At 46.2% G+C, this 233,193-nt stretch overlaps 1 protein-coding gene and 2 long non-coding RNA genes across 7 annotated transcripts; 2 read left to right on the forward strand and 1 right to left on the reverse strand.

The window, feature by feature from the left end:
• Window positions 1-27,596: 27,596 nt before the first annotated feature.
• LOC137444843 (uncharacterized) lies at window positions 27,597-126,224 on the reverse strand. The gene is made up of 3 exons (XR_010988285.1): window positions 126,044-126,224; window positions 29,190-29,264; window positions 27,597-28,080 (listed from the first exon to the last, which is right to left on the reverse strand). It is a non-coding gene; the product is annotated as an uncharacterized lncRNA (long non-coding RNA).
• Window positions 126,225-129,595: 3,371 nt separating this feature from the next.
• On the forward strand, window positions 129,596-220,883 carry CTDSPL (CTD small phosphatase like). 4 transcript variants are annotated; one of them, XM_068145912.1, is made up of 9 exons: window positions 129,596-130,132; window positions 182,306-182,460; window positions 189,631-189,663; window positions 193,592-193,645; window positions 196,755-196,856; window positions 202,060-202,116; window positions 209,912-210,004; window positions 211,587-211,772; window positions 213,897-220,883. In XM_068145912.1, exons 1-9 carry the CDS (start codon window positions 130,057-130,059, stop codon window positions 214,020-214,022), a joined length of 882 nt encoding a protein of 293 aa, XP_068002013.1. In that variant the 5' UTR covers window positions 129,596-130,056; the 3' UTR covers window positions 214,023-220,883. The 4 variants fall into 4 exon arrangements, with proteins under 4 accessions (XP_068002013.1, XP_068002014.1, XP_068002015.1 ...); XM_068145913.1 differs by lacking the exon at window positions 189,631-189,663 and having other exon boundaries at window positions 129,597-130,132; XM_068145914.1 differs by lacking the exon at window positions 193,592-193,645 and having other exon boundaries at window positions 129,599-130,132.
• LOC137444842 (uncharacterized) lies at window positions 130,141-152,037 on the forward strand. 2 transcript variants are annotated; one of them, XR_010988284.1, is made up of 4 exons: window positions 130,141-135,284; window positions 147,725-147,951; window positions 148,113-148,210; window positions 150,149-152,037. It is a non-coding gene; the product is annotated as an uncharacterized lncRNA (long non-coding RNA). The 2 variants fall into 2 exon arrangements; XR_010988283.1 differs by lacking the exon at window positions 150,149-152,037 and having other exon boundaries at window positions 148,113-150,125.
• Window positions 220,884-233,193: the final 12,310 nt, after the last annotated feature.

Consider the following 233,193-nt stretch of genomic DNA (forward strand, 5'->3'; position numbering starts at 1 on the left):
AAAAGAAAAAGAAAAAGAAGAAAAAGAGAAAGAAAAAGAAAAAGAAAGAAAAAGAAAAAAAGAAGAAAAAGAAGAAAAAGAGAAAAAGAAATAAAAAGAAAAAAAAAGAAAAAGAAAAAGAAGAAAAAGAGAAAAAGAAAAAGAGAAAAAAGAAAAGAAAAAGAAAAAGAAGAAAGAAGAAAAAGAAAAAAGAAAAAGAAAAAGAAAAAATAAGAAAAAGAGAAAAAGAAAAAAAAAAGAAGAAAAAGAAAAAGAAACAAAAAGAAAAAAAAAGAAGAAAAAGAAGAAAAAGAGAAAAAGAAAAAGAAAAAGAAAAAAGAAAAAAGAAAAAAAAAGAAAAAGAGAAAAAGAAGAAAAAGAGAAAGAAAAAAAAGAAGAAAAAGAAAAAGAAAAAAGAAAGAAAAAGAAAAAACAAAAACAAAAAGAAAAAGAATCTTCAGGAAACAGCAGAGATTTGGAGAAATCCTGCCAGAGTGGGTTTAGGTGTTGAAAGCCTGGTTTTGAGTGAAAAAACCCAAACCATATCCAAGCAAAAAGGAAGAAGTGATTTAACTCCAGGTTACCAAAATCTGCGAAGTTATAAACGCTGGAAATGCTATCGAGAAAAGTTGTAATGAGAGGGAGTCTGAGAAATTGAGACTAAATTCAGGTGAGAGATCTGAACCAGTTGTGCAGAAGACAAATTTCCCCCTACCAAGTCCAGAGGACCACCCATTATTCAATGTAGCTAAAAGTTGGCAGATTTTTGGTGCCAACTCCTCATTAGGGCCCCTCAGTTTAGGAAAGATGTTGAGTTGCTGGAAGGTGTCAAGAGAAGGGCAGCAAAGTTGGGGAGGGGTCTGGAGCACAGCCCTGTGAGGAGAGGCTGAGGGAGCTGGGGTTGCTTAGCCTGGAGAAGAGAAGGCTCAGGGGAGACATTATTACTGTGTACAGCTACCTGAAGGGAGGTTGCAGTGAGATGGGGATTGGTCTCTTCTCTCAGGCAACCAGCACCAGAACAAGAGGATACAGTCTCAAGCTGTGCCAGGGGAGGTTTAGGCTGGATGCTAGGAAGAAGTTCTTCATAGAGTGATTTGCCATTGGAATGTGCTGCTCCTGGAGGTGGTGGAGTCACCATCACTGGAGGTGTTTAGGAAGGGACTGGATGGGGTGCTTGGTGCCATGGTTTAGTTGATTAGATGGTGTTGGGTGATAGGTTGGACTTGATGATCTCAAAGGTCTCTTCCCACCTGGGTAATTCCTATTCTATTCTATTCTATTCTATTCTATTCTATTCTATTCTATTCTATTCTATTCTATTCTATTCTATTCTATTCTATTCTATTCTATTCTATTCTACTCTACTCTACTCTACTCTACTCTACTCTACTCTACTCCACTCTACTCTACTCCATTCCATTCCACTCTATTCTATTCTGATTGCCTCTGACTCAGTATTTGGTGGCCCCCATGTTTAGAGGAGTAAATTGGACCAGGATTTGGTATGAAAGCTTGAGGTTGCACGTACTGATTCTATTTGATCCTGTATGGATGGACCTACTGGTCATGCTGTAGATCATCAATTTGGAGAGTTGTGCTGGGACTGGGTGAATCACAGCCCACAAAGTCATGTTGTGTGTTGAACAGAAGGCTGACTGAAGGAGCCTTTTCTTAGATTGCTCAGCCAAAGAGGTAGCAACCAAGGTAGCTGGGTACAAAAGCCCTTTCTTTATTCCTTTTTCTTTTTTGGCTAACTGTTAAAAACATGGAGTAAAACAGATGGATCAAAAGCTTGTTGACATTGATGGGGAGCTTTCCAAGTGACTTCAGTGGGGTTTTGGCTTAGGTACATATGCTCTTGGATATCAGTAGGCAGATCTCCACAGCAAGTGAAATGGCCCCTGGATGTCACTGCTGTGCTACAGTAGAGCAGCAGAAGAGTCTGATTCGATGGGATGTAAAGAAGATGGAGTTAAGACCCAGAGAAAAGGCCTGGATAAGTCGAAGCATTGGCTCAGGCCTTTGGACTGCCTCCAGCACAGATTGCAAATGACTGCAAGTTATCATCTGACAGATGCTCTGTCATGGCTCCAGTCCATATCCTACTGCACAAGTCTATACATCACAACCTGCACTGTCGTCAAGCCTGCATGGTCAAACCAGCCTTGGCTGCTGATTTTTTTGCAGTCTTTCCTTTTTCAAACCTCTCCCTTCTCCAGAAAAGGAAACAGAATAAAAAATAAAACCCCAAACCAACAAACAATCCACTAACCACCAGAAATGGAACTGATTTCATAGAGTCATAGAATCAATAAGGTTGGAAGAGACCTCAAAGATCATCAAGTCCTACCTGTCACCCAACACCTCATGACTGCTAAACCATGGCACCAAGTGCCACGTCCAATCCCCTCTTGAACATCTCCAGGGGTGCTGACTCCACCACCTCCCTGGGCAGCCCATTCCAGCAGCTAACAACTCTCTCTGGGAAGAACTTTCTCCTCACCTCCAGCCTAAACTTCCCCTGATGCAACTTGAGACTGTGTCCTCTTGTTCTGGTGCTAATTGCCTGGGAGAAGAGACCAACCCCCTCCTGGCTACAACCTCCCCTCAGGTAGTTGTAAACAGCAAGAAGGTCTCCCCTGAGCCTCCTCTTCTCTAGGCTGAACAATCCCAGCTCCCTCAGCCTCTCCTCACAGGGCTGTGCTCGAGGCCTCTCCCCAGCCTCGTTGCCCTTCTCTGGACATGTTCAAGTATCTCAATGTCCTTCTTAAACTGAGGGGCCCAGAACTGGACACAGGATTCAAGGTGTAGCCTAACCAGTGCTGAGTACAGGTCACAATGACTTCCATGCTCCTGCTGGCCACACTCTTCCTGATGCATGCCAGGATGCCATTTGCCTTCTTGGCCACCTGGGCACACTACTGGCTCGTGTTCATCCAGCTGTCAATCAGTACCCCCAGGTCCCTTTCTGTTTGGCAGCTCTCCAGCCACTCCGACCCCAGCCTGTAGCACTGCCTGGGGTTATTGCGGCCAAAGTGCAGCACCCAGCACTTGGATGTAAACTGTAAACTCTGAGCCTTCTGGTCACGTAGAAGACGTGGGAACCCCATTCATTGGTATCTCTCCCAGTTTGCAAATTTTCCTGAGAGTGATGCTGCTGTTCTGAGCAGATTGATAACAATGAAGCCTAATGATGACATTTAGACATATTTATTCTATCGACAGTTTGCCTGGGGCTCAATTTGATGATACTTAAACATATCATCATTTTATCAACACTTTGCCTGGGGTTCATGCTGATGGAGGACCTTCAGATGAGTTGCTTGCTCCTGGAAAGGCACAGAACTTGATTGTTTGAGGTGGAGGAGAGATAAGAACCCTAATTCCTCCCATTACCCCCACAATAATTCTCATCAGGGAAATCTGTGTAGTCAGCACAAGAACTTGTGGGTAGTGCAGACTGTCAGGCTGGAATACAACAGTTTGAGTTTCATCTCAGAATAAGCAAGATGAGGAAGAGTGGGCTGATTGTATCACTCAGTTTCCTGTTGGCTGCACTAAAACCCTTTAATTCAGCTCCAGAATTTCTGCTGAATTCTTGTCCACTGCACTGAGGTAGAACAGCCTTGCTCCAAAATTGGCTTTGACTTTGCAAACAAGTCTGCAGGAATTTCTACCCATCTGACCACTGTCATTTATTTAAGCAGCTCAGTAGAGGATTAAGTAGCCCTGGAGCCTGGGACAGCCTTTTAACTGGAGAAGTGACTGTTTCAGGTAAGAAACAGAGATGGAGCAGTGGGAGCTGTGGGATTTCTCTCACCTGACTTCATCTATCCACAGTGCAGACATTTTCAGAGCCAGTCACCCCAGGCTCCCTTTGTAGTCAGCAGAAACAGGCACTTTTAAGGCATGATTCATCTGCCCTATTTTCAACATGTGTGCTGGGTTGTGGTAAATTGCAACCAGGACTCCAGAGCCTGCACAACGAAAGGCCTCATCCAACTGTCCCCACATATACTACACTTGGAGATGTCTTGCACCACGCCCCCACCCTCCAGCTTCTGCTCCATCATCCCCACTGTGGACATATCTCTTGTTCCTCACGTGGTCCAAGGGGATGTTGTTCCTCAAGGGGTCCAGCATCCTGTTGCACTAGTGCAGGCTCCTTGTACAGACACTTCTGAAAATCCCATCATGTATCCTACACCCTGAAGTGGGTTTTTCCACCTGCCTGCTGCTGCCACGTTTCACCTTTTCCTACTGCAGCCTCTGGAGATGAGGCATCCAGTCGAGAGAAGGCACAGAGGTAGGACAGGTGCTCTCTAAATGGCCAGCTTTGGCTGCCACAGAACTGTAATTAGAATGCACTTCTACTGCAGTTGCTATGCAAACAGCCCTGTGCTTTGCCTTTTAATCTGTAATTATCACTAAATCACCCAGGGGCAGGTTTAACTCCCCAATCCCTTTGCATTCTTTTCCCCTTAGAGCTCTCACTACATTAGCTGTTGGGGACCTGGCCTTCCAGAGGAGGCTGTACACAGGGTGCAACCAGGTCTGGGAATAACCAGGTGCTGAAGGAGATAACTGCAGCCCAAATGCCATTACTTGTGATAACACTGCTGTGGCTCCAGATTTAAAATGCTCTTGCTCAAAAACCCATCCTATTTTTGTTTCTTTCAAAAGCAATTGGTAACAGAGCTGGTGCACACCCCAGCCCTCAGTCCTTCTGCTACCAAAGCACAAGGCAGCATTTCATCTGAAGAAGAGGCTAAGCAGCGGTCAATGATCCACAGCAGCCCTTGGATGGACAATGGAAGGTCAGACTCCCCCAGGGCTGCATTAGCTGTAAGAAAATGCTTCTCCAGAGGAGACAGGGTTATCCATCACCTGCATGTAGCTGTGCTCATCTGGGCTCTCCTTGTGGTTTGAACCTGCAACCCACACTCACCTCTGCTGTGCACATTAATAGCAATGTCCTCTCCCCTGGGGGCAAGGCAGATTTGCTAAAGAATTAAATTCTGCAGTGAGCTGGACAGTGGACAATGACAAAGATCCCTTTAGCCAAGGCCTTTTTAGGCTGCATCTTCTTGCTCTGGGAAAGTTTCAGGTTTATCTGCATATAAGCCATTAACAAGGATGCCCAAGCTTCCGCAGGAGTGTTCCTGAGCTGCACAGGATAGAGAAACCATCACCTCGTGCCCTGATCGTGTCCTCCAGCAGCTCTTCAGCGTGGCATCTACCACAGCAATTATTTTTGTGACACAGACACATGTTGAGCTGGCACCAAACCACCAACCTGGAGCTGAACGAGCTCCAGAGCCATTAACAACCTCTGGAGCCATGCAGCCTCCCTGCTGGCTGCTTTTTTATGATCCCTTAAATCCTCAGCTAACAAGATGGCGGGGACAACGCCGGTTTAATGATGCTCTCATCATTAGCAAGACCCAATTAGCAAGGAAGCCTAATGAGTCCTCAAATGCAAGCTTGCTAATTTAAATACAGATAATTTATGGTACCAGTTGAGTGCTTAAACAGAGATTTCAAAGGCCTTTCTCCCTGTCAATAAGATGGACAGAAGCCCGATCGATCTTTGGGAGCGACAAGGGATTGGCCTCTCTGGCATGTTTGTGAGCACTTTAACACCAGTTTGTCTGCAGCAGCAAATCCTTCAGGAAAGGTCCAGTTAAGGAACACTTAAACTTTCACAACCATAAAGATGTCAATAAAGATATTGAACAGGATGGGGCCCAGAACTGATCCCTGGGGGACACCACTAGTGACTGGCCTCAGTTCTGGGCCCCATCCGGTTCAATATCTTCATTGATGATCTGGATGAGGGGATTGAGTCAGTCATCAGTAAATTTGCAGATGACACCAAGTTGGGAGCAGATGTTGATCTGTTAGAGGGTAGAAGGGCTCTCCAGAGGGACCTTGACCGGCAGAACAGATGGGCAGAGTCCAACATGATGACATTCAACAAGTCCAAGTGCTGGGTGCTGCACTTTGGTCTCAACAACCCCATGCAGTGCCACAGGCTGGGGTCAGAGTGGCTGGAGAGCAGCCAGGCAGAAAGGGACCTGGAGGTACTGATTGACAGCTGGCTGAACATGAGCCAGCAGTGTGCCCAGGTGGCCAAGAAGGCCAATGGCATCCTGGCCTGCATCAGGAATAGTGTGGCCAGCAGGAGCAGGGAAGTCATTGTGCCCTGTGCTCAGCACTGGTTAGGCCACACCTTGAGTCCTGTGTCCAGTTCTGGGTCCCTCAGTTTAAGAAGGACATTGAGACACTTGAATGTGTCCAGAGAAGGGCAATGAGGCTGGGGAGGGGCTTGGAGCACAGCCCTATGAGGAGAGGCTGAGGGAGCTGGGGTTGCTTAGCCTGGAGAAGAGGAGGCTCAGGGGTGACCTTATTGCTGTCTACAGCTATCTGAAGTGACGTTGTAGCCAGGAGAGGGTTGGACAAGGTGAGGAGAAAGTTCTTCCCAGAGAGAGTTGTTAGCTGTTGCAGTGTGCTGCCCAGGGAGGTGGTGGAGTCACCATCCCTGGAGGTGTTCAAGAGGGGATTGGATGTGGCACTTGGTGCCATGGTTTAGTCATGAGGTCTGTGGTGACAGGTTGGACTTGATGATCTTTGAGGTCTCTTCCAAGCTTATTGATTCTCTGATTGTATGATTTGTCAGACTATCAAGCAGGAGGAAGGCAAAAATAAATAAAAAGGAGAGAGAGAGAGGCACCTAAGCACAACTGTAAAATTTATTAGGTTTTGGGTTTTTTTACCCTGAAACAGTATTTCTTCTTCCTATTACACATGTGACTAGGTTATTTCACCAACCAATTCCTCCATCTCAGTATCACAAGGCAGTGGGACTTGGACTCCAGGCTGTCAGCTGAACTGGAGAAGTTAATGGGCCAGGCAGCTTGCGTTGGAGGGAAACATTCCCGGAGAAAACATCTTGATAAAAGGAAAAAACATCCAAAGAGAGACAAATGAGGCCAGAGAGGGAGCAAAAACAAGGCAGGGGAAAGAAAATGGCACTGGGAGGAAAAGAAAGGCACGTTAAAAAATAACATATACATTTATATATACATCTCTATCTATGTCTAATAGAAAGCACTCAATAAAAACAGGCACCTGGGCATGAGGGGTGCAGAAGCAGCTCTGGGTTTAGACAGATCTGTTGCAGAGTGGGGTTGGGCACTTTGAAACTTGCAGGAGCCAAAAGAGAAGAGAAGAAGTTGATTTGATGAAATAATTATGAGCGGGAAAATGTGAGGGAGAAGGGAAGAGAAGGCTTCACAGCTGGCAGGGAAATGAAAAGGCTAAGCAGATGCTCTTGAAAAGGATGGAGATTTTTAGCTCCCTTTCCCAGCTCTTCCCATCTCTCACAGTCTGAGTGCTGCAGGAGGCTTTGCCCTGTGTTCCTTTTGCTCAGGTTGGCATAGATGACCTGTCAAAGTTCTCCAGCCCTCAGGAGGACAGAAGCTGTGTCAGACAGGCATGTTTCAGGTCCACTGGCTGCTTTGGAGAGGTAGAGCATTTTTGTCTCCATGTTTTACCCCATCTGCTTTCCGCCACTGCCCTGGATGCTGTGCACTCCCTCCCCTTCAAGCTACCTTGCTGCCCCCCAGCTGAGGTTGCACACCTTCTGAGAACCCCCTCAACCCACCCTGCTGCCACTCAGCTGAAGTTGCATGTGCACCAAGGATATCCCCCTCCTCAAAGAGGCAAGATCCAGAGTATCCTTGGTTGCTCTTACTCAGCCTTGAGAAGAGCATGATTCAGTACCTAAACATAAGCAGCCAATCTTTTGGAGAAGCTCCAGAGCATTCAAGACAGGGGACTGACAAGTTTAGCATGAACCTGTAGAAGATGGGACCTTCTGACCCAGTGGAGGCCAGATGGGCCACCCTGGACCCCCTCAAATGGCATCAGACATGAAGGGGTGGGTTGTGAGCCTATCTGACACACAGCATTTGTATCATAGACAGCTAGATGACAAGGGAACCAGCTGAATCCCACCTCACATCTCCTGACTACTACAGCACTCCTCAGGGAGATTAAAAATTAACTTCCCTCAGCAGCTTTGCTGACCTTGAACAGACAAAACTCAAGCACCAGTCCTCTGTCCCATTCCACCTCCTTCAGTAAAAAGGCTGAGATATTGAATTAGTAATTGTGACTTTTCACTAGCCTGTGTATCTGAAAGTCACATTTAGAGCCTTCTAGCTGAAAATGGAAACCTGTGATTCTCACATCCTCACAGGAGTCTTGTGACTGGAGGTTTGTAAAATCATGTAAGAAAAAAAATGTGACCTTTATGAAAGTCAAAGTTAAAATGCACATTGCCTTTCCAGGGGACTGCTGTTGACTTCACCATCACAGTATGCTGAGACCAGGCAAAATCATGAGGCATGGAAAAGCCAAGCTGCAGAATCTTACCTAGCCTTGCCCCAGAGCTGAGTCAGAAAAGTTCTTCCTTTTGGAGCCCTGGAGATCAAGAAAATGCCTTATTCTGTCCTTCTAGGGAAAGTCAACCTTGCAGAGTTTTCTCTGACTTTCTTGGTCTTGTTGACAGAGCAAGCTCAGGAGTCTCTCTGTTGGATTTATTTTGTGCAGTAGCACAGGTCTGCAAAGAAGTGTTAGGAGGCTTTTGGGGGATCAGCTAAACTGTTCCCAGAAGTGAAAGCCTCTTGTTTTCTGTAGAGACATGTGTATTCTTGCCCATTTGGAAAGCTTTTAGTTGGTCAGAGGAGCAGTAAATAAGGCTTTACTGACAACCCCAGTGTATTATCACTACAAGACCATAACTTCTCAGTGAAATAAGCTGCTGGTTAGTAGAGAAATGCTTCTAAGAGTGACCATCCACAACTGATTCCAAGCCATGGGCAGTCTCTTTGAACAGGTTGGTTAAATGACAGAGCTGAACAGCATATTAATTGCCAACATCTTTCTATGCACCTAGTTTTGAAAACACCAAGAAGGCCAATGGCATCCTGGCCTGGATCAGGAATAGTGTGGTCAACAGGAGCAGGGAGGTCATTCTGCCCTGTGCTCAGCACTGGTTAGGCCACACCTTGAGTCCTGTGTCCAGTTCTGGGCCCCTCAGTTTAGGAAAGATGTTGAGTTGCTGGAAGGTGTTCAGAGAAGGGCAACAAAGCAACAAAGCTGGGGAGGGGTCTGGAGCACAGCCCTGTGAGGAGAGGCTGAGGGAGCTGGGGTTGCTTAGCCTGGAGAAGAGGAGGCTCAGGGGAGACCTCATTGCTCTCTACAGCTACCTGAAGGGAAGTTGTAGCCAGGTGGGGGTTGGTCTCTTCTCCCAGGTAACCAGCACCAGAGCAAGAGGACACAGTCTCAAGCTGTGCCAGGGGAGGTTTAGGCTGGATGTGAGGAAGAAGTTCTTCCCAGAAAGAGAGATTGGCCATTGGAATGGGCTGCCCAGGGAGGTGGTGGGGTCACCATTACTGGAAGTGTTTGAAAAAAGACTGAATGAGGCACTTGGAGCCATGGTTTAGTTGATTAGGTGGTGTTGGGTGATAGGTTGAACTCGATGATTTCAAAGGTCTTTTCCAACCTGGTCTATTCTATTCTGTATTCTGAGTATCTGTACAGCCTTGTTGGTCTGGAGGCAGAAAGCTGATGCTGAAATTCAGTATCCTGGCATGTGATTTATGGGTAGAGGTGCTCAAAAATGGAAACTGAGGTTTTGATCTGTTCATGAGAAATAGTTTTCCCATCCGTAATCCAGGACCGTTTCTGTCAGCTACTTTCTAGCTATGTAATAGCTGTAAAATATTAAATGAGTCTGAATAACTCTTGAGGAGGTGGGATTTTCCTCTGATCAATTAATTTCTGAGAGCCCCCATCCTCCAGCAGCTCTTTTTGTGCCTGTCCATAAGCACGGGATTGCTCATGGAAAAAGAGAACACACAGGGTTGTTTTTTTCCACAAGCTTTGATATCATGATGGATCTTCCTTTTCAATTAGTTTGAAAAAAAAACCCCATATATTTATGTGTATGTGTTTGGCATCACCAGGACTAAGGACATTCCATTATTTTTCTTTTCCTCTCATGAGCTGTGTTAATATCATCAAGAGAAATCTGCTCTTAGGGAAAATCGCTTGACGCGAGTGAAAGCAAAGCCTTTGAGCCATGAACCTTCTGCCCCACAAGAACAGCTCCCCAAAGCTTGCTTAGTCTACTGAAATGGGAGCCAAGATGGGATGCAGCTGCTGTCTGCACATTCATCTCAGGGGCAAACATGAAAGAGCAAGCAGAGCAAAATTAAGGGCAAATGGACTGAAAGTGAGTCAATGAAACCTGGTAGTTACATACAGAAAGGTTTGTGGCTACCAGAGCAGTGTAGTGGGGCAGCTTCTTGGGAAAGGAGCAAGGGTCAGAAAATGTTTTGCTCATTTTGTATGGAGGGTGTCCCAGCCTGTGGTTGAAGATGTCCCTGCTAACTGCAGGGGGGTTGGAACTAGATGACCTTCAAAGTCCCTTCCAAGCCAAACCATTCTATGAATCTATGAACATGAAGCCAGGATGTCTCTGCGAGCCCTTTCCAACTCCCCAGCCCTTTGTTTGTCCCTCATTGGCTCACCTAGAGGTTAATGCATGAAGCCCAGCACATCACTGTCCCTCTGCATCACCTTGGGCCTTCCCATCACCTTGAAGAGGGAACCATCTCCCTGGGCTAGCACATGGGAGAGGATTCATTTCTGTGGGTGTCTGAACACCGAGCAGCATGGAGAGCAGAAGCAAGGAGGATTTCTTGCCCACAGTTTATCTTGCCAGTGAGCCCTGTCTTCTCACCACTTCCTTCACCGAGCAGCAGCCTCGACCACTGAATAATGGAAGAGGGAGGAAACCTCAGAGGAACTGACAAGAGCAGACTGAATAAATTAAAAAGGACAGCACCAGTCATTGAGAGCCTCAGCATGCCCTGGGGAGCGAGTTTCTGAATGGTGCTGAGCATTGCAGGGCTGGGTGGATGGGACAGGGGTGGATGGGACAGGGGTGGTTGTCACAGTGCAGCTGGATGGGGAAGAACCTACTCAGGTGCAACCCCCCCAAAATGCCATGTCAATGCCTTCAGCAGCAACACTATACTTTCCCATTGGAACCCCATGGGTGGAGGTTTCTCCCCTCTCAGCAGCCTCAAGGCTTCTCCTCAGTCCAGCGTTGCCCTCCGTTCAGAGGGTGGTCCTGCAGCTCTCAGAGCCAGAGCCCATTATGTCAGCAGCACTGCCCTGGGAGCTGAACGTGCCTGTGAAAGCAATCAGAGATGCTCTTTGAAGAGCCGTCAGAATTCTTCCTTGCAGATTCCCAGCTGCATTTTCCTGCTAACCTTGCATTCCTGGGGATGCAAAGTGAGACGGGAACGTATGTACGGGGAACACGTTACCCAGCGCACCAGCTGCTCCCACAGCCAGGAAAAATATTTCCTGCCAGTTTCCTCCCTTAAGAAGGCCAAAAATCAAATCACTTTTTCCCCCCCTGGTTTTTCCAAACACTCTCTGGGCTGTTCCTGACTGTGTGGAAAGCTCACATTTCATCCCACAGCTCACGAAAGGTCCGGCATGGTTATATATCACGGTAACCTTGTTATCATCATCTCTGCTGCAGTTACCATTATCTGATCTTATTTATGGGGCTCAACTCAGGCAGGAGCAGCTGGCATTAGCAACTCACACAGAGAGCAGCCATAAATGACTGGGGAGAACCAGCAAAAGTCCCCAGCAAGACTCACCTGTATATGGGGGGGAAAATCCAGCATATTTTGCTATACTCTTGCAGTGCCTGACACAAGGTGAACAGCAACAGAGAAAAGTGGTTTTCCACTTTCTGTTGCCAGGTTTCTCTAAACTCTTCTAAGGAGAGCACAGAAGATGGGTATTTGGGCATGATGAGGGATATTCAAGCAAAGAGAGCCAGCCACCACTACTGCAACAGGAGAAAGTGCAGGAGCCCAGGAAGATACCGTTCCTTGTTACTCTGTGATGCCATCTCCTGCTCCAGACACAAGCTCTGCCCAGACCAGAAGTCCACACAGGTCTGTGTCTTTGAAGGTGATGCCAAGGTGAGGAAGGCAAAGAAAGGCTGGACTCTGGGACAGTGCTCCATCCTTCCTCAGGGACAGTCAGGACAGATGGGGATGTTTCTCCTATACCAACTGCCAAGACAGCCAAAACGATGGGGACAATCTTCTCAGCAGGGCCTGTTGCAACAGGGCAAGGGGGGATGGTTTTAAACAAGAAAGAATTTTTGTACACTGAAGATGGTGAAACACTGGTATAGGTTGCCCAGGGAGGTGTTAGATGCCCCATCCCTGGAAATATTCAAAGGCAGACTGGATGAGGCTCTGAGCGACCTGATCTAGTGGAAGATGTCCCTGCTCACTGCATGAGAGTTGGACTAGATGACCTTTAAAGGTGCCCTCCAAACCAAACCATTCTATGATTCTGTGACTGATCAGCTGCCACAGCTCTCCCCAGAGCACATTCCTAATGGCAGTGGTGGCAGCACCATTGCTGCCTCTCACAATACCATCCATTGTTGCATAGTGTTCATTAGCAATACTATTATCATGACTATTATTGTATGAACATATATAATTAATTATTCCCTTTCTTAATTAAATACTTAATTATATTAATGGTTTAAATCAGGCCATTGACTCACAAGCACTTACAGCTAGTGTAAAACCCTGCCAGCACTGAAAGTAGTCCTCATGTACATTTCTTCCTGGCCTGAACCTGCCTCTTGACTTGTGCCAGCCCAGGCATTTTTGTAGCCACCTCAGGAAGAGAATCAGAATCATGGCAGGGGGGTTGGAACTAGATGATCCTTGTGGTCCCTTCCAACCCTGAATGATACTATGATAGAATCATGGTCAAACATAGGATCAGGCTGTACAAGGCAGTGGTGGAGTCACTATCCCTGTAGGGATTTAAAAGCCATGTAGAGGTGCTGAGGGACTTGGTCTAGTGGTGACTTGGCAGTTCTGGGCTACTGGCTGGACTTGATGAACTGAAAGGTCTCTTGCAAGCAAAACAATTCTATGATCCTACAAGTCTATGAATGCAAAAAGTTTACATGGGATGAGAGCAACATTTAGCTGATTCATGGGAGAGAAGTTCCTGAAGGGCTCTTGAATGTGGGAACAGCACTTCTGGAAGTCTATGAGATTCAAAATGAGTCTGGGGACCAATGTTCAAGGCAATATCACTGTATGTTTGCCCTGCTCTTATACTTTTCTCCAAGCTCTTGATCCTTTGATTGTGATCCCTTGACTCTTGATCCCTTGGTTGAGGTAGGACCTGAGCCAGGTGGGCCATGAGCCCAGAGTGTGTACAAGTTCTTCATTCTCCATTGACTTCAGCAGGTGTCCTTTTGGGAAGTATTTCATCTTGCAGCAAACCATGATGTCTTTGAAGTCAGTGTGACTTCAGGGTGCAAGAAGCAGCCTGAAGGCATGACTTTCATGTGTCCATGCTATCTGAACTGCACAAAGCACGGTGTGGTGGAGATTGGGAAATAACAGCAAGACAGAAAGTGCCATTGTACATGGGGTTGGTGTCAATTAACTCTAGGAACGTTCTGAATAAATTAAATTATGCTTCAGTCTGAAGCTAAACTAATTCTTAATTAAGAGATAAGGTGGTTTTTTTTAATCCTGAGATGATTTAAAGAGAAGTATAATAAAGTATGGAACTCACAGTCACCATCCTCAGCAGCTGGACTGTTTCACAGTGAAGGTCCTGAGCAATGTAGTGGAGTCAGAGCTGTCCATGGCTACAGCCCTGGTTTGACCAAGGGCTTGGACAAGGTGACCTCCACAAAGCTCCTCCAACAACCCAAAACATTCATGAGCTTATGATTTCTCAGGATCTCAGGTAGTGATAGGACTAGGGGGAATGGAATGAAGCTGGAGGTGGGGAGATTCAGGCTGGATGTGAGGAGGAGGTTCTTCACCATGAGAGTGGTGAAGCACTGGAATGGGTTGTCCAGGGAGGTGGTTGAGGCCCCGTCCCTGGAGGTGTTTAAGCCCAGGCTGGATGAGGCTGTGGCCAGCCTGATCTAGTGTGGGGTGTCCCTGCCCATGGCAGGGGGGTTGGAACTAGATGATCCTTGTGGTCCCTTCCAACCCTGACTGATACTAGGATACTATGATACAGCCATGTTACTCCTTGTATTGAGAGCCCAGCTGTTGGATGGTCAGGTTTGGAGACCTTGTTGATGAAAAATTGCAGCAATCAAGTGTGAAGAAGCTGGGTGCAATGTGTCAGTGAAAAAAAGCCTTGAATATGTCTTCTTATATTATTCAGGTTCATTCTGGAGGACACAAAGTAACATACTTCAGTATCTGGAGAGTGACCTCTATGTACAGAGGAGTCCCTGGTTCTGCTCCTTCCCAGCTGAGCACGAAAGCTTGGAAACCTTTGCCTCACAGGTAATTAGTGGTAGAACAAGACAGAACGGCCTCAGACTGCACCAGAGGAGGTTTAGGCTGGACATTAGGAACTTTCTTTTTTCCACTGAGAAGTGTTGCCAGGCATTGGAACAAGCTGCCCAGGGAGGTGCTTGAGTCACCATCCATGGATGTGTTTAAAAGCTGTGTAGATGAGGTGCTTGGGGATATGGCTTAGCAGTGGACTTGGCAGAGTGGAGTTAATGGTTGGATTTGATGATCTTGAAGGTCTTTTCCAACCTAAATGATTCTATGATTCTACAGTCTTACCAGCACCCCCCTTATTCCAGTCACTGCAGATAAATAGGGTTTCTACATCTCTTGAGCTCTTGATTTGTCTGGGGAATGTGCCATGCCTGGGGATCATGTAGCACCAAGGTATAACTTATGGCTAAATAGCACACTGCAGGTAAACACAAATCACTACAAAAAGCCAAGAAGGAAAGTCTTATCCAGGCACAATCTAGCCCTTGGGAAGGAGTGAATTTGGAGGCTGGGAGGAATGAAATCTCAGACTTGGTACTTTTTTACAATGATTTAGTCCCACTGTCACCTCATTCACTTCACCTGAGCAACTCCTCCTTTATGACAGTTATGTGAGCAAAGAACAAGGCTGAATAGAATCATTTTCCCTTGACAGTCCCCATCCAGCCTGTCTCTTTGTTGACTCAAACTCAGATCTTTTTCCCCCATTATTAAAATGATTCTTTTCAGTCAAGGCCTTTTATAGGATGTGCTGCTGCAGTACAAGGAAGCACATATTTTAAAACATTCCCACAAAGAATAGAATAGAATAGAATAGAATAGAATAGAATAGAATAGAATAGAATAGAATAGAATAGAATAGAATAGACCAGACCAGACCAGGTTGGAAGAGACTTTTGAGATCATCGTGTCCAACCCATCATCCAACACTACCTAATCAACTAAACCATGGCACCAAGCACCCCATCCAGTCTCTTCCTAAACACCTCCAGGGTTGGTGACTCCACCACCTCCCTGGGCAGCACATTCCAATGGCCAATCTCTCTTTCTGGGAAGAATTTATTCCTAACCTCCAGCCTAAACCTCCCCTGGCACAGCTTGAGACTGTGTCCTCATGTTCTAGTGCTGGTTGCCTGGGAGAAGAGACCAACATCTGCCTGTCTACAGCCTCCCTTCAGGTAGTTGTAGAGAGCAATAAGGTCTCCCCTGAGCCTCCTCTTCTCCAGGCTAAGCAACCCCAGCTCCCTCAGCCTCTCTTCTCATAGGGCTTGTGCTCCAGACCCCTCCCCAGCTTTGTTGCCCTTCTCTGGACACATTCCAGCAAGTCAACATCTTTCCTAAATTGAGGAGCCCAGAACTGGACACAGGGCTCAAGGTGCAGCCCAACCAGTGCAGTGTACAGGGGCAGAATGACCTCCCTGCTCCTGCTGGCCACACTGTTCCTGATCCAGGCCAGGATGCTATTGGCCTTCTTGGCTGCCTGGGCACACTGCTGGCTTATGTTCAGCTGGCTGTCAATCAGTACCCCCAGGTCCCTTTCTGCCGGGCTGGCAAAGCCTTTGTGGTCTGGGGCTGGGCTGATCCTTTGCTTCTATGCAGTGTGGTGGAGGAAGCCCTAACATCCTGGATGTCAGCAGAGGTGCTCCTGATTTATGCTGCTGCAAACAAGTGCAGCCTGCCTTCCTGCTTTATGGCTCATCATCTTGAGTGCCTGCAGGTTTTGTTGCTTCACCATGAGAATTAGGGCTTCTGTGGGATGCTGACTTGGACTCTTGCCTCAGCTAAAGTCCTGGAAATGGCTGTCCCCATAAATATGCTATATAACAAAGTGCCCCATCGTGTCTCACATATTCCCCTTTGCTGGAAGTGGCTGCCTCTTCTCCTCCAGTGAGCTAGGTTGTATTTCACAGGGCTCAGCTACCCATCCCTGATAACCTGGGGATAATAATTTTAAGGCAACTCCCCTCATAAACAGTAAACTTTTATGTATTTCATAATGGCTGTCCTGTTATATTCTGAAACCATCACTTTCCCTCCCCCTTTTTTTTTACCTTTTTTCCCTCTCAAGTCCATAATCTGTTGCAATAAACAAAATGCAGTGATTAAAGAGGCTCTGTTCTTTCCTTCACTAAGATTTTTGGTTTAAAACATTTTTTATTTAAAGCCCTATTTCCCCCCCCCCCCCCCCCCAATCTGTAAGGATTTTATGGGTGTACTCAGCTAGAGAACCAGGATAGGGATTCAGAGTCAAAGCTTTATCAGCTCCTGTGGAAGTTTTTTTACTTTCAACCTTCTCCTCTGGAAATTGAAAGTCATAATGGCCTTCTCACAAAGGGAGTGAAAAATTGCCTTTTCCTTTCTGTGTGTCCCCCACAGCAAACTCCTGGCCAAGCTGTCAGCCCATGGCTTGGATGGGAGCACACTGCGCTGGGTTAGGAACTGGCTGGAGGGCCGAGCCCAGAGAGTGGTGGTGAATGGTGCCACAGCCAGCTGGCAGCCAGGCAGTAGTGGTGTGCCCCAGGGATCAGTGCTGGGCCCTGTGCTCTTTAACATCTTTATTGATGATCTGGATGAGGGCATTGAGTCCATCATCAGTAAATTTGATGATGACACCAAGCTGAGGGCAGGAGTTGATCTGCTGGAGGGTAGAGAGGCTCTGCAGAGGGACCTCGACAGGCTGAACAGATGGGCAGAGTCCAAGGGCCTGAGATTGAACACATCCAAGTGCCGGGTTCTGCAACCCCATGCAGTGCTACAGGCTGGAGTCAGAGTGGCTGGAGAGTGGCCAGGCAGAAAGGGACCTGGGGGTGCTGGTTGATGGTAGGCTGAACATGAGCCTGCAGTGTGCCCAGGCAGCCCAGGTGGCCAATGGCATCCTGGCCTGCATCAAGAACAGTGTGGCCAGCAGGAGCAGGGAGGTCATTCTGCCCCTGTACACTGCACTGGTTGGGCTGCATCTTGAGTCCTGTGTCCAGTTCTGGGCCCCTCAGTTTAGGAAGGAGGTTGACTTGATGGAATACGTCCATGGGAGGGCAACAAAGCTGGGGAGGGGTTTGGAAGATAAGCCTTATGAGGAGAGGCTGAGGGAGCTGGGGTTGTTTAGCCTGGAGAAGAGGAGGCTCAGAGGAGAGACGTTATTGCTGTCTACAACTACCTGAAGGGAGGCTGTAGACAGGCAGAGGTTGGTCTCTTCTCCCAGGCAAGCAGCGCCAGAACAAGAGGACACAGTCTCAGGCTGTGCCAGGGGAGGTTTAGGCTGGAGGTTAGGAAGAAATTCTACACAGAGAGAGTGGTGAGCTCAGAGGAATGTGCTGCCCAGGGAGGTGGTGGAGTCACCATCACTGGAGGTGTTTAGGAGGAGACTTGATAGGGTGCTTGGTGCCATGGGTTAGTTGCTTAGGTGGTGTTGGATGATGGGTTGGACGTGATGATCTTGAAGGTTTCTTCCAACCTGGTCTGGTCTGGTCTGGTCTGGTCTGGTCTATTCTATTCTATTCTATTCTATTCTATTCTGTTCTGTTCTGTTCTGTTCTGTTCTGTTCTTTTCTGTTCTGTTCTATTCTAATTCTAAAAGGAAAATTATAAAGATGGCCCCAAAAATGTCATAAGGAATCTCTTTCCTAGCCAGCTCTCTTCCTGAGCATGCAGTGGATTTAGGAGAGTTGCTTGTTCTTGCAGTTTTGTGGGCTAAGAGAAACAAAAAAAGGATCACAGAAGTTTGTTTGCTTTGTGGCCCAATGTTACGGTCTTTGCATATTTGATTTTAACTGGAGTTTGGCCTGAGAAAAGGCTGAAGGATTAAGAGTTTAACATGGTTTAATCTCTTCTTCAAATTATTTAACAGGAGACTGTGTGTCTCGCAGATGGGTTGCTTTATTTTGTGCTTTTGTGGTTTAAGCCTGGGGCTGGAAGCTGGAGCTAGGAGCCCAAATCCTGATCTTATATTGCCACTTATTTCCTGGGTGGTCTTGGAGAAAACCATCTTGAATTTCTTGCCTTGCCAAATGGGTAGTGATACTCCCCTGCCCTCCCCTGACAAACCTTCCCACCCCACAGGGCACTAAACAGAGCAGCTAGCATTGGTATGGGTAGGAGCAGCCAGGGGGGCTCAGGCTCTTCTAGCTTGCTCGGGGCTAGAGTCACAGAATCATTCACAGGATCACAGAATGGTGTGGGTTGGAAGAGACCTCTGAAGATCATCTAGTCCAAGCCCCCTGCTAAAGCAGGGTCACCTACAGTAACTCAGTTTCATAGAGTCACTGTGGTGGGTTGAAAATTCCCCCCAACATAAAATTGCCAGACCTTCTCCTGTTGACTCAGAGGTTCAGTGTTTGTTAATAGGGAGGGTAAAGCTGGCATCTCCAGCCCCAGAGCTTCTTACCAACTGAAAGGGGGTTGGAAGATGGAGACAAAGACACTGAAGAAATGGCACTGTGCCTTATTTATCTCACTTGTCTTGGGTGAACCAGGACACTATGTAAAGGGCTGGAGGTATGGTAGGTAGGAGCCTTGCAATGCAGCTTAGCTAGCAAAGACATCAAGGATGGTCACCAACTGGTGCTAACAGCAGGATTCATTTCACCTAATACAAGGGAATACTTGTAAGGGCACAGGTTGATGCTATTAAACTCAACTTTAAACTGAGAAATGGAGGTAGAGTCCTTATCCTGGATATCAGAGCAGTCTTATGAGAGGGCCAACAGGCCACTAGCACAACCACCATGTGCATGAGCTGGCTGACTCAGAAGGAAAACAGCTGTAAATCCTGTCCTCCCCATCACAGAGTCACATAATCATAGAATGGCTTGGATTGGAAGGGCTCTCCAAAGGTCATCTAGTCCAACCCCCCTGAAGTGAGCAGGGACATCCTTTATTACATCAGGTTGCCCAGAGCCCCATCGAGCCTGATCCTGAATATCTCCAATCATGGTGCTTATTAATGCACCCTCAGAGTGAGCAATTTACAAGCAGAAGTGGATGTGCACAGCCCACCAAGCTATAAAAGTCACAACTTATTCAGTCAGACACTGGGCAGTGTCTGCCCTTTCCATCACTGACCAGCTCCCTTTGCTTTTGAGGTGCAAAACTCCCCTCCAAGCACAGTGCCTCCCACTTGGGTGCACCTCAAAGGTGGTTTGTAGCTGTCTTCCTAGGGAGCATGGTGGCCCAGCAATGTTGACACCATGCCTGGGGAGTGCCAGGGTTGTGAGAGCCCCAGGGGACTGGGACAGCGACAGCCTGAGAGAGCCTTGCAAGCTGATCATGATGCCTTCCCTTCCCCCTCATCTTCCCAAGCATTTTACATCTCTCCTCTAAGGTAATTAAGAGCACAGGAGAAATTAAGCTAATTCTGTTGGGGCTGTTGCATCTCTCTTATCATCAGCTCTTCCTCTCCAGCTTGCTACACATGTGTAATTAAAGCAGGTTTGTCTGCTATAAGCCCAAGTTCCTTGTTCCTCAGGACCAGTTTTGGTTGCTGTGGTGCTTGGCCTGAGCTTTCAGTGCCTCCCACTTGCAGGCAACTCCTCCGAAGCTCAGCCAAAACATTCAGCTCCCTGCAGATTCAGGCAGACATGAACCCCCTCCCCGGTCACCCCCTAGGATGTTCCTGCTGTAGAGGGCTGCCAACCCACAACGGGTCATCCTGGGTCACCAGCTGACCTCCCCCCAGTCCCTACCCAGCTGGCATTAAATATCAGCCTGGGCCATTTTTAAATGCTGCCCCCACGTCACCGCAGCAACCTTCAAACAGGCCTGAGTGCCAAGCTGTAGAGCTGCCCCGGCCACGCTCAGCCCCGGGGACAGATTCAGAGAAGGCAGAAAGCAAAACAGAACCAAAGGGCACGAGGACGGCACAAGGACGGCACAAGGCCCTTCTTCCCTCTGCAGCAGAGAGATGAGGCTTGTGAGATCCCCAGAGCCTCCCTGCAAGAGCCTGATAGTATCAGAAGAGGGAAAGGAGGGGGAGGGAGAGCTCTCTGCCTGCTCTGCCCGCAGATAGCCTGAAAACAAGAGGCAGGTCTGGCAGGGAGCAGGGAAATGTGCTGGCCACCACACAACAGCTGATAGCGCAAGTGCTCTGGGGAGCCAGAGCAGGAGGGACCTTGTCTGGGTGAAGGCTTGCTACAGGTCTTTGAACTGCACTTGCAAACTCCTCCACCAGACCCTGCCATTTGGAAGGGCATCAAGTACTAGTGTACACCCTGCAAGTGACAGTAATCCATCCAAGGGCTGTGATTACCTCCTCCACACCTTCATAATTCCTTTCTGGATTTAAAAGACTCCAAAGAGGCAGAGCTCTGTCAAGCTTGGGCTCGGATCGGTGCTGCTCTCCCTTCCAATTTACCCTGCTGTCTCACGGTCAGGGAAACAACTCTCATGGTGTAAAGAGTGCTAGCTGTGGCATGGCTACTCTCTGTTTAGCGCTGGATGTTCCTCAGAAAAGCAAAGTAACATGTTCACTTGATTTATTTTTCATTACAATTACAGTCTCCCATGCTTTTTTTGTCCTTAAGTCCCATATGAGGATGAGGATCAAGGTTAAGGGTTATGTGAAAGGGGATCTCTCAGCATAAGCCACCAGAGTCTGTAGAAATAAAAGATGCAGTGATGACACTGATAGTCAATCCCAAAGCTGTGCTAGACCAGGATGCACATAAGTCAGAAGTCTGGAAAACTTAAGGGCGCCTACAAGAAAGGTGGGAAGGGACTTCTTAGGGTGTCAGGTAGTGATAGGACTAGGGGGAATGGAGCAAAAGTGGAAATTAGTAGCTTCAGATTGGATGTTAGGAAGAAACTCTTCCCCATGAGGGTGGTGAGACACTGGCACAGGCTGCTCAGGGGGGTAGTGGAAGCCTCATCCCTGGAGGTTTTTAAGGCCAGGCTGGATGTGGCTGTAAGCAACCTGATGTAGTGTGAGGTGTCCCTGCCCATGGCAGGGGGGTTGGAACTGACTGATCCTTGAGGTCCCTCCCAACCCCAACAATTCTATGATTCTATGTCAACTGCTTCTTTGCTTCCCACTGTCCCTTGAGGGAAAGGGTCTGACTGTTCCAGTCCCAGGATGGGCTCATGATGTCAGCCTGAGCATCCTGGCCACCTCTGCTCATTCCTCAATGGGCAGTTCAAATCACATAGCTGTCTCCACATGAGCAAAGCCTGGGAGGTCTCCACACAACCTAGGCCAGAAGGGGAGATGTTCAGGAGTCAATGGGCAACTCAGCAGCCCCAGGTGGGCTGTGCTAGAGACTGCAGAAGAAAACTTGCTTACAGTCTTGCCTACTTTTCCTTCGCTCCTTATCCCTGGCACTCCGACAATCACTACCACTAGTGAAGTCCCACCACTCCCTTGCCAACGTACCACCACACTGCACAGCTGGCCAGGCTGGATATGGCTCTGAGCAACCTGCTCTTGGTGTGAGGTGTCCCTGCCCAAGGCAGGGGTTGCAACTGGCTGATCCTTGTGGTCCTTTCCAACCCTAACAATTCTATGATTCTAAAAACAGAGGAGTGTTCTCCTGAGTGGGGTTTTAGTAGTCGAGAGGTCAGGTTTAACCAGAGTGTGAGCATCACCCAAAGACACTGCGTCAGGTTAGGCCAGGTGTGAATTCGTTCCTGCAGCTGGCTTTTGTGACCATGCTCCCATAAATATGAGATGAGCAGCAATTGCAGGGAATATTGTGGTTGCCTCTGCCAGTGCCTTGGGGCAGTACTACAAGGTGGTTATTGATCCCAGTAGATAACAGCCTTATGAACATGCTTTACAAACCAATAGTATCTGCCACAGCTGAGTAGGCTGTAAATTAACAGTGATTATTTTCATAACTTTAGAGCTGGCTCTAGTTTATTGTCTTTCTTTTTTTTTTTTCCCTGGTTAAAGGAGAAAAATAATCACAGCTTATTTTCATAAGAATGTTCTTAAGGCTTGCAGATTGGAGTGGATTCCCAGGCTCATTTAAATGAAACACGTCCTCAAAGCGGTTGCTGAATCAAAGCTTAGAGCTCTCCCAGCCCATCATGCACGCAGTTTTTCTCCATTCACCCTTTAGTTACAAGCTCCTCAGGGCAGAGATTGCTTGATAGAGAGTTGGGCTGCGAGGCTGGGGGGTGTTGTGGTGCCAACAGGATACAGCCCTGCGATAAGGCACAGCTCGGTGTCACGTGATACGTGCTGCTGGTGTTAGATGCACTTGATCCTGAACCAGGCACAAGAACACCACCACGCTCCTTTACCTTCTATTCATGTATTTCACCACCAGGGCTGTTATGTGGCTGTTCAGCAGTGGGTGTGAAAGATTAACATCTAGGAGAGCAGAGCCAAACCCTGACTGGAGATAATTATGGAGAAGGTATCTCATCCTCCCTGGGGTCACTTTTCTACCAAGTGCTTTTACTCAGCCTGCCAGTGTTGAGGCAGGGGGAGATAAACTCGCTTGAACATGCCTCCTGAGCTGCAGAGCTGTTAATATTGAATAGAGCTGGCTGCTCATTTCCTCTTCTACCTGCTATCTTTTGTGCTTTTGACCACAAGCAGAATGCTTCTAAAACTGGAGGGAGGATGCTGCCATTGACTCGTAACCTGAAAGCACCAGGATAAAGAGAAGCTCAGCCATTAAAGCATGGTGTGGAATGTGAAGAGATGCCAAATCCAGTCTCTGCAGTCTCCAGTGTTTGTTGGTTGGTTAATGAGATTGAGGGAGTGATGATGGAGCCTGAGGGCCTCTTCTTCAGACTTGCCCCCTTTACAGGGTCCGTAGAGAAAACTAAAGTACATGTTCAGATCCCTCCAATAAAGGGGTGAAACTAATCTCACCTACTATGTTCACAATAATTATCTACAGCTATAGCCCTTCAGAGCCAATGGTGAAAAAATGGCAGTCCCTGAGGGGGATTTGTCTGACCTATTTTAAACATGGATGAAATTAGTCATGTTCCAGCAGTTCCCATTGCTCTCCACTGTTACAAGCAGTCTTGAACATCTCAGAGGCAGAAAGGAACCCCCAGTGCCTGCTTTGGGTGTTATAATCCTCTCTCTCAGTGAGATGTAGACTGTTCATGTGGAGGCTTCCTGCATGCTTATGAGGTGCAACAGGTGATGGGCTCAGGATGGGTAAAAATAAGGATATCTTCCTTTTCCCTCAGTGTTACTGAAGAGCAAGGAAGGCAGCTCAGATCATCCGATCCTCTGAGAATGTTTTGCTTTATCTTTTAACTGCCTCGTTTATTGATTGATCAGAGTGGCAGCAGAAGTCTTGGGCTGGTTAGCTGTACTATTTCAACTGAGGAGATAGAATAGAATAGAATAGAATAGAATAGAATAGAATAGAATAGAATAGAATAGAATAGAATAGAATAGAATAGAATAGAATAGAATAGACCAGACCAGACCAGGTTGGAAGAGACCTTCAAGATCATCACATCTAACCTATTATCCAACTCACCTAATCAACTAAACCAGGCAACCAAGCACCCTATCAAGTCTCCTCATAAACACCTCCAGTGATACTGACTCTACCACCTCCTCAGGCAGCCCATTCCAATGGCCAATCACTCTCTCTGTGTAGAATTTCTTCCTAACCTCCAGCCTAAACCTGCCCTGGTGCAGCCTGAGACTGTGTCCTCTTGTTCTGGTGCTGGCTGCCTGGAAGAAGAGACCAACATCCGCCTGCCTACAACCTCCCTTCAGGTAGTTGTAGACAGCAATAAGGTCACCCCTGAGTCTCCTCTTCTCCAGGCTAAGCAACCCCAGCTCCCTCAGTCTCTCCTCACAGGGCTTGTGTTCCAAACCCCTCACCAAGGTGTAAACATGTCAATGCAGAAGCTGTGGTGTGAAATTGCAGGACCCTGTTTGCTCGGCAGCCCACGCCTGAGCAGTGCCTTGGAGTGCATCTGAAGTGCCAATTTGACAGAGCATCCTACGAGCGCGCATTTCAGCTCCTGCAGCTCATTCATTTTGATGCCTTTCTAATGCAGATGCAGCTGAGCTATACCATTGATTCATGTACACACCTCTTTTCCATATAGATGATGACTGCATCAAAGGAGCCAGCGCTCTGAAATAGCACACAGTGAAACACCACAGCAGTTCTCATTTTGAAGTCTATAGTGGGAGAGCCATTTCCAAACAGGAAGGGCAAAGTTCCTAATCCGTAGCAGCTTAGGGTTTTTTTGCCTTTTCTTTTTACTTCTTTGGCTTTTTTTTTTTGCCAGAGAGATGTGGGAGAGAAGAAACAGGATGCATCCTGCATGAATCATCGCTGTAACCACCCTGGATTTATTAAATGAAATTATGAGGAACACCAGAAATAATTAAAACCTCCAAATGTCTGGTGGAAGGCGTCGCCTCGGGGGCTGGCTGTTGTGAGATACTGCCAGAGCCTTCCTGTTGATGTGAAAGAAATGAAGGCTCAAAGGGTCAAGCTTTTGAGACCAAATCATTAACTTTTATTATTATTATTATTATTATTATTATTATTATTATTATTTGTCTTTTTTTCAATTATGGGACAGCCATCATCACCACCCATCACAGAGAGGTGTTCTGCCCCTGTACACTGCACTGGTTAGGCTGCACCTGGAGTACTGTGTCCAGTTCTGGGCCCCTCAGTTTAGGAAGGATGTTAACTTGCTGGAGCGAGTCCAGAGAAGGGCAATGAAGTTGGTGAGAGGTTTGGAACGCAAGCCCTATGAGGAAAGACTGAGGGAGCTGGGATTGCTTAGCCTGGAGAAGAGGAGACTCAGGAGACCTTATTGCTCTCTACAACTACCTGAAGGGAGGTTGTAGACAGGCAGATGTTGGTCTCTTCTCCCAGGCAGCCAGCACCAGAACGAGAGGACACAGTCTCAGGCTGTGCCAGGGGAGTTTTAGGTTGGATGTTAGGAAGAAGTTCTATACAGAGAGAGTGATTGCCCATTGGAATGGGCTGCCTGGGGAGGTGGTGGAGTCACCATCACTGGAGGTGTTCAGGAGGAGACTTGATGGGGTGCTTGGTGCCATGGGTTAGTTGTTTAGGTGGGTTGGATTAGTTGATGGGTTGGACATGATGATTTTGAAGGTCTCTTCCAACCTGGTCTGGTCTATTCTAATTCTATTCTATCCTATCCTATCCTATCCTATCCTATCCTATCCTATCCTATCCTATCCTATCCTATCCTATCCTATCCTATCCTATCCTATCCTATTCGCATCTCTGGGGCCTGGGAACCTTGTCCCTCCTCAAAACGGGGTGGCCACAACAATCCCTCATCCTTTAAACTCACTCAGCTCACTGGTATTTGTGTGACTGCTGCCTCTTTGTCCTATGTTAAAGACCCCAAATCCACCCCTCATTACTGTTCCCACCAACCTCTGTAGGTTTGCCCTCCCCAAGGTGTTGATCTATGTCATTCGCATGACACGGAGAACGTCCAGGTTTGGGACCAAGGTTTTGGCAATACCAGTGATAATATCTCTTTGGGGTTCTTCCTCCACATTTTGTTTTATGACCCCAGCCCAGTCTGCCTGGCTCAAAGAAGGGTACAAGCCACCCCCACTCTGGCAGTGGCTCTGCTGTGCCCCATAGCAAGTCCAGTCCTGCAGGTAACAATCTGCCTACCTGGTGCCTTTAATCTTCTCCCAAAGCAATCCCTGAAATCCCAGTAGCTGGGAACTCTGCAGGGTGGGAGGGTGTGAAGGGCTCATGTTTTTATGAGGTGATTCAGCAGGAAGGAGTGAGACTATTCTTACCCTTCAAGGCATATCCAGTGTCCTCACTCTGTATTTTACAAGCTCATTCTTCTGTCCAAATTCAGCTCAGGTATGTTTTGACCCCAAATCAAAATCCCTGCTCTACCCAAAGGTCAGTCCTGGTTCTGTGGGACTGTCCTTGACAGCTAGCTCTTACAGGCTGCTGCAGAGAAATGATCTCCCAGGCTGCTTCTTTCCTTTGCTCATTATCTGTGAAAATCTGCTGCATCCTGTCTGCTCCTCCAGCTCTTTGCTCAGGCTCCCCCTTTCCCTCTTCTTGAACATCTTCACTATCCACAGACCTGAGCCCTTCAGTGGTTCGGCCACATGAGCTCCCTTTGAGGTGATGATGTTGTGCAATCATCGTCTTGCTCTCCACTTGCTGTATCCTGGCATGGGTTTCTGGTCTCTCTCATGCTTGTCTAAGTCTTCTAGCAGGGAGAGATTTGAGCTTTACAGTCCTCAATGGCAAAAGCATCACCATGGTGCTCCTTGGTAAGAAATCCTGGGGAATAAAGGCCCAGAGGATCTCTTCAGTGCAGGAAACTGCCCTGTAACAAGCTGGAAGAAAAGCTTCACTAGGTGACATATCAAGGATTCACTGTGAAGCTGAGGTGTAAGTATGGTTATACAGCCTCTCTGTGCTCACTTTACAGCTGAGTCTTTTCCCACACCATTTTTTTGCCAGCTGTCCTTGCTGATGGAGAAGTGAGGAGAGAAGCAGAGATGAAAATGTGCCTCGCAGCGCGGTCTGTTTCTCCTTGGGTAGCCATCAGTATCTGGAGAAAACAATCCATTTCCTCCACATGTTAGAGAGCCTCAGGTAGGGAAGCTCCAAACTGAATTACCAGCCAGGTCATTTTCACTTCCCGCTGTCAGAGCTCAAGCAGAGAGAGGAGAAGAAATGTTTGTTGGTTTTTCCTTCCCAGCTCAACAGGCACACCAACTCTGCAGCAGCCTGGGAAACAAGTCAGATACAGGTCACTTTACCCACGAGTGAAACAGCCTCATCTGTAGCACTTGGTTGAAGATAAAAGACCTCCTCTTGTCATGGTGGCTTCTGGGTGTCCCAGCCAGGGGCTGCAAAGTCTGGAAGTGACGGGCACGAATTTACCAGTGAGAAGAGAAGAGAGTGAAGAGGTCCTAGAAGCAAAGACTGGAAGGGATGGTGAGAGACCAGGTAGTCTCTCCATCATCTGCATGGCTTGGTTCTGAGCTCTGCTCTGTTGCAGAGTCTCCCCACAGTCAGGGGTGTTCAGCTGGGGAGGCTGGATACCCACCCCTCGCTGTTTTTGAAGACGAATGTTAATATGTTTAATTGCCAGCACTCCAGGAAGAGAGCCAGGGCTAAAAAGTATCTCCTAAGAAACTGCCAAGAAACACTGTTAAACAGGATCTAGGAAAAAAGCCAGACACAAAAATTTATGATCTTTATCTCTGCAATAATAACTTCACAGTGGTCAACCGAGGAGCAGAACAAAGGTCATCAGTTTCGTATCAGCTGGACTTCGTGAAATCCTTTGTTTCTTTTAGTGTGAGCTTGCTCTGCAAGCCTCATGCAGAAGACCCTACAAAAGAATGCAAAACCCTTGCAGTGCAAACTGACCCACTTGCCTCTGTTTATTCACTCAAGATCAAAGAACTGTGCAACTACAAATCAGAAGCCTCCCTAGCGCTGGTCGAAGCCCAACCCAAATCCTCATCCAGAGAAGCAGCCCATTCCACTTTGGTTATGGAAAGAGCATATCCATAGGAATGGTCCAGGGAACTTCTGTGGTATTAAGCCCATTTTGATTAACATCAACAGTCATGAGAGGCTGGCTAAGAGCTTTGTGTTTGCACAAATGCAAGACTCGACCTCATCTTAGGTTTCCTTCCTTTCAGCAGGACAAGGAACAAGCAAGGGACCCTTGGAGACCTCTGGGAACAAAAAGAGAAGAGGCTCTTTTAAAATTGTTATTTCTTGGCTGTGTAGTAGAACAATTCTAGCAAAACATACACAGTTTGCTTCTTGACACTGCTGCCAAGATTCCCAACTTTATAGAGAGGATCAGATTGCTGAGTATTTCCAAACCAGCCCCCACAAAATTAATTGACTATCCAAGAATCTTGGCTAGGGAAGTTATTTATTTTTAAGGTAAAGTTCTGGTCCTGGTAGCTGCAGAGAAAAACCTTGAAAACATGATCTCTGTGAGTCTTAATGACTCAGAGGGTGGGATTTAGTTGCCTACACACAGAAGCCTGGTGCCATCTGAGATGCCCTTGTATATCTGAGACATCCCACAGTGCTGGCAAGGAGTCGTGGAGCCGAGGGAAGAGGAGCACTCCTCAGAAGCAAGAGCTGGAGTCTGGGGCTGGATACCCTATAGCATGAGTTGGCTCTAGGAAACTCTGTTTAGACAGCTGAATCAAGCCCTAACACACACATCTCCAATACATATAATCAAATCCATCGCTCACTCAATCAATCACAGGAGATATTTCCAAATCTGCAGATTTCATGGCAGTTCTGGAGGCAATTGAAGCAGTACTTCAGCGCTCAGACTGTGTTAGGAACACACTATTTGCTTCACCAACACTTCCAAGCATACTGAAGCATTCATCTGGCCCAGGCTTTCTGCTCCTCACCCTTTCTGCTAACACCCTCTTCTCCATCCTCTGCCCCTTCTGTAGCTCTAGCACAGCCATGGGAGATGCAGTTCCCTCCCTGATCTCCAGACTGCAAGAGATGCAGCAAAGGGTTGGGTTTTTTTTTGCTTGTTTAGTGTTTGTTTGTTTGTTTTTCACAAAGGAGAAGCCTGCCAAATGAAGGAGGCAAAGACTTTCCCCTGGGAGAAGAGGAAAGAGCTGTGATGTGGCTTGTGGAGCCCTGAAGGGTGGCAGAAGGGGATGGCACAGGAGCCATCAGCACCTCTGGGGCAGCATTACCTCAGAAAGTCAGCACCCTCACGGAAAAACAGGGTATTTTTAGTTTACCCAGTGTATTTAAATCATCCTGGAGTACATTAAAATTATAGTAATTATCCCACCTGCTCACGTGGCATTCTGGGAGGGGATGGATTGGTGGATTGTGTGCTGGTGGAGTCATCTTCAGCGAGGTCCTTCTGCAAAACACAATTATTTTGTTGCCACGTTTTACAGCTGCAGCATTCCTGGCCCATTAATACCTGACAACTGAGCACGAGGATCTGCTCACATCACAGCCTCCCTCTCACCAGCAGCACCCCAGAGCTGAGACAACCACTGCCACACAAATTCCTTCAGAGCAAAAACGCATTTACAGGATCCTGGAGCTGGGAGCTCACAGATGCAGATGAGGCTGATGTTTTCTTCAAGGCAAAATACAACCTCTGAATCCTCCCTGCTTTCCCCTGCATGCCTGCGCTGTGGAGCGATGCAGGGAAGCCTAACATCCCCCAGCCCTTCTGCTCATCTCCCTGCCCCACCGGTGCAGGCGTGAGAAGGAGATTCACTCCACTGCAGCAGCACCATTCAAAAAGAGCTGCCAAAGCAGACAATATTTTACACAGGAAAAACAGGGCACATTCTTTTTCAGATCAGAATCTTCAGATTTCTAATTGGAACCCCCCCCAAACACACACACACACACAAAATCCCCACCCAAACCAAACAAAACCCCCAACAACAGCAGTGTGTAGGACTAAGAGGAGTGATCTATTTTTTTCTTTCATGATGAAGAAACCATTTCCCTTATCAATTAAGTCATCATCCAGTTCTGGGTTATCTGGTTTTGACCTCCCTTTTGACAGATGGTGGCAAGAGAAAGTCTCTTCCCCTATCTGTGTTTCTTTTCATCAAAATAAAAATGTTATCAACATCTGAAAAAAAAAATGGTTCCTGGTTCTTGTTGATGCATCAAAGGCAGGGAGAAATCCCCAGAATCCCTCCTGGTGTTGTGACACATGTTTCTGCTGAGCCTTGAACTGTCCCCCAGCCCAGACTGACCTCTCGGTTTCCCCCAACCCAGCATGACCTTGGAGGATCCCCCAGCACAGTGTCACCTTGAAGGTCCCAAACAGCTCTGGCAATAGGCTCTGTGAAGCCCTGTGGAGTGTGATTTCTCCAGAGGAAGCCCAGGCAAGCTGGGTGTTTGCAAGGAGAAATTGACAGGAGTCCTTTCAGGGAGACACACTTGGAGCATCCATAGCAGGCCACTGAGAAGGGATCTGGGCTATCACTTTGTCCCAAGAAGGGATCCATTTGCAGACAGGCTGTAAATTATCATAGTATAGTGTCATAGTATGGCTCAGGGTTGGAAGGGACCACAAGGATCATCTAATTCCAACCCCCCTGCCATGGGCAGGGACACCCCACACTAGATCAGGCTGGACAGAGCCTCATCCAGCCTGGGCTTAAACACCTCCAGGGATGGGGTGTCAATCACCTCCCTGGACAACCCATTCCAGGGTTTCACCACTCTCATGGGGAAGAACTTCCTCCTCACCTCCAGCCTGAATCTCCCCACCTCCAGCTTCATTCCATTCCCCCTAGTCCTATCACTACCTGAGATCCTGAAAAGTCCCTCCCCAGCCTTCCTGTAGGCTCCCTTCAGATACTGGAAGGCCACAATAAGGTCACCTCAGAGCCTTCTCTTCTCCAGACTGAGCAGCCCCAACTCCTTCAGTCTGTCCTCATAGGAGAGGTGCTCCAGCCCTCTGCTCATCCTCATGGCTCTTCTCTTGACACGCTCCAGCACATCCATATCCCTCTTGTAATAGGGGCTCCAGAACTGGAGGCAGTACTCCAGGTGGGGTCTCACCAGGGCTTAGTAGAGGGGGAGAATCACCTCCCTTGACCTGCTGGCCACACTTCTCTTGATGCAGCCCAGGATCTGATTGGCTTTCTGGGCTGCAAGTACACACTGAGAGCTCCTGTTGAGCTTCTCCTCCACCAGCACCATTCTGCTCCCTTCTCTCCTCATGCTTAGCTGGAGAAGTTCCCATCACCCTCTGCATGTGGAACACCTTGCCAGCATCTAGCCATTCTCCTGCCTCACACCCATGTTCTCTGGCCCCTTCTCAGCTTTTCCAGCAGCATGTTCCTAATTATTTACTCTCTTCAAATGCAGCAGAAAAAAAAACAACCACTGCTTCTCCTGAATACTAAATAAGAAAAGGGGAAAAAAAAACAAAACACAGGAACAACAAAAAAAGTTCAATCCCTTCCTGGACTGTGTTTGTTCTCTGGTTTGAAGTTCACTGTTACTGCTGAAAGCTTTTTCGACCCTTGGAGATATTTGATCCAGGTGAACTCTGATGCTTGGGACACTGATACTGTCCCACACCGAGTGTGTTCTTGCATTGATCTTGTACATCTATCCATTCACCTCTCCATCCATATAGCTATTTTCCTCTTTCTCTCTCTCATTCTAGTGCTATCTGAGCAGTTCTTGGCTTTCCTTACACCCCTTTCATCGAATTAGTATCTTTCCCTTGAGGATGTCTTCTCCTTCTCCTAGATTTTCTCTTTCTCCACCCTGTCACTTCCCTCTCCATTTTGCCTCCTCCAGACCCGCTCTCCTTCCCTGTGTGCTGCCAGCTTACAGCGGTGTTATGCATTCAGCATAACACACATATATATAGATAGATATGTATTTAAATGGGATGATTTCCACTAACATAAACAATCTGGCCCATTAATTTCAATAGTGGAGCTGACAGCTCGGGCCTGGAGCCTCATTGCCTGGTGACACATGAGTACAGCTGCTTGAACTTGACGGGTAACTGTTTCCAGCGCCTAGCTGCACATCTGCAGGAGGAAGGAAATACTTTCTGTAACGCTGGAAAAAATAAAGCTGCTTAGATTTCCCTCCCCCCCACCCCACCCCCAGATGATGATATTCATCATTCAAACCTTTCAGCTGAGTGGGTGTTTAATTCAGAGTTTGGAAGGGGACATTTATGGTGTGTTAGTAGCTTTGCTGTCGATCCTTTGTTCCAACCGCAGCGGCGTTGCCTTTACCAAAGGCTTCTCCTAAACCACTCAGAGAGCTGTCACTGGGTCCAGCAACAGTGGGCACCCTGATACCATAGAATCACTGAATGGTTTGGGTTGGAAAGGGCCTTAAAGATCATCTGGTTTCAATCCCCCCTGCCATGGGTAGGGATACCTTCCACTGGACCAAGCTGCTCAAAGCCCTGTCCAACCTGGTCTTGGACACTTCCAGGGATGGAACATAGAATCATAGAATCAACAAGGTTGGAAAAGACCTCAAAGATCATCAAGTCCAACCTGTCACCCAACACCTCATGGCACCAAGTGCCATGTCCAAGTCCAAGTCCCCTCTTGAACACCTCCAGGGACAGCGACTCCACCACCTCCCTGGGCAGCCCATTCCAATGGCTAATAACTCTCTCTGTGAAGACCTTTCTCTGGGCAACCCATTCCAGTGTCTCACCACTCTCACAATAAAGAATCTCTTCCTAATATCTACTTTAAGTCTACCCTCTGCCAGTTTAATGCCATTACCTGTTGTCCTGCACTCCCTGATAAAGAGTCCTTCGACATCTTTCATGTAAGCCCCTTTTAGGTCCTGGAAGGCCACTGTAAGGTCTCCCTGGAGGTTTCTCTTCTCCAGGCATTTTTGTATAGTAAGTCCCAGCAACTTCAGGCTTTGGGCTAGTTTTGGAGGGTAAACAGCTTCTTTAACATGGAGTCCCACTGAAACCTAAGTCAGACTTTAGAGGATGCCTAGAGCACTAGTAAGGAAATCTGCAGGGAAAGTCACCCAGTCTGCTGTACTGCCAACATCTCCCTAGGAAAGGCCTTGGAAAGCACAATTTTTACACAGTTCCTGCTAAAGGAGAACAGACTCACTCACAGACCTTATTTCTGAACACAGGCTGAAGAAGTGTAAAGATATGAGCAACTGTTGAAGTTGGCCCTGCTTTGAGCAGGGGGGTGGATTGAATTCTCTCCAGAGGTCTCTTCCAACCAATTTTTTTTCTGTGGTTCTGTGATATCATTTGCTGTATCTAGGTGGAAACTGAATTCTGGAGCTGCTAAAATGCAGCAGGCTGCAGAATTTTGACCTTTAGGTCAGAGATTGTTTTCTCTTTTGAGATACCTCATCAATCCACTATCCTGCCAGGCTCTGGTCCCCTGTCCTTGAAGAGCCTGATGAAGGTGGGTTTGGCAATACCAAAATAGGCTTGGCAGTGCCATGCACTATAGACACTATGGTCTTTCTTTTTCCTAGAAAGAGACAAATCTGTTTTGAATTAAATAAAACCCCAAACCTTCTTTCTGAAGAGTGTTGAAAAGGCAACAGCAAGCAACATCATTCTGTAACTGATTAACCAAAGTCAAAGAGCCGTTCAGCTGATCCAGAGTACATATTTGCATTCAATAATATGGTCATTTATTGCACCTTGTGACTGACTGAAACATGAGCAAGGCTTTCCCCTTCCCTCTATTTCACTGAATTTCCTTTCAGCACAATAGCTGTCTCCAGGCCCAGAAGTTTGTCCTGATGAGCCTGGACTTTCCAGAAGAAACTCCTGCATTTTTTTTTGAGGCTTTCATTTTGTACCTTTTCTAGAGCAGCAGAGTTCCATGTGGTAAGCAAGAGGTGGGAGGGAAGGGGCTTTATTTTCCTCACAGTTAAGAAAAGCTTAGGTTTTGTGAACACTGATGTTGAGACAGCCTGAGGAGGTGATGGGCAACTTCATAGGAATGCCAAGGCTGAGTCAAACTCTGCATTAGCAGCTTTAAGGGTGTAGGTCACACAGAATCACTGAATCTCAGAATTAACCAGGTTGGAGAAGACCTTTGAGATCATCAAGTCCAACCTATCCCCCAACAACATCTAATCAACTAAACCATGGCACTAAATACCTCATCCAGGCTTATTTTAAACACTTCCAGGGATGGTGACTCCATCACCTCCCTGGGCAGCACACTCCAATGGCCAATCACTCTGTGAAGAATTTCTTCCTCACATCCAGCCTAAACCTCCCCTGGTGCAGCTTGAGACTGTGTCTCAAGACTCGTTCTGTCCAAGCATCCCTTCCATCTTCATTTGATTCAGAGTAGGAAATGACATGTTTCTTGTGATCATCTCTCTTGTTTGGCTCAGGGCTGAAATAGTGCAACATCATAGTATCATAGTATCAGTCAGGGTTGGAAGGGACCACAAGGATCATCTAGTTCCAACCCCCCTGCCATGGGCAGGGACACCCCACACTAGATCAGGCTGGCCAGAGCCTCGTCCAGCCTGGGCTTAAACACCTCCAGGGACAGGGCCTCAACCACTTCCCTGGACAACCCATTCCAGTGCTTCAGCTCGTAGTGGTGAGGAACTGAACCCACATTAGGAACCCTGTGGACTAATCTAGATGGAGCATGCAGCTGACTGAACCCCAGGTCTAGTCCCAGGAAGAGGAGACCAAGTGATCTCACAGAAGTCTGCACAGTCATGTTTTCATGTTTTCAGGTTACATATTATCCATCTCCACAACTTCTAAAAGCATCTTTGAAGGCCTTTGGTTGGTTTCTTGCACAAATGTATCACCACTTGGGTGTGCTGAACACAAATTTGCAGTCCCCAGAGGCCCACTTCTGTGATTTTTGAGGCCCAACCTCTACTCTGAGCTTCTTGGTCTCAACCCACACGTGCTGCCAGTCCATCTCCCTGCCACAGTGCTTCTCACAGAAGACAGAGGATGATGCTTATTTGACTGGCTAAAATAGTTCAGGCAAGGTCAGATGACTCATGTTCTAGAGCTGACCTATCCTCTCCATAAAGGGAGCCTTCCATGATCATTCCTTTAGGAGACATCTGTGATGTGGACATCTAAAGCCTGGTCAGATGAGCCCTAGTGCAAGAAATAGAGACACTACTCCTAGAACCTGGGAGATGAGCATGGGCACATTCTTTCCCCTCCTTGCTTTCAACTAATCTGAGCTTGTTTGCTTTTTGCAGAGCTATAAAATAAATGTTTAGCTGCTCCCTTGCCTGCCTCTGACTTTGAATAGGGCTCTGAAAGGCACAGCAGGAAAGGATTTGGGCTGCCTTAAAGCGTGGACCACATGGCAGATTATTTATTTGCCTGTTTATATCCTGTAATAAAAAAAAAAATACACAAACAAAGCCTTCCTCCTTCCCCTCTTAAAACTCCCTGTTGATGTACACAGATAGTTTATGCAGTCCCCAGGTCAGCTTGTTTACCTCACACACAGTGTCTGAACAATTTGCACAAGCACTTGGAGAGCTTCAGTGGCACAGACAAGACACTCACAGCCCTGCCGCTGCAGGGAGGGAACTGAGGCACATTTGGACACAACCACTTGTCACAACCCACAGCCAGAGCAGGTTTTCAGGTTCAGAGGAGCAAACTTGGGAAGATCTGCAGAGGATCTGAACTTTGGAGAACCAAAGTCCAGAGACCACGTCCTGCCTTGCGTGTTGCTTGTTCCTCCATCTCATACACTCTTCTTTTGCCCAGGTATTTCCTTGCGCCAGGGCAAGTTTCCCCTTGAAAATTTGCACCCAGCACAAAATAATGAGTTCTTTCTCTTGGGCCTTGAGTAATAGACATCCTCTCCATGCCCTTCCTAACCTAAGTGCTGTATCTGAGGGGAAGAAACTGTAGCCACAGGTTTCCTGCACTTTGGCACCGATTCTGGACTAGAATGCCTCAGGATTCGATCTGTGTTGATAAACTGTGATAAACTTTACCGTAACATGTAGGCTGAGCTAAGCTCCACCAAGCCAGAGAGCACACTGAAAAGGGGAATTTCCCATGAGTCTCCCAGGGTATAATTTATCCCAGAATTAATATATCTTGGAGACTCCACCTCGTTCTAGAAAAGCAGGCTGAAGGTTTTACTGGCCATTCTTGTCCTGCTGGCCAGCTGGCAGCAATCAGGATGTCCAGCTGAGACTGAGAGCTGAGCTCCACGGGAGGAAAGACTGGAAGCAGTTTCCCAAGCTGCAGGGAGGATGAAACAGTGTTTTGGAGAGAGACCATACTAAAAAGCAAGTCAAAGAGGACAGTCAGTATATTGAAAACAAACCCTTCTCATCTTGCTCCGAGTGCTTTCCAGAGCACCTGTCAGTACGTGTGATATGTTTGCCCTCACAACTCACCACAAGGGTGTCACAAGAAAGGAGCCAGAGCACAGTGACTGTCTTCCTCAGGTCTGCCCTCATCCATATTTCCCTAGCTCAGACCTGACCTTTTCTTCTCCTTAAGTCAGCTCTCTCTATAAACCTAGCACACAATTCATCCCGGTGTTGGCATCTAAAACAGAGCAGATGAATCATGTCTCGAAAGTGCCTGATTCAGTCCACTGACTGAAGGAGGAACCTGTGACATTTGTGCTGGAGCCACCTAAAATGAGGTGAGTTGTAGGTCATCTCTGATTTCTGAACCACCTTCAGCTTTACATGTGTGGATAGGGCAGGCCTGCAAGCACAGCTTAGGAGGAATCCTCTCCATGTTCCTACTGATGGGCACTGGAGTCCAGAAAGCTGTTGTGGGTGAGAGTGAGCCTGTCTGAACAGCTTGTTGCCACCTGGAAGCCAGGCTGAGAATGAGAAGCAGATGGTAAGATGTGAGACCTTGATTAGTAATAACATGAATGCCTACTCTGTACAGCAGGCTTCTCACCAGCAGATCTCAGAGTGCCTCATGGTCACTGGTGTCTGAGAAGTTGCCTCTGATCACTTGCAACTGAACAAGTCTCAGGAGTCCCAAGCCCAAATTGGCACCACATGTGTCTCCTGAGTATCCCAGATTCCAACCAGCCTTCACATGTGGAATTTTGGAGTCAGATCTGGAGGTTGTCTGGATGTAAATTCCACGTTAGGTCTGGAATCCGACTGGGCCATGGCTGTTTGCATAGGGATAGCCTGAAGCAGAAGAGACACACCAGAGACAGCCTCATGTAGGGTTTCTCTCCCGTGCCAACCTCCTGGCCTTTGCCCTGCCTGCAGTGGCAGGACCTGTCTTGCTGTTTCTCTGCCTGTTCTCTACCCTCCTTTCACTGCAGCCCTGCCTGCAACGCTCACAGCATGAGACTGGGGATTCATGTTGGAGAGGTGACATTTCTTCTTGGAGAACAGGCCCTCCTTGGGTAGGTCTGCTGGTGCTGAATTTCTTCTCATTCCCACAGTCAGAGACCTAAACTTTTAGCACATCAGATGAAAAGGCTCATTTTGAAACATCACGACGTGGGGGCCTCCCCATATTGCACTGCAGCTCCAGCCCAGCCTGCCTTGCCACAGGTGCAGTTGCCCTGTAGCCCAGCACTTCAGACCCATCCTTCCCTCTCACTCCATTGGTTTTTTTCCATTTTTCTTTCTGATGGCCCCAGAAAGCAGAGGCTGACCCTGGCCACACACTTGTTTGCCCTAACCTCCCCTTGACTTCACCAGAGCTGGAATTAAATCTTTTGTGGAGCAAAGCATCAGTCCGGGGTGAGGTCTCTTGTGTGCCAATGAACAATTTGCCTTTCTTCTCCCTCCCAGCATTCAGGGGAGGAGAGCACAAGTTGAGACAAAAGGTAGCAGTTTAAAACTGAAAGAAGGTAGATTAAATACTAGGAATAAATTCTTTGCCATGGGGAAGAACTGGAACAGGCTGAGCAGAGAAGTTGTGGATATGCCATCCCTGCAAGTGTTTAAAGCCAGGTTGGATGGGGCTGTGAGCAAGCTGGTTTAGTGGAAGGTGTCCCTGCCTATGGCAGGGGGGTTGGAATCACAGCATCATAGAATCAGTAAGGTTAGAAAAGACCTCAAAGATCAGCAAGTCCAACCTGTCACCCAGGATCTCATGGCTACTAAACCATGGTACCAAATGCCATGTCCAATCCCTTCTTGAACGCCTCCAGTAATGGTGACTCCACCACCTCCCTGGGCAGCACATTCCCATGGCCAACAACTCTCTCTGTGAGAACTTTCTCCTCACTTCCAGCCTAAACCTGCCCTGGAGCAGTTTGAGACTGTGTCCTCTTGTTCCGCTGCTGGTTGCCTGGGAGAAGAGACCAACCCCCACCTGGCTACAACCTCCCTTCAGGTAGTTGTAGACAGCAATAAGGTCTCCTGAGTCTCCTCTTCTCCAGGCTAAGCAACCCCAGCTCCCTCAGCCTCTCCTCATAGGGCTTGTGGTCAAGACCTCTCCCCATCCTCATTGCCCTTCTCTGGACACATTCAAGAGTCTCAATGTCCTTCTTAAATTGAGGAGCCCAGAACTGGACACCGGACTCAAGGTGTGGCCTGTCCAGTGCTGAGTCCAGAGGCAGAATGACTTCCCTGCTTCTGCTGGCCACACTATTTCTAGGAGCTAGGTGATCTTTAAGGTCCAAGCCATTCCATGATTCCATCCCAAACCCAAACCATTACATGATTCCAGGAGCAAGCAGCCATGACTGCAACAGCAGACCTACAGCGTGTTGCACAATTGCTGCAGCTGCACAGGCTGCCACAGCCAGGCACACGTGTGAATGTCCTGCTGCACACCAGCATGCAGCCATGGCAGGCACCCAGCAGCTCAGCCAGGCAGCCAGGCAAGCTGTCCAAGCCTGCTGAAAGCCTGGCACGGTGGATGCAACACAGGAAAAGGCTTTTCTTCATCTGCTGCCTTGTGCTTATCGATTGGAATATTAATAAAAACTTGTTCAAAGCTCCCTCAGCCTCTGAGATAACTTGGGAACAGGCCAACACTCCAGCCCCAGCCATGCTTGTAATGAGGGGACTCAGGGATCAAAAGCATTTTCGAATGGCCTTGCTAATCAATCATCAACAATTGGGTAAATTAAGCCCTGCAGTCTTTCCTTTTGCGAGCAAGGGATCTGCCGGACGTGTCTTTAATGAGCAGATTCCTATCCCTTTAATATTCCTTAATACCTTTCTAGAGGAAATGAACCACGGGGAGACTTTGTTGGTGGAATGAGAGGAATGCAGATAACTGCTGGCCTCTGCTTTCTCACACGTAGGGTTGAGAAAGCCTGGCTGGACAGGGGATGTTGGGTTTCACAGCAGGGCCATTTCCTTCCAAAGTTCTGATAACACTGCTGATAACTCCTTTGGCCAGGGCCATTGCCAAAAGCAGGCAGTTGTTTTCCTCCTCGTTGCCAAGCTAAGCCCTGTCCTTACTCATCTCCTCTGAGGATCATGCCCATCTGTGCCTCTATGGATCGTGTACATCTGTGGTAAAGGCTTGTTTCCTAAGGCCCATCAGGAAGATGGACATGCTGCTCCCAAGGTAATGGCCCCAGAAGCAGATTCCTGTTAATTATTAACAAGCAAGAGGCAATGCAAATATCACAGGAAGGCAAAGAAGCTTGGATCATCCTGGCACTTTGCTGGAACTGTTGGTGTTTGTTACCTTTTCCCACTATATGAGGCATGGCTCATTTTCTGAGTCCATCTGGGAAGCCTTTAATGGATCTCCTTGGGACTTGGGAGATGGGAAATGCTCTCTGTGTGTCTTCCTCCCTTCCTATGGCCCATTGTAATTGTGGTCTTTTATTATAGGAGTTGTTAGAAGGTCTAAAGCAGAGTTTTGTGACTCATAGTGGGTCCTGGAAAATGGATTCTGCAGACCTCTTGTGCCCAGAGACATCTGTCACACCATTATCTCCCAATCAAGACACCAGCAGCACTTCTTGGTACATTGCAGAGTACAAGGGACTTCTAAGCATGGGAGTTGTACCAGTCTACAAGTGGTACCTGACTACAGAGGGCCAGGACTTACAAGGGGATTAACAAAGCAGCTCTGCTAAATTCAGGTGGCTGCAGAAGTGAATCATTTGGATGCTTTGGGCACTCACTGGCAGATCTGCAAATTATGTGACAGCAAACTGACCCCTACGTGCTAGCATTGCACTGGTCTGAACGAGGTGAGAAGAGAACTACATCCAGTGAGACATTACAGAGATGCTGTCCAGCATCCTCCATCCATCCTCCAGGCAGAGGATTTTAGGGAGATTTAATTTCTCCAGAGGGAGCCCAGCTTGGCAGTGTTTTACCTCTTAAGTGTGATGGCAGAGCAATTAGCACATCCAGCATTTAGAACTCCGCTTTCCCCCTGGGAGCAGGGGCGGGGAGGAGGAGCAAACCCGGGTTGAAAGGAGGAGTGTGGGCACTGCCAGGCTCGCACATGGGCACCTGCTCCACTCGCCTTTCCTGAAGCCTCCAATGCACACACTCCTCCTGCACAGACACCTGAAATAAAAGGGATTTGATGGGATTTTGTCCACAGGCAGCAGAAGCTGCTATCGATTACTGCAAGGCTCTTAACTGAAAAGTAATTCACAACCCTCTTCAGGTTGAAGGCAAGCTCTAATTTAATATCATTATGTCTTCATGCCCCCACACATTCCCCTGTCTCGTTCACTGAGCTTTTATTGGGCTCTGGATAATTTATGGCTAGATATGCTGCCTTTTATCTGACCTATTTTTAGCTATTCTTGCTTCTTACATACATATATATATATATATATATTTCTTTCTGCCATCACAACTGGCAATTAAAGCAAAAAGGGTGGGGTTTTTTTTCTTTTAAAAAAAATATTAATTATTCTAATGTTCCACCCAGCTTTAACCTTTATTTCTTCTCTTTTATGGGCTGGGGGATTTGCCACAAAATTTGGAGGAGTTTGTGGTAAAAATACCTGCCCCTCCTGTTTTATCTTCCCTCCTCCAAAGCCCAAAGCGAATGACTTCCCCCCAAAATCGCCACCAATGACCCTGGCTGGGTCAGAGTGGCTGAGAGCAGCCAGGCAGAGAGGGACCTGGGGGTACTGGTTGATAGTAGGCTGAACATGAGCCTGCAGTGTGCCCAGGTGGCCAAGAAGGCCAATGGCATCCTGGCCTGGATCAGGAACAGTGTGGCCAGCAGGAGCAGGGAGGTCATTCTGCCCCTGAGCACTGGTTAGGCCACACCTTGAGTCCTGTGTCCAGTTCTGGGCCCCTCAGTTTAGGAATAGAATAGAAATAGGAATAGAATAGAATAGAAGAATAGAATAGGTTGGAAGAGACCTTCAAGATCATCATGTCCAACCCATCATCCAACACCACCCAACCAACTAAACCGTGCAACCAAGCACCCTGTCAAGTCTCCTCCTGAACACCTCCAGGGATGGTGACTCCACCACCTCCCCGGACAGCACATTCCAATGGCCAATCACTCTCTCTATGTAGAATTTCTTCCTAACCTCCAGCCTAAACCTCCCCTGGTGCAGCCTGAGACTGTGTCCTCTTGTTCTTGTACTGGTTGCCTGGGAGAAGAGACCAACCTCTGCCTGTCTACAACCTCTCTTCAGGTAGTTGTAGAGAGCAATAAGGTCACCCCTGAGCCTCCTCTTCTCCAGGCTAAGCAACCCCAGCTCCCTCAGTCTCTCCTCATAGGGCTTGTGTTCCAAGCCCCTCACCAAAAAGATGTTGAGCTTCTGGAAGGCATCCAGAGAAGGGCAACAAAGCTGGGGAGGGGTCTGGAGCACAGCCCTGTGAGGAGGGGTTTGCACACCTGCTGAGTGCTCCCAGCCCACTCCAGGTTCTCTCTGTAACTCAGATCTAGACAATTTTGGGGCTTTTTCCTACAGGATTCAGGTGTCCTCAGTCTTCAGTAGCTCCAAAGGATGCTGTTGATTGGCAGGTTTAGACCCTAAAGTTTTCAAAGCCTTTTCATGCAGCCTTTATGAAGCAGGGACAGATTTTACCTGGGAGCTGGGGGAAGTAGGTTGTTGGGGTTTTTTTTTTTAAGGTATTTTTGTAATAAAGAATGTTTGTTTATTAATAGTATAAATATGATTTGTGGGGGTTCATTTGATTCTCCAGTAATTAATTTAATTCTGGAAGTAACAGAATCCATGCTGCACACAACTTTATTTATAACTGAAGTGTTCCCATTTCAGTTTTGGATAGTTTAAATGTTTCAAATACTTGAATTATTTATCTGAAACAACTGCAGAAGTTAAAGAAAGGTTGCAGGCTGAGAAGGTTGGAAATGTCCTCGTGCCCCTGAAACTTTGTTCACTTTCCCCAGTAATAACAGCTGGCCTGCCTGCAAAACAACAGATAAATCAATCCACTCCAGGTAGCTGTTTTCATGCTGTTTGGGCTAGAAGTAAGGCCATAAAAAGCTGTAGAATCATAGAATTGTTAGGGTTGGAAGGGACCTCAAGGATCAGCTAGTTCCAACCCCCCTGCCATGGCCAGGGATACCTCACACTAAGAGCAGGTTGCTCACAGCCACATCCAGCCTGGCTGCAAAAACCTCCAGGCATGAGGCTTCTACCACCTCCCTGGGCAACCTGTGCCAGTCTCTCACCACCTTCATGGGGAAGAACTTTTTCCTAACATCCAGCCTGAATCCATCCATTTCTAGTTTTGTTCCATTCCCCCTAGTCCTGACACCCTAAAAAGTCCCTCCCCATCCTTCTTTTAGAATAGAATAGAATAGAATAAACCAGGTTGGAAGAGACCTTCAAGATCATCGTGTCCAACCCTTCAACCAATCCAACCCACCTAAACAACTAACCCATGGCACCAAGCACCCCATCAAGTCTCCTCCTGAACACCTCCAATGACAGCCCCCTTCAGATACTGGAAGGCTACAATAAGATCTCCTTGGACCCTTCTCTTGTTGAGACTGAATAGCCCCAACTCCCTCAGTCTGTCCTCATAGGAGAGGTGCTCCAGCCCTCTGATCACCCTTCTGGCCCTAGACAAATAGAAATCGTACATGAATAGAAGAGTGTTAACTGCACCGAACATCCACAACCTCCAAAGCATCACAAACCCATTGTCTGATTATCTCTTGAGGATCTTAAAGGACTTTTCTGACTGACACAACTCCATGGTTCCATAATTCTAAAGTCTGGATGATCCATGGCTTGAGTCTGCCAGAGGTGCCTTCCCTGTGCCATGGCTCAATCCCCCTGGATGCGCCAAGCAGATTCCTCCTTCACCCCAGCCCTGCGGAGGAGGGTGCCGCATTGGTGCTTCACATTGCAGCTGCAGAGATTCACCAGCCACATTCCCCCCACATAACGACCATGACAGAGCTACTAACGAGAACCAACGATCACGAGGCAGATTTCCCTGCTCCTCAGCCAACACCAAGGATCACAAGACTGGGTTTGGAAAAAGCCACAGGGTTTTAAGAGCCCTGCGTGTTAGTTGTTTGCACAGATGAGTTTCATTCCAGCAGCTTTATCCAGGCACAAGGGAGAGAAACTTTTTTCTTGGGGGGGTTTGTGTTTGGTTGTTGGTGTTTGGGGATTTTTACACTTCAGAAGGGGGGGGTGGGGCGAATCTTAAACTGCTGGATGATCACCAGGCTCCAGGAGCTGGAGCTTTTGAATGGAACACTACAGGAGGGCATGGATAGAAGGCAAATTATGGCGTGATCAAGCAACCCTGCAGGTCTCTTAACCACTCTACCCATAAATGATACTAACAGAACAACAACCAAAATCTTTCTAACACTAAAATATGAAGAGGAAAATACATGGCAACAGAATGCTCTCATGTCTGCCTGCTGACTGTGTTTGCCTGGGTGCAGGCACACAGCACAGGCTGCTGTTATCAGGCTTGTGCGCTTGACCCTCGGGCAAAATCTCACCCGGCTGGGAAATGCAGCAAACCCACCATAAATAAATGATGTGCTTTAAAACAACAACAAAATGTTAAAATTATAGCCTTAAACCATCTCATGCTATCTGATTAGAGCAGTCAAATGCTGTAGTTAAAGGGAAAAAAAAAAAGAAGAAGGGGGAAAAAAAAAGACATTTTGTTATTGGAGGTAAGGGAGATTTGTTGTGGAGATCTCATTAGGGGAGGGAAAGTCCCCAGCAGTGGTAGCCATTGCTGCAGTCATAGGATCACAGGATGTTAGGGGTTGGAAGGGACCTCCAGAGATCATCAAGTTCAACCCCCCTGCCAGAGCAGGGCCATAGAATCTAGCACAGGTCGCACAGGAACACATCCAGCTGGGTCTCGAAAGTCTGCAGAGAAGGAGACTCCACAACCTCTCTGGGCAGCCTGTGCTTTGTGACCCTCACAATGAAGAAGTTCCTCCTCACATTGAGGTGGAAACCTCCTGAGCTGTAGTTTATATCCATTACCCCTTGTCCTATCACAGTCTGCTCTCTGCAGAAAACTCCCTGATAGAGAGAAGGCAGTGACAGAGTGGTGTCCACCTCAGGTCACCAGGAGGACTCTCTCATGTTATGTGGTGCTTTCCTGCGAGGTTTTACAGGCTTTTTTGCTTGCTCACTAAGGTGTACAGACACTTCTGGCCTATATGATGCTTGCCCACTAGGTTATACAGGCTTCTTTAGGAGAAATGGTGCTGGTTATTCAGACTCTTTTAGGATGCATGGTGCTTATTCACTCGGTTACACAGAAGTGCCCAGAGAAGGACCACAAGGATGAGCAGAGGCTTGAAGCACCTCTACTATGAAGACAAAGAGAGTTGGGGCAATTCAGTCTGGAGAAGAGAAAGCTCTGAGGAGACCTTATTGTGGCCTTCCAGTATCTGAAGGGAGCTACAAGAAAGCTGAGGAGGGACACTTTAGGGTGTAAGGGAGTGCTAGGACTAGGGGGAATGGAACAAAACTAGAAATGCGTAGATTCAGCTTGGATGTTAGGAAGAAGTTCTTCCCCATGAGGGTGGTGAGACCCTGGCACAGGTTGCCCAGGGAGGTGGTGGAAGCCTCATCCCTGAAGGTATTTAAGGCCAGGCTGAGTGTGGCTGTGAGTAACCTGCTGTAGTGTGAGGTGTCTCTGGCCATGGCAGGGGGGTTGCAACTGGCTGATCCTTGAGGTCCCTTCCAACCCTAACAATTCTGTGATTCTAAGTGCAGGGGTGAGTGGAGCTGTTGCACTCCAGCAGCACCCAGAGATGGTGGTAGACAGAACAATAAAATTACAGTCATGGGTGGTGCACCAGATCCTTGTCTACCACCTGCCCTGAGATCACATCTTCTGGTGCTCCAGTGGCAGGCTGGTGGCAGGTGCTGGGACAGGGAAAACAGAGTGGTTTGGCTTCATGCCACGAGAGGCAGGTTTAGCCCCAGCATGCAGCCAGGCTGAGAGACTTGTGAGCAGCATGTTCCTAGCAACAAGACCAGGTCAGACGACAGCAGAGGCAGGAGGAGGGTTAGACTGTGCTCACCACTGTGACAACCGCACACATGCTCTGCAGGGATTGCAGGTCTCCCTCCTTGTACCCTGTGGCAGCCTCTCTCCGTGGGGTTCAATGCAGCCCATAAATTAGCTGGCTGTTTTATCCCTTTTTAATTAACAATGTACTTGTATATACATGGAGCTTGGATACCTACAGAATGGTATCAATAATAAATGCAAACAGCAGCAGAGTTTAGCTGGATCGGTATTGATCCTTTTATATAACTACCTATTCTTACAGGCAAAAGAGAATGTATTTCTTACTCACAGAGTGGTTAATTACTTCCTAAAATAAATCAATATTGACTGGCCAAGAAGTATAAACCATTAGTTGTGTTTAAAATACATCAGTCAATGTGATTTTTCCAAGGACTGCTTTTGGGGGGATAGTTACAGAATCACAGAATCAGCCAGGTTGGGAAAGACCTCAGAGATCATCAAGTCCAACCTATTACCGAATACCTAACACCTCATAACAACTAAACCATGGCACCAAGTGCCACATCCAATCCCTTCTTGAACACCTCCAGGGATGGTGACTCCACCACCTCCCTGGGCAGCACATTCCAATGGCCAATTACTCTTTCTGGGAAGAACTTTCTCCTCACCTCCAGCCTAAACTTCCCCTGGCACAGCTTGAGACTGTCTGGGAGAAGAGACCAGTGCCTACCTGGCTGCAACCTCCCTTCAGGTAGCAATAAGGTCTCCCCTGAGCCTTCTCTTCTCCAAGCTAAACAACCCCAGCTCCCTCAGCCTCTCCTCACAGGGCTGTGCTCAAGACCTCTCCCCAGCCTCATTGCCCTTCTCTGGACATGTTCAAGAGTCTCAATGTTCTTCTTAAATTGAGGGGCCCAGAACTAGACACAGGACTCAAGGTGTGGCCTAACCAGTGCTGAGTACAGGGGCACAATGACCTCCCTGCTCCTGCTGGCCACACTATTCCTAATGCAGGCCAGGATGCCATTGGCCTTCTTGGCCACCTGGGCACACTGCTGGCTCATGTTATGTTTCTAGGTGTTAGGAATTTGCATCAAAGACATGTTTGGCACTGATAACAAGCAACTAATTAACTAATTAAGCTTATAAAGCAGCTCAGTGACTGGTGTAGTTCATTCGAAGTTCAGATTTAAGCTGACCAGAAGTGCAATTTAAAACAAAAATGAATCAATTGAAGTGAATCAATCAATTAATAAGGAAAACCCAAAAGCAAACAAAACAGAAACCAACTTGCTGGAGACACCTTTTGTCTCAGCTGGGAATTAAGGGGTTGATTGTTGTTTTGTTTTTTCTTTTTCCATCTTGAGGGACCTGGGGCTCTTTAGTCTGGAAAAGAGAAGACTTAGAGGGGACTTTACAAATGTTGATAAATATCTGAGGGCTGGGGGTCAGGAGGGAGGGGGCAGGCTCTGCTCACTTGCTCCCTGGGAGAGGACAGGGAGCAATGGATGTAAGCTGCAGCACAGGAGGTTCCAGCTCAACACAGGGGGCAACATGGAACGGAATGGAATGGAATGGAATGGAATGGAATGGAATGGAATGGAATGGAATGGAATGGAATGGAATGGAATGGAATGGAATGGAATGGAATGGAATGGAATGGAATAAACCAGGTTGGAAGAGACTTTCAAGATCATCATGTCCAACCCATCATCCAATCCAACCCACCTAAACAACTAACCCTTGGCACCAAGCACCCCATCAAGTCTCCTCCTGAACACCTCCAGTGATGGTGACTCCACCACCTCCCCGGGCAGCCCATTCCAATGGGCAATCACTCTCTCTCTTTATAGAACTTCCTCCTAACATCCAGCCTAAACCTCCCCTGGCACAGCCTGAGACTGTGTCCTCTTGTTCTGGTGCTGGTTGCCTGGGAGAAGAGCCCAACATCTGCCTGTCTACAACCTCCCTTCAGGTAGTTGTAGAGAGCAAACTTCTTTACTGTAAGGGTCACAGAGCACTGGCACAGGCTGCCCAGAGAGGTTGTGGAGTCTCCTTCTCTGGAGACTTTCAAGGCCTGTCTGGATGTGTTCCTCTGTGACCTGAGCTAGATTATATGGTCCTGCTCTGGCAGGGGGGTTGATGATCTCCTTGGGTCCCTTCCAACCCCTGGCATCCTGTGATCCTGTGATCTTTGTGAGACTTTAGAGAGCTGTAAACGATAACGTTGAGGGCAATGTTAAAAGCAAGAAGCTACATGCAAGTAAATTATTTGCTCTTGATTTTATAATCCTGAAGTGAAAACCTCAGCCTTTATGAAGGCAGTCCCCACAGGCTCTTTTTTATTGGTGTTTTTGGGCAAATCAACAAAAGCTGACGCAAATCTGCACAGCATTTCTGGGTAGCTGAATTCCTCTTTTCTTTTTGGGTTGGGTTTTTTTTTCTTCTTCCCTAAAAGCTTTGGCTAAAAAACCCTAGCACTGCAATTTAGATCTGTTTGAATAAAAGAGAGGAGAACCTTGTGTTCCTTCCTCTTAAAGTCTCCCTGTGCTTTGTGCTTGAGGATATTATTAGGACGTTGCTATCCTAAAAGGAAAAATCCCAAACCAAGCTCAGGGCTTTACTGAGCCCTTCTGCAAAGGAAGAGTTTCTTCACAGCACCTGTAAAGCTCAGGAAAAGGACTCAATTTAGGTGAAGGAGAGGGCAAGAACCATCTCACTGCAAAGCAGCAGCAAAGCCACATACTCCTGACATATATGGGTGCCCCTCACCTGACACCAGATGCCCACAAGCTATCTTTCTACCACCCTGCTCACCTCACCCTTTAGGATCAGCAAAGAAAAAGGGACACTTGGAGGATGAGTCTTTTTCTGCCCTAAATTGGGTGATAGATTTAGGAGGAGAAGAAACTTACCCTGGGCTCATGGGCTGTGGAGGCAGCTCAGGGTGCTGGTGGAGACAGCAGCACTTGTCTGGGCAACGCTTGTTTGTGACAACATCATCTTTGGTCCTGACCAATTTCACCCTTGAACAGAAACGCCTGTGCTCAGCTCCACCAGCTGAGTGGCTGCTCACCCTGGGCATTGCATCTGGAAATAACTCATCCAACTTCAGCCCTCCGTGGGAGTGAGACCTGGAGCTCACCACCTTCAGCGCCACTGCTTCTGCAGGTCAGGCAGTGCTCCGCTCAGTCTTGTCGAGTTTCCTGGAACTGATGCAAATGCAGCATCAGAACTCATTTCTGCTGCCCTTTGAGGCATGAGCAATGACCCCATCTAGAAACCACAAAGTGGGCCCTGCTCTTCCAGGAGTATTTGGTTATTGCACCCCAGGTAATGCATAGTAGTGCCCTGAGTAGGAGAAAAGGGATGGTTGTTCAGCATCTTATGTCAACACCAGAGAAGAGTTTGGGGATGCCAGACTGCAGGTGAGGTTATGGTGTCTGGCCTGCTCTTCTCCATGTTTAGGACCAGCAAATGGAGAGCAGCAGATGGAACTGCTGTTTGCAGCCTACATCTTCCATCAGGAGCAGCAGATGGAACTGCTGTTCACAGCCTACATCTTCTGCCCACTCAGGTCCTTCATTTGGGAATGCCTTCAGCAAGCCTATAACCTCTGGATGAGTTACAGTCAATCAGATAGGAAAACATCCAGACATGATTTGAAAGCTTCACTCCCAGGTCATAAGGAAGCACTTTTCCCTGGGTAATCACTGGTGCTGTTAAAAATTGTGTCTTATTTCTGCTTCCAATTTTTCTGGCACTAACTCTCACCCCCTGGTCACTGCCCCAGAAAGGTCACAGGGCTACCTGATCTCAAAAATCTCTTCCTCACACAGATATTAGAAGACATTACATATTAAGATATTAAATGTCTTCCAATTTTCTCTTGGATAAGCTAAGTGGACCAAGCAACTTCAATTCTTCACTCCAATTATGGAGTGAATGGCTGCTCACAAACAGCCTCAGAGGCCTGGGTTTGGTCCTCTCCCATGGGCTAGAAGCATATCTAGGACTCTTATGGGCTGCCAGATGGCTGGAGTCCTTGGATCTTCTATGTCAATGAAATCTGGAACCTCAAGCAGGATGAAGGACACATGCCTTTGTGTTCAAAGCCAGCCAGAAACTTGCAGTTTTTCATTTATTAGCTTAGCAAAAGAAGCAGACAGTTCCAGGTTAAGAGCCATTTTCCAGCTTGTCCATCAAGATCTCAAGTAGAGCAACCTCTGAGACTCACTCATTTACACTCTTCTTCAGGTTTCACCATGCAACCTCAGGCCTAGACCACGTTCTGTGGCTCCAGGGTAACTTCTTGACCTAGCACTGCCTCGGTGATGTGTCCTAGGAACCCACAAAATGTGAGACAGTCCTTTCCATGGGGGTATGAAAGGGAAATGCAAGATGGATGGTTTGCAACCACAAAACCCACTCATGATGTGATGCAAAAGCAAGAACGGACTTGTGAAAGCAGGCATGGAGTGAAACAGGTTATCCTGGCTTGTCTGAACTCTATGCTGCACCACACCAGGCTCTGTAGCAGATGGTCAAGGCGGTCCTGTCTGGCTGCCCTCGGTTTGAGCAACCTCCCAAAGTGCTTTCCTCTGTAATTCCCTGAATGGCTGCACAATCGGCACTGCCCTAGCAGGTGGTGGGTTGGTAAACAGAGCACTTAGGTATTGCCTAGCGATGCCTGCTCCAGGCTCCTGCCTTTTGTACAAACACCTTGTTTGGCTCAAGTTTCTAAAAGGGAAAGAGATATTTCAACTTCTGTTTTGCAACAGTGGCCAAAGAGACACTCAGGCCCTTCAGCCTGTGATTGCTTTGCTGGGTTTTGTGCCCTTGCACACTCCCTGGTAGTATCTAGATAAGAAATTGCAGTGCTCTTGGAAGTTAACTCTTTAAGTGCCTAACAAGTGCCTCTGTGAACATGAATCCCAGGCACTGCTCATACATTTGTTCCAGGACACAAAGGTTAGAATAGAATAGAATAGAATAGAATAGAATAGAATAGAATAGAATAGAATAGAATAGAATAGACCAGACCAGACCAGACCAGACCAGACCAGACCAGACCAGGTTGGAAGAGACCTTCAAGATCATCGCGTCCAACCTATCATCCAACACCACCTAATCAACTAAACCATGGCACCAAGCACCCTATCAGGTCTCCTCAACACCTCCAGTGATGGTGACTCCACCACCTCCCTGGGCAGCACATTCCAATGGGCAATCACTCTCTCTGTGTAAAATTTCCTCCTAACCTCCAACTTAAACCTCCCCTGGCACAGCCTGAGACTGTGTCCTCTTGTTCTGGTGCTGGCTGCCTGGGAGAAGAGACCAACCTCTGCCTGTCTACAACCCCCCTTCAGGTAGTTGTAGAGAGCAATAAGGTCACCCCTGAGTCTCCTCCAGGCTAAGCAACCCCAGCTTCCTCAGTCTCTCCCCATAGCACTTGTGTTCCAAGCAGTTGTGCTGCTTGGGCGAGGTTGAACCACCAGAGGAAATGCAAGTGACCGTGTGTCTGTGTGCACTGCACTAGCTGGAAACTACACCATGTTGTCCTTCAACAGCACTTGAGATCAATGTGGGAGTCTCAGGAGCGAGGGACTGAGCTGAAGGACGGAAACAAAAGGCCAAGGAACATGATAACATCAAAGCAGTGGTGAGTGTCCACCTCAGCTTCCTCTGCTGCAGAGATGGTCCCAAAGGGCTGACCCCACATGCTGGAGCACAACAGCCTGGCTGCCCTTGAGAAGCAGCAGCTCTGACCTGGCCAAAAAAGGAGCAATTGAATGAATAAGAGACTAGCCCAGCCTGCATAGGCCTGGGCCAGGCTCCCATCCAAAGTTCATGTCTTCCCAGACTGGGGTGCGGACGGAGATAGCGGGTTCTGGTTTGAGCTGCTCTCGAGCGGTGTCATCAGGCTGCTGGCTAAAGGCTTCCATTCCTTACTGCAACACTGCCGCCTGCCAAATCAGCTGAGCTGGGAAAACAATCTATAATTGACTACAGAAGCATGAGGTTATAATGATTTACCCTTTTTCTGAGGCATGCACATAACCTCTGCCAATTAGCCAAAAGTTAGAAAGATTTTTAATGACAGTACTTCCAGAGGGAGGAGGCACTTGGGTGAAGGGGCAGTTGTGACTGCAAATTACCACAGCCCAAGCTGCAAGTTGTTGGAGCTTGAGGTCTAATGATGCAAAAAGGAGAAGGTACAGTGAATAGATTTACTGACAGATGAGCATGAAGCAGATGGCTTCCCAGTTGGAAATGGGAGGAAGCACAGACTGGAGCTGGTGAGTGGGGATTTGCTGCTTAGTTGTAGGTATGGTGCTGCACCCCCCTTCCCTGACCATCACACAGCACCTACCTACGCAAGAAACAGAAGCAGAGGTGGTGATGGGCATCTGTCCCCTCCCACAGCAAAGCAAGGGGCTGATGGCCAAGACCTGGGCCAGTGTCATGGCAAGCTCTGCACTGGGACCAGAGCAGCTGGCCCCAGGGAGCAGCTCCATCATGGCAGTAGCCAAATGGAACTGCTGCAAGTTTCAAGTGAATAGCTCTTCTCCACACAACCTGAAGAAGTGAAACAGCCTGGGGTGAGTGCTCCTAGGCTGAATTACAGATACAGGCCCAAGTAACTAACTGGCAAGCACTAACCCACATGCAGTTTCCTGAGACCCCAGAAGGAGGCAAAGGTCATGCTCCTACTCCCATCCCTCCTGCTTCCTCCTCCCTCACTCCCATCTCTGCTGTCCTACCTCTTCCCTCATGGCTGCTGAGCCCCACTGTGAGCAATTGCAGAGATAAAACTAACTCTGCCAGAAAAATCCCAGGAACAGTTTTCTTGCAGTATCACTGGCTGAACTGGCTCAGCCAAACCTCAAAGAGTGGCTGTGCCACAAAAGGAGGCTCTGGGCTGCCTGGTGTGAACAGTGGCAGATGATCAGATACCCACTGCACCTCATGGAGATTGACTGCTGGCAAAATTTTGGGGCAGGAAGGGAAGGAGCCAGGTACACCAGAGAGAACACATGGGGTCAGTTTGTTGGAGTCTGGGTTATACTTCCTCCTCAGAGGCTGTTCCTAAAGAAGGCTGCAAAAAAGCTGCTGGGAACCTTTGTTATAAAGATCTGAACAGATTCCTGAGTCACTTTTGTATAGTAAGTGTGAGAGAGAATCTGTCTACTGCAATGTCTCTCAGATCCCACCACACTGAACTGCCATTTAAATCAATGGTCTCAGCCGGGTATTGATTTGGCCCAGTGGGTGTAGATTTGACCTTGACCCTCTTTGAACCTAATGCATTAGCCACAAATTCATCAGCACAGAGCACAAGTTCAGAGGGCAGGCTTTGGGAGCCTGGGTTTGACAGCGTGTGCCACGCTCTCCGCTTTGTGAATCCAGAGGGGCTGAAAACATCAGTCTCAGGCTGGCTGTCTAGATGTTGCACAACCATAGAATCACAGAATGATGGGGATTGGGAGGGGCCTCTGGAGATCATCTAGTCTAATGCCCCTGCTAGAGAGAGTTCACAGAGATCAGGTTCCAGAGGAATGTGTCCAGGTAGATTGTGAAAGTCACCAGAGGAGGAGACTCCACAGCCTCTCCGGGCAGCTACAGCACCTGCAAGCTAAAGAAGTTCTTCCTTAAGGTCAAGTGAAACCTTCTGTGTTCTGGTTTGTGCCTGTTGCCCCTTGTCCTATCACTGGGCACCCCTGAGAAGAGCTCAGCCTCATCCTCACCATCTCCACCCTTTACATATACTCCAGTCCAGATGTTCACAGTCTGCATCTGCATGTATGCAATACATAGCACAATGCAGTGTATTCCAACTAGGGTGGACAAAAAGGGATTCCAGCTTCTAGCCCTTCCTTGTGACCACACTAAAAAGAAATAAAACAGAGCAGAAGGATAGGTGAGATACAAGAGCAGGATCCTGACAGCATGCAAAGTTCTGAGAGCTGTTCTGTGTGTTGGTGCATGCAGCTCGCTCCCTACCTGCCCGTGGCAGAGCCAGCACAGTGCTACAGAGCAGATGACACAGCGTGTGGACAGGGAAGGGGAAGCCAGCTGATGCCCTCCTCTGCTCATGAAGTCAGGCCAAGCTTAAAAAAAGAAACCAAGTCAGCTCCTCAGCTCGAGATAAGGAGCCCCCTCTTTTAGCTCCCTTGGCTCTGCATGGTTTTCACTCCACCTCCCATGTTTACTATCATGTTGGGCAGAAACATATTTGTTGCTAGGAGGAGTCCCAGGCAAGATTAGCTATCTAGAGAGCCAGAGCAGAGCAGGCTCCATGCAGGGTTTGTTTTGACTGGGAATTTAGTGAGGACTCAGCACCAGATCCATGTGGAGGAGTCAGGCTTTGAGCAGCAACACCAAAACTGCAGTGTCAATGAAGTCTGCAGCCCCTATTCCTGCTCTTCACGTGCAACCCATAGCAAGTCTTGGACCCCTGGTGCTAAGCCTTGCAGAAGTCAGACAGGCAGCAAGGAGCCATAGCCATGAGGGAAGAGCAGCCTTGAGGAACCTTCCAAAGGCCAGATCTAGAGAGCACAGCACAAAAATGTCTAGTCTGTGTTGAACAACCTTCCTCTGTGGATGGCATCAGCAGCAGAGAGCCTTGCCACAGCTGGTCTCCCTTGGGTCTCCACACATCAGGCTAATTTCTTTCTGTTGGTACTGCCCTCAGGGCTTGCTCAGGGATCTTTGCCTGGTGTGATGCCATCAGTCCTGCCATGTGTCAGGCACATCTGGCTGCTCAGGCAGCCTGCCAGGGACTTAGGACTGCACAGCACTAGCTTTCAGATGAGCACACGAGGTTTTGAATGCCCTGTTTCATGCAAGCCTCAGATGTGGCCTCTCTGACCACTGAGCAAATACTCTAGGGGTGATGCTGTGTGTGATAATGGCCAGATCCTACCCGTGCTGATGTGGGAAGGATTTAGGACTCAGCTGAACAGAAAGAACTCCCTTGGCAGTAAGTTCAGGGAGAAAGCACACTGAAGGAAAAGCAGGTAGGATGCTGCCTCTTCATTATCTCATGAAAGGAGATTTATATGACACCCCAGGGAGAGGGCTAAAGCCTTTCTGGAGCACATTTGCACAAGCCTGCATGAGCTCCTGGCCATATATAGAGCAGTCTGTGATCACGGGGAGTGCGCCTCTGCTCTGCCATGGCAGCCTGGTCTTGGCTTGTACAAGCACCCAGCCAAATGGTGTAAGGTGGTCCTTGCCTGCCCTCCTGCTCCTGGGCTGCCAAACCCTCTGGATTTCAGAGGCTACAGAGACTCCAGTCTCTGTTCCAAGAGTGTTTGTTTTCTTTGGGTGCCTTCCCCCTAACTAATTAGCTGTTGTGTTTATTGGAAATGGGAGACGCATTCCTGACAAAGTAGAAGCGCTGTGTTTAATGGAGCCCTTCGAGGAGGTTGGAGTGGGAGCATTTCTTGAGCAAACAAGCCTCACGCTGCACCATAATCTCCCCACTGAAAGGAAGCGCTGGCTCCCGATGGCGGTGGGGGTTGCGACAGGCGCAATTTGCATAAGACCTTCGCTAAATAGTTGTTAGGAGGCCAATGAATATAAAAAGAGGCTTGGCTCCTATCAAGTTTGAGCTCAGAAGTGCTCACGGGGAGGGGGGGGTGGTAAGAAATTGTTAAGCATCTACACGAGCAAAACTCTTTGTCTTCTTCAGTTGAAGCGCTACTTCCATTTGTCTCCAGTGATGCGGTGTTTGCTCACTCCTTAGGCAGCCGCTTGCGAGGCTGGTCAGATCCAAGGCTAATTTGCTCAGACACTTGGCTCTCTCAGAGCGATCGCTGAGACTCCTGGTACACAGAGTACTCTTCTTGAATGTTAAAGCACTCGGAGCTTTAGTTTTGTTTGCTTGGTTTTGTTTGTTCGGTTTCGTTGGGTTTTTTTTTCCCCCCTCCTTCTCCCTGCCTTGAGTAAGTATTTACACCTAGTCAGAGGCAGCGTGAAAACAAGCTCGTGTTTCAGCTGGGGAATGTTTTACACCTCGTTACGCAGGTGGGAATGGCACATGGGTAGAGCAGGGTCAGGCTATTTCCAGTAGGTCATCTTCTTGTTCCGGTCAAGCCCTTTATTTAGGCCAGCCCTGCCCCACGGAAGTATGTGTGACCACGCCACCAGTTCTTGCCTATTTCTGGGGGCTGCATCATGTAATGCCCAGAGTTCATTTCGATCCCATTTTGGCCACAGAGCAAAGGCAAGGACTCTTCATGCACAGAATCTTAGAGAGCTACCAGCTTGGGAGTCCCACCAGAGGGAGATCTCCCAGATGGGTCGAGGGCCTGTCTGTCCTGAGGTCACCCATGCTTTGATCAAGGCTCAGCAGAAAAAAGGGCAAACCAGACAATGTCACATCCCACCAAACTTGACTCCCTGGGCACAGGGGGATGGTCTGAAGATGAAGATTAGTCTTTTGGGGGTTTTTCACCGGAGGACATGAGGCTGCTTCTGAGTGGTAAATCTGTGCTTTGGATTGTGGCTGCCTAACAGCAGGTCTCTTTCCTCCTGCCCTGCTGTCAATGATGAGAAAGCCTCAAGCCAGAAGAGATCATCGCAATTTCTCCTTCAGGCTCCAGGACATGGCAGATCAGATCTCTCTTTGAGGGCCAGCACCTGGAAACTGATGGCATCATTAGAATGGATCTGAGGAGCAGTTTATTACCTTTAGAGTTAGGGAGAAAACACAAATCCTTTTTCCTGGCTGGCTTTGCCTGACTTTGCCCTCCAGCACCAGTTCTTGTTATGCCATGCTCTGATAGATTAAAGACCTCTTCAGTACCTGGTTTGTTGTGTGGGGTTTTTCTTCCTCAAGAGACAGTACTTACATGCAATAATGTCCTATCAATCTTCATTGCAGTAAGCTAAACAGCACAAACTCTGTGAGTCTCTTGTAAGCCATTTCTTCCAGCCCTTGTATCATTTTTGTGGCTGTTTTTGGCACCTTCCTCAATTTTTCAACTTCCTCCTGAAAACGTGGGCACTGGAACAGCACTCTGTGTTCCAGCATCAGGCTCCTCAGCTCAGACACTCTCTAATCAGCAGGACCATTTCCAGTGTTAGTGTTTCAGAGGAGGGAGAAGAGATCCCTGGCGGCAGGCTGCGCTTCATCGAGGACCCCCGGCTTTGGGATTCACACTCTTCTCCCAGCTACAGAGACCAGCCTCTGTCAGAGCACATCTGTTTTCACAGGCTGTCTCCCAGAAGTGCAAGAAGACCTTGCCTTGTACACTCCAGGACTCCTGCTTGGGCTGCCCTGGGCTTTAGCCGGTTTTCTGTTTGCGTCTGCATCATGCCAATATGGACAGGGAAGGCTTGGCAGGCACACTTCACAAGCCTTGAAAATCAACAATCTGGCCTAATCCAGCTCTCCTCTCCCTCCTGGCTCTGCAGTAGGTAAGCCTGAACAAATGCAGGTTTCAGGACGATTACCCAAGGCAAATTTCTGCCCATCTTCATGGCAGCTGCAGGGCTCACAGCCCAACAAGGAGTTATTTACAGCAATTCCTATATCCTCAGCAGTTCCTTCTTCTGAGAATGGTGTCACTGCTGCCTTCCTGCCCCTGCAACCACACCAGGGCTCAGCTTTTACACCAATCTGCAAGCCACCCAGGTGCCCTCCAGGCAGTACAGGACTGGCACCTCTGCATGCAGCAGAGGGGAAAGGGGTGCAAAGGTGCTGTGGCAAACCACCTGTAGTGACAGCCTCTCCAGTTCTGACTGTTCAGACAGAGATTCTCCTTGCAGATGGGTAAAATCACAGGGTTCTTTGCTTTGCTTTTGGCCCCACAACACTTCTCCAGCTTCTCTCAAACCTGAATTTGCACCCAGGTGCAAATTCCTTCACCACAATCCTGTAAAAGAGATATCATTGTGGCCTGACTTTGCTGGGACAGAATCAGAGGCCAGCCATGGTCTGCAGGCTGTCAGGGGTTTGGAGACAGTGACCTGAATTTGCTACAGGTGTATTCCTGACCCTGAATGTCATGCTCATGATAAAGGGGGAGGTTTGCTGAGGAGAGGGGATTCTCCTGCTTAAGGGTTCTGATCCTGCTCCCCTTTTCCTTCTCCTGCTGCAACTCTCCATCCCCAGAAGAGCTTGCTTACCATTCTGCTCCCATGGACCCCACCCTGGGGTTGGACTAGATGATCTCAGGAGGTCACTTCCAAACCCTCTTATTCTGTGATTCTGTAACTGCCTTCCCATTTCTTGTGACCACCATATATTTGCTGGGCTGAGTATAACTTTGTCTACTTTACACTGGCACTGGTATTAGTTTGGCTATTTCATTAAATCCATTTATCATTTCAAACCATGGGCCTCCTCACCTTTTCTCAGCCTCTTTTCTCTGCTGGAGAAGGGTCATTGGGTGATGGAGCAACTGCAGTAGTTTAGTCCTGGATACAGGCTAAATGTGGACACACTGGTAAAGGCTCTTCCTCTCATTCCCTGGACTGAAGACCTCCAGGTTATGATGCAGAAAATCAGACTCTCCACAGACCTACATGTTTAATCAGTGCAAGAAAAAGACAACCCACCCAGAAAGACAACCAGAGAAGTCCTCCCAACACCATGCTAGTGGTTGCAGGCACAGGCAAGGCTGTATGGCTTTGCAAAGCAACAGATTACACCAGCAAAGCCAGTGAAGTCATCTATTATAACAAGAGCCAGGGTTTTTCCAGTGCTTTCCTGGAATGGAAAACACCTTTCACATTTAGTTTCATGAACACCACCTTACTCATTAATAAAGTCATGGATCACCTTCTACTGCCCACCATTAGGCAGCCACTTTTCCATGAAAGCTATTTTCTCACAGTGGTTTTATTCTTTCAAGGTAGGAATAAGGCCTAAAAATAGCATGCTGGAGAAGAAATTCTCCTCCTGGTTACGTGAGTGTAAGCTTTGGGTTTCTTCCTCTTGATGCCTTTGCCATTCCATCTGTGTTTCCAACGGAGCAACCAAACCAAGTGGGGACTCTCTGCATGAAATGAGAGCTGCTGCTGAGCCCTGCCAAGGGAGCCACACACGGCAGTGATTGCTAACCAGGGGACGTATGAGTGACTGCTTCAGAGCCAGCCAGCTACTAGCATGGTCACCAAAGGAAACATTGAAGAAATAGACTAAAAATGGAAAAATCTTTAGGAATGAATCCAGATTTCAGTGCAGGGTTGATATACATAGTTCTGAGTGAAGGCTCTACCCATTAGAGCAATGTGAAGGTTTGGGGGGTGCTGTCCTGCTTCTCCGTCTTTATGGAACTGAGGAACTTTTCCCTGAGGCTCAGTACCCACAGGGGCTGTGGGAACAATAGCAGCCTGGGCTGAATCAAAGATATGGCCAGGAAAGACATTACTCAGAGCTGCTGGACGTTTTTGTGGACCTCCTCAAGGTATCCCTTGAGTGTCTTACAAATATTAGCACACGAATCCTCAAGCTTCCTTCCTCTAAGAGGCTGTTATTGCCCAGACTTTAAAAGTAAGGAAGCTAAGGCTCAGAGGTGAATAGACTGGCCAAGATCACATAGGAAATGTGTGATCCTTGTGGTCTCAACACTCCTGACCAACAAAACCTTCACCTGGCTTCTTGCCCACAGTGGATAAGAAAGCAGAAAGGTTTGAGTCTTGTGTTAAGGGAGTTTCCACCATGCCATGGAGAAGCAGCCTTACTGGCCCATGCATGGTGCAGCACAGAGCTGGTGTGTCACCATCCCTGCAGAGGATGGTGGGGCAGGGACCCTATGGGTGCATGGCAGGATGAAAGCTCCCTTTGTGCAGGCATCCCAAAGTGATTCTCTCAGGAGTCTGGTGGAGACTTCTGCACTTTGATTTTCTTTTTATCAGGGCTGTTATAAAGGCAGGTGCTTTTGTCTCTTCCTATTCAGCTGCATAAAATTCAAGGGCAACTTATTAAAGCCCTCTGCATCCTCTGTGATGCCTTTGCTTTGTTTACAACTGGCACTTGGTTTAGAGTTCAGCACCTCCAACTCTGCTCCAGCTCCTTCCCAGAGATGACAGTGAAAATGGCAGTGCTGGGATGGATTGCTGGCTGGAGCACCAAGGCAGGCTGTATGATTTTCACTAGCACTAACAAACCTCAAGCAGCTGAGGTCCTGCTTAGGAAGATGGCTGCGTCCCTGAGCATTCATCCCAAGACAACACATTAGTGGTACAACAGGCTCTGCAGCCCTGGCTCTCTGAGCTCTGCGAGGGGACTTGACTCTCCCCTCTTTTGGTCTGTTTTGGTGATGATGACATTTGATAGCTAGCCTGTGTACAATCTGGAGTCTGCTTTCCCAGCTCCCCCAGTCACGTCAGAAGTCTATTTGTTTTGTTAGCTGAACCAGCCCACGGCTCCTGCAGCTGTAAACTGTATGCAAAATCTCTCTTTGGTTTCTGAGATGATTTTATGAGACTCTCATCACTGCAAGGAGCACTGAAAAAGTAAAAAGCACTACACAGTCTAACCCTCCATAGTGCAACCAGCCAGGAAAACCTTGAGGGAGATGGGCTTTTTCCCCCAGTTAATCTCAAGATGTTGGGGGGGGGGGGTCACTTACAGTTTTGGGGTGGTTCACAGCTTCTGGGAGATGGAAGCCAGAAAGAAGCCTGAGAATTGGCTTCTAGTGAAGCTGGGGAGATGACAGAAGGATGCTGAAATTAACCACCCAGCAGTGCAGGCAGGTCTCCAGAGCAGAGCAGGAGCCGTTGCTCTGCCCTCAGGCCATGCCCATGTCTGCCCTTTCTGCCTGCAGAGGGGTGCCTGCCCTCATCCCACAGCTGAGACAAGGATGATGTTGACCCCGCTGCTCTCAGACATCCACCACCCTCCTCACACACCTAGAAGCTTGTCCCTTCCCCACTGGGGTGCTCTGTGGAACAAGGTCCTTAGGGTAGTCAATGCTTGCAGCTGGACTGATACTTCTCCTGTTGTAGGTGGAGGTACTGAGGAGATAACAAGTGGGAGAAAAAAGGAAGAAGGTCTCTCTTCCCCTGTGGCCCTGCTCAGACCGCCACACTCGGTCCATCAAGCTTGCACTCTCTGCTGCACACATTTAGGGGTGCCAGAAATAGGTTAACTGAGTTGAATTGAGTGAATTTATTATGGTACACTAGTGAAGATCAAGGAACTGCCTACTCATAACTGTGTGAGCTTAGCAGTCAGCAGCCATGGCAGAAGTTCCCTCTGGTGCTGGTTGCTGCCCATTCCATCATCATCATCAGCCCTTGCTTCACCCTGAGTGTGGGAGTGATTCATGGTCTCCAACATGCTCAATCAACACTGGATCTCCAGAGAAAACCTGCTGAGCTCTGGAGGTCTGGTGCTGTTCATGCCCACAGCTCCTCTCCACCGGCAGCTGCTGATGTTGGTTTTCACTGGCAGGCACAGCTCACGCTGGAGTCTGGAGAAATGAGGCCATTGCACCTTTCAAAGCAGCACAGGGATGGTTTTATTCTCTCTGCAGCCAAGTGAGCAAGAAGCAATAAACAACATCTCCATCCAGGGAAAAGGCAGATGTTGTATGTAACAGGGGAATCCAGCCACGGTGGTGAAGGACTGGCTTCTGAGGAGAGACTGGAGAGATGAACAGCAACATACATATAGATCTTTGTTAAATGGCAGCCACAAGAGGCAGAACTTGAATCTGGATGTTTTTCAAGAGCATACCCTAAGATGAAGAAAATTTAGTGGCAGGCCAAGGGGAGAGCAGTGAAGAAACTGATGGTTTTTCAGTCTGTCTTAGCAAGGAAAATAAAGCTCCTGTAGATAGACTGGGAATGATAAATGCCAAGTAAGGAAATGCCTGAAGAGTCTGAACACAGGCAAAGCAGCCAGGATGGAAACAGTAAGTTTGCCATCGTGGTGAGTGGCAGGGGTTGGCTTATCACAGGGCTTTCATCATTCACATTAAAGTAGTACCAAAGAAAGAACCAAAGACCAGAGCACCGGGCTCCATACATTCTGCAAGGTCTTCTCTGTGGCACAGAGCTTCAGATCCATCTGCCCATGATCCCCAGGCACTGGGAAGGAGCTTAGCACAGAGATGCCTCTTCTCTGGAAGTGCTCAAGGCCAGGTTGGATGGGGTTTCAGGCAACCTGATCTCATGGAAAGTGTCCCTGCCCATGGCAGGAGGATTGGAGCTAGATGATCTTTAAGGTCCCTTCCAGCCCTAACCATTCTGTGATTCTAGATGCTCTCTCCCTGTCTGCTAGCAGGTCACACAGTGCTGAATGACACAACCAGTACATCTTGGTGCCCCTAAGTTTCCTCAGGGAGCTCCTCTTGAGCTGCTGTCCCATGAGATGTCTGTGAGCTGCCTTAGCACCAGTAAACCAACCCTGTGTGGATCTGCAGGTGGCACAGACCAGGCAAACTATCCTTGGGGGGTTAAATCTCTGGGCTGTGGATGCTGACCTGCCTCAGGACTAGATTGTGTCACCCCTGTTGTGTTACCCACCCTGTCTGGGAGAAGGGGAGGACATGGTACTGCAGGGTTGTTTCCAAGATCATCCTCTGACTCTGCCACCAGCTGTTTTCCATGTCCCACAGGCTCCCCCAGACTCCTGTGTTTGTGAACTTCAGGCTGGATGTGAGGAGGAGGTTCTTCACCATGAGAGTGGTGAAACCCTGGAATGGGTTGTCCAGGGAGGTGGTCGAGGCCCCGTCCCTGGGGGTGTTTAAGAGCAGGCTGGATGAGGCTCTGTCCAGCCTGATCTAGTGTGGGGTGTCCCTGCCCATGGCAGGGGGGTTGGAACTAGATGATCCTTGTGGTCCCTTCCAACCCTGAATGAAACTATGAAACTATGAAACTATGAACTTCTGGACCACACACCCACAGGACAAAACTCAAGTTGGAGCTGCCACTGCTGTTGATTTGCTGAGACTGGCTTCACCCTTAGAGATAAATACCTGCAGCCCAAGTTCAGTTCACATTTGAGGGCACAGTCTAAGGAGTCAGAGTAAAAGCATCCTGATTTCCAGCTGTGCTGCCAACTTGTTACATGCTTTTGGTCTATTTACTCCAATTCTTCACCTCATTTTCTCCATGTCTAATGAGGATTAAGGATGCTGCCTCCCCTGAAGCCCTGCAGCAACAGGGTCTACACTGTGTAAAACACAGTGTGGGGTAGTGCAAGCAGAAAAGCTTCTCTGTCCTCCATGCATACCAAGGGCTCACTTGGAAGAGGCAAAATCAGGAAGGAGCAAGTATGAAAGAGCGAGAACTCTCATACAACACAGTTGTATTTGACTGCTAGAGGCTGTCAGAGGATGTTTAATGACAGACTGAACATGTCCTCTGTCCCATGCTGATCAAATAAACCCCCCAAAAAAACCCTGGAAAAGCTCAAATCAAATGATTGTGAGCACTTTTTTCCCTTCTGTAAAAATGGAATGTAATGAAAAGTGGAGGAACAGAGAGTCAGCTGCCTCGGTGGGGCTTGGGCCCCTGCCTCGCAGAGCACTTGAGGACATGTTTTAGGTCGCAGCTGATGGCTCTGGAGTATCAGCTACCGGCTGGCTCCAGGGTGCCTTCCCCAGCACGCTTAAGGGCTGCACTGTTGGGAGATGGATTTAAGTACATGCTTAGTATTAAGCATGTGCCAAGCATCTTGCTAATTCATGGTTTTGCTGAGATGGTGCTGGTGTCATTGTTTCTCCTTGGAGCCTGTCCCTGGGCACATGTGAACAGACACAGCACAACAGTCTGGAAGAGGAGAGCGTTTTGCAAGGCTTTTTCAGACAGGAAAATTCAGGGCAAATTGATCTGGTTTGAGTATTTTGGCACTTGTGAATGTAAAATTCTCCCCTTTCCATTTTCATTTGCTTCCCACTTAGAGCAGTAGCACTATCAAACTGCTGGTGGATTGAGCTCTCCAGGCTTTGGGTGAAGTCTGTCTAGAAGTGGGCAAAGGTATTTGCAATAGTCCAGGGCAGAGCTGGGCCCACAACAGCTTAACACATCTGTTGCTGCACTTCTTCTAGAGAAGAATGGGCCCAAACTGTTGCCAAATACCCTAATGCACCAGCCCTGGGACAGCAAAAGCTGATGGTAGAAGGTCCTGTGTTCATTCTGCTGCTGGAATACCAACAGACCTTTCATTTCCCAGACCTTTAATGGCTCATGCCTGTCAGAGAGGACCTTCAGCAGACACAGAGTGGAAAGTGGAGTTAATAACTTGGACTCAACCTCCTGACAAAAGCACAAGCTGCATGGCTGTGCCAGAGAAGACCTCTGGGGACCTGCATCAGGACAGACAATCCATGGGACAGATGCCTGAAGCCTCAAACAGCCTGCAGAGATCGCTGCCCAGGGTGATGTCACTGGTGCCTGGAAGGACGCTTTAGTCCCCTCTCTTGGTCTGGGGTGCCTTCAAGCCAGCCCTCATCTGTGTGCAGAAGAGATGTTTAAATCCCAGTCAAAGGTGCTGAAACAGCAGGTAGGGGGTGGCTCTGGAAGCAAGGGTGGTGTGTCAGCCTGCTTTTAAGGGTTCTAACTACCAACTCCAACTGCTTCTCCCATGCTTTCTGCCTGCCCAGCCTGATACAGCTCCCTTCATGTGATACTGCTGAGCCCACCACTCAGACCCAAAGCAGATCACCCATGCCTGTTCCTTGAGGGACCCTGGAATGACCTGCCTGATGGGGAGTGTCACAATTAACACTGCCTGTACACTGCTGAAATGTTAAGGCTTCTATTAACACACTTTATTGACTTGCTTTTAACACCACAGGTGGCTTTTGGAGAGCTCAGGCTTGATTTAAATCACATCCACTGCTTCTTGCTTTAATTATGGAAATGGCCAGAGCAAGGGAGCGTACTTCTGGAGCCAAACTCTCATGAAAAGCAGGAGGGAGGCAAAGCTGTATGGTTTTATTTTCTGAGCAAGCATTCAGAGATCAGAGATAGGCTCCACGACCTGGCTCAGACCTTCCCCCCAAAGACTTACCATGGCAGAAAGGGAATCCACAAGGCAGGGTTTTCTAGAGGTGTTAAACTGTGTCTGTGGTGGAGTTGGGGAGAGAAATACTGGAACTCTAACCTCATCCTTTAGCTTGGAGTTGAGGACTGTGACTGACCTCTGGCTGACAAAACCTGGATCCCATCAGCTTGGAAAGCCACTGAGGTACAGGACCACAGCTCCAGCCTCTGAACATGGGCAGGAGCCTCCTGCCTGCAGGGAGATAACCAGTCCCAAGGCTTCAGGGTTCTGTTCCCAACTGGAAACTCTGGTCAGGAGGAAACAAGTCCTCTGCCATGTCAACTCTTCCTTGTGTTACCTCTCATCTATATATAGCACAGGATCCTGAAGGAAAAGCAGTTCAGTGCAGAGGAGAAGAGCACACAAGAGTTCCTCCTCCCTGCTCCACCAAAGGGCAAGGGAATGAGGCAGTTCTGCACTCTACACCTCAAAACCTGCCTCAGTGAAGGAAGCTGTAGTGGTGCCTCCCTACTCTATCCTGTGCAGAATTCAGCATTCCTACAGGGTGTCTTCACTTCCCAGGGTCAGAAGCTGGACCATGCATGGCCAGGGTAAGGCCAGAGCAAAACCCTCGTGGCACAGAAAGGGGAGCAGGACCCATGAGCATACCCAACAGACGTGCTTGGCTTTTCAGTCTCAGCAGCCAGGGTCTGCACAGAGAGGGCAGAAGATGGAATACCCCTGCAAGACCAACACTGCCTCTGACTCACCATCCTAGTGCAGGAGAAGGGGATTTTCCCTGCACTGAGTGTCTGGGGGGTTGTATCCAGCCCTTGGTTTTCATCACACAGCCTCTGATGTTGCTCTTTCTGTTCATCTCCCACAGCTTGCTCTGGAGGCATTTCACAGCTTCTCCTGAGCCTCCCCCAAGCACACTCCTCTTCATTCCCCCCCCTCTCTTTTGCTCCTCCACCAGCACTTGGCCTTTGAGGAGGAGCCTTTCTCCCCTAGTTTTATCTGCATACCATTCATCGTGCTCAGCCTCTGTGCTGTCATGCAAAACTGTGAGGAATGAGCCGAGTGATAAAGCAGCAGAGCCAAAGCGTGGAGGCTGCAACCCTCTGCTTGTATTTCAGAGCCATAAATTACACCCTTCAGCCACGGGTTAAGTAGGTCATTAAAGAGCAAGAAACACTGCAAAAGTGTTCCAAAAGGAGCACCCCATCCTCTCCTTCCTTCCTTGCTGCCATGGACCCCAATCACAACCACATCACCTGTGTGCTGGGAAGTGGTCACTCCTGCCAGGTATTTTTGGCATCAGCTCAGCTGTGCAAGTAGATTTGTATTACTCTGCCTGAGCTGATACCCTGCCAGGAAAGTCTGACCTGGGCAAACTTGAGAAGTGGGCCCCCTGTGAACCTCCTGAGGTTCAACAAGGCTAACTGCAAGGTCCTGCACTTGGGCTGGGTTGGTATCAACACAGGATGAGGTTGAGAGCAGACCTGCTGAGAAGGATGAGAAGTGGGTTCTGGTGAATGAAAAGACATGGACCTGTTGGAGAGGGGCCAGAGGAGGCCACACAAATGAGGGGGGTTGGAACTAGGTGATCCTTGAGGTCCCTTCCAGCCCTAACTATTCTGTGATTCTATGATCTGAAGGCTGGAACACTTCTCCTATGAAGAAAGGCTGAGAGAGTTGGAGTTGTTCAGCCTGGAATAGAGAAGACTCTGGGGAGAACTTCTTGTGGCCTTTCAGTATTTAAGAAGTCCTACAGGAAAGATGGGGACAGACTTTATAGCAGGGCCTGTTGAGGCAGGATAAGAGGTGGTGATTTGAAACCCTCCAATGAGGATGGTGAAACACAGGCTGCCCAGAGAGGGTTGCCCAGGGAGGTGGTGGATGATGCCTCATCCCTGGCAACATTCAAAGTCAGGCTGGCTAGGGCTGTGACCAACCTGATCTAGCTGAAGATGTCCCTGCTGACTGCAGGGCTGTTGGACTAGATGACCTTTAAGTGCCTCTTCCAACCCCAAACATTCTGTGATTCAGTGAAAGATTTCTTATGGGATAAGCTGACTTCCCCCCATGTGGAGATGTGAGGTGAGTGGCTGCTGTAGGACCTGGGGGCTGGCAGGGAATGCATGTGTCATACTGGCTCAAGCTGGAAAACATCTGTGCAGTCTAAGGTTCATTTCCATAGTCACTGTCAAGCTGCCAGACTCAGGAAAGTACCATCCCCGGGGTACAAATGTGGGAGGAAGAGGTGGTGAGCACTTCCCCAGGGTTGACGCAGGTAAGGACCAGCAAAGATTGCTCCATGGGTACAGCCTGGTACTTTCCAGGAAGTCAGAGCCTATAAATCATTCTGACAAAATAATTAAAAGCATGTATGTGGTACAATTTATAACACTGCCTCTTGCCTGCAGTACCCTAGGCCACGGTGCCTCTGGGTACAGTGATGTGTAACACCGAGGGCAAAGCAGCTCGAGAGACAGCTGCAGAGGCTGTTCTTGCTCTTGCAACGTGAAGCCCCAAACCCAGAAGGACTCCAGATCAAAGGTACTGCTGTGAATCAGCACTTTTGTAGGTTGGGTGACTGGGTTGCAGCTGAGGTCTGCAGTGAGCAGAGCCTCTACCATCAGTCAAAAAGTGGGGCTGGGTTGTCTGACTGCTTTGTCTGCACTCCATGAGAGGGAAGTGCCAGGAAGAGGGGATAAAAACTCAAGACACAAATAGCCATCTTCTAAAACCATACAGGATTAAACCAAGAGTGGGCAAGGTGCTGTTGGGCTTAGGCTGGACTTGATCTTAGAGGTCTTTTCCAACCTTAATGATTGTGAAATCCCGTTGCAGAGGCAATTACACAAAGGCACACACGGACTCAGAGCTCAGCCTGACCTACAGCTTTCAGTGATGGGCAGACATTGTTATTAAAGGTCATCAGACTTGACCCCCTCCTGTGGAGGCCAGCTGAAAACATCAGCCAGACAGAGCCATGAAAGTGATGAAAGGAGTGGAACATCTTCCTCATGAGGACAGACTGAGGGAGCTGGGGCTCTTCAGCTGACCCCATTCATGTTTATAAAGATGTGCAGGGTGAGTGCCAAGAGGATGGAGCCAAGCTCTGTTCAGTGATGCCCAGTGACAGGACAAGGGGCAATGGGTGGAAGCTGAGGCACAGGAAGTTCCATGGAAAGAAGAGGAAGAATTACTTCACTGTGAAGGTGACAGAACACTGGAGCAGGCTGCCCAGGGGGGCTGTGGAGTCTCCATCTCTGGAGATATTCAGGACCTGCCTGAATGTGTTCCTGTGTGATCTGTTCTAGGTGATCCTGCTCTGGCAGGGGGCTTTGGACTGGATGATCTCTTGAGGTCCCTTCCAGCCCCTAACATTCTGTGATTTGGTGATTCTGTGATTTTGGGTTCAGCTTTGCTCAATACAGTCACAAAGGGAGAAGGGCAGTAACTCAGCATCAGCCTGGCCCTCTGGGTGGAAGAAGAGCTTGGTCACTGGGGGTTTAACTAGGAGGTGACCCACAGAGTTTGGACAGAAGGGAATGCCCCTTTGTTAATGTGCAGAGATGAATCACATGAGTCTTCAGGAGGCTTTATTTCTATTGTGGCCCCTTTGAAGGCTAATTAATAGATAATCAAGAATTGCTGTAGGAGAATACTTTACTGTGGAAGATGGAGGTATATGGGATTCAGACACACTGTCAGATCTCTAAGAGTGAAGTTTTTCAACTGGACTATCTTCATCTAGGCCACCCTTTGAAGGCACAACATGTACTTGAGATCCCAGGCTTCTGAACAGCCAAGGCAAGCATGCTCTCATCCTTAGGATGCATCAGTGGTTCCACCTGGGCTGTGTCCCCTGCTTTCCTTTCCAAGGAAGGTAGAAGGGGAGCAGGAGCTGATGGACATTGCACTTGGAGCCATGGTTTAGTCATGAGGTCTGTGGTGGCAGGTTGGACTGGATGATCTTTGAAGTCTCTTCCAACCTTGGTGATTCTGTGACAGGGGGACTCAGCCTGCTGTAAACTCAGGACATGGCCAGGAGGAAACCACCACATGCCAAATCAGCAATGCAGGCAGAACAGCTCAGTAAATGGGGAACTGTTTAAGGAGGAGAATGAGACAGTTTGGTTCTAAATTATTGGACTGGCCCAATTAACAGCAGAAAGACTAGACTGGGAGCTTGCTTCTGAAAGTTCCCCCCTTCTGATTTGTCTAGACTTGAACAGCTCTGTAACATCCACTTTCATTTCCCCTCTTCCAAATCCTCTGCCAGTGAGTGACATTTCAGTGGAGGGGGATCACAAGAGTTAAGATCTTTTCCTCAGTGGCCATCATGCAAAGGGGACTCTATCCATTCTTCTGTCTGTGATCCAAGTTTGTGCATTTCTGAATCCAGTTCTAGAATCCAGCTCTGATCCAGAGCCCATCTGTCACTGAGTCTTGTCCTGAACTTCCTCAGTGCATGGTGACTGTGACTAGTTGTCATTAGCAAGCTGGGTTCTACACTGGTTTTAAATGTATTTGTAGATGGGATGGGATGGGATGGAATGGGATGGGATGGGATGGGATGGGATGGAATAGAATAGAATAGAATAGAATAGAATAGAATAGAATAGAATAGAATAGAATAGACCAGACCAGACCAGACCAGACCAGGTTGGAAGAGACCTTCAAGATCATTGTGTCCAACCTATCATCCAACACCACCTAATCAACTAACCCATGGCACCAAGCATCCTGTCAGGTCTCCTCCTAAACACCTCCAATGATGGTGACCCCATCACCTCCCCAGGCAGCCCATTCCAATGGGCAATCACTCTCTCTGTGTAGAATTTCTTCCTAACATCCAGTCTGAACCTCCCCTGGCACAGCTTGAGACTGTGTCCTCTTGTTCTGGTGCTGGTTGCCTGGGAGAAGAGATTTGTCAAGACTTGAACAGCTCTGTAGCATCCACTTTTCTTTCCCTCTCCTCTTCCAAATCCTCTGCCAGTGAGTGACATTTCAGGGGAGTGGTGTCCTACTGGTATATAAATGAAGCTTTCATGCATTCCTGGAAGAGGTGGTTGTCTTCTGAGGTTCTTGGAATTCCAGTCAAAGATGGGAAAAAAGGCATTTATTTTAAACCTGCAAAACTTTTCTTTCCCCCCCTCCCCCCCCCCCCCCCCAGCAGATGCTCTATGCAAATTTTGCAATAAGTGTATTAATATCAAGCTCAGCCATCTGTTAAAATTATTTCCAAGGGGAAACTGCAGCAAGAGTAACAGGCAAAAATAAAGCTGGGAAGCAGGTTGCAACTGGGTAAGTCCCCTAAGATCACATGAACTAAGGAGTGAGGCAGGTACTGCGTGGAGCAGCCCCACACCCAGGACCGCTGGGAGTCCAGTGGCAGTTCCAAGCACTGCACCTTGCATCATGTTAGGTTTACTCTCTGCAGCATCACCTTCCACCAGGTTAGTTTTCATTCCTGCAAGGCCAGGATGCTGCTCTGTTTTCCAGCGTATGAAGATCCAGCATCCAAAGACAGCTCAGCTCTCCCATCTCAGGCTCCTGAAGCTCAAGTCTTGTGAGAAGTGGCTGAGGGAACTGGGTTTGTTCAGTCTGAAGAAAAGGAGGCTCAGAGGGGACCTTCTCACTCTCTACAACTCCCTGAAAGGAAGTTGTAGTGAGGTGGGTGTTAGTCTCTTCTCCCAAGTAACAAGCAATAGGGCAAGAGGAAATAGCCTCAAGTTGCACCAGAGGAGGATTAGGTCGGACATTAGGAAAACTTTCCTCACTGTAAGGGTTGTCAAGCCCTGGAACAGGCTGCCCAGGGAAGTGGTGGAGTCACCATCCCTGGAGGGATTTAAATGCTGTGTAGGTGTGGTGCTGAGGGACATGGTTTAGTGGTGACCTGGCAGTGCTGGGTTTTGCCTTATGATCTTAAAGGTCTTTTCCCACCAAAAGGATTTGTGATTCCTGTTGTAGCTGATGGATGAAGAGATACAGGTAAATACAGGATGTGAATCATCTTCTCTGCTTTGGGATGAGCTGAACCATGCCCTGAGCCCTTGGGGCAGGTGTTTGGGAAAGCTACAGGGAAAGAAGGAGCCTCCCAAATATCCTACTCATTCTGCTAGGTGGGAGGGAGGAGGCCAGGACCAGATGAGCATCATACAGTGCCCTGGAGGCTGGGCAAACGTTGTGGAGGTCAAACCTTCTCTGAGAGCAAGGCTGGAGGATAAGCTGCCTTCCTTCATTTCTGGGATCTACAAGCCCTTAGGAGCTCTCCATCCTCAAGTGGAGCACGGCAGTGATGGATTCATAGCCTGCACATTTGCAGGCTGAGCCCAAACCTGCCGAGTCCCTCCCCATAAGTGCTGAGCAATGCTGGGGAGCACAGTGCGATGGAACCTGCCTGATGGGAGGGTGCTACAGCTCTGCCCACTCAATCCATGCCCAACAAGGCTCCAGCACGGGGAAGCCTCATTAGAAACAATCAGCAGCCCTTTCAAGCTGCAGGAAGTGGCTGCTGAATGGAGCTGCTCTGAATGCACACAGATGAGGGGAGCAGCTGTGCGGGGTTCAGCAAGCATGCCAGCGTGCTGGGGCTGTGCATCGCAGTGCCTGCTCCCCTCACAGGACATGCTTCCCACCTCTGCATCTCCCACCAGCTCTGTCTGGACCTTCACCTCCCTTTCTGTAAGGTGGAGGTGGACTAAGCATGCTGGTGTCCCCCAAGTGGAAGAGCTGCAGGAGGTGAGACCTTCATGTGTCACTGCATGATCTGAGCACCACTTGCTTGTTCCCAGTGTGCCTCTCTCCATGTCCCAGGGTTAGTATCAGTACCAAGCACTTGTCTGAACTCCTTCCCAGTCAACATTCAGGAGAGCAAATTTGCTGTGGGAGAACTTGTCCAAAGCTTGAGAGCCCAAAGGAGCCATTTATCTGCCCCATACACCATGTCTTCTGCTCTCTCTCAGGAATGAGTTGTCAGTGACCAAAATATCAAGGCACAATCCCACTCCCATCTGAGTGACAGTCACCTCAGGGAGCCCAGGTAAGATCTCATCCATCAGAGGGAGGTACAGAGGTCCAGCCCCTGCACCTGGACTGTCTCCTTGCATTACATCTGCCCTGCAGAAAGCCCTGTCCCAGCTTCCCTGCTTCCAGCTGCAGAACAAAGCTTAAACCTCTAGTGTGAGACCAGGGCTGAGAAACATCAGAGATCAGAGAGGCAAGAGAAGCAGCAGGGAGCAGCTTTTATTTGCTGCCAGCACACAGGAGGGGAAAGATGAAGCTTTCCTGGCCAAGGCATTTATTAATTACTATTTTTTGAGATGTAAGATGGACAATTAAAGAATCTTCCACTCTGCTTGCAAAGGAGATGAGCATTTGCATCCCCCCTCTGGCCAAAGCTTAGTGCAGGATAGTTGCTGCTCCAAACCATCCCTGAGGTTTCCCTTGCAGCCAGAGCTCCTTCCCTCATCCCAGGCTTTTTCTCACCTACCCCAGAACAGAAAAAGTCATTGCTCATGGGACAACAGCACAACCCAAGAGGCTCAGCCTCTGTCTGAAAATGCATGGAAGAAATTTCTCCTTCTCACTGCAGCTGAACTGAACCACTCTGGGCTGAACCAGCACTGCCTTTCATCCACTACTGAGTAAAGAGTTTTATGAGGTTTGGGTTTGTTTTTCATATTTCAAGCTTTCTCTATCTCTGAATTTGTCAATCTGATCCTCTTCCATCAAGGTGGAGAAGAAGAGGCCTAAAACCATCACAAAAGGAAGGCTCCTTCCAGGTGAGGAGTCCTGGCAAAGAGGATCTCTTTCAGTGGCAAGGCTGCCACACAGGTTGGCAGTGGCACGCTCATCCCTGGTCTTCTCTGAGCTTCAGGCTGCTGATCACAGCCCCAGATCCTGATGGTGAAGCCACTGGTGTTGCTTGCTGGGTCACCAGAGCCTTTACCTCATTACTTGTGTGACTCATCTCAGCTCTCTGACAGAGCACAGGCAAGGCTGCCAGGCTGGAAGCAGGAGAGCACACACAGCAGGAACGGGGCCAAACATCTCCTCTAACATTTACAGCAGGTTTTCAGCTGCTGCCTTGTCTCCCCCCTTCCCCATCACCCCTTTGAGCCTGGTGCCCTTTACTTGGTGTTTCACTGTGTGGGAGATATTTTTTTTTAGGCATAAAACATGAAAGCACAACTCTTTTTTTTTGCCAGCCACATGTGCAAAGTAGCAAAGGGAGCCTTGAGCAGAAGCTGCATTATGTTTGGAGCAGGTTCCTCCTGCCAGGCATGAAGTGATGCTCCAGTCCAAGTCTTGATATGTTTCAGAAAGGGTCCATCCTTCCTGCAGGCACTCAGGATGGCCAGGGCCAGAAGCCTACAGCTACACATGGTCCTGTGCAAACCTTGTGGGCAGCCATCCATGGCATCAATCACAAGCCTTATTTCCTTTTGCAGGCTCAGGCTCCTGGTGGGATTAAGGTTATTTTTGTCCCTTCTTGGCTTATCCAAGAGAGGTGGGGTGTCCTGCAGCCTCTGGCTTAGCCTCTTGAGGATCAATGCCTTTGTCTCTGCTTTCCAAAGCCCTTAGAGACAAAAATGGATGGTTTTGCTATCCCAGCAAAGGACACATCAAGCCAGACACGTTTCATTTCAGCCCCTCACAAGGAGGTGCACATGGAGACATTGACTGCATTGAGCTCACAGTCTCTAAAGCCCCTGGGTCCTGTGGGGTAGCCTGGAACTGTGCCAGGGGAAGTTTAGATTGGATATTAGGAAGAAATTCTTTCCTGAACAAGTGGTCAAGCACTGAAGCAGGCTGCCCAGGGAGGTGGAGGAGCCACTGTGCCTGGAGGTGTACATGAAACATCTGGCCATGGCACTTGGGAAGATGGCTTAATGGCCACGGTGGTGTTAGGCTGACAGTTGATTTTAGAGGTCTTGTCCAACAGAAACAATTATATGATTCTGTGATTCTGTGAATATGGAGACCCTGGGTGTTCAGTGGACAAATCCAGGCACTTCTAGAGGTGTTATGTCAGAGACCTACCTCCCTTTTGGCGCTCACTAGGTCTCTGTGGACCACAAAGGCAGAAGACATAATGAAATCTTGTGGCAATGCCCACCCAGGACATCCCACCCTCTGTGCCTGGGACAAGCAAATGGAGGTGACACCCAAACAGCTGGGGAGCTTGTTCCTATCTCCATGCAGGAGATCAGAGAGACCCAGTGACAGCACCTAAACAGAGCCCAGTGCAAGGGAATCATAGAATCATAGAATCACCAAGGTTGGAAAAGACCTCAAGGATCATCAAGTCCAATCTGTCACCCAACACCTCATGACTACTAAACCATGGCACCAAGTGCCACATCCAAACCCTTCTTGAACACCTCCAGGGATGGTGACTCCACCACCTCCCTGGGTAGCACATTCCAATGGCTAACAACTCTCTCTGGGAAGAACTTTCTCCTCACCTCCAGCCTAAACTTCCCCTGCGGCTTGAAACTGTGTCCTCTTGTGGAGCTGATTGCCTGGGAAAAGGAGACCCAGGCAGCAAAATAACTTGGCAGAGCTCTGGACCTTTGAGCACATGAAGTATTGGGATAGCCACTAGAACTTGGGTACATAAATACTAAATAAGCTGCATCGAGGAGCAGAGAGATGTCTGCACTGCTAGTACCCCGGGGCAGGGAGCAGGAGCCAGGCTAAGTTCATCCCAGCACAGCCTTGTGCCTGGCACAGAACAGCCTGCAGGCTTGGGCAGCAGCAGCAGCAGCGAGCACCCCTCACGGGGGGGCTTCTGCTTTCATAGGACAGCTCTTCCACAGAGGCTGGCCCTGAGCTCTCCTGCTTGTTGCCCAGATCGAGACACTTAGCAAATCCCATGTAGCTAATTATGCTCCAGTTCAATGCCTAGCAGCCTCTGGTTCTGTTTCTTATGTTAATTAGCAGTGCCCAGCAGGGGAGCATCTCCACCGCCTCTTGCTTTCCTCTTGCCACAATTGAGAGATGAAGACCACTGATGAGAGCTCTCTTGTATGCCCCATGGAGATGGGAGAGAAGAACATGCTCCATCACCAGGGTTGGATTTGCTGCAGTCATATTTTGTGTACCAGAAAGAACTGGGTTGGTGGGGTAGAAAATGTCCCTTGTCAGGCCCTTGCACACAGAAGGGAAACTCACAAGATGAGTTGTAGGGCAGGTGGCCAATTGCAGAAAGAACAGATATCCTTCCTCCCTGAGCCAAGCCTTCTGGCTGTGTTCCCTGTGGCATTACCATGCTGCAGTGTTTCCCATGGGTTGAGCAGCTCATAGCACCTTTGGGGATCTGTCTGTGCATTCATTTAGTCTAGATCAATCTTCTCTTGGTCCTGTGAGGGCCAGCTCAGCTGGCAGCGTCTGAAACCCCTCGACAGCAAGTGAGATCTAAGCAGCAGTGATGTGGGAACAGGTGAGGGACAAACAGCCACTGAGATTGCTGCAAAATCTTTGCCTCTTGGCCTGGGAGGAGAAGACTGGAGGCAGATGATCTCTAGCTGGCACAATCCCAGCAGTTCCTTGGCACTAAGCTGGTTGAGTGGGGCATGGAGAGGGTCTGCATACAGCTGCAGCCATGAAACTCAGGTGCCTGAAGATCTGATGGGCTGAAGAGCCAGCAGAGTGGCTGTGGGTCTCAGCCACTGCAAGCCCACCTCAGAGATGTCTCCAGGATGGTCAAAAGGAGCACCTGCAGCCAACACACCTATTCTTTCAGCCAGGAAATGCTCAGACACTAGGATCAGACCCAGAGCACTTGGTTGGTGGTTGCTCATGATGAGTCTTCAGTTCCAGGAGAGATGACAGTGCAGGAAGTGTGTAGCAGTGGTACCTAACCCCATAAAGACACCTGAGTCCTGAGGGGGAGCAGAGGGGACCTGCAGAGGGGCAGTATTGCAGTGTTGTGATGAAAGCTGGAGAGCAGCAGAGTGGGGAGCATCGGTCTGGACCCATTCTCTCCTCAGCAGCAGGAGGAGAGCATCCCTAACTACTGCATCTCCAGAAATAAGTCCCCTGGGCGAGCACCTGCAGCAGAGGGGAGGCAGGGCTTTTTCCCTCCATGGGGGTCTGCAGGGACCTGACCATTTATACCAGCCAAACCCCAGCCAAACAGCTGGTGAAACCCCCCCAAACTCCAGCCCTCAGCTAGTCAACACCCAGTGATGCCCACAGGCACCCAGGGCATGGGGACGTCCCAGGACACCCACTCACCAGCAAAGGTGCCGGCTTCCTGCCTCAGCTCCCTCATCCTCTGGCTCAGGAAGCTGCAGTTTGTTGGCTCTCTCCACCCCTGCCCAGCAATCCTTTTCCCTTCTCCTCGGATTAAACAAGCCCTGCGGTGTTTCCCGTGTGACTAATTCCGTAATGACAGCAACATCCCTGCCTCCCGTGCAGCCCGGGAAGGTGCCAGGCACCATTAACGTGCTGGTACACATTGTTGCTGCGTAATCAGCTGCATCTTCCCGGGGGAAAATGAGCTGAATTAGACGATCTCCTTTGCTGGGATAGCAGGGACCAAGGGGGATTTCCACCAGAGAGGTTGTTAGAAAAGGAAAATCCACAGGATGCTGTCAGAAACAGCCTTGGGAAGCTGCTGTTGGCTGACAAACGGCGAAAAGGAGCCTGTGTCTCTATCTAGCACACCTTCCTGTGGCTGTGAAAGTGAAGGGGCTCGCTTCTTCAGTTCTCTTCTGCTTCATATGCTGCTAGTTCTCACCACATTGCATGGATCTGTTCACTTCTTCGCTCCAAGACTGAAACTACAGCAAAGAGTGCAGTAGGGCAGAGTCATAGAATTGTTTTGGTTGGAAAAGACCTTTAAGATCAAGTCCAAACATTATCAAGCTCTATCAAATCTAGTGGTAAATGTCCCTCAGCATCACATCTCCACTGCTTTTAAACATCTCCAGGTATGGTGATACAACCACCTCTCTGGGGAGCCTGATCCAGTGCTGGAGAACCTTTCCAGTGAAGGAGTTTCCTCTAATATCCAATCTAAACCTCCCCTGGTGCTACTTGAGGCTATTTCCTTCATCCATTCACTTGCTTCCAGGGAGAAGAGACTGTCCCCCACCTCACTCCAACCTCCTTTCCAGGTGTTGAAGAGAGCAGTGAGTCTTGCCCTTAGCTCCTTTTCTCCAGACTAAACAACCCCAGTTCCCTCAGCCACTGCTCTCTTGGCCTTTCTAGAGACCCTTCACCAGCTTCATCACCCCTCTCTGGACCTGCTCCAGCACCTCAATGACTTTCTTGTAGTGAAGGCCCCAAACCTGTGCATAGTACTCATGGTGTGGCCTCATCAGTGCTGAGTACAAGGGGACAACTACTTTCCTGCTGCTGCTGTTCACATTATTCCTGATTCAGGCCAGGATGCTGTTGGCTTTCTTGCTCACCTGAGCATGCTGCTAGCTCATAGTCAGCCAGCTGCGCATCAACACTGAGTTGAAACTTGCTCTGTGTACCTGTTCCTCACCCCAGGCTGCTAAAGAAATGCCTGGACAGCCTTGGGACCACACTTGGAGAGGCTGAGCACAACCCCCAGACTCCTGGTAAGATTTTAGACAGTGCTTTGCCCCCTGGATACCCCATCTCTGCAAGGAGGGATGGTGCAAGGGAGGGATGCAAGGAGGATTGGACTTGATGATCCTCGAGGTCTCTTCCAACCTTAGTTATACTGTGATACTGTGATGTGATGTGTGGCATGTTGCTGTCACAGACTAAGAAAAGGACAGGTTTAGTCTCTGTCTCACTATCCCAGAGCATTCCTGGACAAGTGACCAGGTAAAGAACTGCATTAATTATTTTGTTTGGGGAAGGAAGATGCTACACACAACTGACCAATGCATTGCTGTGGATGTGTGTAGCAGGAGAGGGGGAAAATCTCACCTGCAACACCTCTACTGTAATTCCTTTCCTTGTGCCTGAAACTGAAAGAAAATGACTGGAAAGGCTGGTGAGAAAGGCTCTGGCTTCCAGCCTTTAAGTGTTGAAGTGTGACACACCTGATGATGGATAGTGAAGCATCTCTTTTCTTTCATTCTGGTTGCCAGCGATAACAGCCCTCGCTGGCTCTGATCTCTGGGCTGGCTCTCCTGACTCAGGGGCAGGCAATTCCCCATCCCCTCCTCCTGGGATTCCCAGCTCAGGGTACAGCCCTACACCAACATTCCTGCATACCCCTGCCCTCCTTCTTTGCTCATTTGCTAAACTTCCCTGGCTTGGAAGCCCCAGCTCCTACGTGGGACGCATGAATGTTCCAGACTGTTTGTTATTACTCCCTTTCTATACGTGTGTGAAAGTCCCTGCAGCTCCCTGCAGAACGAGGCTCCAGATGCAGAGTTTGTGTGGCTGCCCTTGGCCAGCTTTCCCTTCTCTGCAGAGCAAGACACAAACGGCTTTCCTGCTGCACGTAGAGGCAGGCTAATGAGCAGAGAGGGACCAGATCAGCCTTTGGAATCCTGCTTTGCTTGTTTTCTAAGTGAGGGCTGAGCAGCTAATTGGGAAGTGTTAAATGGATTATTTCCTGCCCCACCACTGCTGTCTTTTTATAGCCTGAAGAGCGGTTTGCTCACATCAGGTTGGTTTGGGAGATGGATGTTGGCTAGGACATCGTCTAAGTAAATCCAACACTCAGGTTTAATAAGAGCATTCAGTGGCTGTCAAAAGCTTGGTGAAGAACTTTGCAATGTTTTGCAACTGTGATTAATCCCACTCTATGGAGAGGAGACAGTGAGAGGCAGGCCACGAGTGGAGCAAGCACGAAGGTGAAATTAGCGCTGGAATCTTGACTCCTAGCACAGTGCCTTTCCCTGTGACTCATGTAGGAAATAAGAGGACAAGAAGGTTTTTAGTGATTGCCCATTGGAATGGGCTGCCTGGGGAGGTGGTGGAGTCACCATCACTGGAGGTGTTCAGGAGGAGACTTGATGGGGTGCTTGGTGCCATGGGTTAGTTGTTTAGGTGGGTTGGATTGGTTGATGGGTTGGACGCGATGATCTTGAAGGTCTCTTCCAACCTGGTCTGGTCTATTCTGTTCTGTTCTGTTCTGTTCTGTTCTGTTCTATTCTATTCTATTCTATTCTTCTGACAAAACTACAGCCTTCCCAGCTTACCACCACAACTCCAAAACTTTAGCTTCCATTATGTTTCAGCTCAGCCAGGCTGGATGAATTGTCCTCCAGTCTAAGTACCAGAGCTGCCCCTGGTGCTGTGCTTTCAGATAGCTTTCATCTGCAGCACAGTAGTTGCCCAGGGCTTTCTCTTGGAGCATAGAGCTCTTAGTTTCCTCTCCCCTACGGAATATTTCCTCAGGCTTTGGTGTACACATGTCCAGAGAGTCATCACCATGCAGGACACACACATATACATAAGCTCTACCCTGTCCTCCTGACATCTGCTCCTGTGCTTTACCTGGCTTGCATTGGGGATGTAAAAATCTCTTGTGGGTGTGGAAGCACCCTGGGCATGTTGTCCACTTTCACCTGTTGAAAGAGGAGTGGATGGTTAGTCTGATGGTTGCCTGGACAATATCAGGGGGTTCACACACACATGCATCCCCCTCCTTCTCACAAATGGCCCATTAAGGGAAATCAGGTCGACCTCCAGTTTATTTATTGTCACCATCAGTTGCTTTGCCTTGTCAGAGACTGATGACTGTTCCCAGTATTTGGCCCCTCCAGACTTCAGTCAGGAAATACTGTAAGGCCCTTCTGTCTTCTTGGAGAGACACAATCACTGAGCTACAGGCAATCTGCCAGATTCATTCCTGGTTACAGCACAGAATATATGGCCAGTGATTTCTCAAACCCCACAATCAGCTGGTTTAGGCAGCCATAAAATATAATGCTGCTCATTTAATGGCTGAAATCCATCTAAAGCACCAGGAGGATTTAGTCCTTTCTTGTATGGATGACTCTCCATTCCTCTGACCTTCCTCACACATCTCTTCTGCACACTCTTTCGGGTTGAAATCCTGCTCCTTTTACCCAGGGGACCAGCCTGCAGCATTCAGGATGAAATCCTCCAAGCTCTCCATAAGTGTGATAGAAACACTCCCCTGATTTTGAAACCCAGTGTAATTCTGGGGTTTGCTGGCACATTTTCCCACTGCCTCTTCCTGACCTCGCCACATTTCATGGGAAGCTTAGATAAGGAATTAATTGGTTGATACAGGATTGCCTGGGAAAAGTCTTTCACAGAAGATTGAGCTGGTTTCAGTGTTCAAAATCACAGGAGAAGTGATGTCACAGAACAGCACTTGGTAAGCCAAAGGGAAATACAGAGATGAAGGTAAAGGCTTCAGTGGGCTGATTTATACTGGCCAGTTCTGGTGGTGGGCGATCCCCACCGAAGCCTGAAATGTCAGTGCTGAGGCTACCTCTACACTGGCAGCCCCATCAACCTGCTCTCCACTGCTGGACACCTCCTTTTCCTGAAGGAATTAAATGAAGCCCTAAAATGTCTGCCTTGGTTGCATGGTTTAGTGGATTAGGTGGGTTGGATGATAGGTTGGATACGATGATCTTGAAGGTCTCTTCCAACCTGGTCTAGTCTAGTCTAGTCTAGTCTAGTCTAGTCTAGTCTATTCTCTCAGTGCCTTCTTCTAGGGGCTGCCTCTGGCAGGTAGATCTGCTCCAAAAGGGTTATCTTCCACATCTTCCATCCCTGCCCCAAACATTGCTCCTAACCCAGCAGCTCCATGGTGTGGGAGCTGTTATCACTGAGCCAAGCCATGGTCCTCTCACATGGTCTTCCTTAAACCATGGCCACTTGAAGCCCCTCTCTGCATGCTGGCACTCTGCCTGCTGCACATCCACACCACAGCCACCTGGCAGGGTGGGATGCTGCCCAGTCAAGCATCCTGCCAGTGTCCCAGCCCCACTGCCAGCCTGCTCGCTGGGTCCTTACAGCGGGGGTCCCTTTGCCCAGTCACCAGCACCTCCAGGGGGTCTGCTTTCCCATGTGAGACCCACGCAGGTGGCCAGGAGAGGCTTTCTAAGGTCTCTCCCTCTCAAGCCCTCTCTCAGCATGACTGATGCTCACAGGGAGGAGGAAGCATATGTGTGGTGTTACTAGAGAAGCAGTGCACCGCACGGTTCCTCTTCGGGATATCTCCCTCGCTGGAGATCTTTCCCATCGCTTGATTCCTGTGCGTGGTGGAGAGCTAAACTGCTTTGCAAGCAGGGGTTATTTTTAGAAGGCTTCACAGCCAGAGACACTCTTTCACTAGCCAAAGTAAGAGGACACCAAATGGTCCTGACCTTTCTCTCCAAGGCCCCATGTGGGGCCTGTGCATTGAGCAGAGCAGAGGGTGGAAGAAGGGAAGGAAGGAATTTGTGTGCATTTGCTTGGCTGACTGCCCTTGCCTGGGGCTTGAGTTTATATAAAGAAGGTGAGGACACCACATGGGGACGAAGGTTTGTTGGCCATCACAGGGTTTGGAAGCTCAGCTGACAAGGTCACAGGCTTGAAAACACTTTCAGAAGCCTCCCCAACAGCTCTCTTGGAAATGCTTCTCCTCATTTCACCCAGGTGCCACTCTGAGCATGCACAGTGACTTAGAGACTGGGCTCTTTTTCCTTTGTTCTTATGACGTTCAAGTGCTGTGGCAGGAGCACTGATGCAGTAGTTCTCCATGCACCCAAGCCATCAGTTGAAACACAGTAACACAAAATGGCAAGGGGACTCCCTGCCTGCAGATAAAAGGAGTCCCACATTTGCTGTGCCTTGTGCAGAGCCCCAGCTGCCTTTTTCTGTATTTAAATCAAACCCCATCACAGTGAGTTGTGGTGTTTATTTCCTCAGTATTTGATGTCATCAGTCCTGCTGCTGTGACCAGCTCTGGCTGGAGAACATCTTGGCTGCTGTTACAGAATCACACAGTCACAGAATGGGAGGAGTTGGAAGGGACCTCCAGAAATCATCTAATCCAACCCTCCTGCTAACCCTGTTTGCAGGGTAGTGTTCAGCAGGCAGCCCAGCTCTGCCACGCCAGCCTATCTCCCATCCCTTCCCACCCCTTGACAGGTGATTGCACAAGGTTGGATGCTGCAGACAGGGTGGCAGATCCAGACTCCAGCTCCCTGCTTTTCAATGGATTTTGGAAACAAATCACCATTGGCCTCTGTTGGTCAGATTCACAGCTGTAAAACATCACTCTTGCTGTTAAAACGATGCTCCCTGGGCATGGAGCAAGGTCCTGCGGTGCTCACTGCCACACAAACATAAGAAAGAGAACCTCTGGCTCCAGCAAACTTGCAAGGTAATTTTGAGAGAGGATCAAGCACACCAATGCAAGAGAGTTGCTGTGCCTTTACTCCTGGTTTTAAAACCTCCTCACCCAACAGCACACAGCAGCAAACCCCACAGACCACGTGCACAGCAAAGGCCTCAAGCGTGGACCACAGTTTGCTTAATTAATACCAGCAGCCTCTCCATCAGCCCCAGCTCTTGCTTGGATGTGAAAGCCATGCCAAGGAAGCCTTTAGCATGCCTGGAGCTGCTACAGACAATGGGAAGGCTGGATTCCCGGGAGGGCAGTGGGAGGAGAGGAGGAGTCGCTGCTCCACGACCAGTCAGCTCCCCCGAGCATAAGGATGCCTTTGTTTGCTTCTCCTTCAGCCTCCCCTTACCCAGAGGGGGAGAGGCAGGAGACAGCAGAAACCTGGGATTTTCAAGCATTTTCTGAGTCAGATGCAGTGGGAGAGGAGGAGGAAAGATTTCCTGCACCCAGCTAGGCTGAAATAAACAGCCTGGAAAACCTGCAGTCACCTGCCAAAGACAAGTGCTCCAGCAAACCCTTAGGGGCTTGTGGGTGTGCTTGGCTATCTCCCTCCAAATCACAGAGTCATAGAATGGTTTGGGTTGGAGTGGACCTTTAATGATCATCTAGTTCCAAGTCTCCTGCCACAGGAAGGGACACCTTGCACTCAATCAGGTTGCTCAGAGCTCCATCCAGCCTGGCCTTGAACACTTCCAGGGATGGGGCATCCACAGCTTCTCTGGGCAACCTGTTCCACTGTGTCACCATCTTCACACTGAAGAATTTCTTCCTAATATCTAATCTAATCTAGGACACCACAGGCAGCACCTTGCCTAGAGGCAGCATCACTGATGGCCTAGCTTTAGTAGGGGTGTCACTATGGGAGCTAGAAGTTCTTCTCCTTGCAGTTAGGGGTGTGCAAACTGGTTGGCTTCCTGCTGGCCTGGGCACAACCTGCCCCCAAACTGCCCCGAGCTGGGGGTTCCCCCTCATCACGTCATCTCTTCCCCAGCTCCTGCCTGTGTTAGGAAAAGTTTTCTAACCCCAGTGGCTGCTCTGAAAAGGAGCCTCCCCAGTAAGTTTATTCAGAGGTTTGTCCAGCTTGGGGTTATTTTTTCTCCCCAGTTATCTTGGACAGAAGTTTTAAATGACACTGGGTATCTTGTCTCCACACATGCCCCCCCAGTTTTCCTCCTGTGAAATTGTCGTATGGGACTGGAATTACTTGAGTGTTGAAATTTCCTGCCAACATCAAGAGGAAGAAGGCCAAAATGTCATGAATTATCTCCAGTTGCTTTCTTTATCAGATATAAAAGAGTAACTGGAAGCTAAAGAGGCATGTGGGCAGCTATGATCAAAGGGGCTGCTATCATTTATTGGATGAAATGATAAGTAGTCCTAGCATGAGGCTGACTTTAGAGTGATGCTGGCAAAGAGCTCTGAAGCTCTTTTTCCAGGTCAAAAGAACAAGATCCTGGGGTGTATTAAGAAGAGTGTGTCCAGCAGATCAAGGGAGGCTCTCCTCCCCCTCTATTCTGCCCTGGTGAGATCTCACCTGGAATATTGCATCCAGTTCTGGGCTCCCCAGTTCGAAAGGGACAGAGAACTGCTGGAGAGGGTCCAGCAGAGGGCAACAAGGATGATTAGGGGACTGGAGCACTACCTGGTGAGGAGAGGCTGAGGGACCTGGGGCTTTTGAGTCGGGAAAAGAGAAGATTTAGAAGGGAATTAATAAATGTTTATATCTGAGGGCTGGGGGTCAGGAGGGAGGGGACAGGCTCTGCTCACTTGCCCCCTGCGATAGGGCAAGGAGCAATGGATGTAAGCTGCAGCACAGGAGGTTCCAGCTCAACACAAGGAGGAACTTCTTTACTGTAAGGGTCACAGAGCACTGGAACAGTCTGCCCAGAGGAGCTGTGGAGTCTCATTCTCTGGTGACTTTCAAGGCCTATCTGGATGTGTTTCTCTGTGAGCTAAGCTAGATTGTATGGTCCTGCTCTGGCAGGGGGGTTGGACTTGATGATCTCTTTGGGTCCCTTCCAACCCCTGACACCCTGTGATCCTGTGAACTGCACTGACTTTGACTAAACTCAGTCAGAGACTGCAGAGGCTGTGCTTAACTTCCAGTCAGCTCTAAGGCAGCAAAAGCAGCTCTGAACCTGAAGAGAAGGATCTCCTGCCTGAAATCTTCCTTGATTTTTTTTTCCCCAACTGTATCATCCAGCCCAATAAAAGACAAGAACTCCTCCTCCCAGCCCTGCCTTGCTCACTGCCTGAAAACACCAGAGCTTCAACAATGCTCCTGTAACAAAGGGAGTGAGTCACTCATCAAAGCCAGTGTTTGTGCTTGAGACCTTCAGGAAAGAAAGAAAGAAAGAAAGAGAGAAAGAAAAAGAAATCTGCATATTCATTTATTCTTGTATTTAGCTCAGAAATATCTGTTTTACCTGTACCAATCAAAAACTTAAAGGGGAAAACAACAACAACAACAACCACCACCACACACACAATATCACAAACTAACAGAACCAACCAATTAACCCAACAAAAAAAACCACCAAAACCCAGACCCCAGAACTGTGGCTTCTTGAAAGTCAAAATCTGGCTGCAAACTGGCTGCAAGCTAGACCTGGGGATGGATAACAACGTTATTGCAAGCAGAACAGTGGGAACAAAGACCTTGCCAGAGGATTGCAGCTGAAGCAAGCTCTGGGGAAATGATTCCGACCAACAAAAGGATGGGAGGACACCCAAAGGCCAGGAAATGGCACCTGAGAACTGGCAGCATCCAGATTTCCTGAGCAGGCTGGGCAATGGGGAAGCTGCTGCGCTCTCATACCGCGCTCGCTGATCATCTGCCTAAAGAACAAGGCAGCCATGTGGCTTCAGACAGTTTCCTGAGGGACAGAGATGCGGTGACCCCAAGGTGGGCACAATGCCAGCTGCAGGAGCGTCACAACACTCCAAAGCTCCTTGTAAAAATGGGTTAATACATGTGGGTTTTAGTCTAGAAGGCATGCCCTGGCTTCAAAGGCTCTTCCCTGGATCTTCTTGAAGCCTTTTTAAAAGTGGGATCCATGGTAGATTGCATCTCTAAACACTGGAAATGGCTCCCAGGATGAGCATAGCTTGGAACTGCGGCAGTGCAGCAAGTCACTCCTCTCTGAATAAGGTGTCTTTGCCCCAGCACCTGCAGAAGCAGTGGGTTTTGGTAGCTTCAGTGAATCTTAATTGCACCTGTCCAAGAGTAGTGACCTCAGCCCTGCTAACCATAAAGCATTGCTCACTTCTTGGGCTTAATGGTGTGTGGCCGGCCACGGAATCTTTTCCCCCCCCTCCCTTTCAGAGACAATCTGTGGGAATTTATTGGCTTTTTAGAGCTGCCTGATCTTTCAGCGAAGGAAACTAACGGCGTACCGCTGACACCAGGCATTTGTCACACGTATCATTTATGCAGGCAGCCCAGGTCTGGCTCAGGGGGGCTCTGCCGCACACACACGGCTAACCCAGCCCGCGCGCGGGCCCGGGCGGCAGCCTGAATCGAGCCCACGCTTCCCTGCCGCCGCAGCCTTATCAGTCACCACCAAACACAGGAGAGCAAAAAGCATTCCTAATTCAGTTAACTAATTCAATTTAAAAACCCAATGAGGACGAGGCAGCTTGGATTTTCATGGGAGGTTGAATTTATGATGGCACCTTCACAGCTGGCAAGGAGAATCTCTGGTTGATTTCAAGTGCCGTTGCAAAAGGCAAGGCAAAAAAATAAATGTATTAATAGATGAAAACATTCATTTTTCTGGGTTTGTTTTATTGGCATCTCATTTCCCCCTCCCCCCACTGAATTACAGCCTATTGGGTGGAATGTCTGCTCTTTCTTCATCTCTTTCTTTGACAAGTTAAGAGTTATCTCCCAGAAAATGCTGTCTAAGAAGTGCCATGATAGATGTGAGTCTCCAGGTTTTGATAGAATAAAGGTGGGCAGGGACTGGCTGGAAAGCAGACCTGAGGAGAGGGACTTGGGGGTGCTGGTGGAGGAGAAGCTCAACATGAGCTCTCAGTGTGCAGATGCAGCCTGGAAAGCCAATCAGATCCTGGGCTGCAGCAGGAGAAGTGTGGCCAGCAGGGCAAGGGAGGTGATCCTTCCCCTCTAGTCAGCTCTGGTGAGACCCCACCTGCAGTACTGCCTCCAGTTCTGGAGCCCCTATTACAAGAGGGATATGAAGGTGCTGGAGAAGGGCCACAAGAATGATCAGAGGGCTGGAGCACCTCTCCTGTGAGGACAGACTGAAGGAGTTGGGGCTGTTCAGTCTGGAGAAGAGAAGGCTCCAATTGTGGCCTTCCAGTATCTGAAGGAGACCTACAAGAAGGCTGGGGAGGGACTGATCAGGATTTCAGGTAGTGATAGGACTAGGGGGAATGGAATGAAGCTGGAGGTGAGGAGATTCAGGCTGGAGGTGAGGAGGAGGTTCTTCACCATGAGAGTGGTGAAGCCCTGGAATGTGTTGTCCAGGGAGGTGGTTGGGGCGCTGTCCCTGGAGGTGTTTAAGACCAGGCTGGATGAGGCTCTGGCCAGCCTGATGTAGTGTGGGGTGTCCCTGCCCATGGCAGGGGGGCTGGAACTAGATGATCCTTGTGGTCCCTTCCAACCCTGACTGATACTATACTATGATACTCTTTATACACACACTGCATGCTGTGGGACCATCTACCTTGTGTAGAGGACTGAAGCCTGCTTTGCCAGGGTCTGACTCCACAGGGCATCAGAGCAGTGAGCAGGTCCCTGATGCTGAGGTGTGCAAACATCCAACATTCAAATGTTAGCCTTTGGCACACAGATCTGCTTTCAGGTTTCCTCAACAGCATTAAATCCAGATTGGGTTTTCAAGAGCCTGCTGAGGACCATGCCCAGCAGTGAGCCCTTCTGCAACATGGTGGAAAATACTGCTCTGAAAAACATGAAATGTGCCAGAAAGAAATAAGCAGCGTGGCTCATTCCTCACATTTTTTTTGGAACAGTGTTTGAATAACAGAGGGGATGGAAGCAGAGGAGAAAAAGGCTACCTTTGTGCTCAAGGGCTGCAGAAATGTTTAAGTACCTGAAGCTTCCAGTTAAATCAGTGCAAAACACGATGATGCCCTGCAGGGTTTGGATTTCAGCTACTGCAGACCTCAGGGGAGAGGTGAAAGGGAAAGTACAGGTCCTTGCTTGGACCTGAGTCTGAAAACAGTGAATAAATTAAGCACGGGATCCTCTAACCCCGGGAGTGTGTCAGCAGAAGCCTCCATGTGAAGGCAGCAGGAATTTCCTGCAGAGCTTTGACAGCACAATTAGCAGCGGGGCTTGATTGAGGAGGGAATGAGAGCAGGAGCCAAAGTAGCCAGGGGGGATTATTTGTTGGCTCATGTGCAGCTGAGCTGTAAAAAAACCTTGCTTAGACCTCACTTAAACCTCTTATATTTGCTTGTATCTCACTTAAACCACGGCATCCTCCCCCCCTAATTCAAACCCACATTGGAGCATCCATCCACTAGCCCACGGGGGAACTGCTCCTGCCTCCTACCACTTCCTTGCTTTCACAGGGAAACAGGGGCTGTGGTGGGAGCAGGGAAGGTTCAGCATCACCAATCCCTTTAATTCCTCCCTTTTTCTTCAGAGGTACACAGAAAGGAGCTGGAGACCCAAATTATGGTGGAAAGAGGGTTCCACATGTCACTATGTGTTGGGATCAAATGGTGTGGCTCTGCATTTGGTGGGTTTTATGGACACTGATCCTTAAATCAGAGCACAGCAGTGCTGCAGGTTGACATCTGAGCTGTCTATAGGTGCATCTATTTCAGATGCTGGCAGTTCCTCAGACAGAGAAGGAGGAGGAGTTCCTCAAACAAAGGGAGGAAGAGAGCAAGCGTGAGGGAGAAGTGCTACAGACACTTGCACACTGGAACATCACATGAACATGTTTAGTATTTTTCCAGTATTATAAGGGGAAAATCTAATCCAAGAGGCATAATTATATCTTCAGTTCCTTTTTTCTTTCTTTGTATTTTTTTTTCCTTGGTGGGGCTTTCTAAGCAGTTGGGGGTTTTGCAACCTTCTCCTTTTTCTATTTTGGAATTACAGCGTTTGCAGAAACAGGAGGAGGATGACAGCAAACACAAGAGAAAAGCCATGGCCGCCCGAAAGGGAGAGAGGGGCAGGGAGATGCTGCTGTTCTTTGCCTTTTTCATACAACCATAGAAAGTTTGGGGCTGGAAGGGACCTTTAAAGGTCATCTGGTCCAACACCCCCCCCTGCCCTCTGCAGTGGGCAGGGACATCTTCAACTAGACCAGGTTGCTCAGAGCCCCATCCAACCTGACCTGAAATGTTAGCAGGGATGGAGCATCTACCACCTCTCTGAACAGTCTGTGTCAGTGTTTCACCACACTCACTGTAACATTTCTTCCTTCTCTAGAGTCTTAATCTCCCCTCTTTTTAGTTTAAAACCACCACCACTTGCCCTGTCACAACAGGCCATGCTAAAAGGTCTCCCCCTATCTTTCTTATAGGTCCCTTTAAGTACTGAAAGGCAGCAATGAAGTGTCTCTGGAGCTTTCTCTTCTCAAGGCTGAACAACCCCAACTCTCTCAGCCTGTCCTCACAGCAGAAGGGTTCCAGCCCTTCCATCATTTTTGTGACCTCCTCTGGCTCCACTTCAGCAAGTCCGTGTCTCTCCTGTGCTGGGGACTCCAGAACTGGACACACCGCTCCAGTTGAGGTCTCACCGGAGCAGAGAATGAGATGCAGCTATAGGCACCATGTTCAGCTAAGCTCCTCCTGTAGATGCTGGCTCACATGAACACACCTATACAAAAGCAGCTAAAATTAGGTCCTGCTCTGAAGGCTGACTCCCACCATGGTAACTTGCAAAAGAATTCTCGCCTGATGATCCAGCAAAGCACAAGACCTTGGGAAGGGAGAACCTCTCTGTGTTCCCACCATCCCAGCACGTCTGGAGCTTCAATTCCATAGAACCATAGACACACAGAATGCATTGGGTTGGAGGGACCCTTTGACAAGTCTAACCACACTGCAGTAAGGCAAGACTCCCAAGAAGTTGATGATAGCAACTCAGACAAGTCAGGTATTTAGCAAATCTCCATCCTGACAGGTGAGACACTCGCCCACCATCACCACTGCTCCCCCAGGCCCAGGGGACTGCTCTTCCTTTTCCCTATCATGGCTCATCCTCATTTCGTGCTGCTCCACTGGCTCGGTGAGGCAGCTGGAAGGCAGCAGCCCTTCAGCTGATGCCAGCAGAGCTGGGAACACAGCACGTTTCCAGAAATGCAAGTGCCCAAAGGCAGGCACCTCGCACTGCACACTCTCTCCTTCTGGGCTGTCAGCACAGGCACTGGGGGCTTCCCAAAAATAACCAACAGCAGGGCTGTGTGCTGCTGCCTTCTCCTCTTGCAATTAGCAGCTACACAACGTTTTGGCTGAAGAAAAGGGAACCAGCAGGCACTGACAGAGGGGAGCTTGACACAATGCACCTTGTCATTGATCACCTGTGGGCATCCGTGGTGTGTGGAGGACAGATTCCTTCCCGATGCCAGAATGCTTTCTGTCCTGAGGCATGAGGTCTGATTAGAGCAGAGAACCATGAAAGCTACTATGGGTCATAAAGTCACTGAGGTATAAAAACCTCTATTTACTGTTTGAGATCCCAGCTCTAGTCCTTGCCTCCCGTGGCACAGACAGACACCTCCCAAGGAGGAATTGCTCACTGTTTGTTCTGGAGGCACGGAGGGCTGATGTGTACAACAAGGTTTTTATTCCTCGTTCCGCTGACAGGCTCTGTCAGGCATTAACCTCTTCAGTGAGGATGTGCACTTACCTACCAATCTCAGAGGCATGCCACTGCCTGAAATTAGCTCTTCACTTTAGGATTTGTCAGATTGCAGTTTAACTAAATGCTTCCCTGGCTGCAAAGTGACAGTCCCAACAAAGCTGATGCCATGACCCATTGGCTTCAAAGCAGAGTGAGCAGACCCATTGGTCCCTTCATCTCCTCAGGATTTGCATCTATTGAGATAGATGTCACAATGGTTTGGTTTTGGTTTATTTTATTTCTTTTATTTTGTATTGTATTTACACAGGAGACTTCTTTTTTAATGCTCTCTGAGAACTTCAGAGCTGTGCCTGGTCAGAGTGGCTGGAGAGCGGCCAGGCAGAGAGGGACCTGGGGGTGCTGGTTGATGGTAGACTGAACATGAGCCTGCAGTGTGCCCAGGCAGCCAAGAGGGCCAATGGCATCCTGGCCTGGATCAGGAAGAGTGTGGCCAGCAGGAGCAGGGAGGTCATTCTGCCCCTGTACACTGCACTGGTTAGGCCACACCTTGAGTCCTCTGTCCAGTTCTGGGCCCTTCCGTTTAGGAAGGACTTGCTGGAATATGTCAAGGGAAGGGCAACAAAGTTGGGGAGGGGTTTGGAACACAAGCCCTGTGAGGAGAGGCTGAGGGAGCTGGGGCTGCTTAGCCTGGAGAAGAAGCAGCTCAGGGGAGACCTTCTTGCTCTCTACAACTACCTGAAGGGAGGTTGTAGCCAGGAGGGGGTTGGTCTCTTCTCCCAGGCAACCAGCACCAGAACAAGAGGACACAGTCTCAGGCTGCACCAGGGGAGGTTTAGGCTGGAGGTCAGGAAGAAATTCTTCACAGAGAGAGTGATTGCCCATTGGAATGAGCTGTCTTGGGGAGGTGGTGGAGTCACCATCACTGGAGGTGTTCAGGAGGGGACTTGATAGGGTGCTTGGTTGCATGGTTTAGTTGATTAGAGATGGTGTTGGATGATAGGTTGGACACGATGATCTCGAAGGTCTCTTCCAACCTGTTCTGTTCTGTTCTATTCTATTCTATTCTATTCTATTCTATTCTATTCTATTCTATTCTATTCTATGATGTTTTCAGAACTTCTTCCAGATGTGCAACACTCAGAAGCCCTTTTTTATGTCTTCTCTTATTTGCTTCCCCAAGCATCAGAAGCAAGGCTGAGTTTGGGAGTAGAGAACACAAGGACCAGGCATTTCAGGTCTCACCATGAAATTAGGTGAGACAGCAGCACAAACAACCTGCAGGGCTGCAGCAGGGACTAGGAGAAAGGAGATCAGACACCACCCTACAGAGGAAAGAGCCCAATGAGCAGTGCTTTGGGGTGAAGATTTGGTTGGACTGAGAGCTGAAAGGGTCTGTAAAGCTTTAGTGGTGTCAGATCTCTTGGTCCTTCCCATCCAGACGCCTTGTGCCACCACACAAGGTGGTGCTCAGAGGAACCAACAGAAAGAAATCTCGTGTTTCTTAGCTCATAAAAGGCGTTGAGTGCTATTCACAAATCCATGTGCCAGCATTACACCCTGTAAATTGCTCCGAAATACCAGCCCAGATGTCCAGCAAAGAGCTGCTGCTTTCCTGTGTGCCGACAGTCCCTCTCCAAGCGGCACTGCTGGGAAGCGACACCACCGAAGCACACCTGGCTGATGAGCATTTGTGAGGAATTAATCTCCCACTGCCCTCCCTTTTACTTTACAAAATGTCCCATCAGGAGCTAAGCAACAGTCAGTCAAGAATGCAAAGACAATTATGCACTGGGATTTAAACAAACCATTAATTACCAAGACTCTCTGGCAGATGATGGCTCCGACATGGCTTATTACAAGAACCTTCATCACGTTATCTGCTTTTCCGTGTAAGCAGAGGTAATGATCTTAACTGAGAGGAGGGAAAATAATTAAACCCCATCCAACAAGATGTTTTATTAATGACAGGCACGACTCCATTGCTCTAAGAAAAGTGGGCAATCTGTTCCTGCACCACAGCTCTCCATCACGGGTTTGTATTCACCATCACGTTGATAAGGACTTGTTAAAGCAGTATCTCATTCCCTTGGGTTGGCTTGAAGGAGAATAGGACAAAAGGAAAGAGTGGTCAGGCACTGGAATGTGCTGCCCAGGGAGGTGGTTGAGTCACCAACCCTGGATGTGTCTAAAGGTCATTTGGATGTAGTGCCTGGGGGTAGGGTTTAGGGGTGAACCTTGCAGTAGGGTTCTTGGTTGGACTTGGTGATCCTGAGGGTCTTTTCCAGCCTGAATGTTTCTGTGATTTATTTATTAATGGCACCTGTTGAGGAGCAGTTCTGTGGCACACAGTGGGGGAAAAGGAATAGACAAAAGCATTGCAAGGAGGGCCCCTGCTTAGCTCATAGGTCTGGTTTTGAAGCAGGGCCCCAGCAGTGCAGTAACAAAATGCAAACTACTTGGCAAAAAGAACCTCTAGGAAAAGTGTTTCTTCCCCAAACCCCCCATGTTGGTTTCTCCTTACAAATCTAGACTTAGCCTCAGTTAAGATGGTGTCCAAGGTCTTCAGTGGGAGCAGGAGAAGACCCACATGGGAATTTGCAATGTCCAGTGATGGCACCACAGAGCATAGCTCTGGGACATGAGACTTACTTTCACTGTCCCTCACAGAAAGCATGAGACTGACATGTCTGAAAATTGAGGTCCTCTCTTGATCTCTGACCTAAGCCTCAGCAGGACTTTCAGCTTTTCTAGACTGCTCCATCAGCTTGCCTCAGTGCTGCCTTCAAGCACTGCACACAGGAGCATCTGCTCCTCCCATCCTCAGGCTGGCACTGACAGTGGAGCCACCAAGATGACTCACCGAGGTGCTGGGCACCTTTGCCATTCCCACTGAACTCTAATTTACTTAATTGCCACAGATTAAAGAGTGTCTAACGAAGGACAGGTTTAGATCTGGTGGGGATCCAGCTCTTGTTCTGTTCACACACTATCTGGCTGAGTAAGTCCAAGGTCCCTCACCTAGTTTCAGATTTTCAAACTGAGTTTTCTTCCTTTTCCAACAGAATTTCAAAGCATACATTTCACCCCAAAGGCAAGGGTATAGAAGAACCCAGTTTTCAGACCCCAAAAATATTTAGGAGACATTTTGTCTTTGTCCTGTGCTGGGTCCCAGCAGGAATTCAACTCAAGAAGCAACAAGGTGTTGTTAGGAGTAACACAGAAGGAAGCTCACTCTCCACAGGCTCACTGCCCAGCATGATGATAGCTCTGCCTAGAAACCAGGAGGGTGCAGGACCCTCCTCTGTACGGAGTGCTTTGCTTCACTATCCTGACCTTTACTGAAGATATGGCACTGAAATCAGTCCCACCTCTTCCACATGTTGTTGCAATGCTTTGAGTGAGTCACTTAACCCCCCTCAGACGCACTTGGATAGTCCCTTTCTGCTCTCATTTGGCTGATGGGATTGTAAGGTCTCTATGGTGACATCCATCTACTACTACATGTGGACACATTTCTGACACTGGAATAAATAATAATAGCAATAGTTGGCTTCTCTAAGGCACTTAGCAAAAGCAGATCTTGAAGTGCTTTCTAAAAGGTGTAAAATGTCATTGTTCTTGATGGGTAAATGGGGCCTCAACCCGGGCAGGAGTGTCTGGAGTCTACCACAGTACCTTTCATCCACTGTTGTCTTTGAAATACAGTAAGCAATGGAATTGCCTCATAGGATCATCCAGGGCTGAGAGCCACCGGTGGTTTACGACTCCCATTCATCAGAGCACTTTCACAGACATGTCTCCCTGACCTCCAGGAGAGCCATACCCCTCCTGAGTTGACAAACAAGCTTCAGGAGGCGTCTGCTGGGCTGGCACACCAGAGGAGCTCAAATTTCGCTTCCTAAAATGATGGAGCACTTGTTTAGCACTCCTTTAGTTAGATGGTGCTGTGAAGCTATTTAACCCTGCCCAGGTTTCACATTGAGAAAAGACAAAATAGTTGAGGTCTAGTAGGTATTTTTTGGTATTAAAATGTAAATAATTCCAAGAGAGGCAGCACTTGCCTGAGATGAAGCAGGGCATGCACAGGACTGCATAGCAGAGTGAGCATCGCAGCCACCCACCCTGAAACCATCATGGTGTGGCCAACACAGCCTTGAAGATCTGCAAGGGTCACAACATGGATGTGTTAACAGCTTTCCCAGGGTTTCACAGCTCCCTTCCAGCACAGGTTGGGTTTGTAGGATGCAGAGCAGTGTCAGCTTTCCAGTTAGAGGAAAAGAGATTGCTGCCAGGTCAGGCTGGTAAGGCAGGATGCTGCGAGCACCATCTGTGTTGCAAACGCAGCGATGCCGAGGGAGCAAGCAGCAGACTATCAGCCAGGAAGAACACAAGGCCAAGGCCAAAAGCAGGGATATCTGCCTGAAAAGAAACAAGAAATCTCTCCCCCAGCAGACCCTGTGGGCTCACAGCCACTGCCAGCTGGCGACTCGGACAACGCAGCTGTCCGCAAGGAGCCGAGCGCAGAGGTGGCCGCTGCAGCAGAGGGGACGTCCCTGCCTCCCAGAGCTCCACCAGCCCACGCATGCTAGAGCGAAGCCCCAGCTCTGTGAGTGCCTCATTGGGATGCCAGGCCACCCAAAAGCCAAAAGCAGGTCCTTTCAAAGCAGAGAAGGAAACAGCAGGGAGCACACGTCTGCGTGTGACCTGGGTGACACGAGCCTGCAGGCACAAATTACACACTTTACAAGTGACATTTGCTGTCATGGGGGGGAGGCTTGAGTGAGCCTGGTTGAAATTCAGCTGAACTGTGCCTGGAAAGAGGACAACATAAGGTCTTCCTTTTTTTTGCTTTTTTTCTTTCACTCCCCAGGGTACCACTGTGATGTTTCTAGCAAGGAAGCACCACTCCTGCTCCTCCATTTGGCAGTGGAGTTTGCCCCAGGGATGGGATTCGTATGTTGCATGTGAATCTCTGGCTGCTTTGCAAGCTTCAGGCCAAAATCTCTGTCAGTAAGCTCCATGGGAACTGATTTACACCATCAGAGGGTGTGACATAGACCAGCTAGTGTTACACAGCTCAGGAGACACTCCATAGATTTGTCCTACCAGCTTCACTGAGCAGATGGAGAAACTGAGGCACAGTGACTCTAGGTGCCTTGCCAGTCTATGCTGTTGTAATAAGATCTTCTCACCTTGTTGGCATCACTTGGGATGGTGTCCACTTCCTCCTTCACAATACCTGCCCTGAGGGTGATGAAACAGATGGCAGCTGTGCACAAGAGGCTCCATCTGGGATCAGAGACACTAGGTGATAGTGAGTATGGGATGCCTTAACACTCCTTTCTGAGTTGTCATAGATCATAGAATGTTTTGGGTTGGAAGGGGCCTTTAAAGGTCCTCTAGTCCAACCCCTGTGCAGTCAGTCAGGGACATCTTCAACTAGATCAGGTTGCTCAGAGCCTCAGCCTACCTGACTGGGATCTTTTCATTGTTGAAGTTTTTCTCTTCCTTGATGTGCAACACCCAGCACCAAGGGTGCTTCTCTCACTCAGCCTCAAATCCCACTGACTTCAGACATCCTATCTTCTTAGCATCTCTCTCATGGGGTACAAGGCCAAGACCACAGCTGGTGAAGTTAGTCATGGTGTTAGGACCTATTCAGAGGGAGAGGAGACCACCATATAGTCACACAGTTGCATTCAGCTTTCCCTCTTCTGAACCTTTCCAATTGACTCTTCTAAGCTGTTGTGCAGTTCCAAAGAGGGAGACAGAGAAGATTCAACATCCTGTTCCAAAAGCTGAGGTAAAAGAAGGTATTCTGAGAGAGTCAGTCAGAATGTTTCACCTAAAGCATCTGTTCTGGGCTGTGCTGAAACGTTTATCAAAACTCAGAGCTGCTTCCACTAGCAGAAAATATTGTAGGATCAAAGTCTCCATGGTGCAGTTCTGTTCATTGAGAAAGTTGTTTTTTATTCCAGAGCTGGTGGAAAAGAACCGAAATCTATTTCTGAGTTCACAACTCCAATCCATTTTCCATGTAAGACACGGAAGTCAAATGTCTGATTGCTCTCCTGCTCTCCATTTTCTCAGCAAATGCTAACAGTGTTCCTGTGACCATGCCCACTGGATAGTCTCTCTCCCTTTGGGGGGGCTTTATGACTCTCTTTGGACGACATTTGGAAGAAATTCTTCATAGAGAGAGTGATTGGCCATTGGAATGGGCTGCCTGGGGAGGTGGTGGTGTTTAGGAAGAGACTGGATGGGGTGCTTGGTGCCATGGGTTAGTTGATTAGATGGTGTTGGATGATAGGTTGGACTTGATGATCTCAAAGGTCTTTTCCAACTTGGTCTGGTCTGGTCTATTCTATTCTATTCTATTCTATTCTATTCTATTCTATTCTATTCTATTCTATTCTATTCTATTCTATTCTATTCTATTTCTATTCTATTCTATTCTACACACTTCAGTCTACAGTTGGCATCTCCCACTGGTGTGTGGCTTGTACACAGCTTTGCTTTGCTTCCCTGTAGGCGGCTGCTTCCCAACGACCTCACAGAGTCAGTTATCTCATAACACAGAATTACTTCATGACTTGCTCCACTGTCCTTGCTGACAGAAACAATGTGTCCAACCGTGTGTTATCTCAGTTCTTGCAAATTTTAAGCAAGCTGGCAAAGCCTTGGGCAGCTCCAGCTCTTTATCAGTGAGATGACCAGCATACATGACTTGCTGCACTGCCAAAAGATCCTTCAATCTGCTGAAGAGAAGCAGGACATAAACTGAAGCCAGGAGTTCAAATCCGGCAAATTCAGATGAGACAATTACTGGTCACAGAGCAAATCTACCAAAGGAATCAGTGGACTTCCTATCTCCTGAAGATGCAATTACAGAATCACAGAATTAACCAGGTTGGAAAAGACCTCTGAGATCATCAAGCCCAACCTATCACCCAGCACCATCTACTCAACTAAACCATGGCACTAAGTGCATCATCCAGTCTGTTTTTAAACACTTCCAGGCACAGTGACTCCACTATCTGCCCACCCAACCCATTCCAATGGCAAATCACTCTTTCTAGGAAGAATTTCTTCCTAACATCCAGCCTGAACCTCCCCTGGTGCAGCTTGAGACTCTGTCCTCTCCTTCTGTCACTAGTTGCCTGGGAAAAGAGACCATCCCCCACCTGGCTAAAACCTAATTCTTCTGCTCAAACAACTTTATCTCCAGGGAAAAGCCAGTGCTGGCTCCTATCTTGCTGTGCACCTTTTAGATCCTGTAGAGATCTCATCTCTGTGATCAGGAGAACCAAAGGGTTGTTCTTCTCTTCCTAGAGGATACATCTAAAACTGGGCAGAGTAATCATGCCCTTGGACTGCCCATTTCCTACCCATGATAAAGGGAGCCAGGAGTAGCCACACTAGATATAGGTATCTATACATGAGTGTCTAGTTAGGAAAGAAAAACTCCACTTTTGGTGCTCAGCTCAGTTTCCACACAGACACGTCTAGTGCTCTTTGGATATGTTAGGTATCTGCACATATATCTGCTGGCAGATATGATGAAAGAGCTATGGAGACCTGTACCTCTCTGGAATCATCCAGATCTGGGTCATCTTCATGTACTTTGTTATGTCTGCCACTGCAGGTGCCACAAGTGTCCTGGATATCAGCTCTCTGGAAAACATGGGGTATCCCACACAGCAAAAGTTGCCACTGCTAAGAAAACTGAGTCCCTCCCAATGCAGTTGTTCATCTGACCAAGTGAATCTCTCTCTGGTGTCCACTGACTGGATGGGCAAGATCTCCACTTACTGTAACTCAGGCACAGAATGATTATGTGGATACCACTCTGCAGACACTTGAGTTTAGCTGTCTCCATCTATGAGCTGAACCCTACCCTTCATATCATGCCAGGAGCTCAACTCCATTGCCAACACATAGATGTCTTACACCTCTTGAGGGTTTTGGGGGTATCTTGCCCAGCTTCCAGCAGCTACTTGAGGAGGGAGGGAGCCTATAGACCTGCATCATTTCCTACCAGACCTGTGTGGATGCAGCTCAACTCCATCACAGACACACATATATCTCACACCTCTTGAGGGTTTTGGGGATATCTTGCCCAGCTTCCAGCAGCTGCTCCAGGAGGGAGGGAGCCTACAAGCCTGCATTATTTCCTACCAGACCTGTGTGGATGCCTCAGATTCCCACAGCATCCGAGAAACACTCCATCCTCCTCCAGTGAGGCAACAGAGCAGTGCCCTGTGTGTTTCCAGGAACAGGCACACTACTCAGGAATGCATTGCTGGATACAATGCAGAAATTCATGGGTGAGCTTCTATGGCACGTGTGTGTGTGCCAGTGCCGGGGCTCAAAGATCAAATGGTGTTTCTGGCCATAAAGTTTCTCAAAGCTCTTTACCTATCTGACAGGATGTTTGCTTTGCTGGATTCATTGGTGTACACAAGACACCCTTACTGTGCTCTATCACAGGATCTCCAAGTGTAAATGATTTATGTGAACACTGATGTTTATTCTGTCAATGGGGACACTGTGAACTTCAAATACAGCCAGACAAGATGCACTAGGACAGAAACCCACAAGCTGCATGTCATGCATAAACTAGCTAAGCTTATCAGGAAAACAGATCCCCGTGTATAAGGGGGTCACAGCAAACTCTTGACGGCACGACTTCAAGTCCATACCCAACACGACTGGTAGGTTCTTCAGGTGGGCAAGTTGCAATCCATGTCAGCATGGGTGAAATAAGGAATTGGCAGCACTCATTAAGAAAGAAAATAAGTGGAAAAATATGAGAAATAAAGTAGCTTAACTAGTGTTTCCAGTGGTGACTCGTTGGCAGTCAGGGCTGTGGCCAGGCCAGACTGAGAAGGTATCTTACTGGGGTGCCCAACACTGGCAAATCCTACTAGGGAAAAATGCTAACCCTCTTCCCCTGGAAGCAAGGATTGGAGGAGGATTAGAGCTCAGCAAGGGATTCCATTGTTCATCCTCTCCAAGACAGTCATCCCTGTTTCAAGCTCCTCACTCCACCCTGGCCAGATCCCAGCACTATGCTCCCAGCCTCACAGCTGTCTTTAGCCTTATCCACAAAGGCTGCTCTCAGGATGTTTAGTCCCTCCTTTCTTAGCAGAGTAGGAAAATCCTGGCTGTTTGGAAACTAGTGGCAGTACTCTCAGAGACTGTGAGAAAGCAGAAAGCATCTTTGGTTTTCCCCCATCTTCTAGTGTCCAAGCCCTTACTGGTGCAGAATGGGAGTAAACTTTGGCTCCTCTCTCCAGCATTGCTTTCCCTATAAAAATAGAGGAGTTTCCAACAGAACAAGTTTTCTTTAATTGTTCCTGGCAGGCATCTCACCATCAGCCTCTCCACAGGCAAACCACCGACCAGTCCCTCCACTAAAACCACATCAGACAAGGTCTGGAGAACAAAACTCAAGATGGCAGGGCAAGCGGAAGGGAGGAAAGAAGGGAGGAAGGGGAAAGAAGGGAGGAAGGGAGGAAGGGAGGAAGGAATGGAGGAAGGGAAAACCACACCAGACACATAATCAAGGGAATGAAAATGCTTTTCCATGCTACCACCAACCAGGTGACAAATCTGCTTGGCCATGGTGTGAGAGGCAGAGCAAATGGCTCAGCAAAGCATCCAGGGGCTGAATTTCAGCACCTTACAATGAGTCACGGGGAGCAGGACTTCAATTTGGGATGGTTTGGAGTGGAGAGGACAATCTAGAGCTGCCTGCAGTGCCCACTTTCTCTGGGGTGATGCCTGTTGCCCACCTGGTCCAGCACTAGAGGGTAACAGTGAGTCACATAGCTAGGACAGGTCTTGCTGAAGGAGATGGAGGGGTTTAGAAGTGGTGATCCCAGAAAGAGACGAGCAGGCAAGAGCAAATGAAGGGGTAGGTTGCACTGCCCTCACCACCCTTGCTATGGGACACTTCATGGGGCTGAGCTGTACTGAGCAGAGAGCAGCAGTTCTGGGAGGGTGTCCCTGTTCACTAGTGGAAGAAGGAAGGGAGTGGTATGAGAGATGGGTCGCTGAGCTTTGTGAGAGTGCAGGGCTGTGGGGTGGGACCCCAGGGAAGGAGATGAGGAGCCCAGTGGAAGGTGCTGTCTGCCCCACACAGGATGACTTTGGGCAGAGTCAGCTTAGTGCTGCGCTCCTGCATGGAGCGCAGGAGGTGAATGCACCGAACTACCTGTGTTACTCTCAAGGCCCCAGCTGCTTGTACTTCACAGCTAAATTACCTGCTTTGCACACACAACAGAAGCCCACAGCTTGCTGCTCCTTCAGTTCAGGACCTCACCTCATGAACACCGACATGCAGAGCCGCCTGAGCTGCCTGCGATGGCAGGAGCCAGACCTGCTGTCCGTGTGAGTTGGCTTCAAGCCTACGATCTCAAGCATATGCAGAGCACACAGCAGATCAGCTCTTCTTAAACACTGCTTGTACTCCCAGAGGGGCTGTGCCTGGTCATGCATCCCTTGGTCGAGTTGTAGTGAATTCTTTTAAAGCTCTGACTTTTTTGAATCTTTAATCAAAATTGTAAAGCCTAAGAGCAGGTTCTCCAGCAATTGATGTTAGGTGTCTAGTGGTTAGACAGGACCAGCAGTCAGGACTCCTGGGTCTCATTTTCAACTCTCCCACTGACTCTCTGAGTGACCTTGAAGAAGTCAATTAATTTCTGTGGCATTTTCCAGACAGGTAAAAATGAGGAGATAATTCTTCCCCAGCTCGCTGGGGGATTGTGAGACTTAATTGTTTGCAGGGCACTTTGCTATCCTCAGATGAGAGGTAAAGGACTGTTCCTATAACCATAGCTGAAGGAAGGCCAAAGTTCAGCATGGAAATACTTCAGCACCAATACTGCAGTGCTCAGAGTGGAGATCTGTCTTTGCTGCAAGGAGGCAGAAGAACTCAATCCTGCATCCCATGCCCTACATATACTGCTACAACAGGACAAGAGGTTTTAAAGTAAATGAGGAAGATTTATACCAGATAGAAGGGAGAATTATTTTAGACTAAGGGGTGGTGAAAGGGTGGCACAGGTTGCCCAGAGAGGTGGTAGATGCTCCCTCCCTGGAAATGTACCAGGTTAGGATGGACAGAGCACTGAGCAACCTGATGTAGTTGAAGACATCCCTGCTGACTGCAGAGGAGTTGCACTAGATGACTTTTAGATGTCTCTTCCAATCTATGGTTCTATGATGGTAACTTTCCAGCAGAGAAAACGAGCACTTCCCTGCACCTGGGAGTCCAGCTCTCCCCAGCAGCTGCCCTAAGGCTGCCCTGCCCCAGGCTTCCAGCAGCTCTGGATGTCTCCTTGCAGTCACATTATGGGAATAGAGACAATGAGAAGGGACCAGCTCCCTCCATCCATATTCACTTACACACATCCATCTCACACCCCCCCAGGCTTCCAGCTTTGGCACATTTGCCAGTGCTCACCAGTAATGTGCTGATACCTCACCAACAGGGATGCATCACCAGCTGGCAGCCTCTCAGCTCCAGCCACAGCTATGAAGTCCCATCTGGGATATCAGCTGCTTTGTGGAGCCAACTGAAAAATCCTTTAGGGACTTAGCTTTGCTGGAAAAAAATGAGTGTTTTCCCACGTAGAAGGAGATGATCCTTTTGCTGGGATGCTCTGTTGAGGTCAGTGGAGCTGCATCAGGCCATGCCAGCCTGCCCCTGGGTTGTACAGGAAAGGATCTCAGAATTTATACATGTGTAAGTTTGGGTTTGCCTTGAAGGGAAACTTGTCACTGCCCTGTCTGCACAGCTGATCACTGCACAAGTTTCCCTGGGCAGAAGAGAGGAAGAAGAGCTGCCACCAGGGAACCCCATCCAAATTAACCTACTCACCATGTGGCTCTCCTGTCTGCACTGGGAGAGTGGCTGTTTGTTTGCTTTAGGCCACTTCTGTGTGAGGAGTAACTAGAAATGAGCTACATGCAGAAAATTTCTGCTCCCAGGGGAAATTTCAGCCTTTCAGAGGTCAGTGTGCATCCCAAATCAGGCCAGTTCAGGAAAATGAAATTCTGCTTGAACTCACTTGAAACTGTTGGATTCTCCCTGGTGAAAAAATAGAGTCTGGGAAAAGAAGGGGCGGGGGGAGGTGGGGGAAATGTGCTTACAGGAAACTCTCTTTTCAGAGAAATTGCATTTTTCACTTGTTCCAGTCTCAAACTGCTCCAGAACTAATGCCAGGAATTCCCTCATCTATTTATACTCAGTTTTGCTGTCTGGTTCTGATTGTACCTGGCATTTGCCATGACACGTGATGGTGCTGCAAATAATACCAGAAACATTTACCTTGTGGAGGTATCATGGAGGAAAGGTTGCCAAGAGCCTTTTGTCAATCTGCTGTCACTAACCTGCAGGGGCTGCCCAAGGTCTCCCCAACCCTGCCAGCAAGGATCCAAAGCCCTGGGGCTCTCTGAATCGTAGAATCAACAAGGTTGGAAAAGACCTCAAAGATCATCAAGTCCAACCTGTCACCCAACACCTCATCACTACTAAACCAGGGCATCAAGTGCCACATCCAGTCCCCTCTTGAACCCCTCCAGGGATGGTGACTCCTCCACCTCCCTGGGCAGCACATTCCAGTGGCTAACAACTCTCTCTGTGAAGAACTTTCTCCTCACCTCCAGCCTAAACCTCCCCTGGCACAGCTTGAGACTGTGTCCTCTTGTTCTGGTGCTGGTTGCCTGGGAGAAGAGACCAACCCCCTCCTGGGTACAACCTCCCTTCAGGTAGTTGTAGACAGCACTAAGGTGTGCCCTGAGCCTCCTCTTCTCCAGGCTAAGCAACCCCAGCTCCCTCAGCCTCACCTCGTAGTGAGTGTGGGTATATTCTGGGGGGGACTAAATGCTCTTTCTGGTGAGAAGAGGGAAAAAAAGCAGCAGCACTGTGAATTTCTGTCAGTTTTGCCACACAAATTCATTTGTAATTATAAAACATAAGTTGCTTGACACGGATTTCACCATGAAATGTCTCTTTGTTCAGAGATTTCCTTTCACTCTGCTTTTCTTCTTAATGTGAAAATGCTTAAAAGCAAGCTGAAAAGTTTCACTCTGGGATGCAGTGAAACTTTTGTGTATTAGATCAGGATCAACAGAGATGTGTGTAATTATCTTGCAGCATTGCCAGCAAACCAAAACATCTCTTACTCACCTCCTTGTAATTGAAAGCATCGTGGGACACCCTTTTAAAACTGAAGCTGTTTGCAACTGGCTTGAATCCAAACAAATAACTCTTAACTGAAACTCTTGTTTTTACACAAGGAGCCCTGAAAATGTTACCATAATGAGTATCTGCCAGAGCTTACTTTGGGAGACAACTGCCAAATCGTGGTTCTGAATCTAATCTCATCAACACTGCTGTAATTACAAGTGAAAACAGGCCCGTGGGTTGCTGCTTTCTTGGTATCAAGCTAATGTCAACATGAGACAGAGCAGATCTGGGATGAGGTTCACCTGCTTGCATGTCAGTGTCTATGTTTGAGTTCCTTTCACAGTCACAGGAATCTGGTTATAGCAACCTGTGGTGTCTAGGGAACAACTCACCTCCTCCTGAAAGAGGTGTCTAGACCTGTTGGACTAAAACACAGCTTGAAAACACTTGTGTGTCTGTGTCGACTGCAGGAACAGCCCAGAGTGACCAATCTGATGGGGACACTGGGGGTGTAGATGTGCAGGAAGGAATGCAGGTGCCTAAGTCATAGTTTCATAGTTTCATAGTTTCGTTCAGGGTTGGAAGGGACCACAAGGATCATCTAATTCCAACCCCCCTGCCATGGGCAGGGACACCCCACACTAGATCAGCCTGGCCAGAGCCTCATCCAGCCTGGGCTTAAACACCCCCAGGGACGGGGCCTCGACCACCTCCCTGGACAACCCATTCCAGGGCTTCACCACTCTCATGGTGAAGAACCTCCTCCTCCCCTCCAGCCTGAATCTCCCCACCTCTACCTTCATTCCATTCCCCCTAGTCCTATCACTACCTGAGATCCTGAGAAGTCCTTCCCCACCCTTCCTGTAGGCCCCCTTCAGATACTGGAAGGCCACAATAAGGTCACCTCGGAGCCTTCTCTTCTCCAGACTGAACAGCCCCAACTCCTTCAGTCTGTCCTCATAGGAGAGGTGCTCCAGACCTCTGCTCATCCTTGTGGCCCTTCTCTGGACACGTTCCAGCACCTCCACATCCCTCTTTGACATTGCCCTTGCTCCTAGTTGCCACTGAAGAAGGGGCACAGGTCTTGCACGGGTCCCGTCTGGTATCTGCCAGCCTCGTGCAGATGCCTCTGATCACACAGGACACCTACAGCCTCACTTGAGGCCTGTTGCTTTCCCTTGAAGTTGCACGAGATGAAAATCATTGCAAGGGCCCTCGGGATGGCAGGACTTGGGAATGTGTGATTTGGAAGCGCTCCTGATGGGACCACATTTCCAAAGCTGGATCACATAACAGCAGCCTGCAGCGTGACAGCCCTGCCCACATATTCGGGAGGTTACCCAGCCAAATCAGTCAGCCTCTTCTTGCCTTACATAAGACACAGGGAGAGAGGAGGAACTGCCATGGTGCTTTCTTGGAAGGTCTCTGCATTATCTTTCAATCTTTTGTCACCTTCCCTATAATCTCTTCCATGATTTTCCTGCTGACAAGTCACACCTCTTGCTTTGGGGGGAGGGGGGGGGGTGGGAAGGGGGGGGCAGCACCATGGCAAACTGCCCTCCCTCTTTGCGACAGCAGGGCTTGCTTGCATCATGCTAGGAAGCAGGAGATTTACACCACTGGGATTGCACAAGCAGCCCAGATAAGAGGAATGTAACATGTCAGCAGTGTCCATGGCTTTCTCTCTGCAGGAAAGACATTTAGAAACACAGAGAGCTTTGTGGGGTTGGTAGAAAAGAATATCCTTCCCTTGCAGTCTGTCTGAACATGAGTGGTGCAGGGTGGAGAGAACCATCTGCCCCACAGATCCATGCTCTTTACCTCCTCTGAGACCAGAGCTGGCACTGCTTTGAATCAAGCATTTCCCTTTTGCTGCTATTTATCATCAAGAGAGAGATTTTGTGTTTATACAGCTTCTTTCATCCTAAGGATGCCACGGTGTGTTCTAAGGCGTGATCCAGAGGTGGCTCTCCCATTCTGCAAGTAGATTGGCTCAGAAGGACATCCTGATGGGCCCATATGGGATCTCTGCCCTGGTGGCCTTTTTGCTCATGGGTGTTCTGCTCAGTGGTGGTTTCCCACATAGTAATAGAAAGAAGCACAAGACTCCCCTGTTACAAAATACTTCCTAGAGGATGGTTTGAGAGAGGCATGCCCCAGGGCAAGGCACTCATGAAAGTATGACTTCAGCAAAGGGCCATCTGTGCAGGTGTTTTAGGGGAACAAATTCACACCATATTTGAGAAAGAGGGCAAATCCATCTCCAGAGATGCCTGGCAGAGCCTATTTACTAGACCCTATTAGGGTCCATGAAGACCAGGATTTTTTAGGGTATAATCCAACAGGGAATGTCTTGCAAATGGTCTGAAAAGGGGGTCCAGGATGGCTATTCAGCAGTAAATGTCCACATTGCAGAGGTCAAAAATTAAGAGACATTAATCTTGCCAGGCTGTACCTTGTAGAAGCACCTATGAGCCCACAACAGAGCAAAGGATCTAAACAGAAAACAAGAGTCTTGCTTTGATCTTGAGCAAGCCCTTTGTGTTCTCTGTCCTGCACATTTCAGAGCAGTGAAGGAGAACTGGGAGACAGCACTGAGCTTCTGGATGCTCTGGATCCACATGACAAGCCAGTAAAACAGGCCTTGCCAGACAATCCTTCTACAAGTAGTCAAAAGGTAGCTTGGTTTAATTACTGAGGCCAGAAGATGGTATAGAAATCAGCAAGTGCAGAGCCACTGATTCACACATACCCAGAAATAACAATCTTGGTATTTAGACCAGGGAAATAAAAAGAGTGGGCTGGAGATGGAATGAGAAATGGGAATCTTTAAAACATGAGCCATTTGAATATTTCTTTGGAGATTATAATGAGAATTGGGAAATTACAGGATGAGGTGCAAGTTTCCTGTTTGGCAAATTAAAGAGAGGTTTCTGGTTTCCAGGAGCTTCAGCCCAGCCAGGTTCCAAACAGGGTGAACCAAAACTAAACATCAGCCAGATTAATCACAATCCTGGTCAGAAAAACAGGTCTAAGAACAGTGTCTCCGAGCTCCTGATTCACAGCTGATGGGTTGGACTTGATGGTCTTGGAGGCCTCTTCCAACCTGGTTGATTCTGTGATTCTGTGGGAGTCCTTTCCTCTGACTTCCCTGGGTTTTGGACATGAGTGGAGCTTTTGATTCCTAGGCATAGATGATCTTAGACCCGTGGCTACAGCTGCTAACAGAGGCAGTGTTTACTTGTCTGCATTCCAGAGCTAATGCACATTCCAGCCCCAGCAGAGGACTTTGCCTCACCTCCAATGCACAAGGTCATCTCACCTTTGATCCTCTGCGTTGGTGCGAGGCTATTCGAGGAGGAGGGCTGTGTAATGAGTCAGCAGCTCACTGCTTGCTGTGTTTCTCCCTTTAACTGGATTTTGTGCTCCAGTGAAGCTGTTCTCAGGGCGGCTGAAGCTCACATGCCCGATCTTGAGGCCGGCGAGAGCAGATTATTCACAGAATCATAGAATCAACCAGCTTGGAAAAGACCTCAGAGATCATCAAGTCCAACCTATTACCTAATACCTAACACCTCATAACAACTAAACCATGGCTCCAAATGCCACATCCAATCCTTTTTTGAACACCTCCAGGGATGGTGACTCCACCACCTCCCTGGGCAGCACATTCCAATGGCCAATTACTCTTTCTGGGAAGAACTCTCTCCTTACCTCCAGCCTAAACTTTCCCTGGCTCAGCTTGAGTCTGTGTCCTCTTGTTCTGTTCCTGGTTGCCTGGGAGAAGAGACCAACCCCCCCACTTGTCTACAACCTCCTTTCAGGAAGTTGTAGAGAGCAATAAGGTCTCCCCTGAGCCTCCTCCAGGCTAAGCAACCCCAGCTGCCTCAGCCTCTCCTCATAGGGCTTGCGCTCCAGACCTCTCCCCAGCCTCATTGTGCTTCTCTGGACATGTTCAAGAGACTCAAAGTCCTTCTCAAATTGAGGAGCCCAGAACTGGACACAGTACTCAAGGTGTGGCCTAACCAGTGCTGAGTACAGGTGTAAAGCCGGCTGCTGGCATGCACTGGGCTCAGGCACGCACTGGGCAGGGTGTTGTGTTGAGTGACTGTTGTTGTTGCCAAGGGAACAACAACACAGGAGGACAGCACTGTGTAACACCACAGCAAACTGGCACATGTCAGCAGGGCATCCACCTTCACCAACCTTACCCCTGCTGGAGAAGGGGCCATCATTTGGAGACACTCTCTCTGTTTGGTGGTCCCATTTGTGCTGTTAAGCCCCAGCAGTGACTGATGCTCCTGAGCTCATGAGACCTGTACCAAAATATTAAGGTGGCCAAAAGCCATCAGACAGGGGGCCAATGGAAGGAAAAACTGAGGGGAGGGCTAAAGAAGTGGCACACAGAAGAGGTATGCTGGTGAGGGACTTTTTAGGGTGTCAGGCAATGATAGGACTAGCGGGAATGGAACAAAACTAGAGATGGGTAGATTCAGATTGGATGTTAGGAAGTTCTTCCCCATGAGGGTGGTGAGACACTGGCACAGGTTGCTTAGGGGGGTAGTGAAAGCCTCATCCCTGGAGGTTTTGAAGGCCAGGCTGGATGTGGCTCTGAGCAACCTGATGTAGTGTGAGGTGTCCCTGCCCATGGCAGGGGGCTTGGAACTGGCTGATCCTTGAGGTCCCTTCCAACCCCAACAATTCTATGATTCTATGTCAACTGCTTCTTAGCTTCCCACTGTCCCATGAGGGAAAGGGTCTGACTGTTCCAGTCCCAGGATGGGCTCATGATGTCAGCCTGAGCATCCTGGCCACCTCTGCTCATTCCTCAATGGGCAGTTCAAATCACATAGCTGTCTCCGCACGAGCAAAGCCTGGGAGGTCTCCACACAACCTAGGCCAGAAGGGGAGATGTTCAGGAGTCAATGGGCAACTCAGCAGCCCCAGGTGGGCTGTGCTAGAGACTGCAGAAGAAAACTTGCTTACAGTCTTTGCCTACTTTTCCTTCGCTCCCTATCCCTGGCACTCCTACAATCACTACCACTAGTGAAGTCCCACCACTCCCTTGCCAACGTACCACCACACTGCACAGCTCCCTTTGAACACTTTCAGGAGGATGTGGCTCTGAAGACACCACAAGTACTCCCAGCACAATCACTGCATTAATTTCCCCCCAATTTCTGCCATCATTAATGTACACTAATTAGTACTGTTGGGAACTCTTCAGAGAAGCATGGACAAATACTGAGAAGCTTCCTAATGCCAAAGAGCCTAAAATATCTTGGCTTTATCTGGTTTATGCTGTATCATAGTATCCAACTTGCAGCACAAAAATAGCTTCCAGTGATATTATCACTTTGTTATAATGGGCTAAATTCAGCCCTGAGGGGCTGTAGAAATTAATGGAGTTTGGCCCAACATGTGGTTAATGAGGATGGTCTATTTCAAGCCCATAAGGTACCACACTTCTGCCACTACAGATTGGCTGGGAATAATTCACCTCTTCAGAGACACTCTATTCACTTCCAGCCCTGGCTATGTTTGCTCTAAATAGAGGCAGCAAAAATAGACATCAAACCCAAAACCATTTCTTTCAAACTCCAAATGCCTCTGGCTCTGATTTTGATCATGCATGCAGTAGAAGCTCAAGTGAGTGGAGAGGTTTATTTCTCATTTGTGCCAGTAAAAATGAAATGGGCCAACTGTGTTTAACACTGCTTTAGAATGCAGAACATTTATTACAGTATCTAAACACTTAGAAAATGTTAACCCTGATTAAACAAGGCTAGCATTTATTTCTCCATGGAATCACAGAGTGGCTAGAGTTGGAAGGGACCTCTGGACATCATCCAGTCCAAATCACCTGCTAGAGCAGGGTCACCCAGAGCAGGCTGCAATGTCCAGGTGGGTTTGGAATCTCTCCAGTGAAGTCCACAACCTCTCTGGGCAGCCTGCTCCAGGGCTCTGGCACTCTCAAAGTAAAGAAGTTCTTCCTTATGTTTAGGTGGAATTTCCTGTTTTCTACTTTGTGTCCATTGTCTCTTGTCATGTAGCTGGCAAGATTCTGTCCCCAACCTCTTGATATCCACCCTTTAGATAAGTATTGATAAGGTCCCCTCTCAGTCTTCTCTTCAGTAAGCTAAACAGTGCCAGATCTCAGCCTTTCCTCATCAAAGAGATGCTCCAGTAACCCTCAGCATTGTTTTAGCCCCCCACTGGACTCTTTCCAGTAGTTCCCTGTCTCTCTTGAACTAGGGGGCCCAAAACTGGACATAATACTCCAGATGTGGCCTCAGTAGGGCAGAGTGGAGGGGAAGGAGAACCTCCCTTGACCTGCTGGCCACACTCTTCTTATGCACTTTGAGATACCATTGGCCTACTTGGCATCAGGGGCACTTTGTTGGTTCACAAGCAACTCGTTATCCACCAGCACTCCCAGGTGTTTCTCCATGGAGCTGCTTTCCAGCAGGCCAATCTTTAACCTCTGTTGGTGCAGGGGCAAATTCCTCCCTAGGCACTGGACCCTACACTTGGCCTCATTGAACTTCATTTTGTTCCTCTCTGCCCAACACTCCAGCCTGTCCAGGTATCACTGAATGGCAGCACAGCCTGACAGTGTGTCAGCTGCTGAGGGTACACTCTCTTCCTTCTTCTAGGTCATTGAGGAAAATGTTGAACAAGACTGGACCCACCTCTTCAGACCAATATCTAAGTGTTTACCCGTAACAAGAGGTGCACAGCAATGCTTTCTTGGAGACTGCACTGCTGCTCTCTCCTTCTGCACCTTACTCTTTGCTCCCAGTTTGAACTTTGCCTTTAAGTCTTTGCTGCTGTTTGTTTGTTTTGAAACAGGGCATGGCCACAGAGGCTAGAAATCCACCCTCAGCTCTTGTATCCAAATTCTCCAGCATCTTCTCTATTTTCCATAAATACTGAAAACCTGAAAAAACCCAAACCAAAACCAAACAAAAAGAAAAACACTCCAGAAAATACTAAACTGCACTTCAAGTGGTGTCAGATCTTCCAAACAGTCTTGTCATTTCTAATGTGGATGGCTTGTGTAAAAGATCTTGCATAGCCCCTCTTCCTCTTACAACTTATCTCAGCTATCCTTAGCTGAAGAGGCAACTGAGGAAGGATCACCCCAAAATGTCTGGGTATAGCCTAAGAAGTTTCAGCAGCACTGCTCTTAGTGAACTAAGCTGTGCTAGGGAACATTTTTATGGTGCAGAGGCCAACTATCACTCTCTAGCTCCGTCCATACTAACAAAGTCTTTCAGCATCCCAAAAGGGTAACTTCACCAAGCTGCCTATGGGGAAAGGTCTCTCATCCATGTGAATTTCCAAACAGTGACTGGAGCCTGTCTGAGACAGTGCTATGTAGACTAAGACTTTCCAAGGAGGCTAAAGTACTAAGTGCTCTGTTCCCTTCAAACACCAAGGCTCTGCCTTGTCTTCACTGGTAGAGACAGCACCTACCAACAGCACCACTCTGTCTTCCAGCAGAGATGGAGGGGAGGGCTGACAGGGGCATTATGTTTCATCTTTTACCACCTCTAAGCATATTGCATTAATTACTTGGATAACAATGAATTAGGGAACTGATTTGAGATTGTCATCTACTTAGTCATTTGTTAACTTCTGATAAAACTGAGCTTTGTCTTCGTATCTCTCTATGCCAAACAAAGAGGCCAAGGCCAGCAAGTGAACCTCATCTTTCACACTACTCACCTGATTCAATCAGTCACATATTGTAGTTGATCATTACATTTTCTAGGTAACTACTTGCCCTCTATTCAATGATGTAAAAAATGTTTGGTGAGCTACCCAACATTTAATGGGAAGGGGCAGAAAAGACAAAGCTCCACTGATATCACATCTGAGTGCAAAACTGTCCAAAATTTAGCAATGTCTTTGGCCCATAAGCAGCAAGAGTAACTCATCACACAGGAGCCAAATCATTATACTCAGTACTCAGCCATTATACCTCATTCACCATGGACCACACTCAGGCAAAAGTTTCCCAATGAACAAACTTCACCATTTTCATAGTATCATAGTATCAGGCAGGGTTGGAAGGGACCACAAGGATCATCTAGTTCCAACCCCACTGCCATGGGCAGGGACACCCCACACTAGATCAGCTTGGCCAGAGCCTCATCCAGCCTGGGCTTAAACACCTCCAGGGATGGAGCCTCAACCACCTCCCTGGACAACCCATTCCAGGGCTTCACCACTCTCATGGGGAAGAACTTCCTCCTCACATCCAGTCTGAATCTCCCCACCTCCAGCTTCATTCCATTCCCCCTAGTCCTGTCATTACCTGAGATCCTGAGAAGTCCCTCCCCAGCCTTCTTGCAGGCCCCCTCCACCACCTCCCTGGGCAGCCCATTCCAATGACGAATGACTCGCTCAGTGAAGAACTTCCTCCTCACCTCGAGTCTAAACCTCCCCTGGCGCAGCTTGAGACTGTGTCCCCTTGTTCTGGTGCTGGTTGCCTGGGAGAAGAGACCAAGCTCTTCCTGGCTACAACCTCCCTTCAGGTAGTTGTAGAGGGCAATGAGGTCTCCCCTGAGCCTTCTCTTGTCCAGGCAAACAACTCCAGCTCCCTCAGCCTCTCCTCACAGGGCTGTGCTCAAGGCCTCTCCCCAGCCTTGTTGCCCTTCTCTGGACACATTCAAGTGTTTCGATGTCCTTCTTAAACTGAGGGGCCCAGAGCTGGACACAGTACTCAAGGTGTGGCCTAACCAAAGCAGAGTCCAGGGGCACAATGACTTCTCTGCTCCTGCTGGCCACACCATTCCTAATGCAGGCCAGGATGCCATTGGCCCTCTTGGCCACCTGGGCACACTGCTGGCTCATATTCAGGCAGCTGTCGATCAGCACCCCCAGGTCCCTCTCTGTTTGGGAGGTCTCAGCCACACTGACCCCAGCCTGTAGCTCTGCATGGGATTGCCATAGCCAAAGTGCAGCACTCGGCCCTTGGACTTGTTGAATGCCATCCCATTGGATTTTGCCCATCTGTCCAGTCAGTCGAGGTCCCTCTGCAGAGCAGCATGTAGCAAATAATCACCCTCTAAGACAGGAAGGCAACTCCAGAAGGGTGAGTTGTGGCCAACAGCAAAGAACTGCTTAGTTAGAAGGGTGGTTAACATACTGGAATACTGAGTGGCTAACAACACCTCAAGTGGCTGCTGAGAGAACACTTGTATTTACTCAGAGGTCAATTATTCACTCATAAATTTCTTGGTTTATTTTCCTTGTAGTCTGCTTCCTCTGTTGCATATTCATAATCGTCTTCCCTTAAGTTCTCCACCTACAGCTATTAATTATTCTCTCTGCTCACCACATACCCTTTAAAGCCATATAGATGGTGAATATTAATTTCCACAGAGCAGGAGATATATATATATATATTTAATATTTTTTTTAATTAAAGCAAAATTATTTAGAAATAAATGCCATAACCATCAATTACACTTCACAAATAAGGGAAAGTCATTAAACATAAATGCCAATCAAGATGCCGAGCTGAAATTCAAACAACATCAATCACGCTTCTGTTGTTCCGAAAGGTTGATTTAATCAATACAGAGTCCACAGGGTTTCAGCAAAGAAAGTAGTCACACACTGGAGTTTTTATTTCCTCAGGAGATGCAGGGACCACCCTTGTACCTGGAACAACCCAACTGCATCCCAGCTGCTTGGGCAAAAGGTGTGCTCCGTGCGGTGTGCTTCTGAGAAGTCAACAGAAAAGAGATCTCGGGCTCCACAAGGTGTCTTCACTCCTCCACGTGAACAAAGATCAGGTACAACAAACCAAAGGATTTGAAACACAGCATTGAAAATATGGGCTTTGAGGACTCAACCCCATTTAATTTTACGGGAGAAAATCAGCTGTCGTTCCACAGCAACCCCATGCAGTGCTACAGGCTGGGGTCAGAGTGGCTGGAGAGCGGCCAGGCAAAGAGGGACCTGGGGGTGCTGGTCGATGGTAGGCTGAACATGAGCCTGCAGTGTGCCCAGGCAGCCAAGAGGGCCAATGGCATCCTGGCCTGTATCAGGAACAGTGTGGCCAGGAGGAGCAGGGAGGTCATTCTGCCCCTGTACACTGCGCTGGTTAGGCCACACCTCGAGTCCTGTGTCCAGTTCTGGGCCCCTCAGTTTAAGGAAGATATTGAGATGCTGGAACGAGTCCAGAGAAGGGCAACAAAGTTGGGGAGGGGTTTGGAACACAAGCCCTATGAGGAGAGGCTGAGGGAGCTGGGGTTGCTTAGCCTGGAGAAGGAGAGGCTCAGGGGAGACCTTCTTGCTCTCTACAACTACCTGAAGGGAAGTTGTAGACAGGTGGGGGTTGGTCTCTTCTCCCAGGCAACCAGCACCAGAACAAGAGGACACAGTCTCAAGCTGTGCCAGGGGAGGTTCAGACTGGATATTAGGAAGAAATTCTACACAGAGAGAGTGATTGCCCATTGGAATGGGCTGCCTGGGGAGGTGGTGGAGTCACCATCATTGGAGGTGTTTAGGAGGAGACTGGATGGGGTGCTTGGTGCCATGGTTTAGTTGATTAGATGGTGTTGGATGATAGGTTGGACTCAATGACCTCAAAGGTCTCTTCCAACCTGGTCTGGTCTGGTCTATTCTATTCTATTCTATTCTATTCTATTCTATTCTATTCTATTCTATTCTATTCTATTCTACTCTATTCTATTCTATTCTACTCTATTCTATTCTATTTTCAATGAGGACCTTCAAGAACCCCCCTGGATGCACGAGCCTTCTAAAGCCTGCAAGGAAATTTTTCTGCACCAACCCTTCCCTATTCTGTTTCATCAATGTAGCTGAGAGGGAAGGACGTGGTCATGAAGAAACTAGATTAAGAAAAGCAGTCTTACAAAATTCAGTGCTTTAGATCTTAGTTCCAAGGGAACAGGGTAAGAAGTTTGCAGCTCTCAAACTGGATTTTGTCAAGTATTTATTTACTGTCACATAGTGCTGAGTAGCTTGCACATGGTCATCCGTATTGCAGTTCTGATGTGCATCTTGCCAGTTATGTTTTAAATACCTATTTGTCCCTGAATAAGAAAGAAATAGTAACTTCTGCAGCAGATCAGTCTCTTGGTCCAGGAGTTGGATTGTGTCCTAGAGCTATCTCATAGATCTGCTTTCCAGAAGTGCAGCCAGACACACACAGCTCCCATTAAAGTAATTGATTGCTCTGTGAGCTTAATACTTCAATATGCCAGGATCTATGGATTACAATACAATAGCTATATCATAATATACAGCAAATAGCATTGAAGTCAGTTGGCAAAGGATAAGTAAAGACCAAACAGAAGATGGATATTAGAGTCCAGAAAGAGGCACAAGGGATATATTAGAAGCCAGTAGCCAGCTGTGCAGAGTTTAACCTGTCTGTGATATTTCTGTGAGGGCTGCAAGCAGAAAATCCCATCCCATTATCTCCAGAGAAGGAAGAAAGGACTGTGAAGAGAGAAGGGTGAATTATTAAAGGATAGGCCAAGTATGACTGAGAGCTTATTAAAAAGGGAGGAGGATGGGTAAGCAGAGAAACAGCTTGCTAGGCTGGTTCTATTAAAATCTAAGGCCAGATCCTCTGTGTAAATTAGCACAGCTCCATTGACTCGGGTTGACTGGTTGACTTCTCTGGCTTTATGGCAGTTTACCAGCTGACATTTTAGCCCATTAACTTGAAGCACTGCATGTTTTCCTGTGAGCTTGGTCTTTGTTTGTTCTGCCCCCCCAGTTTTTCTTCCTGCCAGAACTGACAAAACTCCTCAGCTGAAACATCTGAGGAATGACATCTCATCAAAGATGGACGTTTCCATGGAAATATCTGGTTCAGATGAAATTTCTTTTGAGTCTTCCACAGATAAAATATAAATAACTGCCTGGACAAGTTTTCAATACATCAAAATAGAAACTTTGCTGGAAATATTGTTTGGGCTGCATTTCCCCCTCTCCTTTCTCAACTAGAGAACACACAATGCCTGAAGAAAAGAAATGACCAAGAAGAAAACTTGCTGAAAACTTCCACGAGGAGACAAAACCCACACACCAAGTTGTTCCCCCACAGATGCCCACATTCATAGCCCTGAGGGCAGAAAGAGATGATGAAGAGCTGGTGGCAGTGAATGCAATGCAGAGAGAGAGGGAGAGAGAAGTGCTCCTGGCTCTTCTCTCAATGAGGGCCTTTTCTTTTTCCTCCTTCTTTTCCCTGCTCCTCCCTTCCCACTCATTGCAGCAGGTGCCTCAGACCGTAATCTGCTGGAAAAAAACCCAGAGCAAGCTGTGCCTCCCCTGCACCAGCCGTTGCTGACAGAGAGATCCTCTGACAGGAATCCAGAGGGTTTTTTCTCCCTCAGTTTGAGCACTGATTCGCCCATACAAGTGGACTGAGACTGAATCATATGGAGAAATACATTCCAGGGGTGAAACTGCTGTGACTGTCTCCCAAAATATGATGCCAAGGAAGAAGAACTGGTTATGGAGGATTATGCGCTGAAAGTGATTTTGCAAATGGATCTACACAATCAAATACTGAGCTCTGTTCAAACACACAGAGGAGTTTGACCATAATGGAAGTTGGGAACTACTCCCTCAGCATGAGAATACCAGAGGGAGTAGGAATGTATCCAGAGTCCTGCACATATCTTACCACCTCCACATCTGCTAGTAGTCCCATACACCAAAGTAATGCAGGGGAACCACTCTTAGAGGTATCATAGGATCATAGGATCAGTCAGGGTTGGAAGGGACCACAAGGATCATCGAGTTCCAACCCCCCTGCCATGGGCAGGGACACCCCACACTACATCAGGCTGGCCAGAGCCTCATCCAGCCTGGGCTTAAACACCTCCAGGGACAGGGCCCCAACCACCTCCCTGGACAACCCATTCCAGGGCTTCACCACTCTCATGGTGAGGAACCTCCTCCTCACATCCAGCCTGAATCTTACCAGCCTGAGTCTTACCCAACATGTGTAATGAGAGCCAAGGCTGTGCTTTACAATGCAAAGACAGTATTGAAGAGAAAAGCTTATGGCTGGAAGTTGAGGCATAGGAAGTTCCATGGAAACATGAGGGAAAAAAAAATTCACTGTAAGGGTAATGGAACACTGGAACAGGCTGCCCAGGGGGGTTCTGGAATCACCCTCTCTGGAGATATTCAAAACCTGCCTGGATGTGTTCCTGTGTGATCTGACATAGGTGATCCTGCTCTGGCAGGGGGGTTGAACTGGTAGATCTTTCAAGATCCCTTCCAGCTGCTAACATTCCGTGATTCTGATTCATAGGAATATTTTCCAGGGCTTTACCTTACCATCACCACCCAGAAAGCTCTCCATAAATGAAATGTTCCAACTTCATCACTCCATGTCTCTGGAAATGCAGTACCAGCATCCTTGGCAAGGCTCAGAAGAGCAAAAAAATGTTAAGAAGCCTCCTACAACTGGAGAAGAGATCTAGAGCTACCAGCTGCTTTGAACATAAGCAGAGGAATACTTGGGGACTGGGTTGCAAGCACACCAATATATTCCAGTTTCCAGGACCCTGAAGTATGTTTGGCAATACACAGGAGAGAACCACTGGTGGTGTGAAACCTCAGCTGGGAGGTTGCCTAGAAGAGTCCATGATCCCTGGATGAATATGGTCATGCTATTTTCTTCCTGTGCATAAGGTCCATCAAGAATGCATCCCTTGACTTACTTTTCCCACATAAAGAATAACAGATACTTTTAAATCATCACTTAGCTGCTCAGCAGCAAGGACATCCCATCTGATGGAGTAGATACATCATGCCTGCCAAAGTGGTCTTATACAGCAAGTGATAATGCAGAACAAGCCAAGAACTACTTATTGTAGGGAAGTCACTCTGCCCCTGTACTCAGCACTGGTTAGGCCACATCTTGAGTGGTGTGTCCAGTTCTGGGCTCCTCAATTTAAGAGGGACTTTGAAACTCTTGAACGTGTCCAGAGAAGGGGAATAAGGCTGGGGAGAGGTCTGGAGCACAGCCCTGTGAGGAGAGGCTGAGGGAGCTGGGGTTGCTTAGCCTGGAGAATAGGAGCCTCAGAGGAGAACTTATTGCTCTCTACAACTCCCTGAAGGGAGGTTGTAGCCAGGTGGGGGTTGGTCTCTTCTCCCAGGCAACCAGGAACAGAGCAAGAGGACACAGTCTCAAGCTGCATCAGGGGAAGTTTAGGCTTGAGGTGAGGAGAAAGTTCTTCACAGAGAGAGTAATTGGCCGTTGGAATGTGCTGCCCAGGGAGGTGGTAGAGCCACCAAGGATTGGTGTGGCGAATGGAATAGAATAGAATAGAATAGAATAGAATAGAATAGAATAGAATAGAATAGAATAGAATAGACCAGACCAGGTTGGAAAAGACCTTTGAGATCATCCAGTCCAACCTATCATCCAACACCATCTAATCAACTAAACCATGGCACCAAGCTCCTCATCCAGTCTCTTCCTAAACACCTCCAGTGATGGTGACTCCACCACCTCCCTGGGCAGCACAATCCAATGGCCAATATCTCTTTCTGTGAAGAACTTCTTCCTAACATCCAGCCTAAACCTCCCCTTCTTGGCCACCTGGGCACACTTCTGGCCATGGTTTAGTTAGCCATGAGGTGTTGGGTGACAGGTTGGACTTGATGATCTCTGAGGTCTTTTCCAACCTTACTGATTCTGTGATTGTGGTGGAAGCAAGCTCCAGCATTCCCTGCAAGCTGCTGAGGTGAGGTCAATCAGATTTAAAATAAAGATAAAAACACAAGGGTTTGTTAAGCCATAAATGCAATTAAACCCAAAGGGACTGCACTGGGGATAGGTGTTATTCAGTGCGTGTGAGGGGGTGCCAGAATGTGGCTCTGAATAGCTTTGATTAACAAACCTGAGTCGGAACTGTTCGAGAACTGTTCATTTCGTTAAGCCATTATTCATGGCCTGTGACTGGTCATAAGTAATGTTCTGCATCCTGATGAGAGGATTGAAGCTTACACTGGCATGATGAATGCCTGACAGCAGATAATGAATAGTGTACTTCGCTCACAATTCACAAATGCTCCAGGGTTTCTGCATTGTAAACTACCAGGCCAACTCACTGAAGGAGTACATTGAACTAACGTTCCCCAAAGCAGCAGGATTTCAGCTCTTTCTCTATAGGCTACAGTTTAATTTCCCTAAATCAAAGCAGTACAGGTCAAGCAGGTGTCCTGGAGCTGCTTGTTGGTTTTGACTCAGGTCCAGGCAGTCTGCAAATACCACCCAAGGCTTCAGGCACAAAATCCTCCTTTGGGAGAGAGCCTGGGGGGGGAGGGGGGGGGTTTCCCTGTGAGGTCAAACCCAGCTTTCCCAAAAGGCACTACCACTCCATGAGCCAGGCACTTCCACTTGGAGCTGGAGCTGCACAAAACCTTGCAAATAATAACCCCCATGGTCACATAAATAGCAGCCAATGGAAACCAAGTAATTCATTTCTCAATATATTGGCCAACAGACTGTCTTAATTATTTAACTATTCTGGTAGAAGATAATGCATAAAGAACGTAAATGGTGCGTGGATCTTGCACAGGGCCTCCAGCCAAGGGGAAATTTCACACAAAACACCAGGCAGTTTGAAGTCGTCTCTGCATGCAAATGGAACAGGGTATGCTCCTGCTCCAGGGAGCTGCAGGATGACTAGCCAGGGGCAAAGCATTGCAAATGATGCTTGGACCAACACAGCACGACACTGCTTTCCAGCTTCATCAGAGTCTCTAAATGCCAGTTTGGCTTGTACCCAGCCATATTTATCTCCACCACTGAATGCAATGAAAGCATGCAAGGAAAATGTTTAATTTACTGACCCAAGGGAGTATAGAATGGCTTGGGTTGGAAGGGAACCTTTAAAGGTCATCTAGTCCAACCTCCCTGCAGTAAGCAAGGACATCTTCAACTTAATAAGGTTGCTCAGAGCCCCATCCAACCTGACCTGGAATGTTGGCAGGAATGGGGCATCAACCACTTCTCTGGGCAAGTTGGGCCAGTGTTTCACTACCCCTATTATAAAAAATTTCATCCTTCCATTTGGTGTAAATCTCTCCCCATTTTAGTTTAAAACCATCACCCCTTGCCCTGTCACAACAGGTCCTGCTAAAAAGATAATTCCCCATCTTTTATAGGCCCCAAGGCTGCTTTCTCCTGGAAAGCTGTTCTGGGTTACACCCATCCTGGGGAGAGCTCTGGAACAAAAGGAACCTGATCCAGGTGAACAGAGAGGAACTTGGTTTCCCCTTCCCAGCAGGAGGGGTCCCCCAGGTCAAGGGTGGTCTATTCTACTCCCTATAACAAGAAGGACACTGCTGCCATTTGCCCTCTTTCTTCTGCCTCGCCTGCTGGAGAGGAGCAACAGCTGCAGCCAGGCTCCTGATTCTTCCATGTGGTCAGGCCTGGCCTCTCCCTACTGCACCCATGCTTCTCTAAAGGACTGAAATCCACGCACATCCAGGGAAATACAAAACCATCCAGGCTTGGTTTTGTCTATTTTCCCATTTATCCTTATTCCTTACCCTTGTAAACCCTCCCTGTTAGTGAGATATATATATAAAAATATTACTTCCACTACTTCCAAACTGACTCCAGATTATTTTTGGTAGATTTACCTCCTTCTCTTTTCCTCTCCCCCCCTTTTTTTTTGTTTCTCTCCTTTTTCCTTATCAGGGAAAAAGAGGGGTGGGGGGGACAGGGGAGGCATCCTCTATTTGCTAGCATCTGAGCTCTCAAACTCCAGTTAAGGCTCAAACCACTACAAAAGCCTAGGAGAAAGTGAAATGTAGAATAGCTGTCAAGTGAAGCTGGGAGAAAATCACCCAAGAACATCAAGATGTACATGTCATAGATGAACATCTGAGAGACAATCATGTACAGAATGCTTTACCCACCACAGACAAGAGAAAAATTATTTGGCTTGAGATATTTGTTCTTCACAGGTTGATCTTTCAACCAATTAATTGAATTAATACAGCATATCAGTCTCTGGAGCACTCAACGCTTTGCAACTGTGTGAAGTCTGTTGCCGTGGCAGACCTGCCCACACGTCTGCAGCTAATAGAGCCACAATCTATTTGCTTCCATTTACAGACGTGACTTTGCTAGCTGTAAACGACAGCAGTGGCACTCACCAAGTCGGTGGCCTGAGGCAGGCTTCAAGTTTTGGATGGCACGTGTGAGAATCCCAGTTCCTCACAGAATCATAGAATTATGAGGGTTGGAAGGGACCTCAAGGAATTATCTTGTTCCAACCCCTCTACCATGGGCAGGGACACCTCACACTAGATCAGGTTGCTCAGAGCCACATCCAACCTGGCCTTAAAAACCTCCAGGCATGGGGCTTCTGCCACCTCCCTGCATCCTACTTGTGTGGTGGCTCCAAAAACAAGCAAGCAGTGGCTTCCTGCTGCCCCCTTGACACAGCACCAGTTAAGTTTTCACACCTGGCACCTCTCTAACAAAGGACTGCCCTGTGGCTGTGTGAGATGATAGTACACACTCTGTGTACTGCCTACTGCCTCTGTGTCTGCTCACAGGGCTGAGCTCCTGCATCCCAGTAGGCCACTCGGTGCTTCTGGTTCTGATGGGTGGGTGGTAGGACCAGGAATTATGGACTTTGCCTATCTTCCAGGAGTAGTACACAACACAGCACATTACATTCCTTCCTGTGTCTTTATCAGGCTGATTTTCAAGATCTTAAAGGATTGCTTCAATCTCAGAGTAGAGAGGTAGCAGAGTGGGTAGTCCTCGCTCTGCCAGAAATTGCCAGTGTCATCTCAGCTGAATTGCTCTTTCTATGCTTCAGTTTTCCACATGAAATTATATTTCCTTTTACAATTAAACTGTAAATCTTTAGGCTTTGGGTCACTTCTTACCACTCTTTGTAGAGAATCCAACAGAATGAGACTAATTTTGACAAGATTATTGAGTTATCTTCATTTCACCATCGAATACTTTTATTAACCTCAATTTCATCTTGGGTGTGCTCAGCTCCCTCTGCCCACACAGCACTTATGTGCATCTCCTGATGCTTAGACCCTTCTGTTACTTCTAGATATTTATTAGAGAACCTGTTCCATGGCCATTTTTGTGGAATACAAATTCTGCAGTGAAAAGGGTAGGACATCCACTCCAAACTACACCTGAATGACCTGTGTCTCCTGCTGTGGGAGTCACCAGGACCCAGGCATGAAGCAGCACCACCATAGCACTGCATATTCTGGAAAAGAAATATATATTTAGAGCTCCTGGTGTCCACTGGACTTCTTGTCATTACACAGGTGGCAAAAGGAACAACTGGAGAAGCAAACAATACTGCTCCCAAGCACAGCCACAGAGCTTTCCTCTGCTTTTCCATCATTTAAAACATTTTCCAGTATTTTCCCCAACAAATGCCACCAAGTTTCTTTGCAGCTCTCCAGCTGAAGATCACCCCACATTTGAAATTCCCTGCTAGGAAATTTTCCAGGGGAAAGCCACTAAGATCAAACAACTGAAAGTTGTTTGGAGCTTTTCTTCAAGGATTTTCTATTTCCTACCCCTTTCTGTGGTTCATTTTCCTTTACTCTGCCTTACCAATTCCTCCATCTGCCCGTCTCCCTCATAGCTGGTGTACAGAATTCACACATGCCTAAGGCTCCCTTTCAGTACCTCTGCAGATAATTTCTCCTCTTTTCCTCACTCAAGTCTACCTATTTCAAGTCCATTTTCTCTACGTCCAGCCACACAGATCACCCCACCACGTGAGACATGCTCTTTCCCATGCTTAGCGCTCTGGTGTTCCACTGGTAGCCATGTGAACCAATTTTCAATCAAAGACATGGCGAGAGTGGCAAGCAACACAGCTCCAAGAACTTCAAAGGGAGTCTGTGGTTTTCATGCCAGCATTTTTTGTGGTAGTCATCCACTGCTAGTTAGGTCTAGTATCAGCCTTAACCAATCGAGCTACATCACTTTCCAAAGCCAGCCCATAATTACAAAGAAGGCCAATAGGCTCTCGGTGATGATGCAATGATGCATTCTCAGGTGCTCTTCTAGGAATAAGGTCAAAAGCTAAGTTACTATTTGTGCAGTTTGAAATGAATGGCATAAAATCAGGCACTGACTAGAATCTCTCATTGCAATTCTTAATCGTTTTGACTTTCTTCTCTCCAGCAGTCAGCAGGTTCTTCTTCGGAGAAGCCCTTTCAAAGAGAAATTAGATGGATACTTTACCATGACTATCAGTTGACTCAGCTGACAGGACATTGCACCTACATGACCTTTCCTGTCCCTCACTCCTCCTCTTCTGTTTCTCAATTAGGCCAAATTCTACTGCCTTTATTCATGCTATTGCTTTATTTCATAGCTCAAACCAATGATTTCAGTAGTGACTCCTAGAATAAATTACCACTTTGGTGTGCCAAGATGACCTGAAGTCCTTGCTGAGGGCTGTTTCGGGCCTTTGTCATGCCTCTCTTATCCCATTTCATCATCCACAGAGCCAGGACTTTCTCACAGCTCATCAGCTGGTTCCCCCAGTATCAGCAGACAAATATCTTCCCGTGTTTACTGTGCTTAATGGGAAAGCATAACCGCGTCACTAACGTGGCAGGCATCTTCTGGCACACTTCTTTAGTGTTCCCATCACGTATCTATCAGTGAGAACAGTACTTGCTGTCCTGTTTCAAGGAGGCAAGTTTTATATGTGACAGTGTTTGTGTTGATCAATGCCCCACTGAATCAAGTACTACATGAATATCTCCCACATTCTGAGGAATAAAAGCCAGACTTTTCACAATGGATACCAGCAACTGAAATGAGAATTCAGAACATTTAGAAGCATTTGAAAGTATGAACTTCTTTAGAGTGACTAAAACATCGTGTACCTGTCCTATTTTCCTCCTATGAAAGCCCAGCCAATTCAGCAGATCACTTAAGGGCTGTGAAGATAGCCACTTGAGATGGTAGAGCTTAGTTATGGAGCCTTCTTCTTGGAAGCCATCTGGGACATCCACAGGTATAAACCACAGAGCAAAAAACCAATTGCTTACCACTTCCGTCTTGGAAAGAATACCAACACAAAGTCAAATCTCCCAAAGATAGGGAATGGCAGAGTTAAGATGATCATGACCTAGTCTGGAAAGGACAAGCTGCTACACTTGATGCTGCGTAGCCTCAGGGGAATGTGCAGTAACTGGTTACCCCAGTGCCCTATAAAACCTACTCCCAGGCTTTCCACAGTTGCTATTAATAGGAGTTATAAACAGCCACAGAACCATAACACGAGATTAGCTGTCATTATATCTGTTTCACAGATAAACTAGCCGACAACCAGCAAAACTCAAATGGAAACCAAGCCTCTACAGCCGTGTCGGTAGGAATGCTACAGCAGGGTACTGCAGAACAGAGTGCTCACAATGGGTAACCAGATAAGGGCAAAGCAAAGTTTTATCTCCTTCCTCTGCGGTGCTGAAGTGAAATGGAAGTATAGCCAAAATGAAAGTCCTGCCACTGTTGTCATGACTCTGCTGTGGTCTCCTGCTGACACAGAACTCCCACCTCTCATCTCTGACCAACAGCAAAAAGCTATAGCATGGATCTACTCTAAGGCTGCAGATAGGCAGGCAATTACACAACTTAAAGATGCTGTGGTCTCCTAAATGGTTGTTTCTGCCCTGTGGTATCGCTTCTATAGTTTGAAAGGTTCAGAGTAAGCCCTAATTTTGTTTAGGCCAAATTAATTAGGCTAAAGAATTTAAATAGTTGCCTTGAGACATCTGGTTTTCACTAAGTGGGAGCTTTCTTCTACTTGTCTCTTCGAGCTGACTTCTGCTGGCATCTCACCTCCAGCTGTAAGATATTGATGAGCACCTCAGGACAGTGGGACAATATTTAAACTTCACCATATGAAGCAGAAGATGCAGCCACCACACCCAGTGAATAGGAGGCCTCACTAATCTTTGAAAAGGCTGGAACATGATATGGTTGCTTGATGAAGAAAAAAAAAGCAGGCTCTATTATTTGCAACCAGGGAAGATGGGATAGAACACTTGTAGGTCACCGGGTCATTCAGCTCTACAGCAGCTGAATTCAACCCTGCATGAAAATTATAGCCAGGCATTTTAATTCTGTGTTTGCTTCACACTGGATTGAGGACTTTTCAGGCATAATTTGTGATGAATGTGTCTAGAAACTGGCACAACCAGGCCTCAGTTTAGTTGGGTTCCTTTATCAAAGCTTCTGGATTAGGAGTCTAGAGGAGTTTGGAGTTGAAGACAAATTGCTAACATGAGTTAAAAAACCACTCCCCTTACTAATTTAACCCACACTAAGGACATGCATTTGGACTTGATGATCTTTTCCAAGCAAAATGATTCCCTGATTCCATTTTCTCCTGTCACATGCACGATGAAAAAAGGCAAAGAGAATAAACAATGATAAAAAAAAACCCCAACCCAACAATAACCCCAAGGACTGAAAATCTGCAGTGTTATTTTTTCCAGATGAATTTTTACTGGGGAGTAAGAAAGGAGACAATTTATGTTACAGCTTTTGAAAGCAGGTTTCATGAATCTTCCTCAGCTTGACAGTAATACCCATTCCTCCCTAACAACTCAGCCTGAAACAGACAACTCATAATGTTAACATTAGGTACAGTTACAGTTGACTGAAAAGGAGACTTAGAATGGAAATTGTTATGCAACTGCTACTTCATGAATTGCTGCCAGATCTGAAGATAATGTTAAAAGCAGCCATTTTCTTCTGATTGATTTGGTACTCTCCTATCCCTGTGGAATGACAACACTAACCTCTAAGTAATAATATTGCTTGGAGTTTTCTCACTTCTTTTTGCAGAGAAAAGAGACAAACACATTATAGTCCAAGGCACAACATCTTTGGAATGCACAGCATTTGGTGAAAGTCAAAGTGATCAAATAAGTACTGGTTTAATAAATTCTGCTGTGCACATGTATGCCAACAGGGAATACGCTGTTTCACTTTGGTGAAAGCAGAGTCCCAGCACACTTAATGCTGGCCTGCCTTCTCATCAAAATCCCTTATGCCATATCAAATAGGTCACTGCACTGAAATCACAGCTACACTTTAAGTAGCACTTTTTAAGGGAGATTGCATTAACTTTATGAATGAGTCATAAAATGGGAACTCCATACCGTTGCATTGACATGGTTTTACTGTTGCAATTTACCATTGTAATGGCACTATTTAGGAAACAACAAATGAACTGCAATGAGATAATTAAGGAATAATCTCCATTACTTTGAAGTATACAAAGCAATAAACAGCTGCCAAAACTGATTAATAGCTGAAGTGAACTTAAGACATTTAATCAATCTAATAAACCATTTATTGCCAGAATGTAGTGGCTTACACTAACTATGAGGCATTTATCTCAGGGATACAAACCACAGTATTTTCCTTCTTTTTAGGATGTCATACCATGAGACCTTGATTGTTCTTCCATTAAAGTCAAGGATAAAACTCCCATTGTGGGCCCAGGGTCAAGCCTGCACTGAGCTGTTATCAATGAAAATAAATGTTTCCTTTTAATGTAGAACAGTTCTGCCACAAAAAAAAATAATCCCCTATCTCCCCCCTCCATATAAAACATCCTATGGCATTGAAAGGGGGACTCATTTTAGTGGCAAGGACGAATGTCAAGAGTCATGATGAAAATCTAGATCTCCCACTAGTACTTGAATTACAATTTCCTGCAAAGTATTGTTTTGTCTGTGCCTCCACCCTCTACTTGTAACAGGGAGATGAAACCATTCACTTGTTACATGGGATTGTCTAGGATTTATTTCACGCAGCATAAAGACACAAAGAATATAAAGAAACATAGACAGAAGATGCTGTACATAGTTTAGTGGCTCTAAAGTAAGAGCAGAAAAGAAACAACATGCTTTTTGCTTCTGTTACACCTGTCTTGTAACTAGGACAGTAGTGAGAAGGGCAGAAAGGCTGAACAACACTGCTTGGAGGAAGGGACCTGTTTCATACGTTACAGCAGTCCTGTCGGTACAAGCACAGCTGAGCTTCCTAAGCTTCCAGTTTGCTTCCCACTGCTCTGCCCATGGACTTTCTCCCACTTGTGGTGTGCTGTCAGTCTGCTGTTATTCTCTCCACCTTAGGCTGGAGGGATGAGGGACCCAGCATGACAGTGGCGAAGGGTCAAGCATAGAGAGAGACAAGCCCTTCCTGGCATGTTCTCTCACTCTCTGCCACTTTATATACCACCATAAAAGCAGTTCCCCCTCCAAAGCAAAGCAAGTACCACATTCCTCAGTAAGATAAACAAGATAAACAGCTAGCTGTTATACCAGAGCTATACAGCAACAATCTTACCCACATTTAAAACATACATAAGACATCAGCTCAAGGTGAACATTGTAATTGTCAAGCCTTGCAAAACGGGCTTTTCATCAGACAAGGCATTTCTATCTCCTCATACCTGCATAGAAAAGAGGCATTAGAACACATGTTGTCCTACCACAGGCTGTAGTTGCTCTTTCCCTGCAAAGTGGAAGATGTTTCTAGGGCTGGATGGCTCTCAGATTTGCTCTGAAGCAACCCATCTGTCTTAATCCTAGTAGGAAGCTATTTTGGGTTTATCCAACTATAAATGCTGATACAGAAACTCATACCCAATAATAACACAGGTATGAATGTATTGTTTCAGCAAAAGCTTCTATGCAAATTAACCCTCAGATAATTAAAAATGCCTCCAGTGTCTGGGTGGGTAAAAGATCAAGCACTTGTTGAGTTACAACATAGCCAGTGCTGTGATAAAAGCTTCGTAATAGCTTAGGAGCAGGAGCTCTCAACCTTTGCAGGGAACAGGACTAATTCCATCAGCCAACATGTACTAACTCCTACTCATCTGTGCCCGATCTAACCTGTGCGAGACGGTTTGCAACTGCAGGACTCTTGCCTTGAGAAGCCAAAGCTAGGCAGCAGGTTGAAACTTGCACAATTGGATGCAATGCAAGCAGTGGCATTGCGTTCACTCCCTGTGCAAGTGTTTGTCGTAAGAGCAGGACAGGTAAACCTAAAAGACGAGTCCCAGGAACCTGCAATACTGGTATCCCTGCCTGTACTGCTGTTCAGGGAGTGTTGGGTCTGTGGGAGAAAACACAGCTAGATTTTGAAATGTTTTGGTTTTTTTTTTTATTCTATGCTGATCAAATGCAGCAATTTGAAAGCTGACAGCAAAACACAAAGATGTGTTGACTGTAGGAACACATTCACTGAGAGCAAAACAGGAGCCCAGAGCTTTCAGCATTTTTTGTTTCCCCCTCGGCACTACCAGAGACCACAACTTCCTCAAGGCTGGTCCCACAGTCTGTCTTTCCAGTAAAGCACTGCAACAAGAGCTGCTGCTCACTGCTGCTGGAATCAAATGCAGTGGTCGCTTCTGGAATCAAATGCAGTGGTCGCTTCTGCAACCTAGCTTGGCATTTGAAATGCCATGGGTTCGCTGCTGCGAAATACAACTGCCCAGAGCGGCAGATGGATTTATATATAGAAATATGTTTAGAATAGAATAGAATAGAATAGAATAGAATAGAATAGAATAGAATAGAATAGAATAGAATAGAATAGAATAGAATAGAATAGAATAGACCAGGTTGGAAGAGACCTTCAAGATCATCACGTCCAACCTATCACCCAGCACCACCTAATCAACTAACCCATGGCACCAAGCACCCTGTCAAGTCTCCTCCTGAACACCTCCAGTGACGGCGACTCCACCACCTCCCCGGGCAGCCCATTCCAATGGGCAATCACTCTCTCTGTGTAAAACTTCCTCCTGACCTCCAGCCTGAACTTCCCCTGGCGCAGCCTGAGACTTTGTCCTCTTGTTCTGGTGCTGGCTGCCTGGGAGAAGAGACCAACCTCTGCCTGTTTACAACCTCCCTTCAGGTAGTTGTAGAGAGCAATAAGGTCACCCCTGAGTCTCCTCCTCTCCAGGCTAAGCAGCCCCAGCTCCCTCAGTCTCTCCTCATAGGGCTTGTGTTCCAAGCCCCTCACTAACTTCGTTGCCTTTCTCTGGACTCCTTCCAGCAAGTCAACCTCCTTCCTAAACTGAGGGGCCCAGAACTGGACACAGTACTCGAGGTGTGGCCTAACCAGTGCAGTGTACAGGGGCAGAATGACCTCCCTGCTCCTGCTGGCCACACTGTTCTTAATGCAGGCCAGGATGCCATTGGCCTTCCTGGCTGCCTGGGCACATTGCAGGCTCATGTTCATCCTACCATCAACCAGCACCCCCAGGTCCCTCTCTACACAGAGGCAATGGCTTTCTTTAAGGCCCCCAAAAGAGAAGTTTTAAGCAGCATCAATAAAAGTATTTCCTGGGTCTATGCCAGCTACAAAAGGATTTTTCCTCAATTAATGAATGGAATTGAAACAACTATCACCCCTCTTTGCAGCAAGGTTGTGATTGAGGCTTGTGTATACATCAGGAATATTTATGTCTTTTTCTAGGAAAGAAAGGAGGTTGTAATTCCTTAACTAAATAGATGACCATGCTTTCTTAAAGGTTTTTCTCTTGATTTTCCACTGATGGCAGCCCCACAAAAGAGCCAATATTCCAGAGGGTGTGGGTGTTCCTCCACCAACCTTCCTCACCATCACCTCTAAGATTTCCAGGGAGGTGGTGGAGTCACCATCACTGGAGGTGTTTAGGAAGAGACTGGATGGGGTGCTTGGTGCCATGGTTTAGGTGATTAGATGGTGTTGGGTGATAGGTTGGACTCGATGATCTCGAAGGTCTCTTCCAACCTGGTTAATTCTATTCTATTCTAAGATCATGGCTATGGGCAGGTAGTCAAGGAAGGGAAGACAGGCAGGGCACGGACACTGCAGTCTGTCACTTGATGCACCAGCAAACAGCAGCATTGAGAATTCCTGGAGAGTCAGACACCTTTTAAGGCATCCCAGAGAAAAGGGGCGGGGGGGGGGGGGGGGGGGGTGGTGTGAAAAAAAAAGGCATTTTCTCTGCGAGATGCTGCCAAGCCTGCCCTTGAGATCTTTTGGTTACACACACGCCTCTGAAAAACACTTCACAGCCACCTGTAAAAGTAAAAAGTATTCCACTCTCCACATCTCCTCCTCAATCGATTTACACCCATTCCAAAGAGGAAACCAGCCCCCGCTCAGCACTGCACTGAGGCGGGACATGCCTGAGGCTAGAAATGGCGCCCAAAAGCTTTTCCCGCCTGCCCAAGGCCTCCCGGCTCCCAGGGCCCCCGTGGCCCGCCTCGGAACACGCCCCCTGCTAGCGGCGGAGGGCGAGGCCCTTCCTACCCAATCATAGGTGGCTCCTCCCCCGCCGTAGTCCCGCCGATAATCTCCGCCCCGCCCCCTCGCAGTAGCCTCGCCCCCACCGTTGTAGCCCCGCCCCCTTGTTTACCGCTCAGCGGGGCCCGGGCGCTGCCCCACTCCCACCTCCATGTTGGAGCGTCCCGCGGCGCGGGGGCGGATCGGGGCGGGGCGCGGGCCGCGCCGGGACGGCTGACAGGCTGCGAGCGCGGCGGCAGCGAACGACGGCAGCGGCGGTGGTGGCGGCGGGCTGTGGCGCAGCGCGACTCGGCTCGGCCCCTTTCCCCTCCTTTCCTTCCCTTGCACCGCGCTGCCTACCTCGGCCGCGCACGGCGGCGGCCCGTGACCCGCGAAAGGGGGGAGGAGAGGGAAGAGGAGGAGGAGGAGAGGGAGGAGGGGGCGGCCCGGCGTCGCTCCGCCGAGCCCGCAGCGCTGCCCGCGGGAAGGGGGGTGGGGGGGAGGGAGGGCCGGGGCGGAGGTGTGAGGGGGGCTGGGGAAGGGGGGTACGGGGATGAGATAAGCGCGGAGGAGGTGGAGGGCGGCGGCGGCGGGGGGGTGGGGTATGTAGGGAGTAGGGGCTGTGTCGGGGGACGCGCTCGGGGGAGGCCCCGCGGGGCGGCTCAGGTGGATGCGGGGGGCGGCGTGAGGCGGGGGCTCGCCGCGGGGGGAGGCGCGGCGCGGAGGGCCGGGGGCACTTCCCCCGCCTCGGGAGGCGGTGGCGGCTGCGGTGGGGGCTCGTGGGGAGTGTTGTGGAGAAGCTTCCCGGAAGGGTGAATTGGATTAATTAGTTGTTGCTGTTTTTTCAAGGGGGGGTTGATTTGCTTTCACCCCCCCTTCCCCCCCCCCTCCTCCTCCGTGGACAATTGGTGGCTGGAGAAGGCGGCGGTGGCAACGCTACCGGAGGGGCCCCTGTGCGCGGTGCTCCCCCTTTCCCTCCCCTTCCCCCCTTTTCCCCCCCCCTCCCCCCCCAGCTTGGCTTCGCTCCTGAAGGAGTTGGGGGTTTGGGTTTTTTTGTTTTGTTTTGTTTTTTTTAAACCCAAATCTGCATATTGATTTTTAAACAAACAAACAAACACATCCCCCCGCACACACGCCTGCCTCTGGGAGGGAAGTAGCCAGGTGGAATCTCATTCTGTTTCCATGGACAACCCGTCCATTATCACCCAGGTGACTAACCCCAAAGAGGAGGAGATCCTGTCCTGCACTCAGGATAAAGGTGAGCTACCTTCTTTTTGCCCCACGTTTTGGTTTATCGTTTGGTTGTTTTGTTGTTTGTTTTTTGTTGTTTTGTAGTTTTTGTGTGTTTTTTTTCTGGAAATCCCCGCTTAAAAAAATGCACGTAGTAGCAATTTACATTCTTCAGCGACCCTGTAATCCTCTCTCCGGGCTGTTGGGAATAGAGAAGGTCTTGTGGCGTTTGAGGTTGCTTCTGGTGGGATGCAAAATGTTTGTATCAAGTCTCTGAAACTGCTTGTTGGGTAGAGCCGGGAAGTTGTTACAGTCTTTAAATACTGAGTGTAATCGGTTATTTAAATACTCTTGTTCCTTGAGGGTCTGCAATGTAACTTTGTAAGGTCGTCGCTGTGCAGTTAGTGCCCTGCTTCAGGGAACGAATACCGGCGCTGGATGCCTTGGAAGGTTTTGAAATCTCGGCTGTAAAGATTTTACAATTTTTCCCTCCATTTTTTTTTTTTTGATGGAGGAAAAAAAACCACCCAGAAAAAAAAAAGATTTCCTGATTCCTCTTTGCTTTCCTGCAATTCTCCCTGCCTCACGTTTAAGAATCTGTTTGCTCTCAGGTTTGTTGTCGGAGGGTACTTGTGTGCCTTGGAAGGAAGCATGGGCTGCTTTTAAAAGCAGGCTCTATTTACTCTGCAGATAAATAGTTGCTGCTTGCGTAAGCCATCACGCTGGGGTTGTGTTTTACTCCAAAATAAGATGAATCCAGCCTGGCCAAAAGAACTCTTCAAAAGTCGAGATGTTGCCGGTTGCCCTTAACCTTCCTTCCTTTCGGAAGCCCAGGGGGGTTTTGAGCTCTTAAGTGGTTGTGTCCTTGCAGGTGGCCATGAGTAAGGTATGGGTAAGCGGGAGGGTTGGAGTTTGGGGGAGTTGCATGTGCTTGCTCACAGGTTTTGGAAGTTATTTGGATGTCAGGCTTATGCTTTGTTACAGTCAAAAGGGTAGAAAGGGGAAAAGGAACAGAGATTAGAAGTAGAGTGTGGTGTGGTGTTCCATAGTCGGCAGGGTAATAGACCTCCAAGTGGTCTTCTAAAACTGGTAGAATCATTCATCCCTCCCTAAAATTGATAGAATCATTCATCCCTCCTTAAAATTGATGCCTTTAGTAACCAGAAAGCTTCCATTTGTGTGTGGCTCATCTTGTAAATAGTGAGGGATCCTGTAATGTTGAAGTTGCTCCCTCTGAAGCGAAAGGCTGTACATGAACTCTGTCTTCTCCTCTCAGCAAGGCTGACTGCAGAAGAAGTATGGAGGCAGATTAGAAAAGCCAGAAGCCATCAGGTTGGGGGATGTTTGAACACAAATTATTTTGTTTGCTTGTTCAGTGTAGGAGTGCCCATGTAACTTCAGTTCACACTGCTTGTGAAGTGGCACTGACAGCGTGAGGCCTTGTTTGTCCCAAGATTTTTGGTGTTTCCCTCCATTTTGGCAATGTTGATCCTGGGGGATCTACAGAAAGCGAGGTGGTGGTGCTCTGCCTATGATGTCTCCTGAGACCTGGTCTAGAGCTGATACAGCGCTCAGATATTGTGGTGGTCTTAATGGCCTGCTTCATTGTATGTAGTGGAAGGAACTTTGTCAATATTATTAACAGCTGCTTGAAATTCTACTGTAAAAAAGCCAGTTGGGACAAGTGGAAGAAAATGGACAGCTCAGAAGGAGAGTAACCCTCCACATCAAACAAGTGTCTTCAGAGTCCTCAGTACAGCTCGCTACGCTAGCGAAAATATGCATATAACTTGCATAACTATGCAGCAACTTGCATAATGTGCTTTCTGTTCTTGCTGGTGGTTTGTCTTTGGCAGAAAATCACCATGGGCTTAATTGCATAGCAGGGGCTTTACTGGCTGCCTGTTGACGGTGGGTTGGGGGAAGAGCGGAAGGAGGAGAGTTGGAGTTTGAGACAAGAGGTAACTTCAACGTGATCTTAGTAGAGGAGGTGGATTAATTCTCTTTTTCATACATATATATATTTAATGTGGTTAAAGTGCATGCTTTGGATTGACTGTGTGCTCTGTGGTGAGACTCAAATCACGCCACAGCAACTTTTGCAGAGAGAGAATTGCAGGTCTGTCTGTCCTGGGCTCTGGAAGGAGAGAGCTGCTGGCTCCTGCCTCTCCCAGTACCGGTTTTCCCACTGCTGGAGGTACAGAGCTTGTGAAAACCCGTTGTGCTGCCTGCCTGCCCTGTGTGGCTCCGTATCACGTCACCCCATTTTCTGTTACATTTCTTAACAGTTTGAGCAAAGCCTTTTGCTCTGGGGAGCTGTGAGGGAGCCCAAAGCAGAGAGGATGAATACAGAGAGGGTCTTAATGGGAGACTGATGTTTGACGTGAGTCTTCACTGCTTATTCAGCCTGAACTGAATGTGTTGGTACAAAAGGGCTAATAAATATATTAAGACATAATTAATTAACTCTTTATTTAATGAATAGAAGAATCACCTGTGCCTGGCCTTTGAAATTTGGTGGTACTGTGAATTATTACAGCAGCACTGTCTGTCTGAGCAAAGGCTGTCCAGCCTAATGAAAACCTGCTTTTTCCTCCCAGTTTTGCCTTTGGATGAAGAAATACATTCCAGGGTGTTAAGTGGCATGCAGTGGCTTTGGTAGTCAGGGTTTCATAGGGTTTTGGGGACCTTCTGTGGGTGTTTCTTGTGGGGAAAAAAAAATATGTATTTTTTTCTTGTTCAGCTGCAGAGAGGCAGCTTTACAGTAGCTGAGCAACTGTTAAATAATGCATGGAGGTACCTTCAAGTTTTTGCTTTATTATTTTTTTTCCAAGATTTTTTGGGAAGCTTTTAATCAGCCAGTGGTGCCTTTTTTTTGGTAGTGTGTTTCTGTGTCAAAAGGCATTTGTGTAGCACATGCTTGTGCCTAATTTCTCTTGTACAAGGCAGCACGATTGGCAAGGATCAGAGCTGTTTCCTGGTCACGGGGCAGTTGTTTTTAGGTAAATATTGTGCTTCAGAAATAAAAATGCCTGAGTATTGCTAATCCAGATGTATTAAAAATTAGCTTTTGAGATAAGCTCTGACAGCTTGTTGAAGAGGAGCTTATTAATGCTAAGAGGGAAATGTTAACATTTATTTTTGACATATAGTGAAACATTTGAAGGGGGGGGGGGAGGAAACCCAGATCTTAGTACGTGAGCCATTGCCTAACATGTTGCCACATGGTGGTGCACTGTATTTAGTTGTCTGTCAAACCAAAAGCTGAGCATGGAAAGTTGCTACAATCATGGGTTTATTATTGTTATTGTAATGTTTGTTCTGAAATGGCTGTGGTGTTCGTGCTGCTGGAGGGATTTGGTCCCTATCTTTGTTGTTACATTGGTTCTGGGAAGTAGGAACTCCGCATTCTCCCCGCTGGAAGTGATACGTAGGTGCTGAAAAATATTTTGAGCATTGAATTCCTGGAGAGTGTAAGTCCCTGTTAGTGTTTTTTGTTTTTTTTAAGTGATGAAAATAGTAGTTCTTCACAGAAGTATTGCATGTTGTGGCCATTTGGCTCTTCTGGAAATTGGAAACGTTACCAGGAGTAGTAACTTGAAATTAAAATGGAGACTTAAGTATGTGAGAAGGGGTTTGCTACATCAGCAATAAATGTGAGCAACCAAGAAAAACATGAATAAAAGCTACAAAGAGAGAAACTGGGAAATCTGACTCTCCAGATAATCAAGTGTTACAGTTAACTGTTTATGTTATAAGGAAAGTTTTAGTGTTTATGAATTAGTTGAACCAATGGTCTGTAATGTGAAATCTACACAGTTGAATCTATAGAAAACTCTGCAGTACTGACAATTCTTTGCACTAAAGGTAATGCAGGGAGCGTGAGCACAGCTGGGTAATAGGCATTCAGTCCAAAGAAGTGAATTTCCCTTTTTTACCTACATGTTTTAATTTCCTCCTTGTTAAGTGATGCAAATTCTTGGCTGTTTCCATGTACCAAGTTGAGTAGTGGCGTAACAATCGTCCAGTCCTCCTCCAGGTACCAGGATACTTCAGGGTTTGGTGGTGTGCTTTCTATCTTCATCTTTCATGACTCCTATAAAATTAGTCTACTAGCTGAGCATCTGTTTTCTTTTATTTAGAACAACTGAATGTTTTAGAGTCCCTACAGAAGTATATATTCTTCTGCAATAAATTATTGGAAGGATTCATGGTGGAACCTAAGCCATTAATTATCTTTTTTTTTTTTTAATGGCCACTGTAATTCCCCAAGGATGTTTCCACAGACAGGCCAACTTTTTACCTTGCTGTCTTTCAATTAAAATTGGGGGAAAAAAAAAACCAGCCATGAGACCAGTTTTCATTATCATTTAAATCAACAGTTTCTTCAGATCTCGGACTGAAAGCCAAAATAAATGTCTTTGTGTCTCCAATAATAAGCATTTTGAAAACAGGCGATGCTCTGAATGTTCTTTTTGTTGCCATTACGTCACCAGGATTCAGAGTACTCAGCTGAAGATGTGTTAATGCTCCTGAGACATTGGCTCAACAAATTTTTATCATCTTGGCTTCAGAATTTTAGCTTTCAAACCCCATTTTTCAAAAGAACATAGCTGTGGAGCCCACTCCAGCGCTACGGCGGAATGTGAATTGCTCGCGGAGGGTCAAATTTTAAATCATTAACTAATGACATAGCTGTTATACGAAACCAGAGTGGCTATACAGTAGGTTTTATGTTCCAGGGAGACTGTGGCGACCTGTAGTAACCCAAAATTTGATTTAGGGTGGCAGTTAACAGGCTGAAGTGTACTGGCAGTGAAGTGAATGATAATTTGCATGCATATCTGATAATTCAGCCTGTGTCTGGGAGCTGCGGTGTTCTTGTTTCTTCGTGCTGCGTGTCGTCTCAAATCCTTACTTCTTTTCAGTGCAGCGCTTTTAGCTGAAGTGTTCAGAAGTTGAGCATGCCCGTAAAACCCGAAGTTGACCTACATTTTTGTCAATTCAGCATTCAGAAATGCAAATAGCATTTCCTGACATAATCAGTAAAACGCGGCGTGATCGATGCTACGCTTCGGCTTTTGGAATTTAAGCTGAGCGTTACAAATAAGCCTCTGGATAACGGGTCCCTGCTTGGCACTTTAAAGTGATACGAAACCAAAGTGCTGAGAGAGTGAAAGGTAAGAGAAATGAACCTCACTTCCTTGGTCACTGGTGGTGAAAGGCATTCCTGTTTACCTGGTGGATAGGTTTAACAGTGGAAGCTTATTTTTTTTCCTGTCACGGAGCACTTAATGTGTGACTCTTACTATCTCGCAAAAGTCATTGTTCAAACATGAAAATGATTGCACTTCAGTTCTAGCCTGCAACTTTTGTGTCTCTCAAACCTTAAATAGTCCCTCTGTAAGCAAGTGCATCTTTGTTTTCTTCTGGATTTTGAGCTGGGGGGACTTGCTGGCAATGGCTGCCGTGGTTGGTGCTCAGTATTATGTTTTCCATTAAAAACAGAGTTTGAGGCAAATTTGGATATAGAAATGTTAGCTTGGGGAGTGAATTTGTCTATTACTCAGTGGAGAACTTTGGGTGGATTAATTTGAATTCTATTTGAAATGTTTCTCTCCACTAACAGGAAAAGTAAAGATGGATCTAAGCCTCTCTACATTCTTCCTTAGGTTTTTACTCAGTGTGGATCAGTAGGGGAGGATGTGGCTCATCCTTACAGTACCCTTTCAGTACTTAATGGGGGTTAGATTTAGATTAGACACTAGGAAGAAATTCTTTGCTGTGAGGGTAGTGAGACATGGCAACAGGTTGCCCAGAGAAGTGGTGTATCCCTCATCACTGGAAGTGTTCAAGGCCAGGCTGGATGGAGCATTGAACATCCTGGTCTATTGGAAGGTGCCCCTGCCCATGACAGGGGAGTTGGAATGAGATGACATTTATTGTCTCTTCCAGCCCAAACCATTCTGTGATTTCCATTCTCTGACTTTTATTCCTTCTCCCTGTCTGGGGAATATACCTTGCTGTGAGAGAAGTTGGGCAGGAAGGAGAAGAATGCTGTCCAAATATTCCAGCCCATTGGCGAGACAGAGCAGTGTGGGCCTATCTGAGGGACAGAGGGAATGAAGTCCTGGCCCTTGTGGGCTACTGAGCCCATAAGGGGACTGATAGTGGGACAGGGAAAAGGTTTAGTGTCTGTAGAGGCTTCCAACATGCTCTGACCTCATCCATCCTTGTACCACTCCTGGTCAGTAAGTAGCCTCATGACGAAGTCGCTGGGTCCTTGTCCTTTAGTGGTTATGTGTGTTCCCATATCCCAGTTCATAAGTGTATCCAGAAAGGGGCAGGGATATTCCAAGCTCTAATAGGAGGATGGCTGATAGAGTTAATGAGCAAGCCTACTTGAATGTTTGAAGACCACCTCTGGATTGCTAGTAATGATTGCACACCTACTGATTCCTGGCTGGAAAATCTCTCAAAAATGCTCTGCAGCATCTCAGAAGCCTTCATGTGTCTATTCTATGGAATGATGTTGACATAAGCTGTATTTTCAGTGCTCATCTTCTTGGCCAGGAGGCTCAAACAGGATGATATGATACCAGTGGCTTTAAATGCTTTGCTGAACTTCCAGAGCTTTTTATAAGGGGCTGCAGGCAGGCGCAGAGGAAAGATGCTTTTTGTGCTTTAATGGATCCACAGACATTTTAAAGAGTTTCCATGTTGGAAATGTTAATCTTCTATGAGTTCTGCTTTTGGTGGAGTTTAATGGGAGCTTGCTTTATTTTTACTTGGAGAGGTTAAGACATAAAAAGGATATAGGTGTGACAAATACAGAAGGCATAGGTAGCATCTAAATAGATCAAAGTAAAAATACGTTCCATGTGATCTCCTGTGGTATAATTTTGGCCTTTTTTATATTTCTAGAATGTTTCCAGTAAAACAAACAGCAACAGAAATCAAAGTGAGTGCTGTACAATCCAGTCCTTTCAGTGCCAGCAACTAGGATGTTAGTGGTAAAAATGCCAGCTTCAGACAGCAGAGCAGAGAAAGTTCTCTGTGGTGTTGGACCTACAGGAAAGTCTGTAGGTTTTACTCAGTGGGTTATCCAAATGATCACTTGCATGGAAGTGCCACATCTTTCTTTGTACAAGATAATAAAGTGTGATTTGTAAGAAGAGAAGACTCCATTATTAGAAGTGATTGGCTGTATTAGGAACTGGAATTCTATTCTCTTGAAAATTGATTGAGACTTAAATCTGAATAAATATATGGGAGCCTTGGCTTCTAGGATGCTGGTGTTTCCTAAATGAGCTTTCCCTCCCTTATTTATTTCTGCAAGAAGGAACTATTATTCTCTTCTGAATGTTTATTAGTGTCTTTGAAGCCTGACAGACAGGGACTAATAAGATTCTGCAGGACAGACTTTGTAAAGAAGAGCAACCCCAGATGAAGGATGCCTGATCTGTCAGAACCTACTTCTAAAAACATGTATAAAAATGTGGGGCAGTTTTATAGGCAACAAACATTTCATGAACATCAACCCAAAGTTACAGTTTATGTATCAGTGGTTTTGTTTGAAGTCAGGTCATCTCTTAAAAGTAACTGGTCAGCCAGTTCTCCCAGCTGTTTTCTGCTGCTGTTGCAGGACCTCTTTATTTTCTTGGTAGAAAGTCATGCATTGAATTTTATTTGCTGCTGTGCTCTCCCTTATTCCCATAGCTCTCTTGCTTCCTGAGTTGTCCTGCACGATTCCCAGTGGAATTAGCAGTAGAACTAACCCTGCTGTTTTCTTCTCTGCTGTAATCAGCAGCAGAAAATGTAAACTTTCTTGTTGATTTGATGACTTGCAAGATTTGAATGTCGTCTTGATGTATAGCCCTCCTCTCCTGGCCTTTGAGAGTCAGAGGCAGGAAGAAAGAGCAATGTCTGCAGCCTGTTGTGATGAACTCCTAGCCTCAGCAAGTCACAGAATGGTGGAGGTTGGAAGGGACCTCTGGAGATTATCTAGTCCGACTCCCCTGCTAAAGCAGGGTCACCCAGATCAGGTTGCCCAGGATCACATTCAGTCAGGTTTTGAATCTCTCCAGAAAAGAGACTCCACAATCACTCTAGGCAGCCTGTTGCAAGTGCTCTGGCACACTTGAAGGACAGAAGTTATTCCTTATGTTTAGGTAGAACTTCCTGTGCCTGTTGTCCCCTGTGCTGTCACTGGGCACCATCGAAAAGTGTCTGGCCCCATCCTTTTGACACTTGCCCTTCAGTTATTGGTAAGCACTGATAAGATGCCATCTCAATCTTCTCCAGGCTAGCCAGCCCCAGGTCTATCAGCCTCTCCTTGTAAGAGTGCTGCTCCAGTCACCAAATCTTCATCTTTGTAGCCACCACTGGACTCTGTCCAGTAGTTCCCTGTCTCTCTTGAACCGGGAGATGGATCAGTTCCATCTTCATGGATAAGATAACTCTGCCACAACAGATGTTTTTACAGTGGACATATATAGATAAATCCAGGCATGTGTTTTTGAAGCAGTGCTAATAAAACAGGGGTTTTATAAAGACCTGTATTTCAACAAGTTATTCCAAGCATTCTTTGCACAGTTTGCATGCAGTGCTGGGATTTTTTTGGTCCACAAAAGCTGTTTTGTATGGACATGCCTGAATATTTACATTCTTGTGTTGGTTACCTATGAATGCACATGCGTGTGGTTACTTGGGGATCTAAGTAGCTGAAAGCTTTGGGAACATTTGAAGTGGTGGGCATAGACTTTGAAGTTGTTCTGCAGTCTAAGATTTGCTTGAACTGTGAAGCTGTGGTGTTTTTTTTTTTTCCTCCCCTAATGATAGTTCAGGTAGAAGTATTCTGCAAAGGGAGTGGTCAATAGTGACACATTCCTAGAAGATAGTAGTAATTTGTAGTCCCTTCAGCCAAGCACACTGTGAAAGCTCTTGTATTTACCACAGAGAGAGGAACTTTCAAGAATATCAAGGACCTAAATCAACCTTCACTAAACCTTGACAAAATAAAAAAAGCCCCAACCAAAACTCAGCAAAGGCTTATGTGACTTCTTGCAAACTTTAATAATTTGATGAATGCAGTGTGAAGTCTTTCGGGGAAAACAGTTTAAGCTTGTATTTTAGAGGCCAAGAGGAGGGCTGCTCTCTCTGTGTTTCTTAACTCCCTAATTAAAATCTAGAAAGATCATAGAATGTTTGGGGTTGGAAGGGATCTTTAAAATTCATCTAGTCCAACTTCCCTGCAGTGAACAGCAACATCTTCAACTAAATCAGATTACTAATAGAATAGAATAAACCAGGTTGGAAGAGACCTTCAAGATCATCGTGTCCAACCTATCAACCAATTCAACCCACCTAAACAACTAAACCAGGGCACCAAGCACCCCATCAAGTCTCCTCCTGAACACCTCCAATGATGGTGACTCCACTACCTCCCCATCCAGCCTGGTTCTAGGGATGGGGCATCTACCACCCCTCCAGTCAACCTGTCACAGTGTTTTGCCACCTTTCCTTATATCTAATCTAAATCTTCCATCTTTTAGGTTAAACCCATCACCCTTTGTCCCATTGCAGCAGGCCCTGCTAAAATGACTGTCCCCAGCTTTGCTACAGGCCCCCTTTAAGTACTGAAAAGCCACCAGAAAGTCTCCCAGAGCCTTCTTCAGGCTGAACACATAGAATTACATAGAATGTGAATTACATAGAATGTGAATTACATAGAATTACATAGAATAAACCAGGTTGGAAGAGACCTTCAAGATCATCATGTCCAACCCATCGACCAATCCAACCCACCTGAACAACTAACCCATGGCAACGCCCCCAACTCTCTCAGCCTTTCTTCACAGCAGAGGTGTTCCAGTGCTTAGATCATTTTTGTGGCCTCCTCTGGACCTTCCCCAACAAGTTCATGGCATTCTTGTTCTGAGCATTCCAGAGCTGGACACAGTACTGCAGGCTGGTGTCTCACCAGAGCAGGATAGAGTGGGATAAAGATTGAGGTGGTCATCCTGTGTCTAACACTGGATCACTGTCTTAAAGCCAAGACGTTTATTTCTTTGTAACAATTGGTTAAAAAGCTTGAGTGACTGTTGCACTGTATTTGAAGGGAGGAGGGGCATGAAAAGTATCCATTAAAATGAAGTGAGTGTGCCAGGGCTCCTTCCACAGTGCAGAATGGCTTCAGAGTTAAAGGCAGAATATCCCATTTGGGTAAAAGGAATCGTTTGCTCGTGCATTGTTCAGGTCACCTCTGTAATCCTTGAAGGTATGGTTACCAAAACAGTTTATCTGGGAATTCCTAAATAGGATTAACTGGCAGCAATTTGCATTTATTACAACAAAATGAGTTTTCTGAAGGTACTGAAAAATGCTATTATAAATGTACTGCTGATACTTCAGTGTATGAATTGTGTGTCATTGGCCACTAGGGAAAGGCAGGGGAAAGAACCTTCCAGTGACCAACTGAGCATCTCAAATATCAGATTCACCTTGAACTCTGGCCAACAGCTTTCCTGGGATGGGTTCTGTGTGCTGGAAGATGATTCCCTCCACCAAGTCCTTTGGTGGCCACCTGCCAGTTCTCCTGACTTTTTGGGATGTGAAGCTGGTTTTGTTGAGAATTAATAAGTTGAATTATTTGAGAATTGTGGAAGTAGGAGGAGGGGAAGGTTATGCTAGTTGGGGAATTAGAAGAAAAAAAGAAGAGAGCAGTGAATGCAATCTGCAGTGCAATTCATTTGCTAATTACACATTGACATAAATTGAAAAGTCCCAGAAGGAAGGGGGGGTTTACAACATAACTGTAAAACAATTTGCATCTGTGTAGAGGTCTGTGCTTATCCACAAAGGAATGAGATTTTAAGTGGATTTGTTTAATCGGGTTTATCCTGAGTACATGGTTGTGAGACTCCCTTTTTTTTCCTCACATTTCAAAATCCCCTGTCTTTCTGGAAGATTCCCTCTTGTGTTGAGATAAAAGATGTCAAGGAAGCGAGAATGATGAAGTTTTAATAGGGGATGCAAGCCGAAACCTTAACAAACCCTAAGAAATGCCCTTCTTCATTTCAGAGTGGATTGAATGCTTGAATGTTTCTGGCTCCACATTATCATGAGAAAACTGTTTAATGCAAACTGTGCCCTGAAATTCAAACACTTTCTTTTCCTGCCCCATAATAAATTTGAAACACTCCAGCAAATGCTTGCTCTCTGTGTTGGAAAGGGTGCTCAAGACATCAACACACTAACTGGTATTACTGCAAAGAGCATTCCCTGCTTGGGTTGTATTTTTCCTTTGAGTCATGTTCTCTTACACTTGCCATCACTTTTTTTTAATCCTTTTTCCTGTTTACAGAAGAAAAAATTTGAACAAAACTGGAAATGAAATTTGGCAGCTTTGAAACAGGAATCTGTTCAGATCTCAGTCCTGTATTTACTTGAGCTATTACTGCCATACTTTATTATAATAAATGGCCTGTTCAGCATGGTTCTGGCAGGCAAGTCTGCTCTGAGAGCAGTGGTGTTGAAAATGTTGCTACCTGGGTTGTTCTGGTAGTGCTGGGTTCTGTAAAATGCCTTTGTTCATCCTGAACAGAATAACTAAATGCTGTTGCTATCTCATGTGATAAAACTGTAAGTTCATTAAAGGAGAAAAAGGAGCTTTCAGGAAAAAAAACTTGCCCCAGATGCAGGGAAGAACTTCAGTAGATTCCTAAGGACCTGGTTTGTCTAGATGAAGAGAGTCAGGGAACTGCTGGAGAGAGGGTCCAGTGGAGGCTTCAAAGATGCTGAGGGGACTGGAGCATCTTTCCGAGGAAAGATTGAGAAACTTGGGACTCTTCAGCTTGGTGAAGAACAAATTGAAAGTGGATCTTGTGGGTGTTTATCAGTATCTAGAGGATAGGTGTCAAGAAGGTCCAGCCTGATTCTTCTCTGTGGTGCCCAGTGATAGGACAAGGTGCAGTGGGCACAAATGGGAACACAGAAGGTTCCACCCAAGCATAAGGAAAAACCTCTTGACGTTCAGGGACCCAGAGCACTGGTCCAGGCTGCCCAGAGAGGCTGTGGAGTCTCTTCTCTGGAGAGTTTCAAAACCTTCCTGGACACGGCCTTGTGCAGCCTGCTCTGGTGGCCCTGCTTCAACAGGGGGGTTGGACTAGATCCAGAGGTCGCTACCAGTCCATGGTTCTCTCTGATCTTTTGTCAAGGTTCTGTTTCCATTAGATGCAGAAATTGCACTCGCTAACAACAATACCACATCTCAAGAGAAAATGAGATCAGAAGGAGGTTTCATTTTCTGATTTCTGTTCAAAGCATCCTTTCAGGAAATGTCCTAGATAGAAAGGATGAAATTATGCCATTTCATTTTGCACTGTGTAATACATTAGATTAAGCCCTGAAGTGTGAAACTTGCATTGACCTGTTCTGTTGTGGTTCTGTTCAAATACAGTTTCCACAGGGGTTGTGAGAGCCTCTTGCACCAGATGGTTCTGATTCTCCCCTCGCCCAATGCCCCCAAAAGCATTTCACCAATCTTCTAAAACCAGGGGGGGCGGAAAGCCCACCCACCCAAAGGCAACCAACAAACCAAAAACCCAAGCAAACTAAGGAACAAAAAAATCCTAGTAATATTAGCAGGGCTATAAGTTATGTGAAGGAAACTAATCATGAAAATTTCAGAAGGCACCCTTGCAATCACAGGATGTCAGAGTTGGAAGGGACCCAAAGTGATCATCAAGTCCAACCCCCCTGCCAGAGCAGGGCCGTACAACCTAGCTCAGGTCACAGAGGAACACATCCAGACAGGCCTTGAAAGTCTCCAGAGAAGGAGACTCCACAACCTCTCTGGGGAGCCTGTAATGGTCACCAGAAGGACATAGCAGTATGACTTTTTGGCACGATAACCCAGCACCCAGTCTGTGTAAAACACACTCCAGCCCCTTGAGAAAGTGCAGTGTTGTATACAAGGATCTATAATAATAATAAACCAGGTTGGAAGAGACCTTCACGATCATTGCATCCAACCCATCAACCAATCCAACCCACCTAAACAACTAACCCATGGCACCCAGCACCCCATCTGCTTTTGTTTGAGTCATGTTTGTGCTAAAACACAGAAGTTACCCTGGGTTTGTTTTGGAGATGCCTTCAATACGTGCTAAAGAAAGAGTAAAACACCCCTGGGCTGGCTCATTGTGGAATATGCTGAGGTAGTCCTAAATCCAACCTGGGAAGGTTAGCACCAGCCTAGTTTAGGCTTTGCTTCTCCTTGTTGCTGTGGATGGAAGGGTGTTGGTGTTCACTTCAATTTTAGAGGTCCCTTGGTAAAACTCCTTGTTTTGCAGCAGCAACGCACCTAATACTTACAGAACACTTTGTTGGTTTTATTTTGCCCTCTGCTAGTGGTGCAAGGTTGAAATAAAATGTTTTTATTGACCACCTGAAATTACCACTTGGAGTCGAGGTGGGAGAGGAAACTGGAAACCTTATGGTGGTGTTTTTGCACTCTCCTCAAGTAATTGCCAGCCCAGTACACGCTGCTCTTTTAAACAGCTCTGCCGTTTGTTATTGCGGAGATGATTACTTGAGTCCCGCTGTAGGTGGTCTGTGGATGATAGCCTCTGAGCGAGAAATGGCTTCTTTTTCTCTCCTGCTAATAAGGTCAGGAAAGGTTTCTGGTTTGGGTAATAACCACACCGTTTTGAATGGATAATAATTCTGACTGGAGAACAGGTTCATGGTTTTCACCTTTCTAATAGCTGATGAGGTGATAGCCAGCTAGCTGCCTGTGAGGAGGTATTTCACAGCAGTAAACAGGCTCTCTTGCTTTAATTAAGACCATATGTGTGCGGCAGCTGAGATCATCTGGGATCTGTGTCCTGTATTTTCAGTTACATAGCTGATAAAATGTTGCAGTTGTGCAAATGACTATCCAGCCCAGTCGGCAGATGTCTTTGAAAGCAGGGTTGGTTTTGCTTTGTATGTTTCGTCCTACAAAGGAACCAAACATTTATTGAGGTGTGATGATCTTGTGCTGTAACAAAGTATTCAGGGACACGTTTTAATAAGTCTCAAGTTTACAAAGTAGCAAACCACCTGTACATTCCTGCGTTTCCTTTGCCAAGCCCTGCCTGGGTTAACTTCTCTGAACACTTGTCTTGCATATTAAATGATGTCCTCCACACATGGAGGGGCTGGATGCCATCCAGAGGGACCTTGAGAGGTGGACCCATGCAAATCTCATGAAGCTGAATAAAACCAAGTGCAAGGTCCTGCACCTGGGTTGGGGCAATATCAAGCACAAATAGGGGTTTGGCCACGAGTGGACAGGGAGCAGCCCTGAGAATAAGGACTTTGGGGGTACCAGTGAACAAAAAACTGAATATGAGCTGTGAGTGTGGACTGGTAGCCCACAAAGCCAATGGCATTCTGGACTGCTTCAAAGGAAGTATGGACAGTACATCAAGGAAGGTGATTCTGCCCCTCTGCTCTGCTTTGATGAAACCCCGCCTGGACTACTGTGTCCAGGGGCCCAGCATAAGAAAGAGATGATTCTTCTGGTAGTCTCTAAAGGGAGACCTTATAGTGATCTTCCAGTACTTAAAGGAGGCTTACTGGAAAGATGAGGAGGGACTCTTCATCAAGGAGTGTAGTGGTAGGATGTGGAGTAATAGTTTTAAACTGAAAGAGGGTAGACTTGGATTGGATGTAAGGAAGAAATACTGTGGGGGTGGTGAGGCACTGGAACAGGTTACCTGGAGAAGTTGTGCCTGTCTCCTCCCTAGAAGTGTTGAAGGCCAGGTTGCATGGGGCTTTGCTGAACTTGGTCTTGTGGAATTTCCATAGCAGGGAGGTGAAGTTTTAGATTTCTTCCAACCCCAGCCATTTTATGAACTAATAGTAAAAATGTACTGAGCAAGAAGGGAGAATATCAACAAGTGTTCTAGTGCAGTGGAGCCTCAGGCATTTACTTAGAGAGGTCACTTTGTAATTCTTCTAGAAAAAAAAAATTAAACCTATTAGTTGAATGGAGGACTTGGATCCTTAATCTGAAGTTGCTTATTTGGCAGTGTTTGGGCACTGACCACTAACGTTAGCCCTTCCCCCTGGAAAACATCACGTCTATTCATATCCCTTTCCAGAGGTTAAATGCAGCCCTTGGGACACTCACAGGAAATAATACCAATGGGCTTCTAAAACATAAACCTGCCTTTTGGTCAAAGTGGCCAAATTATGCCACTTTCCTTGATTACTGGGAGGACCACATATAATTACTCTTGCCCTGTATGGAGCAGGGAGGTGCCAGGAGATGCTCCAGGGCCCCTGCGTCCACTGCCCATCACTAACTTCTCTCCCCTGTGGGCTGGATTTTTGTGCTGTGTTTATTCACAAACACCACCTGGGTATCAATTTCAGCAATTTGATCCTTCTTGAAGCAAAGCTGAAGCAGATGTTCAGTTGTCCCTCAGCTGAGGATGCATGGCTGAAAGATGGAGTGTGCTGCTCATCTCTGGTGCTGTTAGATTGGCAATATTTTCTTAGGAATGCAGCTTTCTGCTGTCACTTGTATTTTAAGTACAGTCATTTGCCTTGCTTGGAGGAGTACTAAATAATGCAGTACTTAAATATCTGGTAGAACTTTTTCAGTCAAGTACTCAAGCTGTTGCTAGCAATGCTGGACATGTTTTCATGCCTGAAAAGTGGAAATGTTGCTGTGCCTTCCAGCAGCAGGAGGATTTTCCTTCTTTTGGTTGAAGAAATTAGTGGACACCTTCCATTTCATTCAATGTGTTTGGAGATTTTTGGCTTTTGGTTTGCCTTTTGGTGAAACTAACTTTGGTACTCAATAAAAATGAACGTGTTTTAGTCATGTGTGCATGTAAATAAGGTGGGCTTGTTTTAATTATTGATGAAGGAAGCACAGACACTGGCAGGATGTAGTTGATTGCTCTGCCTTAGGATGACATCACTGTGAGGCCAGACTCTTCACAGGTGCCCAGCTTCAGGGCAAGTGGCACAAACACAAGAGCTTCCACCTAACCATAAGGAAAAGCTATTTTTGCTGTGGGGTGACAGAGCACTGACCCAGGCTGCCCAGAGAGGTTGTGGAGTCTCCTCTGGAGAGATTCCAAACCTGCCCAGATGCGATCCTGGGCAAACTGCTCTGGGTACTGTTTTAGCTGGAGGGTTGGACTGGATCATCTCCAGAGGTTCCTTCCAACCCCCCAACATGCTATGATTCTGTGCCTTGTTTTCTGGAGGCTCCATTAACAGTAAAGGAAACATACACAGTGTTTCAATGACCTCCATTGCTTGGCTGTGTGCAGAGATAGGTGGAATGGAGTTCAGAATCCTAATGTGACAATTTTGACACCAGCTCCACACACTCTACATGCTGCACTGCTATTTGATTGCAGTGAAGTGTAACCAGGGATACAGACTTGCAGAGTCCCACCAGTTATCTTTAGCTTCTTTTCAGAGGAGGAGGAGAAGAAGGAAAACTTGGCAGCAAAATTTTCAGCGGTTGTTGCTGCTGTTCTGCTTCTCTAAGTTTAGCAGCATTGGAGGTGGTTGTTAAAATGAGCTTTCAGATTTTGAAACCCTGCTCCCTGAGCTTCATTAGGTAACATGGAGCTCCAGCATGATGAAGGCCATCAGTGCTGTGGCTTCCAAAGCCAAAACACCTGGCAGAGTTGGACAATTTGGTGAAAGTGGAAGAGATTTAAACACTTCCTCTGTTGCAGACAAGAATTGCATCATTTGCTCACCAACAAACTTCAGCTGCAGCTTGTGGAAGTTTCGTGTCACTGAAGTCCTGTTGCTTTACTCCATAGAGGCAAACCTGATTTCAGCATCAGCAGGGGCTTGTTGTTTTGCCACTGTAGAGAAACTTCCCCTTGTCTGTTACGCAGCCAGGAGAACAATATAGAGGGTTATGGAAAGGCTGCATTATTCCGGGGGCCTTGCTGACGGTTTTCAGTTCCTATAGGATGTCAACACATCTCCCATAGCAAAAAGCTGCAACTGAATTTGACCAAATACCTCCTCTTTTAATTCCTTCTCTGATGGATTTTTGTCATCTGGCTTCCTGAGTGAGTACCACCAACACTTTTCTATGCCTACCCTTCAGCACTAACACAAAATCTGCTTGAGTTGCCTCTTCCTGAATTAAGTAAGTATGCTTGCAAGGTCGTAATCCTTTGCAGATTTCTTACAAAGACTTTTCATCCATAAACTTAGAGTTCCCTACTCTTCTGAAGTCTGCAGCAGTGAAGGGAAATCAGTGCTCAGTTATGGAGAGGGAAGGGGGTTTGTCTGGGATGATCACTGACGCTGGATACATGGAAAGGAAAGGGATGCTGCTGTGGAAGGAAGGAGAGAGATTACACGCACATGAGTATTTTGGGTGGCTTCTGACTGACTTCATCTCGTGCTTGTTGATAGTCCAGAGTAGTATTAAGGACAAAAAAGTCATTCCAAAGTCTGCACCCCATTAGAAGATTTGCTATGCTTTTCTCTTGAGCATTTCTATTAAGGATGCATAAATTTACTCAGAGCAAAATTCAGTGTTTATAGCACTTCATAACTGAGGCTTTATGTTATTTTACAGCTCTCATTTCACTTACATGTTCAGTGATCTGGCTCTTGGCTTAGGTCACTGTAATCAGTGGAGGGAAGATGACAGCTACTGAGGTGCCTCCCCAGAGCTCTGCAGCCATGCCTGGGCTGGGGGACTGAGCAGTACTTTGCTTGGTGGCTTCTGTCTGCTTAGTACCCATCTTCCTCCTTTTGTGAACTTAAAGCTGTAATATTTTGGAATCTTGCCTCATTCCACAGGTATGTGTGCCTTGGCATCTGTACAGGACTTGTTTGTGTGAGCTTAAGCTCTAGTCCAAGGGGAGACATTTTAATGCAGGTCCTTGCTGTGCATTTTGGGGTGGGGAGGGTTGAATTTACAGCCAGCTAGAAACTCTTCTGAAATGTTTCCTTTTTTTCAGGACTGGATGAAATCATTCTCTGCTAAGTGGTATGATTTTAATGGTCCTGGTCTGTAATACTAGGGATAAAATGTAGCTCACAGCTGGAGCTTGGCATGGTAAGATTGATGAGGAAAGTTTGCAATTGAGTAAATATTTACAAGGCACTAAACAATTAGTGAGATACTGACACTTTTGGCCTTCTTCCTGTGATCAATGATTACCAAGCTGCTAGTTTATTGCCACGGCCAGGCTACGGTATTGCTTACTCTCCCTCTACTATTAGTGTCCCATGAAGTAATTAAAGGGAATGAGGATGCCTGAATAGCAAGGATCTAGAGAAAGAAGGTAGGCTGCTGTTTGAGGGGTAAAGACAGGCTGGACAGATGGGCAGAATCCAACAGCATGAGATTTAACACATCCAGGTGCCGGGTTCTGCACATTGGCCACAGCAACCCCATGCAGTGCTACAGGCTGGGGTCAGAGTGGCTGAAGAGCGGCCAGGCAGAGAGGGACCTGGGGGTGCTGGTTGATGGTAGGATGAACATGAGCCTGCAGTGTGCACAGGCAACCAGCAGGAGCAGGGAGGTCATTCTGCCCCTGTACACTGCACTGGTTAGGCCACACCTTGAGTACTGTGTGAAGTTCTGGGCCCCTCAGTTTAAGAGCTGGGGTTGCTTAGCATGGAGAGGAGGAGACTCAGGGGTGACCTTCTTGCTCTCTACAACTACCTTGAGGGAGGTTGTAGACAGGCAGGGGCTCGTCAGGCAACCAGCACCAGAACAAGAGGACACAGTCTCAAGCTGTGCCAGGGGAGGTTTAGGTTGGATGTTAGGAAAGAGTGATTGGCCATTGGAATGGGCTGCCCAGGAAGGTGTTGGAGTCACCATCACTGGAGGTGTTCAGGAGGAGACTTGATAGGGTGCTTGGTTGCATGGTTTAGTTGATTAGATGGTGTTGGATGATGGGTTGGATGTGATGATCTCAAAGGTCTCTTCCAACCTGGTTTATTCTATTCTAAGAGAGGACTGAAAAAAAAGGAGAACAAGATAGCTAACAAAGAAATTGAGAAAAGATAGATGGGAGCGTTTAAAGAATTCACTGTGATGCAAATGGCAGTTGAAGAACTAAATAAATCACATTTTGGATGTCAGGGAAGCCCCTTTTTGCTTTTCTTATTTGGCAATATAGTTGTGCAAGATAAAAATAATCAGCTTTGATTTGCTGCTTCATACAAGAGTTGAAAAGAAAAGACACTGTTCCTACAAGACTGGCAAAGGAATTAGGGTGAGAATGGGGTTATTAGTTTTTTTCAAGTAGCATTATTTATTTTAACCAATTTGTGGCATTTAATAATAATAATAAACCAGGTTGGAAGAGACCTTCAAGATCATCGTGTCCAACCCATCAACCAATCCAACCCACCTAAACAACTAACCCATGGCACCAAGCACCCCATCAAGTCTCCTCCTGAACACCTCCAACGATGGTGACTCCACCACCTCCCCAGGCAGCCCATTCCAATGGGCAATCACTCTCTCTGTATTAAACTTCTTCCTAACATCCAACCTAAACCTCCCCTGGCGCAGCCTGAGACTGTGGACTGTGTCCTCGTGTTCTGTATTGGCTGCCTGGGAGAAGAGACCAACCTCTGCCTGTCTACAACCTCCCTTCAGGTAGTTGTAGAGAGCAATAAGGTCACCCCTGAGCCTCTCCCTCTCCAGGCTAAGCAATCCCAGCTCCCTCAGTCTCTCCTCGTAGGGCTTGTGTTCCAAACCCCAATTTCCAGCTGTTGTAAATACTTGTGTGTAAGTGTCTAAATAAAAGTACCCAAGAGCACAAGCATTATGTAAATACCTGGTTTTCACCTCTAGGCAGCAGGGGTTTTGTTCTTGTGGGAGGTGGTGTCCAGGCTCACAGCACTGTGCAGGAATTGGAAAGGACATCTGCAGGTCCTTGCTCAAAGCAGGCCTGAGGATGCTCATCGCCTTCTCCACTCAAGTTTTGAGTATCTCCAAGATTGGAGATTTCACAGTCTGTCTGGGGCTCTCTTCTAGGGTGTTGGACCACCGTAATTCCTAATATTTAGGAGGAAGTTATCCTTCTGCCAGTGGAATCTGTTGCCTCTTCCACTATTCCTGAGTACCTCCCGGCGTCTTGCTCCATCTTCTCTGTAACGGCCTCCTAGATAGCTGCATCTGCTTAACATGTCAATCTAAATGTACAAAGGAATAATAAAATGCTTGCTTGTCCAATTATTTCCTTCTTCCTCAAGCAGTTCTTTGTTCACCTGAATATTAATCTGCAAAGAGCTTTCTCTGCCATTATATCTGGCTTTGCAGCCAGTTCTTTCTACTGCCTCGGCTGTGTTTTTTTCCTGAAGACAAGAAGCTACTGTAGCTAGGGGTTCCTCACTTGGAGATTATGCAGTTCTGTCACGTTCTCATATACCCATCTAAGCTATTTTTTGGTTTAGTATGAAAAGCACTTACCCCACTGTGCATGCACAGCTTTTAAAATCCCTAGAATAAACAAAATCTCAATTTAAACAAAGTCACAGCAAGTGTCACAACCCCCTCAAAACCATTAAGTCACTCAGGAAAGCAGAGACTCTGTACCTGAATTACCAAGTGTTGCAGTAAGGGCATACTGTTCATCCATGAACATTTTGAAGGTGCCCAGTGACACCCAGAAAAGGTGTTTTGATAAGGATGAAGACACAGGCAGAACCAGGCTGAGAGACATGGGTGCTTTTATGCCCATGTGTTGTGTGCCTGAGCTGCAGTCAGTGGAAACAAACACTCACACCCCCCCCACATCCCCTTTTTAATTGAGATCATTTTCTCTCAAGAGAGAAGATCATAGTATCAGTCAGAGTTGGAAGGGACCACAAGGATCATCTAGTTCCAACCCCCCTGCCATGGGCAGGGACACCCCACACTAGATCAGCCTGGCCAGAGCCTCATCCAGCCTGGTCTTAAACACCTCCAGGGATGAGGCCTCAACCACCTCCCTGGACAACCCATTCCAGGGCTTCACCAACTCTCATGGTGAAGAACTTCCTCACATTTCTGAGGTTACAGACAACAACTGTTGAGACTTGGCAGGGATTTTTTGGGTGCTGTTATTGCTGGGCTGCTTTGTGGTTTTATTTTTCTTAACTCTTCTGTATAAGATAATCTTTCTCTGCTGCCTGATTTTGAACTTTCCTAGGGCATGTAGGATAAGAGTGTTTTAGGTAACACTTGGAGAACAGAACCTGCAGAGGTGAAAGAGTTGAGTGCTTCATAGAACCTGCTGCTCACAGCCTCAGGAGGACTGTATTATTGTTCCTTTGGAGTTGTTATTATCTTAGCATTTTCTCAGAATATTGTGAACATTAATTTTCAGTACAGAAGATGGGGGGGAAAAAACAATAGAGTGTTAGGTATTCCTGTAAAAGAACTGCCTAATTTTTTGTAATCCTTCTGAATCCTGTCTTCAAATAAACAAAAAGGCACAAAATTGCTTTTGTATTTACCAGCAGCAGTCTGAGAGAGCCTTTCTTTAGCTTCAGCTTTACCTTTTGCAGTGTCCTCTCTTTAATTGCCATAACACTGACTGGTCCATGAAAAGCCCAACTCCTTCCTTTCTTCAAACTGTCATGATAGCAGGTTGCTCATATTCTGTTCATTCTAATAAAGCAATTTGTGTTAATTACTGCTTTGGTTTCTTGTGTTATTTGGGCATACAGCTCTGATGCACTCCATAGCACATTTTCTGAGTGTTTGTTAGTTTGTTTTGGTGGCAGCAGTAGTGTTTCACTCCAGTGTTTTGCTTTAAGATTAACATATCATTAAGCTGCACAATCAGATACAGTCTTTCTTCTCATGCAGTGAAATGGGAGCAGAAGGCAGGGCAGAAATCAAGAGGAGTTAAAAATACACAGATGAAAAAAAAATCCCTGGGAGTGGCTTAGCCAATTTCTTGGCACTTTTGGCCCAAACTGCAGCATTTACAGTAAAACTCATGCTCATGGAGGTGGATTATTTTTCCATCTTTGCCAGAGATTGCAAAACACAGAATGCTAGTACCCAAATAATCCTTGTCACTAATTTTGGGGCAATCTCAAAGGTCTCTTCCACCCTCAATGAGTCTATTCCATGATTCATCAGCAGGACTTGGAACACTCTTTAGTATCCTGTGCGTATGCCTCTGGTGTGGATAAGTAGAGGTCTCTCTAGTAACTGCACTGTGGTAGGTGAACAGTTAAAAAGAGTGCCTTTGCTTTTAGAGGCAAGAAGTTACTCTTTGACAGCATATTTTTGATGTGTTACTGAAAATCATTTTACATGCCAGCTCTGTTACTATTTTCAGTGTTTGCTGTGGGGCTCTTTTCAGCAAAACTGCTGTCAATGATCGCCCCGTGGAAGCAAAAATAGCAGCTAATCAATGTGTGTTTTATCCATGGAGTTATGTGCTTAACTTAAAGGGAAAATAGATTCATTTCTTAAGATGAGAAACTCTTCCCAACAAGATTTGCCAAGGTGCTGCAGCCTCGTCTTCCCTGTTCCCTTGGGTGCGTGTGGCTTCCTTTCTAGACCTGTGCTTAAACAGGGGTTGTGTTAGGTGTGGAAGAAAGGTTGTGTGCTTTGGGCCTTCCCTTTTTTTTGGTTGTTTTTATGTTTCATAGGGCTTTGCCTTTTAAAATGTCATTTCATGTGGGAGAGATTGTGGTTGATTCTCTTCTGGCCTTTCATCAGTGGTGTCTCTTCAGTTACTAGCTAGCCTAGTACCCGAAGAATGTAGGACACTAGGTTATCTCCTAGCAGTGCTCCACATCAAGGTTGGCATAAAAGCATTTGGAAATCCTGTACTCTGAAGTATTTCACAACATTTTGTTTCAAAAGTTCTTGAATCATATGGGGTCCCTTTTTGGTGTAGAGATTTAGTGTGTGCATGCTCCTGGTAGCTGTATGTCCTGGTCTGCCACGGGTTGTTGATTTCCTTCTCATTCCCTGAAGCAAATTACGTGTTTGGAGCACGGTTGATATTTATTCCTGACATTGCTGCCCAGAACAATCTCTTCTTAATGTGCACCTGATTTTTATTAAGTAGTAGGGCTGCAAACTTCTCTTAAAGAAAAGAATCATCAGGTCCATTCCTGAAAGTACATCATTTGATGTCTTACTGTCACCTTCATAAACAACACTGGTTTTCCTTACAGGTCATCCTTTTCTTCCCACTGTCTTCTTCACTTTATGAGCTTCCTCACGAAGTTTGCATTTGTAGAGACAAACAAATTGTGAATTGTTGCACTTTGCTTTTTCTGGAGTCTGTAGTAAGGCATCTCATGGTGGAAAGGTGATGGTGCATGTTGAAAACCTGATTGGTGAACAGGTCACTGTCAACATGAAGCATTAAAGATGTGTCTGTAGTTATTCCATTCATCACTTCAAATATGATTCTCCTCTGCTTGGCATGCAGATGTACACAGAGGTTTAAGCATGCCAGTGTGTCAAATGACAGTCTAGTTTGAGTATGGTGGTTGAAACATTTGTTGTTAGAAGATGTTGTTTCAAGTTAGGGACCTCCTGTAAGAGCTCAGTTGCATGGAGCTGATGGTCATTGCTTGAAACATGATGGGAAGCTATTGGGGTCCATCTGAACTCTTCAAGAATCATTGGTCTTGAACATCCATTTGTTTCTTCCTTTGTTGGAACTCCTTCAATTCTGAAGGCACTAATACCCAATTGTGCTCAGCAGCAGTGTGTTTAAAAAAACCCAAACCATTTCATTTTGATCTGCTCTTGTAAGGTGCTTCATACTGACTGAAGTGTTGGTGCTCAGTTCATATTCTGCCTGTAAGGAAGACTTTAATGAAGTAGATCCATGGACTGCTTTAGGTTGGAAGGGACGTTTAAAGGTTTTCTAGACCAAGTTCCCTGCAGTGGGCAGGGACATCTTCAACTTGTCATGGTCTAGTCATGAGGTCTGTGGTGACAGATTGGACTTGATGATCTTTGAGGTCTCTTCCCACCTTGGTGATACTGAACTTGTCCAGGTTGTTCAGAGCCCTGTGCAACCTGACCTGGAGTGTTTCCAGGGATGGGGCTTCTACCACCCATGTGGGCAAACTGTGCCAATGTTTGACCACTCTCATGGCAAAAACCAAATGTCTTCCTTCAGTCCACACTGCACAGATCTTTCACTGACTTCTGAATCATTGGGCATTCTTTTTTTTTTTTTTCTTAATCAATATTCCAGAGTGAATGGAGGAAAAAAAAGACCCCAGTACAAAATTGCACAAAGTTTGTTGTTTGAGGTTTTTGGGGGGTTTAGTTTGTTTGTTTGGGGGTAGGGGTTTGTTAGTGTTTGGTGGTTGTTTTTTAGTGGTGTTTGGTGTTTTCAGTCTTTCACAGGCATTTGAGTTCAGGATTAATCTAGAAAACAGGCTTCAAAGTGACAAAGGACTGAAAAAGCCCCACCAGACAAACATACTTTTATTTCACAGAGTGGGAACGTTGGTCTTGGTGACAGGCTTCTTAAAGGGAGCTGGGCAGTTTTGCTACTTGATGACAAAGGGAAACATGCCCTGGTGAGAGGTGCTTGTTTGGGGATTTGAGGAGAACCACAGATCACTTTTGTGTGTTGCTGCCTCTCTGGCAGTTCTTAAACTCTATTTTCAGAGTCTAAAATTGTCCCGGTTAGAAAGTAGGAGTCAATCCTTAAGGAATAATAGAAACCTCTCTCAAAATGACTTTCATATTTCATCTAGACATGAAGCTGTGCTAGATCCATTACATTTTAGAGAAAACTGAGACAAGTTGTGCTGCTGTGCAGAAGGACCAGTGTGAGGCACGTGTTGTGGCAGATGTGGTGAGGGCTGCAGTCGTGAAAGGAGATCTGGAAAGGGCAGAAAAATCAGAGTCATGGAATGATGCAGGTTAGAAGGAATCTCTGGAGATCGTCTAGTCTACTCCCCCTGCTAAAGCAGGGTCACTCAGAGCAGGTTGCACTGGAGCACATACAGACAGCTTTGAATCTCTACAAGAAGTCTGGAAAGGTTGTTCAGGTGCTCCTGCACATTCAAAGAAGTTCTTCCTCACATTCTGATGGAGCTTCTGTGTTCTAGTTTGTGCACATTGCCCCTTGGTCTGCCCCAGAAGCCCACTTTATGGAGATTGGCCTCATCTTCTTGACACCTATCTTACAGATACTGATCAGCATTGATAAGATGCCCTCTCAGTCTGCTCTTCTCCATGTCAGAACCTCAGGTGTCTCAGCCTTTCCTCTTAAGGGAGATGATCAGTGCACTCGTCATGAGTAGTCATGAGGTCTTGGGTGACAGGTTGGACTTGATGATCTTTGAGGTCTCTTCCAACCTTACTGATTCTATGATCTGTGTAGCAGCCCATTGGGGAGGCATTCAGAACACAGAAGTGGGAGGTGGTTTGGCAGGAGTGACTGTGAAATGGTGGCATTCATCAGGGGATTAAAGAGGGGAAAAGAGAGGGGGGGAAAACCCAAACCATTAAAATCAGTATGCTGCAAGATGGCAAACCTCAGTAAACTCTGAGAAGTGGGAGACACGACTCTGAGTTTGTTTATAGATGCAAATCTGGAAGAGGACTCCAGATGAGGTGGCAGTTCAACAGAATTCTTGATTATGGAGACAAGCACAGACTGTCCCAGTTCAAAAGGAACAGAAAACACAGTAACTCACTAACTTGATAAGTTTCCCCAGCACAAGAAGGAAGGAAGGAAGGAAGCTTGCAGAAAGCCTGACCTAGTTTCCAACAGGGATAATTTGAGCAGGGATATGTATGAAAAAAACATTTTTCTCTTCTCTGATAATTTTTTGTTGTTGTTTTTTGAAATGGAACACTCTGTGAGTTCTGTGGGTTGTGCTTGCCAGGACAGGCACCAAGCAGGGGCTGTGGGGAGTACAAAGAATCGGCGAGTATTGTAGTAACGAAAGGAGGACAAAGGATTTGGGCTGCTTCTCAGCAGGAAGGGGAAGTTACCAACTTCTGACACTAAAATGGTTTATTAAAATGGGGGAAGGGAAGCTTGTATCAAGTCTTTAGCTAAGACTTTAATTGAGAGCAGATGGCAAATTAAATCACTGGATGCTTAGTGGCTGGTGTGAAACTATACAGCTTCAGAGCTGTGAGCTGTTACCTTTGACACTTGGGGAAGAGTAGATAAGCTTCTAAAAACCCAGAAGAATGAACACAATGCTGAGGCAGGCTTATTCATAACTTCTACTTTCAGTTTTCAGAAAGGAACATTAGCAGTGTTGCAAGAAAGTAGGGAAACTGATAATATCCAGCAGGTTTTCTCTCACAAATAAACCACGTCTAAGAAACTGAACTCATTTCTGTCACTTGGTAGGAAGAAAAGGACAAACTAGTAGATTACCACAAGCTGAAGTGAAGCTTTGAAGACTCTTCTAAGTTAGAAAAATGTGGTCTGGTTATAAAATGGATGCAGAAATCTTTGCACCATGTATCAATAGTTCAGAGCCTTCGAAGGGATGCATGGTGGATGGGACTGTGCAGTGTCTGTTGTAGGTCTGGTGCTGGTCAGTCATTAACAACCTGGATGATGCAATGGGGAACATACTGACTCTGCAGGTACTGAAATAGAAGACCAGCTGGGTGTTTCCCCTAAAAATAGGAAAGGACTGGATGAGCTAAATGTGTATCCTGTTTTTTTTCACATTACTTCATCAAGATTTTGTGCTGCAGCAACTGTGAGGACAACTAGTTGTGCTGTTAGTCCATAGAAAATCCCATAATAATTGTAGGAGTCACATTTGACACACACCAGTAAAAAGGAGAAAAAAAAAATATATATATATCCCTGTTTATGCATTCCAATGTGACAGCTGATTTGTAAGAGCAGTGAAGTTGTCCTGCTCTACCCTTGTTTTGGAAAGACTTCTGAACTGCCGTGTAACACTTTGAGCACTGGATTTGGATTTGAGACCTTTCCAAGGAAGAGGGAGAAAGCAATCAGACTAGGCCAGCTAACTTGCAGTGGAAAAAAACTGAGCAAGCTGAGAACATTTTAATCATAAAAGCAAGTATCCTGAATTTTAATTCTTTATCTGTATACCTGTCCATAGTTTCTGTGCTGTGACTGCAGCATTGCAATGGTTATTTTGCCAACAGGAAGCACCCCGGTGCTGGTGCTGGTAGTGGCATATGTTTTTAATACAGAAGAGGTGTGTTGGCATGGTTAATTCTGCATGTGTGGTTAATCCCTGTGTAGTCACTTCTTTTCCTTTCTTCCCACCTCTTCTTGCTATTCCCCTATTAAACATTCCATATGAATAGCTGTGGGACCTCTGTAGTTGAACGTGAAATAAAGGATGAGTGTTCAAAAGCATCAGGCTCGTTCATACCATTGGAAGCATCTTGAGTCAGCAGGTCAAACAACCTAAAAGGAGTCAAATCAGCTGTCACTTAAAGCAGTAACCTTTCTTCCTTCTCTTTTGAGGAAGTCCCTTTTCTCTTAGCCATTGCAAATGCCTTCTACAGAAGACCTCAAGGGTCTGATGGTAGGGAGGGCGCTCGAATACATTCTCATTTTGTGGTGCCCCTCACACATCCTGCAGTAGTGCTGGTGAGTAGCTGGAGTTATTCATCAGACCACAGGCAGCAGAAGATGCATCAGCTCCTTTTAATGAGTCTCTTGATACAACAGTCGGTGCTTAAGTCAACAGTAATTTGCTGTTGTGCTGTCTACATCTTAAATGCTATACAATTATTTATAGTAAATCCCATAAAAATTGTCCTTAGTCAGCAGCTGGAGGAATGGTGAGTCTGAGAACTGGTCAGTCCAACCCTTCATCAGTGCCATGTACACAATTAAGCAAATTACAGATGGCTTTATGTATAGTATAATAGTTTTACCTAGAGCCCAAAATTGAGGAAGTACTAAAATAATTGGGAAGGAGAACAGGAAGAGGGTTTTTTGTTGTTTGTGCCCCAAGGTTCAGGAAGAAGGAAATAAAGAAGTCACTGTTGGAGCACACACACAAAAGTAACATTACAGAACACTGCATTTTATGATATAGAAAGGTGATGCTTGTTGGACATTTGGAATATACTGTGGAACATAGTGTGGTGGCCCTAGTAATGGTCAAGAGCAAGGAAAAGTAGATTCAAATTCTTAGGCTGAGAAGTAAACAAGCTGTTCTGAGGATCGAAGAGGCTGATGGATGAGTCCAGAAACTGGTATGGAGTGAGCAACCAGAGTGGGAGAGGAGCTAGATGCTTTGCTGCAGAGAAACTCAACTACATTCAGGCAGAGAAACTCAACTGCTTTCAGGCACAGTAAATCAACTGCTTTCAGACTAAAAGAAGATAAATTAGACCTGTAGACTCCTCCTTCCTCCTTCTATCCCCTCAGTCTGCTGCACTGACTTCCCAGTAGCCAAATTCTTCTGATTGCAACCACACCTTCCTTCCCAGCTCCTGCAAGTCTGCTATTGCTGCCGCTTCCCCTGCCCTGCACACAAGCTGGTGAAAGTGGTCGAGTGCAGCTGCATTGGACACTGGGATATCTGTGGTTATCTGCTTGCAGTGGTGTTGCAAGGTTGGTTTGTACCTTTAGATTTGGATTATCTGCTTGATAAACAGCATTTAGCGCCGTTCAGCTGCAGGAATGTGTTAACCTTTTTTTCCTCCTTCATTTTTCTCCTAGAATAGGAAGAAACAATCTCAGCATGCAGAAGTTTAGCAAAGATTTGACTGTGAGAGCTTTCAGTGCTCACTTTTTTTTTTCTTTTTTTATTTGCTGAGAGAATACATTTGTAGTGGTAGCTGGAAGAGAAGGGAACTGAATGTGCAGGATTAAGCTTGAGGCCCCAGCTTCCTGTATAAGGGGAGAGAAGCTCACGAACCCGAAACGCCAGCCAAAAGGAAAGAGGGTAATGGACACAGACCATGTGGTTTGCTGTGCTGCATGCCAGCAGCTGCTGGGTGGGCTTCCTGCTGTGGGACACCAGTGACGTTTAGGGCAGTTGCTGGCTGTGCAGAGCTGCCCTTTGCTGTGCAGAGCACAGGAGCTAGATGAGGGCAGACTGACAGATTGGCAGTTTCTGGTGCTTTTAACGGTTCTGAAAGCAGTAGGGTTTTCTTTCTGGCAGGGTTTAGGTTGAAAGAACTCCTCATACAGATTTTATTATTTAAGACTAAAGCAAATGTTGAGAAGTAGGAAAATGGAAGTTCTTGGAAAAAATGACAGGAAGAATTCACTGCTCTGTAGCTGAAGAGGCACAGTTGTGTAGGAGGCTGTTTCTTGGACACTGCAAAGCCAAGCCACTGGGGAGCTCAGATTCCAAAACCTTTCTAGGACCTCTCTTCCCTTTCAAAGCAAAGTCAGAAATGTGTTTTTGACAGGGTGTACAGCTCACTTCAACAAGCTCTGATCTGGGAACTGATCATCAGACAGGGCTTGCCAGCTAGTTCTCTGCAAACCAGATACTAGAGAGCCTCTTTCTTACGTCTCACTTCACCTTTCACCTTAGATTTGTCTTTTTGTAGGGGATGTGAAAAGCCACCTGAAAATCCAGCCCAGAGTGTAATATAGGAGGGTCAATATTATGAATAACTCTAAAAGCATTTGTAGTAAATGAGCTAAATGTTAAAATGTTGAGTTTCCTGCTGTGTGAGATAATGAGCAGCACATCCCAGCTCTTGTGGAATGCGGTACCTGAAGAGAAATTAAAAGATGTCTTTGAAGAGTAATTGGTTTGAAAGTTGACTTAGTCCTGTAGTTGCAGCCATACACTCAGGTCTATAATAAATTCCTTCCAAACACCTTCAATAAAAATTCCTCATTTGCCTGTGATAGCCCTTTGACATTCTGCTCCTTCCGGCAGAGGTAATCCAGAGACATGCAGACAAAGTTCATGTTTGCTGTATTTGTCCTTCGTTCTGCAGATTATTGTGTGTGTGCTCCTTCTCAAAGGGCACCTTGTCCAGTTCCTCAAGTGTTGTTAACTTGCTGCTGGCTTCCTGGAAAAGATACTTGAAGGCTCCAGGGACTTGAACTCAGCGGCACTGCCTTCTAAAGCTGTCTCGGGCGACGCAAACACTTGAAAATACTTCCATAGCAGCAGGATAATTGGACTCTTGCTTTTGATTTCTGAAACATCTGGGTTCATACTCTGCAGTCTGGTTATTTTTGTACAAGCCTAAGAAGGAACAAGAAGCCTGAGGCTGTAGAAGAGCCATCAGCCTGCAGAGTCAAGGCAGGAGATCGATGAGGCTGCTGTTCTTAGAAGGAATCTTCCTAGAGGTTTTCATCCTTTCACAGGCAGTTGTTTTGCTCTCTCTCCTCTGTTGTATAATTTTTGCTGTTGTAAATAGCTTTGCTCTTGGGATTTGGGTTTATTTACATCTGCCATTAGTAATGTGGACTATAGATGCCTACTTGAAATTAGGATTCTCTTGTCTCCTTCGTGTAAACAAACTGGGTTTCAGGAGTGGCTGAAAAAAAAAATCCCTTCCACTTCAGCTTGTAACACAGAGCTACCAAAATGTATTATACTCCTTATTATGAATATGGTAAGTGATTTTTCTTTGTTCTGATGGCAGCTATAAAGCTACACAGTATTTCTTTTTCCAATTGGCCCGATAAATGGTGAAATATTTTGTTACAGTTTAATTATGGAAAACTGGAGCTTACGGTTCTGCCTTATTTAAATGTGGTGTGAATCTTTTCAAAGTAATAGGGCAAATATAGTACTGCTTCTGGAGGCTTAAAAAGATGATTTGTTCTGTAATATTAACTTTTTGAATGCATTATTCATGAGAAAAGCAAAGCTGGAAGTTTTTTTCTTCTCCCTCAGTGGAAATGAACATGAAGAATACATTATCTGTGTAGGGAGAAAGAAATGAATGTAAAGGACTCTAACTCTTGCTAATACTGGAGTGGTGCCTGCAAGCACTACTGTAATTTCCTTAGGGAAAAGAAAGCAGAGTGTTGTTGAAAATAAGCTGATATGATCATTGAATAATTTGTGCAATATTACTGAAATCCAATTCCACAAAAAGTCAGGGTAGTTTCAGTTAGAATGTGCTCTTTCCAATGACACAGGGCCTGTTTATTTCAGTTGATTCAAACTTTTATGTCTGAGATTTATTAACTCTCTGCTTTGGATAAAGGGCTGGGCTACATGTTTTTCTTACTTGTACCTCTTTCAAGCTAGTTTTTCCAGATTGCTGCATATGCATACAATGTGTTCATGCATACAATGTGTTCATGCATACAATGTGTTCATGCATACACACACACACACACACAGTGGATTTATTAAGGCGAGGAAAATGTGTAAGAGCTTTTCCATCTCTGGTATGTAAATGGAATTTGGAGGAACATTTAAAACTGTTTAGCATTCTCCAATGCAACAAATCCTTTCAGTGTGGATTGTTTTAAACCTGGTGCAAACTTATATGATTGTATCTTCAGCTGTACTAACACTATAAACAAGAAGAATAAGCCAAGTGACATCATTTGTAGGGATCTTTTTCATTTGTACTTTTCAGTGTTCCTCAGTCATGCTTGGTTTAGTTGCCTGAAATGACTCAAGGAAAAAAAAAACCAAAAAAGCAACCATCACATGTTTAGGCAAGAGCTCTGGGGATACATTTTTCCATTGCCTTACTAGATTCTTATACAACAATTAGTTTATTAATGGGGGGGGAGGGGGCGGGCAGAATCTCTAATGGGTAATACCCAAACACTATCATTATATTTGGTGGAAGGCATAATTCATAGATTCATAGAAGGGTTTGTGTTGGAAGGGACCTTAAAGATCATCTAGTTCCAAGCCCCCTGGCATTGACAGGGGTTCAGTCTGGAGAAGAGAAGGCTCCGAAGTGACCTAATTGTGGCCTTCCAGTATCTGAAGGGGGCCTACAGGAAGGCTGGGGAGGGACTGCTCAGGATCTCAGGTAATGATAGGACTAGGGGGAATGGATTGAAGCTGGAGGTGGGGAGATTCAGGCTGGAGGTGAGGAGGAGGTTCTTCACCATGAGAGTGGTGAAACCCTGGAATGGATTGTCCAGGGAGGTGGTTGGGGCCCTGTCCCTGGAGGTGTTTAAGCCCAGGCTGGATGAGGCTCTGGCCAGCCTGATCTAGTGTGAGGCGTCCCTGCCCCTGGCAGGGGGGTTGGAACTGGATGATCCTTGTGGTCCCTTCCAACCCTGACTGATACTATGATAGATCAGGTCACTCAAAGCTAAACTGCCCTTAAACACTTCCAGGGAGAGGGCATGCACGGGGTGACCTGTTACAGTGTCTCACCACCCTTACTGTAAAGAATTAATTAATGTAATTGTTACTTTAATGCTAAGGACCTCAGTATTTCCTAGATAGGGTTAATGTTGTTTCTAGACATTGGATAAAGCAGTTTGTGATACCACTGCAGGGATTTATGCTGCCTGTGATAGGGGAATGAAGTTAGGATGTTAGGAGCTAAGTACTCCTCGAGACCTTGCTATTAAATTATAGGAGCACCTCTCAATTTTTAATATATATTCAGCCCCAAGCTCCTGGTGAAAGGCTGTATGTGGGCCTTAACCTAAGAATAAAAATGAAGCAGGAGATGTTTTGTAGGTATTTTCTTTTACCCTGGGTTTAAAAACATTGTTCTGTAGACAAGAAACCATGGGAAAGAACAGATGAAGCCACTTCTCAAAGTAAAAGAAGAAAGAGTGTAGCAGAAAAGTGAATCTAATTATCTTTAGACTTGAGCTGGTTGTCTGAGTTGTTGGGGTTGACCTTTAGCTCTTTGCTTTGCAGAACATATATCCTGTTAGGAAGTACGATCCAGTATTGTCTTTTGTCACTTAATCCGATGTTTTAAGGACACCTCAATTCTGTGTCCTCCAGTTGTCACTTGGAGCAGTTAGTAGCTTTTGGCATTATTTGGCTTTTGGCATTGTCTTTCCTTTTAATGGGACTATCCAAAGCTTGTGGTTATAAGGGAAAAGTACTTACTTGTGGCTCTTCTACATACTCCCAGCCACATCCTTTAATGCTTGCAATGAAATTTCAAATGCCCACAAACTGATACAGAGAGGGTCATAGAATCATTAGGTTGGAAAAGACCATTAATCCAGCACTGCCAAGTCCACCACTAAACCATGTAACTCAGCACCACATCTATACATCCTTTAAATACTTCCAGATGTTTATACATGGTACAGATTTGTAGGGCTTGCAGTTTTTTAACATTGCTCATGAAGATCTGGAGAAGAAGAGGCTGAGGGGAGACCTCATTGCTCTCTACCACTACCTAAGAGGAGGTTGGGGTGCGGTGGGTGTTGGCCTTTTCTTCCATACAACAAGAAGAAATGACCTGAAATTGCACCAGGAGAGGTTTAGATTGGAAATGTTTATTGTAAGAGTGATCAGGCATTGGAACAGGCTGCCCGGGGAGGCAGTAGAGTCACCATCCCTGTAGCTGTGGCACTTCAGGTCATGTTTTAATAGCCACAGTGGTGTTAGGTTGACAGTTGGACTTGGTGATCTCAGAGGCTTTTTCCAACCAAAATGATTCCATGGTTCCATATATCTATCTTTGGGATTAACCAGGAGACTTAAGGTAGTGGTGGGAAACTTTGCACCCATGGCCAGAAAGCAAGCACAAAACCCACAAAAATGTCATAATGACCTCATGTTGTTGTCAGATGGTGGTGAAGCAAGTTTTAATGTGTAGGTTATCAAAGGGGTTTGGAAACAGTGCTCATCCTTGACTAAAGAAAGGGATGAGATGGTGCCTTCAGTGCTTGGGTCACTTACAATTGCACCAGCAGATGAAACAAAATCTCTGAACAACTGAATTTTCTCAGATGAGGGAAAAGAACCCACCAAATTTTGTGGATAATGTGATTACTTCAGCAATGTGTAACTTGATGTGAGGCATCCTCTGTATGAGAAAACTTTCCACTTACACCTCTTGGCAAAAAGAGAGAGGAAGAGTTGAGAAAAAAAGCTGCTGTGAAAGCCTATCCAGAAGCTTTGCCCTGTTTGTGTAAGCTCTTTCTCTTGCAGGCTGTGTTGTGGTCTTTGAGTACACATGGTAGTTTGGGGCAATAAATCTTCCATGAAATGTTCTATCATCAGGACCGTGGTATTTTTCTTGGAGCACACCATGGGGAACTTGCTGGAGTCCCCAGGAATCCTAAGTTATGCTTTGTGAGTGCAGGAGTTTGTGTTTGCTGCCTGGTGTTCTTGGTTCAGCCTTCTTGAGGGACCTCATCGTAAGCCCCAGTCCTGTGTTCTGGTTTTTGTATGAACAACATTTTCCATTTGTCTTTTGGATATGCAGATTAATATTCTGGAGTGGTTAGGAAATGGCTGCATTGATATGGGCAGGGGAGCAGAAGCATTAAATGAAGGGGTTGTTTTGCAGCATTTTTAGGATGCTTGATGGATTGTTTCTGGTCTTGGCCAACGCTACTGACTTACAGGAAAGACTGAAGCAGTTTTTTGGGGGAGGGTGATCTTCCCCCTAACTGTAAATATTTGCAATATAAACAGCTGAGCTATTCATCAGTGGAGAGAAGAAAAGAAAGAAAGGGAAAAAAAAGGCATTTTTTGGTGGGGGTTCTGGTGCAGACAAATCAGATGAATTATGTCCTACCAGGGCATATCAGCTTGGCGTTGTGAGCGCTGCCTGTGGTCAGCTGGGCTGATCACTGAGCTACCAGGAGGTTAAGGACAATATCCACAGAAATTACTCTGGAGCTATAATAATGCAATTAAAACAAACAGAATAATAATTCTGTTCAATCTGGAGACCCATTACCACCCAGAAACTTCCCACCACCAGCTGTCTGGGTCTTGGCAGGAGATTTTTGGCAGTGTGTGTGAAAACACACTGGACCTCACTTTGTTTGTTTTGCAGGGCTGGAGTTCCTCACTTGTGTTGGGACCATAGGAGGAAGGGGCCTGGAGCCTTCATTCTTGCACACATATTTGTTACTGAAGTAGAGTTCTTCGTCAGAAGTGAGAATTTCTCTCTAGTGTTGCAAAACTTAGCTCCAGCTTGATCTTTGTTAAACTTTGGTTTGGGAAGGTCATGTTGGGTCCTGCATTTCTCTTGACGTATTTTACTGTGTCCCCAAGAAAAAGTATGGCTGTGTAAGAAAGGCAGCAACAAAGCTGGTCACACATAATTTGTCTTCTTCATTTTGGTTGTGCAGGGTCAAGAGAGATGCCAGATGTGTCTTGGGTTGCAGCAGGCGTGCAATCACAGGCCGTGCTTTTCTGCTTGAGCTCTGCGTAGCTTTGGGAGATGAATTCAAATGCAGAAATCTCTGCAGGGTTTAGCAATTCATTGAAGATTGCTGGAGCTGGGCAGAGGGAGCTAAGTGGGCAGGGAGATATTCTGCCTGAACTGGTAGTACTCAGCCAGTAGCCAGAAGAAAGCTTTTAAAATTGCTTATGCAGGACAGAATATTTATTGTTCAGACCAAAAGGGATTTTTAAAGCTCTTAGGATGATATGCAGCCACAGCAGATGGGACCGGCTTGGGTGACACTTCTGCCAGTGCAGGTTTTGCTACACACAGCCAGGCATCCTGGGGCACCCAGTCAGTTTTGAGTTAGAAATTGTTGTTGCTGTCCCCCTCTTCTGTCTGCATTTGAGTTGCAGGCCACATCACAGCAGGGCTTGGGGTGCTTGCAGAGCTTGCGCAGGCATCACAGCAGCAAACTGGCAGAGCCTGAGTCTGTGTGAACTGTGCAGGGAGCGTGAAGTGACTGAAGAGGAGTGATAGAATATAGAATAGAATATAGAATAAACCAGGTTGGAAGAGACCTTCAAGATCATCGTGTCCAACCCACCTAAACAGCTAACCCATGGCACCAAGCACCCCATCAAGTCTCCTCCTGAAAACCTCCAATGACGGCGACTCCACCACCTCCCCAGGCAGCCCATTCCAATGGGCAATCTCTGTAAGGTTAGAGCTTGCTATTTGTGAGAGAGAAGGGACAAATCCTAAAGATGACCACTAAGTGTTTGAGTATGTATGTGTAGGTGGAGATTTAATAGGAGTTAAAATTTATGGGTCCGTGTGCCTGGGATTTGCCATCTAAGCTAAGTGCAATAAGTGCACTGGATCAGTCATCTGGTTTGGGCTCCTGCTTGGGATCATCAGCTGCTTCTCTCCTCTGAGCCTCATATGGACCTCTGCTATTAGAAATGCTGATAATAAGGATCCTACCTCCTGAAGGGATAAGGAGTAAGTGTTCTGCAAGACTTATTTAGCACGGGGATCAACTGGGCAGTAAGGCCTGTTTAGTGTAGGTGGTAAGTCTGGCTTATTTATCCCAAGAAAGACAATGATTCAAAGTGTCATTATGTACTAAATACACTGCTTACTGTCACCACTGCATCAGTGACAAAGGAGAAGATGGTTTTTGGGCCAGATCAGGTAGAGATCAGGGGATAAGAAAGAGTTCTGCATAAAAAGCTTGGATAAGAATGGAGGTTGAGAGAGGCTGGGGCCTGGGCAGGCTGTAAAATTCATTTCACTTGCATCATGCTTGGTGGTCTCTTAAAATTAGCACAAAGGCACATCCTGCAGAAGTAAGCTAGAGAGGTGGTTTCATTTTGTTGCTGGGTGCAGGTGCTCTTTTTACCACTTCAGACTAGATCAGTATTTTGGCCTTTAGTTGGGGATAACAGGAATGAGTTTTATAGAAAGCGTCCACATTTTTTCTCCCAAGAAACAACAAAAAGTTACTGCACTGTTTGGGGGGGGGGGGGTGGAGAATATTTTTTGTTAGTTGTTTTGTTTGTGTGGTATTTTCTTCCCTAGTAGAATTAAGGAAAGTTTATGTTTTCACTTCTCCCAGCTTGTGGTCCTGAAGGACACCGGTTAATCAACATCTTATTACACCGAGGTCTGTTGTTCATGCTTTCTCTTGGCTTGCCTGTAAATTAGTAAGTGGTAGCTTTCTGCTTTACAGTATGGTCAGAAGTTGAAGCATCCAAGTATTAAACTGGGTGCATTCTTAGAGTACAAAGTTTTTTTTTAGGCCATTTCAAATAGGTCAAAAGTACTTGATGTTCTGCGTGTTTGGAAAAGCAGTTCAACATGTCTGCAGCTGTTCTAACCTGCAGCTGAACTGTCAGCTCGGGAGAGGCATCTAAGTACTTAAAGGTACCAAAATGCTTTGTTAAAATAATCCCCTCCTGTATAAACTTAATGGAGCAAGTAAAAATAATTTCATTTTTTGTTCTCCTGGTTTCTAAATGGGCAATAAATTGTGGCTTTGTTCTTAGAAAGGAATTGCTGGAAGTTCGGTGAGTTTCAGTTCAGAACTGAAGTGACTTTATCATACAAAGCTCGCAGTTCCCTGTATCTTTTGTCTCATTCTTAGTCTAGTTGCAGCTTTCTGAATATCATATTTCCAGGTGGGAATGCTCTGCTGCTAATGGTCTGGGAATGCTAAATTGGTAATATAATCTGGAGTGCAAGGTCAGAAGAGCTCTAGGAATGAATACTTCCTGATTTATTTCTTTAGATTAGATGAAAATACACTTAATATTAGGCAGCACCTGCAGTGCTTACTGTTACAGTGTGCTGGCACTGGTTAAATTACCTTATAGACTGTTCATATCCAGGCTTTTTAATGTGAATGGAATGGAATGGAATGGAATGGAATAGAGTATAATAGATCAGGTTGGAAGAGACCTTCAAGATCATCGCGTCCAACCTATCATCCAACACCACCTAATCAACTAAACCATGCAGCCAAGCACCCTGTCGAGCCTCCTCCTGAAAACCTCCAGTGATGGTGGTTCCACTACCTCCCTGGGCAGCTCATTCCAGTGGGCAATCACTCTCTCTGTGTAAAACTTCCTCCTGACCTCCAGCCTGAACCTCCCCTGGCGCAGTCTGAGACTGTGTCCTCTTGTTCTGGTGCTGGCTGCCTGGGAGAAGAGACCAACCTCTGCCTGTCTACAACCCCCCTTCAGGTAGTTGTAGAGAGCAATAAGGTCACCCCTGAGTCTCCTCTTCTAAGCAGCCCCAGCTCCCTCAGCCTCTCCTCACAGGGCTGTGTTCCAAGCCCCTCACCAACTTTGTTGCCCTTCTCTGGACACACTCCAGCAAGTCAACATCCTTCCTAAAGTGAGGGGAAGTATTACACTGATAGATATACACATTGGTACTACACTATACATTAATATTACTGATATTACGTAAGTATAAAAAAAAGTCATGGACTTGCTGCATGAGGCAAGTTGAGTATTATTTCAAAGGTAGTTTTGATATTTAGCTCAGCTTTGTGTTTTGGTACAACATCCATGCCCAGCAAAAAAGAAATGTTTGTCTCAGACTCCTAAGCGTTTTAAGCCATGCCAAATGTTTATTGGTTTTGGCTATTCCTCCTTCTGTAGTTGGATAGGGGGTGGTGGAGGTGCTTGTAGTTGATCAGGATTCAGATATTGAGATGTTTTAATAGGAGTACATTGTGCTTGTCTTTCAGAACTGACAGTGTGTATCCTACTGGCCTTTTTGAATACACCCCAGGGAAGAGGAGTTGGGAAGACAAAGAGAGAGAGGGCTTGTGCTTCACCAGGGCAATGCTGGATCTTTTAGCAAATTATTAATGAGACCTTGCAGTATGCTTTTGTGGGGGCTTTTTGCCTTGGCTCTTTACTTTTGGGTGTAACAACAGATGCTCTGTTGCAGAAAGATCAAGTGCAGCTTATTTTGCCAGAGATACCCGCAGTGCTCCTGTTCTGCAAGTGGCACATCCATTGAACTGAAAACCTGCAGTGGCTGATGTTGTATTTACTTCAGGTTTGATAGAGTCAGAGAATATATGATCTTCCTAAAAAACTTTAATCCATCATAAATCATTCTAGCTTAACTGGTGAGGGTGGATGAAGCTTGAAGTAAAAAAGCAGCAACTCTTTTTTTCCTCTCTGTAATATGCATTTCCATGAGATGTATTGCAAGTATTAAATTAAATATCGAAGAGTAATCTAAGGTTGGGTAAAGTCTACTCCATGGAAGCTAAAGCAGCAGGAGAAATTACTTTTGGCAATTCCTGTAAGTCAGATTCTGTCCCAGCAGATGCACTCAAGTGCCTTCAGACTGCTCCTGAGAAATCCCCGGAACTGAGACGCAACAATTAAGTTCATAATCAAAATCCGATGGTTTAATTGCTCCCAGAAGCACTGGATTCAAATAACCTGCTAAAATGAGAACTGTTGCCTGTCCCAAAGTATCCACAGGGGCTGATCATAACATTCGTCAGGCAAAAGGGAGAAACAAAACTTTCCCTTCCAAAGGAGCCCCTGTAGCAGCGTTTTTGCAAGATGAGACTATTAGAGACCACAGTATCACAGTATCACTAAGGTTGGAAAGGACCTCGGGGATCTTCGAGTCCAACCTATCAACACAGACCCCATGACTAGACCATGGCACCAAGTGCCACGTCCAATCCCCTCTTGAACACCTCCAGGGACGGTGACTCCACCACCTCCCTGGGCAGCCCGTTCCAATGACAAATGACTCTCTCGGTGAAGAACTTTCTCCTCACCTCGAGTCTAGACCTCTCCTGGCGCAGCTTGAGACTGTGTCCCCTTGTTCTGGTGCTGGTTGCCTGGGAGAAGAGACCAACCCCTTCCCGGCTACAACCACCTTTCAGGTAGTTGTAGAGGGCAATGAGGTCACCCCTGAGCCTCCTCTTCTCCAGGCTAAACACCCCCAGCTCCCTCAGCCTCTCCTCATAGGGCTTGTGTGCAAGGCCTCTCCCCAGCCTTGTTGCCCTTCTCTGGACACGTTCAAGTGTTTTGATGTCCTTCTTAAACTGAGGGGCCCAGAACTGGACACAGTACTCAAGGAGCAGCCTAACCAAAGCAGAGTCCAGGGGCACAATGACTTCCCTGCTCCTGCTGGCCACACTATTCCTAATGTAGGCCAGGATGCCATTGGCCCTCTTGGCCACCTGGGCACACTGAGATGAGCTGTTCCTAGGAAAGAGAAGGGAAAGCAAAAATAGACTGCAAAAATAGACTGATTCTTTAGATTTGATGTCTTGAGTGAAGTTATTTGCTGCAGAAAGTAGAGTTGGGAATGTTGCTGTCTCTATGGGAACATCTTTTAACTATATTTAGGACAAGTAAATGAAGCTTATGCTGAGATGAGTAAGGTTTTGGTAAGGCTTTGGTTGCAGTGGAATTTTTGAAGGCAAAGTCTAGGAGAAGTTTTTTTCTGCATTGAGTTTGCTGAACCACTTGTCTCATACTTTTCAAGCCAAAAAGAGTACCAGAACTGTCACCTGTGTTTGAGGCAACCTGTTAGTGGCAGGAGGCAGAAAGGAGCTTCACTTCATTTCACAACCTCAGCTTGTAAATGTAGTCATTGCGGGAGGGAAGGGGGGGAGGGAGGAACCCCAGAACATCCATTTATTGAACTGAACAAACCTGATAGGGCAATGAGCTGATCATAGGTGTGGTGCCCAGCAGTATTCTTCAGCTTGTTTTCCACTTTCTCGTTTGATCAGCATTGCTTCTTAAGACTGGAGGGGTTTGGTTGGTTTGGTGCTTGGGGTTTTTTGGCTTGCCTTTTTTTTTGGTTTGGGTTTTTTTGGTTGGTTGGTTAGGGATTTATTTTTTTATGTTTACTTTTTTTGTGATTGTTTGGTTTAAAATTATGCCAGCTTTGAGTTGAATTAATATTTGGAGGAAAGCTTTAGCTGCTTTGGTTGTGTGATGGCTCCGGATGCCCACACGTTGCTTGCTCGTATCTGTTGTGCCTGGGTTTTAGCTACTCAGCGCTCAGCGATTTGTTCTTTTCTGCCTTTCCCATCATGTTCCATGTAAGCACAATCCAAGGCAGAGCAGCTCAGATACTGTACATACTTTTGCTCTATAAACACATGCTTGTTTACATTTGTTTCATTGCCGTTTTGACTCTAATCCCCTCCTGATGCCAGAGGGTATCAGCCATGACTAACAAACTCAGAGATAGAGACGTTTTGACCCCGTGTGCTGCTTGTGTTTCCATTTGTTTGTTTCTCCTTTGCCTTCCCTCCCAAGTATTTAGCAAATTATTATTAAATAGCTTCCAGGATTTCAGAGGCCAACCTGGGAGCAATTCAAAAGAGTCAGGATACAAGAACACATGTTCTGGTTACTAACTCGTGTTTGTTACTTTATGGTTGAAGGCAAACTTCAGTGCCGAGTCCTTCTCTGTTAGTGCCACACATAAAATAAAATGGAAATAGAGCAGTTCCCTTTTTGGTGAATAGTTCTTTTTTTGCTGCACAACATTCAGTTCTGCTTGACTGTTGCTGCTTGACTGCAAGCTGCCACTAATACCTGGCAAAACCTTCTTAAAATCAACGCCCTGACATATGTGCAGTTACTGCTCACTTCCAGCACCCTGCAGCAACTCACTGTTGCAGATTTTGCATCTTTAAGCTTCCAGATCTTTGCTGATCCAGCTTCACAGATCCAGGGCATGACACCGACATTGCAAACACATCAAATTCCTTTTATCAGCAGAAAAGGCTGGTTTGGATTCCTAGGCCACATCTGCTGGTGAACTTTGTGCAGTCTGCCTTTTCTTTTTTTCTCTTTTACTAGAAGAAAGGTTGGCTTGTTGGCCGCCCGCTCGGGGCGGGACAGGAATGCGATGCATGCACAGACTGCGCAGTATTTCCTGTTCAACTGCCACCCCAAACCTCGCTGCTGGGAAAAGCTCCAGCAGCTCAGTCCTTGCTCAAACAACAGAGAAATGCTGCAGCAAATGCAGAAATGCTTCAGTTTTAATGCAGAAGAGGAGGGGGTTTTTGAAAAGGGAATCTCCACGGTGTGCTTCAGCTTTCAGCGCGTTGGATTCTATGCATATTGCTTCTGCATTCTGCATAGATCACTGTGGCCAAGACTAACCATTAAACCTTCTGAGGTACTGTGGGTACAGAGAGATGGCTCCTTACAGAATCATAGAATTGTTTGGGTTGGAAAAGACCTCTAAGATCAGCAAGTCCAACTGCCAACCTAAGACCACCATGGCAATTAAACCATGTCCCAAAGCGCCATGCCCACATGTTTCTTGAGCACTTTCATGGATGGTGAGTCCACCTCCCTGGGCAACCTATTCCAATGTCTGACCACTCTTTCATTAAAGAAATTTTTCCTAATGTCCAACCTAAACCTCCCCTGGCACCATTTCAGGCCATTTCCTCTCATTCTACTACATGATACTAGGCAGAGGAAATGAACCCCCACCTCACAACCACCTCCTCTCAGGTAGTTGTAGAGAGCAATGAGGCCTTAATGTCACTGCAGAAAGTTGTTTATTTTGTAGCATAATACATCTCCATAACACTGCCTACATACTTCAGTTAGCTTTGTTTTCTACCCAGCTGCTTTTGCCTTCTTTGTATTTTATTTTGACCAGAAACTGTTTTGAAGCTTCACTTCTGCATTGCACAAATTTTGGTTCAGAAGTGAAAGGGGAAAAGGAGAAAGTAAAAGCCTTTAAGTTTAATCACTTTTGCCAAGGCTGTTCTCTAGCTCAAGAGATAACCCAAGTGAGACTGGATGGGCACATTCAGCTCCTGGTTGTGCACTGTACAGCTCTGAATGTAGAAGACAAAAGGTACAGCAGCTGCCTGGATCATCTGGCTGGCTGAACTGCTGGAGTGCTGCTGGAAGTAGACATCTCCTAACTTCTCCTTTGTATTCTTATCCATCTCCTGTCCCTGGCTGTCCTAGTGGCAAGCCATACAGGCACAAAAAAAGAAAGTGCTGTTAATTAGTTCCTTCCTGGATCACAAGGAGACCTACTTTCCAGTCCTTTGGAGGTGCAGAGATCTACATGTGCTGCTTTTCAGAATTGGAAGTGGTCTCAGTGTGGCCCTGTTAGCTTGTGAGGCGCTGAGGCAGGAAACGAAGCGGCCAAGCTCTTGGCTGTTCATCGTGAATTTGAAGGTGTTTTGCTCAGAACTGCCTCTGCAGCAGTGGATCTGCCTTCAGTCTGAATAAATGCAGAGTTGGTAATTATTGATGCATTATTTTTTGGTAGCAACCCTCTTCCTTAATACTGCAAGACTGAAAGACAGCACAGCTGTTTAACTCAGGGCTTGTATGTGAAGCTGACACATGCAATATGAACGTTAAGCCATCATATGCATGTCCAACCAAACCTCATTGTGCAGGCTGAAGTGCCCCATCTGCTTTATGGTTTGGGAATTTGCCTTGGGACCTGTTGGGGTTTTGTGCCATTTTGAGCCTTTTCATGGTTTTCATTAACCCTCCTTGTCAGTTAAGAGGCTTCTGTGTAGAGTCGCTGGGTTTTTAAATGTACTGACTGTATCTCAGGATGCATTGGAGATATTCATTGCACAGAGGGAGCAGTGCTGAGTTGCCAGTCAAGTATTTGAAAGGGACTTCAGAATTTCCCTGCTTTTGATCCTTAGAAAATGAGCATCCAATAACCAAGGGCAGGTATTTAATCCACCCAGATCTGAAGACTGTGATAAATTATTTATGTAGGGCCAAAGAAGATTTTTTTTTTACTTTTATTTTTTTTGCTTTAAGCTGTTGCAAGAAAAATATTTCCAAAGCCTTGTTTGGTTAGGTAGAGGTGTTTTGCCTTTGTACAGCTTTAGCTGTCTTCAATTAATATTCATCCCCAAGGTTTTTGTTGTTTTGTCCTGCATGAAAGCGTGTCTTTATGGGACTTTCTCAGGTATGGAAAGCAAACTCTTCTGATAGTCACTAGATAACTTCTCTCTGAGTGAGATAAGCTGTGCTTGCATAATTGGTCTTACTGTACAGGTGCAACTTCTGAGCTTGTTTGCCAGGACATCATGGAATGAGTTAATAAGGGTAATGTTCAGCGTTTCCTAGAATTCATAGAAGTTCATAGATCATATTGTCATTTCATTCAGATCCAAGTGCAATGACCTACTTTAAACAGATCAAGCAAGATAAGGGATTATCTCAACAGTAAAAATAAGTTACTTGCTTATTTTCTCCATGGTTCTACCTCTTTCACCTATTTAAGCTTTTAGAATAGAATAGACTAGAATAGAATAAACCAGGTTGGAAGAGACCTTCAAGATCATCACGTCCAACCTATCACCCAACACCACCTAATCAACTAAACCATGGCACCAAGCACCCTATCAAGTCTCCTCCTGAACACCTCCAGTGATGGCAATTCCACCACCTCCCCAGGCAGCCCATTCCAATGGGCAATCACTCTCTCTGTGTAAAACTTCCTCCTGACCTCCAGCCTGAACCTCCCCTGGTGCAGCCTGAGACTTTGTCCTCTTGTTCTGGTGCTGGCTGCCTGGGAGAAGAGACCAACCTCTGCCTGTCTACAACCCCCCTTCAGGTAGTTGTAGAGAGCAATAAGGTCACCCCTGAGTCTCCTCCAGGCTAAGCAGCCCCAGCTCTCTCAGCCTCTCCTCATAGGGCTTGTGTTCCAAACCCATCACCAACTTCATAGTCCTTCTCTGGACACACTCCAGCAAGTCAACCTCCTTCCTAAACTGAGGGGCCCAGAACTGGACACAGGACTCGAGGTGTGGCCTAACCAGTGCTGAGCACAGGGGCAGAATGACCTCCCTGCTCCTGCTGGCCACACTGTTCTTGATGCATGCCAGGATGCCATTGGTCCTCCTGTCCGCCTGGGCACACTGCAGGCTCATGTTCAGCCTACCATCAACCAGCAGCCCCAGGTCCCTCTCTGCCTGGCCGCTCTCCAGCCACTCTGACCCCAGCCTGTAGCACTGCATGGGGTTGTTGTGGCCAATGTGCAGAACCTGGCACTTGGATGTGTTAAATCTCATGCCCCTGGCCTCTGCCCATCTGTCCAGCCTGTCGAGGTCCCTCTGCAGAGCCTCTCTACCCTCCAGCAGATCAACCCCTGCCCCTTGGCCTCTAGCCACGCAATCAGCTCCCTCCAGAGCAAACTCCCACTGCAGTGCATGGGAAAGGATTTGGTGGGGAAAGGAGAGTTAAATGTTTTGGAAAGATTTTGCATTTCACTAAACTAATCTGGGATCTCTTCCCTTCAAAGCAATAGTTCCAGTGGAAAAAACCCAAACCTTAAGTTTATTTAATTATGTTTTGGGAAGGAGAGATATTGCCAGCTTCAACTGAAATGAAGATAATTGTGGGGTATATCATGCTGAATATAAGCAATATGATTATGTGTTTGAAGGTTAAGCCAGTTGTGGGCAGTTCCAGGTATGTGACAGTGCTGTTACTGCTGTATTTTTCTGCAAAGCTTTCATGGAAGGTGAAACCTTTCAATGATAAAATGCAGATGGCCCTTAAACCCAAGGCTTTGTGGGCATCCCATGTAGGTTTGCCACCAAGTGCTGCAAAATCATTTCCATCCTGGTCAATACATGAGAAAAACAGGAGCATTATGAGCAGGTTTAAGGGGTTTCTGCTGCTTGACTGTCTCTGTCCTGAGTCATGTAGGATATAAAATTTTATTTTTCTAATCAGATCAGATACAGCCTCTTAAGGCTGAGAAATGATGCTTCTCTGATGGTGCATAAATCCTGAAGAATGGCTTTGTTTAAGGCCACTTCATTCTGATTCGGGTCTCTCCCTTTTGCATTCTAAACAAACCTATTAGCGGCGAGCTCACGGCACGCAGATGTTCAGTTTCTTGCATTTAGCAAGTTCATCTGTAAGTGCATGGAAAGTCTCTTCATTATCCAGTTTATATTATTTGGGAGAACTGGCTCTTGCATTCATTTAATTAGGAAAAAAATCAAAGGTAATGAGCTCACTCAGGCACTGCAGAGGGATGGGCTGAATTAGGAGCCTTCCAATCATCCCATGGTGGCTTCCTGCAGCAGCAAGGGGTTTGCTGTCTGATGGCTACACAGCAATCTGGTTTTGCAATTTCACACAACTACAGCAAAATTCCATGGGAGAAACCCTGAACTAAACTTTCTTAGAATACAGTGCAAGAGGGGAAAGTATTTTTCTTTACTGTGCAACTTGTGCTGTTGTTGAAACTATCCTGGAGGGAGCACAGCAGTGTGACTCTTCTGCCTCCAAAGGACAGTTTGAGTGAGAGGAGGTTGGAGAAGGTACAGTAGATTGCTGTATTGGCATGCTGTTGTATTAATTTCTACTTTAACATTAGTCTACAATATTTGAGGGTTGCTGATTGTTTCTTTTCTTCCTGTTCTCATTGTAGAACCACCCTCTGTGGTTGTGGATCTTCCATTTAAGCTTATGTGATTGCAGCAATTTCATAGACTCAGAGAATGTTTTGGGTTGGAAGGCACCTTTAAGGGTCATCTAGTCCAACCTCCCTGCATTCAGCAGGGACATCTTCAACTAGATCAAGTTATTCAGGGGCCTAGCTAACCTGACCTGGAATGTTTCCAGGGATGGGGCATCTACCACCTCTCTGGGCAATTTGGGCCAGTGTTTCACAACCCTCAGGGTAAAAAATGCCTTCCTTTAGTCTAAATCTCTGCCCTCTTTTAGTTTAAAACCATCACTCCTTGTCCTGTCACAATAAGCCCTGCTAAGATGACTGTCCCTCTCTTTCTTATAGGCCACTTTAAGTACTGAGAGACTGCAGTAAGATCTCCCAAATCTATTTTAAAACGTGCCTTATCATTCCTTGAATCCTTCCCAGGCTTAGTAATGCTGTGGGTTCTTTAGAACCTCAGCAAGCACATTTCTGTGGGCTGTCTTTGGCTTCCAGAAGTTTGGAAGCAGTTCCAGAATGAAGGTACCTGCAAGCAGTGCAGGTACCTGCACACAGGTGATGGGCACTGAGGCTCGTCATTGGGAATAGTGTCTGCAAACTGCAGGTGAGACCCTGCACTTAAAATCAGGGGAAATCTGCACCAGAGGGAGCTCCCTTCAAGGCAAGAAGAGCTGTGCTCCTGTTTCTGACTGTCTGCAAATAATCTTTTACAAATCCAGATAATTTGACAAAGTGTTTCACTGAAGGCTCTTGCAGACCTCCACGGGATCCCTGGGGAAGCTGCTAAGCAGGGATCTGTGCAGTCTGCTCTTCACCATAGCATTGAGCCATATGGAAAAGAGAATAAGGAAATCAGTGACAAAATTTGTAATGGAAAGCAGTGTGCATTTGTTTGTGCATGTATGTGAATGTGTGTGCAAATACATCCATCTGGATATAGATTTAAAGCTGAACTGTGAAGACTTGTAGGAAGGCATCATGAGTTTGAATGACTGGGCCCTAAAATAGCTGATGAAATTAAGTGTAAATACATGTAAAATCTTCTGCAAGGGAAGAGAAAAGATTTCTTGACTTACACTTGCACTCATGCCTGAAATATCTGCCAATGAAGAGATCTTGGAGTTATAATAAGACCTTCTGAAATAATCTCATTAGCTCAGTGCTCACTTGTAAAACTCAAATAAGGTATTAGGCATTATTTTAATAGTAAGGGGGTGGGTTGGGGGGGGGAAAGTATTATGTGGATGTATTTGTGGAGCTGTCCTTTCATCCTGAGTATGTGTGTGGTTCTAGTCCCTATCCTCCTGCTCAAAAACAGGAAGTAGAGGTGGTGCAAAGATAAGAAAAAAGGATTATGAGAGTTGGGAAATAGCTGAAATGTTGCCTGAGTGTGACCTTCTTGCCACAAGGATGGTGGCAGGACAGGAGGTAATGATTTTGGACTGGAAGAGAGATTTAAAGGAAGAAGTTCTTCATAGTGTCATAGTATCAGTCAGGGTTGGAAGGGACCACAAGGATCATCTAGTTCCAACCCCGCTGCCATGGGCAGGGACGCCTCACACTAGATCAGGCTGACCAGAGCCTCATCCAGCCTGGGCTTAAACACCTGCAGGGACGGTCCCCCAACCACCTCCCTGGACAACCCATTCCAGTGCTTCACCACTCTCATGGTGAAGAACCTCCTCCTCATCTCCAGCCTGAATCTCCCCACCTCCAGCTTCATTCCATTCCCCCTAGTTCTATCACTACCTGAGATCCTGAGAAGTCCTTCCTGTGAGGGTGATGAGACACTGGAACAGGTTGCCCAGAGATGCTGTGGATGCCCCTTCACTGGAAGTGTTCTTGGCCAGGTTGGATGGGGCTGTGAGCAACTGAGTCTAGTGGAAGGTGTCCCTGCCTCTGCCAGGGAGATTGGAACTGCTGTGATTCATGCCTTGGTTGATGGACATACTCTTAACAGTGGCTCAGAGCAGCAAGATGTGACTAGCTCTGAGGACTCACTAGAGATGAGTTCAGGCATCTCTTGTTCACATGTGTCTTTATGAAGCGGTAGTCAGCAGAGCCCACACAGCATCCCTGCCTTCTCTCCTGGGCAGAATTTCTCTTAAAAATTTGGGTCTTCTTCCTGTGATCTGTTGATGTGGCTGTTTGTGTCTCCAGACCACCCATCTTCAGCAGTATGAGGTTTGTGGGCAAACATCACATGGTGTAGGCAAAGTTCTACCTGGCATGCTGTTTGCCTTCATCAGCTTTCCAAAGACATAGCTCAGAAGTACTCTGCAATGTTTCTTGTGCAGACATTTGGTGATTAGGTTTTTGTGCGTAGCACTAACATTTTTCTTATTAACTTCATAGAAATGGACCCAGTTTTGAAGACCTACCTCAGACCCAGCCTAGATGCAACCTGGACTTTATTGTACACTGCAGTTTTGGCTGCGGGAAGACTCTTTCATCCATAAAAATTGGTTGCAGAATGAAATCTAATGTTACATTCTTATGAAGCCCAGGAAAAGGAAAGGCTTGTGATAAATGCTCATAATATAGAATCATAGAATCAATAAGGTTGGAAAAGACCTTCTGTTTTAAGCATTCTAATGGCATTGTTTGCCATTGTATTTTTAAGCAGAGGCTGAAAACAAACTACAGCATATTAGGAAGGGAACAATAGAACCATTTCAGTTGGAAAAGACCTTTAAGACCATTGAGTCTAATCATTATCTAACTTTACAAAGTGCTACACCATGTCCCTCAGCACCACATCTATAAGCCTTTTAAGCACCTTCAGGGATGGGGATTCCAGCACTTCCCTGGGGAGCCTGTGCCAGTGTCTCAGAACCCTTTCAGTGATAATGTTTCTTTTAACATCCAACCTAAGCTTCCTCTGGTGCAATTTGAGGCCATTTCCTCTTGCCCTATCACTTGTTACTAGGGAGAAGAGACCAACACCCAGGACACACAGCGTTGTGCTTCCCATTTTAATTTCAGCATAGTTCAGCATTTAGGGTCAGGAAGTTGTTCTTGTTTGGATGATACTGCAACAAACTTGTTAGTGCTTGTGACACAAGTTTTCTTGAGTGGTGTTTTGAAAAGCTCCTTCCTAGCTGCACAGGTATCCACTGGGGAGTTTCTCAGGGCATGTGTGTGCAAATTTGTTGCAAACAGAAAAGTGACATTGTGAGACGAAGTAACTGTACTGTAACTTACACCTCCCGTGGCCAGAGTTTGACATATGGTTTCTCTTCAACTGGAGTATTGAGAAGCAGTGTTTAGATGGGTTTCAGTTTACCAATGCCTTCAAAGTAATGAAACATTTCCTGGAACACACAGACACACACAAATCTGTGCAGAGTTCTGCCTTTGTTCTGTTATCTGAGCAATGTGTAAATGGTGACAGGTTATGAAACCCGTTGAGGTTTTGCTGCTGCTGTGGTAATTAATACCTGAACCTAAGCATTGCTCACTCCCTTAAGGCAGAAAAGTCTTTGGCAAATATGTGCTGTATGGAGAACAGAAAACTGCCTGTTGGACACCTTGCAAGTGCTTTGAGAGGAGAAAATATTCATGTCTGGTTTAGGCTCACTCTACAGAATCAGATCATTTTGTTTGTTTTCAGAAGGTACTGAAAAGTTGACTCCAAGTGTGCTTCCTTGTCAAAGCACACGTGTGTCCCTGCTCACAATGGCATCCCTTGAGTCTTCCAGGGGAGACTGGTTCCATTTCATACCCAGGTCTTTGTATATCAATAATTGCATTGTTTGCATTTCTGTTGCCAGTTGCCTTGGTTGCACTTGATATGGTTGGACTATCTGGAGGAAGGTCAATGTCTGTGGTAGTTCCCTAATACTCTGAGAAGGGAGAAAAGATGGGGAGTTACAGAGTGATGTATAATGGAAGTGACTAAGAATATCACTTACCTGCTAGCTTTGGGATGGGGGGAGTCTGTTGTTCCTTCTAATGCAGAATGTAAATACCCTGTGTATTGTGTGGATGGCCATGGATGTGCCTCCATAGCATCCTCTTTACTAAGCATAATCTACCTTTTAAAGTTTGCCTCTTTAAGATATGGTGCTGCATAGCTGTGGAAAAAAACAAAGACAAAAAATATCACTTGTTCAGGCTTGTTTACATGTATCTTAAATTAAATCATTTGCTGACTCTGCAAAGGAAACCATTAATACCTATAGTCCAAAATATTCTGCTGCTCAGTGGAGGGGACAAGCTGTTCCTGGCTAAGGTAAGGCAGCACAGGAGGGGGAGATACCTGGCTCTGGCATGCACAGTGGTTGATTGGATGGCAACAGTTGTGGTAAAGCAGTTAGTTACAAGCCAGATGACATGGTTGTCTCTCCTTGTGTTAACCATATGATGCTAACAAGCTGAGTAGCGATAGCATTCAGTAGCATATGTTGCAGTGGTATAGATAAACATCAAAGAAAAAGGGCCTGCATGAGAGGCACAAGATGAAAAGGGTGCATCTGCCTGTCCTGATGCAGGCAAACCTGCTTTATCAGGGGAGCTGGACTAGATGATCTCCAGAGGTCTGTTCCAGTCCCCACTGTTCTGTGCTTCTGTCCCTGCCCTGGAAGAGAGCTAAAGCTTTTGAATATTGCACTCCAACATAGGAAACAAATAATTATAGTTAACAATAGGTCATTAAAATACTTGGTGATCAAATTGAGCATTACTTAAAGTATTTTAAAACCTTTTTCAAGGTCTATTTTACTTTATTTCACCTTGGTTTGTTTTATTTTACTGTAGTATGTTTCGATGTATGTTAAAGGCTGAGTTTGACTCATAGGGAAATCTCTAGATATCTTCTGTGTTTCTCTTGTCCAAACTGTTGGTTTCATCTGCAAATATTAGTCTTTAAAAATGCTGCTCTTACTCTCACTGAGCTGTATGCAATTTTTTTTTTACCAGTTTGGAGTTTTTTATCCTGGTATACAGGTAATCAAGTTGAACAGAAGGGCCAGGACTCTTGTTTATTTAGTCCTACTCTCCCTAGACTTGTTCCTGCAGCCAGCATTGCAGCTCACCATGCTGCCTCTGTGTTGCCTCTCTTGTCCTCCAGCAACAAACAGTAAGAGAGGAAACTGAGAAACATCCCAGATGTGTTTTTTGACCCTTGCAGGAGATTAAATGTTCCACACATAATTGTATATTTGGCTAGAAAATGTGCCTGGGTATCATAACATTTATTGCATCTCTTGTGGTTTAGGGCATACCTGTTTGCTTCCTGTCTCCAGAAACATTTTAGCAGCAAGTTTAGAATAGAATAGAATAGAATAGAATAGAATAGAATAGAATAGAATAGAATAGAATAGAATAGAATAGAATAGAATAGAATAGAATAGAATAGAACAGAATAGAACAGACCAGGTTGGAAGAGACCTTCAAGATCATCAACCAATCCAACCCACCTAAACAACTAACCCATGGCACCAAGCACCCCATCAAGCCTCCTCCTGAAAACCTCCAATGTAATGTGATTTACAGTACCTACTTTTGATATTTCTAGGCAAACTCTTAATGTGATGTCTTAGTATGGCAAGACCTTTGCTTGCAGAGAAATCCAGGTTGGTTAGTAATAGGCAAACGTCACCACGTGAGTTTGTCAAGTGAAAAACACGTTGAGATGGAGGGAAAGGAGGTCTCAGTTTGGTCAGACATTGAAAGAGGCTGCTCAGGTGGAGTCACCATCCCTAGAGGTTCTCAGGAAACACATTGAGGTGGTACTTCAGGACATGGTTTAATGACCAGATAGGTTTTGGATTGATGGTTGGACTAAATTATCTTAGTGATCTTTTCCAGCCAAAACAATTCTGTGATTCACTGTGCTAGAAACTCTCTGTAAGGTTATCGTAATCCTCAAGAAGGGCTTCTGAAGTAAGAACTGTGCATCTTAAATTCAGTCATTTTGCTCTGGAAAGCTCTGTGCTACATGAATTTATTTTTCTGCTGGTTTTGTTTTTTTCCCCTTAGTGTCCCAATGTAATATCAGCTTGAAGAAGCAGAGGAGTCGAAGTATCTTTAGCACCTTATTCTGCTGCTTTCGTGACTACAATGTCGAACCACCATCTACCAACAGCACCAGTGCACTTCCTCCTTTGGTGGAGGAGAATGGAGGACTTCAGAAGGTCAGGCTTTTTTCCTTTTTTTTTGCTGTCCTATCAATCTTCTGTAACCCAGGTTTAACTCTGTGCTTCTGCTGAAGGTTTGTCTTAATAGATTCTCCCATGGAGAACGTGAGTTCCAGGGGAGTTTTGGGTTGATGGTGAATCCTTACCACTTATTTGCTCCACTGCAGTTTTAAACTAACTCTTCAATGAACTGCATTGGCAATATATATTTTATATGCAAGCAACATTTAAAACATGAGGAAAACACTAAAAAAAGTGGAATTCTCATAAAAGTTCAGGTGCTGAGTTGCCTTTAGCTTTGGTTCTCATTCCTAACTACAGGAAAGGTTAAAATGTGTTCACTGGAATGTAAGTGGTAACTCTTTGAGTCTCAGTTGAAGGGGTTTTCAGTGACATAAAAACAGTTCAGAAAGGGGGAGAACCACAATTGTTTGGAACTCTTTTCCAACCAGTTCAGCTATATTTAATGTATCCTGAGCTCAGAGGTATCATCTTTTGGCTGTTTTTCTGGTTATTAAGTGCTGTTTACCTACTAAGTCAAATGAATCGATACAAACTTGCAGCACTTCAAAGCACTGCATGTAAGAGCAGCATGTCGCTTTCACTGGCTTCTAGCAATTATGTTGCTTTGCTGTATTCATAAAAAATCTTCTGTGTTGTGATTTTTGTGTTCTTTTTACATCAGATAACACTGAGAGCGGTTGTGTAATAAAACTGCAGAATTTCAGTTCAGTTCAGCTTCAGTAGCAAGCACAAGAATGCCACCTTTCCCATGCCATGGTGGTTTCCAGCACTCTCAAAGCTCCACTCTTAACTGAAACACTATTCCCCTCACACTTTTCCAGGACACTGAGAATGCAAATGCATGTGTATTCATGATGGGGAATAGCAACAGGAACAGAGATGCTTCTCTCTTTTCACCCTTCTGCTCTTCACACTAATATTTCACATTTGAGGAAGCTGACTTCTTGCCTACCTTGTCCAGTCCATTTTGGTTTGAATTTTGCTTGTTACATTTGAATTCTGAAAAGCTGAAAAGAGAGCAGAGGAACTATTTGGTGAGGGAGGGGAGAGGACAGGAAAGCAAATTGAAATGATGGAGACTTAGAATACATGTGGAGGTAAAGGCTGAACTGCAACAGTTCATGCTGAGACTGTTCACACAGAGGTAAAGCGTAATGAGAATTCCTCTGCCAACACCAGAAATCGAATGTGCATTTTTAGACTTCTCTTGCTAGCCAGGGTCTCTATTGACTGAAATGAGGGAAATCTTGCCTGGATGTGCTGAAGAGAAAGTTGAGTATCGTGTAGCATGTATGAGCACGCTCACCTGAGAAACAGGAGGAATGGGAAGCTAGCAAAATTTCCCTTTCCACCATGCAGAAGTGAGGCTACAAGCGCAATTACAGGTGAGAGAAAATGGGAGTTGATTAGAAAGCAAAAACACACAAAGAAGAGTTTGTTCTCTACAAAATGTGAGTTAAAATAGTCTGGAGTCATTAGGTTTCAGATTGCATTTTGTAAAATACCTAATTACTTTCTAAATATATCTTATACCTTGAGCAAGTAGCTGCATGTGTGTTCACACATCCTCACTCTGTGCTACCTCCTTTAGCAGTTTTGAAGTTGTGCAGTACTTAGATGTGAGCTCAAGATGCAAATCACAGAATTCATAGAATTACCAGAGTACAACTTAAAAGAGCAAAAATTTCAAGGAATATGTTAAAAAGAATTAATGTAATTGAGTGCATTTCCTTCAAACAGAATGAAAAGCACTCAGGTGCCTACAGAGCTCTGTAGGGGAAATCAGGTATAGCCAAGCTTCTGGGTAGTTCTTAAGTGAGTGCAAATACATCTGTGACATTTTCCATTTGAAATGTAGTATTAAAGACTAATTCTATGTTGAGTGCTAATATGGTTAATGAAAGTAGGAAAATCTTTTAAGGAAAGTAAACCCAGCATTATTGAAGATGTGGATGTATTTGCAGATCAATACACTGTCAGGCAGGTGCTGATCTTGAAGGTCTCTTCCAGCCTGGTCTGGTTCTGTTCTGTTCTGTTCTGTTCTATTCTTTTCTATTCTATTCTATTCTGTTCTGTTCTGTTCTATGGGTTAGAGCTCTGCAGGCTGCTTGGATTTGGTCAGGTTAGACTGAGCATCTTGTCTAGATTCAGAAGTGCTAAGTCAGTTGGGAGTAAGTATATGCAACAGTGAGGCAAAGGTTCTACACTGGTGAAATTAAATATCCAAGAATGACAAAACTACCTGCTTTAGGATAGAAGAGAAAGCTGCCAACACACTGCTTAAACTCCTCTGCTGTTTAATTATAGCTCTTCTTGCATTCTACTGCCTGCCAGGCTAGAATAGTTTAAATTCTGCTTACCTTATATCTGCTATTTCTTTTCTGTGTTTCATTATTTATTTATCACATCACAGGTGACCTCTGACCATGGGCCCAGTCAGTTCATGTGTTGTGACCCTTCAAAGTCAGAAATGGAGAACTGCACCATGTTAAATAGTTCCCCTTAGAAACCATGGATGCACTTTTCTTCTGTTCTTACTGTTCAGTAGAATTGTTACCTGAAAACTGGTGATAAAAACATCAGAGGAAGGAAAGGAACAGAGAAAGCTTCTGCTGGTTTCTGCTGGTTCTCTGATTCTGGCATATTGTTGAAGTGACAAGCTAACTTCCCTCTAATTAAGGGTCTCAGCTCTTTAAATGCTAACCTGTTGTGCAGGAGGAAAGCAGGGCAGAGCATTTCATAGAGTAATTGCAAACACAGTTCTGAAACTTTGTTCAGAGTAATTATGTTGTGCAGTTCATTTATTATTATTATGATGCTGTATTAGAAAAGAGGAAATCAGTGTTTCAGATGACTCAGTGCTTCATTTAGTATTTTACCAAATGGTGTGACTTTATGCCTGACAAGTCAAGTGTCATATCAACTCCTTCAGAGGATTGGAAGAAGACACCAAACTGAGCATGCTTTTGACTAAACAAGGTTCTTGAGCACTAACTTCTATTCCATTAGGAGGGGAAGAAAAACAAAAAGCCCCAAATAATTCTTTGAAGTATTTTTGCTTTTAAACCTTCTACTCACAGAGCAGCTGCTTGTCCAAGTGTGACTCTAACACTGGTAATGCATGGTCCATTCTGTCTCTTAAGATTTCAATACATCTTTTTCAATAATAAAACTTGTATTTACTGAAACTATTGTATGTTAGCTTTTCTTTAAAAGTGACAGCTATTTAGTGCAGCACAGGGACGTAATACCTGTTACAGTGGGTATACAGCCTGCCTGCAGCTTGGATGCTGAGCCAGATGTGTCACACTGGCAGCACACAATGTTCAGCCTCAGGAAATCCTTGCAAATTTTGTCCTGCTTCCTCAGCAGCATGTAGCCCACCACCACTTCCAGCCAGGTTTTCTTTTTAAAATCCAGAGTGTTGGGAGAATGAATTGCCTTTTATTCTCTTCTGAACAAATTCAGATCTCAGTTTCCTGTTCTTCAGTTAGCAGCTTTACTCAATTTGTGCATTTTCTGGGCATAAGTTGTTGGCTTGGTTTTTGCCCTGGGTAGGTTTATTACCTGGGTTTTGAAGTGTTTCCAGATACAGATTTCATTTGCAGGCCTCAAGGAGGGATCCAGATCAAGATGAGAACAGCTAGATGCAGCCTCACTCTTTCTTCCCTTTGTCTTCAGTTGTGGTGGGTGTTCTAACAAGTCTATTTCACTTGCAGCCCACTTCCACTAGAGTCATCTTTGCTTTTGTTTCCAAAGTCAGGGAGATGGCTTGTGTTCAACAAGATGAAGCATGAAGGAGGCATGGGGGTTTTATACTTGTTGCATTAGAGGATCTCTTGATCCACACTCAATAGGGAAGAAGGCACAATTAAGAGGAGGTTTATTCTGGGGGCAGCAGCTGCTCGCCTTGCTTTCCCTGTTACAGGAATGAAGCCAGAAAGGTCAAGTCCTTGTATTTCCACCTACCCCATCCTAACCACTGCAAAAGGTCATCTCCTCCTCACCACTGCTTTTTGCTGCATGAAGCTGTCATCTCCAAAGTGATGCTGGAAAGCTGTTTTGATGACCTATTGTCATGTCTCCAACACTCATCTGCTTCAGGAATCTCTATTTATAACACAGTGCAGGAAAAAGAATCTTCTCTATCCCATGTGAATATGGTTCACCAAAGTGAGACAAATGCCTTGTAGCAAGCACTACCTTGAGGTCAGAAGACACGTAGAGGAGTAGCATGAGCATGGGCTCTTTGATGGGGCGACAACTAACAGCATGCTTTCAAAACAGACATGGAAACCAGTCTCAGCCTCCAGTGCAGAAGGAGATAATAGAGATTAATGTAGATAAGAGTGCATTTCTCCTGCTTAGCCTTCACTAATCAGAGCAAGAAAATCCTTAGCACTTGGTTCTCTTGGTCAGCATCAGAGTGCGATATGGCAGGTCTATTTAGACAACAAAATCCCCTCTGCATAGCTACGTTTGGTTCCTCTCTCTGCATGCTCATTCCTGACCTTCTTTGCCTCCCAAGAAGTTTTCTATGTTGCAAAACAAAGCTCAATATTCTGAGTCCATGAAGGAGTCAAATAATAACTCTTGTTACTGTTTTTCAAGCACCTGTCATGGTCTAGTGTAAGCTTTGTGTTAAAGTAATGAGTATGATAGATTTGTTCTTTCCATCAGCTTCTTCTCCAAAGGAGTTATTCTTCAAAATGAGACAGCTCCTTATCTTTGAATACAGACCCTTCTCATAAAAGCAAACTAGTGTGGCCTGTCACTTGATGTTCATTGACCCTCCCTTTAGGTGATCCTAGACAGACAGCATCAGTGAAGGGTCACAGTGCTGAAAATGCGACTCTCAAAATGAAGTGGCTAAGGGGAAAGGCAGGTTTTATCGTTTCATCTGTATGTATTGGGCCATGAAAAAAAACCCACCTGATTTCAACAGCTGGACAAATCAGTTCCTGGGTTATCTCAGCGATACAATGGGGGAATTTTGGCATTCTAGGAACAACTTTATCTTGTTACCAGCATCAGGAGCTCATGGAAAGACTTCAACAAATGCGGTCATCTGTCGTCTATTTCAAACGATAGCGTTACGACCTATTTCCCTTCCTGTTCCAACCTATCAGGAAATGAGGGAGGACACTTGGAAAAATTTTCCCATAGCAGGCTTGTTTTTAAAACACATGTGCCTGTTCCTGAACACTAAATCTTTACCAGCATTTATCTTCCTGCTTGTTTTTCCAGTTGTCATCTTTCCCATTTTGATTTTTGGATAGGTGCTGTTAGGGTTCCTCTCGGGAAATGGGCTTGTTTTTCTTGGGTTATGATGTAAGAAATTCTGCAAGAAAAACACAGCAAAGAGTAATGCAAGTCCTTCAGGCAACTTAAATTCTGGATTCCCGTGGAAGTCAGGCTTAACAGTAATACCATGAGGTGCAGCTCTTGCTTCGAGAGATTCCCAAACCAGAAAGCACGTTGCACCACAGTGATGCTTCTTCAAGTCTGGGGGAGAAGCTGATGTGAAACGTGGCTCTATTTGTGCCCACAGGATAACCTATTCCTGCAACTGTGGGTAGAGCTCTGCCTCCTGTATACTGTTTTCATCTGTTGACAGATGAGGAGCTCCAGTTGCATTTTATTCTCTCTAGAAACAAACACCATCAGCTTTAAAACAAAGCCAATCAAAAGGCCACAATCTATGCTCTGCATGCATAACCATCTCCTTGATGGCTTCATCCCAGGCAGGATAATCCAACTGGCACCCACTCCAATGGCCCACAAACTTTGTATGATGTTCCACTAACAGGACATTAACACACTGGACTGGATTATAATTCTTTCTGCTGTCATCTTGAGGAAGCTTTGGGTTCTTGCCACGTTTTGTGTGTGTTTGTTTTTATAGAAATCAAGTGCTTCTCACTAAAGCAAACTTCTTGATAGTTCATGGTAATTGCTGCTTTCTAGCACTTCATCAGTTTCTCTGGCTTTTGCTCAAACTTCAGTGAAAATGACTGCTGTTGTAGCAATAAAAAGAGGGCTTTAAAAATAATAGTCAATTACTTCTGTTTGTCAGTGATCACAGAATCACAGAATGTTAGGGCTTGGAAGGGACCTGGAAAAATCATCTAGTCCAACACCCCACCCCCACCCCGTGCCAGAGCAGGATGTCTCAACACTTATGATAGACTCCAAAACAAGTGGGCACAAGACTTTTATCAGCTGGAAGAGGATGTTCTTAATGTTGAAGGCAGTCCTTTCAATATATAGTCAGTCTGCTGTTAGTCAGATCCTGTATTGTCTATGTAATTAAAGAATAAAATCATCTCCCAAAGCACTGTCTCTGCTAGAAAGGTCAGGTTCTTTTTTTGCTGACATGCAGAGCCCACCAGAAAACAAATACTTGGTTTTAACAAATTAGAAAGATTAGGAAATACAGTTCCCACTTCCCAAAATGTCTTACATACTGAGTTGGTGACCTTATGGCCAGCCTCTCCTTTTGGAAACTGTAAATGAAAGTGTCTTTGCCTCCATGTGTTGGGCCCCAGGCTGAAAAGAAAAGGTCAAGTTGACCAAGACTGCCTTCCACTCTCCCATGCACAACAGAAAAGTGAGACCATGGGAAGAACACTGATAGTGATCCCACTGCAAGGGGGTTTCCTTGGATTAGTTGATCATCATCATGGTTTTTCTCAAACATTCTTCTGTCACCTGTGGGAAAATGAGGTGTTTTCTGAGGCAGCTGTTTCAAAGTCAGCTTCAAGGAGCGGGCTTCTGCCTTGCTGAGCCTCTTGTTGCTGCAGTCAAAATGGACAGGTGCACCCAGGAGTGCAACTTAAAAGCTGGAAAAGTCACAGTAAATACAGGTACTTCCTTATTATCATCTCCTATTAACCATAGCATGAGTTTTACCAGCCCAGTCTCCTAAACCCCATGAAATGCCAGTACACTAACCAACCATTTCAGCAACTAAAACGCAAGATCCTGGTTTTTGTTTGGTTTGGTTTTTTTTTTACCCTGGTTTCCTGAATACTTTGAACTTTTGATTTCAGATGTTTGAGTGCTACATTGACTGCTTCAGACCTTTGTTCAACTCTTTAAAAGCCATTACCCTTACAGTGATTTTTTTTTCTTTTTCCCCAGGGTGACCAGATGCAGGTCATGCCTATACCAAGTGTATGTATTTTTATCCCATTTTCTTTTAATAACTTCCATAACTTTTGCTTTGATTCATTTTATGTTGCAGTCTAACAGGTCTGTTCGGTGTTGCATGTTAACAAAAGGGGTTTTTTGTGTTCTGCCTGCAATGTTTTATGCTCGGAGATGAATTGAACTGCGCCTGTTTGTACAGGGGCCAGAGAGAAGAGTTTGGGGTTTAGGCAGTTTCCAGCAGGTGAAGTTCTGAATTTTTATCCTTCTGAAAAGCAAGGAGTCTGCAAGTTGATTGCACTTAAGACAATAGAGACAAAAGGTGACTCATCATCAACATGTGGGACACAGTTACAAAACCCTTTGCCTCTGATCTTCCCCTATATTCCAGTTGAAAAGAGCAGTTTGAAGCTGCATCATTTGTTTGAAACAAGTCACAGTAGGAAAACAAGGAGTGCAGTGCCCATAGCTGCAATGCTGCACTAGAATAGAATAGAATAGAATAGACCAGACCAGACCAGACCAGACCAGACCAGGTTGGAAGAGACCTTAAAGATCATCGTGTCCAACCTATCATCCAACACCACCCAACCAACTAACCCATGGCACCAAGCACCCCATCAAGTTGCGTCCTGAACACCTCCAGTGATGGTGACTCCACCACCTTCGTGGGCAGCCCATTCCAATGGGCAATCACTCTCTCTGTGCAAAACTTCCTCCTAACCTCTAGCCTAAGCCTCCCCTGGTGCAGCCTGAGACTGTGTCCTCTTGTTCTGGTACTGGTTGCCTGGGAGAAGAGCCCAACCTCTGCCTGTCTACAACCCCCCTTCAGGTAGTTGTAGAGAGCAATAAGGTCACCCCTGAGTCTCCTCTTCTCCCAGCTAAGAGAAGAGGACATGAGGGGATGTTCTCAGTGTCAGATGCTGGGCCTTAATACTGTTGTTTATCTTCCCTGGATTAGACTTGGAATGCCATTTGGCATCTGAATTATTTTTGAAAAGTAAATAAAAGGAAGGAGGGGGAAAAAAAAAGTTCTTTAAGCTGAAGGTTTTGATTGAATTGAGTTTAACCTTTTTTGGTCAAAAAACCCTGCTCTCTGTTTTTCACTTGTTCATGTGGATGAAGATGCAGGCCTTTGAAAACTGGAAAAACTGGAAGTGCTTTTTTCTTTTCTATTTTTTTTTAATCTTCTTTGCTCTTTATACTACTTTGTTACTGCAGTTTTCCAGTGAGTAGCAGTGCTGATGTGTGGAGTTACTGACACAGAAATACTTGGTAGCCCTGTAGGCCTGAGTATTCCCCAAGACACCACTTTTTTTAACTCCTTCCCTTCCTTCTCATGTAGTCCAGCCTTACAAGGCCTCCTGTAAGAACCCTGTCCATTGTGCATTGCAGTAATGCCAGGAGATTGCTCAAACTCTGCAGATCATTTCCCTCCTTCACCACTTTCCCTTGGACATTACTGAACTGTTAGAAATGACTCTCTTCTGCTTACCTATTACTTCTAATGCAACCTTACTTCTAATATGGCTCATGCATATGTTTGCATGCATGTGTGTATGTACTTATACACACATGCACCTGCATGCAAAATGTCTGTATCTTTGGGTATATGAAGGTAACTGATTTCTCAATTACTCTTATATACCTGCCAGATTCTGTTTGGTGACTGTAGCTGCTCTACAAGTAGTTACTTGAATGCAGAACATCTCCCCTGGACTAAAACTCTGCCTAAGAGTGAAACTAGGTGTTAGTGAAATAAGAGGTGTAGGTCTTAAGGAAAGGAAATTCAGACAGAACAAAATTTGGAGAAGGCAAATGAGTGCAACTTTGTCAGGTCCAAACAAGAAAGGAGGTATGTTGCTGTAACACTTTTCTCTGCAGTGTTAAAGCAGTGCTCTGGTAGAATTGGGTAGGGATAGGAAAACCAAGAATGCAAGAAGGGGGTTCTTTTTTTTGCCTTTTTCCTTTTTTTTTTCTTTCCTTTTGTTGTTGTAGCTCAGCTGTATTTTTGCTGGCCCATACTGCCAGCACTTTAATAAGGGAGTAAAGTGAACTTATCTTTGCAGTCGTGATGTCGAGCTCTCTGTGAGCAGGTGACTTTCAACACGCTTGTTCCTCTTCTCGGGTGCCATCTGATGCCTTTTGCCAGCAGGACATGCAAGTGTTGTCAAGCAACCATTGCCCCCAGGCAGTTGTGTGGCATTTACTGAGTATCAGAGTGCTCCTGGCTGTCACACAGAAGCCGGTGAGCATTAGTATGTAATAGTCTAAATAAAGACAGAAGTGAGCTGCATATGGTGAAAGCAGTAGGAGCAAAGAATGCAACATTCCACTAGGAAAATGCCTAAAATTAAAACAATCTTCTTTGCCAGTCTTACAAGGCCTGTTTGTCCAGAACATTGGAGCCCAGAGGTTCACTCTGAGACCCATTAAGGTAGAACTTCTTGATGCTCTGCTACACAGGGTCCTGGCTGCAGAATAGGCTGTTTGAATGGTGTGTATTGCACATACCAGGAGAAGAATCTTCCAAACAAAGCATGAGTTTGCTCACAGTGAAGTTAGGCATCTACTTTCTAGGGGGCTCATTGCAAATGTAATCACTCCAAGTGCTAGGAGAATTCCTTAGAGACTCTGCAAAGAGCACTACTGCCCACTCCCCACTCATTAAACTTCCAAGTTGAAGCCTGGAGTCAAAACACAAGTTTCCCTGAAGCTTGCTTATGCATGTGTAAAGTCTGTCAGTCTGCTGAGGTCACCTGTTTGGAAACTTCCATTGCTTTACATATGTATGTGCAAATCAGTGTCATGTATCTTATCTTGTGGTCAGTCAGATTTTTCCTGCTTGAGTTGCACTTAATTTAAAGACTTGAATTAATGTGTGTTTTCTCTTGGTCATTGCTAGAGAGAACTGCTAAGCAAGAAACATTCAAGCTTCAAGTTAGCTTTTTCAGAAAATGGAAACAGTATGACTTGGGGTTTGGTTGTTGGGGGTGGGTTGGGTTTTTTTTCTTAAGATGAACTTTATCCTGTTTGTATTTTGTATTCTGAAACTGTTTCCAGATAAACTTGTAGGTCAAACAGGTCAAACAAATAGTTGATTTGTTCCTAATGCTGAAAAATAATTTGGGCTTAGGGCTGAGATAGATCACACATAAAATTAGGGAAAAAAACAGTACCAGCATTGTGGAAGAGCTAACTTTAAAAGATACTAAGTGTAGCTCAGGAGACCTCTGCTTTTATGGCATTTTTCTCGGCTTTGTTTGGCAAGGAGTATGGTAGGGGAATCAAAGCAGCCCCACAGCAACCTTTTGAAGGCAAATGTAGATGGAAATACAAAGCCATACTCATGCACCTTCTCCAAAGAGTTGGGAGCATCCATTTCTTTGGTTCAGTTTAAAATCCTGCTCTTAAGGAGGGGTACCAACATTAGTCCTCAGAATCCCTGCAAAAAGTTAAATCTTTGCACTGGGATGTTGGTTTTTGGGTTGTTTTTTTTCCAGTTGTCCTCAAGTACACTTAGAAAATGTCTAGCTAGAGGGTTTTCAAGAAGAAACACTGCGAGCTGCCTGCGTTCTCTCAGGAGCCAGCATTTTTGGGCAGCTGTGTTTTAAGTGGGAATCATTTATCCTCCATTAGAGTATTTCTATGCATATCTGCTGGGACAAGCTGTTATCTGTGTGGAGTGCAACCAAAGATATGAATGGAAGGGAACATGAGCAGCAAATTCATGTGCTGCACTTAGGCTAGACAGCATTTCCAGTACACAAAGGAAGAACTTAGGCATTCTGATACGTGTCTCTGTGGGAAGTATGGGCCTGCAGGGAAGAAAGGTTATGATTGCTTTATACAGTGAGTTTCTGAAAGTTTTGTGTTGACCAGCTGTTTATGCTTCAACCAAAAGTCCTGTTTTCTTGCCACCACCACCCCCTTTTTTTTTTTTTCTTCTTCTTAGGGAATATACTATTTCCACGGGACTGAAGCAGTGCAGCAGTCGTTTCACTACAAGGTCTGTTAAGCTGATCAGCCATGAGACCTGGCTGGAATGCATAAATCCCAAACAGTGACTAGTTTAAAAGCTTTGACTTGTATACAATTTGTGTCTTGTTGGAACTGAAGACCAAGCTAGGATTTACAGTGCTGAGATACCACATGGTATTTTCCTGCTGAGTTCTGTGGAAGTCTGCAGCCTTTCGGAGTGTGTTGCACAGTAAATTGGAGTGGCTGTTAGCCACCATTAAAGACTCTAAATCATCTTTGATATCTTTAAAGATACCATGGTAAAAAAAAGGGGGAATTATCAAAGTCTGTTCACTATTAACTGTGATGGAAATCTGGTAATTCTAGAATTCTTCTTGGATATGTCTCCATTAGTGAAGAAATTAAAACACAATATTGAGTAATGCTTGTTTCGGCCGAAGAGCTTTGCTTCGCTTGGCACATGGAAATTGGTCCAGATCAGAAAGCTTGAACAACAAAATAAAAGGACTGATACCCTATATACAAATCCTTTAAGCACCTAAAGCCTCAAAATTATCATCCTTTGCCCCAAGTCCTGCACCAGCTGTTTAGCAGCCTCACGACTTGTAGTGCCTTCAGCTTTCCTTACCCTTGTTAGATTCTCAGGTGGTGGAAGTGTTTTCAAAGTTGAGGGCAACAGAGATGCAGGCCTTTCAAACAGAACATTTATTCTTTCTGATCTTCAAATGTGTGAATTATTCACCAGGTGGTTTTGAAAACAGAATCAGATTTAAAACAAAAAGCCAAAGCTTGTCAGTTGCTGTGCTGCAGTGGAGGTCTTTGCCCACGAACACAATTTGAGCTGTAGCCCTGGTAGATGAAATCAGGTGAATAATTACATATAATCTCCTGAGGAAATACTGAAAAGGGAGATAAACTCTAGCAGTAACCAGCATCTCTGTGTAGATGCTGGAGATAAGCTTGTTCCTGTCCCAGCCACTGCTTTTGAGAAGGCAGAGCTACAAGGAGGATGAAGAAGACAGTCACAGGCTGTCCCTCACCGTGCAGTCAAGGATTTGGGGTTCTCCAAGTTGAAGGTTCTCACGTTGTGTAGTCCTTGGTGGATGTCCATCCTTTCATCAAGATAGAAAAGGTGCCTGTGATAAGACAGTGCTCCTGTTTTTTCATATGCATTTTTTTATAGGAAAGGATGTCTGTATATTTGAGATAGATAGGTAGATACTTCCAGTTCAAATTCACATAGTGCAAGAAGTGGCTGGGTTTGAACTGCTTGTGCATATTAACTTCCTCAAAAGCTTGGATTAAATACAAGAAAGCAGCATCAGGACATTGGTTCTGGTGATCGTTGTCCTCAAATTGTTTGATTCTTCTTTCAGTGAGCTTTTAGTCTAAGTTGTAAGTCTGGATCCTTCCAACTAAAATGACTGAAAAAAAAATGAGATGGGGTTCCTGAAAACCTTTCGGATGTTGAGATAGGAGCAAGAAACTGAAGTTTTTCTGATGTGGTTCTAGTTGCAGGCAAGCGGAGGTAGCGCTCAGGTAGTTGTTGAGGTAATGTACACATGGAACATAGGGTGGTTTATAAGTTTTGGCCTGGTTGGGTTGCTGTGATAGATGGATACTTTACAGATGTTGGACAGCAGTTGTTTTTCATGAAGGTCATTGTGAGATAAGTGTGCTGAGAGAAAATGCATTGAGACAAGCGGCTCATAAACAAGGCAGCTTCCATTTTGGTAGCTGGAGAAACTGCTGTGGATGTTAATTGTAAGGAACTGTATCAATTTCAGTAAGCACTCCTAAAAATCCTCCCATCACTTTCAAGAGACTTTTATTTAGGTCTAGAATCTCATTTGTTAGCTACTTCATTTAACAAGTACTTACTAGGCATTACTGGCCAGCATCTATCAACTTAAGGCAATCAGTGTCTCGATGGAAATCAATCAGTGGTTCATAATCTGTACTCATGGCTCTAGGGTGTTCAGAGGGTGTCAGACTCATCTGTTTGTCACCTGCTGTCTGCAGAGGGGTGGCCTCAGATCTCCACAAGCACCTCTACAAAAGGCTATTGGAAAGAACAAAACCCATGCTATGCTAGGTGCACCCTTACTCAGAGCAACTGTTGGCTGAACAGATAAAAAGACAGCGAAAGAATGAAGGCAGAGTTCTGTATTGAATTCTTAATTCATTTAATTTCCTCTCTGTCCTGAGCTTCTCCCTGTTGATACCTTTCTATAAAACTAGTCCTTTTCCTTCCTTAAAACCCACCCCCCACACACCTTTTAAAGTGAGTGGCAGCAGTGTTTCAGCTCCAAATGGAAGTGTTCTCTCCCATTTCTGTTATTCCGGGAAGCATCCAGTACCAATGACTAAAGTAACATAACTGTACTGCAAATTGGGATGTTCAAGTGGGGAATGAGCAATCAGAAGACTCTGTTACTGCCTGCATTGCTTGCAGAAAAATTGTCAATTCATGTAATTGGTACAATTTTTCAGTACTGTACTGTAGAAGAGCCTGGTTCAGGTTCTTCACTGAAATTTTAATCCCTCGACTGGGAATGTGATCTGTGTGAGAGCTCTTGGTCAACACCTTTCCAAGTGGTAAAAGTGAGAGTGGAGACATGTCCTGGAAGATAAAATTCACAGTGCTGTCTTCCTTGAGGATTGATTTCTCCACTTTAGTGTCTTTCATGGCACACAGAAATAACAGTTTGTGTACAGGTCTATCAGTGTGACATGGCTGGAAATGGCATTGACTAGGATAACAACAGCAACCAAAGCCCAGCTGTTAAGAAGAGGGGCATTTGGAAACACATCTTATCCTATCCAATGTCCTTTTTTTTCTCTGTTGTTTTTAAGCTAGTGGTGGTGTTTTGCCATTGCAATTTCCAGACTCATATGAAAACAACAACAAAAAAAAAAAGGAAGATCTCTATGGCTATTGCATGAGCCATTAATTTCCATACATGTCCTTGCAATGAGCCCAGAGAAACATTCAACTTCATGTCCTGTATTTCAGTTGCCAATAATTGACAGAATAATGATGTTTGCAGGAGAGTGCCCCTTCAATGGAGGTTTTACTTTTTTCTTCTTCTTTTTTTTTTCTGTGTGTTGTGTTCCTCTTTTCTTTTTGTTTCTAGCCACCAGCTAAATACCTCCTGCCAGAACTGACAGCATCAGACTATGGAAAGAAGTGTGTGGTCATTGATTTAGATGAAACTTTAGTGCACAGTTCATTTAAGGTAAGTACATTCAAAAGCATTCTCTTGCAACTTGAATCTCTCAGTGAATGTTGTAGGGACTGTTAAGCCTTTTAAGACATGAACTAGTCTTGCAGGCTCTCCCAGGATGCCTGGGAGTTCTCCTTGTAGCTCCTGTGATTATTCATCCTAATTTAGCTGCGAGGGGAGTAACACAGACATAGCTATTTTTTTTCTGGTTCTGAGAAAGTCACACTGGTTGCAGCAAGGTCTGGAATAGTTACTGCCTTTAAATGGTGACTGTTCCAAGGAGGACCTGTGTTTTAGCAGGTACAAAACTTGTTGCTCTAAACATCCGATTCAGGTTTCGATGTTTAAACGGCGCCATGGTTAGTCTAGGGGAATGGAGACTCAGCACAGCTTTGTGCTAGTTCAGATCTACCTTAAACCAGTAGATCTTGGGAACCAGTGATTGCTCTTCCCTGTTGCCAAGAAGATTGGTTTCCATGTCAGGCTGCTGTCCTGATGGCAGTGTTTTTAAGTATAGCTTTCATAACAGGAAAGCAAATAGCATTTAGCTGTTGCTGATGAGTCAGTCATCTTCTAGAAGCAACTTTTAGAGCTCTTCAGATTACAGCATGTGGTGGAAGTGGGGGTATTTTTCTATTGTTTTAAGTAGGGCTAAAGTTAGAATAGAAGAATTCAGCCATACAAATAACTGGAATTGGCTCAGAGGACTGGTGGCGTTTCTGATTAACAAATGTCAGACATAATAAAGCATCTGCTAGTTGAATACTTTGGTTGGAGTAATTTTAAGGAAAGCAATAGTGTGCTTACTTTAGTGCAGCCAGCCAGAGTTACCACCAGCTTTATGGTCTCCTAGTTTTGGGCACACTCCATTTTTCACTGCTAGCAAAAGCTCAGCATTTGAATCCTGTGATATTCAGTTGCCAGCATTTAAATATGCAAACCATAATTCGTGCTGTGGTTAGAATTTGGCAATAACCCCTCTTTGTTGACTTAAAGGAGACCTTATATGGAGATACTAGAACAAATATTCATAGATTCATAGAATGGGTTGGGTTGGAAGGGAGCTTAAAGATCGTCTAGTTCCAACCTCCCTGCCATGGGCAGGGACATCTTCCACTAGACCAGATTGTTCTAGGCCTCACCAGCCTGGCCTTGAACACCTCCAGGAATGGGGCATCCATGGCCTCACTGAGCAACTTGTTCCAGTGTCTCACCACCCTTACTGTAAAGAATTTCTTTCTAGCCTGGTGTAGTGAAAGGTGACCCTGCCAGTGCCGGGGGATTGGAACTAAATGATCCTTCCAAGCTAAACCATTCTATGAATCTTTAAAGTGCTTGAATTTCCACAGCATTGGAGTCACAGAATTACAGTGGCATTACCTTAGTGTGACACCTTGTGATGGGAGGGTGTAGGAGAAAACCAAGAGTTGGAGGAAATTCATAGTATCATAGTGTCATAGTATCAGTCAAGGTTGAAAGGGACCACAAGGATCAGCTAGTTCCAACCCCTCTGCCATGGGCAGGGACACCCCACACTAGATCAGGCTGGCCAGAGCCTCAGCCAGCCTGGGCTTAAACACCTCCAGGGACGGGGCCTCAACTACCTCCCTGGACAACCCATTCCAGTGCTTCACCACTCTCATGGTGAAGAACTTCTTCCTCACCTCTAGCCTGAATCTGCCCACCTCCAGCTTCATTCCACTCCCCCTAGTCCTATCACTACCTGAGATCCTGATCCGTCCCTCCCCAGCCTTCCTGTAGGCCCCCTTCAGATAATTGTTTAGTTGTTGGCACTGTGTGTGCTCTTTGGACTTTGTTTCATAAAGGGAAAAACTTGAGCTGAAGTAAAGCCACTTGTCATCAAAATAGCACTGGATTTCAGGAGAGCAGAAGGTTTAACACCTGTATGAACACTCCCCTGCATGCATAATCAAGTTACTCTTGAAGTTCCTTTTAATTTTGGTTGGTGGTTTTTGGGGTATGGGTTTGGTTTGGTTTTCACTAAAACATGGCCACTCTACCCAGGTAGGTCCCCACTTAGGAACTGTAGAAGCATACCTAAACTTGTCACTTCTGTACTAAAGGCTTTGTCTGAACCATGATATTTTAGAATTCATCATTCTGCTATGAAATAAGCTTCGTATTTCAAATGCAGGTCATTTATTTTTTAACTCAACCAAAGAGGCAAGATATTTAGAATACTCTTTTATGAAAGCTGCAACATCTGAAGGAGGATAATTCATGTCTCTTTATGCTCCTGCATATTTGTGAAACTTTAAGGAGGTACTAGTCTTTCATGTTAAGTGCATATTAAAGGAGTAAAGTTTGGGGTGCTTTGGCAAGAGTAAAAAAGGAATAGATAGACATTATAGTTATCATTCCCATCATGAAACACTAATAGAAGCAGAAATCGTGAGTTATGAAATCAAGGAGATGTAAACATGGGTTTGTGTAAAATGAGTTAAACCACATGCAAGTGTGGAATGCACTCATCTTCCAAGCTGGCTGTGAAATGCTTTCAGAACATTCAGAATTCTGAAGCTTTTTATTAAATAGGAACAGTTCTGAGAGAAGCAAAGGTTTTCAATGGAAATACATTGTCTTCTTTCCCACTCTCTCTGCAGTTCCCACTCAAGGCATGTACGTGCTTCACGTGTGCAACCCCAGAAACCTTTAGCCAGCAAGCTCTTGCAGACTTTTCTCCTCTTTCCATCATGATGAAGCACAGAATCCCAGTCCATGTTCTCTTCCTTGTTGCTTATGCCAACAAGAAAGCTACGTAGAACCTAAAGCCTAAGTGCAGGACGTTAAGATTAGTTTGGTTAGTGGTACAAAGTCTAAGGTTGAGTTTTGTTTGTTGGCAAAAATGAAGTTGCTTTAACAGACTGTGGTGTTCTCTGGCTTCTGGCTGGTGGCATTGGTGTAGAAAGTTTAGAAGCAGTTGCATGTTTTTCAGTGGGCTTCACAACCTCAGCAGCTTGCAGCAACCTTTGTTCTGCTGCTGCAGAACATTTCTCTCACTTCACAGAATCACAGAATGTTAGGGGCTGGAAGGGACCTCAAGAGATCATCTAGTCCAACTCCCCTGCCAGAGCAGGATCACCTACACCAGATCACGCAGGACTCATCCAGGCAGGTCTTGAGGGAGTCATGCACATATAAATTCTTCAAGTGCATGCAGGTCTTTTCAAAGTATGCACAGAGCTGGCACTCATTTGAAAACTGGTGGATGAGTCTTACTGACAGTTTATTTGTGTGCCTTTTAAGGTGGAGCTTCAGAAAACATTTGTGCACCTGTTCTGTGGCTATTAGAGATGCTGCAGAGTTATCTCCTCTGAGGGGCTTCATGCAGGTAACAGATGAGACCCTCCCCTCTCTCTTTTTGTGAGGCAGAAAAGGGGATGTATCTTGGAAATGGATTGGTGTCAGCTAAAACAAAATCTAGCTTGTGTCTGCAAGTATTTGAGGGATTTGTTAGTGCAACAGCCATCAACAGGATGGACTTCTCCAGCATTTGCTGCTCTGGAGTTTGGTTGCTGATACTGGTTGGTCAGGTTGAGTAGAATCAGCATAGCTTCTCATTTGTCCTCTGCCACAGCACTTGCAGACATCATATCAAACCATTTTACTTAACTACTTCACTCCTGAGAGAAGATGTTGCCCTCTAGATAATTCTTGTAGTCATTTTGCTCTCCCTGCAGGAAGATTGCTTGACAGTGAAATTAGCTCTTGTTTTTCCAGGGAAGGGGATCAAAGTGATGCTATCAGGTTCATACTTCAGGATCCTTTTTTCCTACCATTTTTCACAGAACACCTGTTTAGGTTCACCCATTTATGATCTGCTTCTTGGTCACTTTACCTTGGCAGCTTCTTTGCTTTCTTGGCATCCCTTTCCCCCCCCCCCTCCCCTCAATGGACTTGAAGGCACCTCCTTGGTGGTACTTGAGATCAGTCTACTGATTGGTTCAGAAAACCAGGTGGGAAAGTCTATACAGGACTAATAGAGCTGAGTGAAGACATCTTCCAGCCTTTGCTTAGTAATGGCAGCTGTGTGGCTCAGCCATTTCCAAGGGACAGATTGTGGAATGAGTTACAGCCTTTAGCCAGGCACATTTACATGAGGGTTTTTTTATCCCAGATGTAATGCAGGAGCCATAGCACAGCATTCTGCCAAGTTTGATGTCCACTTGAACTAGTAAACATAGTTAGCAGTGTGCTCTGCAGCTACTCCTGCTGTCTGGAGACATTTAGACTGTGTTCTCATTAGACTCTCTACAAGGACAATTCTGTGCTTTCCAAAGCAATACTACCTGATCAACAGTTTTTCACACTAAGTCTTAAGAAATGAGGTGTGTTCAGCAGGCTAGAAAAAGGAATTCAGGGACCTGGACAGAGTGTGCCTGCATTTCTCTTTTCATTAAAACTTAGTTTTACATGATTATTTGATTAGAGTAGCATATTCTTCAAGTCCCACATCTAACTACATCACATTTAACTATATGACTTAATCACAGAGTCATAGAATGGTTTGGGTTGGAAGGAACCTTAAAGATCATCTAGTTCCAACTCCCCTGCCATGGGCAAGGACACTTTCCACTAGCCCAGGGTGCTCAAGGCCTTGTCCAACCTGGCTTTGAACACCTCCAGGGAGGGGGCATCTACAACCTCCCCAGGCAACCTGCTCCAGTGTGTCACCACCCTCACTGTAAAGAATTCCTTCCTAATATCCAATCTAAAACTGCCCTCTTCCATCTTAAATTTCATTGCAACTTGTTGCTGCTCCCAGTTCAAATGCAACCATTAGATACTACGTTTACAAATGCCTGACTGATGGCCCAGAGTTGACTACGTGAAGCACAGAGCTGCATTTCTTTGTTATCATCCACACAGACTTGATGAAAGAGTTAACCAAGCAGAGGGTTATCTTGGTAGACATTGCCAGTGGTAATGGGGGTTGTTTGAGTAGTAAAGTATTACATTGTATGAAACTTAAACATAAGAGAAGGGGGAAGTGCAGCATCTGCTGAATGCAGCTGTGTAAGGTTTCTGACCTGGGTCTGTAAAGGGTGCACACACAGAGTGGATTTCTATAGCCAGTAATGCTATTAACTTGTTCCTGAGGCGTTTAAGTGCTCTTCTTTGTCACGCCTCTGAAATTTTTTCCTCTAATGATCTTATTTTTAATGTTGATTTATTTCCTTGTCATTCCTTCTAGCCAATTAGCAATGCTGATTTCATCGTTCCTGTTGAGATTGATGGCACCATACATCAGGTAAGTGCTGTTGTTCTAGTAGTGGGGCTGTCCTCAGTGTCTCAGAGCGCTGTCTGTCTCCATCTGCTGCTTCACGTTCCACAGTTTGTCCTTTTGCAAAAGACAAAAGGTGTGTGCTCTGGAATGTGTCATCCAGACAGGCATTCCTGTTGGGTCAAACGTGTGGCTTCTGATTTTAACTTGTTCACTTCTCCAGAATGTCTCTCTCAGGGCTCCAGTACTTGACTCTTGGTCAGTGTTAAAACATTTTCAAACAGATCTTAAGGATGGGGTTTCAAACATGGGCACTGATGACTCCAGTTCTCATTCCTCCACGGACAAGCAGGACATAAGTTGGTTTTAATGTCTGTTGGTAGTTCATGGGGACAAAGCTTTATAAAAATATCAAGGAAGAGCAGACATTTCTTCAGTTTCTGTGGCAGTGTCTGTTTAAGTTCTGTCCCCTTCCTGTAAGTAATTTAAGTTCCTCTGATAGGACTTAGTATCATAGTATCAGTCAGGGTTGAAAGGGACCACAAGGATCATCTAGTTCCAACCCCCCTGCCATGGGCAGGGACACCCCACACTAGATCAGCCTGGACAGAGCCTCATCCAGCCTGCTCTTAAACAGCTCCAAGGCCTCAACCACCTCCCTGGACAACCCATTCCAGGGCTTCACCACTCTCACGGGGAAGAACCTCCTCCTCACATCCAGCCTGAATCTCCCCACCTCCAGCTTCATTCCATTCCCCCTAGTCCTATCACTACCTGAGATCTTGAGAAGTCCTTCCCCAGCCTTCCTGTAGCCCCCTTCAGATACTGGAAGGCCACAATTAGGTCACCTCGGAGCCTTCTCTTCTCCAGACTGAACAGCCCCAACTCCTTCAGTCTGTCCTCACAGGAGAGGTGCTCCAGCCCTCTGCTCATCCTCGTGGCCCTTCTCTGGACACGTTCCGGCACCTCCAGATCCCTCTTACACAGTCTTTAAAAATTTGGGACAAAATTGCAAGGAGACTCATTTTTATGGCTTTTTCTTAAAGAACTTCACTTAAGGCACTGTGAAATGGTTTTCAGTACAGGAAAAATAACCATAATTTGAATATCATGATTCTATCTGTCCCCTTCACGTATCCTAGCTTTGTGTCCCTAATCAGCAGTCATTTCTGAAACTGTTAAAGAAAATAAATGACAGGGCCCTGAATTTTCCTCTTCAGACAGACACAGAAGTTCTTGCTGAAATGGGTTTTACTGCTTAATATGAAGCTGAGCCTTTCTTGCCAGTTGTTTGAAAGGACTTCTGGGGGGGGGTTGTAGGTTACAGCTAATGCAGTTACTGAGTTGCAAATCATCCCCCAATGTGATTTAATGGAGATGTTAAATACTTTAATATTGTTATTTTTTTTTTAATGCTGTCATTGATATGGATTCTTTTAGCATGGAGAAATAGGTTCATATTTGCACCTTGGGACATTTGATAGACCATAAAGTAATGCATAGTTTTGTTTGATTTCATGTTATGAACGCCATCTGTGTAATTGTCCCTGTTAAAATAATTACTGAAGATTGTTTCAGTGGACTGAAACATCTTTTACAGCAATAGCTGCTTTGACAGTTTTTACATGGTGCCTGTGTGATGTAGAAAAATTCAGTCTCTAGGGTGCTTGAAACTGAAATTTTCAGCAGAGCTGAATGCTTTAAAAACCTAAGTGATGTTTAGGGAGGTTTGTGTTGTGATATTGTCAGTCCTCATTTGATGTGGGCTTGGGTTGTGTGTTTGGTGCTACAACGCAGACGTTTTCTCTCCCCAAACATTCTGGAATGCTTTTGAAAGGTAACAAAATAGGCTGCCTAACCATTTTGAATGGCTTAGGATTGTAATCACTTAGCTTGTCAAGATTATATGTTTACATTTTGAAATACCCCCACCCCCCCCCCACCCCCCCCCCCCCGAAAAAAGGCTACTTCAGCTTTACAGTCAAGCACTTCAAACGCTGTTGCTTTTCCATTCCCTACTGGAAACTTGCTGAGTATTCACCAAATGTTGGGGGTGGGGGGGAGGAAATGAAGCAAAAAACACCTGGTCAAAGGGAGTGGATTTGTGCATACCCTAAATGTGAATGGGAGGAAGGATGCTCTTGACAGAGAAGGTCAAGTGAAGTTAGTCTCAGACTGTGCTTTGAAGGAGACTTCCTGTGTAATTTCCAAGGAAATTGCTTAGTCCCTTTGTATTTCTAGTTCTTGAGCTCTGAAATAGTTAAATCTCTCACTTGCATTTGGGTAATAGAAACTAAGTTAATTCTGAAGAACCTGAAATCTTAGAATTGTTTTGGTTGGAAAAGACCTCTAAGATCATTAAGTGCAGCCATTAAATACAGGTAATACATACAATATGCAGAACAGGCAAAGCCTTGGATGCTTGCAATACCTCTGCAGGCAAAGTCATCCAGCAGGTTTTTGGTGGGTTTGATTAATATTTTTTTTATAACTGTGATAACCTAAAAGGGCAAAAGCAGACATTCTGGCTTAGTCTGATATGCATTAACACAGGCTGTAAAACTCTGACTGCTGGTTCCCACTTCAGACCTGTAATCTTGTATTCACTCAGAGCATCGGCAAGCCAATGTCAACAGGTTTTGTTATCAGTCTGAATCTGTAGAACACTTGTCCACTTTTCTTAAGCAGGTTTACATACTCAAAGATTAATCATTTGCCTTAGGGAAATACTTAAAATCTGTTCCAAACAGCAGGGGATGTGTGAAATGTTGTGGAACCATACTGTCCATAGAGTGTATCTCTACCTGCTTTACCAGGAAACCTGGTATCTTGTCAAGCCTGATAGCTTATCAGGCAAAACACAGCACTGTTGTACTTGAGCTCTGCCTCAGACAGAAGGCCATGGAGAGCACCATTTCAGAAGTGCCTATTCAGGAATAAACTAGAAATTACATAAAATTCTTTGGATCTCCTAGACCAGAAATACAAGTTGTGGCAAATTCATTTGCTGTACACTTGAAAGTCTTGGAGCTGACTTATCCAGAAGTTTTGTTCATGGTAACCATTGCCATTTGCAGGGAGTTTATTTTCCCTTAAGTGATTATAATCCAAAGGTCAGAGAGATTCTTGTTCTTCTGTAGGGAGGACAATTCAAATCATCATTTTAAAGGGTGCTTGGGTAAACCAGCTTCCCTAGATTTAAAAATAGCTTTTCTGAACACTCCCTCTACCTCTCCCATCTTGCTTTCAGTAGCTTCATTTACCTTGCCTTTAGAAAGGATCTGTCATGTTATTTTACAAGGAAATAACTCCTGTGTGCAGGTACCTCTCTTGCCTTCTGTTCTGGGGCTTTAGATGCCTGCAGAGACTGTGCCCATCTGCAGGGCAGCTACAGTTACAGGAGATGAATCCCACGCTTTGTGTTGGAAATGATGGCATAGATACAAAAGGGCAGTTCTGATGCAAGCTGACAGCCTTCTAGCCAGTGCTCTCATTTCTCTCTGGTTCTCTGAATAAAGAGAAATGGGAGCTGGTGCCCTGCTCTACCAAATTAAAAGTGAGAAACTGTGGCAAGTCCAGTGAAATGTGTCTTGCAACTGAGAGTGCACTTTAGGGGAAGTTTATTGAGGGTGAAAGTAGTGGCTGAAGAAAAGAAGTTCAACCTGTTTGGTACCCTTGCCATAACTTCTGCAAGAACATGTCCTCTCTCTGGAAGCACACAGAGCATGCAGAGCAGTTACAGCCCCCAGATTAGAGACTGTGCATTAAGAATAACTTTAATCCCCAAGGAGTGAGGGTTTTTAGGGTATTGTGGTTCTTTGTCTTTTATCCAAATTGTCTTGCAATGTCTTTGTGCCTTGCACAAAGAATAAAGAGTGCTGCCAGGAAGAGTTTGATTTGATGCTCCTTGGAATTTCATTCTTGAATGTAATTTGTTTACTGAGTGAGTAAAACTGGGTTTTTTTAATGTGCTTGGGTTTTTTTACATCAATAAATAATTGCTTGGCATGTATACTTTGAATGCATAGGCAAAATGTACTTTATTGGTGGGGGGAAAACCCGGTTTGAGTAACAACCTTCCTTTCTACAAAGGACAGAATTCATTGAATCTCCTGCAGGAGGCTGTGGCCTGGTTCAAGTAATCCAGGATAGGCTGTATCCATTCTAGTTGGCCTATTCTTGGTTACTTGCACTGGGAGGCAGCCACAACTCTGTGAATCAGCAAGACCAGGCTCCAGGACTGTCTTCTGCTCACTGTTAAGAAGCAGCACCCAGCCCACAGAGCAGGAGCTTGGAGCTGTCATGGGCAGATTTCTGTGTCGCTGCTTGAAGATTCTGTTATGGCAAAGCTGGTTTTGAAAGGCAATTCTGTGTGTCCTGCTTAATTGGTTAGAATTGAGCTGGGTTTCTCCTTTGGTTTACAGCCACAGAGTCTTTTACGTTAAAGAGTGCTTTGAGGTACAGAAAATGTGTGTGGAAATACCGTGTGCTTGAGAACAATTAAATGTAATTACTTGTGTTGTGCCATTAGCAGCTGTAAGCACAGAATCCTGTGAAAACATGTCTGGTGCCTTCATATTTCAAGAGCAGAGTTCATTCTAAATTTAAAAGAAAAAAAGAGAAGACTATATTCCTCCAAATTCTTGCTGTGATAAGGCAGAAATCAGTGAGTGTACAATGCAGAAAAAATGAGTTGAGTTTTTTTTCTTTCCTTCTGTGCCCTGAACACAGTATAAAAATCACAGAAAAATGCCAGGAGCCAGTTAGTCTAGAGACTTAAACTGAAGCCATCAGGCAGCAGAGGAAAAAGCCAAGCCACAAATAACCATGCAGCATTGAGATTCAAGTCCAGCCACTAACAAAGTAAAGAGGAAAAAATTCCAAATGAGGAGGAAGAGGAGAAAAGAGCTGCACTGTCAGCTGAAGAAAGCTGTTTATGTGAAGGAAACCAAAGAGATTTTGTAGCCCAGGATACCAGTACAGTTGCAGTTGCTTCCAGGATCTAAATAGGCCTTCTCAAAAACAAACCTTTAAGGAGAGCAAGCATCCAGAGTGTTAAGATGTGTTGTTCTGCAAACAAAAAACCAAAACCCCAGCAATCCAGGGTTGTTAAAAATAGCAAACAAACTACAAACCAAACAAGACCCACAAACAAAACAGGTGGAGGACTTGGGACTTTTGAGAGAGAGAGAGAATAAAGGGAGAAACTTGGTGAGACCTCATTCTTAGAGATCCATTTGTTACTAATAAGGTTTTTAACATGAGAAGTCAATCTGAGGGCCAGAGCCCAACAGGGCCATACTTAAGTATAAACTCTAAGCTGAAGGAGAAGCGGTTAAGGGTGCTCTATGGTGCATCAGGAGATGTCATCTGCAGAAGGGAGCCAATGTAGCCTCATTTGCTGGGTAATTGCAGCTAATACTGACTAGTTGCAGTATTAGGAGATTTTAAAATCACCAGAAGAGTGAACATTGCAAAAAGTTGCTTTCAGAAGCCTGCTTCTCTCCACAAGCCTGTGGTTAAGGAGCTCTCAGTCTGTAGCCACTGAGTTGATTTACTGTATGCTCTCTTTATGGAGGAGGTGGGTTATGCTGCAAGCAGCAAAGTTCATATCCTTGGCATGGAGTTTGTAATTACATTCCAAGTGGAAATACTTCACTGACACAAGCATAGATAGGGATGGAGAGTGAAGAGGAGACTTGTTTTGCTGTGGCTGAAAACACTGGGATTTAAAAGGGAAATGGGTACTAAATTCCAGCACTTACTGTGCAAGAAGTGCTTAAGACTTTAAAGTGTCCCTTTCATATCCTCAAAAATGAGTGTGGGGATATAATACAAGGCTAAAGCATTGAACATTTCTGAAGAACTGTAGAGTTAAGGAGTAGCTTGCATCCTGCTGCATTCCTTCTCACAACTTAGTTAGGTAGTCTGCTTCTGGATACCCCAGCACAGAGAGACTGCAAGTGTCTTTCCACTTGTGCCTTTAAAAAGATGAAGATGCAATTTGGGAAGGAAATGATACAGAGCAACTCCGTGTAGTATCACAGTATCACAGTATATACAACTAAGGTTGGAAGAGACCTCGAGGGTCATCGAGTCCAACCTATCAACACAGACCTCATGACTAGAAGAGTAAGAAGTAGAAGAGTAAGAGTTAAATAAGCAGAAGAGTAAGAGTTAAGTGAAAAATGGTGGTGTTATAGGAAGGGAAATTACTTTGTTTATGCCTATTAAAATACAGGAGTGTGGAGGAACATCTGTTAACTGCCTTTAAGTTGTCACATGTATTTAATCAGTTAAGTGCTTCTGTGGTCATTTAGAAAACAAATCTGGGATATAAATTGTTATCTATGCGAAAGTTTGAATGCATTGTTTAAATTGGAGGGGCCAAAACTGGTTTAGTTAAACTCTTGGAAATAACTTCAGGCAGATGATGTCTTCATGCTGTGAGCTAAAATGGAAGAGTAATTAATGCTTCTCCTTTTGGTCTTTAAGGTACAGCTCCATCATATATGCTTTTAATAGAACTTTGGGTTCAGATTTAGATTTTCAGTTTCAAGTCCCTATTATGCAACTGTTTGGGATTTTTTTTCTTCTTTTGCTGAAGGCTTTAATTGTTCCACTTCAGTTCAAGCTGGCATTTCCATATTTTTCCCCTTCAGGCATTTTCTCTGGATCCCTTATGGTTTTTACCTCTTTATTAACAGGAATCTTATAAAATACATACAATTAAGCCAGATCTACTCCTCAAAGAAAGCAAGCCTTGAGAGTGCATCAATCTTGCAGTCCTTCCTGCATCCAATTCTGTGCCAGAATTCTCCCCTTGAAATTTCCTGTATTAAGGACTATTTGCCAAAGGAAGAAGATAAAATGCCTCCAGTGTTTTCTCTCAAACCTTTAATCTTCAGTGCAAACCAGATAGAAAAATATTTTGCAAGCAGATTCCCCTCTTCACCTTGCCAGTGTATTGTGAACTGTTTGTAAGCTTTCTGAGCAGCAGTTATCTTATCTGGGTATTTTCTGTGAAGGCAAATCATCTTCCTTGCCCTGAAGAGGCAATCAGGTTGTTGACAAGAGGGCAGCCGAGCTTGCCTGTATGGTTGTCAGGGCAGAAAGGCAGCACAGCCTTGCTGAAAGCTGTGCAAGGGGAGAGAGACCCTGAGCATTTACCCTCTCCAGGGCAAGGTCACTGTAGGAGACTTTGTAGGCTTTGCCACCGAGTTTTGAAAGCAGCATTGGCTAGGCATTCTGCACGGTGCTGTGATGTTTGGGTGGAAGCTCTCTGCAGAGCCGGGTGACTGATAAATGTCAGCAGTGAGACACTGTTGGTACCTTGCACCTGGAAGTTAAAAAATTAAATAATTAGCCACAGGAAGAAGGCAGCTCTCTAGTGGGTATTCCCTGTCATCATCCAGGCTTTATAACATTCATGCCTTCTGTGAAGCTCTTCAGGACTGAGAACACCAGCACCAAAATTGGTTTGATTGAGAGCTCTGAATCCTCACTTGTTGAGAAGCCCTGCAGTCTCTCTTTGCCTCTAATGAGATTGTTCCAGAAGCATCACTCCAGATGATGCACAGGATTTGTGATTGCATAATCGGCATGGATCTTGGCAGCTTGTGCGTTCAAATTTCCCATTATTGGATGCCTACTTTTATCTTGTGTACTTTTTTCCCCCTTCCAGCCTTGCATTTGAACTGCTTCCATGTAAACTTTTGTTTCTTCAAGTGTGAGGATTACAGGAGTGGTTGGGGGGGTTGTTTCTTTTCCCTTTCTTTTGACCTTAAACACCATTCAATCAAAATAGTCGTTGTCATTTCAGGTTTATGTATTGAAGCGACCACATGTGGATGAGTTTCTTCAGAGGATGGGAGAGCTCTTTGAATGTGTACTCTTCACAGCCAGTCTAGCCAAGGTTTGTTGCTCTCTTCATCTCATTAGCCCTCACAGTGCTGCTCAGTGGACTTTTAGTTGGGTTTTCTATGCATAATTATTTCCACAATTGGTACTATCTTAATTTTTCCCCTTCTTTTCTGCTTCTTTGTCTGACAGTGTGTACTTTGTCTGCTAGTGTGTGGGTAAGTGTTTCCATGGTAACACCATCACATATGGGCTTGTCTCATAATGTAGCCTCCATGCATTGCTCATAATGCCAATATGAAAGGCTTACAAGTTACCATGGTTATAGTGAGAAATTAGAACAAATAGCGTGCGAGTGAAGCGGTGTATTAAAGCTGGGCATGAAATAAAATGCAATCTACTTAACTCTATCTACACAATCCACCAATGATTCAGAAATTTACTGCCTCTGAAAACTGGGAGCTCGTTCTGTCAAGTTGCAATTGCAATCTGCAGTTGGAAAATCAGACGCTTTGTAAAGCCTGAAACCTCAACAGGAATATTTTGTGCCCTCTGGTCTCCAGTAGCAGTAGTGCCTCATAGGGTAGTTTTGTGGTAGACATTGCAGTAGTAGACATCTTAATTTCCCAGCTTCTTTCGATGTATTGTATTTGTGGTGTCTTGTTTGTAAAACTATATTGATTATTTCTAAACAGTACTCTAGTCATAGTCAGCTTTTACTCCAGCCTAGTGCAGAGATGGTGGAAAGGGACAGGACATACAGCGCCTTCCTACCGGAGGGTTTTGCTCCTATGCTTTGTTTACCATGCTCTGTTCAGTCACCTGTGAGAATCCTAAATGGTGGCACAATTTCATACCACAGTTATGTGCCTGGCAATTTTCATAGTCAAAAGATGATTGATTTCAACATCAATTTGGTTTCTTCTTTTAAAGCATAGGAAAGTCGTAACTCCTGTCCTGCAAAAATAAGTTGTAACTATCCTTTTCAAGCACACAGTTATGTCCTGTTCTGATTTATTTGGATTCTATATCAATTGTGGCTTGTGTAAAGCACCATCTTATATGTAAAATGAGAATTTCCCAGTATTGCCCATGGTATTTTTCCTAATAACAGCTTTGTTCTGATCTTTTATGGCCCAATTATGCAATTGGGTATTCATAAAATTCATACTGACCCAGTCACTTCAAGGGCCCCATCCAGCTCAGATGTGTTCCTTGCAGTTTGTCTCCAGAAGCACCTGGAAGTGCACCAGCTGTTGAAACAGCTTCATATAGAATTTTGTAGCATTGTTTGGCTTTGTGGTAATGTTAGGTGAGATCTCCAGACCCATCAACTTCTAGGCAGCTCCTAGGGTGACTAGAATTTGGCCCAAAGAACAAAACCTAATTGATCAATCACAGGAAGCATTAGAGTGCAAGTTAGCCTTAGACAGAAAGATAACTGCCCTGCTTTTGTGTTATCTCCCTATTGATCTCTTCAGGTTTGCAGGCATGTGAGTTAATTAAGAAGGAACAGGGAAGAAAATGAAGAAATGGTCTCTTATCTGAAATTATTTTGTTCCCCTCCTTTGTACAGTTCTGTGAATTAGCCTTATCTGCACCTTGCTCACTTCATGTTTCTGACTTGTGTTTTTAAGTATGCAGACCCAGTAGCCGACTTACTGGATCGCTGGGGTGTGTTCAGGGCAAGGCTCTTTAGAGAATCCTGTGTTTTCCACCGAGGAAATTATGTGAAGGATCTGAGTCGGCTGGGACGTGAGCTGAGTAAAGTTATTATAGTAGATAATTCTCCTGCATCTTACATCTTCCATCCTGAAAATGCAGTAAGTATTTGGAGTGCTCAAGCGTGACTTTGTTTTTCTGGTCCTTGCCCAGACTTTTTGATTCAGAAAAGAGCCTATCAGAACTCTGACTTAGATGAGTTTCTGTGTCTTTCTTAGATTGCAGGCAGGTTCTGGTGTTCACTGCCAAATGGTGAAGGAGTAGAGCAAACAAACTGATTTTGACAGCGTGTCACAGTCGTGACTCTTCAGCTGCCTTCGCTTTTAACTTCTGGCATCAAGTCCTTCGGTTTTGACAAATGCCAAGTGGTGTAGTACCTGGCAGAACTAACCTAGCTCTGAAAAGTGAAGCTGCCCTCCAGCATAGCTTTTGTGCTTTGGAGTGGTGATTGCAGAGAGAACAGTTTACTTTTGGTACTCCATCTCTTACCACTGTGTGAGTGAAAACATTTTATTAGACAAGATAATGAATGCTTTACTGGTTACCGAGTTCTGTATTCTTGGCTAAGGGGAAGGGAAAGAAAAAATCAGGACCATGTTGTGTTGTTCTGCTTCTCCATCAAGTATTTTTGTGATAAATCACTTCAGAGTTAGAGATGTTAGTCAACAAGTTCATCAGGTTTTCAGAATAACGATGAAAGGCAGGCAACAGAACTTCAAGGGAAAGTAATTAGGAGCAATGCACATTTTCACTCTGTGTTTCTTATCAGCTCCTAAAGCTATGATGGAAGGTCTGGCACTTGCTCCATCCATTCAGTGCAGATGCTCACATCTGTTTTGTAGCTGCCAGGATTGCAAGCTGGAACTCCCCTTAGATCTGCTGACTTTTAAGCAGCCAGGCTGTGCAGTGTTTTCTTTGATGTTTTTAGGCAGCCTTTTTTTGTGAAGGGTTGAAATTAGTCTAGGAAATTTTTATCAGGACCACTGTTTTGCATGGCCCTGCCTCTCCAGAATGGCTTTTTATTGTTTTAGTAGAAGCTATTTATCTTGCAGCAGTCAGCTTTTAAACTCAGATCTGTGATGCCCCAAGTGATTGAGTGAAAACGTTTTTTCTGGTTGGTGCCACACATGGTTTAAAGTTGCTATTTATAATAACCAGGAGCTGTAGCTCTAATTTATGTTGGTGGTTAAAATGAAAAACCTGATCCAGATCATCATTTGGTGTCTTGGAATTCAGTGCCAAGAAAATAATGAGCTGTAGAAATTTGGGAGATGAAATTAAGGGCCTTGTCAGAGTGGTTTAATCATGTATAGAAAAGTGCTGCTAGCTAACTGATATTGGAGTCTCTGCAGAAACCAGAGCTTGTAACGAGATCCAAGATAGTCTTTGAAAGACCTCAGTGTGCTTCCAGTGTGAAGATACACAGAACTCCTTCCCCAAATCCAGCCCACATATTTAAGATGTGCTGTATGCTTTATTTACTGAACGTGCTCAAGGTCTTATAATTTAATCAGAGAAGGGTTCTGTACTCACTGTTGAAATATTTCCTCCATAACCTCGTGCCAGGAGGGGTTGTTGCTGCATGCCTGTGTTTAGTGACTCACACCGATAGTACTTAGAGGGGAACAAAAGACTTGCTGTAAATAAAGTGTCAGTACAGCTTCAAAAGCTCTATCTTCCTCCCAGTCTGTTCTGAATATCAAGAGGCAGAGCAAATTGAGATGTCCAGTGTTGGGTCATACAGGTTACCTGGACATGTAGGAGAAGGCCAGCCGCATATCAGCTGTTTTACGGTTGGTTTTGGAAGGTCATCTGCTTTACAGCTGTGGTTAATGTAGCACACCAGAAAACGGGGACTGCAAGTGACTGGCAGTTTGCCTTACTGTGATAGCAAGAATATTAGAGGACATCCAGCACCATAGAATCATTTTGGATGGAGAAGACCTTTTAAGATCATTGAGTCCAATGTTAACCCAGCACTGCCAAGTCCACCACTAAACGACATCCTTCAGCACCACATCTACGTGGCTTTTAAATACCTCCAGGGATAGTGACTCCACCACTTCCCTGGGCAGCCTGTTTCAGAGCTTGACAACCCTTTCAGGGAAGAAGTTTTTCTTTATATCCAGTCTAAACTTCCCCTGTTAGAGTCTACATAGGCAAAACTCACCTGTTCCTTAACATCACAAAGCCATCTCAGTATTCTGTTGGTTGCTTTCTTTCAGGTGCCTGTGCAGTCCTGGTTTGATGACATGACAGACACAGAGCTGCTAGATCTTATTCCTTTCTTTGAAGGACTAAGCAAAGAGGAAGAAGTTTACAGTATGCTTCATAAACTCTGCAACAGGTAGCCCTTAAGTTTGACTGACTCCTGCTACTAGATTGCAGTTGCTAGAGGCCGTCTCCATCTTTTTTCAGCTCTTTCAAATAATTGTAAGCTTTGGGGAGGTCACCCCTGTCAGAAGTGCTACTCTTGATCTTCCTGTTACATTGGACACAAAGGACAATCACGAGTGATGCTATTAAGCCTTCAGAAGCCTGACTCTTAAGGTCATGTGTTTGGACTACTTTTTTTTAAAGGAGAAAAAAAAAACCCACAAAAAAAAAAAAGGAAAAAAAAAAATAAAAGAAGAAGAAGAAGAATTAAAAACATAAAAAGAAGCTATTTTAAATGGGACTCTTTTAATGAATTTCATAAATGGACATCTTTTACTGGATCAGCTTTTCTTAAAACATGCCAAAAAAAAAAAACAAACCCACAACCCCACAAAACAAACCACAAAACACAGCAACAACAACAACAAAAAAAAGAAGAAGCTTGTATTTCAGCAGTCGAATTTCTCTCCCTTTCTTCCCCCCTCCCACTATGCAGACAATTTTAAACACCCCTCCCCCTGCTTAGAGCAGTTGACCTGACTCTGAATTCACCTATTATTTTTTTTTTTTCTTACAGAATGAAGTGCCTTTTTGAATGTTATTTTAAGATAAGAAAGAAAAAGAACAAAAAAAAAACAAATAATGATCATTTTTGTATGAGACGTATTTCCAGACATCTTTTAGTCTTGTATTGTCTAAAGGCTTTAAAAGAAAAAAGAAAAAAAAGGAGAGGAGAAAAACACACACAAAAAAAAAAAAAAAAGGAAAAAAAAAAATAATTTTATAGAGCACTGTAATATATAACAAAAGGAAAACAACAACAACAAGAAGTTGATAACAAAGATGCTGGGTTCCTGTCTCCGCACCGAACGTGACGTCGCGTTGCCCCCTCGGTCACGCTCAGAGGGTTCTCGGCGCGGGTGGGAGGGGGGTGGCTCGCATTCGTCGCGTGGTTGTTTCACCCATAGGACTTCTGGGCACAGCCTTGAACATATCTGCAGTTGTCTGACTTACTAGGGAACGATGGAATGGAGCAAATAAGGTGGCTAGTAGACCTAAAGCACCTTTGATTCGAGACAGATGAAGTTCTGTTGTCTCTGCTTAACGCACAACTGCCATGCCTCTCGGTTTTGTTTTTGGTTGGTGTTTTTTTTTGGATAACCATTATCCTGGGAGAATGGGGAGGAGATCTATTTATTAGCTGAAGATTCCTTTCTTAAAACAACCCATCTGGGTAAGCTGGATCTTGTACTGAGCTGTTTGGAGTACCTTTTTTCTTTTAATTGCTGCTACTGTATACTCACCAAATGGAGTTGACCATCGGCTGTTATACTGTTTTTGCCACTGTGCCTGTGCTATGAAACATTTTCTGTAAGCTGCAAACTTGGGCAATAAATAAAATGCAGGCCTCATAACCCACCCCCATGTAGTAATCTCATGGTATCTGATATACCAGAGAGCTCAGTTAAAGGTGACCTGCAAAAGATGATTCTTTTTTTTTTTCAATTGGGATGAAGCCCTCTCCTTTCTTTGGGATAGAAAAAAGCCAGAAGTGTTTTTCCCACATCCCTGATTTGTATTTCTCTCCCAAGGTGTAAGATACAGATTGGGAGCTTTATCAAGTCTTGCTGGAAGGGCAGAAGCTACTAGCCTAGACTAAAATTGCTTTTCTGCCTTTGGAGCTGATGAGTTAAAGTCTCATCTCTGAATCCAAGAGCCTGCTTAACATTTTCTGTACTGTCTTAGGTACCCTTCCAAAAAAATATAACTCCTAAATATTTTAAGCCTTTGAAAAAGGGAGGCTTAAAATCAATTCCTTTTTTCCCCCTTTCCAGTGTCACCTTTAAGTTATCCACACCTGAAATCTACAAACAAAACCAACAACAACAACAAAAAAACCCCACCCCTACAGCTCTGTTTGGCTGTCATCAGAGAAAACTAAATGGAGTATTTGGTGCTTCTAATTAGCCTAGTGCTAAATTCTGCGTGGCAGATCCCCTTTGCCTTTTCTATCTCTCTCGAAGAGCCTTGACAACTTGGCAAAAAAATCGTTGCGACGGACTCGGGTCGTTGTCCTTGGCCAAAACATTGGTGAAGCAGCTTAACAAATTCATTCATAGAGGGGCAGGCCAGCCGACACAGGCAGTGAGGAGGTTGTGGTCGGTGCAGTATAAAACTGCAAGATGACTTTTTGTCCCCTTGCAGTGCAGCTGTGCTCCAGCTGCTCGCCATGGCGAGGGGCGTTGAGGCAGCCCCATTGACGCTCGTTCGAGTCCCTACGGCATCACCGTTTTGTTTTCTTACCGGTTGGCATTACCTTTAGTACTGTATCATTCTGTGCCACAACAAAACTGTCAAGCTAAGGAAAAAAAAAACCCACCTGTGTTGCTTAAACAGTGGAAGAGGGAAAAAAAAAAAGGAAAAGGATGTGTGGATTCTGGTTAGTCCATTAACCTTTCACTACCTTCAGATAAAGATTGTTTCGTTTTCTATTTGACTTCAGAGTAATGAAACTGTAAGCTGCCAAAAAAAAACCAGAAGAGTTGTTTTCTAAGCAGTATTTTCAGCTGTATTTGGAGCTTCTAGGCTTCAGATGCAGTTTGCAGGGAAGTATTCAGGTTGTAGTTAGTTGTGCAGGTATGATAGGAGTGGCTGAAAAAAACTCAAAGACTTTCTCGCTAGCGTTAGACCAAACAATCTTCCGAGGAGAGCGTTAACAACCCCACCGAGACGTTGGCCGTGTAACGGTTGTGACCTGTTGTACCTGAGAGGAACCGTGTCGTTAGTCTGCATTGATGAAAGCAGTGATTTCATGAACCAGTTGCCTTAAGTCTGTGAATGAATGTTGATTATATTAAAGTGTCTTGTATTGTTTTAAAATCCACATCTAATGGACAACTGAACTTCTGCACCAGCTCCTGCCAGAACGGTTCTGATGGGTGTTCCGTGCAGCCACGCTTGTTCCCTGTCGTTTCTTTTGGGCTCTTGAAATCCACATTTTTCCAGGAAAAAAACACCTTTATTTTAACTTTCTGACCTCTGCTAGTCTCTTAAGAGTATTTTGTATCACTTCTGATGAACGTGATGCAAGGGTTTTGTTTTGTTTTGTTTTGTTTCCCCATTCCCATTGAAATAAAACTCCTGAGTGCTGTGCAGTTAGTTAGGGTTGAATCTCCCTGGCTGTTCAGACTTGGCCGAGGGGGATCCATCTTGGTGGTTTATTTGGGACGCTATCATCGCACTTGACATTTCAAGCCTTGAGTTTGTGTTGAGCATTCAAATGCTACACTCAGAAAGAGTTCCTAGGAGTTGAACAAAGCAATATAGTTGTGTCCATGAAGTTAGGTGGTGAGTGGGATGCTTGTGACATTTGCAATACGGGTATTCTGATTGTATTTTAAATACAAGGTTTTAAACAATTCAAACAAGAGAAGTAAAAAAGAAACACTTCTTTTCCTAAATCTTTTTATTTGAAGTGCAGCTGATGCACACAGGTCACCAGGGCTGTTACAAAGCCTGAGTTTCCACTTGGCTTCTGGAGGTTGCAGAAGCATTAAAAAGCATCGGGGGTTTTTTTTTGTGCGTGTGGCTCGTTCTTTCTCCACTAAAGAAACGCTGCCTGGCCTGAAGTTCCGTTGTCCTTTGTATGTTGGGTTAAAAAAAACAACCACACAAAGGTATTTTGCCTGTATAGGTATATTTTTCAATTAAGCTGTAAGGCAGGATGCCTTAGATCCTTGAAATTCAACTGAAGTGTTAACAAATTGCCGTTTGTAAACCAGGGCTGTGCGCAGGATTACTCGGTAACCACCAGGAAGCGTGGGCAAGCTTGGGGTGGAAGATGGTAGCCAATGTACAATATTGCTGTGTTCATTTAGGTAGCTTTGGAAGAATAATTTGTCTGTTTTGTTTTGCCCTTTTGATCTTCTTTTGTTTGTTTGTTTGTTTTAGTTCTCCTTTGGTTGGTTGGTTTTTCCATTCTTTCTTAATTCAAACAGCAAAGTTATACATGGGAAGAAACTCAGCGCCTTGAAGAGGTTTGGTTATCGGTGTACGCAAATCACTTTTATCGCAGCATGAGTTTTGATCGGACTGGTTGGGGACAATAAAGTATCTAAACGGACAGTGGTGTGTTGCAGCTGTTGAAATTTCAGTGTACAAAAAAAAACAACAAACCAAACCAAACCCCACCCAACAACAATCTGTAGCTATCTTCATTTCCAACCACCTAATCCTATGTTGTTGCAGGTTCTTTTTAAAGCCAATCAAAACCCACAGTACCGCACAGCCCTAGCGGTAAACCGCAAACGAGTTTGTGCCTCTGATTTCCAAGGTGCTGTGATATTGGGAGGGGTTTTTTTTTGCCTTTGTGGAGGGCAGGTGAGACTTGGTGTGGGGCAGTTGCTTTAAGAAGAAAAGAAACTATAATCTCTGGGCTAACTATGCAAAACCAGCTGTCAGTTTTCTGTTTCACATTATATTGTAAAAAAAGAAATCCAGCTGACTCTTTTCTTCTTCTTTTTGTTTTTTCCCTTCTTTTGGTTTCTTTTTCTTTCTGGTTAAAGGTTTGTTGGGAACTCCTCAGCAGAGGAGTTAAGCAATGGCAATGTTTCTCTCTTTTCTTTCTCTTCTTCTCTTCTTGTTTTTTCTTTCGTCTCTAATAATGGAGCTGTTTACACTTTTAATGCAATGAACAATCCAGCGATACTTGAGAAACACTACCGATACCATATGAGTGTTTTCAGGAGAGAGAAGTGTTGTCAATCAGGTATTGAATGGTTTCTTTACTGTCACAAATAAAAAACTTTTAACAATATAGTTACTTGTGCATGTAATACTTCTCTGGGAAAAAAAAAAACAACAAAAGGATGTCTGCACTTCTCCTTCAGTTACAGTCGCTGCCCTGGTTTGACAGGGACATTATTCCTGCTAATGCACATCCGTGTCAGACAGCAAAATCTCCCATCTCTGTTCCACTCTGCTTCCCCTCTCCTCTTTTTAAGTCACATATAGGAGTCCTTATTGAGTGCCCTGGCACCTGCTTGTGCAAACAGAGCTGATGAACTACTGATGAACTCTGCTAAATAAATTGGTGGTGACTCGGGCAGATGTTCCAGCTATTTAGATCTCTGGGATGAGATCATACAATAATTTGTTCAAGTCTCAGAGCTGTGTGACTTCTTTTGAAGGGCTTACTTCAGCTACTTGAATAGCTGTTCTTAACATCACTGCCATATCCAAGTGAATATCTGAATAAAACACTTTATTTGGTTGCAGAGTCTATTTTGGGACTCTTTATCTGACACAGTAAGACTTAGAGCCTTCCTTTCTAGGAAAAGGCTCCTATAAATTAATGCTTTATGAGCAGAAAACCTCAGGCCTGTTGGAATAAGCAGCTGGCTGGAGATAGCGCATTAGTTGCAATTGAAAATACCTTTTAGCTATTCCTGTGATCAGTTAGAATGACCTAGGCTGTCTTTATTTTGTACTGGTGGGTTGGGTTGGTTTTTTGGTTTGAGTTGGATTTGGTTGTTGTGTTTGGGGGTTGGGGTTTTGGGGTTTTTTTCCTCAGTTTTACCACTCTCCTTAGCTGCTGCTTAGGATAAAGATGCCTCTCAGCCAGAGCAAGAGTTTCAAAATTCACAAACAATTCACATTTACAGTGGTGAGGAAGATAACTTTTGTTCTATCCTGACTGATTGTCTGCAGCACCTGACTTCCAACTAGTCAATCTACATGGATGCCTTCCAATTGTTATATGTAGGGTTCTTTTTTCCTTTTTATTGTGCCCTGACCCAGAAGGAAAGCCAACCACCCTGAAATTCCCTGCAAGATGGGAGAGGGCTCTTCCAGGGCATCTTGCAGTCTCCAGCAGTTCTCCTGGCCAGCGACCTTCTCCATCCAGATTTCCTACCAATGCAGCTATGCTGGCTGGAGACCAGGCAAAGTTCTCCTGAACTCCTTTGTTGGTTCTGCAGGAGCAGAGGAAAATAAATGATCTTTGGGTAATAGATTGGTCTGGACAGGTTGGCAAACTCTTAACTTGAAAAGCTTCCAGCCATCTTTTGTTTAAAGCCTTCTGGAGTGCTGTGCTGAGGAGCAGGTTGTCCTGTAATTGCCCAGTGCCACGTTAATCTGAAGCACAGGACATACACCCACCCCTGGGACCTAGCAGAGATCAATTTGACTTGGTAAAAGAGTTCTGCCTCTGCAATTACACACCTTCCCACACAGCAATTTAGAGAGGTTAGGTTTGGGCATCACTTAAATCAGCAGCAAACTGGATTTTTGAGACGGTGGCTGTGTCAGCTCGGCTCCCCTGGACCTTTGCTGGACCCTGGGCCACGATCGTACCTCCCACCGCTCTTCTCTGTGCAACTGGCACTGTTTAATTGTGCAGCTGCCTTTTACTTTGGTAATGTAGGCACATCTGCTTGGGATGTAACCTGCAGCAAACTGCTGGGCAAGGGAGCGAAATGCAGCTGGCCCCTGTCAGCCTTAGCTATCACCTCAGGCTGGATGCCAGCTTAGGACAAGGCATTTGCCGCTTGAAGGCGAACAGGAGGAGTTACCACTGTTAAGCCAGAAACATGTCACCCCCTCTGAGAACCACTCTTCCTCTTGGTGATGAGGTCTGATTCATGCACATGCAGTGTTCACCATCTCTGTATGTCTGAGGGTTGCTGGGGGAGTTGCTGGTCTGTCAATGGTTTGTTTTCTCTGTCCCATGTTGATGAGCTTTTCGTGATTTCTTTACACTGTAACTTTGTGATTCATTTTTTTTCCCCATGCTTTGATTCAGTTTGACAATAAACCATCTGTGTTATTTTTTTTCATCCTCTTCATGTCTGATCATGCCTATAGTTGAGGTCTGACCCCAGAAATCCTTCTCTCCTTCCATGTGCCTTTCTCCTTGGGGGGGGATTATTGGTGGGGAAAGCAAAGACATAATAGAACCAAGCCAGAGAGTTCTTCTGGTTCCAATCATGGCCCAACTCTTTGGGTTTGGCTTTGCTTTCATAGATTAAAGCCTCAACTGCTGAGCATCAAGGGCTTCTTCCTCTAGCAGCATGCTTGGCAGGTAGGTTCAGTTCCCATTCTTGTTTGTTAACCTGCTGAGATTTGAATTAAACAGCCCTGCTGTTTCTGAAGCCTGCACATAAGATGGAGATGAGAACAGAGCAAGATCCTGGCTTCTGGGAGGGAGTAGGGTGGGGGGAGAGAAAACAGGCAATGCAAAGTAATGGGGTTTACTCTACAGCCCTTTCCTAGCTCCTCTGTGTCACATCTGTCATACTGCATTCAAGGACACCCCATGCAGCAGATGGCTGATTCCTCACCTGGCTGCCCATGGTTTGCACAGAAGGCACCTGAAGGCAGGCCAGGAGACACATCACTACATTTTCTCCCAGGCTGCAGTGGCCTCAGCCTCTGTGGTACTTGGCAATGCCTGTTGAGAGCACATCCATCAGTGATGGTTTTGAGCAGGTGACTGGCCTTGGGTTAACCAGTGACCACCAGCCTACAGTCAAACAACATTTATACCCTAAGCAAACCAGAGAGAACTGGGGGGAGCTGCCTGTTAGTTGAGCTGGGTTGGTCCAAGGTGACCATGGGAAGCTGCTTTTCATCTGGAAGGTCTCTGAGCTGGGTCTTCAGGCAGCAGCATGTAAATGTCACGCTGGAGAAGGTTGGTGCCAGTTAAGCAGATGCCAGCAGATTAGCCCAGAGAAAGTTTGACTATTTTCATGCCTGGTTTTAATAGGAAAATCATTCTATAAGTGGTTTTTTGGCATTCCTGTTTTAGTCTCTGGCTAATCACCTGGTTACTGGAGTAACCTGAGAGGCTGAGAACTGCAGCTCCAGGTAACCTTTCTGTGGGTTTATGCAACTGGCATTTCTGGGCAGAGTTTATACTGTCTTGAGCCACTCCATTCCTTCATGAGCAAATACACTTGTGAGAAGAGAGGAAGACTTCTGGCAAGACCTGAGCCCATTTCTAGCTTACTGGGGCCATGTGATGTCTAAGAGTAGGGCTAAGACTGAGCATGTATAGGTCCTGCCCCTGGCTCAGCATCCCAGGGCTGTGGAGCTCTGCTGGCCCCTAATTTTCCTCTTAGTATGTTCTCTAAATGGTGGAGTCCTCTCATCCGAATCCTCTGTAACACTTCTGAGACTCAGTTAAGGCAAATTCAGATGAGTAATAGCTCCCTGGATGCAGGCAAACATTTGGGATGGGATAGTTGCAGTTGGGAAATGGTTGCCCTATTCCATCCTGGGAGAGGAGGGTGAGCAAGCAGAACTGACAGGAGCTAGGGGAGGTCTGGGGTGACTTTGTGGCAGCTGACTGTGGTGGGCCAAGCTGTGTCACTGTCTAGCAATAGGTGCAGTTGACTTACACATCCGTGGTTGAGGTTTCATGGAAACGGGAGAGGATTGTACAGGTTTGGCCCTGCAGGGCTTGGTCACACCACGAGGTGGTGCAGCTGTGCAGCGTTGGCTTTTAAAGGCCCCGGGTGAAGGAAATCCTTGCCAGGATCTCAACTAAAAGCCTCACCACAACGCTGGTATCCGAATCTTATGTCAAGGTTGCACTCTGCAACTCCCTGACTAACATCTTCCTTCTTGGTATTTCAGAGGCAATTCCTTCCTTCACCCAGTGAATGCTGTGTCCTTTGCAAGAGGCTCCACAGCTGGATGCGAGGCAGGATTCATTCATTATAACTTTAGTTACTGATTTGGGTTTGGTTTTTTCTTCCATGAAAATCCAGAATGGTGTGATCAACACGTGAAAGAAAGAGAGACAAATCAGTATTCATCAAATGGTTGAGCTGTTACCACCTTCCCCCACGTGGCAGACCTTCTTTCCTCCAAAAGCTCTGCTGCTAGTCAGTCTTCCCCCCTCTCCTCTTTGTTAAAGCAACACCCTTTTAATTTGTTTGGGATTTGGCTGAAGTACAGCAGGAGAGCTGTGGACAAATGTTAAGTCTCCAGGAGGCAGGGGAGGGGAAAAGAGAGGAACCCAGTGCCAAGCTGGCAGGTGTGTAACAAGGCATCGCTCCCTGTGCTTTGTCCGCCTCCCGCCGAGCCTGTGTGGAGCCCAAGGTGTGCCCAAGGCCTGAGCGGGGGCGAGGGGGACAGCAGCCAGGCCAGGAGAGGGTTTGAGGTCAGGCCAGGAGAGCAGCATCTGCCAAGGAGAGGAGCACACTAGCAAGACTGCATCTCCCTTTTAGGGCATCCTCTGGTTTCATGTGCCCCACATGCTCTTGTTTGCTGTGAGGAGGTGGTCCTGCAGCCCACGAGCCCCTCTGCAGCCCACGAGCCCCTCTGCAGCCCATCTTTGCAGCTGGCTTTCTGCTCTCATTGCAGTTTGAGTTGTATGCTTCCTCTCACTTGGAGAACCTGCCCTGTGAAGAGAGACTGGTGATGTTAAATGTGGCTCTGATCTCTCCAAGATCCTCTTTCTCCTTGAATCACTTCAGTTGCTTGGATCCTGCAGGGGCACAGACACATCTCACCTTCACTCCAGTAGAAAGGAAGGTACTTCTAGAATCACAGAGTAACTGAGGCTGGAAAAGACCTCTAAGATCATCAAGTTCAACCATCAAACCGACACCAACATGACCACTACACCATGTTCTGAAGTGCCAGGTCTACATGGTTTTTGAACACCTCCAAGGATGGTGACTCCACCACCTCCCTGGCCAGCCTGCTCCAACGCCTGACCACTCTTTCAGCAAAGAAATATAAACCTCCCCTGGTGCAATTTGAGGTCACTTCCTCTTGCCCCATCACTAGTAATTTGAGAGTAGGGACCGACATTCTACTCACTACTACCTCCTTTCAGGTAATTGTAGAGGTCTCCCCTCAGCCTCCTCTTCTCCAAACTATGTAATCCCAGCTGCTCCTCATAAGACTTGTTGCCCAGACCTCCATCATGGAATGCTTTGGGTTGGAAGGGACCTTCAAAGGTCATCTAGCTCAACCTCCAACCTCAGTTCCTATCATTCAAGGGGTGAAAATAAACCCACAAATGACATATTTTCCTATATCTTCTCTAAAGGCTGCAGCCTCATCTCATTTTGCTGGATGGTTGGGATTGATTAGCCTGGAGAAGAGGAGGCTCAGGGGAGACCTTATTGCTGTCTACAACTACCTGAAGGGAGGTTGTAGCCAGGAGGGGGTTGGTCTCTTCTCCCAGGCAACCAGCACCAGAACAAGAGGACACATTCTCAAGCTGCACCAGGGGAAGTTTAGGCTGGAGGTGAGGAGAAAGTTTTTCACAGAGAGAGTTGTTAGCCAGTGGACTGTGCTGCCCAGGGAGGTGGTGGAGTCACCATCCCTGGAGGTGTTCAAGAGGGGATTGGACGTGGCACTTGGTGCCATGGTCTAGTAGTCATGATGTGTTGGGTGACAGGTTGGACTTGATGATCCTTGAGGTCTTTTCCAACCTTGTTGATTCTATGATTCGTTTCTGTATGGCTCTGGCCTTCCTCCATTCCATGCTTTGGGAAGTGGGGGACAAATGCTTTTCATCTGCCTGCAGTGAGCTGGCTCCAGGCAGCGAGGGGAGCTGGTTCTTCTGGCTGCTTTAGATTTTTCTGAAGTTCAGCTTTACAGAAAAATCAAGTTCTTCTTTTAGCAACCTCTTCACAACCAGGTTGTCAGCTCTGATGCTTTCTTGGTATGCTTTTAAGATAATGACTTTGCAGTGCCACCACACAGGCTGGCTTGCACAGGCACCATTTTTTTGCATGCTCTCACCCATTTTTTAGGCATCTCAACACCAAAATGGGCATCAGCTCCATCCTGGAGACAGAAGTATTGAAGCAGAGCAACTCATTAGTCCTAAGAGCAGGTTCCCTTCCCTAATATCAGGTTCCCTTCCCTAATATCTTTCTGAGCTTTAGAGCAGATATCTCCTGAGAACTGCTTTGTGCCATTAGCAAAGCAGGAACAGAATCATTATGAACCTCTGTAATTAAGGACAACTGCAGCTCCTCCTCCAGCAAGATGAGCAAGCTGATTAATGTCTAGAAGTGCTCCAGCAAATGAAGTGGCTCAGGATCTGATGGAGCTTAATCCAGGGGGGAGTGAAGCACAAGTTAGCTGCCCAGACACTCAGTGGGATGAGAGATCAGTGGTTTATAGGTTTCTCTGCCTTCAGAGCAGAAGAAAGCAGTCACTGTTTCACATTCCTCAGCAGCCTTGTGAGAAATGTGGTGGCAGAAGGGGGAGTGCTCCACTGAGGGGCAATGCACTCATTCTGCAGATGGGAAGTGGAGGTGCAGGAGGGAAGAGCAGAGGTCATCCCAGACCACCTAAGAGACCTGTAGCAGAGTCTGGACATCAGTTCTGGGTCCTGTCTGTCCCGATGGTTCACAGCACTGCCCCCTCCAGTGCCTTGTAAGCCCACAAGCTCACCACCAAGGTACTCACAGGCTGTTGGTGATGAAGCACCACTCTTTACTAGACTGTGGCATCCTGGTTTTACTGGTCTATAAAGGCTTGCAGTCCAAACCACCTAACCCTGGTTGGGGGAGGAAGGACACCTCCAACTTAGGCAATCTTTCTCCATCTCCATAGGAGGCCATCACCCTCTCAGTTCTGCAGCACACTTCTGCAGGCTCTGTGATGGTTGCTGTGGCCAGACTGGCTATAAGAAACCACATCCAATGCAGTGGCCTTTGCCTTCATAAAGCTGAAGGACTGAAGTCAGGAGGGAAGAGCATTCTTGAAAGCCTAACCTTGCTCATGTCTATATGACCTGGCCTTGCATTAGCTTTGACCTGGATCTGAGTCACCCAGGCTGTGCTCATGTAACAGCCAAGTGCTAGAACAACTTGGGTTCACTGACCAAAATAATTAGCATGCTGGTGTAAAACCACAAACCATCTCCTGTCTCTACTTCACCACAGATACCAACTCCAGATGCAGTACATCATCTCAAGGTAGCCCATCCAGCAGGCTTTACAAACCTCTCACCTCTTGCCTGATGGACTGAGCTTGCTCCTGATTAATTCCAGCAGAAGCTGGTAATCAGGAAGAGCTGCTGGAGTAAACTCAGGTAAACATGCAATACAACAGCTAAGGTGAGGCTTGCTGCTGGGAACCATCTCTCCTGCTGAAAGAGAGGGCTGACAAGGGCATGGTGAGCACTGGCAGATAATTTTGGTGAATCAGGTAGTGTGTGTGCTCCCAAAGACTTCTAACTGCATTCAGCACAAGAAAAGTCATGGACCTCTTGGAGTGGGTCCAGAGGAGGGCTGTGAAAATAATCAGGGGGCTGGAGCAACTCTGCTGTGAAGGAAGTCTGAGAGTGTTGGGGTTGCTCAGCCTGGAGATGAGAATTCTCTGGGGAGACCTTGTCATGGCCTTTCAGTACTTAATAGGGCTGATCAGAAAGCTGGGAAGAGACTTTTAGCAGGGCATGTAGTGGCAGGACAAGGGGTGATGGCTTCAAACTAAAAGAGGGAGATTTAGACTGGCTATGAGGAAAACGTTCTTCAAACTGCATGGTGCAACACTGGCCCAAGTTGCCCAGAGAGGTGGCAAATGCCCCATCCCTGGAAACATTCCAGGTCAGGTGGGACAAGGTTCTGAGCAACCTGAACTAGCAGAAGATGTCCCTGCTCACTGCAGCATTGTTGGACTAGATGACCTTTAAAGGTCCCTTCCAACCCAAAGCATTCTATGATTCTGGGACACCAGAGCTTTCAGCATGAGGAAACTCAGCCAGGAAAGGTGATGTGGAGCAGAATTTTCTGTGCTATGTCCTTCCAGTGCTGTACTCCGTGTTCTGGAGAGCTGGTTCCTCTCTAATGACAGTAATTAGGGCTGGGTGAAAATGGTCTGAATTGCTTTTTTAAATGCCAATCCTTTACCAAGGCAAGCCATGAAGTTGTCAGCTCCTATGAACCTTCTGCTCACCTCTCCTCTTTGGTGGCCAGCTGTAGAGCAATGAAAAAATGTCAGACTTTTTAATGGCATTTTCAAAGTCCAGAACAGTTCTGTGATTATTAATCCCCCCCCTCCCCCCTTTTATTCCCCCCACCCCCTTAAATGAGCAGCAGCTACAGCCTAATTACTTTTATCTGCTAACAGCCTGGAGAGCTGGCCTAAGGGCTGTTATAAATCAGCTGTGTTACTGTAACAAAGGAAACACAGATATGGGAAAACAAAAGCTGCTCCAGCACCAATGAGCTGTGCAGCCTCTGAACATCCAGCTTACACTTGCAGCTGGCCTGAGCCATTATTCCAGGAACAGAATCAAAGGATCATAGCACTGTTGAGGTTGGAAAAGGCCTCTGAGATCATCAAATCCAACCTCTTGCCTAGAGCTCACAGTCCCACCACTACTGCTAAGCTTCTACCATTAAACCATAGTATCAGTCAGGGTTGGAAGGGACCACAAGGATCATCTAGTCCCAACCCCCCTGCCATGGATGTCCCTCAGCACCACAAAGAATCATAGAATTCATAGAATCACAGAATTAACCAGGTTGGAAAAGACCTTTGAGATCACCCAGTCCAACCTAGCACCTAGCACCATCCAATCAACTAACCCATGGCACTAAGTGCCTCAGGCATTCTGTTTTTAAACACCTCCAGTGATGGGGACTCCACCACCTCCCTAGGCAGCCCATCCCAATGGCCAATCTCTCTTTCTGGGAAGAACTTCTTCCTCACATCCAGCCCAAACCTCCCCTGGAGCAGCTTGAGACTGTGTCTTCTCCTTCTGTCACTGGTTGCCTGGGAGAAGAGACCAACCCCATCTTTTAAACACCTCCAAGGATGGTGTCTCCACCACCTCCCTGGACAGCCTGTTCCAGTGCCTGAGAGCCTTTCCTGTGAAGAAAGTTTTCCTACTATCCAACCTGAACCTTGGCACAACTTGAGCCTGCTTCCTCTTGTCATGTCCTCTTGTCCTGCCACTTGTCAGTCAAGGAAGTGGAGAGAGATGCTGATTTACAAATGACCCCAATCTAAACTTGCAAACTGTGTCCTCTTTTCCTCAGTGTCTGCTCAGAGGTTGTCCTGATGCTCTATTTAAAAATGCACAGTGGCATGGTGGGAGGAGAGAATGACTTTATCAGGCTAAGGTGGGTGGGATGATGAGAAGCACAAGCTGTCAGGTACTGGAGCTTGCTTCAGATCTACCACAGAGGCAGAGACTTCAAAGCACTTCAACAAAACTCTCATTGTCTGAGTTGGAAACCAGACAGCATTGGGAAAAATAATGTTGGATGCTTTCTTTGCTGGGAAAACTGGTCATGGGAGAATGACAGAATGCTTTGGGTTGGAAGGGACCTTTAAAGGGTCATCTAGTCCAACAACGCTGCAGTGAGCAGGGACATCTTCTGCTAGATCAGGCTGCTCAGAGCCTCATTCAACATGACCTGGACTGTTTCTAGGGATGGGGCATCTACCACCTCTCTGAGCAACCTGGGCTAATGTTTCACACTTTAGCCAGTGTACAAGTCTGCAGACTTCAAATGTGGCCAGGCACAAGCTGTGTGTAAGTGTGGCCACCCCTCATTTGGCCAAACAGAGCATGCACCCTGCCACCATCACCGTGCTGCAGGTAATGCTTCTTTCCCTTAACCACCTCAGAAGGGACCAGAGGGCACCCAGCATTTCTGTAGGAACCCATCTGCAGCTGGGATTTTCTGGGTTGAGTGCATCTGGACTCAATTTGAATGGTTAAAGTTGGACTCAATGACCTTAAAGGTCTTTTCCAAGCTAAATGATCTGCTGAGCCTATGACTCATCTTCAAAAGCAAGTGGTGTGAAAGCTCCCAGTGACCAGGCAGGACACTTAGCTGCTGCTCCTTTGCGTTCAGGGAGTGTGTTAGTGCAAAGCACCCCAGTGAAGCAGTGTTAAGAGGAGCCTTTGGGAAGTGCAATCTGGCTGGAAAGGGCTGGTTTAGGAGAGGAGGAAGGGGGTGTAAGGAAATAGCTGCAAGCCTGTGTCATCAGAGATTTGAAGCGTTCTGGAGTTTGGCTGAAGCAGCTGAGCTGGGCTGTGGGTTTGAATCAAATCACCACTGCTTTCTGTGGACAGAGGAAAATGTTCCCATGAAATCTCCAATTTGTCAGTTGCTCATGCAAAAAAAACACCCCACCCAAACCCCAGCAGCTCTGGCCCATGCATCCTCTCCATGCAAAGTGCAGGCCTTGTGAGATGGCAGCTCCTTTGCTCCCCCAAGCAGGTGACCCAACAGCAATCCCCACGCTGCAGCCTCTGGCCAAGGAAGCAGAGACTGCAGCTGCCAGGAGCAGCAGAGATGTGCAAACATGCTCATTGCTCCTTGTGAGCTGCTCTCCTTCAGACTCACACTGCCTGAAACTTGGAAACCAGTCCATCCTGTTCAAATCCCCCTCCCTCAACCACTTCTTGGCCTTCACTGCCTTAGAGATGGGCTTCTCCCATGTGGGACTGGAAAATGATTCATCCACCAGCCCAAGAATGCAACCCTGGAGGCAGCGTTTGTGGTCCTCTCCCAGAAAGCTCTTCTGGAGCTGGATTTCTCTGCAGAAAGAATGTGCCCTGGAAAAGTCCTCCCCAGTAAATCTTTAAGCAAAGAGGAGCTGAGTCCCAGTCTCATCCAGATCATTGCAGCAGAGAGAAGACATCCACAACCTGAAGGTGGGTGCAGCAGAGCTGCCCTGAGGGCCAGGACTTGCTTCCTGCTCAAGTGTGAGTGCCCTGCCCTTTCTTCCTCCTGTGGCTGGTAAGCCCCAGTATCACCCTCCTCCTCCTCCTCCTCCTCCTCCTCCTTCTCCTCCTCCTCCTTCTCCCTCTTTGCAAAAAGAGCAATACTTCTCACTTCAGGTGAGGTGGAACCCATGCAAACATGGACACAAAGCCCATGTGAGAGGGCACGTGGATGCCATCATGTGCACAGCCACACCCCTGGCATCTCATTGTCAGCTGTCCCCAAGCTCTCTTGGTAAGAGGTGAAAATGCTCATTGCACTGTTCAGATGCCTACAGCTAGAGCTGATGCCCACATGCTCTGTTGGATAATGTGTTTAAGCCAAATAAGCCAAGCCCTGGGTGTCAGGCAGGCAGTTTGGTGGCTTCTGATGCTTTCCCTTCATGCCAAAGATTGCTGAGAGAGCAGTGCCCTTTGCAGGGTGGGCTCCTTACGTGGGCTGTTGTTGAGCAAAGCCAGGAAGCATGTGGAGAAACACCAAAGTGGCCACTTTCTGCTGGGGAGTGGCACAAGGGTGGCACAAGGATGGCACAGGCACAACCTCTGCACAGAAGGAACCTGGGTTTCTTGTTTAATGTTCAACTGTGGTCACCAGAAGTGCCCAGGGAAAAGCTCTCAGCTCACAGGAGCTCCTCACCACTGTCATTGCCCCAACCTGTTAACCACAGGTGGCTTCAGTGGGTGTTTGCACTGATTAACCACCAAAAGACTCTAGGGGAGGAATGGGGTGAATCAGCCTCGGGGTGAGGCTTTTCCAGCAAGTTAGAAGGGTTTGCAGACCATCAGCATTCCTCACCAGCCTCCCATGCAGAGCTGGGGGACAACATTGCTTGTTAGCACCCAGACTTGTAGCCAGCTTTTTAGGTTCAAATGCAACACATGCCCCAGTGGGTATTACAGGGGTACAAGAGACCTGGGCTTCAGCTCTGCTTTTGACCTTCTGAAGATCATTTCTGACAAGGCAACTTAACACTGTAGACTGTGATGTGGCCTGGAGAGCAGCTCATCTTTGAGGTCTTTTCCAATCTTATTGATTATATGGCTCCACATGAATTCCTTGACCACTGAAACCCCTGTAATAACAAAACCCTCAAAGAGCCCTTCCTCTTCTATTCTCAGCTCAATCCCACCTGTTATCTGCTATGTGTGATCATTGGGCTGGTATACAAGAAATAGGTGAAGGAAGGGGTTGCTCTCTTCTCCCAGGCAACCAGCACCAGAACGAGAGGACACAGTCTCAAGCTGCACCAGGGGAGGTTTAGACTCGAGGTGAGGAGAAAGTTCTTCACTGAGAGAGTCCTTGGTCATTGGAATGTGCTGCCCAGGGAGGTGGTGGAGTCACCATCCCTGGAGGTGTTCAAGAATAATAATACAGAATTAACCAGGTTGGAAGAGACCTCTGAGATCATCGAGTCCAACCTATCACTCAACACCATCTAATCAACTAAACCGTGGCACCAAGCACCCCATCCAGTCTCCTCCTAAACACCTCCAGTGATGGTGACTCCACCACCTCCCTGGGCAGCACATTCCAATGGGCAATCACTCTTTTTGGGAAGAACATCTTCCTCACATCAAGCCCAAAACTCCCCTGACACAGCTTAAGACTGTGTCCTCTTGTTCTGGTGCTGGTTGCCTGGGAGAAGAGACCAACCCCCACCTAGCTACAACCACCCTTCAGGTAGTTGTAGACAGCAACAAGGTCTCCCCTGAGCCTTCCCTTCTCCAGCTATGGTCTAGTCATGAGGTCTGTGGTGACAGGTTGGACTCGATGATCCTCGAGGTCTCTTCCAACCTTGGTGATACTGTGACACGTAGAAGGCCATAGGCCACATGGGGAAGGGCATATAGCACCCAGCAAAGTGCCTGATCTTGGTTCATCAGCTGAACTGAGGCTGTGATGACTACTGGTGCCCTTCTCATGCTCACAGCAGTGGCTTTGGAACTCCTTCCAACAGCATGATGTGACCACCATCTGATGTGCAGGGATAATGAGCCAAGCGCACAAGCCAGGCGTAAACGGTGCCCTGAACCCCTTGGGGACCATGGGAAACAGGGAGGGCACCGTGTAGCACGATGACAACTTCTCAGTGATGGATTTTTCTTGCTCCTTCCTGGTTGGCACAGGCAGGGCTGCATTCCTGCGAACAATAGCTGGTCACCTGGCCAGCCCCAGCTCTGGCTACCTGCTGTACCCCAAGCCCGGTAGGAATGATCTGGTGAAGCTCTGCAGGCAGCTCTGCTGCAGGTCCCAGGGCTCAGCAGCTTGTATGATCCATCTTCATACCCCTTCACCTCCTAAGATTTGAAATTGATGAGTTCTGTTTAGCAGAGATCTGCTCCTAGTGCAGAAGGGGGCTCTGCTTGATGTCTTGGTTGTTTCTGCAACCAGGGCGCTGAGCCTGCTGCTTCTGCCCAGTCCCACACTGGTATGAACACACTGCAGGGGTGTGGTGGGTTGAAGTTTCCCCCCAGCATCAACTTTGCCAGACCAACTCAGTTAGAAGCGAATGAAGCTGTATTTACAAGCAAGAACTACACTCTACAATGTTCATTTAGGTGTTCAAGAGGGCATTGGACATGGCACTTGGTGCCATGGCTTCGTCGTGGGGTCTGTGATGACAGGTTGGACTTGATGATCTTTGAGGTCTCTTCCAACATTGGTGATTCTGTGAATGCAATGGATGTGAACAACAGAAGACTGTAAACTCAGCTCAGCTACAGGAGGACCTGCCCTGGGGAAATTTTTTGCTCTGTTTTGGAGGAAGACTCGGGGAACAAACTCAAAGCTGCTGAGAAAAGTCCAGATCCTCTCCTAGGGCACAACTCCCATCTGACACAGTATCTGGACCTCCCCTGCACTCCCTGTGGCTGGTCACCACAGAGTGGCAACTGCTATGACACTAATTGCACAAGGGATCCTGGCATGCATTGACAGCAGGGTACAGTGTCAGGATTTCACTCCCCAGACCTCAGCAGGGGTGACTTTCTGCCGTCACACGTGCAGCTGGGTCACTGAAATGAGACAAGTTAAAGATTAAGTTTGTAAAGGGGGGGTGAGGGGGGAGGGTGAAATCACTTTGTGGGAACTCAGGTATGGTCACCAAGGTGAGCAGTCAGGTTTCCCACAGCTGTGAATACTGCTGCTCTGCCTGAATGCTAAAAAAAATCATAAATGGTGAGGGTGAGAGGCTCCAACAGCCTTCTCCAGCAAGCCAGAATGTCCTGCAAGGACTCCTTTCAACAACCACTGATCCTAACCCATACTAAAACAATTGGGACCAGTTGGCTTCAACAAGTGCTAAAGGGCCAGCCTCATACCCCACAGGAGGTAAAGCCAGGCCATATCTCCTGCAGGGTGGGAGTGAGCTGTTGGGAACCTGAGCTGAATTTCTGGGTCTTGCATGGCCATCCCATGTAACCTTGTC

This window comes from Melanerpes formicivorus, unplaced genomic scaffold, assembly GCF_026170545.1.
Source record: "Melanerpes formicivorus ecotype bairdi unplaced genomic scaffold, bMelFor1.0.p_v2 SCAF_13, whole genome shotgun sequence".
Taxonomy (NCBI): domain Eukaryota; kingdom Metazoa; phylum Chordata; class Aves; order Piciformes; family Picidae; genus Melanerpes; species Melanerpes formicivorus.

Coding starts and splice junctions, on each gene's coding strand:
- CTDSPL (XM_068145912.1), top strand. CDS start 130,057: ATGGACAACCCGTCCATTATCACCCAGGTGACTAACCCCAAAGAGGAG. Junction 182,461..189,630: donor AGAATGGAGGACTTCAGAAG/GTCAGGCTTTTT, acceptor CTTTTTCCCCAG/GGTGACCAGATGCAGGTCAT. Junction 202,117..209,911: donor TTGATGGCACCATACATCAG/GTAAGTGCTGTT, acceptor TTGTCATTTCAG/GTTTATGTATTGAAGCGACC.